The sequence below is a fragment of the Onychostruthus taczanowskii genome, unplaced genomic scaffold (assembly GCF_017590055.1).
Source record: "Onychostruthus taczanowskii isolate IOZ18803 unplaced genomic scaffold, ASM1759005v1 scaffold52, whole genome shotgun sequence".
NCBI lineage: Eukaryota > Metazoa > Chordata > Aves > Passeriformes > Passeridae > Onychostruthus > Onychostruthus taczanowskii.
Window position 1 is genome coordinate 7,584,634 of NW_024502791.1, and position 288,358 is coordinate 7,872,991.

The window sequence follows — 288,358 nt, forward strand, 5'->3', positions numbered from 1 at the left end:
AGCAGTTGCTTGATCAAGAAGGTCAAGAGCTGACAGAGTTAAGAACAGAAGTAAATTTGAAGATTTTCTTCTCTGTTTATTTTCTCATCTATCTCCTCCTCCTGGACAAATGCTACAGCAATAGTAATATTTTTGACCTTAGTTTAACTGCCCAACTTAATTATTGACATTTGTAGGTGGGTAGGAGGTAACAAAAACAAGAGAAGAGACCAAAGTGTTTTAAGTTATGATGTTTTTATCTCCTAAACAGAAGGACTAACAATAGGGTCTGATTGTGTATTCATCTATCACTACAAAGCCTCCAACAAATTTAACAAGGTTGTGTTTCAATTCATGGGATTTTTAAATCCGTATTTCCTGCATTTTTTAAATTTGTCATCTTTTCTGTATATTCAGATTTGGGTCTATTTCCCAGATTCTCTCTGTTAATCAAAAAGAAATGTAAATAAAAAAGAGAGCTGGAATATTTATTTATGTGGTTGATATGAACAGCCAGGGTTTTAAGAGACACATAGATTGTCAAGAGACAGAAGATTAAAATCACAAGAGCTGTAAAATAGAGGTTTGAGAAGAAATAATAATAAAGCCTTAGAGAGCAGCTATGAACAAAGAAGCTTTTGACGGTTTTTTCTAATATATTTGAAAGCAATAGCATTGTGAACATGTAGCAGCATAACTTGCTTTGAATATTGTGGTCTGTTATGCCTGGATTCCATCAGGAGATGCTTTGTCTATCTGGAGAGATTATCAGCCATGCAAATCTGCTGCTGAACATTCTGGATTCTGCTAAGTCTTTATGATTAATTTCTACAATCTGCTTGAGTTCAGAGAAGATATTTTGAAAGCGAAATTTTAAAAGCAGAGACATGACATTTTTCTGATGGGTATTTCTAAAGCAGGTTCAGTAAATGAAGCTATAATAATTGCCACATCTAGATAGGACAAATTGACAACATTTTCCAAAGCCATATGATATAATCAGGTTAAGAAGGCCAATACTGACTTTTCATAGTGAGGAACAGTCTATATTTAGACACAGCTACATCTATAAGCTCTCGGCACATTTTTACTTTGTCCTTTCATCTCTTCAGTTTGATCATCAGAGGTGTCACCATCCCCCCAGCCTTCTTTCTGCCTGCCTCTCAGTTCATGTCCCTCACCTCTCCAGCTTCTGCAAGCCTTTCTCCCGTGCTTTCTTCCCAGCTGACCTGAGGTGTTACTTTTGTACAAGGCATTATTTTTGCATGCTCACATCCTGCACCTTTGATGGCTCCATTTCTTTCCTCAGTTCAGCATTATACCTCTTGTCTCCCACAGAGGAGCTGGTGCCTAAAGAGTGATGCCATCACAGAGCCTGTTGGGAACAAAAGGTCCCTTCATGGGAGCCAGAGGGCACTTCCTTGTGCTTTGATAACCACAGGAAGCAGGAGCTTCCTGCCTGAGAAACACTTTCACCTCTGCTGCTGCCTGGCATCCACTGTCTTTGCCTGGACAGTGGTTCATGTAGGTCAGACCAATGCTGCAGTAGAGCAGAGGGAAGTTCACTCGGTGAACACACATATCTTCTCTTTGTTAGGTATGGGACAAGCCTTATGGAAGCTGAAATGATCCGGCACACACTTCCAGATGTATAATAGGAATGCAGTTCTGCAGAGAATTATAATTTCTGATATACACATCAGAGCTGGATCTCAGGCTGTCACCTGTGGCTCTCTGTAGATGGCAGTGGCACAGTCATCATTATGAAAACCGCAATAGCACCACTGCAAGCATAAAGGAAATAATAAGGTCCACTCAGTTACTCAGGAAATGCTCTGGGGCTTTCAGCCAGTTTTGGACATGGAAAGCTGTATATATGGACACAAATCAGGACATTAATCTCTACAGATTACAATATCCTGAAGTCTGTCCAGCACATTGCAACAGTCAAATATACATCCAGCAATGAAACACAGATGTGCTCATCTTGGACTGGTTCTTTTCCCTGGCAGGTTGGACAAAGAAAAATGTATTTCCATTATAATAATTCTGTACACCATTTACTTTTCCCAATGCTTTCTAATTTCTTCTGCTCTAACAAAAAGATGAAAGTTCCATCAGATGATGACAATCTGATCAGGTCCAAAAAGAAAAACCCACAGGAAATTGAAGGAGCAATTTAATCTTAAAAACTCTTCAAAAATTACAAAGGCCTAATATCAGAGGTGCACATCAGTTCATAAATATGATTACTGAATATCAATTTGCTCTAATGCCACTAGGTGCTCTAAAGAGACAACAGTTTAATCCCGCTACTATATTTTTTCCATCTTTCTAACAACTGCAGGCAACTCAGTCATTATTCCACAAAGCCACAAAGGCAGTTTAAGGTTTGAATCTTGCCTAACTCAGGCCCTCAACTATAAGGTCCTTTCCACCAAGGTCAGATATGACCAACAGGAACCACGAAGTAGCATTACTCACTGAGTAACAATCTGCTTCTAGCCAAGATACCTCCGAAAAGAATGAGTATCTCATTGGAGCTCAGTGAGATGAGATTGAGATTTGTTGTTTGCAAAAGAGATTATATGTGTCTTCTGGCTCAGTGGATTCAACCCAGTTCTGTGTTTTCTTCTTGTTTAAATTAAGAAATGTCAGTAAATAGAAAACAAGCATACAATGCCATGGTCACTTGGACTTGATTTAAAGGAATCACAGCCTGCTGAAGGACACTTGGAATTATTTCCTGACAATGCATTACAGTGATTTTTAGTGATAAATAAATAAATAGGGAGCATTTGCAGCCTTTTCTCCTACATCATTCTTATTTTCTCTCATCCTTAGCTGTCAGTGTTTCAAGTGTAGCTTTCGCTGCTCTTAATTAAAGAACTGTGATGTCTGACATTTCCCTGATTCCTAAATGCATTTCAGTGCCTTCATTTTAGATAGGCTTTTGCCCATGACTTGATTGATGTCACCTAAATTTAATGCCAGGCTTCTCATCCAAGCCATTTGTGCAGACATCCTCAACAATCCCTGATGAGAAGTAGACACTTCTGTAGGATGACATATTTCATGTGAAGACATGGGTCAAAATCTCATAAGATGAATCCCACAGTCACATACCAGTTACATACAGCTCTGCTCAGGAAAAGTTAGGCACCAAGGAGTGACATTCCTTATATCCAACATGCTTGGCAGAAAAGCATAAAAAAAGCATGTAAAGGAAGTGATTTAGAATTGGCATAGCTTTTTGCTTTCAGTGATTAGTAATAAACAGTTGATTAATGCTTGTTGTTCTTGATGATAACATTGCTATTGATCAAAAGCCATTAAAAATAATCCCAAAGTTATTTTTAAAATATTCTGGTGGTATCTTTTGACACAACACTATCCCATCACAGTTACAGTAAAGCAAAACTTGGTCAAGTGGTGTCTGGAGTGCAGGAAGTGCAACAGTTCACAGGTGGCAGGATTGTGACATAAGTCAGGCCTATCCTGTAATTCTGGTAATGAGGGCTTCCTATTACAGCAAAGTCAATCTCCACTCAGAGTTAATTGCTTCTGGTGTCATTCTCATGGAGCTTGGTCCTGTCCTCAGCTGTCTCTCACATGTGTACAACAATGGCTGGGCTGTATTTCTCATCCCTTCTAACTGGATAAAGGAAAAAACTGCATGCCTGTGCCTGTCTTCTGGGCTTTGATTAATTTGATTAATCATTATATATGTTGAAGTTACAAGTGATCATGTACATGTCATGTGTTAATTCTTATTACAGCCTGTGCTGCATCACCTTATCATTTATGTCCTCTGTCTTCAAAACTGGAAGTGGCAGAAGCCTGTCCTGCCCCAGGGGCTGCCACCAGACAAGCCAGCCCTGAATATGGCTGTGGCTCAATGCAGCCATGAACACAGAGGAAATTCAGCTATCCAGCTTGTCAGAAGCAATAAATACTGTGTGTCACAAGAAAGTCATTCTGACTGGTGGAAAGTAAGGGATTTGGAAGGGTAGATATGCCTTGCAGAATGCTTTTGTTCCATGACCAAAATCTTCCACATATCTCATCTTCAAAGACAAGACTGCAGACAGTCCTGGCACCTTTCAGGATCTATATTAGAATTACCTCAGTAGATTTAAACATTGCTCTACAAGCCTTGTTGTCTTCTGTACAACTCCATTTTCATCACCATCCTTGGCTGGCAGGTTGAATAAAATTTACAGCAGTCACTGCCTAGTGCAATAACTAAGATATCCGGGGGCCTTATTCTTCATGTGTGCCTGAAGAAGGACTTGTGCACACAGAACATATACATTTGTTCCAATTATTTAGTTCAGGTGAATAAAAATACAAAATCTCTCCTAACAAATGTTGCCTCATGTGGGTGTGCAAACCATAGATCACCACCATACAATTGCAGTAGCACAGACAGCTTGGGAGAGAACTGCTGAGGCATGAATCCTGTGTCACTTCAGTCTCAACTCAGCTTTAACAATACTTTTTCCCAAAGGCAGGGCATCTCTATCCTGCACAGGTTTATTATTCTTTTAGGGGTTCACAAACAAAGAAATTCCCTTCAGCAAATTAAAATAAGATATTTTTCATTAATATCCATCAGGGGCAGAAAAGAGCACATTTTCTGAGTTATTAAATGAGAAACAGCTTCAGGAGTTCACTGGAGACCAAGGCAGCACAAGAAACAGGAGTTGCCTAGAAGAGATAAGGTTCCTGGTGTGTCTCATGATGGATACTAGCTGAGTTTAATTTTGTGTGCTTGATAGAAACGTGGAAGAGAAGAGTTTTTGAGTTAGGAGATGCCCAAATTGCTTTGGAACAGACTGAAATTACTTGATCTACTCATAATTCCCTGATTAGGTTTACAATCACAAGAAAACCAATAAAAAAGCCACTTGAGGTAACTCACAGGATTGCATACAGTTGTGGATAAAGAAAGCAGCACATGACCCCACCAACTCAAAGAAAATGATAAATTGGTAAGCTGGCATATGCTTATAAAACACCTTAATTTATGATTATGTAAAAATATATGATACAGGCAGCTTTGCTTATGGAATCTGATTAGAGGGCTCTAAGATGGATGAAGGAGCAGACAAACATCCAGGGAAAGGCAGGACATTTACAGGTTTTTTTCCTTTGGGTTGAGAAACTGAGACTTTTGCAGTATTGATTGTATAAGGAAAAGTCACATATACACCCTTAAAAAATCTTTAAATTCTGCTTGAAAAAATGAATGAAGATCTTGATTTCTTGAATATAGTCAGAACAAACATCAGGAGTTACCTGTTTCAGCTGTTTTTATAAACTATCAGTTTTCTTGTGCTACTGAGATCTGTGCTAAAGGAACTCATCCCTCTGTGCCCACCCACATTCAAATATACAATTTATTTTTCTGATGGGCATGACATCCAGTCCACCACCTTAAATCTACAGATGCCTGTCAGCCCCTATAACATAGAGCTGTCATGCCAGCTGCTCTGAGTGCAGCTCAGCTGTCCATATTCACTTAGCTTCTCAATTTCATCTGGCATTGTCCAGGGAAGAGAGCCGAGCCTGCCTACTGACTCTGTGTTTGACCTTGGGTAGTTTGCAGGCAGCATTAGTCACTGGTGTCATCACAGCACCTGAGATGGCACACGAGGACATCCTGGAGCAGCTGCTCCGAACTCCCACTCAATGAAACCAACCACAGAGGAAGAGGAAGAAACCATTTCAGTGACTAGCAAAAAGAGTTCTTCATTGAAGTGCAGTTTTCTACAACAAATTGCTTCTGTATTTTTATGCATGGTAAGTAAAAGCAGAAATGTTTTAACCATGAGCATTTCTGTTAGTGGTGTTCTGAAAAGTGGTTCTCTGATTAATTTCTTTTCCTGTGTTAAGTGACCAATTTAAGATGCAGTCATGTATGATATCTAAACCAGGAACTGCTTATCTTATGGGAATGAAGGATTTGTACCAAGTGCTTACTTGAGAAAGCTGCCTTGGAATGATGATAAGCCAAGGGTAATCAATATGCAGCCATCTACTGCTTAAATGTTTTCCACACCAGTCTACTAAAGATTAAGCAATATTTCTGGAATATTTTTCTTTTGAAATAACCTTTTTAGCATTAAGCATAAAGTTTCCTGAAATGCTTAGAATCAGATCAAATTTATTTTCTTGACTCAAACATTAATAAAAATCATCTTGGTTTAATTTAAATCAGTAGAGTTTTATCGCTGACTTCAATGATGCTGGGATTTCAATCTTCATGCTCTTATTTCAACATTAAATCTGCCTTGCTAGTACTCCTGTGCTTTTTTATGTATGTATGTGAGTCCAGTGCAGGATAAAGGGAGCCCAGATCAGATCCATCTTTCCCTTTTCAGTAAGATGATATGACATTTTAAGTATTAGATGTATGCCAAACTATTTGAATTAAACAGAACAGGTTTTTCTTATAATAAACCATACTGGAAAAATGCAGAGATTTCCTTGAAAAATCTCTACTCTTCCATTATCCTGTGAAAGAATCATAAATAACAATCTTTATTGTTTGTGTAGAAGAGGTTATTTTAGAGGCCTCTTTCTCTGTGACATGAACTCCTGTCATGTCATGCTAAGGACATTTGTTTGGAAAGTCTAGGGCTGTGCAATTTTGGAAAGCTTCCCTGTAACGTTTGAAAAGGTAGATGCAATCTCCTCCTAAGGTCACTCAAGGGATATGTAGTGTAATTCATTACCTGTTAGGGCTTGCACTGAAGATATTTGACTTTCTAACATACTGCATAGTGGAGGAGTAAGGCTGTTTAAGTGTTCAAGTGATAAAACAGCCAGACAATTACATACATGTCAATTTTTTCAAATATTCACCTTAGACCATGGCATAACTACTCAAAAAATGTATATGTAGCACTACTTTTAACCCAAGAAAGGACCTTTTCATAGAGTCATTTTCATCTTATTGGTTTGTGTTCCAGGAACAAGGAAAGGTTTTTTCTTTAAAGATCATCTAACCCCTGCTATGGAAAAGGATGAACCCAAGAAAGGACCTTTCCATAGAGTCATTTTCATCTTATTGGTTTGTGTTCCAGGAACAAGGAAAGGGACCTTTAAAGATCATCTAACCCCTGCCATGGAAAAGGATTTTTTTCACTAGATCAGGTTGCTCAAAGCTTTACCTAACATGACTTCAAACACTTCCAGGGATGGGGCTTCCTGTGGAAGTGGCAACTTCTTGGCAAACAATTCCAGCATCTCACCACTCTCCTCATGAAAATACCTTCCTTACATCCAGTCTAAATTTACCCTCATTCCATTTAACACCATTACTCCTGGCCTCATTACTGCAGGCCTTAGTACAGAGTCTGTCTCCATCTTTTGGATAAGCCATTCTAAGTATTGAAAGGCCACAAGTTTTTCACAGTTTTAATATATTGTTTTTTCATTGCAGGGAAAACTCCAATGTCAGCAAACTGACAGTGGCAGGAAAGCAGAGCATTGATAAGCATGAGTGAATTTATAGAATCCATCTTCATAAGAACCAGAATATTCTTTGGGCAGAGCTTGCATTTCCACTTTACATGTCCACTATACCTACAGCAGCGGTATCCTATGTATGGCTGTCATAGTAATGACAATAAATACAGATATTGTCATTGGGATCATCACTGCCCACAGATTTCTGAAGACATGAAGGTATTTGTTTTCAGGGAAAGAAAAAGTCATTGAGACAATGAGTCTTGTAGACTAAAGTGATGCTTCATGAAAGGGAGCTGCTGTTAAAAAGACTTTCATTGGTGCTCCCTGAACTGATCTGACAGAGCATGTTTGGATTGTTTTGCCCTTTGGCAACTCTCAGTTTATTTTGTTTACTTAAATATTATGTAACCAGAGGGTTACACAATAATAATGATAATAATAATAATAAGGTTAGAGGAGAATTACGTACGTCCCAGGTTTAAGGCAGGCAGCTGTGTCATGATCTGCAGGAGACAGAGCAAACTGCTTCTGATAGAGCTCTAGGCAGAGCTTTAGGGCTGCAGGATCCTCCTCTAAGGAGTTACCCAAAAAAGTCAATGTCACAGAATGGACCCAGATATTTAGGGCAAGGAGAGTCGCTGAGGAGGGGAAGCAGATGGGAACTAGTGGTTTCCCTGTAATTTCATGGCAAATAATCACATATGCAGGACAAGTCCCAGATCTACCCTCTGGCTTTCAAAAGCAGTTTTGAAAATATTTACAATGTCTGGCATTTTTTGTGTGTCTGCTGCACTTCATGCAGGAACCAGCTGGTGAATAAAAAGCCAAATATTTCTCTTTGTAGTTGGTATGCAGGTAATATCTCCCATGGCCAGTCTGAACAGCTGCTCTGTCAGAAGGTCCTAGATATACTTTATTGCTTCTAAATGAACAACCATGGAACAGTTTCTGTGTGGTCTTTGCTCCACTGTGTAGCTAGAGGATGCTGATGCTCTTCAAATAGCTGTAGTATTATGAAGTGTTAGAAATTCTTGTGCTGACTTGGTATTAATGGTCATATTTCCAAAAAATGCCTCTTCTACAGAAATGAACAAATTTTGAACCTCTAAAATAGGCTTGGAACAAAGCCACACTGAGTGCATTTCCTCTCAAGCTCTGGGTTTTTTTTGGTTTTTTTTTTTTTTTTTTTTGGTTTTTTTTTGTTTTTTTTTTTTTTTTTTTTTTTTTTTTTTTTTTTTTTTTTTTTTTTTCTGCAGGTCAGTCTAGAGGAATCCTCAGAGACAGTTTTACAATACACAAATGTGGAGTAAAAGGCAAACTCAGCCCTGTGCTCACTGGGTGCTCAGTGGATGCAGCTGACTCGGAGCAAGGATGGGCAGCAGCACAGGACTAGTCAGGTGCACAAGGAGATGGCTGCAGAAATACTTGTCCATGGACCTTTCTGGAAGAGACACAGCCTTATCCATGCCTTCCTCTTGGACATGCTGTGTAAACATGTTTTCCTCTTGTGGCTTGCCACTTGCTCTCACTCAGTCTTGGTGGTACTCAGCCACCAAGATCTTTGATGGAACACAATCCTTTGGGAGCGTTGGCTGACAGTCCTTTTCCTTACACCTACACAAGAGGTTCAGAATGAAGTTCAGGTGTGGCCAAAAGGCTGGGAAAAGCAGTTATGTCCCAGTCCCAAAGAGGCTGGATATCACTGGTTCTATTTAACTTTAGGAACAGGAAATTTCCTTCAATTTTCACAGCAATGAGCTTCTAGGTTTCTTCTTTCCTCCCTTCAATATACAGGTGTAGCTGTTAAATGAACTCTGAAAACCAGAATTTCTAGCCCAGTGTGGCAGGCAAACCATTAACAGAAGTAAAACTGGATAGCAAAAGTTAGGATTGGAGTACTTCATAAAGACTAAAAAGCGTGCAAATACAGAGTACAGTGAGAATGTTTTTACTTATTCAGTATTTCAGAAATACTTGGACAATAGAAAATATATTAATCTAATTCTTAATGTAAAGAAGCTAAGTGTGGTGGCTAGGGCTCTTATATGTGGCAGTGTTTGGGTCTTATAAACTCTACAGACTCTGGAGGAGACATGAGGTTAACAACTCTTCATGTCCCCACTTATAAATCTGTATCTGTGCAGCAAAACAAAATTGCACACAACTTGCTTCATGTCTGGGCTGTGGGAGAACTCATCTAATTTTAAATATTTATAGTGGGATACCACAACCACTTTCCTAGACCCTCTCTTTAGTGGAAAGAAATATTTCTCAGGCATAATTCATCATGTCCTAATGTAGTCCTTTAAGGAGATCAGATGATTCATGTCTCCTTCTTTCTGGACATAATGCTATAAAAGCCTAAAGCTGACTGAAATCAATCTCAACCTCCTTGCTTCTTTGTTTCTTGCAAGTTATCATTATTTTTTTTTTAATTAGGGAAAAGAAGGTGCTTTCCTGGTTCAGTCTAGCTAGGCAGGAATGTCCATAGTGTCCGTGTTCAACAACGTTCCTTACTAAGTATCCAGTGAATGTGCAGCATTTCTGTGAGTGTGCCCTGGACATGCTGCTTGGTGTGACTGGTCAACAACAAAATCCCTACATTGTGTTAAAAATGAACCCAGGGTACATTCAGGTCATTTCATTCTTTGAATTTGATCATGACAGTGGCTCCCTGAATGGGAAAACAGAACTGTCCAGAACTGCCTCATCTAAAGAATGGCATGCAGCAGGCACAGACTGTAGGGGAAGAGAGGAGTCAAGAGTGAGAGAGAAGGAAGGGAATGGGAATGGGAATGGGAATGGGAATGGGAATGGGAATGGGAATGGGAATGAGAGCTGGAACGGGAAGAAGGCAAAGGGAGAAGGGAAGGGGAAATGGAAGGGGAGGAAGGGAAGGTGTTAAAAATTGGATGTAGAACCATTGCAAGGGCAGAATGTGAAAGTCATTTGCTCCAGGTGTAACTGTTGAGAGACAAGTACTAACCATCTGACTTCATCAGAGTATGCTGCAGGAACCTCCAATGGGCTGGGAGCCTGTACTGCATATCCCAGCTGCTAAGGAGGGAATAGCAGGCTGAGGCAAATGTAACAGCTTTCCTAGTGACATCTACTATATATTTTGTTATTTGGCCAGCTGGAGCATTGCAACTCATGCAACAACTATCTACTAACACAAGGGCTGGAAGGCACTTTGCAAGGCACTTTGCAAGGTTTTGACTGATTTGGTGATGTTTTTAATTAGTAAAAAGGGAACAGTTAAGCATTAAATGTGTACAAACCCCTGAGAACGAAATACCCCACTGAAAATTACTACTTTGAGTCAATTCCCAAGCTTATACATTACCACCAGCACAACTTAGCTTTCTGGAAGTAAGTTAGGATCTTTTTGGTGCCGTTTCTGGAGAGCTGTCAGTTCAGCCAGGGAGATTTTGTGAGGTATCCCACAGGAGAAGTGGTGCTGGGAGGGCAGGGACATGACCTACCACTGGTCAGTAATTCCCCTGGGATCAGCTGCACTGCCTGTGCTGGCTCTCACCCCGGCCAGCATCGGGCTCTGCTGCCACTGACACCAGCTGGCTCAGCACAGGGCAGCTCTGGAGGGAGCACTAAAGCCACATGGAACCAGCACTGCCCCCATGATCCCTGTGGGTCCCTTCTAGCCCAGGATATCCTAAATTCGACAGTACTCTTCTTCAGGGTGGAGCTGACAGATCTACAGCACAGCACGCTGTGCTGCCTGCCCTTGTGGGCTCTAGGCTCAGCAATTAATTAATGTGCCACTTCACAGCACAGAGATCCAAAATACTTCCAGAAAGGTAAAGGGTAGAAAGGGCCCCTTCCTATGACTCTCTAGGCAGCTGATCAAACAGCCATTAGACAAGTATTCAGTCAATAAATAGATGGAATATAATGTTGAGCATACACTATACAGCACAAAGTGTTTGGGATGATTAAGCTTCCCAAAAAACAGGGAAAAATTAAAATAATCAAAGAATAAATATAAATTATTGTACAATTCTCTAAGTTTTGTTCTTCAAATATCAAAGTTCAGAAATAAATTGTTGAAACTGGATATCATCCCATCTCAGACTTCAAATGGTCCATTTCAAAAGGATTGAGTGTCCTTCTGCTTATTACTTTGAAACTTGGTATTGATGACAATCAAAAGACTCAGTATTGATAAAATTACAGTCTTATAGCCAAAACCTGAAACATGGCCTTAATGATGGGAACCCCTCACATTTATCTGCCAGTTTGCAAGCAAGTATTTTAAGTTTCTTTTAAAGAGGGGATCAGTCCTTTCTAGGACTTGTACCTAAAATTCATGTGAAACTTAGCTTTCAAAAATACTTCCCTTCACTGGGGAAATATGATATTATTTTACTGGCCTAATAACAGTGAACACAACCAAATTTTTGGTGCATTATGCTTCAGTCAGTAGCAATATTTTGCCTTCTGACTTTAGACAAAAACATGCTCGAAGATTTTTGACAATTTATGTTCCAGACTTGCTTCATTTTTCCATAGGGGTGCAATTCCCTCAGGTAGCATTTTAGTTGTATTGTTGATGCTTTCAAAGAATTGTCTATGTGTAAACAAAGTTGTTAAACCCATACTTCACCAGTTTTCACAAACTGATTCAGAAATCAGGAATTTCAGACAACTTAAGTAGCAGAATTCAAGATGTAAACACAAAATCAGTTTCCTGAAAAATGGCTCTGCACCATGGGAAAGCAAAAGTAAAAGCTGAGCTTGATTTCAGGTTGAGAACTGTAGATGCAAACAGTATCACAGAAGTTAATGAGCATGCACACAGACAATACAGCTCTAGACACAAGTTCTCAAGTGACCACTTGCAGAAATAGGCTTCTTTGGAACTTTTCATAAATCAAGCTGTTTAAGTTGCCTTTCACTCTGTAGTGCACTGCAAATAATCCAATCAATGCTTTTCACTTCTTGATGCCTTGGTAAATTCTGGGACTACCGAAAAGGGCCTGGAGTAGGAAGCCTTTCAAAAGGCAGGGTGTAGTTTCTGCTTTGTTGCTGTTTTTCTAAAGGAACATGGGTTTCTCACCTCTGTTTCTCATCCTTCAATTTCCCAGTTTGTTGTTGTTGTTGTTTTGTTTTGGTTTGGGGTTTTGTTGTTGGGGTTTTTTTTAAGCTGGGATAATGCTACCAAATGTTTCAATAGTCAAAAAGTGAAGCAAGAGAGCAACTTACTATTCCCTTACAGTTTCAAATGTAATTGCATCAAAGATGCCATTATTCACTGAAATGCTGGAGGACAGTAATTATTAGCAAACTCCTGATGTTATTTGGTCCTCTTTGTGTTCTTTCCACTCATCTCTTTTCATTTCTCCGCCAAAGGCTGCTAGGAACTGTTTGATTGAAAGCAAACTTACTTTGAAAGTATCTGACCTTGGGATGACAAGGTAGGTGAAAGAACTGGGAGCCTGACAATTAGAAGCTCTGATGTTGGTGGATATGCAGCTTACTGGCATTGATCAGTTGCACTGGCTGTCAGGGGTGTGATACAGCACTTTGTGTTTTCTTTCCATTAATGATCATAAGTCATTACGGAATAAGAATAAAAACCAGAAAATAGAGTCACACAGCTGTCTCAAAAAGCTAAGGCTTAAAGGCAAATCACAGCCGAGATATTTCACTAGTCATGTCTGCAAAGAAATCTCAAAGTTTCCTTTGAGTACAAGGTTTGCAGCTGATTTGGGGACCAAGCATCTTACTCAGTGGCCTCAATGAAGAGAAGTTGGAGAGGATGAGCAGCCTATGGAGCCTGTCCTCTGAGAAGAGGCTGAGAGAGAGAGCTGCTTAGCTTGGAGAAGAGGAGGAAAAGAGGGGATCTAAAAGCTGCCTATAGCCACTTACAGTTACAAAGCTATGGAATCTCCTCTGTGCCAGGCCATGTAACAGCAGGCCACAGGCTGCACCTCGGGAAGTTCAGGCTGGATAGCAAGAGAAGTTGTTTCTCCAGGAGGGTGGTGGAACAGTGAAACATGCTCTCCAGGGAGATGGCAGTCTTTAGGGGCTTTTAAGATTTAGGAAGACAGAGCCATGGCTGACCTGCTCTGATGTTGGGAGCAACCCTACTGGAGCAGAAGGCTGGGCTAGACTGGCCTGACAACTGTTGTTCCTGTGATTCTGCATTATTTCCCTGGTAAGTTAGATAGCAATGATCTGTTCTAGATTATAGGTAATGCCTCTATCAGGTACATTGGGAAACCTGAGATTCTGCCTAGGCTTTGTTTAGGAACCTTATGATGTTCAAGCAGTAAATAGTATTTCACTGTAACTTGGTCACAACCAAGTTTGGTTTGTGCTTTTTAGGTATGTTCTGGATAAGCTGTGTCAAAGTTCTCTAGGAAACAAGTTTCCACAGAAGTGCTCAGTAGCAGAAGTTTTTAATCACACCAAATTTAGCAGCAAGTCAGATGCATGGGCCTTTGGTATCTACGGAATTTCACATGTGAGCTTGTACATATATATGCCATTACATTTGGATTTCATCAACTTGTTAAGCAGAAATGTTAGACATTTAACACACTGAAGGGCCACAAAAAGCAGTTATAGTTTGTGTTCTTGTTCAATATTTTTATGCAAAGCCCTATCATAGTTGGATTTTTAGCCCTAGGATTCTTCTTTTAGGCAAACAGAAACTCTGCCCACTCTACATTTGCTACATATGTGTTTAATATGGTAAACTTTGGCAGTGGAGATCAAGTCAAATCCTTGGTCTGTCCAGACCATAAATCAGTGTTGCTCAGCTGTGGAAGAGCCTCTCTGGGAGCTGGGACTCTGAATCTCAGAAAAAAAGTATATCTGTTTGCAGATCACTTCCCACCAGGAGTTTCAAACATTTGAACTTCTACTTCAGTGGTTTCAAGCTGTGATTTCCAAATCCCCGGAATCTGCTCAGTGTTTCTAAAAGTCTGCAAAAGGTGTCAAAGGAAAGGAAACCTTTTGTGAACAGGCTTGAATTCCACTTATCTGGGTCTGCTCCTCCAGAAGGAAAATTTTGGCAGCTGTCAAATTGATGAAAGATTGGCAACCCACTGTTCTTGGCATGGAAGCACAGTGAATAAAGCAGATAAAAGTGTTTCTGGATGTTGGGTTGCTTCTTATCTTTAACCTCAGCTAGCCTCCAGTGTTAACCACTCTGGCAGAGAAACAACTCATTCATGTCCTTAACAAGTTGTTTATAATATATCCAATTAAATCAGAAGTTGGATTTTGTGGTGATACTTTTCTTTTTGCTCCTATTGATTAAATCCTGGCCCCAGGCTTTACTTTCATTAGCGTCAATATTGGCATTAACTTCAATGAGAAATTTTATTTTTCCTTAGAAGATATTTTTCTCATTTTAACACTATTCATTGATGCAGTGGAAGCACGGGGAGAGTGGGATCAGTCAGGTCTTGTTTGATTGTTTTTAACTAATGAGCCTTTAAAGGGCTAAAGAACAGAACTGATGTATTCATATCCCAAAAGCAGATGTCAGAGAACAAAGAATCCTGGTTTTTTTTATGTTATCATCAAGGAAAGCTGGGATTTGGATGCCATTTTAGTGTCACTGTGACACTACAATGCTCCAGTCTTCAAGCTTTCAAGCATAAATTTCTTTAAAAAGAAAATTACAGCTAATATTATATATCATTGTGAAATAAATAAAAAAATTTCTCTTTTTTTTTTTTTTTTTTTTTTTTTTTTTTTACTTTAGGGAAGGAATATTTATCACATATATTCAGTTACAAGCAAAATTGTTGCTTGCAAGGTCATAATTATGAATTAGTGATTATGATATTCAGTGTTCTTTGTACTCCATCTTTTAAAGGTATATATACAGCTGACACTGTAAAATATCTGGAAATCTTTCTCATACCAGAGAAGTGTATGTCCCACTCAGAAAAATCTGTATTTTTTTCTTATTATTTTATGAAGACATAGATACCTATAGCTTTCATTTTGTTTTTCCTTCTCTCTGTGTACACAGACATACTTAAGAGGATGTTTGCATGTATTCTACAGAAAATTCAGCCCAATATATTTAATTGACTTCATAAATATATTTTGTAACTAACTTTATCACCTAAATTAATCTTCTTATGCAGTAGGAGTTGTTTTACATTCAGGTACAGAATCACACTTGTCAGTCTTTTTTTTTTTTTGGACAATATTCTCAGAGTCTGATCATTTTTATGTTGCATGTGTATCTTGTTCTGTGAAAAAAAGACTTCTCTTGTATTTATTGACATTCATTTCATATCTGAATGCGGGAGGTGTTCACTTTGGGAAAGCAGCCCTATGAGCTTGATGAAGATTGCAGAAAGTTTCTCAAGGATACAGACTTTACAGAGCACAGCAGGTTTCAAACATCACCTACCAGATAACAGACAGCTGCTGGTATGAGGTACCCATGTACATCTGCACATACAAACTGGAGAAAACAAAATAACAGGAGCCACTAGGAATCCCTGCTGATAGCTGAACTGATGCTCATCATGAAAATATCCTTTAATAAATGCTGTTGCTTGTAAGAAATACATTCCATATTGTCTAGTTCAGGACAGGATTAATACAGGAAATGAGGCACAAAGGCAGGTTGGCTCCTTTCTTTACAGAACCACGTATTTAAGCATAACACCTTTCAACATCAACAAATACAGGATGAGATTCCTCTCACATAATTTTAACAGTTTAAAAATTGGGTGCTGAGCTAAACTAAGTGTCTAAATTTCTTCCACAAATACAGCACCATTATTGGTACCTCCCCATGGTAATTTGCCCTTTCTCTCTCAGCAGCCACAGAATAAAAGATATTTGCCTTCCTGTACGGAGATTTTAAACACCAAACTTAGAAGAGACATCCAGTTTTATAGACAGCTAAATCTGTGTGAAATAACCATGCCCTTACAACAGAAGGATGTGTTACCCCATCCATGAGTCTTCTAGGGGCTGTGTGTCAAATGCTGATCATGCTGGTTTTGAGATCTGCATCTCCTGTGCCAAAAATTATCCTGATTTATTGTTCCTCTTCACCTAAATTTTGATCAGCTGTCTGTAGACCAGGACTTGTTTCTAACCAGCTACAAAGACCAGTTTTGCACATTATTGATGACACAATGAAATGACTGTGATGTTCTCTTGGGCTTTTTAATATAATTGCCAGAAAAATGAGTAAAGTGACTTATATTAGAGGATATATTAATGCAAAGAAAGAAGATTAAACTATCACAAAGTAAGATAGATATAAAAAGTAAGTTAAATTTTATTTACCTCCTGCAACTTTATTTTAGCATGCAGAAGTTTGTAGTGACATCACCGTCTATGAATTTCTGCATGTTAAAATCAAATAAAGAATGCAAATTACAATTTTTGAATTATTTCAAAATTAAATAACTATACCTATCATCTTTTCTTCATTTAGCTACCATAACAATGCCCTGCTTTTTATCAGCTGTTACCATTCTTTTGAGGCATTGAGAGAAGGCAACTGAGCTTGAAAAATAAGAGTCAAACAGATGACTGTGCATTCTGGCTCCACATCACCTGTCTGCCATACAAGAGCTGAACCTGAAATCTGCCTGACATTACCCACCCTTATTATTCTATGTTTTAGTGTTCTTCTCATTTAATCAGGGGGTTGACCAAGAAGCATATGGAGAAAGCATTTCTGACACTCTGTGAGTGACAGACTTTGGAAGGATACTGTGGAAGAATATAATTTATTTTGTTAGCATTTTTTCAAAAGACTTCTCAGACACTGAGATACATATACCAATTATGTGCACTTCTTCAGTGTCTCCAAACTGTCATTGTTTGCCCTTAAGTGGAAATGTAAACAGGGAAATATATGCTTGGTGGGTTTTCTGATTATCATAACTCATCTGAATGTGTTTTTTCTTCATAATCACTTGAAGCTGACACCTAAAGTCGAACTTAGAACTACTGCAAGGGACAGCAACATAAATAGATATAGTCTCACTTTCAATTACTTAGAAATTGCTACAGGTAAAATATTATATCTGTTTTCTCACCAGTATTATTGACTCTAGTTTTGGCCCTCGGGGTGTATATTTGATTTGGAGTTCATTCTAAGTTGCATATTCAGGATATTTTCAATTTAGCAACATACGAGGCATCTAGTAGAGTGTTATTGCTTCCTGAAATAACAGGTAGAAATAAAGAAAATGTTTTATGCAGAATTCTACAGTCATTGCAACATTAAATGGTAAATTTGCTGATCTCGATAACACTTGAGAAGCAAAAATTTGAAGATAAATGAAAATGCTAATAATATAATTGCTTAGCCAAATATTTTCTACTGACGCACTGAAATTTGGCTTCTGAAGTTAGTGCTTAAATAGGAGCACCCAAATTTCAAATGTGCACAGCACTACAAAAATTAGTGCTAACTTCAGCAAGTCTTGAAATACAGATACAGAGGCATCTAAACTTAGACATTAATAGTTGTAAAATGCTGATCGAATATGTATAAAGAGGTTTTAAAACAAAGTAATTTCTGAAATAAATCCTTTTCTCTCTCCCCATATCTGAGCTAGTTCATCATGTGATGCTGGTAAGAGTCCAAGTGATGTCTGCTTGCCCTTTCCCTGATGGAGCTGGCCCAGCCCTAACAGGGACCTCTTCAGCTCTCATTTGAGCTGAACCTAAGGAATAAAAAATGCAGGGTGCAGACATGTGGGGAACGAGGAGAGAGAGATGCAGGTCTCTGGCCAGACAGAGGCTCCCACTCCTGTGCTTGCCTGCATTGCTTGGTGCCAGCCCTGGGAGCTGGCTCGGGAGCACATCCTAGTCTGTGTGGGGCTGCAGGTGTGTTTGAGGGAAAGCTGCATTTGGGGTCATGCAAATGACCTTGGGCACCTGTGCAGGCCTGGGGGCCATGGAACTGCGTGGGAGACAGGGGCAGGGCTTGGTATGATGCTGCCCATGGACCAACCCAGTCCAAGGAGTGCTGGCTCAGAGAAAGGGTCAGGAAGGAGCGCTGACACTGAGAAAGCAGGAGAGGGAGGGCTCTCCCAGCAAAGAAGGTGTGGCCTAATGCATGCAAGTGATTTTTTTCATATAAACATTGTCTTTTTTTTTATGGTCTTCCAACACCCTGCTATATACTTGTAGTGGCTTTATATGTTGACAGTTCTGAATGGTGTTTTTTGATTCAGAGCACAGCTTTTAAAATTAATTGTATTGAAATCAAAGCTTTGTCATAATGAAAAAGTTACTCTTAACAACAGATCTGAAGAGGGCCAGCATGATTAATTACTTTATTTGATTGTCTCCAGAATTGCCATTCCTTTTTTGTGTTAATGCAAAATAAGTAGGAAGACCACAAATAGGTGATTTATTTATCCTAAAAGTCCAGCTCAAGTACTAAGGTTTGGGGCTGTTATGGCAATGGAATATGTGGTATAGATAAGCAACTTAAAAAACATATTTTCATTCCTTGGCATTAGTGTCTAGCTCGCCATTAATTAGTATCATCTGCTTACCGTTTTGAACAGCTTCATTTAAGGATCTTGTCTCTTAAATAGGAAATGAATGTGCAGCATTATAACAGTGTTTTGTGAAGCTGTAGAGCCCAGATGTACTTTTCAGATATATGTTTGGCTGCTTTCTACAGATTGTGGTCATTTTGGAGGCCCTTCATTTTAAGAGTCCATGCATTTTCTGAGCATTTTTCATGCAGGATCATGTTTGTTATTGGCAATTCAGGACTGAGTATCAGAAAACCTTGTGTTTTTCAGTGATTGGGCATGTACAGATAAAACCACACTGGCATGGTGCAGCTATGGTGGGGGACCTGCAAGACTCAGAATCATAGAAAATCTGGCTGAAAGGGTCCTCTGGAGGTCATCTAGCCACATTTTTCCATCATAGTGGGATTATCTCCACTGCTCCACCATCCATACCTTCATCTACCTGATCTCTGAACACTTCTAAAGGTGGAGATCCCACAGCCTTTCCCAGAGTACAGAACAGGAAACCTGGTCCAGTGTTGTTCTATCCTCCATGTGAACAGACTTTGCTCTTCAGGTGCAACCAGAATTTCCCAAGCCTCAATCTACTGCCCCTTGTATGTAACAGCACAATTGTATTTGTTGTAGGCAGCATTTGTAATAGAGGAGACAATGGCCAACTGTATAGTGAAAAATAACCAAAACCACTTTGATAATTTAGTATTAAGGAAGTTTCCATTTTTAATGTCAACATAAAAGAGATTTTTTTTTTTTTTGAGGGAGCATGGGCTATTTCGCCTCTACAGTACTCATCAAGCAAACAGTTAGAAAAATAACTTATGTTATCATATTCTAATAAACTTCCAGTGCTTGTTAGTCTTCATCCACTATCCATTTTACATTGATACAGATTTCTTGAAGGTGCAAAAATTGCAGTTAGCTCATATCAAATTGAGTTCTTTATCACTAAGGTTCTTCTGACAGTCAAGAGTTTTTTCATCACAGTTTTCAGAAACACTTTTGAGGTCTCCATCTGGAAAGATCTAGACGTTCTTTGGGAGTATATGAGTAGTTTTGTGTGTCTTGGTCTGTATACAACTGTATACTTTCAAGCTTTTGTATCTCATTACACAGGAAACAGAAGCTGGATGCAGCACATGCATGAAAAGCAGCACAAATAGTGTGTAATGTTATGCACATAATTCATAGAAAAGCCATGTATGTTTTCCAGTTACCACATAAACAGCAGTTTTAATTGCTATTGGCCATGAACCAGTAGATTAATGGTCAACCAGAAGACATTGTTTGATGACATCCATGGTGTTTTGCTCCTTTGCTAGACACTATTGTTAAAAGTGAAATGAAAAAGAAAAAAAAAAACAGAATCCCTTAGTGTACCCACACCTTTTAAAATGATGTTTGTGTCTCTTCAGCTGGCTCAAAGCCCAGGTTGCTTCTTCCCTCTTCACCATAGGGGTTCACTGCTTCATGGTTTGACCCTGCTTCACCTCTGCTTTCTCTTGCTCTCCTGTAATGAAAATTCATTTTATATTAGAAGGTCCCTGTTCTGTTCCAAGTCCTTCTGGATCCCCAGAATCCCTGACTGTAAATAATACTGTGTTTAACTGCAAATATTTATATAAAAGAAATCGAGTTATGTTTAAGAAGAACCGTAGCAAATCTGCTATGTTCTTAGTAACCCTGTTAGTGGAGGGACATAGAAAACCAACCAACCTATACTTGTTAATGCAGTAATATTTAAGGAAAACATCATAACTGTACAGCCTACGACCAGATTACAGAAAACTGCAGGTGCTGATGAATGTGGGCAACTCTGCTGTTGGAGAAGGCACCATGCTCCCAGCAGGACATCCCCTCCTCCTTGGCAGAAGCCTGGCCACCCTGCAGCTCCCAGTGGCCAAAGCGTTGGTTAAACTGATGGTGATGGGGAAATTGCATTAAGCTACCAAAGCTGTCCTGTAGTGAGAGACAGGGAGATGAACCTTTAGCTATCACTGTTGATGGGAAAGGGATAACAGGCTTTCATTCCTTAACTTGCTTCAGATAAATTGAGGCCTAATCTGTAAAAAATCCTGATGATTCAATTATCGGGACATCTTCCAGTAGTCATGATCATACTATCCAAAAATATTACTCACTTTTTGCGATCTCTCTGCCCAGTGATGATCAAGGCAATAACTCCAATGACAACCAGACTAATGACCACCCCAAATACAATTAACCAGATGGTTACAGGTGGTTCATAAGGTGCAGCCAGGGTTGGAAGTATTCCCACAAACTCCAGCGTACTATCATCGAGTCTGAAAGCCTCATTTATTCGTCCTCGAGACATCCTGCCATCGAATGCAAATTCAAAGAGTTTCACACATTTATTGAAAGGAAAGGAAGAGTTTTCAGTTTTTTATAAATCTTCAGCATGGTAAGGGTCCCCTGAACATCTCAATTAAAAGGCTGCAGAGGAGGTACTGCTAAACCCATTTTCCTTCTGGCACGTGAGTAACAACCACAGAAACTTAAACCCTTAACCTATTTCAGCTTAACTGACGTGTTCAGACACTCTATGGACTCTTAAACTCAGTCTTAACATTTATTAAATGAACCTTCTGATCTCCTTCTCTCTTTGTATTTTGCCCTTCATTCTCTTTACCATTTCTTGTCTATTGAAAAGTTTCTTAGTTATGCCACATAAAACCACAACTTTGACATCTTACCTGTTTCCCTCCTACAGTCTTACACAATTTTGATTAGTGTGTTTCTCACTGCCCTGAAAACCCTTTCCCTGGTGTCTCATCTGTGCCTTGTTTTTCCTTAAACTTCCACATCTGCTACTGAGTGCTAACCCAAGAAGCAACTGTGAAGAGTTACTTTCACAGCCATATTCTTCTCCCTTAGTTCACCCATTTATCTCACTGCTTCTTCAACCCCATCTCAGGTTGATGCTGCTTTTAGATTTGTGCCCTCTTCATTTCCCACTGCACATTACCCATGATGTTCTGCAGAGTTGCGGTTTTACTTATCATTTTTATAGCAATGACTTACAGTGGTGTCACACCATGCTATAAAAGAGCTGTTCATTGACCTGTAAGTGGGAACTAGCTCCTGCTCTGACCTCTTCTATGTAATCAAATACATCTGGCTGTCTTTCTAGTACACCATTATTCTGGAGTCCTTGTTAACAATAATTCTTGCATTGACTTTTCAAAAACGAGAGGAAGAACACACATGTGCATACACACATCATTACTGTATTCTTTATTTCAGTATATAAAATAGTTCCTGTCAAAGTCTGAGCAATTAGATCAGCTGGCAAGGTCTGATGCAAATGAAATGTGTTTTGGCAACACCCTGGAGCATTTTACTTTGGCTGTTATCCAAGATACCATCTGATAGATGGACTATTTTTTTTTCTGTCATAATAGTTTTCATCCTAGTATCTCTCATCCCACTATTTTCATTTTAACTGCAGAATTTACTTTCTTGTCACTGCTTCTGCCTCAGCTGACTTAAGCACTGCTTTCCCTTCCAACCTTCCATCTGGTTGGTTGGTTGCTTGCTTTTTTTCCCCAGAAAGCAAAATCTCACCTGATGGCATTTTCCACGTCAGCTTTGGGCACAATATCACTGATATTACCTGGCATGCTGACAGTAATGTAGAAGGAGATCCTTTGTGTCTCTTCCCCAACATGAATGTCTGTAATACTGAAGGAGAAACAGAAGAAAAAGGTTATTTTCATTGTTGAGATGACATTAGCTTTAAATTCGAGCCAGTGAACAGTTGTGTTTGACTGACTTTGCCAGAGGTTTATCTATGCACTGGGGGCATAGTGATATTGGCTGGGAAGTGAAATCTATTTTCCTGCCAGAATCCCTTTTTCTATATGCTAATTTGTAACTTGAGCTGGAGAGAGTCTCTCTCATATCTAAGACAAGTCTTGGTGCAATTTTCCATAGCACATAATCACTTGCAGAACAGAGAGTGTTTGGGGTTGATCTCTTGAATGAGGGGATGTATGAAGTAAAAAGTGGAAAAAAATAGCTTTCTTCCTTATTTTTCTAGAGTAGATTCTAGATATTACATGACTGATGTTCTATAAAGTAATACCTAATAGCTTGAGTAGATAGCTTCTGAGCATTATTGAAAATACTTAATGAGAAGGGTTGTTTTTCTTATCAAAATCACTTTCAGGCGAAAGATTTTATGCTTGTAACTGAACCTAGATAAGATTAGTAAGTCTGTACCAAATTGTGGTGCTTTATAGTCAACATGTTTATCTTTCCTTAACCCCAAACCCCTTGGATATTCAGTATGATACACATACATTGCTAGAAATGTTAATTTCTAATCAGTCTACCTTCCCTGATATTTATATATTTATGTTGGGCACAAATTGTCAAGGTGCATCTCCATCACTGATAAGCTGCAGGAAACAAAGCCTTCTTACCTAACTTTAGCACATTATTCCTAAACTTCAGGCTCTTGAGGGGAAAGATCTCACATACCCAAGCTGTCATCTTGCCTTTTACAAACAATGTTCGAGATCGTTTCTGTCACCTTACATTTGTCAGAAGGCACAATTAATCCCACCAGTTCATGCCATCAGCTGAGCAGAAGCAATGCAGGCATAGCTGGCACAATTAGGCAAGCCACTCACTCGAAGGCAGCTTTCTGTTTCTTCACCTCTGCAAAGTATTTTCTCATGGCATAGGCGACAGATGACTTGAACAAGAAGAGCTCACTTTCATCCCATTCATACTGCAGAAACAGCACAAGAGAAATTACTCAGAGATGTCAAGAAATCAGGGACACTAAGAAATCCTTCTAAAAAGAAATAGCAACTGTAATGCTTGGCATGCACTTCAGTATTATTTATTTGTGCCATGATAATACATCAGAAACCAACCCAAACCCTTTAGATTTGTTAATCTTGGCACTGTGCAGTAGAATAACCAAGGAGGCATCCCTGCTGCCAGATATCATGCTGTCCCTCTGCAATCTCTGGCACCTTTATATGGGACTGCTGAAGATGCTGCAGTGCCAGCACACCTTCCTGACTTACAGAGAGAAAAAGCATCAGCAAGACTATTCTGCCAAATATTGTACATTCTCTTTGAATTCTAAAAATTTCATTACTTAGATCTTGTTTTAATCACATAAGTTTATTTGCAGAGCTGTTCTGTTAAGGAGGAGAACTTTTGTGGTAGAGTTGTTGTGTGAAAGTGGCTAATTTATTTGCTTGATGAGCTCGGATTTTTGTTCATGGTCTGTTTTGGTAAAAACTTTGTATCAGTACTTCTGCAGCAAGCCACATTTGGGGTTTTTTCCCTGGAGAATAGATAGGTGATATAAAAAAAAAAAAAATATTGCCTGTGTGCAGGCTTCTCCTGGCCTGCCTTATGAGTCCAAAGTTATTTGCAGTGCAAGACAAAAACAGCTTCTTTGGGGCAGGAACCAAGAGCTGTACAGGGGGCAAAAACCACCACCGGAGGTAATAAAGCAGCCTGGTTTGTTGTGAAATAGCATGTGTGCACGAAGGGAAAATTCCCAGCTGAACTCTGTGGCAGTATCTTTTTATTCCACTCAGGCATAGATTTGATTGTGTTTATGGTACTTGGGCAGGAAGGCCCATAAATGCTGTCAGTGATAGAAAATCAGCTCCTGACTTTCTTGAACATTATTCAGGAAGGTGCGGTAGAAGGCAGCTCTGTTGTAACTGGCTTTATAAAACCTAGCTTTATAAAAACATTTTTCATATGTGTCCACCTCTTGACACTGATGTAAAATGAGAGAGATGTATAAATATCCATGAGGAAGACATATCTATGAGGGATAGACAGGGACAAACTGTTTAGCTGGGTGTGTTGCAATAGCACAAGGAGTAATGGTTTTAGACTAAAAGAGAGTTGATTTAGATTAGTTACTAGGAGAAAATTCTTTACTGTGGTGAGACACTGGAGTAGGTTGCCCAGAGAGGTGATGGATACTCAGTCTCTAGAAACATTCAAGGTCAGGCTGGGTGAGGCTTACAGCAACTTGATCTAGCTGAAGATGTCCTTTCTCATTTGCAGTTGGGTTGGGCTAGCTGATCTTTAAAGGTCCCACAACCTAAAGAGTCCTGATTGCATTAATAAAGGGCAGGAAAGGGCAGAAAGAACCCACTGCTGTCAGTCCATTCAGGACCAGGTCCCAGGAAAGGCACAGGTACCCAAAGCCACAGCAATCAGAGCAGTCCCCAGGGCATTTGAAGGGCAGGGGCTGTGCCAGCCCTGGCTGTTCCCACCAGGAAAGGCTGAGGCTGAGTTCCCTTTGTGAGGCAAATGCCCCCAGCTTTCTCCTGCTGGCACAGCTCTGCACTGAAGCACCTCTTGTTACTGCTGCTGCCTCCAGCAGCTGGCACTGTTCACTATCACAGCTAAGAGGCTGTTGTTGGGGTTTCTCAATTTTCTATTTATGCCCAACATCTTTAGGCTTGCAGTGTTGCTTTTTTATTGTTATTATTTTTACCAGGATCTAATGAGCTTGATTCCTCTACTGATGCTTTCTGTACTTAACGTGTTAACTTTTTAATAATTTTTTCATTTCTCTAACTTGTACTTTGTTTTTTTTTTTTTTTCAGTCTAATGTATTTTAATTGCCACTGTGCCTCTCAATTGCCTTTATAAATACTATTACTGGCTGTGTGGATGGGAGGTACTTGGCTGGCTTCTGATCTGTGTTTGAGTTGTGACTACCCACACAGCTTCCCCTGGCATCTCAGGCACTCACCCTACACTGTGCCTTACAGAAGCTGCTTTGCTTTCAGACAGAAAAGAACTCTGCCAGGCACCTCTGCTCTGATACAGCGTGTTCACTCCAAGGTCCCATATGTGATTTGAAAGACAGTGTAAGTGTGGCCTCTGATTCAAAAAGGATTTTTCATTGCAAAATACATCTAAATGCCTGCAGGCTGACAGCTCTCCATTCTCTAACACTGTCTTGTGTGACAGCCCTTTACAATGTCATCACACACATGGCATTGACCTGGTAGAGAATTTTGAACTAATGTTTGGAGAGGGGTCTGGTTTTCAAGTGGCAGTCAGGGGCTGGCGCTCCTGGAACCGTTTCTGTTAAATATGACAGACCCCAAGGAATTCAGTGGGGATCTTGTAGCAGTTTCCTTTGTGCAGGCACTTTCATAAAGGCCCAGCTGAAGCAAAACTGTGGATGTTTCAGCCTCATGAGCTGCACCCGTGATCCAGCAATGCTGCGGCTGCAGCTCTAATCTCATCAGCCTGAAAACAATTAGCAGGGTAATTGCAGCAGTGCACGCTCTGGTACAGCTGGCGTTGAGCCCATCCGAGAGTCTGGATGCTTAATTTGCCAGAACTTGGGGCTATTAAAACATCCCTGCTGGGGCTGAGTCATGGCCTGTGTGAGCTGCAGCTGCCCTGGCCCCCAGCACAGCTGTACCTGAGCCCAGAGCAGGAATCTTTCCCTGCCTGCTCTCTCCAGAGCCAGCGAGCACAAATGCAAAGCTGTTTGCTGGCATATTCAGAGTCCTTTGTGCTGTTAGGTTACGGTAAAGCAACTCAAAATACACCTTAAACAAACAATTGCCCACAGCTTCTGTGCACTGTGAGCTGTGCAAAGCACCCAAAACACATTGCTGTGTGTAGCTGGGCTGAGATTCTGCCCGAGATTCCCCCTGCCTTTTCTCTATGCTAGTTCACACACGTTCCATCACCTGCTGCTGCCATACCAGCATTCTGCCATGTCCCTGGGGACTCAGCAAAAGGGAAATTTGTGGGGAGGCAGAAAGCAACCGAATAGAAAAGGCTTCTTGCAAATTGGTGATGTGAACTGGTTTTGAGAGGAAAATGTATGGCTTGCTCTTCAGAGCTTAGGAACCTACTGTCCATGCAATAATTCAAATTAAGTAATCTGTATGAGATTGTTTTACAGCTGCTCAATTGCACAACAAAAGACTATGATGGCTAAAGGCAGGCATAAAAATGATATTAAGCTAAACATTAACCATAATGACTAATAAATGTGTTGTAATATGGAGCCTTTTTATGCTGTTGATATCAGTTTTGAATTGTATCTAACTTGACTAGGCAATCTAGGAAGCAATAAAACTCCAGAGGGGCTTGCGTATGAGAGAGTGATAGAAGCAAGAGCATCAATTAATATGAAAAATCACCCCGTGGTTTGTGTCCTTGCTAGTGCAATAGGCTCCAACATGCAGGTCTAAATGGCCTGCCTGATGACATACTCATTCTTGGAAAATTACTAATGTCCTGCAAGGTGAAAATGGCTATTAACAGGAATGAAGTGTCTGCACTTAAACCTTCGACACTGCCTCCGTGAGATTAGCATGAAGAGGAAGAGTTAGAATAAGGAGTGAATTTTCAGCCTGGGTTAAGCAGATGGGCTAAGCCAATGCTCTGTTTAAAATCGTAAAAGCCATCTTCAGCTTTGATGAGATTTTTTTTCATTGCTGTAATACATTTTATTGGACCAGCTGGTATAATTGGGGAAAGCAGACAAGCTCTTGGGAATGAAAGCCCTTCGCCTCATCTGAAACAGAAGCATCTGCACTGCACTGTCCCCCGCAATCTAACAACAAAGCTGTCTCTGTACCAGGGTAGGAGGGCAGGGAGGCAGCTGTGCATATCAGGGCCTGCAAATATTACTGTAAACAGCCAAACAAAAATCTCCTGAGAAATGTGTTAACAGATGTGTTTTAGTTTGAAACCAAGAGCATTGAAGGACAAAGAGTGGGATCCACCAGACTGCTTTTAAATGTGAAGTTAGCTGCTCTAATAACTTCTGAAGGCAGTCACCATAGCCACCATAATGGCAATTAGAAGAAATTAGGTAGAAGCTTTAAGTGGAGACATCAGCAAATCTGGGGAAAATACAGCCATTTTCGTGCACACAGGTTCCTCTATGTTAGCCTTCCAGGCCTGTTCTGTAGGAGGTGGAAAATCATGATTGGTATGTCTAGAGAGTAACTAGCTGAGATGGGTGGGCTCACTCAGAAGTTCCTCCACTAATTTTAGAGGCAGTCTTGACCACAAACTTAGACAAGACATCTTATATGTGACAACCCTTCACCTGAGCTGATGCCACCCTTCAGACACAAAGATCAGCCATACCCTGACTCAGTTTCTGAGCCATTACCACAACACCTCTGTTGCCCAAGCAGTAAGAAGGGTGCCAGAGCACAAACACACTCACCGCCTGGTCCCCCAGAGCTGACTTCAGGCTGATGCGCACTTTGATGGCATTGCTAGAATCTGGTTTAGAAAGAAACAAGGGCCATGTTAGAGCTGCTGCAACAGAAAGTCTGCTCCTGGTAAATGCTGAGGTGGCTAAAGCTTCCTTACAGTTCCCTTGCTCCCCTTGGAGAGCTTGGGGGGACTGATTTTGTTTCCCTTCATCACCTCTACTGCAAACACACTCATCTGAGCTGTCAGTTCCCAAGTCTGGTTTTGTAGCAGATGGAAAATTCCTCTCTCCTATAACTGGGAATGAACAGCTTAGATGCAGATGCTGGTGCCTGGTTAGGTGAATCCCACTATCAGAGACTGGCACAGGGCTGCAAGAGTTAAGAGGCTCTCCAGTATCAGCAATGATTACACAAATATAACCTGTCTGGTTCATCACTCAGTGTCACAATAAGCTGAAAAACACATTTTTCCACAGTCTCCTCCTTTTCCTCCCCTTGAGCTCCCCTCTTTGACTAACACATGTCAGCAAAACCATAGCAGTAATTTTTTTGTACTGGTTTGCCCCCACACCTGGCTCCCTGGACAAGTGGCTCCCAGGTCTGCAATACAGGCACACTGCTCTCAGGAAAGTGCCACACAAGACCAAGCTTATGAATCTTTCTTCCTTCTGTAGAGTCATCCCACACTCTGAGTGCTGCCATCATGAAAAAAAAGACACCTCAACTTCTGAGAACTGGGTGGGGCTCTGACAAATACACATGCTGACTTCTTCAGCTCTGGCCATGAGGAAGCCAGTTGGTTTTCCCGTGAGTAAAACTTACAGCTCAGTGTTTATTTCCCATAACCCTGCTTTTTTAGGGAGAAGAGCCTCCAACAGCTACAAGAGAGAGGCACTTTGCTAACCATGGGCTGTGAAGAATAACTCATGTCCTTAAATCACCCATAAGCCATACATACATGGTGTCCAGTCTGTTTTCCAGCCAATGAATCTGTCAGAATTAGTTTTTTTCAGCCACTCATATAAGGGTTCAAAGTAGTGGAGCAAGGGAGCTGCATTCATGTATTTTTCTCCTGTTACATTTTCCAGTGCTTGAGTCCAGGGCTTGGATCTCCCTAATTCCAGCAAGTGTCTGTATATGTGGAACAAGAAGTAATATGTTATTGTCATGTTCCATCTAGATGAGAAAAACACTCTGTGGCCAGTATAAAGGTGTTCTTTGCTTCTGAATTCATTCCTTTCTCCCATTGTTCCTATTAATAAAAATATTTTATCCCCACAAACAAGTAATTAAACCTTTGATGTATAGAACCTTAGTATACATAAATTTAGTCAACTTGTCAAAATGAACTGAGCAGGTGTAGGCTAAATTTCCAAGCTAGGTTTATTCTTGATACAACCTCATTTACTCCAGAAGCTTTGTTACTCTCTGATTTATTACATGTGAGAAATTTGCTTCGTTACCTGAGTTTCTGCCCAGCTTCAGTGGAGTTGGTAATGTCACATTTGTGAAGAGGGCCAACATGGTTAGCTGCCTTGCAAAGTGCCTCCTGAAACTGGAACTGATAGATGGTGCGGGTGTAATACCTAAAGGAAGGGCAAGGAAAAGGGAGGCACAGGTTTTATTAGCTGTCTGTCAAGGAAACCTGCAAGCCTTTGGCCTTTGGAAAGCTCTGCTGCATCAGCTTGGGAGACTGCACTGCAGGGACAGAGGCCAGCTGATATTTACAAGCTAGGCTAACTCGAATCTAACAAAATGCCAAGATCAAGTGGACTAGAAGAGCCTCAAATCTGTTTGTTACCACATAAATCAGGAGAGGGTAAAGTTTTTAAGGTCCAGCTCTCTTCTCTGAGCCCTCTAAAATGAAGTGGCCGGGACACGCAGACATTCAGGGCTGCATGCTCATGGCCCAAATGACATGAGGCACAGTGACCCCCCAGAAGGCAAACACTCATACAGAAGTGCTCCTGCTGTTTGATGGCAGCATGAAACTTTCCTGTTCAGCAAGAAGGTCAGCAGCCTCCTTGCTGCTCAGAGATTATTATGGAACAACGCCTGATGTGCAGAGAAACACTCCCATTGGAATCAGCAGCCTTTGGTCTGGGCTTTAAACAAAATAAGTTTGGGTCCTGAGACTCTCCAGCAGATGTTTTAGGTAGTTTGGGCTTGTTCTGTAGACAAAACTTAAGTAATGAATTAAACACTGCACTACCTTATGAAGGAGTAATCATTGGCCACGTGAAACAGCACGGCAGGGTCGCAGTAGGTTTCATCATGAGGGACTGGTTCCACAACACCAACTATGGCTCTCCTGGAGATGAAGGAATAACAGTGTTTCTGTTTATAGACAATAAGCAGAGGTAATCTGACTCAGCTTTTTTTCTGTTTTGTCTGATACATATGGACACCTCTCACTTGCAAACAGAAGGATTCCATACAGCTCCCAGTAACCCCAAGTGAGTTCTGCTTCACAGCTGGAGACCACAGAGAGGAAGCTGTTTGGAAACTCAAAATGCAAGGAAGGGATTTGTATGATAGCAGGGTGTGCATGGATCAATTAGTGGTATGAAATAATCTGCAAGACATGAGATTCACATAAACCACCTCATGCCCTGACCCATCCTGAGTTTAGAGACCTGTTTTTTGTTTTGGGCAAGGGCATGCAGAGACTGGGCAACCCAAAAGGCAGATGGCCTCCTGTGCCACTGGGCTGGAGATAAGATTTCTCTTTATTTTTCTCTCCTGAGACTGTGTTTCCTGAGAAACAAACCCATGCCTTGAGTTCTGAAAATGGTAATAAGCTTCCATGGAAATATTTTTCATAAACCTGTATTTCAAGCAGAGAGCTTTGCAGTGCCACTGCAACAGATGTGATAAGCTTCCCTGAACAATTTGTCATTCTCTGTTACTCTGACATCTCTGCTACTTTTGAATACATTGAAGCTGATTGATTTTTACAGTGGGTCAGGAGGCTTGCATATATCAACTTTTATTATAGATTCTGTTTGCTGATGGAGGCTTGCTGTTCATGTTCATGTTAGAGTTCAAGTTCCATTTTCAGCGTGGGGCTTGTTTGGTTTCTTTGCATTTTTCTGCCCTCATATTAAAACCAACCTGGGAAATTACAAACTCCAGTGTGAATCATATTTATTTTTAATCTTGTGCTCCAAGGTGCTGAAAATAGACTGATTGATGGGCACAATCTGAAAAGGCACCTCTGGCTGTTACTTGCTGAGGGAACTGTATTTTCTGTACGGAGAAAGGTGGTATCTTAGTACACAAGGAAGAAATTCAGTCCTTCAGATTCAGTCTAAAATCTTTCAAGCAATTTGCCTCCAAAAGCACTGTACGGTGGGAAGGAAACACAAAGTAAAGAAGTGTGCTCAGATACTTGGTGGATTGAGATCTGCGTGTTTCTCTGGCTGGCAACTACAATGAACTTCATTTTCCACTTGTCCTTAAGGATGTGGGGAGCAAACCAGAGCACGTGACCAGTGAGACTTAGAGAAGGGCTGTACTTTAGCTGTGAAGATGTCTTGGGGAATGTGTCAGGGGGACAGCAATGTTGATCTGGAACAGGCCATGCAAAGGCCATGGGCTGTCTTTATCAGGAAGCTGACATGTGACATTATGAGACATTGTCTGCACCACAGTTGTGTATTTCTATCGAGCACTCTATTGGTATTTACAGAAACATCCAGAGACACACATCCTGTCCTATGGGGCTCAAACACCTCAGTATGTTGACTAACTAGGGTTGAGTTTGCAGGTTCATATTAAAAAAATCCCCTTTGTTTCTCAAACTTACTTCATCTCCCACCACCGTTTGGTCCATTCCTGTTTTGTAATCTCACCCCTAAACACCATCCACCTCCACTTCTCCAGCATGTAAGTAAAAGGCATTGTTCCAACAATGGTTAGTGCTTGTTTGAGCAGAAAGTTGATTTCAGTTTCTGAAGAGAGAAGCAGTTAAGGTAATGGTTATGGTCGCAATTAGTACCTGACTAGATGGCTAAAATCATTTCCTTTAACAGCTAATGCTTACATCTTTTTTGAGTTACAGATTTTCACTAAGGAAAAAGTGAAAGGAAGAATACTACTGAAAAAAAAAGAGATGAGATCATTTAGGATTGTACACGGTTTTGTCTCTTTCCCCCAAACTCTTAAATAACCTAGTCCTTTGACATGTACATTTAGTTACCTATCACTGAGAACCTCTCCAGTTTCTGAGGAATTTTGAGCTCAAGACATCTCAAAATGTATAAAATGTACATTTTCATCCATCTAAGGTAGTGCTCAGAAGCCAGATGAACTGCATTATAATGAGGGCTATGTTGTCACTCAATATTCGTTTAAGTGGGAGATGTAAATCTCAACGTTTCAGTTTCATTTGAACTGATAAATGCACATCTTGATAGAGATATGTATGGATTCATGCAAGAGAATTGAAAAGAGTTTTGGAGACTCATCTAAATGAACTATGAAAATTAAAGGATGAGTTGTTCAGTGTTGAAGGTAGTGAAGTGCTAGCTGCTTTTTAAATTATGTAACAGCATTGCAAAGTAGTGATCTTTGCTTCACAATGCGATTTGGGGAAAAATAGTATTTCTGGTAAATTAGAGGAGTAAGATTTTCAGAAGCCTGTCAGTTGATTGCTGAGTTTGCAGGCACGATCTTCTACTACAAAATAAGACCAAAAAAGTGCTTTCACATAAATGCATAATATCTATGCATTTATTTACCTTCATCATCTTGGAAAGTTGGCTCTAGGAGATCAAGAGATTTCAAGTGCTGAGGCGTGGCTGCAGAAAGTGACATAATTTCACCTACAGCTTCGTGGAAGCCTTCGTTGGCACCGCTCCTCAGCAGGTAGGGCTGCCCCGAGTACGCCATGTCGTACTCAATGTGGCCCATCTCGTGGTGTGCCGTCAGGAAGTCATCCATGGTCACTTTGGTGCACATCTTGATCCTACACACCAGAATAAAGTGTCTGTGGTTAGAGAGAGAGTGGCCCAGAGAAAGGCTGACTGAGCCCTGTTTGCCACAGCAATGGGGCTAAGCCCCTCCAGAGCTTGCAAATGCCCTTTGCAAAACCTGGGCAGCTACATCCTGATATGCAGTGCAGATCCTCCTGCTGCAGCAATACTTCATAGGAAACTCAGCAAAACACCTTCAGCCACCTTGAACTTGTCCAGGGAGTAAGAGAAAACTGCTGTTTTGTGAGAACAGCTGTTCCCTAAAACCCGGTGATAAACTCGCTGTATGTGTGGGAGTGAGTAACCACCACCAATCTTAGCAATGTACAAAATGCTGTGTGTTGGTGACTCCTACTACTTCATCCTCATGTAGGATTTACAATTTACTAAAGGAATGTCTTCCAAAGAGGGTTTCTTTTCATCTTCCCCAGACTGCTGAGGTGGGACACTGATGTGTTTCACTAAGGCTCGGCTGTGCACCAGCTTCTTTCTTTCCCTGGGTAACTGTGCAGACTGCAAGAGGGGTCAGAATTTCTGCAAGTATTCATTTGGTGGGAACTTGCTGTCCCACTTCTTTTCAAAGTATGGAAGAGACTGATGGATTTTCATTAAACTGGAATACTCTGCTAAAGATAGACAGTGGACTTTCAGGAGATTTTCTCTTGCTACCTAGGGACACGCTGCCATTGCTGCAAAAATGTGCAATTGTCCACAAATCTCACTGGTATCCACCTGCATTTCTGTTTATCCCTTAAGCCTAGAACATAGCCATTATTTCTCTAATTCACAAAAATATTAGTCACTTCTCAGCTAAAATTTTGGGAGTGGATCTTGAGTAGATCTACTAGTAAATTTGAGTAGATCTTCACAGGAAAAGTTATACAGAAAGGTTCACAGTCCCACAGGATCCCTGCTCTCTTGTCTTCCTTCCCCCTCTTTTCAGCCAGAAAAAAAATAAAGGAGAATTTATAACTTAAGACAGCATGGTGCAGCTTTCATGAAAATAGGTTTGTTCTAGGAGGCAGTACAAAAAGGGGTCATAGCAATTTCAGTACCTGTAATCATTTTTGCCCAGGTCCCATGCTGTAGGATGGCAGACAACCTTCCTGCCGTCATTTGGCTCTGTGAGCATGGAGTTGTTCCAGAAGCCCTGAGTCATGTTGTAAAGGCCAATGGAAACAAAGAAGGCCTCAGCAGATCTGAATATTTTATTGGCATTCCATTTCTGAAAGAGACAATGCCACCATTAACCTCTGCTTCTGCATGCAGCCTGTTCCCAATGGTCTCCTTGCTGCAGGGCAGCTGACTTCGTATTTCCCAGGAGCTTCACACCTGCACCTGGCCTATCGAGAGTAAGTCAGTAGTGTCTGCCTTTAGCACTTCTGTGAATTCTGCTGGGAACTGGAATTAAGCGTTTTCCCTGCAAACAAAATAGGTTTCTGCACTCAGAGGTTCAACAGATAGCACCTGACCCAGACCAGAGAAGCTCTCAATAAAAGATAAAGTAAGATAAAAAATGTGTTCCTGTATGTCAGATCTGTGATCCAACCCTTCAGTCACTTAAGTCAGCCTGGGGACAACACATTTGAGGAAGTGGAGCTACATTCCCAGCAGATGAGCATGAGAGATTTCAGCCAGAACCATAAAATTTGGTAAATGTATCTATGGGAGTTGCTTAACAGATTAAAACTGCATGGTTATGTTCTGGATAATTTTGCCATTCAGCAGTTTTATTATTCTACCCAGCAGGAGCTCTGCATTCACTGGGATGAGCTCTCACAGAGACCTGGGCGGCAAACAGCTCATTTGGATGAAAATCCCAAATGGGGCACACCCACCAACAAGGATGAGCCCACCCATTGCTCAAAGGCTACGTAAATAATTCTTCCCTTCTTGCAGTGGTACTTCAACAGACACATGTTTATGACTACAAGTGGGTCAGTGGTGTAAACCAGAGGTGCGATTAATGCAGACTTGTGCAAACTGCTAAGGAATCAAATTCAACTATTCCTCCTTTTCCCAGTATAACATTTTCATGGAGTGCTGCCTACGAGAGGAGAGTAGATATCAGGTGAATAATTGCACTTCAAAAATCATATTCCATCTAGTTCCATCAAATTCCCTTTAGTTTAAAACAGGAGTAAAGCTTTGGCAAGACTACAGGGAATTATCTCCCCATGAAGATAAGAACCCATGTTCTTGGTCTGGTAAAGGTGGTGGCACAGCTGTTAGCTCTGCAGATCTCAAACACAGGCCTTATGCTGCTATGCAGTTATCAAAAGATAACAGGCAGCACTGCAGTTTCTGCAATGTTGTAGCTGTAACCAAATAAACAAGACTGACAAAAATAAAACAAACTGTGATATACAAACTATTTGATTATGGTAATGACTGGCAAAGGTCATATTTGATACCAGCCCATTTCAGGAGTCCTGAAATATTTATAAGTACAAAATATATCTCTTAGAGGAAAAGAGTCTCTGAGGAAAATAGACTTCGAGACAGGATTATGGGGGTCAAAGAGGGTGGAGGAAAACAGAGAACAGCTAAAGGTACAGTGAAAAATGCATAAACACTTAAAAGAGAAAAGCAAAAACAGGATGCAAAAAGCAACACTTTTTTGGCAGTGTGTCTGCCTGAGGGCAGCCATGGATTTCTAAAGAGCAGCCGATATGTGGTACATAATTTTTATACCTTCTAGATTTGTTACATAATGCATACTGCATGAAGGCATGTCTTACCTTTTCAACCATTGCAGAAGTTACATCAATGTTTGGTTTGGCTGGATAGGGAACAGTCAAGGCATACAGATTTGTCCAGAATCTACCCCACATATCACCTTCAGAAAAAGAGAGAAACAAATACATACTTTGAATGATTTACTATGTATTACTCAAAGGTGCCAGACAGGACTATAAATCATGCAGTGTCAAAAATAGGGACTCCATCTAACCAGGACTGATCCAGATGTGAAGGGGAGCACTTCTGGAAGGTCATGCATAGGTCAAACTCAGATCAAGGATCCTTTTATTACCCAATATCAGTAATTCTTCGATAATGCAGTTTCAGGACTGATGACATTCCTAAAGGTGTATGAAAACTGAACATCCTTTTTTTAGTCCACGTGATTGTTGTGCCATGTTCAGGTACACAACACTTATGGCAGCTTAATGCTGCATGATTTGAAAGCCAAGTTATGAAATGTGGGTTCTTAGAGTAAAATCTGAAAGAAAAAACAAGTCTCTCTGGAACTCTCATTTCTAAGGAAGACAAGTTCTGCAGAGGGGAGGGAAATGTCCCAGCCAAATGCTAGAGTTTTGTGCTTTGTGAGGTTTGGCAAGGATGAGAATACCTGCCCTCCCTTCCCGCTACTGCTGCTAAGCATTTGTGTCATCTCTGCTAGGAATTTATCCATTTCTCCTCTACCCTTCTTTTTTTTTTTATCTGTAACCTTTTTGCTAATATCTTGATTAAACAGTCAGATTATTCTCCACCCATGTGCCTTGTAGGTGACTGTGCTGTGTATAAAGCCAGGCTTGCACGCCACGGGTGTGTTGACATACCCAGCAAGTGAGCAGGGAGGCCTCCTGTGGAGCTGATGAGCTCAGGGCCGTACACTTGCCCCAGCTTGTGTCGCACATAGGCATGCAGCTGCTCGTACAAAGGTTTTATCTGGAGGCAGAGGAGGAGAAGGAAACCATTTTTATTTTTCACTTCGCTCTATTCTGCTCATTACTCCTAAACAGAGAGCCTTGAAGCTCTCTCTGACAAAAAGCTCCTGGCAGGTAACTGACCCCCAAACCTGCAGCTTAGGTTTGCCCCCTGCCTCAGGGCTCAGGCACTGAGTCCAGATTCCAGCCACAGAAGTCCTGCTCAGGTATGAGGGAGGGAGCATTGCTAACTTTCGAGCTGGAGTATCAGGGATGCCATCTACCCCATGGACCCTACTTGGAGGAGAGACATGGACCTGCAGAGCTCCCTCTTTCCCAGCCTTTGGGGACCAAACTGGTCCTTGAAAAGCTACAGAGGTAGAAAAGTCATGTGTGTCTCCTCACATCTGTTTCTGTTAAACCCATGTAGACTGAGATCAGCCAATTTAAAGCAGGTTTCATCTTCATTCATAACATCAGCACGTGAGCCCACCATTTCAAAACACAACCCTGCAACCCAGCTGAGAGCTCTTCCTGCCTCTACCTGCTCAAATGTCTTCTCCACATCTTGAATCAGCTGGTCACGGCTGTATTTGTAATCTTCTGGAGACTCTGCTTCATAATTTGCTCTCCAGTAATCTCCGTAGTCAGAATAACCTGTAAAGCATGGATGCACAACATTAGGACACCACAAGTGGCACTGCTTAGTGCCACTAAGGCAGCATTTCTCTGCAGGAGAAGTGCAGCTCCCTGCAGATCCCATGCAGACCTGCAGCCTTCCCCCAAAGCAAAGCAGCAAAATTCTAGATGGTTTGGGTTTAGCAGAGAGGAAAAAGCCCCCCTAAGGGTGTCCCTCATGAACATGCAAGTATGGGAGATTTCCAAGGAATTCAGAAATTGATGTCATGGTTATCTGCTAGGTAGGGTCATTCAGTCTGGAAATGGAGATCAAAGGAAATCAGGAGTCCTGACTGGAGCTCCTGGGGCTATGAGGGACAGCAGCCTCTGCTCAGGCTGGACACTAATGGATTCTCTCAGAAGGCATAAACTGGTGGACATTGAATATGGGCCTCCTTTTCCAGAAACTAAACCACCAGGATAGATGCAGACACCAGAAGTGAAATTCAGTTCCCAGTTCCATTACATATTCCAGTCCACTGAGCTCCATCAAGCCTGGAGTAAAAATGGCTCCTAGCTGAAGTCTCTTCCTTAGTGGTATGAAGGAAGGCCATAATGACCTTCTTAATGTTTGGCTTTTTTCCCTGTCTTACTCTTTGGGTCGTATTTTCTTATCCAGCACCAGCCTGACAGTTTTTGCAAAACAAGGAGGATGGGAAAGCAGGTGATGCAGCTGCAGTCTGGCCAAGAGACAGATGATGAAACTACTTCAGAAGCTACTTTAGAAGACCCCAAAAGAAAATTAGAAGGCAGCTGCTACTGTTCCTTGAAAAGACAGTTCCATATGATTTGTATGGAGATCTCAGACTGGAAGCACACTTCCATTAGTACAAAATCCTTTTTGAACATCCAGCTGCAGCTGCTGTCCCAGGCCTACCAAATCTGATCATTCCAGCTAGGGAATAATGCTTATAAATGTACCAATGACTGTGGCTGCAAGAAGGTCAGGGCCCATAGGAAAGCGGAGATCTTGTCAAAACTCAGCAACACTCAGAAGCTGTTTGAATGGAGTGTGCCTGTCCATAAATCACAAAAGGTGCAGTTCTGGGTGCTGGGTAATGAGGGTCACTGATGCATTGTGGCCTTTGGGAAAAGTGCCAACAAGGAACAGTGCCAACTTGCCCAAAAAGGTGCCTCTTGCTCCAGGCTGGGATGAAACCTCTGAACTGGTCAATGGCAGTTGTCTGCATTATCTCTTACTTTGAGACATGCACACCAAGAGCAAATTATGTGCAAATTATGTATGTGTTTTGAATTCCTGGGAAAATTGGGTAAGACTGCAGTATATTTACTAGTTTCTGGAAGCCAGAAGGAAAAAAAAAAACAGAAACAAAAAGAAAACAAAAATTCACTTACCATTAAGCCTTGCAACCTCATTTTCAAGTTCAACATACTCTTCATATAATGGTCTCATCATTCTGCCAACATCAGCTCTCCAGCCTTCCCAGGCCCACAGTCTCTCATTATAATCAGTGCTGCCAGCCATAATAGCATCCAGACCTGTCAGAACAAAAAAGTAGGTGCTAGGCTTTGAAAAAGCAGAATTTTTCTTTCATAACAGGCAAACAAACCAAAGTGAAAGAAATTCATGAACAGAGAAGAAAACACTTTGTACTCGATATACTGAAGGATCCCATTATTTTGTTGCATCCTTTCCTAATTTAAGGTTTCCCTCTTGTCTTTAAGAAGCATGGAGAACATCCATAGTCTCACAGACTCATAGTCTCTTAAATGCTCTCTCCACATTAGCTTCCCTTAAGTTGGTAGAATTCTCAGGACGGGCCTCAATGCAACATTAAGTCCAGCACGACTGAAGGCAGGGAATAAAAAATTGATTTTCTGTGATACAGGCAAACCCCAGGTGACAGGCAGGCTGACAAACAAGCTGAGCAGCCCTCCCCATTTTTTTTTCCTACAAACAGGAGACAGTATGTCTCGTGGGCAGAAGGTCCAATGGAGGTGCCTGAATGCAAGGTGCAATTAAATTATGACTAAGCTTTAGATAGCAGGAAGTATCTGTTGAAATTACAGCCTGTTCTTTTTGCAGTCAGGAGCCACCCTTTGGCTTTCTCTTTCTGCACCCTCAGGGTGAAGAACACAGTAGGGGCAGTGGTTGGTGTCGTACCTGGCTCCAGCACCAAACACTCCGATGGATCATTGATTTTACAGACGGTCCCAGTGCTGTAGATGGTACTCATTGTATTTAGCACAGTGCCCAGCTGCAAGTTAAATGCAAGACAGCCTGTTAGAAACCTACTCTGTGCAAAATAACAGCCAATTATGCTAATTCTTTAAAAGCTAGAATCAACACTTCACCCACCAGCTTAATATTTAAGCATATGTTTGAGCTCAGGAGAGATTAATGAAAGAATTTGCCTAAATGCATTACTGAACCAGATCTAGCTGGAAAAGACAGATAATCTCCCAAATATATGATATAACCTACAGGTTCTTAATATCCAGTCATATAGGGCTCTGGATTCAATGAGCACTGACTGCCACAAGAGAGCTGTCGATACACAGCAGCAATAAAAAAATAAAGATTCTCAATGTGCTTTCAAAAGCATGAACACACATAAACTTTGCAGGGAGGTTGTGGCTTTGAGTGGCAGCAAAAAGAGCCGCTTTGGCAGGTGCTGCCAGGCTGACTGCTGCCTGTGGGTGTTCATATCACACACTGCATGGATCTGCTTGGACTCCATCACAGAGACTCATGTCTTGGGCCAGCTGAAGGCCAAAATGCACCTGAAATCATTCAGCTGTATCTCAGAACCTGTGCTATGGGGCTTTAAATGTTTTTCAATGTTTCCACGTCTTCATGCCTCAAGGATAACATGTACCACTTTTATCTTTCCCTTTAGGACTATGCAAGTTCTCACTTAAAGATTTAAGTCAGAACTCTGAAGAGCTGTCAGTGGGAGGGGTAATTAGTGACTACATCTAACTTTACCTCTGTCAGCATTAAAATCAATCAGTGCCCAGGCAAATTTTTGTGTCAGTGAAGAATACTTGGATATTCCTACGGAACCCCATCAGGCTGTGTAAAAAAGTCACTTTTCAAACATGAATCAACAGCTCCAGCCCCAATGGCCATTATCTAGGAAATTCTAAGTGTCTAAACAGGGAGGGTACTGAACTACATATCTCCTCAACAGGGGCAACATTACCATCAGTGCACTGTTGTGATCCAAAATAAATATTTCTTTGCATTAACTGCCAGCATTCCCACCAAGACAATCTGTTTTTCAGAAATCCATCTTATTTGGATCAGACAAGAGATCCAGCCAATCTGCTGCTTCCTTTGCATGGTGATTAGCACTGCTGACCTTAGTAGAAAACTCTCAGGATTCTTCTGTAATTAGGACTGTAGGATCCTGGACTGTAGGTACCCATGACTCAGTGCTGTTTCAATTTGATCTTCAGCAAAGGGAAGTAATTTAATTCTCAAGTGTTTGGTTATAAATCCCTTTTGAGTCTGCATAGCTGCTCACTCCAATTTCACATATAGTCATTATCCATATATCTGCCTCTCAGGTGAGTTTATCAGTGCAAATGTCAAATCTCATTATGATTCTTGCCAAATCTTTCTGGCCTTCAGCAGCTTTCTGTGGAACCCTCCCCATTTTCAGGCATCCCAGGGTGCCCAGTGCAATGAAACATTCCTCCTTTTTCCCAGTGTCATAATGTACCACATTCAGAGAAGGAAAGACTTCCTCCATCTCCACCTTTCTGACTCATCGAATGGCCTTGTACCCATCTCTTTCTGCTCATTGCCCTAGATCTGGACTTCACCAAGCACTTACCACATGTCCTTTTTTGGTTTTATGGCTAATCCAGCTAAAAGTGCAAGGACTGCTCTGAGGCGTGTTTGAAATTTATTCCATGGCAAAACTGCTGACAGAAATGTCAACCAGCTTCCTAGGCCAGACTACCCACAGTCCTGTATTGCTGGGAACACCTAGAACAGGTACACTTCCATACCATACACTGCATCATCCCAAAACAAGCAGCGGGGTGACAGCACCATGGCTTGAGGGTGTTGTGAGAGGCAGCTGAACTCACCCCCCAAAAATTATGAACTACATTCAACAACTTACTCTGTTATACTTTTCTGGTGACAGAACAGATGATCCTCGTTCCTGGAGAATCTGGATCTGGAGCTTGGTGAGGTCATCTGTGATGCTGTCTGTTGGGAATTTGCTGGCATTCCCGGAGGCCTCCTCGTAAAACGCGGACCACCTGGCACCTGCCTTGCTCTGCAAGGGGGGGTCACACAACCCTGAATTAATCCCTCCAAGGGAGTGGAGTGGCCTGATGCACTCAGTGGACAAAAACATCACTTCTAGGAAGAACTTCATTTGTGAAGAGCGCTCATGGACTGTGGGCTGAGCACTTACACCACCTGGTGAAACGGCTACAGAGCTTTTTGGCTTTGTTTTATTCACACATCCAGATAATCATTTTTCTTTGGGAACAGCAAAAAGCATGACTGTCTACTCACACCTTGGTTGTTATAATTGATCCAGAATCACTTTGCTGTGTCTCCTGCTATTCTAAATCACTTTTTCTTCCCTTAGTGCTTTTCTTCACCCACCTGTGAAGAAATAAGCCAGGGCACAAAGAGATCTGTGACCCAGATGTTAATCCCCATTTCTGCTGCAGTAGCAGGAACACTCAGCTGCCAAGATAGTGATACTGAGTCTGTTTTTAAGGCAAATATCACTTTCTTCTGAAATGCTGACAAATAAAAGATTATACTTGGGCAAAGGAGGCTCTAAACTGGTGCCCAAATTGGGTGTGCAAAATCTCAACATTTTGCATGAGATTGCTTTTAACACTTCTGCAATTACAGACCATGGTATGTGAAACTCCCAAATTTCAGTTCACAAAGTAGTAGCATTAGAACACAATTTGGAGTTGGGACTGTCTTATTCACCATTTTCTAATGTGTTTGTGCACAGTTTAACACATCAGCAGCAATTCCAAATGGCAATAAGAACAGTACTAATTAACCCAGGTCCTTGGGAGATTTTATTTAGTTGTGCTTACACCAGAGCTTCCCAGGCTGTGGATAGGGCACCTGTAACACCCATCTCTGGTGCTGAGGCACCAGGGAACTCCAATGTCATATTGTGCCTGAGGAGCTCTCAGGCACCCTTCACCCCCAGCAGACACACCAGTAAGACCAACACTTTCTGTGGGGCTGTGCCCAAGTTGTTCAGCCCCATGTGTGACAGGGGCACAGCACCCACTGCTCCAGGCTCCAGCACAAAAGAGTGGTGGCAGATGTAAAGCTGTGGTAATCCCATCCCCACAATTCCATCCTAGCTGCAGGAGGGCAGCCATCACTGGGAGGCTTTCCAAACTCTCCCCTTCACGGGAACAGACAGTCCTGATACTCCTCAGCAGCTTGCAGAGCCCAGTGGGAAAGAGCTTGATAAGCACCCAGAGAAAAGCATTGCTGTGCCAGGATGCTCCTGAGCTCCTTGCCCTGATCAGGAACAGAGAGGTGCCTCAGGAGTGGCAGGGCAGAAGAGGGGGCTTGCTGGCTACAAAACCAGGAGAAAGCAGTTATCTTGCTGTCTGATATTTCCACAATTAGAGGAATTGGTTGATAAGTCAGAGGAATAGTTGTAGGGCTTGTGACACAATTTACAAGGAAAATGGATGTGAAGGAGCCAGAAGGGACAGTATTCATTAACTCTCCTCCAGCAGAACAGGAGGAGGGGAATCAGTGGGTTTATTAGCAGCGCTGCTGAAGAGATCAAGAGAGAGAAAAAGTTCTCTCTGAATACCAGACTAATTGGTTTTATTGCTGGTATCTCCTCATGTATTTTATTATCATCTCATTAATGCTGAAAATATTATATAGGGCTTTCATTTTATGTGTTTGGAAACATTACAGTTTAAGTGTCTGGTGCCTTGGAAAAAATTCCAGATTGACAATGATTAGTCATTAGGATTTCTTCCAGCAACCAGTCTCCTTGCTTTAATTAAGAAATATGATAATTAGAACATGTTTTAATTAAGTTATATGACCACAAAGTGAAAGACCAGCCATTAGGTAAAAATAGATGTAGAATGTTCAGCTTTTTGTGCTTGGAATTGTTTTCTCTAAGGCTTGAGTTAACTTTAAAAAATGTGGCACTTCAAAACAAAGCAAAATACAAGATGGTTGTGTTCATTCTGAAAGGCTTTGAGCTTACAAGATACTGAACTGAGGCATAGCAATATCAGTAACCAGCCAGACCATGGCTGCCTGCTCTTGACAAGTTCTTGCCTAGAGACCGCCCCAGGGTTGGGGCAGACAGAGGCTGGTGTTGAGAAGCAAGAACTGTGTTGGAAGACAGCATAAATATAAGTACTATGGTCCTTCCTGCAGACAGAAATGGACTTTCAAACAAACATGCAAGACCACTGCGACTGAATCTCCTCTGCTGGCATTTGCTAGTCTGTGATCTCACTTCATTTTTCCCGGTCTAATACCTCCAGGCAGTCTACCAACAGCCCTGACTCTGAGAAGAGTGATGGGGGCAGGGGGAAATGTCCACCACTGAGTAACTGGTGTGGGCCAATAAATCCATCAGCAAACATTTAACAGAATGCCTGCATCCAGAAAATATTTGCATATTCATTGAGAAGTAAAACAACTGCCTGTGTCAGTAAAAAGCACAGAGTTTGTCCGGTCTTAGGGAAAGTGGGAGACTTGAGCTCATGTGAGTGCAAGGTTCAAATCCTGTTTCCTTGCACCACAGACAGCACCTACCCCAGGCCCTTGGAGAGGATCTTCACCCTCAGGATATGCCCTCTCCAAGAGGAAAGGGAAATGCTTTTTTCTTAGGAAGGGAAACCCCACAGAGAAACACTGCGCCAGGAGGCACCGGTGGTGTTGGACTCAGCAGAAGAAAGCATCTCTCTCCATCCAACAAAGATTTTCAAGATGAACACACAGTGCTCCCCTGCCTTTTCCTTCCACTCATTGGAGAGACCTGAAGTGATGGCTAGGGACAGTCCAGCTTCTGGACATCCCTCTGCAGTGCAGGCAGTCCAAGTACTAACCCAAGGCTGTAGAGGCTGGTAGTGGCCCAGGCACATCCAGTGAGCATTGCTACGTTAAAGCAAGCTCCTCTACCCTTCCCAAAATGAAGCACAGCTACCAGAGAAGTAACACTCCAATTTCAGACAAGCTTGGTGGAACCAAAACAAACCAGAAAGTGTCACATTCCTAAGAGAACAGTAAAGGATGCAGGATGGAGCACTCACCATTTCATTGGCATTCTCCTCAGTGATGTTGGTGTTGTAGTTCCATGAGGCAATGGAGTTCTCATAGCTGATATCTTCTGCCTTCCTGTTAAACTCTTCTAAAAACATTTGGGCTTGTTTTGTGACATCCTGAGGGGTCACAAGAGCGCTCAGGCCACAGAGAAACCAGAAGTGGACCAACATATTCATGTTCAGGATGAGAACCTCTCAACAAAGTAGGTTTCCTCAGGCAAGCTTCTCTGTTGGCCTCTGCCTCATCAGCCTTCAAGCATGGCCACTGTGAAGAAGAAAGGCTGAATCCAATTTGCTGGACCTTTTATAGGTTTTATTCATTATAGGAGAGAAAGGAAAAAGTTTTTTATAAAAAGCCAAATAAACAAAAGTCAATTATTAACTTTGGAAAAACATAATTACTCCTACCATTTTATGGCCTTCTTATAAAAAGCTTTTACTTTTGGTTAATGTTTCCCAAATGTGCTGTCAATGATACAGCTGGTCACTTTATCTATAGCCTACCCGTGTCTCTGGTAGCTCAGAATCTGTCAATCCTTTAACAGGTTGGTGATAAGCTGTAAAAATATTTAGAAACTTCAGTGAAACACCAAGCCAAGAACCTTAACTCTCAGGCAGCAAGAAACCCCAGTGTGTCTGAGATAGGGTACCTGGTTGTGTGCTTAGGGACATGTTTTTAAAAGCTTTGCAAAGCCCAGGTGATTTGGGGAACAGACCTCATTTTCAAAGCAATTGGGACATATAAAACCTGAATTTTAAATGGATTCACTGAGCCATCAAAAAGCACCAAGAGACTTTGTGGGGTCACAGCATCTTGTGTAGAGACCTAATCTGAACCATAAATCAACTGGATTTAAGTACTAAGGTGACTAAGGCTACTGAAATGACTCCATCTTAATATTTAAATACCTTTGCTAATCTAGCTAGGAACCCGGCAGTTACTGCAAATCAATGGGAAAATCAATGCATGAATTAGCTCTGGAAATGCAGCTTGGGTTGAGTGTTATCGATCAGACAATGCCTTAGTATTTTTTAAATTAGCCTATTTCTGCTCAGAATCACTTGGATGGTTTTGGTTTTGGTCTTGTCAGGGTTTGTTTTGAGATGCAGCTCTGAAGCCACATCCACAGGCTTGGTTTCCCGTTCCCAGCAGAGTTTCACTGAAACCACCACGAGTCTGCCTCCATGGGAGCAGCAGGAATTGGCTCTTCATTGCCAAACCCTGGAGAGGAGGTCCAGCCCTCAGGAGCCCTTGGGAATCCAGCACAGCCCCAGCAGGGCCACCAGCAACAAGCATCTGGCAAGCACAGCCCGAAACCAGGGACCTCGAGGAAACAGCTGGCTTCAATATCTTGTGGTAGCCACATTTTTGTGATAGCCAGTTTTCGTGAGTGAAAGTTAACAACATTCACTCAACCCTTCCCCAGAGGTCATGTTCCCTAAATTTCATGTTGCTCTTCTTGATGTCATCCAGACTTGCCAAGTTTTGTGCTTCCTTAGTGCTGGTGTCCACATCTGCAAACAACTGAAACTGTAATCAGTGACCAGGAATCCAATCCCTGGAACACTTTACATGCAGTGCCTCTCTGATACACACCTTCTTTCGAGTGACATCAGCCAACATCGACTCATATTCCAGCTGAGACCTTTCTGGTAGTGCTACTTGCTCAGCCATTCCCTTTTTTGTCTCTGTACATCTGGCTCTAGGGTGGCACCAATTACTGCATTGTCAATTTGTCTGGGCTGAAGCGCATCACACTGATTTCAGTCCATTTTTCAAAATTTTATGATCATTTGGAATTGTAATCCTTTGAAGGACTCCCTTGGCAGTGCTTGGCAATGCCCAAAAACCTGTTAATAGATGGATATTCTCTTCCCACATCCAGATGATATGGGATACAGTAAAGCCCAGGAGAGGTATTAAAATGCCCCTATTCTTGACTGAGAACCACAAAGCCTGTTTTCTAAGTAATTATGTGCCTTTTGTGATTCCTCTCTTGCTCATCACTTCTCAGTTTGCCAGTGAGACTGTCACATGGTGAAATGATAAAAGGTTTTTGTGCTGTTGTTTCAGCTGTCGCCTGTCAGAGCAGAGAATTATGCCTTTTATTACCTTGATTTCTTCTTCTTCAGTAGAGAACAGGAACTGTGTTGACCCTTCACTTCAACTCTCCTATTTTCTCTTCTGTGCTGGCAAGTTAATTGCACAATCACTGAACTGGGTATTTTTAGGGTACTGAAACAGGGCTGGCTGATTCAAAACTCCCTTTTTACGTGCAGGTGTTATTTTTCCTCCTTTACAGTGCTCTGCTTGTCCAGAGGCAGCCCTGGTAGCTGTCACCTCCCTGCTATGGTGGAGTCACCTCTGCTCCTCACTCCCACCTGCTGCAGCCACCTGTCCATGCACAGCCTGGAACCCCAAGGGTTACACGCACAACCCAGGAGCCCCCAGAAAACAGGATACTTCTAGGGGATGCCAGCAGGGCAGAGAAGGGTGTCACCTCATGTTGTGTAGGGTTTGCCTCTGCACCTGCATTTAAATGTGTGTGCAAGCACTGTAGTGAGCTGGAAATGGAGCAGGCAGAGTCACGCTGAATTATGCTGCAAATTCTCAGCCCTATTTCTAAGTTCTTTTCTACTGCATACCTAAATGCATACCTTGGTATCATATATGAGGAATAATAAAATAATTGCCCTCCACCTTTCTTGCCAGTGCCTTTACACAAGAGAAAAAATGAGCTGTGAGATGAATTAGCACACAGCTACATTTTGAAAAACTGTGTGGGAACAGTGAGGAGCCACTGAGCCTCAAGAACATCAAAGCTTCAGGGATGGGTTTGCTCCCATTGAGAAGACATATGAGAGACACTAGATTTGTAGAATCATAAATCCTAGAATATCCTGTGTTGAAAAGGATTCAAAGGATCACCAAAGTTCAGCTTCTGGCCCCGCACAGGACAGCTCCAAGGCTCACATCATGTGCCTGAGAGTGTTATCTGAGTCCTTCTTGAACTCTGACAGGGTTGGTACTGTGATTATTTCCCTGGAGAACCTGTTCCAATGCCCAACCACCTCTGGGGTGATAGAGAATTGACTGTGTCAGCCTTACTATCACAACAGGCTTTCTGCAGTGGCCAGGCTCTTAGCTGTGAGTGATTTATATAGCCAGAGATGGTGATGGCCATCCACACTTGGATGAGGAGCATTTCTTGTGGTGGACATTCATGCTGGTCTGGAAAGCTGATGAGAGCATGAAGACACAGCAAAAAAGGAAAAGTAAACAGCTGAGAAAGGGAAGTACCTCGAGCCTTTTCAGGAAATTCAAACCTCCAAGGGAAGCAAGGCAGCAGCCATGGGTTTGCGTGACAGAAGAGCAGCTGGAGGTTTAAACTGTCTCTGTGAAATCCACTGCTGTGTGCGATGGCAGCCAGCCTGCTTGGCAGGAGCAAAGGGCTGTGTCAGTTTGCCACTGCCACAGCACAAAGGCTGCCTGTAACCTGACATGCTGCCACAGGCTCCTTCTCCTCCCGTGTGCCAGTTCTCCCCCCTGCCCCTCCCGCCTGCAGTGGGAGCTGTGGCTCCCAGCTCCTACCTGATACTCCCAGTCCTGTCCCCAGGGTACGAGCTGTCTGACATCTGCTGAAAGAGCTGCCCACCGATGTTCATCTGTACTCTGACTCTGCTAGAGCAGTTTTCTGCCTCACCACTCATGTTGTTGGCTGAGCTGTGCTATGAAACTAGGACTGCAAAAACAGAGAATTGCAGTTAGGACATGCCTCAATAAAAACCCTCTGTCTTGTGTATTGGGCACCACACACCCTTAAAATAGCTTTAAATACCATTATCAGGACAATTTTTCCACACAGGAGCACTGTTTAAGCTCTCTGCTACACTTTGTCATTCTGCCTAGTGCATAAAAGACGGACAGAAGTGTTACTCCGTGGCCACTTTGTGAAGAAGGGCTCTGAAAGGCTGTGGCTGCACGGTGCTGGGACTGCCTGTCCTGGAGCATCCCCAGGGACACCGAGGTGCACTGGCAGGGCCACCTCACCTCCTGCACAAGGCCGCGGCCACCCCACTCGGCCACTCCTCTGCCCTTTGCCAAAGAGCAGCTGGCTTCAGTGAAATACCTGGCAAATCCCTGCTCTGAGGTCTCCTGTAAAGTGGCTTTGTGGAGGCAGCAAACAGCCCAGGGGTGGCTTCAGCCCCTCCACACGTGTCCCTGCAGCAGCGCCTGGCGAGGAGCCGTGCTGCCTCAGCTGCCCCCGGGCATCGCTGGGGGACAATCCCCCATCCTCTCCTCTTCCTCGTGCATTGAACGGGGGCTGGCAAAATAGTCCTTTTAATCCCCTGAGCAGCCTTCTTCCCACATGACTAACTCTTCTGCATGCGTGCCATCCGCCTTTTCTCAGATGAAAGTGCTGGCACTGGGATGCTGGCTCCCTGGCCCCCCGGCTCCCTGGTTCCCTGCCCCCCCGGCTCCCTGTCTCCCGGGCTCCCCGGCTCCCTGGCTACCCAGCTCCCCAGCTGCGAGCTTCAGCCCATGCCACAGGGGCTCTGCCCGAGCTGGGACACATCCCTGTCTGCAAGAGGCTTTCATGAGATCCTCGTGTCCGCTCTCCTGGGGGGCCCCGAGCTGTGTGACACGGAGGGAGACATTCCTCCTCTGCAGGCACGCACCTCCTGTCCAGCTCCATCCGGGCCACCAAGGGCACGTACCAGCACCAAGCCCCAGCTCGAACATCAGCAGTCTGGGCTTAGCTGGCTCGTCCTCTGCAGGAATGAGAAAGGGCAGATGAGTGGCTGGCCGGATGAATTCCCTGTTGCCCAGCAGCAGTGGAGGTAAAGGCAGCAAGTGCAGAGCACAGAGACTCCCCACCAGCTGCACCACGCTCAGGACCTGTCTGTGAGGGGAGGAAGCGAGGGGAGGCTGATTCCTGCAGAGCACCCACCTCCCGCAGCTGGTTCCACTGCCAGCCACCGCCCAGTGACCTCCCGGAGCACAGAGGGCTTTGTATCCCACTGCTCCGAGCCTGGGACCAATGCCTTGGACAACTAATCCACACCTCTCTGTAACCTCCTGTCCCATTTGCTCCCTGCTTTTATTTTTCAGACCTAACACAGCTGTCACCTCCACACAGCTCCATTGGACTCCCAGGTTGCCACAGGCTGGTCGCTGTTTCCCAAGTCAAAGAGTGCTCAGCATTGCCAAGGGGACAGTGCCCAGTGCACAGGGGCCAGCCTCAGATCTGAGGACATCTGGAGCTGTGCAAAGATGCTGTCAGTTTCCTGAAGCAGCAGGAAACCAAAGTGGTTTTGCAAAGTTTAGGAGAAAGCTTAGAAGCTGAATGTTTTTTTAGGAAGATGAGTGTACAAACTGGCAGGTTAAATCAGGATAGCATAAAGTGTTACTTTGAAGGATAAAAATCAAAACCATATACTATAAAGGCAGAGGAGAGGCAACTACTCAGGTGCACAACATTCTGCAACCCTTACACCTTGCCCTTTACAAAAAAATCCACCTTGCCCCAACAATGAAGGTAAGGTATTGATCTTCTGAAACATGGCTTTGCATCCAGGTCACATGTGTTTCTCACTTCAGTTTTACTAAGCAAGTGGTCCCAGTTCATTTTACAGTGACCATGTGCTCGCACATCAGCACCTGCAAAGTTGTTTAGATACAATATCATCAAGAATGTTAGTCCAAAGTCTAAAATTCCTGTTGGTCCACAACTGATAAAAGCTACATACTGTCATTTGTAGTAATTCTAATTCAAATTATAGGAGAAAAGCAAAGGTGATAGAGAAATAATGCAAGAACACTCTTGCAGTTTTTCCAAAATTAAATGCTTTCCATTTAGTCGTTGCTGTAGCTAGCAAGATGCTTTGACAGCTTCAAATTGCCACCTCTAAGGCAAAGGGAAACATGGTAGGAAGGAAGACGACAGACTAACAAAATCAAATTTTACTTTTTGATCTTAGATCAAATTCAGTTCCTATCAGAGTAAACAAAGCTGTTTACTTTGCTCAGAACAAAGCTGGATCTGGGCTATAAGGGCAAAATTACTCTGGACTGATGCAAACATCAATGCAGACACAAAATATCCAGTTAAAACACAAGGCTTTCATGCAAAGTGCATCCACAGTGCTTAATGTATTCACAAAACTGAACATTCTGATACATTTGTGCTAGCAAGAGAGAACAACTCATCACTGTCAATGTACTTTAGTTTAATATAGTTTGAAAAATAGCAAGTTCAGTCCATCAAATTAGGCATATCTAACTGCAAATTTTTCATTAGCAATTGTCTGTTTGCGTAGGAAGCTGTGGTGTCACTCCATTGCACACCTCTCTTCTTGCATGCCACACTGAAAGGAAACAAAAACTATGAGAGGTCAAAAGGAGCTGCTCATAAAAAGCCAAGCACAGATTGTTCATTGCTAATGGACTGTGGACAGTTGGTCAATGCATTTTCTATAAAAACCTGGCATATTTAAAGCAGCTTATTTCATGAGTCACAGGTTACTGCACTCATGAACTGACCAAATTTCTGAGGCATCTGAGACATGTTTTAAGAGTATCAAAAGAGAATAAAAAACTCCCACTTTTCACTGAGTTGTTTCATGCCTTTGTTGCACTTCTTCCCTGACCTCAAAAGTAATTTCTTTTGTTTTCCCAAATGTGGGAGTTTACACATGAAAAACTCTGTCAAGATGTGATGTCTCCTTGGTTGGTCAAAACTGGCATCCAGTTCTTGAAAGAAATTATCAAACCAAAAGCTCTTGTGCTAATACTGTGATTTGTATTAATTTGGGAATTATATTGTACTCACAGTGATGAAGGAACAGGACTTTACTCCTGCCCTGAAACTTCTTGAGCCCATTTCACCCATCTCTTTTGTGAATAACAGCAGAAACAATGGACTGACTTCCCTCAAGGTGTAGAATAAAGGTGCTACTTTATGAAGGCTCAGCCAGGAAAGAGTTGTCCATGAAGATCGGTATGACAGAAGCAAATGTTGTACCTGGACAAACAGGAGCATATAGTGTGCATGAGGCCCGTGAGCTCATCCCTGCAGGCTCTCCAGCACTGGCTGGGCCCCAGGGGAATACCGGGTCCAGTTGTGAGTACCAGGATGCAAGGTGTGCTGATAGAGATGTTTAGGGCTGAGTACCACAGACAGACACTTTATACCAATGTTCTTCAGCACTCCAAATGTCTGCCTAATGACTGACAGTGTAAACAACTTACTCGTGCATGATTTGTGCTCATTCTAGTGTAGGCATCAATGCTCTCTCTCAAGTAAGCTGAACAGAATTGTGAAAGTCCTTTCTGAAATGTTGACTTGCCGGGGATGTGGAGCTAGTGATAAACACTGCAGATTTTCTTCACACAGAACTTCTCTGGGTTTATTGTTTCATTTAATTGAATTTTCCTTTTTCCTCTCTTTTCTTAAATACAGCTCTTGAAACAATTCAGTCTTGGGCACACCATGTACCTTTTTTCAAGATTCATTGGCACAGTAAAAATGTTACTGAAATCAGAACCAACTCATTGTTTTGGGAAGCAGTTCACCATATAGTCTATAATCCTTGTTACTCACTTTCCTGTTAATTATCACAGGCTGGATGCAGGTGCTTTAGAGAAAAAGAAAAAAGTGGAAGTTACATAAAACATGTGGGCCAGATCCTCAAGGGATATAAATTGTTGTTGTACCATTTACAGGCTCTGGAGGACAGACTGTACCAAATCAACATATCCTTTGTTTTCTAATAAGAACCTACTGCACAGACTAGAAAAGAGATTTATTTCTTCTGTAGCACAGTGACCTTGATTAACCTCATTTGTAGTACCTATTTCAGTGAAAGAGATAATACCTACACTGCCTTCAAAATGTTGCTAAATGTAGTATATAGCTGCTCATGTATCACTTGCTTCCCTCCAACCATTTTCTGTCAGCAGAGAGGCAAGCTACATGTATGCTCTGGGTGATTCCCATATCATCATTAGCAGAAAATTAAGCCAAACTGCTGTAAAAGGTGAGCTGTCAGGAAGACAGTGATTAAATACTTACCACCACAGCCCACATTGCATAATGTCATGTTCAGAGGATTTCAATATGTTTTAGAATTGGTGGCCAGTGCCATGGGCTCAACTGAACCTTCACTCAGGCATTGAGAAGTAGGCTCGGATAAGCTTGGCCCTTTTTCATTTCAAGAGAATTTTATTTCAGTATCATATAGTACAGTACAGGAAAACAGCAATTCTCAATCTGTAGCTTGAGGTTGCTCTTGCACTACTAAGCTGTTCTCACCAAAATCTTTTACAGGTTCTTGCAGAGGTGCTGCAGACACAGCAATCAGTCCATTGTGGTCACACTGAGGTGTAGCTATCTGTCATGCAAAGAATGGAAAAGTGTGAATGTTTAGAAATTATGGGATCTGAATTACTTCAATAAAACTTTGCATGAGAGACCTTGGAGCAACAACTGAGGGAGTAACAGTAACACTGTACTCTATATTTCCCCTCCAACACTGGCAAGCTTCATCTTCAACATTCCTGTGAGAAATACATCCACATGTTGTGGATGGTAATTTTGAAACACTGAGATATTATATATATATATATATATATTATATAACCAATTTTATTAATCCTTTTCAGAATGGAACAGCACACACTGGGACACAGAGATGATGCAGTCCCTGTCCAGAGGGACCCACCAGCAGGACATCAAAGACAACTGTGACAAATGAGACCACATTATGCAAATGATTAGTGGGTTCCATGGTTTTATTTTGTATTTTGCTCTCCTCTCTCCTGCCTCCCCTAATCTTGCTCAGCTTTTCCCTTTCACCCTTGATGCTTTCCCTTCTCCTTCCCATTCCTCCCTTTCTGCTGACACTGGTCCTAAGAGCCAGTACTTGGACAAGTCAAAGGTGCTCAATACAGCCAAAAGCCTGAAGGATTTCTACCCTGGGAAACAAGAAACCTTGGTACCCTTCAGGACACTAGATGGTCCTTTATGAGCACCTTTTACTTTGTTTAAGCCTGTTCCTGTTGGTGAAGAGTCTGATGAAATAATCCTAATAAAGAAAGATGTTTTCTAATATTGCCTCTAGACACAACACTGGAAACAGGATGGTTAATGGTCAAATCCTGCCTCCAGTGATGTGTGCAGATGCTTTAGTGACTGCAGATGTCGTATTTTGCTTCAACACATTTCCATTCTGTTTTTACACTTACCCACACCCAGAATTCCCCTTTTCTGTTGACCAGAGCTTCTGAAGACAGCCAGAATTGTATCACTTACCCAGATCAGGGGCACCAAATTCAGCAGTTGGTGTTTCACACCTTGAATCCTTTCAAAAGTTGTCCACCTATCACATGAACGTTCATCTGACACCAGGCTGGCTATGTTGGAAATCTACTCTAGTTTTATTATTAAAAACTGTAGGCAAGGCATTTCCAGAGACCTGTGAAAGACTATTCACAAGGGCATGTAGTGACATGACAAGGGGGGATGGCGTCAAACTGAAAGAGGGCAGGTTTAGATTAGATATTTGGAAAAAATCCTTTACTGTGAGGTTGTTGAGGCATTAGAGAAGCTGTGGATGCCCCATACCTGAAAGTGCTCACGGCTGGACTGGATGGGGGTCTGAGTAACTTGGTCTAGTGGAAGGTGTCCCTGCCCATGACAGGGGGATTGGAACAAGATGGTCTTAAGATCCCTTCCAACCCAGGCTGGCCTGTGATTCTATGATTTAATGAGAGCTGGGCCACAAAACACTGCACCTAAGGAAAATCTGTTCTTTGTTGCAATGTTTAATTTCAACAAGTTTCAGAGTTTTGCAAATTTAATTTCCAGCTCACAACAAGGTTACAGCTTGTAACCTTGATAGTTAAGTGACAAACACTTCTAGTACCAGATTTTTGCTAGCCTCAGAGCTATACATGATCCAGGTATTTTGTCTTGGTCTTACAGAGGTTGTGAAAGCTTTTTTGTTTCTCAATAAATGAAAACTTTCATGCACTGATGACTGTTCCATCTAAAGGCATACTACATAGCAGCAAACAGAAGAAATTTTACAGAGAAACTTTTGCATATGGCTTGAAAAAAAAACCCATCAAGAATTGACAATGATAGATGATCTCCCCAGTGAAATTCAGGAATAATGCAGTTTGACACTTATGTCAGGGAAAAACAAACAATGGACATATTTAAATAATCATTAAAAATGAGATGGCTGACACAAGGCAGGTTCCAACCCTGTTCCACCACACATCTTCTAGAAATCTTTTCTGGATATTATCTGAGGCCGCCTTATTTACGTTTCTCATGAATAAGAACTGTAATGGAAGTTCACCCAAGCAAAAGGTTCTCTCGAGGGAAATTACGTGAAAGGACATTTTTCTTGTCTTCATGTTTGACATTCAGGAGTAGTGATGAGAAAAGGCAGGCACAGGAGTCTTTCAGAAAACCATCAGAGAGCAGTGGCAGCATTTCATAGCGATGTGAACCGGTCATCATCTGCTGCAAAGACTCCGTTAATGTGGCCTGCTTTTAAATCCAGTGCTTCACAAGGAATCCCATTTTCTAGTGTCACTTCAACTTTCTCTTCTAAATTTTCTCTCTCTGTTGACTCTTTATTCTTTCTAAAAACAAGAAAGAAAAGATCATCTTATTCTGTTGACCTACAGCACTCCACCATGATTCCACAGAAAGAAAACTGCATATTTAGTTAGAAGTTTGTCATAGATTATGCTCCTAAAGGCACAATCTGGTGTACTTCCTTGCTGTTGTAAATATACCAGATGGGTGTATCTAAATGCAATAGCTGGGGGACCCACAGATTGGAAGCCCTAGTTTAACAGTTTGAGCTCAGAATTGGAGACCAGAAAACCTGAAGTAGACATGTTGTAAGTGTGTTTTAAATATTATTTCACCTTATTCTGCACCATGACTAGAAGGTGCAAAATAAAAGCTGGGGCAAAACAAAATTTGAAAAAATCTCTAAATCTGTTTGGGTATTTTTACATGATGAAGGTCTACACTAAGCATGTAATCTGACTGTGCAATGTATGTCACAGATCACATCCCAGGATCTGTACAACAAACCCCATATTTTTTAGAAACAGATCAGTCTTAGACTAACTATAGCCTCCAAATGTGGAGTCATCCATCACATCCATGATTACCTTCTTCAGAACATTCATGATTACTTTCTGAGGTAATCTCGATGCTGCAAATCTGCATTTTTTCTTCAAACTTCATTAGCAGCCACCTTCCTACCCAGAATTTTATACTTTTGTTTTCTAGATCAAACAATTGCATGGTTTTCACTTTTCCAGACTCCAGCTGTTCCAAAACCATATTATAATAGTAGTTGAATAAAATTATTTATATTTTAAAAACCCCTAAAAATATTATTTAAAATACAATCACTAGAAGATGTAATAAGCAAATATCAGTCAACAGATCACGATGTTCCTTTAATTCCAGATTTATTCTGACCTTGAGAACAATTAGTTCATAGTTGAAAAACCGGCTGTACTTTATGGCCTGCAGCATCAGCGGTTTCAGAGGACAAGAAACTCAAAGGTCAGGTGCACTGCTTCTTCCTATCTCACAACGTGCACTATAACAATCTGACTCAGGACAACTGTAAAAATCTGACTCAGAGTAACTGCTAGTGACAGAGATATCAACAATAATAAAAATTTATAGGTCTTTGGGAGATTCTTCACATTATAGACTTGTTAAAATAAACTTGGGGTGTAGTAGCGGAAACCTCTGACCTCAGGCTGCTCTCACACTGATAAAAAGGAGTGTTCTGTAATACAAAACTGTGGGGACAGAACATAAAAGTTACTAAGAAGGGGGTTCAAAAGAAATGAGAGGAGTAGCTGTGTGAAAGTCATTACCAGAGGAATTCAGAAAAACTAAAAATTTCCATGAATCCAAGGGATGACTCAACACCTTAAGGGAAGTTAAAGGAAGAGAAAGTGAAGGGAAGAGAAAACATACAAGAAGACCAAATCCAACTCAGGAAGGCCCACAGCTGCAAATTAATTCCTGGGAGAACTGATACAGAGAAAGACTGTGTGCTTACTCTGTTTTCACTCTTCCCAAGGCAATTTTTTATGGCCCCTGCTGCAGATGGGATTTTGGGGGATAAGGGGAGACTTTGGGCTAGTTCAGGATAGACTTCAGAGGATGATCCTGCCCTGGGCATGTGGCAAATCTATTGCTGTAGAGGGAGGTGTCTTATTGCTGTAAGGATAGGAAAAAAAATACAAGGCTGGGAGACAGTGTGTCTGACCCAGCTCACTGTGGGCACTGAATTCAGCAAATCTCTCAGTTCAATAAATGATGCATGAGTCTAACTCAATACTGAAACTCCTCTGTAAGCCAACTCCCCTTCCCTGACACCCTGAGCATGGACAGCCTGGAGCACGTGCTTTTGGTCTTATCTGAACTGAGGTATTTACATGGTATTTTAAAGGCCTTTAAAGACAAAATGCCAGATTTATGAGAAGCAAACACCATCCTAGGGGTCAGATTTCCAACACAGCTTACTAGGCAACAGAGCTCCCATTACGTAAGCTCTGGACAGACTTCTAAGAAAACTAATTATTGAACATGCTGAAGTCTTTGAAAACCTGGTCACTTCACTGTCTGACAAAGAGATCAGTGCTTTTGAAATCCTTTTCTCTGATTTTTTTTCCAATAAGCCAAATAACCCAGACCATCCGTTTTACCTCTCCAACCCTGCAACAGTAGATAGAAGAAATATATGCTTGGTTTACCCACTCTTACTTCCCGCCCCTGCCTGCAGATGTTATGGATGTGAAAGGAGGGTTACAGTTCAGCCACAGATGAACCTGCTCTGAGGAAAGGTTTTATGTAATGGTAGAGTAGGGAAACAGAGGGAGAGCTGAAAAAAGCATAGCAACTAAAAGGACAAGAGCATGAGACAGAGGGTGCCAAGTGCACAGAGGCAGGCAGCAACAAGCCTATTAATGGCAGTGTGGTAATAAGAGCATGCAGTTTACACCATCTTGAGGAGAACTGCTCAAGCTCAGCTGAGTTATTTTGAAAATAATAGACAGGAGTAAATACTGTCTTTCAGCATGATATGAAGCACTAGTGATTATTTTAGCTGCAAAAATCCCAGCTATTTATCCTAGTTTATTTAATTACACTTACGTGAAATGTTCAAAGACCCCCTTAAAGTTAAGCACTGTAAAGAAACACAGAGCCATGATACCACAGAGAGCAGGTATGGGCTTCAGGTAGCAACATCATTCAGTTTTACAGAAGAGGCTGCCTATGTTTAAGGCATGAAATAAATCAGTCCATACAACATGGCTGTGATAGGGTTTTAACTATCTACAGATTCCAGACACCTTCCCAGACTCTTTCCCCAACAGCATCTTTCATCGATTGTTTGCTGAATTTTGTGGGGTTTTTGAGAAAACAGAAAGGGGTTTTGGAAATTAATGTAACTCCTCTGATTGCAAAATATAACTGAAGGGATTCTGACTACACTAATTAAGGTTCTCTGTGACAAGCACTTAACCTTCCCAAGTGTTGTTCTTCTGAGGTCTTTTAACATTTTTCAAGGTAATAAAAAGGCAGGAAGGAGAAGCCTCTGCAACATACCACTTTTCATATTTTAATTCCTTTTTCTGATATATTTGGGGATACAATCCATTATACAGTCAATAATTTTGATATTATCTGGTTATCAGCAGGAATTTACCCTTTTTCAGTTCATCTGCTGCTCCTGTATGAATCTATGGCTGGAGTTATAATTTTGTAGCCTAAACTACAAAACTAAACCTAAACTCTGTAGTAGCCAAAAGCATGGTAGAAGCTGAACTTCTATGGCGGAATCTCAACTCAGCTGAGAAATTTCTATTCCTTATGCTCAACTCAGAGCCAGCAGAGATGTCAGGATCAAAACTTCACCTGGTCTCTGTGTTGCTCCCACATGCTCACAATAGGGAAGAATGAATACCCTTCTCTTTTTCACCAGTGCCAGCAGGGCAGAAACGTAGAGGAAAAGAGAGTATCTCTCTCCAACCCTACCACCAGAAAAACTCCTAAGCTCATGGGGAGATCTACCCAGGAACCTGTGAAGGGCTGGGCATTTTGAGCTCATCAGGTCATGAATGGTAAGTGAAACCCTGCTGTGTTCCAGTGAGCAGGCCCTCTTCAGCCATACATTAATCATTACTGTGTGCTCTACTGAGTCTTCTCAAGCTGCAGTAGCACAGTTTGTTTAGCTACCAGCTTTTGACTCTACTGCCCTGGAAGGGACACAGTCACTGCCAGCCTTTCCCCTCCTGGTAGCTATGTGAGTGGTCTGTGAGAGGAGACTCACCCGTGGCACAATAAAGCTTCACAAGAATGACATCAATTGTCTTTTTAAAGCTCATCTCTAGTTACGTGGCCTCCAGCATCATATTCTTACACTCCCCATTTCCTCGTTACTCCCCAAAATTACTATTGCATCTGTACCTTACAGTTAAAAAATTTAACTCTTTTCCTCAGAAAAGGAGAGATCGGTTGTCTTTACCTAGCTAGGGAAGGATGCACAGCATTAATCTGTCTGAGGCTGCTCTGAAACACAAAACCAGCTCAGCTGATACCTAACTAATCGGTATTCCATTAAAACAGAAGAAAGGCTGGGCTGCTTACTTCTTGTGCTTCTGGATCCCTGACACAACGAGGAAAACAATCCCAGCCACAATGAGACAAAGAACAACACCAAATACAATAAGCCAGACAGGAGTAGAGGGTTCAACAGGGGGTGATAAGGTTGAGGTTATCTTCAGGAACTGCAGCGTTTTGTCACTCAGTAGGAAGGCATTGTTGATTCTGTTCCGGTTCATCCTTCAGGAAAAAAACAAAAAAAACAAAAAAATCCAGAAAAACATCACAACTCTTTATAAAAGTATTTTACAAGTTAAAAAGATAGTAGAAAATAAAAGGATTTTTCATTAATGTACTGCAAGTTAGGCAGGGCTGAATGTCATCCAACATGATGAAGAAAAAGATGTTGTCTACCTTTAGGGAATCAGCCTCTTCTCTCAGGCAACAAGAGAACAGGGACAAGAGAACATAGCCTCAAACTACACTGGGGAGGTTCAGGTTGGACAACAGAAGAATTTTCTTCACTGCAAGGGTAGTTAAACATTGGAAAACTCTGCCCAAGGAGTGGTGGAGTCACCATTCCTAGAGGTGTTCAGGACACAAATGTTCATGGCACTTAGTGCCATGGTCTGCTTGACACACTGGTGGTTTGGTCAAAGGTTGAACTTGACCTTGAAGGACTTTTCCAACCTAAATGATTCTGTGATTCAATGATGTTGACAGGATTGCACAGACCTTGACTGTAACAGAGACCTCAGTAATCCATAGACACCCCCACATTTAGAACATTTCGAACACCAGACTTTCGTATGCATTTATCTGAAAAAGATGAGACCTGAAGTACAATATTATTACTTATGTCTGTTTTGAACCATGTCCTGAAGACATAGCAGGTTGTAAGCTGTAAGGCTTGCCTTGCTTATGCAGCATTCAAGACTAGCACAGGAGAGGCAGATCTACCCTTCAATGCTTGCAGGATTTACTTACAGTTGTCCCCTAGTCCCTCAAACTGAACCATCTTGCATGTTATGGGCTGGTACATCTGCCCCTGCTGCTGTAGATTTTCTTAGATCCATGAGGCACAGGATACAATTTGGCCTGGAAGAATCCACACCTATTGCCAACATGTCCTTCTTCCCTGAAGGATGCAGCTAAAGGGATTTGTACTTTCCATATTTTTTTCATTTCCATATGAGAAACTGTAAGTCTGAGAAATATGCTTTTTCATAGAAGTAGTACAACTGCTATCCTTTAGTGAATATCTTCACCGATTTTCACTGCCAGTAAGCATTTCACTGCCTGTAAGATATTTCTGAATCTAAATCTAAGCAGGCTTAAGAAGCTTTAGAAGTATCTTTCATTTAGCTTTTTCAAAATATTAAAAATTTTTAAGCAAATGGATTACATACATTGGTCTTGAGAGATTCTTTTTGATAGCAGTTGTATGTATGAATGCAGCTCTCTCTTGTATACAATTCAATTTTTTTTACCACAAAGTAAGTATTTCCTAAGAAAAGATGTATGGGAAATACAGGTAAGATTTAACCAATTTCTCTTCTTGGAAATCATAATGTTTGGCTGTCCCTTAAACAGGAAGTTCTTAGCCTTAATGGAAAGTCAGCATTCCTGGACAGGACTGAAAGCCATGGCATGTTTTAAGGCTCATAATTCCGTAAGCTGTCTGCCATTTATAAAAGATTTCCTTACTGATATGAAAGGATCATTGTGAATAGCTGAAATAAGCATTGTTTACCCTTACCTAGTGGCTTGAGTTTCAGAATTATGTGCTGAAACACATGCAGGTAACTACAAGTGCATTTCATGTTTGCATATGCATAACTATACCTTGTATATATTTATGCAAAATCTTAAGTATCACATAGAGCTCTGACATGGTTTACCTTCCTCTTTATTCTCACTTTGTAGGAATCTCATACAACAAAATTGTAGTCCATGACTAGTGTTATGTGCTACCCTAGCATGAAGAATTATAATAAAGGTTTTGTATGGAAGCCTGCAATCAGAAGCAATTGAACAAAAACATTTTAGTTTTATAGACCATTTTATTTCTTGTTTTTAAATTAGGTAGGAATTAAAACTTTTCATAAACAGCATATTCTTTATCAGGTGACAGACAACAGTTAAAAACCAAACAATAGCAGCATCCAATTTCTGTGCCAAACAGGGCAAATAAAAGACTTAAATAAATCAGCTTATGCTACTGAATGTATCAAAGAATAACAGAAATACAAAACCCCTGCATTCCAGCACTCTTACAGAGAGCTTCAGTGAATAAATAATCTGCTTCCACCACTAATGCTATGAAGCTATTGTTTAGTGTCTCTGTAGGAAATAGTTTAATCTGCTCATAAGCTTAAATTAATCTTTCCAAAAGAACGCATACTCATTCATTGGGAATTAGGCATTACACCTCCATAGTGATAACACAAATTTTCAAGACAGAACAGAATGTCTGAAAACAAAGAGATCCGTTTTCCACTCCATGCTTGAGAAATATATGTATGTTATGCTGCTTGAGGGACTCATCCCTCTAAACCCCTGGTGCAGGTTTTTTTGGACCACTGAAGTCAGATTATCCCATTTTTTCTTTTTTTTTTCTGTCAGCTCCACATTCTTCCTTTTACTTGTTCCAGAATGTGACAGTAGAAGGCAAAGTGATTTGTAGTGCACTGTACTTTGTACAAGCAATGCTCAACTGGGATATTGTCTGGCATTTTAGAACGAGCTGGTATGAAAAGAATGTGAGCATAAGATTGCTTAAGCCAAGCTGGGACACAGCCAGCTCTGCTCATGAGGAGTTCACACGAGCTCTTCTCATGTGAAAGCTGACTTCCTAATTAAGTCAGATGAACTGTTGGGGAGAAGCACTGAAAAGGAGCCTACAGTCATTAGCCCAGGTGTAGATGTGCATGTAGCATGCAGTAAAAGCTAAATGATATTAATCCCACCCAGAAAGTGTGCCCTTCAAACACCTGTCTCACTGGGAAATGTGATGAGAGCTGGATCAGAGCAGTGTGCCACACACTGGACAGCACATCACAGGTAGGGCTCTGGAAGGGACTAGATTTCTTCAGTCTCCAGCACGAACAGAGACTCTTCCCAAAGTTATAATCCCAAGGCTCACATTCTTTGCATTCTGTGGGACTGTTAAACAGCCTCTCATCTCGCATTCATTAAAGAGTACTGTACCCTCAGTGTTTTAGCAACTTGCATTAGTTCATCCTTAAAGAGGCACAGTGCTCATTCATTAAAGATCCAGAGAGAGAAAATATCCTCAGTAAACAAGGAAGAAAATATTGCAAGAGCAGTGACTGTACCTGATGGCTGCCTCTACCTCACTTCCAGGAACAGTTGTCACATTTTTGGAAGAATCTGTGACCACAAACCAAAAGGACACTCGGTCTGTCACATTGCAGAGCAGCACATTGGAAATTCTGCAGACAGTTTAAACAAAAATCATCATTAAAGAAGCATGGATGGAATTATTGAAATATTTTAGATTTTCTTAAAATATTGCTCTCAACTAAGGGGGAAAAATTTCTTACTTTTAAAAATGCTAACAAGTTAAGAAATACCACTCACAGCATTTCCCATTTCCCATATGATTTTAAAGAAATCAAGCTTATGAAGAACAAATGAGTCTTCAAACAAATTTCTAAATCTATTACAGACTTTCACAGTCTTGGACATACATTTACCATAATCAAATGGAAAAATACATATTTGAATAACAACCATCACTGGCTATGACAAAGGCCATGTAATGGAGCAAGTGCATTGGTGAACTAAGAATTCTGGTTTTGACAGCAAATACCACAGGACCCAGTCATTGAGAATTGCCCACGTGATTGTTAAGTGTGTGCAGTTATACAAAATACATTTGTTGGAGGGAAGATCAGTGGAATTGATGTTATAGGTTTTGACATCTTTGTTCACAGAGCCAGGCACAGAATGGACAGAACAAGCTAAATTTAGTCATTCTACTGGCACTGGTCTCTTCCTTTTAGCTTATGCTGTATCAAATATCTATATTATCTATTTTAAAGGAAGATTGTTCAGTTTTATGTGAAGTTAAATGTGGAGGGCAGAGGCAGGCAGCTTCTCATGGCATACTAAGAAAATAGTCCGCAAAATGCCTTTTAAACACGATTTTTTTCCCGATTTCTATTGGTAAATGGTGGAAACATCAGAAAACCCTTCTGGAATGACACAATCGCGAGGATTTAAGCGAAGGAAGCGAAAGCCCATCCCTTCCAGCACCGCGACAGGGCCCGGGCGCGCCCCGCTCGGCAGCGCCACCCTGGAGACACAGGTGAGGGACTGGGGGGACTGGGGGGGACTGGTGGGACTGGTGGGATTGGGGGTGAGAGGGATGGAAGGGAGAGAATGTCCATGCCTGGGCATTCCCCATCCAGCCAGGGATCTGCTTGTAAGGCAGATCACAGTGCCTCATTATGGATATTTTGTAGAAATGTTTTACATCCCAATGAAAACTTTTTTTGAGTGATGTTTTGGGTGCCCCAGGTAGTGCTATAGATCATTTTACAGAGGTCTGTCTGTCTGTCTATCTATCTATCTATCTATCTATCTATCTATCTGTCTATCTCATGAATCATAGAATGGCTTTGGCTGAAAAGGACCTTAGAGATTTATTCCAACTCTCATGCCATGGGCAGTGAACCTTCCACTATACCAAGCTGCTCAGAGCTCCCTCCAGCCTGGCTTTGCATACTGCCATGGATGGGGCATCCACAGCTTCTCTGGGCAGACTGTGCCTGTGAGTCACCACCAGTAAAGAATTTCTTACCAATACGTAATCTTTGACTTTGAAGACATTCCCATTTGTCCTGTCTCATGCCCTTATCAAAAGTCTCCTTCCATCCTTCTTGTAGGCTCCCTTCAGGTACTGGAAGGTGCTATAAGGTCATGCCAGAACTCTCTCTCTTCCAGGCTAAGCAAACCAAATTGTCACATCTTTTCCTGGAAGGAGAGGTGCTCTAGTCCTCTAATCTCAGAATAACAGAATATTCTGAGTTGGAAGGGACCCACCAGGATCATTAAGTCCAACTATTATGGGAGTGATCCACACAGGGTCAAAGTCACAACCTTGGCATTATCAGCACCATGCTCCAACCAACTGAGCTGATTTAATTTTGGCTCTTTGGAGCTCGCACCAGCAGTTTCTTGCCCTTCCTGAGCTGGGGACCCCAGAGCTGGATGCAGCACTCCAGGTGGGGTCTCACCAGAGCACAGCAGAACAGAGGGACAGAATCTCCTCTCTCGCCCTGCTGGCCACACTGCTTTGGATGCAGCCCAGGATGCAGCTGGTTTCTGGGCTATAAGCACCCATTCCAGAGAGATATGCAATAAAATGGAAAGCAGTGGTTTTGCAGAGCCAAAATGACCACTTTCACCTCTCTAGAACAGTATCAGTTTTACAGAGAATTTTTATGGATAAAAGAGGAAAACCATCCTCTGGAATTTGAAAAGATGTTCACATCAGTTTCTGGCAACAGTCAGAAGATGAAAGCAGAGTTATTCTTTCAAAACAAAAAGCACAAAATTTACAGGAGAGGGGAAAAATGCCTACTTTTGGCTGATGGCTGACAAACTCTTGCTGACTTCACAGAACATTTAAAATTGTAACTGCAGAGGATGTTTTCTATCTAGGTGTTTATAACAGTAGGACCCAAAACTTCATGTTGCCAAAGTTCCTGAAGCTGCATTTTCTGTGGTGTAATCAAAAACTGGGCCAGGTGGAAAATTTGAGTTGGTGTTGCCCTACAGATGTTCTTGAAATGGGGTAAGAAAGATTAATCCCAAAAATGAAAGATAAAGGTAGACAAGGACTGGCAGAACACCCAGACTTTCATACCCTCATTCAAAGACTCTTCAAGCTAGGGTCTTCCCCAAAGTGCCAAGGTTTTTAGCATGAGACAAGGCATTCAGTTGCCACAGGGGTAGCATCTCGCTGTAGAACAAACAGCACTGAAACAAGGGCAGAAAGGATTGCACTAGGGTATGTAAATTTGCCTTATTTTCTTTTCCCTGTTGTTTCTAAAATCCTCAGTTACAAGGATCCAGACTCTGGTTTCACCACCACCACTTTTTCATCAGTGGAATGCAAATGCCACAAACTGTTCCAGGCCCCAAAAAGAATAATCCCACTCACGAGAAGTTCCAAGGGGATGAGATAACACCAAAACAGACTGGTTCAACAAGCACCCATGTGGCAATTTCTGTGCAGTGGTGCACTTTTTTTTTCCTCCCATGCCATTTGCTTGCAGGTTTGATTCACAACAGAGAACAATTGCAAATATGCCATCACACTCTATAGATCTGAGAAACCTGGCTTCACCAGGCACCATTGAAGTGTATTTGTAAACATATATGTGGACATATTTTCCTTTCCTTAGCAGTTGATAGACTTTTGACATGGGATTATAGGAGACTATTATCATCAAAATGACAAAATCCTGGTTCAGCCTTCTGGCACCATGGCAAAAGTCCAAAATTGCATTTCCTTTAATGCACCAGTGAGTAGAGTGCAGGAAACCCTGGCAATTCCCTGGCCTGAAACACCATCATTGCCCCTTATAGAGATTTACATGATTGCTTAGGGGTAAGAAAGAGCTGTCAGAGTCAAAGGGAGCTGAGTGCCCACAATGGCTGTTAGGTCATGGAAGAACCACAGTCCCCAAGTCCCAGGTGCCTATCTCCAGCTCTCCAAAAACATCTCACCTCTTCCAACACAGGGCTCTACAGCTGCTTCTGCAAAGGAACATTATTTTCTTCCTAGCAGCCATGGAATCACCTTGATTTAACAGCTTTACTCCAGACTCTTGTTGTTCTAAAGGTCACATAACTTTTAGTATCAAAAAAGCCTGTCTTAGGAAGCTGGATAATGTTGATGAATTTTTTTCTGGTCGCTTTGTAAGGAAAATTTCAGGGTCTTTTATCTATAAACAGGGGAAAGATGCACCAAAAGTAGATTCTGTTATGTGAATGAAAACAAATGTGTTGACATTCTTCCTGCTCTAAAGATTAACTTGTCTCAGGCCCAAAAGAGATGCATATTATTTCAAATGAGTCACAGATTAGAGAAACCAGGGTTACTAACAGAGGCTACAACAATAATTTTTTAACACTGAGAGATCAAAGGTTGGCTTACGTAGTTCATGACCATATGAACTGAGAATCAATTGAAAGGTCATATATAAAACAGGAAATAATGGGGTATTAATTCTCCACTGAAAAGGAAATATTTATTTGTAACTCTATTAATAGTTACTGAGTAATGTGATTGATTGTACCTTTCTTCTGTTTTGTGCAAACTTGAAAATCTGACAATTCTTTCAAACATTAAACACTGCTCCATGATTTATTAAATTTCACTTTGGAAATTAACTTTAGAGAGCTCGAGATGTAACGTGCAATCCTCCCCATTCTGTGCTGGGTCATTCAGCGGTTGCACAAGGGCAGCAACAGCATCAACTGCTGTTTGCAGCAGCACATTGAAATACTTGTCATCACAGCCTGACGTTTATCCACCTTCAGAAACCTAACAAGAGGTGACTTCAAATATCAAAAATTACAGGGCAGACTGCAACAATGGCTATCCTGATCCACCAGACAAATTATTCTGGGGCTTGATAGAGTTTGCTGAAGTTAATGGCATTTGTGTCATATGGAAGTTAGTTGTGGCTGTGAGTTACTTCAAGGCTGTGGGTGTGTTAGAAATAATCAGGGTTTTAAAGCGGAGGTTTGTCACATCCTGGCTATGGCCACATGTATAATTTATACCCTGGCAGAACCAGTATTTAGTTACATAAAATAATAGTGATCTTTTTCATAGGTTTTATTTTGACAAAAAACTTCAATTAACCAGATGCAAAATTTCCCTAAGTTTAGATGCTACCAGAATGCAGTCACAGGCAATTTGTTTGTCCTTATATGACAGAATAATTGGTCATTGGTCTTTTACATCTCCTGAAGAAAATCTGTTGACATTTTCCTGCAGTGCCAGCAGTGCAATGTAATTTATTTGCTACAAGCTCCTGCTTGTGCCTCCCTCTTCACCACAGTGAAGTCTCCTCACCAGCTCTGCCAGGGTGCTGTTCCTGTGCACAGCATGCTGCTGTTCCTTCTGGGATGCTGGCTGCTCCCATGCCTCCATGCCTGCTGCAGAGGGGATGGAGCAGCACTGCACTCCTTCCTTCCAGCTGCCAGCCCCAAGGGTGGGGAAAGGATTGTGTTATTTCCCGGACTTCTAACAGGATGGAGGTTTCACAGCCTTCCTGCTCCCATGTAATAGGCAGATTATCTGAGGTGTATTGGGAGGTACATCTAGCCTCTCCATCACTAAACAAGGGCTCTGAGGTCCCTTGGAATTTGAGAGAGATCTATGCATAGGAGACTCTTCAACCTGTTGCCTAGGAAGTTGTGCCAGATCTCAGAGCTGCACAGCTCTCCTTTAGGTGACATGCTGTCTATAATGACCCCAAAGGTGTCTCTAAGTCCTACATGAGTTATCAGTTATACCTCCAATATACACCCCATGAAGGGTGTACCCAGGTTATACCTCATGAGAAAGTCAGATCCTAAAAAGAGGTAAAGATCCCCACAGCTGGCTGATTCCAAATATTATACTGACTTCTCTGACCAGCTTAGTAGCAGGGAATTATTCATGTATGCAACACCACCTCCAAACTGGAGTAACACTGGCATCATCATATTTGTCTGTAAGAAAAACTCTTTAGATAGGAAACTGAATTAATGAGTATAAATTCTATGATTACCCAGAGTGGGTACAGATAACTGCCATTAAAACTCCTTCCATTCCTGCAGCAACCTTACTTTAATCTGCAGAAAACCACAGTGCTTGAAGAGGAAAAAAGATCACTTGCTTCTGACACATATTTTTGCTGTGTGAAAACAGCATGACTTTGAATGAAGAGAATAATTTTAAAAAAGGACCCAGGACTAAAATAAGTATACAAAAGTGAATCTTTATAGAGCAGATGCTGAATGGAAACTCTGCTGCTTTGAAAAACTGAGAAAAGTCCTACATAATCATCTGTAATTAGCTTGTATCTTGAACTAATTTTTTTGAGTGCCATTTTAATTGGGCTGAGTAGCACACTTGGCTGTTTTTGTTAAGCTTGATATAACAGCTCTTTTACTCAAAGGAGACCACCTCTCAGGAATAAAAATTAAACAGCAGGAATCAAACACTCCTGTCACATGGAGGGAGAAACTCCCTTTTATTTAAGAGAAAGGCAGCAGCCCCAATAATCATCATGTGACTGAAGTTAACTAACATATTTTCAAATGTAGAATATGCTTCACCTGATGCAATGACAGCCCAAAGCAGTTTTATTTTTAAGTAAATTGAAAAGCTTATCCTTGTTAGCCTACCAGAACTGTCAATCTTTCATTTCAGATTGAAACACAATTTAAAAAAATAGGCCTATGGAAATGCACTTACAAGGTTTTCCTTTTAAGAAAGATAAGAACATCGTGAAAATACAGCTTGCTAAGTGCTCTGTCTAATCTGGTATCTAATTTCATAGAGTAGCCAGGATCAGAAGCCAGCAAAGAACATTCAATACCTCAGGGTAGATTGAATCCCAAAACCAATTACAGGCTGATTTCTATCTGCACTACAACATCTGAAACTTCGTGATGGTAGGTAACTCAACTGCTGTGATATCAGGGATAGGAATGCAGAGCACAGCACTGGCATAGCTATCCATCTCCCAGGGCTCTGAGTCAGCTCATCTCCAGCACACTGCTGAAGCTGAGCTCTAAGGAAGGATACACCAGAGCTGCTTACTCAAAGATCTGTGCTGCCTTTCCTGACCTCCCAGGGTGTCCCTTCACCTCCTCCCAGTATGGTCTCCAGAAGGTGCCAAATCTTCCCACTGCCTTCTGCTGAAAGTGAGCTGGCACATCTGACTGAGATCCACAGCTGTGTCATTTCACATCCACAGGGACACCGGTTCAAAGATTGAACATTGTTGAAGATGGAGACAGTGTGATGCTGAATATGTATCTGGGTGTCAGAAGTACAGTGGATCAGCCTGCTTTTAGAATCTCTGTATAATGATTTCTACAGCTCGGTACAGCAGAGGACAGGTCACTACATGCAGCATTGTTAATATGTATAAGGCAAATCCAAGCAGATGCTTACTGAGTTGTGCTCTTGCTGGAATATCTTCTCATTGCAAAAGCCACCATTGCTTTGAAGAGGTACTCTTCATTAGCATCCCAGGCATACTGTAAAGGAAGAGGAAAAATAATTAGTTTCAGCACCAGTGGTGGCAGTACACAGAGGGAAAAGAGTTGCTGAATTTGAAATGCTGTATTGATCAAGAAAATGAATAAATTCTCTGGTTGTCCTAAGAAAATGAATGCCCATTATTTAGTGTGGACAAAGAACTTTTTCTAATGGAAAAAAAAGGGCCATACAAACTGTAATATAAATAATATAAAATGCAAAGAATGTTTCCAAAAATTGAATTAACTGAATATTTCTGAAAGCTGACCAAACTGGAGATGTAAAGTTTATTATACCAAAGACTAGGCATATTACTCAAATTCTCCCCACACAGCTGCACTCATAGCCCTGCCTCTTTTGCTGGAGAAACTCAGTTAAAGTAGAAGGTTTAAATCCACCCTCTAAGACTATTTGTCTCTGGCCAAAAATAATATTAAAAAAACATTGTTTAAGGTGGTCTCTGGGAGTTGGACATAGGACACCAGGAAATAAACTGAGATTGCAGCCTTATTGCTGCACACTGTCCTGAAGTGTACAAGTGTACAAGAAGACTCAAATATATTAAAAATTATTATACTGCAGGTGAGATAAAAGAGAGAAAATAGCATCCTTACTACTTCAATAATAAGAATGTAGGCTCCAAAAACTGTTCTCTGTTGTCTTGATGAAAAATCATGCTTTCATAATTTAAGTTTTCTGAGACAGCTTCACTGGGTTCCCCTGGGCTTTCACTCACCTATGCAATTCTAATGACCTGTAAGAACTGCATCTATTACATTCTTATAACAGGAGCCATGACTGAGGCATACTGATTGAATTTCTTCCCCTTTCAGCAGATTACAAAGATTATTAGTTTCTTGGAATTATATTAAGGGAGGTTAGAAACAGCTTTCTTCAGTCAGTCAGAACATAAATCTAATCTTTAACTTTCATGATTAAAAAAAATCTGCTCTGTAATCATCCAAACCAGAAAACCAGTGGTGTGGACACTTAGCTCTGTTGTCAGTTGGACCTACTTTTTCATTATCCTTTATAACACATTCAAAAACCAACAATGTACATCAAAAAGCAGTAGATAGCATTGAAAATGCCAAATCTTAATTCTGATTTTTAATCAAATCTTAATTTGATTGATTTGATTTGATTTTAATAAGTCTTCTGATTTTAATTCAAATATTTTTAAATTCTGATTTTGGATGCATGGAAATGCAACCTCTCCACAAAAAAAATAAAAGTGAATCCAGCTTTCAGGTATCTGCAGCCCTCATGTTGTACTGGCATCCTGGGAAACTGAACAGGGAAGGATGGAGTAACTTAAAGAGCAGAAAGTGATCTTATTTATCATTCCCAGACAAATGTTGAATGAAATGGGCTCTCTGAGATGAGATAGGACAGGGACAACAAAGCTGAGGCAGCAGACAACTTGAGCAGCACCGAAGTGCAGCTGCACTGCTGAGAACCTGCATTCTGACTCACCACTCTTGCCTCGTGAATGAAGGGGGTTGTAAGCATACTGTGATAATGCTTGCCAACCTGGGAACTTAAACTGAAAAAAACTCAGAGAGAAACTCTTTGGAAAAAAAGTTATAAAAGTCTGTGTTTTGATTCCACTGCACTGATGAAAATGTGAGAGTAATGAGAGCAACTAGTACTGAAAGAAAAAGAAATCATGTAGTAAAGGAATTAATACAGATTGGAGCCCTAGAACTATTTATCATCATTTTAAAGATATCTGTATTTAAACCATGAAGCACAATTTGCATTACTAAAAGGGAAGATCTGTTTTTTCTCTCTGTGGCACTATTGACTGAATCCCTTCATACCATCTGCAGTCTTTGAGAACAGGTCCAAAAGGAGAGAAAAAACATAATTTGTTAGCCAGTGAATTAAACCAGCTGTAGAGATAATTTAATCAGTTGTCTTGAAAATAGATAATGATGAAGCACACTCCATTTCATGCTCACGTGGACACAAATACAATGCAGCACTACCAAGTGCATGTGCTCAGTATGTTTATGTTTAGTGCAATGCATATATACATGCACAATTTGTCACAGCTCTCATAAATAATGCAGTAGTCTAGCACTTCTTTAAGTCAGAGTAACAAAAAGGGTATCTCCAATCAGGGAAGATAATTTTTAGTGAGGAGTTCCAGGCCCAGTTGAAAGAGTAGGCATTTCAAGAGTAGGAAAAGAGATGGAATAAACAGAAAATTACAAGAAAGAGGGGGAGGAGACTGGCAGAGAGAGCTCAGCAAAAATCAAGGGTCTGCCTGAGTCAGGAGAAGATATTGCAGACAACCTTCTGGGCACAGAAGGGCAAGAAGCCCCAAGAAAATGGAGAGTAAACAGGAAGTAGAGGAGATGGACATGGCTATGGGCTTCAGGTAAACAAGAATCTCTGTACATAACTGCATACAGAAATATTCAAGGGGGAGGCAACATAATGAGGAGGAAAAGTAAGACAAGAACAACTTTAAGCTAACTAACTGTATGAACTCAGGACAGGTGGGCATGACTTTCCAGAAAATGGTTTCTAATCATCAGCTTTCTCTGATCAGAGGTGCAAAGAAACCTTGAATGAGGTGGATTGGAAGGGACTCTGAAGATCATCTAGTTCCAACCCCCCTGCCACGGGCAGGGACACCTTCCACTAGACCTGATTCATTGTACTATGGGGCTTTATCAGCTTCATCTTTATCCTCTAAATGCAAAGGCCTGGAGCACAGCTGAGGACTGAGGATGCCCCTGTGCAGTGCAGCTATTGATGCACACTTCCTGCTGCTCTAGAGGAAACATTAAATATCATCTGCAACCATATTTAAGTATCATTTGGAACCACACGCTGTAAACATAACTGTTATGAATGAAACACTACATGATGGTATTAGAACTGTCAAATTTACCATCTTCATTGTGCTACAGAGGAACCAACACAAAGATGTTGGCTCAGTTGCACTTGCCATCCTTTATATGTTAAGGAGGAGCAGAATTGGACACAGCTAACTGTGAAAGGCAGTCCTAAATGCCTCTTACTGAATGAAGATGATAAGATAATGCATGAAAGATGATGAGTGCAGGTTGCTGACAGGGTGAAATGCTGTAATAGTGCTGTAAAAGACAAAATTTAAGATATGGGAATATAATATTAAAAGCTTCCTCTGAGCAACCTGACCGGATTTCAGTGTTGACCTGACTTTGAGCAGGTGAGGACTAGGGACCATCCAAGATCTCTTCCCTCCTGAATGGTTCTGAGCTTAACTATACAGCCATTCAGACTGCAGAGTGGCTACAGACACACAGACACACTTCTGGATCCCATATGGTGGCAAAACACAAGGTGTATGTCAGCCTTCCTCCTCTTCATCCTCTACCCTAGAAGCAGCCTGGATACATAAGCCAGAAGGGAAGGGCACTGTCTACTTCAGCTGGCTGCAGCTCCTGAGGTGCCAAATCTTTGACTCTGATGGTGAAAATGAGTAATGACACCCAGTTACACAGACTTGTCAGTGCCCATCGCTTCTCACTCTGTAGTTTCCTCTGTCCCTTTTGAATTAACACTGTACCTCTCCCATGAACAGAAAGCAGCTAGTGACTAGCTATTCCAGAAGCCACTCATAAAGTCAAAACCATCCTCAGTGAGACTCATAAATCACCCTCCATTTAGGCCCACAGGCACTGTGTTTCCTCCCACAGATCAGCAAACAACAGCTCTGTCAAGTACACCCATTATTTGCAAATAAAATGATAACGGCTGAATACCTACTGCATCAGAGCTGGTCTTTCCAGCTCCATTGTGATAAGAACTAAATAAATACACCAAATGGAACTCCCTGCCTCAGAGTACAGCTTACCTGGTGAACAAATAAAAAAAAATGGTGTCCTGTTTTCATCAGTCTCACACACAGGGGATGGCATGCACTACACCATGAGAAAAGCTGCACCAGCCTATTTCCTATGCCCCTGAATGTACACTGGAGTTATCCTGCCATTCCTAGGGAAAAATTCACACAGTATCTTGGCTTTCCATTATCATGGAACTTGAAGTGACCTGGAAATGAACCAAGCTGATCATGTCCTACTATGACACAATGACAGTATTACACGTTTCTTTGCTAAAATAAACAACACAAAGAAGTCAAGTTAACAAAAATTAATTTCTGTTTCATAGTAGTTTCAGTTTTCAATTTCATTCACAGAAAAGACTGCAATGGCTATGAAAAGGAACTACTGCCATCTGTGTACTTAATAAATTGTTTATTATTCGTGGATGATTTTCTATGGCATCATATCACTTTCAGCAAGCTGTTGTTCTAAAATGCTGTTCTTGACTGTCCCATTCTTTGAGCTTTCACATACTTTGTTCTATGACACAAACAACTACAAAAAACAACAGACTCCTCAGTTATGGCTTTTTTCCCAGCAATACAAGGGTAATGATTTGTCTCATACCCTTTTTAAGTGAAAAACAAAAAAAAATTATAAATGATCAAACAACCTCCCCTTATTTTACTACAGCAGGAAAGGAAAAGGCACTAAAAAGGGCATTACCAGGAATTGCAATTTTCGTTCTTTACTACTATGTTGAACCAGGATTAAATAAAAATATTAGCACTTATCATCAAGAGGAGCTTTAATAATTATTTTAACATATTTTCAGCTGTAGTATTACTCTATTCTTAATAATTAAAAAAACCCTTAGGCTTGCACTACTGTTTAATTAAAGTCTCCTTTAACATATTTTCAGCTGTAGTATTACTCTATTCTTAATAATTAAAAAAAAACCCTAGGCTTGTACTACTGTTTAATTAAAGTCTTCCACCCAAGAGAATTGACTTCACTATGAATTTCGAGACATTTACTTTAGCAGGTCTCTTGAAAATTTCTTTGTACTTTGTCTGGTTTATAAAATTACCAGTGAAATTTCAGTCCCTGCAAATGTCAGTTTAAATTACCTGATCTTTCAGGGTAATTTTAGAACAGCTTCTCCAGTCATAGGGAGTTTCTTGTACCACCAGTCTTTTAAAACATGTGACCTACTGCTTTTTGTTTCCTGGAGCTCATAACATGATCAGACACCAGACTTAGAATGGACATGACTGTCCAGAATGTTTCATACCTAATTTTCTACTTAGCCCTGCAGATTTGCTCAAAGTATTCCAAACTACTAACAAACTACGGGGCTCTGACATATTAAATAGTCTCTAGATCAGGAAGGACCACTCAGTCATCAAATGTCTCAATCTCTTGTCATATCTCTATTCTCACATCAGTATTTCTACATTAAGCCCAAAGATCTGAATTAAGCCAAAGCATTTCATGAGACAAGCCTGTGCACCACAGGCAGAGAAGAAAGGCCACTATCTTAAGCCCTCCATTAGCAGGGAATTGATGAGACATGCTTGAATGATCTCTACAGTCAATGCTTGTCTGAGAGCCTGATATAGTCTCATTTCATAAAGACCTAAAAATCTTCTCCTGCTTCTTTTCCTAAACATGCTTGACTTTACAATTGGCACTCCTGAGCAGAAGTGCTTTTCCCAAAATACACTTACATTTATGCTGCACATTTCTCATGCATAAAGTGTAACATCCCTACCACTTTTCCAGGGGAAAAAAATCATTGACCAGAAAATTATCTTTATGAACAAGCAAGCTTTATATTTCTCCTAAAGGATGACATTTGAAGGAGTGGGATAGTCAAATGTCAAGAAATGGAGGCCTGGATCATGACTTGAACAAACTATTACAATTAACACTGCAGAATAAATTGCTTGTGTTGCATTCACAAATTTTATAGTATACATTACTTCTATTTTGGCAGATATTGAGTTAGGAAGGATATGTGAAGATATTTTACTTACTGCATTATCTCCCAAAGCTGTTTTGATACTAATCCGCACTTTGAAAGCATTCTGTGCATCTGACAAAAGAGAAAAAAGCAAACATATATTGGTAGTCACACAAAATAGGATTTTAAATCATTTACTTCCCTGATTATTCCTTAAATGTCAGTTTCTAAATGTGTCTTAAGAAATCACATGTTTAGGAGAACAGAAGTTACTTGCATGGAAAAGAGCCCAACAGAGTCTCAATGAGGTTTACAATGACCTCTTGAAGTGCGACCAACTTCCATACTTACTTTGCAAATTCATAAAAGAAGTGAATGCTCAGCATTTCAATTTTCAAACTGAAGACAACGAGTTAAAATAAAAATCTTAGAAGCTGGCAGCTTTGTAGTCTAAACTGATAGCTACTTTAACTAAAGAAAGATGGCAATCAGCTCCCAATCTTACCTGGCTTGCAGAGCTCAGCATGAGCAATGGCAGCTACAGAAATTATAAACAGCAAAGCCCGTAACATCCCGTCAGCATGGAAAGGCTGAAGCAAAAAGAAGTGAGTTTCCCCTGTAAAGCACTCTTAAACTTTGTGTGACCCAGGATTAAAGCATCAGGAGCACAAGTGAGCGACCAAGTAAAAGGTTTAATAATTAACCCCCGTTATTTTAGCTAAAAACAGGCACTAGAAACAACTGTCTTCTGTTAGTTATTTACTATCTTTCTCTGTAGTAAAAAAACCAAAAAAACAAAAAAACCAAAAAAAACCCACAAAAACAACAAAATCAAAAAACTGCAACAAGTATTTAATTTTCTTTCTTCCTTTTTAGAAAAATGCAACATTTTACAGAGTGTTCCAGGCCAATCTTTTTTTTCTCACAGGCATAGTGTCAGACACACAAAGTGTCTGTGGGATGTCACACCAGAGCAGCTGGCAACTGCTACCCACAGCAGGTGAATCTGAAGCTTGGCTGCCACTAGATCCCAAAGGAAGCTGCCACCTGTCTTCCATGGGAAACTGTCCGGCCCCACAGCTGCCCTGATTTTTTAAGATTTTCTAAGCCTTCTGATGTTTGCATTCTTGTAGCAAACTTTCTCACACACTTTCTGTAAACAGCTTATTGTTTTGCATTCTTTTATGGATGAGGAGAAATTTGATGAACTGTTAGTTTGTCCAGTGTCATTGGAGAGGTGGCACTTTCATCCCCCAATCCACTATCACCTTTGGAAGTCTATAAATGTTGGAGTCAGAAAACAAACTTCCCTTTTTCCTGCCTTATAAGAGCAGCAGCGTGTCTGTGTCGTGTTGTCTCGTGTCCTATAGTGACACCCCACTGAGGCTCCTTGAGGATACAGGAAGACTGGGCACCCTTTTCACTTCACCCAAAGAAATGTGTGACGAATAGAGAATACCTGGACCCAAAAAACAGGGCTCAGGCATTGCCCCTCACTTGCCCTTGAATTCACAGCCCTTGAGAAGGGCCAGCCTGATGGGCACGGTGCGAGTCTCCCCATCCCCATCCCAGCCCCACTCCTGTGTCCTTGCTCAAGCCCAGCAGAGAAAATGCCTTGTTCTGCACAAACACCCCACATCGGAGGCATTGCTTTGCATGAAAAGAACTGTTATATGTAGGGAGAAATACTTTTTTCCTGTCAGAGGCTTATTGTGGTAGCAACTAGAATAAGCAGAGGTGCAATAAAGGACTTAGTAGGAAGCATGTTGAAAAGGAATGTATTCATATTTTGCAGACATGACCCACTGTGTATACATGTACACACGTGTGTGAAAATATCTTAATGCACCCTGCACTATTAATCAAATGTTTACCAAGACAACTAAATAAACATGGAGAAAAAAATTTAGAAACTGAAATGTATTGCAGGTATTTGAACAGTGTCTGCAATCTAGGCAGCAAGACAGGATTACTTTATTTCATTATGTTGCTGTATTCCCCCTGTAGCCACTCTGATTAATGGATAGGTCCCACCTTGAAGATCATTTCAGAATTACTTTCAGTTGGTCCTTTAGCACCAAGAGTTGTGTCTTGAGACTGCAAACCCAAAGAGCTTCACACGAATGACAAACAGTAAGAAAATCCGACTTAACTGTGAGCTGAATTTATGAAAAACAATAACCAATATTTACTGCATTAGATACTCTGACTTTTGGGTAACACAGAACTTACTGTTTCAGTAATTTAAACTGTTTTTAGAGGCCACTGTTAGAGGACTTGACAGCCCATCTTTAAAAGTCATTCACCAAGCTGATTCCCAGGCACCTCTTTGCTCTCACTAGGCAACCCAGTCTGGGTACAAAACTGTTGGATACATTATCTGCTTAGATGTTCAATCTATACTTATGAAAACAAAAAAGTGATGAATTCATTTCTAATGATAGCTTAAATTAACATGCTGTATATATGCACATCAAAAAGAGCGCACTAAAAAATGTACATATATATGAAGGACTATCAGGTTTCTGTAGCATTTGTAACTTTAAAAAAATCTTAAAAGAATGTGAATGCAGTCAGTTTTATGGTGAATCCACGTGCATTGCTTCAACAATGAACACATGAACTTTTTTTTACCTTTGGGGGAAACACTGAAGGACTTAAGAAGAGAGAAGAAAAGCCAAGCACTCTTTCCCTGCTGCCAGAAGGCAAATGGAACTGGGTGTGATACACAGCATCACCACTTCTCCCAGCTGTAAAACAGCACAAATCAGTTCTTCCCCTCAGAATTTCGTGAGGCCAGCGTCAAAGTACAGTGAAGGGACACGACACCCAGCAGGAACAAACTCAGAGGACATGACTGGATTGCCTGATCAGAGCTGCTGAATTCCAGCCAGGATGGCTGATTTTCCCCAATTTGTCTTGCTGGCAAGAAGCAGGACAAATGATTTTTTCCAGCAGAGAGGCGAGGAGGCCAGGAGAAGAAGTAGTGTGATAAACACCCCAGCTCAGAGCTCACAGGCAGAGCATCATGCAGTGGACATATATGTGCACAGCAACGTGGATGTATGCCAAATGCATCCAGTTAAGGCCCATGTGCATATCCAATTGTACATGCACAGTGTTGCACATAAGGAACCAACTGCTACACATCTACAAATCTTTTCCCAAAGCCAGCACAAGCACATTTTTTAAATAAGCCAGGTGGACATGCAAGACTACACCAGGTGTTAGCAGGAAGATAACTTTGCTTCAAATTAATGGTATTTTTAAATACTGTCTTAAAAAGCACTGCAACTTTTCAGTTTACAAATGGAGTATATCAGTATAATCCAAAAAGACAGACAGACATTCTGACTTCGTATCTTTATAATAAATCTACATGCATGGATAACTTTCTGCCCAGCCTCTCTGCTTCCATTTTGGCCAGACACACAGCACTGGTTAAGCATGTCTGCATTTGTTTGCCACTGATTAATCAGTCAGGCATCAGTTTGATGGAATAAATTACAACCTTCAGGCACATATGCAAGGTATGTTTTTAACTGGCTACTTTTTGAGGTATTAGATTCCTAAGTAGTTCCTCTTTTATAGTATCTTTGTTTTTCCTAACTACTGTGGAGCTACAGGTCATAGCCATGAAGAATTTCATGCACGATCTGCATTCCAGAAATATCACTGAACAAGTGCAAATAATTATTTCTATTATTATACCAAATGAATTTGTCTGCCTGGTTGAAAATAAGAGTATCTCTGTAATTTTTTTTTTCAGTACTTTTTGATCTACAGAGGTTCATGTATAATCTGTATGTACATATTTAAAAATACATCACAATTTGGACTACTGAACAGATCAAGAGAAATTTGTTGAAAAGTCAAGAAAGCATATGACTTGGTGAAACAAACAAACAAATCCCCTCAATCTTCTCCATGTGATTAACAATGTACTTTTTCTGCTCCTTTCAATGTCTTTGAAATGGAAAATCCCAGGGAAGTAAAATATTGATAGCTATTGTATAAGTTAATTAACAACTACGGCTAAACTTAACCTCAGTTTTCAAATTTGACAAATTAACAGTTTTAAACTCTCAGGAAGTTAATCTTTAGTCTCAAACAGTTGTGTCCAATTCTTACGAGGAAAGAGTCAATGTGTGACTGTCAGCATTAGTCACTCATGGAAATGTACCTGGTGAACTGCAGACCCAAACTGCAGTTATGCACAGTGCTGTGCAGCTCCCTGGGTGCAGTGGAAATGACAAACACTGCATGTCTTTTCCAGAAGACATGGGGGAACAGGGTGTTGAATGAGGACTGCCACCACAGTCATCACTGTAACAATGCAGAAGTGACTTGGCTGTCCCCAAGTTTTTATCAGCGCTCACAGAAGCAGAGTGTGTGAGAAATCATTTCGTTCTCAAGACATTAGTGCAGGTGGGGAAAGGATGCACTTGCCAGCATTCCCAAATATCACCTTGGAAAGGGCACTTTGCAGTGGAAAGCACCAAGGACAGCCCACAGCAGGGCTGGCACTGAGACTGAGCAGAGACTTCCAGCATGGAGGGGGTGGGAGGATTGTGCTGCTGCCACCACTTCATCATCACCTTTATTACACAAACGTGCCAAGAAGTGCCAATGAAAACTGACCCGTCCCAAACCCACACTTCCTGCATGTCTCCCACTTAGCACACATCTTCTGGGTCTGACAAATCCAAGCTAGTGATTTGACTGCCATTTGAATGCCCCTCGTATTCTCTTATTTCCATTTGCATCATCCAGGAAAAAACCAAAACAAACAGATGCACAATTCCATGACAAAAGGTGCCACTCTTCTCCTGGAGCATATGGCAAATATTATGGTAAGGACTTTTACATAATCTGTATGCTTATCAAATGTATCTTTCTTTTTTCCACAGAGGGCTGGGGCATAGAACAAAGAGAGTGAACCCTTCTTATCTGCTTATGTCAGTCTACAATGGCAGAAAATACAAGAAATGGAAACCAAAAGAGCCACAGGGAAAGGAAGTTCAAACATGTGCCAAAGAGAGTCACTGCACTTCAACACAGAGCTGCTCTGCTGTGCATGCACAGTTCTGTGCATACATCTTAAAAGACACGCAGAGATTTACAGTGCAAGGTGGGACAAGCATGGCAGTTACTGCATGGTATGCAACTGCAAGTGGTAAGAGAAAAGTTTCTCTGTTCTGGGCTTTCCATACAGTACAACCTGTGCATCCAGTATTGACCTTCTCATGAGAGGGTTCTTGTGGTACTGGACCACGAAGGAGTATTTTTCTTTAGAAAATATGGAAGAGGGAGTTCTAAAACCTGAAGGTTGCCACAAAAATAAACTATGCTTGTGAAGGCCTGTGGTCTATAATTCCAGTGTAAGGAATAACAGCTACTGACTGGAATGCAGTATTACTTTGGATATGTGAATGGCTCTTGCCTGGAACTGCTGTATCTTTTTATTTCTGACACTCTATCAATTAAATTGTATGGAAGTCCGCACCGGGACTTGAAAACCAAGCTGCTATATGTGTATAAACTAATAAACAAAATGGAGAAAAATGCAACTATTGTATTCTTGTTTTGAAGAGAATGACAGCTTTTTCCAGTATCATTCTGGATATCTGTAATAGCTGTTATGTTTTGTGTTTTCTTAAAATGAGATCCTACTTTCAATTGCTGAAATATATAAACTTATGATGGTGCCTTCCCCAAGAACATTGGAAAAATGCCATGATGACATGTAGCATACCAAAAGAAAGGAATTATTGAATTTCTCAATTTAGACTCATAAATAGCTTAAAGGAAGGTTAATATGGCATTTCCTCTGTTGAAGGGAGGATGAAGGTTATAGTTATAATTTCTCAATGAAATAAGATTATGAAACACATTTGGTAGTTTTTTTCAAAACTTTCATGGTGCCAGTGGTTCATCTGCTGTTAAATGCCCAATACTGCCATCTTCTGTACCCAAGAAACAGCAAATTATGTGTTACTTTACATGTATGTTCTGCACAAGGAACAGTGGAAGTACCACTGATGACAACTCCTTCATTTTAAGAGAGTCTAGCTAGGATCTGGCACATGGTTAAGTAAGAGCAGGGAGGTCATGGTCTGAATATTCATTGGTCAAGTGGCAAATGTAACTGCTGACTACAGCAGTCACATGCTTGCTTTGAGTAACTTCACTGAGCTTCAGAGTAAGAAAGAGGATACTCATTATGCTGTTAATGAACAGCACAGTCAATTAGTCAGATTTTGACAGAGCCTGCTGTGGTGTGCTTCACCGTCAGCAGCTCCGGCTGTTTCTGCAGTGTACTACCTGCAGGATGCAAGCAATAAGCTCCTACATTGTGGTTTAGGAGAGTAATTTAGACCTTAATCAACAATGTACATTATTAATAGCTATGCAAAACATGCCCGAATGAAAGCTACAAGCACACTGCCTCTGAAGGCTGCAATCTATCACTCCTGTCACAGAGGAATTGATTACTGACAACTTGCATATTTCCACCCATCACACCCATGAGGGTCTGTGTGGAAGAGTTTCCTGCCAGGAAATGCGTTTATAATCAGGTCAGGTACTATGCCTCAGAGACGCTGATGGGAATACATCAGCAGTGTGAGCTAAATTGATCAATGCACTGGAACTGTGACTTCCCCCAGCTCTGAGAGGCTGTGCGGCAGGGCAGCCATGGGACACGCTGAAAGCACACCTCATGGCAGGCACTGAACACCCTGCTCCCCTGACAATTCCCAACACAGCCAAGCCAGCTCACACAGAGCACGGGCTGTGGGCAGGCAGTCACTGCCCGGAGCATCACTCAGGTACTGCCATGTGCACCCCAGGCAAGCCCAGACAGCCCGGACGGGCACCCAGCCACCCACAGCACTGAGGACATTGCACAGAGGCAGGAAAGGCTCAGGGAATCGGGCCTGTTCAGCCTTGAGGAGACCACTGCGAAGAGACCTCATCAACACATACTAATGTTTAAAAGGAGATGTCAGAGGAAGGGTCCAGAGAGGGACCGTGTTCTCGGTGGTGCCGAGCAGTAGAAAAGAGGCAACGGGCAGAAACCGATGCACAGGAAATTCCACCTGAACACGAGCAAGAACTTCTTTACTGCGTGCGACCAAGCACCGGACCAGACTGCCCAGAGAAGGTGTAGAGTCTCCCTCTCTGGGGATATTCAGGAACAGTCTGGACACAGCCCTGCGCCCTGTGATGGCCCTGTTCGAGCAGGGAGGTTGGAGCAGATGATCCACTGTGGTCCCTTCCAGCCTGACCCGTTCTGTGGTTCCGAGACAGCCTGGTTCTGTGCACTTCCTCGCTTGCGGTCCTTGAGGGAGTTCGGTAAATCGGGCTCCCCATTCCGCCCTTTCCGTGTCCCCATTCCCCCCTTTCCGTGCCCCCAGCGCCGCACGGACCCCGCCACCCTCAGCGCGCGCCCAGCCCCGCGCGCGGCCGCCGGAACCGATTGCGCGCCCTTCCGCCGCGGGGTCACGTGACGTCCCGTCGGTACCGCAAGATGGCGGCGCCCATGTTGGTGCCCGAGCCCCCCCTGGGGAAGCCGAGGTGAGGCCGCGGCCGGGCCGGGGCTGGGACCCCCCGGGGCAAGGGGAGGGGTCCGCGGGTTCCTGCGGAGAGTCGCGGACCCGTCCTGGCCGGGACCGCCCGAGCGCACGACGGCCGCGGCTGAGGCCGCCCCGTGGCCGGGCCCGGCAGTGGCGCAGCTCCGCGCGGCCGTGGCCCGGCGGGACGGGGGATCTGGGCTCGGTGGTTCTCGGGACGGGAACGCGGCCGCTCTGGGGGCGGCGAGCGGGCCCGGAGGCGGCGGAGCCGCGGGCGGGGGGCGCTGCCGGTCCCGTCCCGGTCCGGAACCGGGAGCAGCGGGGCCGCCGTGCCGGCCCGCCCTAGCTGCGGCGGGGCGGGACAGCATTCCGCGCCCGGGAAAGCGGCAGCCCTGGGTGATGTGAGGAACGGCGGAGGCCGCGGCGCGGGGACGCAACGGCATGTGCGTGCCCGGGCTGAGCCCCGGGCGGGGGCTGTGGGCCAGGGCAGCCGTGCTCACGACTGGGTTCCCCGGTGGGGGTCTGCAGGTGCTTGCCCAGGCCTTGCTCCGGTGCCGTGCGGCTGGAGGGAGAGGCGAACCCCAGCCCTGGAGCGGCTTGGGCACCGCTGCTCCTTACGCATCAGCTGTGTGCCCACCTCCTCCTGTGCTGGCCCGGGAGGAAGGGGAGTTCCTCCGTCCCTTCCTTCCTTGGGTTTCAAGAAAAGAAGTTCCCAGGAACTGGGAAGGAGCTTCTCGCTTGTCAGCCCCAGGCGAGTTCCTCCGTCCCTTCCTTCCTTGGGTTTCAAGAAAAGAAGTTCCCAGGAACTAAGAAGGAGCTTGTCAGCCCCGGGTACCTGCTGAGAGATGTGATCCATTTCAGGCAGGGACACGAGGTGAGAAGCGGCCAGGCTGGCCGGGTCAGAGGCAGGGGGCCCCAGTGGAGACACTGCTCTGTGGGACAAGCACCGTGGTGTCACCTTGGCACGCACAGGTGTGCAGGTGGTGAAGATGTGAGCAATCCTGAACAGGATTGGAGATGTGGGTGAAGTTCTGGCTGGCTGAGTTACACTTGTGTAATCTTTTAAAATTACACACTCCAAAAGGGGAAGGTATTAATCTCCCATCAGTATTTGGTGTGGTACAATGACAAGAGCAGAAGATAATCCCTTCTTCCTATTTCTCTATTATCACCTGGCTAGGAAGAGGAAAGATAGAATGAAACTTGACAGAAAAGAGCTTGATGTGAAAAGGTTTTTAGACATTAGAGGCATTTTAACCACAGTGGAAGCATGGTGCTGCTTGTAGACAGCTGTCAGACAAGCAAAGAGGCTGGCTAAGCTTCTGTAGCAGAAGAGCAGAGTTGAGCGTTGTCTGTGGAGTGTGTTTTGTTAGCTGTGCATTGAGACTGCTGCCTGTGGAGCATATCAAAGGAGAAAAGAAAGGACTTGAAATTTCAGCTCCTGTAGAAGAAAGACTAGAATGTGCTGAAAGTTGTACCAGAATTGTAGGGTAGGAGATCCCCAAGTTATTCTCCCTTATCTAGTGACCAAGTTTCAGGAGCTGAAGGAGATTTCATGGAGTTGGTGATGATGTTGAGTACTGCAGAGCTCAAAAAAGATGAGACCCCATGTGTGGTATCTTCTTGCTGCTGCCCGTGTGTAAGTCTGAACAGCACAGCCACAGATTTACAGATTTCATTATCACATCAGATGCTGCTGTGGAGTTACTGTTTATATAAATGCCTGTTACTTTTGCAGTTTGTGGGATTTTGTATTGCTGAAGGAAATTAAGTGCATGTATGACAGTAAAAACTATTTGTTTGGCTGTTTTAACAGAAGTAATGTTCTCTCATCCTCAGCCATCAAAAGTACAGAGCTATTCTGAAGAAGGAGAAGAGGAAAAAAAAGCGGCAGGCTCTTGCCAAACTAAGGGACTCAGGTAACTGAAGTATTTGGTGCTCTCAGTGAAACTAGAAGTGATTGGGGTTTTTTGTTTTTGTTTTTTTTTTTAAAGATATCATTATGTGTATCTGTGTTGGCTGTAGCATGCAGTTATCTAGCTGCGTTGAATTGTGTTTTTTTTCAGAAGCTGCAGAAAAAGATGAATCTGTGTCTGAGGAGGAAGAGGAGGAAGTGGAAGAAGAGGAGGAAGAAGAGGAAGAAAAAAAACTTGAGGCAGAAAGGTGAGAAATCTAGAAAATGGCATATATGCAATAAACACTTTTGTAATCAATTCCATTTTAGTACTTTGAAAAATTTGACTATATTCTGTGAAACACAATCTTTATTGAATATGTCAGGCTACACAGTCCTTTCCTCTAAAGCCTGAATGATTCCTATGCAAATTTCTCTTTAAAATAAGATTGGATAAGTTGCAGTTATTATTGTAATAATAAATACAACATTGATTTGTATTTATGACAGTTGCATCAGTCATGGGTAGTCCTTAAGTTGGTGGTCTAAGTGGTGTCTGGTTTCTTTGGTAGACAAAAACTACATGAGCAGTGGTTGCTGAGAGAAGAAAAGGCCCAAGAAGAGTTCAAGCTAAAGAAAGAAAAAGAAGAGGCTGCAAGAAAGCGTCAAGAGGAAGAAGAGGTATAAAGATGTAAAACCTTACAGTTGTGCCAGGCAACAGGGCAGCCTAGTGTAATAACTTTCATTATTTTGTGATGGGCCCATTTTTCTTGATGCTGGTGTGTTTGAAAGCGTAGACTCTGTTCTTTTGTATAGAAAAGCAGAATTGAAAAGAGAAGAAAGCAACAGCTCTTAAAAGGGTTTTTGTCAGATTTAGTTGCTTCTGACTAGATGAAAACTTAATGGTCAAGGACTTGTAGTGCAACATGGTGCTTTTGACTTTGATTGTAAAGCATTGTCCCTTAATTTATTTTTTCTGTTATAAAGAGGAAAATCAAAGAAGAATGGGAAGAGCAGCAGAGAAAAGAGAGAGAAGTGGCACAGCTGAAGCAACAGGAGAAGAGAGAGAGAGAGGTGATTCCTGGTGGTGGGAGGATATACATGTTCTGTGTCCTGTGACATGATCAGATGCAACAGTTATGCATGCTGAAAAGGGATTTTTGTATAAATAGCAAATGCATTAATTAACCCATTCTGTCTAAGCTCCTAAACCATTGTTCAGTGTTAAAGAGGGGGTCCATATACTGAAGTGTAACTCCTGTTAACCCATCTGGTTGTTCACAGCATGTAATTGTTTGTGTCAGGTAAATATGAAGGTACTGTGCCAGTGCACTTTCTGCATCATGTGTTAAAGATAATCCTTCCTTAATGTCCCAGTTAAACACAGTCAGTGCTGAAGAAAATGCCCAAAGAGGATATGGAATATGGAAGTACATTGCTGCTTAACATAGTTCTTAATCAAAAGATGTGTTACAGCTCTTCTTTACCTGACTCATCCAACAAGATGTATCTTTTTTTCAGAGTTCCTTGGGTGGAATAAAAATGATATTGAAGATACGAGTCCTTGATAACATTTATGTTAATGATACATTCATCTTAAGTTTTACAAGTTCAGTGACATGGATGTAAGATGTCCTACACAGTAATCCAGTGTGAGGATTGGCCTCTTATTGCCACTGCAGCTTTCTAGGATCTGGTCATTTTAGATTCTCCACAGTCACAAAGTTTCCAGTCATTTCACTGGGAGATGTCTTGTGGCTGTGTCTGATAGCCACAGCAGGAGAAGAGCCATGAGCAGACAGTTGTGGCTGTCTGCAGTTAATAGTTGGTTGTGCCATTGATTACATAACACTTGAATGAGGGATGCCAAAGAACAGCAGTTTTTGTATTTCCTGTCTTACTTGCTCTGTTGTTCAGGTGTCCATTTCTTTGCAGTGTAGGGAGAGAAAATTATGCTCGTGTCCTTTATTTAGGGTTGAGATACAGTTTGGAGAGAGCTGAACCATGATAACAGCAGGATTTTATTCCTCCCCTCTATCCTTGTGTCTGGGTGTGCCCAAGCCCTCAGTGGATAACTGGTGTCCCTGAACTAGATGGAAGCAGCTTTCTTTTTTATTTGGTTGTTGGATTCTTTGCTTTGTGTTTTTCTGGGTTATTATTTACAGGGTTAGTGAGTTAAATTGGCTCACAGAGGGCAATGACAGGCACCCAGAGGGAAACTGATTACCCAGCTAAAAGCAGAGCCACCCATTTTAGCAGCACAAGTTGTTTAATTGGTTTTGCCTGTGTCTTGAAACAGCAGTTTATTCCAGTTCTAACAGTGATACAAGAAAAAAACTAATTTCCCTCCCTAAAATGAAGCAATAGATTTTCTGGTTTGATGGGTAATGGTGGTTAGAGGCTTTTTTTGGAGAGGGTGAAGGATTAGTTTTGGCTTTTGTTTTTTTTTTTTTTTTTTTTTGGGGTTTGGGGGGTTTTTTTTTTTTTTTCTTTTTTTTTTTTTTTTTTTTGTTTGCGTGGTTTGGGGAGTTTTATTTGTTTGTTCTATTTCATTTTTCTTTATTAGGGTGGGTACTATCTGATATCCTTGGTGATCAGTACCAGATGCTGTCTGGGTCCTAATTTTTAATTGCATTTTTTAATTTTTATTTGCTCTTTTAAAATTTAATTAATTCTCTTCCAGTCCTAGCATATTTTCTTGTACTGATTATGTTAAAATATCTTTTTTCTAGGAACTTCATAGAGCAATTTATTAGAAGTAGTGTCCAGCCAGTTTTGGAGAGTGGTATTGTTATGCTCAGCCCACTTAGAAAAATGAAGGGAAAGAGTATCCTCATTGCTTTCCTGTGTTTGGAAAGCTAGATATGGTTAACTTACAGTGTTTAAGTTTCTTACCAGCTACATCTCTTGCTGTAACAGAGGCTCACTAAGCATTGCATTTTTCTGTGTTCCATAAAATGTGTAAGTTAAAACATTTCGTGCTACTAAACGATTATGGACTTACCTGTAACCAGGCTGTGTAACAGAGCAGGAGATAGATTTAAGCATCAATAGTTCCATGATAGTTTTAAAAAAGAAAATTAAACTTTTATGTTGTCTGTCATTTAGTTTAGGGATCATCTACATGAGGGTCTGTCTGATGTATCCTTTAACAGCTTTGTAGTACATGAATTGCTACAGAGCCAAAGTAAATCTCCTGTTTTTAGAGCAAACCCCATCACACTTTCATTATGCATAATCACTGAGCATTGTGAATTAGGTTCTTAACTAAAGAAACCAGATGTTTTGTGTATCCTCAGGGTTTTCACTAGTCCTGTGTTTGCACCATTTATAGGCAGCTGTGCAGAGGATGCTGGATCAAGCTGAAAGCCAGGTATGCTCAGAGACTTTCTGAAAAAAGAACTGAAAAGTAATTTAATTTCCATCCGGTGTTTTCCTTCTAGCATGCTGTCCATCTGCTCTTGAGAACCTAATGGCCTGAATAAATTTAATATATAGTGGCTTGCATGAGCTGTAAACAATTATTTACTGGGTGGAACATAATTAAGCATATTTCTGGCTGGTTGGTGGCAGTGCAGTTGTGCATGCTGATGACTGTTCAGGAGGTCTGAGTCAAAATGAACCTGGAAATACTGCTGTGTGCTGTTAAAAACCACTGTGCATGATGGCTTATTTGTGAATTGTAATTCTAAATAAATCTGTCAGTCCTGGCTAGCAAGATAAACTTCTCTTTTTAAGTAGATGTCAGGCTCTAAATAAGAGGATTCAGTGGTAGAGGAGGGCACAGATCCTTAAGGAAGAGAAAAAAAGGTGGGGGAGGGAGAAGCTTGACTGCTTGGATGCCTGGAAGAGCATGGATCTCAAGCTGGCAGTGTATAGAAAAGAAAGTTGCAGTTTTCATTTGACTCTTAGAGATTGCCTTAAAGAATAATTTGGATTTTTATCCCTGTCACATGGTTAAACTTGTGAAGATTCTTGTTCTGTTTAAACCACTACATGAATCTGAAAAATAAGTTTTAACCTATTTATCCATTGTTTATTGATTGCCATAGCTACATTGGAGTTACATTTGCTTCCAAATCATGCTTAAACAGTTCTTTAGGTAGGGAATCTGTTTCATAAGATGGGTAGGAAACTGCTCTGAACTGCTGCCTGCACAGAGCTCAAGATGCATTAGCAGTCATGTCTGCAAAGGAATAGTCAGAAATGTGGTATGTTAGAGGCTGCATTAGAGTATCAGTTCAGGGTTCATTTACTGCTGACATAACAGGGCTGTTCTGGTGACAGAACATTGTGGCTGCAAGTCATGAACAGAATTGGTAGCTGGGTCAAATGCTGCTTGTGAATAAAAAGAATTTTCAGTTGATTTAAAATGAGAACTTGGGCCAGTCAGCTTTACAGATTGTTTGGTTAGAATGACTACAACCAAGACACATATTTTAAAATATGTGTCTTGGTTGTCATTCAAGGCTTGCAACTTGATGAGGCCATTTTGAATTACAGAAATCTTAATGACCCAAAATGATCAATACAGACACGTTTATTTTCAGTGTTAACTGTGAATTTAATCTTTTTTTAAATTCTAGCCTTTGGCAGATTACTTTTATTTTAGCCTTTTCTAGAAGCACATAAAAGTGATAATGATGAACTTGCTGAGCTTTGGGCTGTTGCAGAGAAAAATAATTAAATAGTCCCAGCTTTCTCTCTGCCATGTTGTGGTGGTTTTGGCTGGGGGAGAGTTAATTTTTTTCATGGTGGCTAATATGGGGCTTTGTTTTGGATTTATACTTAAAATAGGCTTGAAAATGTGGAGATGTTTTTGTTATTGCTGAGCAGGGCCTACACAGACCCAAGGCCTTTTCTGCTTCTCATACTGCCACACTGGTGAAGAGACAGAGGGTGCATGGTTGGTTGGGAGGAGACAGCCAGGGCAGGTGACCCCAACTGTCCAAAGGGATATTCCAGACCATCTGACATCATGTCCAGTATATAAGTGGAGGGAAGAAGGAGGAAGGGGGGTACATTTCATGTGATGGTGTTTGTCTTCCCACATCACTGTTATATATGGTGGGGACTTGCTTTCCTGGAGATGGCTGAACACCTGCCTGCCCCTGGGAAGCAGTGAATTAATTCCTGGGTTTGCTTTGGTTTTTTGCCTTGCTTTTGCTTTCCCTCTTAAACTGTCTTTATTTCAATGCATGAGTTTTATATCTGTTACCCTTCCATTCTCTCCCTGATCCTGCTTGGGGCTGTGAGCAAGTGGCTCTCTGGGGCTTGGCTGCTGGCTGGGGGTTAAACCACAACACTGGTGTGTAAAGTGAGACCCAAAGCACAGGGCAGCTTTGCAAAACAATGCTTTAAATAGGTTTACCTTGTCTTGTAGAAACATAGTGCTCATAACTGCATGTGAATTCAGTTGTTAAGTTTTATTTTTGACATTCTGTTTCTTTACAGTTTTTTAACTTTTGTCTATTTTAATGTTTCTTCCACAGCTGGAGAATGGTGTGAGCTGGCATAACCCAGAGCCCCCAGAGAATCTGGGAACAGAGAAGGATAGAGCAAATTGCCCATTTTACATTAAAACAGGTTCCTGCCGATTTGGAGACAGGTAATCCATTGAATATTTACCAGGATAGAAGTGTGTTGGGAAGATAAAACAGAGGCAACTTAATTAGGTCATAAGCAAACTGAGGAAAAATGGCTGCATAAAACACTTCTGTGTATTTGGATGTGGATTGAGAGCGAGCACTGCCTGCTGGAATTGAGCTATTTATTGTTATGCCATATTACTGATGGTGTATTCTGGTTACATTGGTCACACTTGAGTTTTCCTTAGCTTAGACTCATGCACAGATATACTCTGACAGAAGGTATATATTCTGTTATTAGTACAGGTCTGAATGTCAGATGCTAGTTCTTTATATTTCCTAATTTGCACAAATTCAAATCCCAAATGGACTAAAGAAAGTAAGTTAGGTAAATCTGCACACTGAAGTTGTCAGGTAACTTCCAGAGTTCTCACTATTTAAATGTGTGATGCATTCAGTTGTGATTCTGGTACACTGACAGGGTGCCCCTATGTCAGGAGGGAAGTGTAGTAAAAGGGAAGAACAGAGAAGCTCATCAGGATGATGAGAGATGAGCAGCACCTCTGTGGAAGTGGCTGTCAAGTCCAGACTCTGCTTTCAAAGAGGGGGATGGAAGAGGACTGTGGTAGATGAACAGCAAATTCAGGAGTAGAGTGGGAATGATTGTTTGCAATTTAGTCAGGTGTCTCAGAATGTTTACCAGCTTTGACAAAGGAAAGACTTTGTCATATGAAACAAATGGCAAACTTGTTCCCAGAGGATGTAGGGCAAACCAGAAGTATAGATGAGTTTACAGAGTATATGTTCATTGGCAACCAGGAACAATAATGACCCAAATGCAGCTTCTGGTTTGAAAATCTGATTTTTTTTTTTTTTTTTTTTTTTTTTTTTTTTTTTTTTTTTTTTTTTTTTGTGCTAAGGAGAAACAACAGCTTAGCAGGGAAGGACTCTGATATTTATTACATGAATCTTCATCAGAAACTTACGAGGTTATTTTACTAACTTGTATCACTGAAACATGTGCGGTCTAGCTATTGTAGTTTTCTTTATCCTGGGAGAAATTTGTTCCAGTGTGACGTATATTCTGGATAATTATGAGATAATTCAGCTATATGGAAGCTTCAAGTTCACATCTTTTTTTTCTATTCTGAAATATGTGTTGAATTCCATAATAAAAATTTCACCAGCTATATCCCTGCAGACAGCATTTTTTTCAGATATCTGGGTCTTTGTAGTCTTTGCAGTATTTTTGTTTTAGTGATCTTTAATGGAGATAACTTCTATGGATTATTTATTGCATAAAACTCAGTTTTGCTTTGAACTTTGCATTTGAACTGTGAATAACCCTTGGAAAATAAATACTGAGAAACATCATATTCTGCCCTTCCTCTTTCACCCCTGTTGATCTCAGCTACCTCCGTTTCGTCTTCCTTCTTTTTCTTCACATACCTGCTTCCTTCATAATCTGGTCATTTTAACAGCTGGTGCTGTCTTAAGTTGAAGGACTGGTACAGCTAGGGTAAGGATGTGTTGAAAGAAGTTGTAAAAAACTAAGAGCCAGCATTATCAACAAATAACTGTTGAATCTTGTCAAAGCTCACTATGTCCTGAACAAGCTGAAACTGGCTGAGTTTGCTGCTACCAATCTCCCCAGTAATTCAAACCCTAATATTTTGCAGTAATATTGGATTCTTGGGTCATTCATTTTCCTTGGGGTTCCTTTTGTTCTGTCATGTGAATATATCATTTTGTTTACAGACAATATTAGGTGCCTATTATTGAAGTTGAACAGCATTTTTTCTATTATGCTGTTATTGAAATTGAACAGCAAAAGGAGGCAGCTTCTAAAATGTAAAAAAACCAATAATCATCAAATTGTTTCTTGGTTTCGTTTTGGGTTTGGAGATTGGATTTTTTTGTGGTTGTTGGGTGCCTTTTGAAATCTAAGGGGCCAACCAGAAGGTGAGAGTCCATTTCTGATTGACTGGGTACAGAAAAACTTCCTAGCTGAAGTCTGGGTTGTAGTTGCCCATTTTGAGACCTGACCTCCCTGCAGTTCTTCTGTGCTGCCCAGTGACATAAAGAGACTAGACTAGTCTGGATGTTTTCCTGGTCATGTCATGAAAAGGAGAAAAATGTTGGAGAGTTCATGACCCAATTGCTTGGAGATATATTGAATGGGAGTCATAAAGCACAGTGAAATAAACATGGGGAACATCTGTGTTCTTACTGAATCTAAAGGTGTGTAGGGGAGAACTGTATTTCACCATGTTGGTGAGGCAGCCTGAATATGATGGATGGTGATGGAGATCTAATACTTTTATGGCTGCCAAGAAGCTGCAGATTAAGATATGACTGATTTAGAAGAATCTCTTCTTTTGTTTGGGTTTTGGTTTTTGTAGGTTTTTTGGTTTGTGGATTTGGTGGTGTTGTTGTTTTTTCCTTTGTTTTGGTTTGGGATTTTTCTGTTAGAAGTGGAAAAATACCAGACTTATACTCATCCAGGTGCAGGTTTAAATGTGCTGTTCTTCCCACATTCCCATTTTCTACTCCCATATGATGAAAAACAACTTCAGCGAAAGTTGTTCAGTTTGCAAAAAGAAGAGCAGGGACTTGCTTTAAAATGTATTTTTAGAAAGACTCCTGACAATCTTTTAAGCCCTTCAGAAAATGGGAACACATTAACCCTTGTAGCTTAAAAGAAATTACTTCAGCTCTCATTGTGACACTGGTATCTATAGCTTTTGTAAAGTTGCTTTCTTAAGCAAGAATGTGTTAATGGCCTTAAGGAAGCCTTAAGGTTATGTATAAATTCACTCCGAAATATATGGCCTAGTAATCAAAATATCTTAGTCTTCCACTAATGGATTTTCTTTTATAGTAACTGTAACTGAAAATAACAAATGTTTGAAGCTTCAACAAGTGTATCTTCTGCTGAAAGTGCCAATGTTTCCACTTTCCTTTCTTCACTACACCTGTCCAGGTGCTCTCGCAAGCATAACTACCCCACATCGAGCAAGACGCTGCTCGTGCGAGGGATGTTCATCACTTTTGGCATGGAGCAGTGCCGCAGAGACGACTACGACACAGATGCCAGTCTGGAGTACAGTGATGAGGAGACCTACCAGCAGTTCCTGGAGTTCTACGAGGATGTGCTCCCCGAGTTTCAGAATGTGGGGAAGGTGGTTCAATTCAAGGTATGCATCTAAGCGTGGTTTATGAGCCTTACGAGGAATTCTGCCCAGCATGCCCCAGCTAAATCCTGTGGGCACTGGGGAGCTGTGCTGTGTCCTTACAACAAACTGTGCATCTCTCATGGCACCTGTAAACTTGTCACTGCTCTTACAGAGCACCATCTCCCGCTGGGTGAATCTTGTCTCCCATTCCTCTGAAGTGTTACAAAAGCTTCTATATTGCACGTTATTCACACTACTCAATAGTCCACTTATCTCATATTCCCTTCTTTTCTTATCCTGTGCTAAGCCCCAGAGAGTCCATTAAGACTGTTAGACAATATAAATACATCTGAGCTACTGTGTTTGGGCTTAAGGAATGAAATAGTGGGGATATGAAATGCATTTGGAGTGTACACCCAACCAATGTCATTTTAGGACTGTCTGAATAAAATAAAATCAGATTACAATGAACTGAAAAGATAGCATATATTTCACTAGGAAGAATTATAGAAAGGTAAGTTGCATAAATGGTCTTGAGATTTGTCATCCATCCTTAGTTTGTGCATTTGGTTTGCTCAGTGTTTTGTACTGATTTTTTCCCATTTATATTGTTGTTTCTTATGGGGATAAAAAGGGATCTGTAAATGGAGACCTCAGAGATGAATGATGTGTCCTGACAGTCCCATGTTGCCCCAAAAATGTGCAGCTTGGATAGTGCAATGTCCTTGTATCAGAATCTATTGCAGCATTCCTTTCTGCTTGCCATTCCTGAGTGTTTTCCTGCAGTCACCAGGAGGCATAGAGTGCCTTTTCTACTTTTGTGTTCATCTACTGGCAGCTGCCTCAGGACTGAGATGGCATTAGCATTTCAAGCAAGAGAAAAGTAGGAGTGAGTTTTCAGTAGTTGTATAATGAGCTTTATAGGTAAGAAACCTTCACTTGTTTGGAGGAGTAAAGCATCCCCTCCATATTTAGACTCATGGAATAATAGCCAATTGTCCTCTACTAGAAAACAAAATGCAGATTCCCTATGGAGCATGGCTTGAAAAGCCTTATCAGCAAAGTCAGTCCTTGGCTTTGTACCACGGTTCTGTACAGGTGTGCTAAGCTGCACCTGCTTGGGTCCCTGTGACTATTAGTGTGGCATCCCTTGGCTTCTGAGGCAATTGTGCAACAGCAGGATGATTCTCATGCATATTTTTGCTACATTAGAGATGCTTCAGAAAAACATGTTGGCTGCAGAGATCTTAAGTGTGAGTGAGCTGAGACTCTGTGACCATTTAGAATCAGATTATACACACCCCTCTGTCAGCTGACTTACTTTTCCAGTGTAGCCCAAGGTTTTATTCTGGCTGGTTTTTCTGGGAAGCTGCTCCAGAATCTGGAAGATCTTGATAAAACACTACCTTAGATTACTAGGGTTCTTTTCCTACCCAAAAATGTCTATGGCAAAATCATTCTCACTTGTTCTTGTATTGACACTGTTTATCTCAAATAGTTTGACTCCTTATCCTGTAATACTTAATTATACAAGTGCTTGTTATTGTGGCTGAAGGCCTTTGCTGATCCAGCATACAAAGAGGTATTCCCTGAGGGTCAGTCAGGGTTCAGGGATGAAAGGAGCCGCTAACTTTGTTTGCTGCGGATATTGGAGGAGGCCTGCAGGCAACAGAGGCTGGAATCACAGTTTGTCCTGGAGAACTGGGTTCCACCTGCTTGGACCTGCCTATCGGAATCTTTTGTAACTAGCAAGCTTTTTGAGATTTAATTTTTGAGAGCTTTAGATCTACTTTGAATGCTAAATTATTACCAAAAAGGTTTTTCAGAACCGTACAGTGAAAAAACCATTTTAAAGGGATGCTGTGAAGATGCATTGCTCAAGAGTCTCTTACTGTAATGAATCCCTCATTTCCACATGAGGAAACTAATAATTGTTGTCAGAGCAGGATTTGGCTGTTGCACAGTATGGTTGGCCCAGACAAGTACAAGACAATGGAGTACAAACTTGCTTGTGGACTAAGTGAAGCCAAGGTCCCAGAGTTAATCAAAGCATAATTTAAACATAAGCCAGAAAGGCTTTTTTTTTTTTGTGGTTTTTTTTTTTTTTTGGTTAACAGTGTTTTGAAAAACATCATCTCTAAGTTGATATGGATGAACTGTCTTAAATGAGAATTGCACATCTCAGAATGTGTGAGGTGCTGTACAGCATAAACCTTCCACTGCCCTAACTTCATGTTTCCGTCCCCTCAGGTCAGTTGCAACTATGAGCCTCACCTGCGAGGAAATGTGTACGTCCAGTACCAGTCGTAAGTACTCACAGTCTTACCAAGGGCTAGAGCTAAACTCCAGAGTTGAATAATGAATAAGAAGTGTTTGTATCATCCATGCAGTTCATTCTCACACTGTAGTGGGAACCTAAAATTGGTAAGGGGTGTCTGAAATGATTGTGTGATGGTAATGCCATCTGTTGTTTTTACTTTTTAAAGGGAGAAGGACTGTCAGGCAGCTCTGGCTCTGTTCAGTGGACGATGGTATGCAGGCAGACAGCTTCACTGTGAATTCTGTCCTGTGACGAGGTGGAAGACTGCCATATGTGGTGAGTCTTGGAAAAGAGAATATGTGTTACTGAAAGAATACTCACTCGTGGAAGTGAGAAAGAGGGATTAGGCTGTAGCTTTCAGATCTGCCTAATGTTATTCATTTCTGTTTGGAATACAAATGTGCTAACTTGCTTGTGTAGATCCACATAAGTATCTGAATTGTTCTAGGGGATTTACCATGGTCTAGAAAAAAGGTTTGAATTCTAGCTTTGGAAATAATAATCTTAAGGTGAAACTCCAGGAAGTACTAATTTATCTCTTGAGAAGCAACGGCAGTTTCTGGACTATCAACAGTTCTAAGAAGCAAATATAACATGTGACTTATCTAGATTTACCTTCTTACATTAAGGTAAATAAAACTTAATGAAATTAAATGTTAAGTTTGTTCTAAGCTAAAAAAAAATCTTCGTAGCTGTTAAAAAGCTAATTTCAAGAAAAGTACACAATGAAAATTAATTTTGTGTGAGTTAAATTGATAGGTGGTCAGATGCATGTTCTTCTGTTTGGAGAAGCAAAATTCCATTTACTACATTTCTTCCAGTTGGTACATAGTGAAGAAAGAGATTTAACAGGTCTGGTTCATAAAAAGGCAAACCCTAATCTGTTGCAGGCTTGTTTGAAAGGCAGAAGTGTCCAAGAGGGAAACACTGCAACTTTCTTCATGTATTCAAAAATCCAAACAACGAGTTTTGGGAGGCCAACAGAGACATACGTATTTCTCCTGAACGGACTCATCAGTTGTCTAAAAACTCTGAGAGGAGAAACCGATCGAGCCATCGTGACGACTATTACAGCCGGTCCAGGAGAAGGGGCAGCCCGAGCCCAGAGCATTCCTACCGCAGAAATGGGGAATCAGAGAGGAAAAAGAGTCGCCGCAAAAACAAGAGGCGGCGCCGGTCGGGGAGGTCGAGGAGTCGAGAGAGGAGGAGGTCCCACAGCAGGGGCAGGAAGAGGAGAGGCCGCAGCCGCAGTCGCAGCAGGAGTCACAGTCGGACACGCAGCAGGAGCAGAAGCAGGAGCTCCTCTCGATCCAGGAGCAGGGGTAAAAAGAGATCAAGCAGCAGAGGAAAAAATAGTGAAACTCCCAAAACAAAGTGAGAATTACTTTCAGAAATCACTAATTGGTAAAAATAGAGCTGACAAAGAAATCTTCCCAATAGGGCACCATATATATATGAATTTTAAATAAAGTGTTCTTGCACATTAAAATGTTTCTTCCTAATAAAGGAACGTAGTTTACTGTGTGCGAAGCTTGAGGAAATTTAAAGTTTTAAATCCTATAGAAGGTGTGAATGTCAAGACTCTAGCTACTCTGTCCCTCTGAACTGCTGCAACACCTGGATGCACATTGAGTACAAATAGAGAAGTGAAGCCTCTTTGGTATGTGCTTATTTCTGTTACGTGTATGTTAAGTGTTTACTGTTCCTGTAAGGAGTTAGTACAAAACAGCCAGTGTGCAGTAAATTCACAACCCAGCACACTGCAGATCCAGGTCTGTGTAGATGATTGCCATTTGTGTTTTTCATCTGTTTATCAGAAATTGCTTTCTAGACAAAGAAAATATAATCGTTTTATGAGTTGGAGAAAAGGGATCTCAAAGACATCACTGTTTGATTGTACAGTACTTGCCCAGTAGGAGCTTTTTGGTCATGAGTGTTGGATTTTTCTCGGCCCTGACTGAGCTGCTGAGCTGATGGCTTGTAGGGATTGCAGTAGACTAAAACCAAGCAGAAAGTACACAGAGAAACAATCAGTTTATTCAATACCTTAATCCCCAAGTAAGACTGGAGACCATGGAACTGTAATCCTTGAATGAGGTTAGAACTACTTTGCATACCTCTTGGTTGCACACCATTTGTAGGTGAAAACGACCTGCCTAACTTGTGCTGGAGGGGTGGAAAGTGTCCATGGGGAACCAAAGATGTGATTGTGAAGGCTCAGTCAAGATGGCTGCAGAATGGCTGAAGAAACTGAAGGGTTCATACATGAAAGACTATTTCATGGTTTTGGGAGAGGAGGACTTGACTTAGAGCCTTTTTAGGTTTATTTTACAAATAGTTTTAAGACACCCTACTGCCTTGCTTTCCTACCAAGGTGAAGAGTAGGGTACATAAAAATGAAATTATTGGGACAAAACCTCCTTGAAATGACAGCTACATTAGCGAAGTACCTACAGTTAGATAAATCCTTACCAATATTTTTTCACTTTTATTTAAAAGATTTATGTTTTAGATGTACTGTATTTCACATGGTTTATCTTCAGGTTTTAACTTGGGCACCTCATGTCCTCAGACACCTAGAAGGAGCTTGTAGCAGCGAAGGTGCAGTGCCCTACCGGTCTGTAGAGATGCCTCCCTGTCTTTAGCCTCTCCAAAGAACTGGGCTCCTGCCTTCAGAGAACCAGACCCCATGAGTTAGAAGCCTAAAGCAGGCATGAAGTGCTCCCAAATAAGAATTCATTACAACTCCCAGCAATGTAACATAAACTCCCTTAGACAATCTAGGTATCTGAACTTTACCAACAGCATTCCTCACAGCAAGAATGTTTTTCTCCGGGATAGTTAAGATCAAGTGAACATTGCTTCTGGATATGATATATATGTATATTTTTGCTTTTCTAAATGCATAGTGCACCTAGCATGCTGATTATACATTTTTCCTACTTTCTTCATGTGTAACTTGTCCAATATGGAGTAATACAACAAAAGTGATGTTCAGTTCAAACCCAACTTTCTTGACATATTGTCATAACTGTAGGCAGAGCTGTAGCTTAGTTAATTTGATTAAATGTTGTAGTTATTAACAGATGTAGGAATTGTAATTAATTAGCATAATTTTTGAAATAATAACTTTTTTAAAACGCATATTTCAAAGGATAGACAGCACAAAGTTTTTAATTCCATTTGAGAAATTTGTTACTGCCAGTTTCTTACAATGTACCTTTTTCTCACCTCACCTTAGAAACAAATTTTCCCTGAGGTTTCTATTTTTTTTATAGATGCTCAGTTGTCTCGCTGGGTTACTTGCACTACATGTGGCAAACTCTGGTGCAGTTGGCCACTAGCAGGTTGGTTACATCCTCCATTCCCTGGGCTGCCCTGCTTCCCACAGCTCTGGTGGGAGAGCTGGCTTGTGCCCGTGCAGACACTCTGCACCCCGTGTCACGAGGGCAGATGTCAAGGGGCATTATCCCAGCAAAATCAGCTGTCCAGCTCAAAGAAATGTGGAATGGGTGGTGGGAACCTGTGACCAGTCAGGTGAAATAAGCAAACCAGGCCTCCATGGGATTATGGGATTAGAAACTAAGTGCCCACTAACAACCATGTGAGAATTCCACAAGTGATTAGGTTCCTTGTCCCCACAGTTTTGCAACAGGATTTGGGAAGCTGAGTGGCTGTATTAAAAAAAAAAAACAAAAAACAAAAAACCAACCAAACAAACCAAACGTGCTCAGAAATGCATGTAAAAATTTAAATATACTTTATTTCTACTACTACAATGGCTGAAGCTTCAGCTTGTTTTCTTGAGGTCTGGACCCAAACATGCTGGCTGTACCTGTACAGTGTAGGACTGGTAGCTGTGATTGCCCTGCACTTTCACACACTGTTTATTACACAGAATTTGAGTGCTGTAGATCTGACATTTAGCTTGCATTTGTTAGCATGAAACCTAGGATTCCACCAGTTTTCTGACCTTGGAGTTTGTATTTTTCAGTATCGTTTCTCTGCTTCATAATCTTAAGTAGTGTTATATGCATGGTTTTGTGTTTCCTTATTATTATCTGAGTGAGCTATTTTATTCTGGAGAGACAAACAGACTAGAAGAACTAACTTTTTTAATGTTAAGCTTAATTATTTTCTTTCCCAAAGGGAAAAAGCCTCAGAAGAACATGGAAAGGATTTAAATTTGTAAGGAACAGCCTATTCCCACTGTGTGTTATTCTGCATATTCCACAGAAAAGGACCTTATAAAGTGAATTAATATGGGCCAAGTTTTATTTTGTTTTCAACAACAATTTAAAAGTAGCAGTATTTCAAAATACTTTTTTTCAGTTGTGAATTCTGCAGGGATCACGGTGGTGCTTTGGAGTAATTCTGGCATGTACCCAGATGTTCAGGATGGCAGTGCCAGGGCCTGCCAGACGCCCTGCTTCAGTCAGGATGGGGAGCAGGTGCTGCCCCTGCCCTTCAGTGCAGGAGGAACAGCCCAGCCAGGCAGCAGCACTGCCTTGTTCAGCAGCACCAGGGGAACCCCTGCAGGCATGGGCACTGTTGCTGCCCAGCAGAATAAAGGCATCAGGGAACTGGCCTTGGCCCCTTGCAGCAGAGTGTCTTCCCTCCAGCTGTCGCTGGTGGCCACTTCTGTGGGATTTCATGCCGTCTGCCTGTCCAGAGAAGCAAACCCCTGTCAGGGGTTGAGGAGGAGTGGCATTGTGTCTGTGTGTTGAATGCAAGGCATTTCTTGTGACAGGACACCCAACAAGGCCGTCCCTCTCTGGCCCCAGCCCTTGTGTACAGGGCACATTGTCCAAAATGCATCCCAAGTGACTCCTCTCCCACATTTATGCCCTGTGATGGCAGCATGGCCGTTTTGCATCCAGTTTTGCATTAGCACGTTCAGTGTATTGGAAACTGCCCTCCGGTTTACCAGTGACATTCCTGTGCGCTAAATAACTTGGTTTTTTTCTAAAGACATGCAAGAGCCTGCTAAAAGATGCTATTGCTTCCTGTCCTGGATCAGCACTTCTTACAAAACATGAAAGATGGAAGTTTATGATAGTTAATAACCTAAAAGCTTAATTTACTTTCTTATATCATCCAAAGAATGCAGCTCATTTTGCTTTCACTGTAAGCTTGTAATTGCAATGAACCCCAGTTCTTCCACATACACTGCTGCTCAGCACTGATGTAGCGGGTGAATTGAGTATCTGTGGCTGAAAACCAAAACTGATGTGACATGGACAGGTGACACTTTGTCGAGCTGTGGGACAGACTGCAACGCAAGCTGGACAGCCGTAACCCATGGCACGTGGGAACTTGACAGAGGCAGCCACAGGGTGACCATCCCTGTGGCCTTACCCCGAAAGAACAGCAGATGTTTAGGAAGGCCTCTTCGAGTTAAAGACTTAAGTCAGTGAAGTTGAAGACACTCAAGACAACAATCAACTTGCCTGAACAATCCAGAAATTCCTACTTATTCTTTAGCTCTCCCCAACCCTTCCACACAAGACAGGAAATTAAAAAACCGGAATTTCATTTCAAATTATTCTCAGAAATGCTCGAAGATGTTAATTTTTCCCCATGCTTTTGCTGATAATATCAAGCAGTTCAGTTCTTTTAGAAAGGTGGAGAACAGATTCATGTGACATATTTTTGATTGAGACCAGGATTGTAAACCTTGCATTGACTTGCTCAGAATTCTATGAAAAGAACTGAATATTCGGTCTGTATTATCCAGAAATCTCTCTCAACATGTGGTTTAATTTTCAAATGAAGTGGTACCACCCCATCAATTTAACATCCACTTAAATAAATTTTATGTTTAATGTGAGAAGCTTTCCAAAAACTTGCTAATTTATTGCTTTCTCTACAATTTAAATGGGTGTAAATAACTAAACTTGGACGCAGTATCCTCAACATTTTTTTAATGAAGTGCTCAAGAACAGGTTAAGCACTGTAATAAAATTTCCCTTTTTTTAAGCAAGCACTGAGTGGCCTCTTCTTTCCTCTGTGAATACAGGCACTAATTACATATAAACACAGCAATGGTGTAAAAATGGACATTTATTACAACTAAACCAATGTGACAGACAGAGATCAAACAGTTTGTCACAATCACAACGAAGCTTAATCCAGCCAAGCACATACAAATGACAGTGTAAACTTTAAAAACATGTTTAATACATATAAAATTGCTTCTGGTTTGACTTAAATCCATTTTACCACTACAATCTCACACACAGGGTCCTTTTGCTACCCCTCTACCCTCTACCCCTGCCCACTGTGCACTGGGGAAACGCCCTGGGACATGAACAGTCTCTGGTCATCTGGAATCTCTGTGTAAATCCTGGAATGGGCATCCATAGACAAGTTCTAAGGGCTTGAGTTCACAGGCACCACGCTGGTACTGCCCCAGGAGTGGCACACGCAGCCTGGGCCTGGCTGGCTGCTGGGGTCTGGATCAGGAGCCTCGGACGTGGCACCACTGCACTGTTCCTTCGGCCGCTACTGCTGAACCCACTCTCCAGCCGGCCACACAAGTGCTGCTGCCAGCAGCACTGCTGAAGCTAAGCTTTGTGAAAACATGGCACCACTCAGGTGAACACGCCAAAACTCCTAGGGGAAGGTGTCTGAGTGGAGAGGGAGGAGACAACCCCTCCTCCATGGGGACAGGCAACATAACTTGGCTACTCCCAGGTGTAGACTCCGACTGTCTGTCTCCCTCAAAATCACACATGGATCACATATTTCTGCTAGTGAAACAGGCTCAGTCTGTAATTACTGAGAGTCTGCTCAAAGTGTCAAAATATTACTGGATAACAGTTTACATGATTTGTGGTGAATATACTATACGAATCTAATGTAACAGAGCTCTCACTGCAAATTAGTTGGTTGAACTACATCACGCAGGAGTATTGTAAGGGATGTGTCACATGTTTGATGTGGTGTTCAAGTGATCAAGAAAAGCAGTTAAATGACTTTGACACTTAGTGTGTCCTAAAGGTACCTATACACCCAATAAAGCATAACTATAAAACACCAAAAAATACAAATTAATTGGTAGACTTTAAAAGAAAATAATAAAAGGTCCCTTTTGTAAAGCTTCTTCTTTCCCATCTTTGAAAGTATTCCGTTTTCATTATGCATCTCTATTCAGTCAGAAAGCTGCGCACATTTTCTTGTACTCATGGTCAAAGCAAGCTAATATCAGACCTAAAAACAGTCTCCTTATTCAGTCTGGGTTGGTTTTTCCTCTCTCCTACATGCATTCCCTTTGGAGTATAGTAACTTGCACAGTTTTGCTCAAGGTAGCTACACTAAAATACACTTTCAGGTCTAGTGAGTTGATCAGTTTTCTTAAAAAAGCAGTTATCACCTTAACGGTTTTTTACCAGTTTGATATGCAGATCCTGGCAGGATTCTTTGGTATAATGACAAATTCAGTAGTAAACAGACATTTCCAATCTTTATGCAACAACTGAAATAAGCAGAATAATCACAAGTGGTGACTAAAATGTAGATGAACAAATTCTTTGGTTGCATAAACACAATTTCTACACCATAATATTTCATATTTGGAGTTGTCCATGTAGCTTCTTTTCATTTAGGTAGGCTATGCTTATGTCATAATAATACATTTGTTTCCTGAAGTCAAGTTTGCTTATAAAAAACAGCAGACTTATTGAAGTCAAATGCAATTTTCCTATAATTGCAGTGAAGGGAAACACTGAGTCAATTTAAATCTAATTCCCTTTCATTTATAAATTTTGAACTTAGGTTTCTTGTTCCCTTTTCAAAAAAAAAGTATTTTTGTATTTTTCTTGTAGGCCTGAATGAAGCAGCTTAGCAAAACAGTAATACTGACAAACAGCATCTTACACCATTAGCTAAACATTACAATGAAGGCAGTGAACATTTACAGTATGAAACACTGAGATGGCATCAGCTGAAGAGAAGATTTATGTCAATCCAATTTCTTCAAGTACACTACGTGGGGTCTCTGCTTCCTACGGAGGGAAAATTTGAGACAGTAGTAAATGAACACTGTTTCTACTGAGCAGTGCTGTACATGAGTTAGTATGGAAGATGCTGAATTGAAAAAGAAAGCTGAAAAGACATGACAACATGGAAGCACTGCAGTTTGCAAACATGGTATTAGCTGCACTTTTCACAGAGCTGTTAATTAGATTGCCATGGTTCACAAGAATAGCTGGTAGATTTTATTGCCCTTAAGCATAATAAAAATAAAACAATTTAGATCTACCAGCAGGGAACAAATCAAAAGCAAGTTACAGAGATAGGAACTGGGGAGGGATAGGGAAGGATCTTGCAATGGAGTCAGTGAATTTTGTGGTGAATTGTTTCAAGGGTCTCAAAAATCTCTTCGGGAATAACAAGTAAGTGGATGAATGAAACTACAGACGCAACTAAGATACAGTATCCCTTAAGATCTTTATAAAAGAGTTTGGGTTTGTTTGTTTTTTTTATACAGTGAGCCCATGTTGCATTAATAAAAGCAGGTCATGGAACCTTGGTATGTCTGGAGTCAGATTGATCCCTTTTCAAAGAGGGAGGAGTTTTCAGGACAGGAATTTTATTATTCCACACCAGGCATGAAGTTTTAGGTTAATTCTAATCTTAGAAAGCTTTCCTTAGATTCAGAGAAAGCTGTTTAATAGCAAATTCCAAAAAATTATCATCAGTTTTGTATTCATTACTTCCATAGCATCTGAAAAGAAATTGTTTAAACTAGAAACATTAGACTGAGCTTTTTTTTAAAAAAACCTATTAACAATGCCATGATAAATAAAAGGGGATACTGTGTCCATATCAAAACAAAAGCTTTAACATGAAGAGGATGGATAAACTTACTTTAGCATCCTAAAACAAGACATGGCATGCAGCAGAAAAAAAAGGCATATAACAGTTAAGGCAGCCAACAAATTATTTTTCAACTGCTTTGCAAATATTTATTAGAAAAATAATGTCAGTAAAACACAAAATTAAACACCTCAAACCTTGCAAATAACATCAGAATATTGTCTCTATCAGCCTTGACTATGTGGCACAAAATGTTCAAGTTTACTATCATCATTCAGCTCATGTATAAGGTGATTCAGCAGTGAAGGAACAAGCTATGATACTTTAAGTCAACTTCATTCAAAAATCAGTCAGAGCTTGGAACAGGCATATCGAGATGGCTTCTAAAATCCAGCAGGAAATAAAAAATTGCAATAAAAAGGCAAGTTAAATCTGAAAACAAGATACTTGATGTATTAAAGACGTAGTGCTGGCTTGTTTTTTTTTCCCTCACTGATGCAATATTTTAATATTCTTAGAACTGCAATGACCTTGACAAAGCCAGACAGGATGGCAGGATTAAAGATTGACACATGTATTTTAACAAATCCCCAAAAGGAGGCACTGACTGAAGAAATGACCATGTAGCATTTCTAATAAAACTTTTTGTTTTATATTCCCAGATTAATTTGTTATTTTCATTTTAGAAGACACACACCTCCCCTATCCACCAAGGTAAGGCACTTTACTCAAGAAATCCTATACTGTTAACTAACTATGGCACCAGAACTCAAGAGCATTCTACAAGAATACAACTTCTCAAGCAGCTCAGGGTCTTCAAAATATTTGAAATAAATTATTTTTTTAATTTTAAATTGATTAGACAGCAGTGGGCACTTAAGATTACTCAGGTGTGCAACAGGATATTTACAAAGTTACCTGAAAACAAAGTTCTTCATAGCTGTGAAGAAATACAGAGCAGTGCTGCCACTGTTTTTAGAGCACTTTAGTATTGTTGTTTTCACTGCCATTTCGAAGTCTGAGATTATTTTCAGCAGGCATACACTTAAACTACATTTCTTCAAGTAAATAAGGTCTTTGGCTAACCATTAAAAGCAACCTATTTCAAGGACATTGGCTACTTGTCCACAGATACATCACCCATAGAACTCAGACATATTTTAATTTTTTTTTTTTTATTAGTAAAGCAGTAATCTTAAGGCAGATGTGCCTTCCTCATGAACAATAAAATCTCAAGGAACACCTAAGGGCTAATGTCATTTGCTAGAAGAATAACTTCATTAATTATTACTTTTAAGAAACAAATAGAATGAATTGTTTAATTCACATTATTTGTCTTACTAAGTGTCAAACATTTTATCCAATTCTTAGGTAAAACATTCTGCAGTGTTATATACTACCTGCAGCTCAGAATCACCCAAGGCAAACAACAAATTTGAAATATCAGAACACAGATGAGGAAAAAAGTCATTCACATGAGACAGAAGTGCATGCAATACTTTATTTCAAACATGCCAGAAAAGCTAATTCATTACCTAGTCATTTAGAAGCAAGCAGCTGTATACAGATAACAAGAAAAACAGCATCTCATTACAGCTCAATGCACAGCATTTTAAGCCAACAGGCATGAAATAATGCAGGCTAAAGCAGCATTAACCAGACATCCAAACACATTGTTAATGGCTTACAGAAAAAAGGCAAACTTGGAAATGGAAAACCACTCCTATGATCTTGTTTTCTAAGATTTCAGAATGCTGCAAATCCAATCCAAATCTTTTGTCTAATCCTCTAAATCTCCCAATTTTTTTTGTCAGTTTAACATTCAGAAGGTAGTGCATTACCACATATAGTAAAGGGAACTAGCTTGTTTGAGGTTTGTTTCAGTAACTGCCTCCTTGATAATTCATGGAAACAATTTTCAGAATCAGCACTGGTTTCAAGTTACAAACAGGACACATTACATGCCCTCTCTGCCCACTTTTCAACTGAATGCACTTAGATTCACCCTCGTGGCAGTTCCCCCACACACAAGGCAGCCTGCATTTAAAACTGGAAATGCATATTTAAGAAGGCATATTGCAAGTATACTGTTAATGGACTTAGATCTTTCCAACCCTAACCATTAATGGTTGGACTCAATAGGCTAAGAGGTCTTTTCCGACCTTAATGACTCTACGATTCCATTATTCATTTGTCAAGAAATGATACTGTTCTCTCTTTCAGTGGCAGTAACTGTTAAATTACTCACAAGAGCGTTCTGCACATTTAAATATAAATGTTTTAATTTCAGATTTACCCATCATTCTCTTTGACCTAATCAATTCTGCCCCCCTCCTTTTTGTAAGGTAGTCACACTTGTGCCAGTCTTCAGAAAGGGATATGGTTATTTGCACCTTTATTTAAGATGCATGGTCTGCAGAGAATTTCTGTGTGTACACACATTTCACATGATACTTCTTCACTACTTTCTCTGTAAGTCTTAACTTCACCTACAGACTTAATTTAAGAATATTTTTAAATACCACCACAACCTATTTAAAAGATAAATGTGGGTTGAGTAATGTTACAATATAGGTATTGCAGTATATAGATGTTTAGCTTAGAAAATGCTATAGAATTAAGCATAAGACTTCAAGCTTACACACAATAAAAAAGTTAAACCATATGGCAACAAGCACAAGTTTTGTTGAAATGAGACATGTGAAGAGACAACACTGTAAAACAGAGGGGGAAGAGGAAAGTACAACAGCAGAGAATGGTTGTGGCATTCTATTAGATTCAGGATGACTGGATTCAGCAAGCTGATGATAATGTTCTGTCATGAGTAAGTCACAGGTCTATCTCCTCTGAAACTCTGCATGCATGATGAATGAAGCCATTTAGTACACTGGTACATTAAAGTATTCATGACGTGGCTACAAAAGAAATGTACATATTCTTATACATAACAGAAAGGTGGACAGATATGCAAGAAAACAAAAATATTACTTCACTATTGTATCTCTGACATTAAAAGGACATTTGATACAGAAATACAATATTGTATTTTTGACTACTCTAGATGTTCAGGAGGTGAGGGTAGTGGGGAGAATCACTGTTTTACCCACCCCATACTTGCATGCTTTGTCCAACAATAGACAGAAAAACTTCATATCATAAATACTTTATTACATAAGCTCAGAGCTTCTTCTTAGCCAAAAAAAGTCTGAAGCTCCAGAGATGGGCAACCCTATCTATTATTTGTCTCAGCATCAGGCACCAACTGTTGGCTTCTGTCAGAGACAGGCACTGAGCTAAGTGGCATCTGACACCAGCCACCACATCTGCTCTAATAAAACACAGGTTTAGAGGTACCAGGCCTCCAGAAAATGGCTGTGAGCACACCACGCCGGGGTAGTCCAGCGGTGGCATTACTGGTGACAAGAAGTCCTTTCTTTGAAAGAGGGTCTGTTCAGAAAAATGGAGGCCTCTGATACACCTCTCAAAGCAGGCAAAGTTTTCACTGCTTTTGGATTATGCTGCCAAATTCAATAACACTCTTGTATGATTGGCATGAACATCAGTATTCAATTTGCTGAAAGATGAGCTAGAAAGAAAGCAACACTTAATTTTAATAATGGAGTAACAGTAATTTAGGAGCATCAGCCCCATATATGCTGAATTAACTTTTTCTGGGATGAGAACACACAAAACTCAACCTTCTGCATGTCAGCTTCCGTCTTTGATCCTGGACCAATTACCATCTTCAATCTATTTCAGGATCCCAATTCCCAGAATGACAGAAGTTTTAAAACAGAACCGAGAGAATTCCCATGGACTTCTAAAACTGTCTCCTCTGTGCCATCTCAGTTTATTTGCATGTCCAAGCTTGCATGTTTTTAAATTCTATTCTCAAATTACAAAAAAAAAGGCACAACAAAAATATTCCAGAAGCTATAGAGTTTTTATACTGTTTTTCAGTATCAGTAATCTGAAGATCATGTCACAGTAGTTTAAATTATCCTGACCAAGCTAACTACAAATCCTGTAGTTCACAAAATAATAGCACCTATATAACTCTGTGACAGTTACAAATAAGATATATGATTCATGCTATAATTTTTAGATTCAAAAGAATTTGGTATATAATAAAGAATTGCAAACCTGAATTTCAACACTTAACACCTCTCTCATGGCCTAAGTAAAAAGCATCAGTCTACATTAAAAACAAAATGCAGAGGCACATTCCTAACTGGAAAAGGCATTGCATAGTAATAGTGTATGTTATTAGGGAGTAGGAGTTTAGTCTCAAAAGAAGAAAGTACTAGCTCTAGAATTCCCACAGACAAATATTCCCAGAAAAGTCCCTAGGGAAAACTTCTGTTTTACTGTCACAATGGTGACTGTTCATGAAGACAACTGAAGAGCAGGCATACTGTAATATTAATCTAAAATGCCCAATTTTTATCTGGGTTATATATACATACATGATTCCCCTCTTCCTTGAAAAAACCTCATGTGTTCCAGTGTTCACCAAATGAAATGTGGAGCCATCTAAGTTGGTGTCTTCACTGAAATGCCTGTCAAATCTCCTAACAGATTTCTCCTTAATTTTACATTTGTTTTCTGGACAGAAAGAAGAATGAGAGCAGCTCATTCTCTTCCTTACAAAGCTGACTGCAGCCCACTGTTGTATTCAAGGATTATGTGTGTATATGTTCTTAAGCATCCTCTTTGGCCTGAAAACACTGACCATGTCCCATTTTACACAACTGTAAACATCAACAAATAAGGCCATGGAAATGCTCATTTCATGTACTTTCCCTACCTGCAGAGTCCCACACAGTCCTGGAGTATTCCCCAGCCTGTTCGTATTTTCAATGGTTTATACCTTGAGGAATTTGTTGTCTTTGATATTAAAATCATGGTACACAAAATTAGATGACTGACTCACATTACTGTTGTGGGATTAATGCCTCATCTTCACAGAAACTTACGGTTTACTGATAAAGCAAGACGGACTGTCAGACAACAACAGGAACAAAGTGCTTATTTCACTCCTTTTTAGCTTACAGAATGTGTAAACATCACCTGCAACTAGACTAGCGATAAACTGACCTTGTAGTAGTGAACCTAAAGGATTAAATGGAAGACAACAGTAATGGATATAAAAAATTATAACACAGCAATATTGAGAAGGAAAACTGGACCAAGGACACCCAGGACCATCCCACACAGAGGGCCTGGCACTGTGGGCAGCCTGACAAGCAACCAAAAGGAAAATGAAGTTTTGACAAATTATTTGCCATCACAGAACTACCGAACCTCACAAGTTTCAACTATGAGTGACCTTTTTTGTGGCCCCCATTACACTGTCTCCAGAGCAGTTGGTCTGCTGGTCTGAATACCAGAAAAGCGAGTATGGGGAAGGGACAGTTGTCAAATTCCACAATCAACATCTACACGACCTTGCTTTCCTTTGGTGGCAATGTGCAGACCTCAAGGACATGTTTTCACAGGCTCAGATGCTGTTTAAGGTAACAATCTAGATCTAAAGAGTTTATAAATTAGTTGATCCAGAAGCTAGTGAAGAGGCAATGGTATCCTTACAGCACAATACAAAGACAAACTAACATGAAATACCACCTCTGAAAAATCATCACATAAAACTTTGGATGTAAACCATTTATCTGACTTTAACACAGGTCTTAGATCCTAGTACTGCCAGAAAAGTAATAGCTCTACAACATAAGCTGCACATTGTGGAATTGCAGTATTTTAAAAGTTACTAGAATTTATCTTTTTCAGAATGACATCTGTGTTTACAACTCATTTTAAAAAGCTAATAATACTCTCAAATTGTCATTCTGAGTCATTGGAGATTTTTTAAATTAGAAAAATGGTAGAGTTGATCTGAGTAAACAAACCTATTTAGCTAGTCCAACCCAAATGACATTTTCTCAGCCAACTCTGTCATGACCCAAACTAATTAAAAATCATACCAAAATTTAGAAGGGACTTCATTTAACTGAGTTCCCCAAACAGTATACCTATAACTTTCCTGAGAGATATTTCATCTATTAAAGGCATAGAGTGATGCCTTTTTATTGTGCCTCAGGCAATCTACTTAAATGCTACATTATCATCTCCACTGGAAAATTTGCCTAATGTCTACCTTGAATTATTTACTTGCTGCAATTTAAGGTATTTTATGTCTGTAGTGGACAAGAAAACTGTGCTATTTCCTCAGGCGAGAAAGAGAAAAGAAATTCTTTATGTCTATACCAAACTGTCTCAAGTTCAGCATGTTGCAGGACTGCCATTTTACTGATGACATCTCCTGGCAGTGACACAGACTTCATCAATACTTCACACGACTTCTTTTTCAGGGAAAGTTTGCTCAGGTTATTATTTTAACTTCTTTCCCATCAAACCCAGCACAAAGCCTGTGAAGGCAAGCCATGTTAAACTGCACACAAAAATTACAAGCCCACCATTTGATAAAGACTTGGCTTTTTTCTTCACTCAACACCTTACAAAACCCTAGCTCAAACAACATACAGTATGATGGTCCATGGAGTGCATGGGAGTTTGGGAAGAATTCTAGAGAAGCAGTGGAAATGCAGAAATCAAGAGTAGAGGATGAGGGTTTATGTTTAGAAACATGAAGTTTTTGCAGTAGGAAGAAATTCACATTTAACAAGCACTTCCTTAGCAATGCTTCAAAAGCAATTACTTTTACACTCTATTTCTGAATCATTATTAGGCAATATTTCTAATGAACAGCTGCTTTAGGAAATTGCTGCTGCTCACTTGCCTTTTCAAGGATTTCAAAACACGAGAGTACATGTTTCCCAATCTTTGGTTAGCTAACTGTTCAGAAACTTCTATTAGAAAGATGGGTTTCGGTTGGAAGTGGTACTTTAGATCATTTGGTTCCAACCCTTGAGCCATAGGTAGAGATACCTTCCAAGAGGCCAGGTTGCTCAGGGCCCATCTAGTCTGGCCTTGGTATTTCCCTCTAGGGTATTTTTGTTACAAAATTCTATTTTTACTTTCAAAGAAGAGCCAAGTGTTATCTCAGAGAACCTAGAAACACTTACGAACATCTTCAAAGACAAGTATTAACTATAATGCTCTTACAAAAAAAGAACAAAAAACTAAAACAAAAAAAAACACAAGCAAACAAATAAAAAGAAGAATGCTTCATCAGTATCAACTCCTAGTCAAGATCTTGTCTGCAGCTTTCTATACAGAGAAAACAAAAAATCCTCAAGATCGATGCAAACCGGCCAACAGAATTCAACTAGAATATGAAACAGCAAATTGTCCTGCAAATGTTATTCAGCAAAACATCCAAGCATACGCATGGACTTCAGCTCTAAAACATCACCTCAACACAGCAGAGCAGAAGGCAATGACAGCAGTGGCCTGCCGGCCTCTCCCAAAAGCACTACAAAGATCAGCTGGAGCTTTGTGCACTATAACCGGATAATAGTAGGCGCTTCCTGCCTCTTATCTGCTGCTCTGATCTGCCAGCTCAGAGGTGATAATCGCTCTGGGAGGCTCTCCTCCACATGTGCCAATCAGTTGCTATGCAGCGAGCCAGGAACAACCGAGAGCCCAGCCTTCAGCAGTAAGGATGGTTCTAAGAATCTATCAGAGGCTCCACTTTGCCACCACAAAAACAGAAATGCTTTAAGCACATATTACAGCTGAACACTTTGTGTTGTGAAGTTTGAGCCAAAATTATTAAAAATCATTGAGTTTTCCATCAGATAATCCGACAGTGTCTGTATGTTTGGCAAACTGCCAAACCAGGCACGTAAGGATTCATTAATGCTTTCTTTCAGCACTGCAGATACAGGTTTCCATCGTTTATTCTCCTTTGCTTAAGGAAGCATTTCTTAAACTGCAGGGCTGTTATCTTTGAAGAGCTGACCAGAATATACTGCTGCAACAAGCCATGTCACGTCCAATACTATTCAGCTTCCATGGCAATGGCATTTGAGCATCCCCTTCCTTCCTGGTACTGCAGCACTTTGTGTTCTTACAATTGTCTGGACAAATGTTTGCAGGCACAAGTTGTAAACATAGAAAAGAAAAGCTGCTGACCATATGTTTTTAAAAATAAGCAATTTGAATTGGATCAGTTTAAATGGATCTGAAATCCAGTTCTAGAATGGCTGTACAAATAGCTTTTCTGGCACAAATGAAAGAGGGAGAGAAAGGACAGCTGCAAACTCTGAAAGTCAATACTGCTGCTGAAGCTCTCCTTGCTAATAATCCTATGACTAAGGCCAACAGCAGGGGTGCAGCATATGACAAGTAAATTAGACCCTACCTATGCAGGCTGACTTGGGGGTTCACAGAAGACACTGAGTCAGGACAAGATGTGTGGAACATTGGCTTTTTAAAGCATTAGACATTGTGATTTTTTTAAAAATAGGATGTAATTTAAGCTGTACTATCAACTTTAGCAAAAGTCCTGGCTTGCCAAAAGCAGCTGCTTTTTACTTCCCTTTTCAATGCCACTGGTTTTTCCTCCTGGCACTTCCCTTAGGCTCCTTCTGCACGAGCTGAAGTTTTGGCTAAGAAGCTAGGAGCCCCAGAACCACAGGGCAAGCAGATCAACACAAACGTGGCAGTAAGAATGGATCCAGCTTTCTCAACAAGAGTCACTGTCAGCACAAGTTAGGGTGATGAGCAACCTCCATCCTGACTCAAGACCATGACTTTACCACTGGAAAATGCTCTCAGTAGAAAGCAGAATTTCTACACAGAACAATTTGAACATATATCAAGACCTTACGTGGTTTTTCAACATTGTGCAAAGCTCACCATATATTTCACCACGTTCTCCATGAAACTGACTTCTTCTGAATATGTTGCTTATTACAACTGCCACACAGAACATCTAGTACTCAACACCTTAGTTTACAAGAAAATCTAAAACAGCCAACAAAAAAAGCAAGTACTACACTCATTCTAGGCTTGGTTATGCCTCAGCGTAACAAGGATTAAAGTAACTTAAAGTTGTATAACCAATTAGTTAAACATCAGGTTAATCCAAACACCAAAGCTATGACTCAAACTCCTCCCCTTGCCCTAAGGTAACCTCCTTTACCTCAGGAGATCTTTCTTTAACCCAGATGATCTTCATTCATACATACAACCTGCAGCTCCTTACTGCAGGCTAACTATTCCCCATCTCTAATTATGTGCAATCATCTATCTGTCCCTCTCCACTCAGCCCAGCAGATGTAATTTCTATTTCTCCATATTCTGAGGAACCACAACAACCTTGTAAATTAGGGTCTGAACACAGCAACTATTCCTTCACTCCTTCCAGGGAACAGTACAGGCCAAGAAGTAGCATTCCATGGGCATCAGATAATAGAACTGTGTTTAATTTAATGGGGACAAAGCACATTTCTTCAACCAAAACTATGCCCACACATAGAATTCACCCAGGGGCATACTGTAGGCAAGTAAACTGGAGTCACACAACTATCTAAGCCTGAGTTTGTATGTGCCAGAATTTTGTAGACATCTGAGACACAAAAAAAAAGATTAGGACTCCTAAATTCTGTTCATAGCACAGTGCCAAACAACATAGGTAGCTTTTTTAAGTTCTAATCACAAGGAAAGTTTTACAGGCATAGTTTCAAGTCTAACCTTACCATGAGAATCACACTCTTTGTACATGAACATGTTATCATGAAGAGCATAGAAAAAGCAATAAATTTGGGGGGAAAAATGTGGAAAGTGCCAAGCTTGAGCAGTTATGTTTTTCCTACAGTTGTTTTAGAATATGTCCCAGCTCCTAAAGAAATTGTTTTCAACAAATTACTTGTTGGCTGCTCTAATTCTTTGGGTCTAATATGCAAGCAGATTACTCCTCTTCCCAACAAAAATCAGTGGTTGTAACATATACTAGGAAACTCTTAAACGGTAAAAACACCCATACAACAACTGTGAATTTGGTTTTGAATATGTTACAAATACTTTTTGCCTACCACAATTATTTTCTTTTATCTGGAAACTAAATCCTGATATTCATAAAGCTGCATATGAAACTAGATCTACTACCACAGTTTCACATTACAAAAGTCAATCTGTTTACTGAACTACTTGTTTATCATTATATCAAGTAAGCAACAGACTAATTAAGTTTTCTCCAGCAAATCATTTTCATGTATGTTTTAAACTTGCTTTATGCAAATTAAAATCTTACCTTTATTAGTAGGACTGCCACAACGTAATCCACTTATGCTTTGGACAAAAATATGTTGCAATGCACTAGATATGCAAATAAGCTTTGTTCTGTCATGCAGCATCCGGCATTTTGATACAGTCAATTGCAGCAGCACCCAGTCTTTTTAGGGCCCATTTTCTTTGCATAGCAAATGTAAACAGCTCATTTTCCAATAAATACATGTTTATATGGGCTGATTGTAAGTAAACAAAGCCAAACATCTGTTTAGTTATTAGCTTTGGTATCCATTTCTCTAACTTGCATTATCCCACTTAATTATCAACACCAAAGAAAGCCAGTAGAAGTCAGAGATTTCAAGTTGATGCGGTTAGTACATAAAAGGAAAATAAAAGGAAACACTCAAAGCACTCTTCAAAGACCATCATGCAAGTGTTGCAGAAAGTTAAGCCCATCACCCATTTTCTGTTTACCCTTGCAAGGACTTAATTACACGTGCAGCACTCTTTGCATAGCACCCATTTAATCCATGCCACCAAAATGGTAAACTTGGTAGTTACCAATCATTTAGATGGGGTCAAAAGGGCTAATGCCTTAGATTGCTCTTAATCATAAGATATCCTCAGACAAACCTCCCCAGTCTTCATTCTGGCTCTACAAACAAAATCAAGCAGCAGTGAAAATGTAATATCAACTACTAAATGAAAAAAAAGGCAAATAAAAACCCAACATCCACCCAATCATTTACAGCTCATTTACATTTAAAATAAGACTTAAAAAATATTCTAAACAATATACAAAAGTAAATTCAGTTACTTCACTTAAATCTATTTCAGCTACTGTTATTCTTTAGATTAATACAATTTTAATAGGTTTTTCTAAAAGTCCACAGTTAAGAAAGCAAATAGAAATGCACCAGAAGAAAACATATGTTCAAAGACTTGAAGGAGATGCAGTAAAAAAACACTAAAGTTTATTGTTAATTTCTTAACCAGGTACAGGATACTGGTACCTTAAAAGACTATGTTGTAAGGAGTTCTTTAGAAAGCTTCAGTTGTGCATGAAATAATATTAATTCAAAGATTTTACTTTTTGAAAGAGCAGTTGTTCATTATTGGAACAGATTGAGAGCATAATAGAATACAAAATTTACATATATTTCATTCAGTGATTAACTGTCACACAGTATAATTATTAACATTAATAATAAGACTTGTTTCATGAAGTTTCATTCAACCTATCATCCTTGAAGTAATTTAACAATTTAATTCAAAATTCATATTTATTATGTCACCATTGTTACTTGCTGAGTAGTCACTTTCATGTTGTATTGCTTAGTGCAAAAAGTTCAACATTTTCACTTTAATCAATCCATCTGTTAATCAAACATAGTTAGAATTCTCAAAGAATTGTGAACAATAGGTCTTCTCAGATTTTTTTGCCTTTTAATATCAAATTTTCAGTCTTTATAAAATTTAATATACACACTTTTATTGTATCTTGATATCCATCACCAGAACTACTACCGTTGCTAGACAGCTTGGCAACAAGAAATATAGCTGCTCCCTTAAAAATGAATAAAAGCCCTAAAACACATACCAGCAATGTGCCCCAACATCTGTACATGACACAGAGAAGACCACAAAGAAATGAGAATCTAAAACCAAACACAACAGCATGCCTCCTGGGGACATTCGTATTCTTTTCACCTAATACTCTCTGGCACTCTAAGACCATCTCACAGGTAGTGAAAATTCTAGGAAAGGGTAGTAGCACTGCAACATTACATATCATCTCAGACAACAGAGTAAAAATGGAATTTTCTCCTCACAATCTCAAGATCCAAACATTAACATTGATCTTTTCAACATCCTGCCACATCCAGTGAACTTTTTCTATTAAAATGCAGATTAATAGGAGCATTCAGAAAGAGCACCTGATTTTGAAGATAAGATACTCCTTACTCTCAAGCAGCCTTCTGCGATTGTTCACTGAATTCACTATGCTAACTGATGAGCAGCACATGACTAAACTCCTGAAAACAGCTATGGCACGTGCAGCAGTGCTGAAATTTTCATTGCATCACCCTGACACAGAGCTTCTATTGCTGAGGACAGGAGAATGTCTCTGGAAAAGAATCTATCAGTTCAATGTACTGAATAAATACATCCTTGTTAGAATTATGATCTACAAGGAGTTCAGTGTGTTGTTAATATACCTTCAACAGTGCTGTAAGAATTGCTTATATCAATAAAGGATCAAGTTCACAGATTGCAAACTGATCAGTAATGGAATTCACATCAGAGAAGGTACTGGATAGTTATGAGACAGCAAGGACTGCCTATTCTAATTTGTCTTATTTTTAATTGAAACTTCCTGATGTTTCAATTTGCAAAGCTTAATGAATGCATAATTAACACTTTTATGAAAGACTCCTTCAACTTGTTGAGTCTTAAGATCTTCTAATTTTGATTTCTTTGATGTAATAGAATTAGTCACATCTTACATGCATACACACCCAAACAAACACCAACAAAAAAATCAGACTAAGCATGGGAGGAGGTCAAAGCATGATAATGCTAACTTCCTGGATACTCAGTGCCACTTTTTCAAGAAAATATTTAAATCTTAAAATGTTAACCCCCTCTTCCCCATCACTATTTGGAAAAAAGAGATGTAGGTTCTATTATTCATTTTCTGGAATACTTTCTATTGCTTTAGACATGAAAGTGTGATTTGGTCAGTATTTGCAGGAAAGCCTGCTCTGCAGTGCAAGGACAGTTTAAAATTATCTATTAAAAACACAGAAATATCAAGGTTTACAGACCTGTCTGCTACAATTAAATTCAGTCTTTAGAGGTTTGTTCCTAAGAGCTGCATTGAACTCTCCAGGTGGGGTCTCACCAGAGCAGGCTAGAAGGGCAGAACCCCCTCCCTGGACCTGCTGGGACACTGCTACCGATGCAGCCCTGGGGAGAACTGGCTTTCTGGGCTGCAAACACACATTGCCAGGTCATGCTCATCCACCAGCACCCCAAGGCCTTCTCAGCTGCTCTTGACCTTTCACCCTCCAGCCTGTACAGACACCAGGGGTTGCCTTGACCCAGGTGCAGCATCTTGTACTTGATCTTGTGGAACTTCCTAGGGGCCCACTTCTGCAGCTTTGTCCAGGTCCCTCTGGATGGCATCCCATCTTTCACGTGTATAAACTGCATCATTCAGCTTGCTGTCACCTGCAAGTTTATTGAGGGTGCACTCAATCCCTCTATGTCATTAACCAAGACATCAAACAGCATTGGTCCCATTATTGATCCCTGAGGAACACCGCTGAAATTCATCAGGACACCAAGCCACTGACCACCACCCTTTGGATGTAACTGTCCCATCAAATTCACCCCTCCTGCATTCAGAGAGAGCAATTGTACAAGGAACTGTGTCCAGAAAAATGACATCTGTAGCCCTCCCCTGGCCCACTGATGAAGTTGGTCCATTATAGAAGGCAAACCCATAGAAGGGGTTGGCAGGACTTGCCCTTGGTCGAGCCGTGCTGGCTGTCCTAAATCACCTCCCTGTCTTCCACACGCCCTAGCACAGCTCCTAGGAGGATCTTGCCACGATGGACGATCCTTCAACGTATGGACAGCAGTCAGGATGACAGGTTGGTAGTTTCCAGAGTCCTCCTTTCTACCCTTTTTAAAAATGGGTACAAAGCTTCCCTCTTCCCAGTCACCTGGGACTGCATCTGATTGCCATGACTTTTTTGAGTGTCATGGAGAGTGCCAAACACTCTAACAGCACTGTAACCCCTTTCTTCTATAAATACATCTCCAGAGACCGAGTTCTGAAACACATTTTACAAAAGCATCAGCTACCAAAACACTACAACTTGTTCTTCTGCGAGTTGGGAGGGATTCCAAATCCCTAAAAATCATAGCTATTTCCTAATCCCTAAATAATGAACTAACAATCTATCATTTCTCATTCACAGTAACTCTCATAGGTCCCCATATATATGTATGTTTTAAAATGTAATTGTAGATCATTATCTGTGCCTAAAATCAAGCAGCTACATGTCTTAAAACTGCAGAGAGCAAGTGATGAACAAAGCTGACCACCTGAAACTGAGATGGAAGTTGTACGTGAAGAGCAAATGGCAGTCAAGGCAGTTGGATCTCCATGATAATAAAGATTCCATTATTGATTCCTGTTTCACATTCAGGGGAACACAGGTACAGCCAAGACAAATAATGCCACTGCCAACTTAGGAAGGCAGTCTATTTCAACAGTCTATATTTAAGAAAAAACATTAAGTGAAGACTGAATTAATTGCATTCATTGTGGTCAGCTTCTCAGGCAAATGGATTAATAAAAAGGCTCTTACAAAGGCTGTTTCCTAAACCAGTCAAAATCCCTTATACTCACTCCCACCCACTGGAGGCTTAAATACAAGAATTTTGCCAGTGCTAATGACAAAATGAAGGAGTTTTGGCACATCTCAAGAACAACCTAATACCTACTATTATGCATACTTTCAAACCTACGGTTTCCAATTTATCCACATTTATTTTCCAAATGTGCTTATTTCCAATAAGCACATTTCATCTCCAATAAGAAAATTCTCATAGCATATGCAGGAAATTCACCAGAGTTTCATTGCCCAAGATACTCATTCTAAAACCAACCCTGAGCATCTACGGCAAGTCAGCTACCATGAATACTGTCAGCACCCTTCTGGATATAGGATTAGGCAAGGGTTTGAAATAGCAAAGCAAATAAAGTTAATTGATAGCTTATCTTTCATTCTTTATGTGGAAGGACTAGTAAATACTGCCTGAAGCCAAACTGAAAGAGCCTAAGAAAAAAAATGTTCACATAGCTTTTAAGTTTTTGATCATTACTGAAGTAGTGACACAAACAAGCAAGTGTAATTTGTGGACAAACTCACTGGGCTTTTTATTTAGAAACCTCTTTAAAAAAAATGTATTTTTAAGTATTTAGATATTCTGCAATCAAGTACTAAAAAAAAAAAATAACCACGCAAAAATCCTACAAAAGAACAGTGGTGAACAAAATGGGGATAATTTCCAAAATACTTTTCTAAAATTTACCTAGGATAATCAACAAAAACCATTTTCATTCATAGACAATGTTTAGGAAATTGTTCCTACTTCAAATAAAGTCTGTACAGATTTGCTTTAAAATATATACATGATGGCTCGGTTGAAATATTATAATTATTAATTCCTTGATTTCAGCATTTTAGCACAGGAAATGACCACAAACTTCCAAGCACTATACTGAATTACTCAAGCCATCAAAAAAAAAGGAAAAAAAAACCAACCCAAATCCAAAAAACCAGAGCAATTAGGCTTTTGAGAGAAATAAATCAAATCCTTTCTTTTGTATAGAATATCTATCATTGGTAGTTTCACGCCTTAAAAAACTCAAGTGTCACAAAATGATGCATAGGCTTATCTTTTAGCTGTTCCACACATCACATGTATGTATTTAATTCATGCAAGAACACACAGCCTCTACCAAATTCTTTCAGTATAACTGAGTTGTTCACAAAAGCAAAAACCACCTTTTCAGCAGTGCATGCCTTTGTAATCACTAGTTAGGTATTAAAGTCTCTCTAGCAAACAAGATATAAAATCATCAGCATTCTTTTCAACAGAAGCATTTCTACAATAGAGAGACAAGGAAGAATGGAAGCACTGGAGTTAATTACCTTTTACTACCCTTCATCTGGGTACCACTGCCAGTATTGATGACTGACTGCTGATAAGTTATCAGGTGGTAATAAATATGGGGGAGGAGGTAGGGAATGAATACTTGAACTAAGTACATTCCTGAAGAACTAACAAGAATGTGAAGGTTGAGAGGGATTTAACAAGTTGGTGTGTTTCCATCACACAAACTGTAGCAGTTAGTGAAGGGACCTCACAGCACCAAGAACTTTAAGACAAAACTGAAGTAGGTGCTCAGACACAGAAGTACAGCCTGGAAAACTTCAACAGAAAATGCAAGTAGGGAAGGCTATTAAGAACTAATTCACTACTCAGCAATTTGTGCCTTAGTGTATTTCCTCTTAACATTACACAGCCACTTAATGGATCTGTAATGATTTTCTTTTGTATAAGTATTCTGTACAGCTCTTCATCTTTAAGGTACTTCAGACACCAATGCCTGTAGCATTATTAATTACTAATGTTGTGTATTCAATCAATAATATTGTGTATTCAACTACATATATGTATGCCTGTACATATATATATTTCACAGTATGAGTCTTCAAATAAAAGGGCCAAATAAAAATTACTTTGTTGCACATAATTAAAATCTGAATGGTCAAAAACAAACACATGATAACCCTGCTAGAAATATGTTTTGCATTTGGAACCACACCATGTTTCAGTCTAGTAGTTTTGAAGTATTCTGGGAAGCAGATATTAACTTAAAGTACTAAAAATTCTCCACATGTGAGAAACTGTTGTTTTAACAGCTCTCTTCATCAAACTCAGCATTTACATAGCAGCAGTTGATACAAAACCAAGCTTCCATAGAAACGAGTTAAAATGTACTGGAAGCTCAATTTAAAAATGAACCCAGACTTTTACAGAGTTTATAAACTAAAATGCAGGTATAGGGAGTGGTTTTACACTTGATCAACAGTCAATCCAACTAAGAATGAAAAACACAGAAGCCCAATGTAGGACTCCAGTGGTGCTGTGATAAACTGCTACATTTCAAGTTAAACAAAATTATTTCATGAACACTGGCAACTGAAAATCTCCTAAAGATGGGGAAAGGAAGGGTAATCAGAGTAAAGCTACCAGGAGGATTAGGGAAAAGTCTCACATTGAAAAAGTGATATTTCCCTTTGCCTAAGATTTTGAATTTGAAGTTACATTAAGATGAAATTACATTCTCTGTAAAAAGAGAATGTTGCTTGAAAAGAAAAACAGTAATAAATTCCTAGAAATATATTTTTTCTTTAGAACAGCCCCACAAAAGTAGTGAAAATAAAGTTCAAAAACAGTAACAATGAGAAAGAATATAGTTATTCTACTTTACATACAATTAACTGCATTTGCAGGAGACAAACTGGAACATGTAACCAATCTGTTATATCTGCTTTCATATAAAGAGCAGAAGATTTTAAGAGAACAAACAGATTATTTTTCTCCCCTTTCTAAACTGCAACAGGACTTCTGGTTAAGGTAATTCCTACAAAGAGTAAAGAAGGACTTAAATGGAATCAGAACACAAGAAGTAAATAGGTGCATATATTTCCTTTCTAGAAAAACAGGGTAGCAGATCTGTATGTAATGGCTGACCGTGTTCACGACAAGAACTTTAATGTGCAGTGCACCTGCATGTATTCTGAAGGGATTAAAAAAACAGCTACCAGGGTAAAGAACACCTTGAGTTTCCTCATCCTACTAATATTATGTCCAACAAAAGACTACCAAGTGGAACACAGAAGGCTTGCAAGAGAATTAAGCAACTAATTCATAGAAGAAAATAACAAATTGAAGGTTTACATAGAGGGAAATAGAGCAACTTGGATCTATGCATGTTCACAAGACATGCACACAAGACTGATGATTCCCTCAGCACACCAGAATTTTTGATTCCCATTCAGACATTCAAGGGCCTTAACGGTGTACATTTCAGTAAGGAAAAAAAAAAAAACAATAACCAAACAAAATCAGATAAACCCAAAATAACCAGCATAGGATGGAGAAAAAATTTTAAGTTTTTCTATTAAGTTTTCTAAGTTTCCATTGAACCCCTTCACATCAAATGTTTGGGTTTTTTTTAATGGTAGACATGCAATCTGTCATTCTTCAATGATAATAACAAAAAACAAAAGCATTCAAAGTGAAAAAACAATGTTCTTTATTTTGAATGTTTCTATGGCACTACTATTACTGCTTTGTCAGCTTGGGAATGTTCCACAGTAAGCAGCCTATAGCAGAAAAGCAGGTCTAAGAACTAATTAGAAATATACCTGAACAAGTCTCAAAGAGAGTCTAGCTTCTGGATTTCAGCAATGAAAAAGTAAAGAAGTGAACATGCATCAGGAATGAGAAAAAAAATTAATGGTTAATAAATAAAAAGAAGGAATGAAGACACATGAACAACACTACGTTAAATTAGCATGATCTACAATTACCTAGGTATAAACATAGAACAGCCACTGGCATTTACTAGCAGAACATGAAGTCACAGTAGGTTACAACATCAACATGCCAAGTCAAACAAAAAGAGCAGCTAACATCATCCTACTGCACACTTAGGACAACTAGCTAAAACTACATGCTAAGCATGCTAAAAAATACCTTCTAGAAGCCTAGAGGAACAGGAGGTTTCTAAGTCACAGCCTACCATGCTGACACTTGGGCCAGTGAAGTTTGATTTGCTTACCTCCTGTAGAAGATCTGCTTGTTCAATGGCTTTAAGGACATTTTTCTTGGATGTCTCCTGAACTTCCCCTCCTAAAAGGAACTCATCCAAAATGAAATAGGCTTTTTCAAAATTGAAGATGATATCAAGTTCACAGACCTAAAAAGAACATCAAGCATTATTGCAAAGTGGGAGGATACTCTCACTTGAGGTATATCCTCTCACAAAACTTAACTTGTTCACAGCTTCACCAAACTTTACCCAATCAAGATGTCAGCCTAAGGCTGTAACCTTGTAAGGACTGGGAAAATAATGAAAATCACAACTTGGAGGAAAAAAAAACCCATCAGATTTTTTCTTCAGTTAAAAACAGCTACAGCAACCTCTGAAAAAAGCTTTCACTGTTAAAAAGGCTTCAATTCACAGCAGTCTGTAAGACACAGGTCCTCAAGACACAAGAGAACATTCCCTATAAAAGTTCTCTTGTTGCCTGCAATATGCAAAGGCAGCTCATGCAATCTTACAGAAAGATATGAAAATAAATAATCTCAAATTTCTTATTCAGTCTGTGCATTTCATAGTCAGAAGGACTACAAAGGAAGGCAGAATGAGCACCAGTTTTTCTAGGAGTGTTCATGTACATGACTGTAGCTGTTTGTGTTTGCTGTCTGGGTAAGCAGATGTCTCTCCTGTATTTCCTTACCATTCCTGTCACTTCACAACCAACTGCCTCCTTTGGGAGCAGGTGTAAGAGGTGCTCACACTAGAGCAGTGCCAGGGAGAAGAAAAGCTTCCTGCTAAGAGTAAGATTTTATCTGACCCCAAGTGAGACTACTATGAAACAAAAATACAGGCAATTAACAACAGATTAATAAAATTTCTTCTACAAATCAATACATTAATGTTGTATTTTAATAGAAGCAACCATCAGTTTAGTTTGGCCAAGCAAGCCACACAAAATGTATTCAATACACCTTTTCAATTATTAGTTGGTTATGTTCTTGTAAAAATGCTGTGGGCATAAAGCGAAATGACAAAATATAAAGAAATTACACTCACACTGCCAAAATACTTGTCAAGAAGTTCTACATAGCGATGAATTATTTCCAGAGTTATTAGTTCATTGTCCTGATCTTCAATAGCACAGCAGAAATAGAGGCTTGCATATCTGTAATAACAAAATAATCCTGATGTTAGCATACGAGCATAAGCAAAATGAATGCACTTGAGGAGTATCACATTCTCAGCAGTCCCTCACACTCAAGTTCAGCATACTGATACTCCAAATCACAACCAAGCAAGTCCTACCAAAGAATGGCTGAAATACCAGAATACACACACATGTACAAGGGAGTTATGTCTCTGAGTCAAGCATGACTTCACTCTTAGCCACCCTTTAGCTGACAGAACCAAAACAGCCAAAGAGGTAGTTGGAAAACTAAGTATGTTTGATTTTGTGGCATCATGGCAGAGTTCTAAGATGACATATTTTCTCTTCCCTCTGTAACATCTCTACACCAGTAAATTAATCAACTGATCCCATGTTAAACTTTCATCATGTAAGTTATACACAGATAATAAAAACCATAGAAAATGCCTCAATAAAGATAGACTAAATTAGCAATTAGGGTTTGGTCTTTATAGAGAATTTTAAAAATTCAAAAACTCCAAAACCAACACCGATGTCATCCACCCCAACTACTACTAAGCCACAATGCAATCCCTACTAACTGTCCAGGCATCAGACTGATGAGAGGCCATCAAACAGTTTCTAGCAATCCACTTCCATCTTGGAAGACAGGGAAGTCATAACTTCAGATATGATCGAGTTCCACTTTAACAAAAAGACCATCCAATTCTACTGTGCTCTGTTATATTTTTGTTCATGTTTAAAGAAAGCTGATTAAAAAAAAAAAAAAAGCAGGAATGAAAGCTGAAAACCTCATTTAGTCTCTTCTAACATGTCAAAACCATATGCCTTTCAGTCACACACAGCACAAACCAAATTTCAAGCACCACCTGTTGTAACTGCTAATTCACATGAACCAGAAACAGCTTTTGTTTGCCTCTTTAGAGGGGACAACTGGCCACATTCAGCACTCCTGTGTAGCCAGCCCTACTGAAAAATAAGTCATTCAGATGCAAATATCTGTGTTGTTTTCCATACAGAGGAATCTATGCATCTTTTAAACATTAAACATATTTTAATATATTTTATCAGCTGGGACTTGTTGTACTTTTTACAAGTTAGAAGTTCTGGAAAATCTCCACTGTATTTTCAGGTATGTTGAAATTCATCTCCAAGACAACTATCCCAGTACCATTTATGATCTGAAAACATCCCCCCTTCTCCCATTCTGCTCCAAATCAAATTGCTATGGCTTCAACATGAAAGATTAATCAGAATAGCTTTAATACAAGGTTTTATACAAAATCTTTAAACTACTATAAAATATTACTGCTTATCCTACCACAAAACATGATGGGGGAAGAGAGGAAGACACCTCCAGTGAAGGACATCTTCATTCCCTCTCTCTTTCATCTCTTCACCATAGAGATTCATCAGCTCATCAGAAGTCCTATCTAAGCACAGTTCTTTTGATTTCACATTGTTCTGTTTATGCCTCACTAATTTTTCAAGGACATTTACAGTCATTGCAGTAGCTTGCAACATTCAATCTGTATAAGGAACCTAAACTATTTTTAAAAGTATTGGAAATAAATATTATAAAGAAAAAACATGCTTTCAAGCCTACTGAGGAATCTGTAAGTCAAGCTCAATGTTATCATATTTCATTGTTGCAAAAAAGAGCATTGACACATTAAGTGATATTTACAGTAATCACCAGCACTCAGGCCAAATCCACCTAAACAAAGCCTTTCGTCACCTGCAGAAGAGCAGCACTGATTATGATGAAGTGCAGTTCAACTGTTTGCTTACAGTGCTTAAACACAAGATGAACCATGTACCAGCAGACTTCACCAAATGAAATTTGACTCTAATATTTTAAGTTTATCCACAGGGGACAGTCCCTCTCTGCTCCTCTAGTACTTAGAAGTCTCTCTTGACACACAGAACTATTTTATGGAAAAAGAAGGGGGGAGGGGAGACAGGGAGACCAGCACAAAATACTTTCTGAGAACATGGTCTGCCCTCAGTGTCCTCATTTAAGGGAGAACAGAACTTTCAAAAGACTGTATTTGGCTGCTAGCAAGTAGACTGCACATTCAAGCCCTGCCAACTGCAGTTCTGGAGAAATAAGACCAAGAAACAAAAACTACTCAGTGGATATCAACACAAAATGGAGGCCTGGGCATCAATTATTATATGCAGAGAATATTTCAGTATTTATTTTTTAAGTAGCAACCATGACTAATGGATCACTACTCAACGAAAGAAAACAAATGCAGATTTAATGAGCCTAAATGGCAAACGGCAGAAGAGTAAAAACAAGTCATACCAAAGGGCATGAGCATACGACGAAGGAATGCTTCAGATCCAAATTCTCAGAGGCATTACTTTAATTTTTTCCCCTGCAGGAAGGGCCTCAGAAAAAAAAGCGTTCTCTTATAACCCACAGCAGACACTGGAAGTTTTGCCAAGTGCAGAAGTTTACATGGACAGTATCCACACAAAGACAAGTAGATTACTTGGGCTCAAAAAGATTTCTGCTCTGCAGAAACAGCTTCTTCCTAATGAGCCTGACAGAAGCCTTTCATATGCACCCAATGAAAAGGCAAACCCTGATAGGAAAGTACATACCCAGAAGTAAATAAAGCATAGTCTGTAAGAAACATTCTGCCTTTTTTATTCCTATTGCATCTCTGGTCTTTTTTATCTCACTAAATATTATTAAAATAATCATCAGACTCAACTCAGCTGCTTACCCTCATTTAGGAAAATATGATAAATATCCTCCACTTATCAGAAAGAGGACGAAAACCAGAGAGACCAAAAACTGTTTGGACCAAATCACCTGAAAATGTAATACAGGATTAAAGAACAAAAAGGTAACACAGCAGGTATAAATACTTATGCAAATTCCTGCCTTCAGACAGATGGCCTCAGATTTTTTTTTTGATAGGAAACAAATCCATGCATCTTCCCCTCAAGAGCTGCAGCAATTCAGCAGTGGGAAGCCTCAAAACAGGCAGGCAATGTTTCAGCAGAGTTCCCCTCTTCTGCTCTCACAGCCAGGTTCAGTAACTGTGCTGAGAGATCAGGTCACTGTGGGTAGAGCACAACGCACAAATCCTACCAGCTCAGTGGCGTTCTCCTTCTAGATGGGAGAACACCTGCTTGAAGTCATCCCTGGAAGTTCAGCACCAGATAAGCCTGCAAACAAGCCATAAGTCCGTCAGCATTTAAGTCACTTTGCATGTAGATCCCAATTGTGGAAGTTTAAAGCTTACAAAGTTTGGTACAAACAGAACTGAACTCTAAATGACAACAAGGAGGCAAACAAGTGCTCAATGAGTCCAAGAATCTGTGGTTTGCTGATAGGTAACCCAGTGAAAATTAGGAAAACTAATAAGCTGTGCTTGGCCAAGTATTTTCCTTGTCCCACAACTTCACGCATTTCTTTAATAAAACATGAACTTCTGAAGCTCCAGGACAGAGTCTACCAAAGTGAAGCACTGTTCCAGTTTCTTATTTCAGCAAGGCTATAGCCCCCAGCAGCTTCAAAATGAACAAGAATTTGATACTGCTAATTCTCTAAGAAAAAGCTGTTGCTTCTTGTTACTGAGGTCCTCCACACAAACTAGAACCCTGTACAAAGAAGACCTGATCTAATTAAATTTATCAAGCCCAAGTATCTAATTCACCATAATCATTGCACTCAGAGTGTTTTACAAAGCTACGTAACACCACAGTAATATTTTTAAGAGGTACAACTGGTTGCTAAGTTATATATATAAGGAAAAAGAGGGATCATGCCAAGCTGGGCACAGCCCACTGGCCACATGGCTGTACCTTCACTTCACAATACTTTAACAGACACACACTACCTGCACAGTGGGCTCTTTCATTGCTTCTTTCAGTGGAGGGAGGGAAGAAAGTAAGTTTTAAAACTTATTCTGTTGAAAGTCTTTAACATAACCTCTTTGTTATGTTGTGCAAAAGTAAAAGAGAACTGCCACATCAAGAGCAGCAAAAGCTATGGAAGTTTCATAATATCATATTCCAAACACAGTTCCAAACTGACACATAAAAGCAAAGCCACAATCTTTAACCAAATAACTAACCAACAATAACTATGTCCCATGAATGCAGCTAACCAAATACTAACAAAGTAAAATTTATGTAAGTTGTTCTCCAAGTTCTGACTTTGACTGCAATATACTACACAATGAAAATAACTCATATTGCCAGAAGCTAAAATCATGAACAGAAGTCTTTCAAGGAAAAAAAAAATCACATTCTAAGTTCCTTCTTTAGCAAAATTAGAAATTAACATTTAACACATCTTTTCTGCCACAGGGGGAAAGCTGCATGAACTTGTACCCTATATGCTCCAAAACCACTATGTTACTTTTTAAATGACAAAATGTGAAGAGCAAACACATCAGCTGTGTTTGTTAAGTTTCTAATCAGCTGTGTGCAGATGACTCCCCCTCTATTTTCATAAAGTGTAATTGTTGTTGGCTTCCCATATTTAATTTTTTATTTTCCCAGCAAGTCACTTCAAATCTCCATGCTTCTTGAAGTTACAAGCTCACATCCTCTTTTTAATCTTCTGGTGTCTATCAGCCTGAAAAACTATCTTCCAAACCAGCTACAGAATAACATATAAGCCAATTCAGGCACCATGATGAAAGCTGGGCACCTTTCTGTTTGTGTTCTGTAGTGCTGAAGGAAACAAACTTAAAAGGCAATGCCTGAGCCTATGTTCCAACCATTACAAATGGCACATGCATGAAACCAGAGGGAAATAAAAGCTACGTCACGTACATTTAGATGAATTTTAAGATCTATTTCCTTGAAAATTCAGAAAACATCCTACAAAGATGAAATGTTACAGAGCTAAGGAGGCTAATCAAAACAGTCCAGCAGTCTTAATGTTAAGTATCATAAGGAAGCTAAAGCTACTGTCTTGCCAACTTCTGCATTTGAGTTCATTTTGTTCCTGAAAAAAAGGTATGATGAGACCCTTGAATACAATTCTGATACTGCCAATCATTATTTGAGCTGCAATATCTAGGTTCAATTCTCCTACATGTGAACAACAAACACACTCTAAAAACAAAAACAGCACTTAAATGTCAATAATTTAAGATGCAAAATAGCAATGGGCACATACTTTTAGAAGTTATATTGAAAAACATTTGTACCAGCAGGTTCAGATTGTTCCCAGCAATAGATCAGACAAGAATAAATCTTAGCAGAGATCCTCTAGAGATGCTCAAGAGGAATTGGGAGCACCTTTTGCAATTTCACAAGCCACAGAGTTCCTTCTGGTGTGTTTCTCTTTTAGCCACCACCTTCTCAGCTACAAAAAGTCACCCTTTACAAAGAAATCATACTAGCTGGTGCTCATCATCTTTAACTATGATGCTATGATGGGAACAAGTCCCACAAATCTCAGAGATGCTAGTGCTACCAGATATAGACATTTAAACTATCACCTCTTACATCTAGTCCTTCTGGTGATGTTTCAGTCAAAAAGAAAGTTGACATGTTCATTAGCTTGGTACAAGCTCATCTTCAGCAGTTTCATAGGCACTCTGTGCCAGACTGGTCTGCAGAGAGTGAAATAAGCTACTGCAGTCAGCTGTGCACACCAGCAGTCCAGCAGACAGACTGCAGTACTTAGACCATTTTTAGCCAGACATAGACATCTCCCAGCAAATTTCCCCATTCTCCTTGACCACAGGACCCACGACACACCAGTGAGATGCAAGAACTCCACAATGTTCAGTAACTCAAACACTCCTACCCAAATGTCCACCAGCTCCCTAGACACAAAAGGACATGGCAAGTAGTTATTAACAGCAAACAGGGAGGGAAAGCAGCTGTGTGGAATCCTCCCCAGAACAACTACTGCTGTTCAAGACTGGGTAAGGAAGGAAACAGACTGGTCTCCTAATGCCTCATTTTTCTGACTTAGTCCCATGAATGCCCAGCTGAAAAGGTACATGCAGGCATTAATATGGAAGGAAATGGAGCAAGTGTTGGAGCAAGCTTATCTACATACATGTTCAAGGAGTTTTGTGAGGAAATCAAGAGGCAGAAGAAACTGTGTATGCTATCAGCACTGCCTCATGCACTGGTTCTTCTCTTTCCTCCTAATGCTAAAGAACTACATGCATTAGGCAGACCAGCAATACTCACAAGCACATCTTTACACAAACCAATGTATATATGAGAGCAGCACCTACAACATGTAAACGTACTTTATACTACCCAATTGTTATCCTGGAGAAGAGTTACAAACTCATTTCTGGTCCAGTCCCTTCTGTCATATCTACAGGGAATGCAACAATATTTACTGTGGGGCACAAACTATCTACCATCTCCATGGGAAAACAGGAATGCATAAACATCTCAGGTTTACAACTAACTAGGGAAGAGAGAACTCAAGGCTTTGTAGCACCACCTTTAGCTGGAAGAGATGCAGCATACCACATCAGGAGGAGGATTACTGTTATTTCTGAAGAAGAATTATGGTCACACCATTACACTCTGATACATTCTAAAGAGCAGCACAAAGCTAAAAAATGCCTGCCAAATACTCCTACAAAGGTTAGGGAACAACTGAAAAATGAAATTATCATGAAGAAAATTATACAGTACATCTACCAAAAGAAAGCTAGCCATGATTTTTTCAATAATGAAAAATTGTTTTTTGTACATACAGGGAAAAAAAAAAAAAGAAAAAAAAACCAACACCCAACCCAAGTACTATGAAAAACTATTTCCTTATTTCTAGAAGCGTTTAAAAGCAAGTTATATTTTCAGGTGATCTATGAAGCCACTTCTTGAGGCAAATATTTATGAAATTTTTATCACTTATTAAATCTGGAATGTGTACAAATATGAAGCATGTACGTACTGCATGAACCTAAACAGACCACCAAGAAGAACTGCCACTCCTTATAAAAATAGGAGGAAAGCTCATTTCTTCAGTACATTTCTAAATGCACGAGTGATTTTCCACACATGAATGACTCCTGCTTGGTTATCAAATTAGATGCAAGGGAAAAGTCAGTCTTCTCTGTAACCAGCAGAGGGAAGAAAAAAAAAAAAAAAACAAAACAACAAAACAAAAACGACCTTCATTATTTTCTTGCTACTTAATACACGGTTTGTAATGTATGGCAATTACAAGGTTAGTGAGACAGAACCACCTTTTGTAGACAATCTTCAGGTCTCTCCACTCCAGGAAGCTGCACATTTTCGGTTTGCGGGCTAATACTGTTTGAACAAGTTCCCTTGTGATTTTCTTCTTTTCTTTGTCAGATAATGGGACATACCACTTCTGGAGTCTCAGTTTCCCCTGGCGACTGAAAAGCAACATAAACTGCATCTGTTGAATTGGAAGGAGGGGAAAAAAGAAAAGCATTAATCTCAGTTTCCGAGTTTCGAAAAGGTCTGAGAAAAATCAAGCAGGAAGCAAGACGGACATCCAAAACCCTAACTACATTATATAGTTCTATAGCGCTGGCAGATGTTACACAAGATTCGGAAGGAGCAATGATACAAAGGATTCTGCTGAGCAAGGTCAGTCAAGCCAAAGGCAGAAGAAAGCGCACACAAGTTTCAGAAAGGGGTGTTTAAACCATGGGCTGGGGAGTGAATATTCCCCAATTTCAGACTAGCCACGTCCAGCACTCTCATGGTTTCATTTGCGTTTTCTACCCAAAATGACAGAAAAACAGCACAGCAGACTCTTCCAACACCCAACCTCATTTCCAATTCACCGGATCAGAGCCTTAGAGGAGCAATTTGCACTTAAAATCTTTCTGAAAAGCCTCGGAATACTTTAAAAGACATCAAGCCTCCCAGCGGAGAGTCCTACGGCATAGAAAAGCCCAGTCTTTTCCCACGATACACAAAAGGAGAGATTAAGCGCTTTCCCTGCGGTCCTATGTTCCAGCTCTCGCTTCCTCTAAAGGAGTGATGTTGCAATTATATTTTAGGAGCAACTTGCCGGGCTGTGTTTTTCAGCAGCCGTAAGATTAAAAGAAAAGGCTCCAGCTTTTTCTCTTTTGCCTTTTTGCTCGAAGTTGTATCGGGCTGGAGAAGTTTCCCGGGCAATACGACAGACATGAAATACGATGCGAAATCCCAGCCTGGTCCCGGGTGACAAGCGTGACCAGCGCCAGCCGCGACGAGCGGCGGCCGCGCCCGCAGCGGCTCCGCGGTGCCGGGGCGGGGGCAGAGCCCCGCAGCCCCCGCAGCCTCCCAACATCCCGCCTCGCCTCCCCGCCGGCCCCAGCACCGCCCCGGCTCCCCCGTCGCGGAGCGGGCGGCTCGGGAGGAGAGCCCGGCTCCGCGCGGCTGTGCTCACCGTGCCCGGCGGATAGCGGAGCTGAGGCGGAGAAGAAGGAGGCACCTCTGCCCACACCAGCACCACCGATGTTGCCGCCGCGGCCGCCGAGCGGGACTGAGGGAAGGGTCGGGAGGGGACGGGAGGTGCCGCCGCCGCGAGCGCGCGCGCGCCTCAACGGCCGCCCCCCTCGGGCAGGTCAGGGGCGGGGCCGGGACCGCGGAGAGGCGGGGCCGGGATAGAGGGGGCGTGGCCCGAGCGCCTCCGGACAAAACTTTATCAGCGGCCGTGGAGGAGGGACTGGGGAGAGCTCGGCCTCACCCAATCGGAGAGCTCAGCGCGCGGGCTGGAGGGAGGAGCGAAGCCGTTCTGGACCAATGAGAGGCAGGAAAAGGCGGGGAAGGCGGAGCTGGTGTTGGCGGCAGGAGGGGCTGGAGCAAGAGGCGGGGTTTAGGTGCCCTAATCCGCGTGGCCCGAATTGCGATAAGGCAACGGCCGGCGCGGCAACAGCCAACCAGGTGGCGCGGTGCAGATAGCGGTCCGAGAGCAGCCAATGGGCGGGCGCGGCACGGAGCCGGGGAAATGACATCAGTCAATCAGGCGCCCGGAGACTGAGGCTCCTCCCCCGGCTCCGCCAGCCCCGAGCCGGGGGGGTAAAGGAGGGGCGGCCGAGCGGCGCATGCGCCGCGCGGTGTTTGCTTCCAGCACGTGCGCGCCCGGGGGGCGGGGAGGGAGAGGGGCGGAGGCTGAGGGGGCGCGCGCCGGGCGGGAGCGGCGGGGCTGCGTGTGTGGGGATCGTCCTTCTGAGGGGACCGAGTCTGTGTGGGGATCGTCCTTCTGAGGGGACCGAGTCTGTGTGGGGATCGTCCTTCTGAGGGGACCGAGTCTGTGTGGGGATCGTCCTTCTGAGGGGACCGAGTCTGTGTGGGGATCGTCCTGAAGGGACCGACCCCGTGAGGGGATCGTCCTTCTGAGGGGACCGACCCCGTGAGGGGATTGTCTCTGCAAGGGGAGGTTTTTCCCTAAAGTCACCTTGATTGAGAGCTGCAGTTAGATTGGCAGGAGCAGCCGCCGACAGGGATTTAGCGGCGTTGTGTTTCATTAATGCTTGGTTATAAAATTATCATTCGTGTGTGTCTGCAGAGGCTTTGCGCGCTGAAACAGCTCAGTCTGGGGGTTTGGTTGGTTGGCCGGTTTTGGTTTTGTTGTGGATTGGTTTGGCGTTAAAATTCTAATGGAGATGGGCTGAAAACACATTAGTTGAAAGAAACAGAGCGGTGTCTGTGCAAGCCGAAGTTTACCACTTATTGTAAAAACAATGTTCAAACACCTAAAGCGACATCGTCGCTGCTGACCGCCACCCCCCAGCACTAAATGAACAGCAGTGCCCTGGCCGAGCTGATCCGATAATGGTGTGACAGTGACCGAGAGAACCCGGGAAAGGGTCGTGCTCCCAAAGCAGCTCTCCCTCAGGAGCAGCTCACAGCGCCTCGGGATGTGTCACGCTTTTATTACTTTCTATTGTTGACACTTTAAATAAGTACCCATTCTTCTGGCTACGAAACGGCTATGGCAGCAGAAACGGGTTGGAAATGCTTTTGTGTAAAAATGTGCGTGGTCTGAAAGGAAAGCCAATTTTCTGGCGTTTCAAGGAATGCTATAGTCAGTTGTACTTGAGGAAAGCTGCAGATGTATTCCTGATTTTATAGAAGAGGTTATAATTGTAAGAGTGAAGTGGCATGAGGACAAGGAGGCATATGTGAAACCAAGCTGAATGGATCAGGCAATTGCAGTATTAGAGGTCGTGTAGAAAATGAGAGCTGCTGTTGTAGGGTCTTGTTCCTGTCACATTTAATGTTCGTTGAGCAGCTGTCCCGTTCTCATGTTAACCTGCCTTTCATCGAGCACAGGAACAGTTGTGCGTGGATCTGTTACCTCAGAGAGTCTGCCCTTACACCAGGCTGTCACTTTGCCCTCAGCAGCTGCCAGGCTTTGCAGTTCTGCTTCTTTCCTGTGAGGTAATTCCGTGGTCTAAAATACCCTGTTTTTCAGAAAACTTTCATAAACAATCTCTTTCCTAATTAGCACTTCACTCATCTTTGAATTCAGCGTCATGTATTTGGTGATTCTCTGAGTGCATGTACACTTCAGGGGCTTTGAGACTTCTAAATAATAATTTAAGCCAGCAACCAAATTTATTTATTTTCATCTGTGCAATTTCCAGTTTATTAGCATTGTTATGGTAATGGGAGCTCCAAAACGAATTTCTGAAGGAGTTACACCAGACCTGAGTTATGATTTGTCATTTGTTCCTAGCTCAGTGAAATATTTCTGCATATGGATCAAACCACACATTTTGCAAACACATAGTTGATTGAAATCAAACTACCCAGATAGTTCAAGAAATGCCCATGTTTTGGTGGCATAATGTCTGAGTCTTCTCTGTAACCAGCAGAGGGAAGAAAAAAAATTTGTTTTCCCGTCCTGTATTTTTTTTTTTTTTTTTTGCCAGATTTTACTGCTCATTTACAGTGTGTAATTTCATACAGTGATACAGGGGCAATTGTTCCACTACTTTTCTCCCTTCTCTCTTGTATTTGGCTGAATTTCTTGACTGTAACCTGGAGTTTCTTCATTACATCTGGGCAGAATCACTCTGCTATACGCAGTTTCGGGTGCCGTGATGAGGCATGTGAGACCTGTGCTACATGCACTGGTGGAAACTCTATCCAGGTGCAACTTGGCAGAAGCTTTCTGTCTTCCACAGCCTGTCCTGCCTCCTCATCCCAATTTCAGACAGAGGATGCGATGTTCTCAAGCCTGCTGGGATTGTATGATCATTCCTTATTTCTCTCAGAATGACCCTGCTTATTTTAGGCAGTTTAAGGTGTGATTCCATGTCAGTTTCAGATCATCTAAACACCAACTTCTCCCACCCTCTCCTTCCGTTCCCTCCTCTGTGTTCCCATCTCTTTTCCTGTCCTGGCACTTTGCTGCATCTCCTATTGCCAACAAGGCTGTACAGGTTTTGGCTGTACAGGTCACTGAGGGGGTTGGCTGCAGGACTGAGCACCTGTGTTGGGGGACAGGGACAGAGGTAATGCTGGCCCTTCTGTTCCTGCTGTTTCTTTCAGGAACTTCAGAAGACTTGCTGTTCACATTTTTATTTTTCCGTGTTACAATTTGCACTAATTGTCACTCTTAATACAGACTCCATCATTTTTTCCTCTATGACATTATCCTGTCTCTTACCCATTGAACTAGAAATGTACTGAATTAGCTCTAATTATCAAATTGATAAAGATATATATGATGCTTACAACAATAATACATCTTCCACAAACCCCTGACAGTGCAAATGTCAATGCAGTCTAATTTTAACATGACACAGTGAGTCTTCTGTTCATTAGCTTTTGTTCATTGTCTTATATCCAGCTTGATAATAATACCCTGATTTATTTTGGATGGATTTTTTCTTTTTAGCTGCTATAGTTGTAGAATCCTCTGTATAGTTGTAGAATCCTTTGTATTCCATTTTAGATGTAAGGCAAGTCTTTGGGGGATATATTCATTGACCATAAGACATTTGGGGTCCTCAGCCAAGAGTTTGCTTTGTTATTTATTTCCAGCGTGACTTGAGATACAGAAGAGAACTGCCTGGAGCTGGGAATAGAGGCAGGAAGGAAGCTTACATCAAACAAGATTAAATTTGCTTGGGTTTGACTGGTATGGTTTATGTCAATTTTGGTGGGTTTGTTTGTTTGTTTGCTTTTACTTAATTAGAGTATAGTTGTTTTGTCTGGAAAAGTAGGTCTTATACAAAAATTAATGCCATAACCTCCTGGCATTTGGCACTTCATGCATGTTGTTATTGCCAAATCTGAAGCTCATAAAATAACTTTGTTGTGTTTCCACTCTCAGCCAAAGTGATGGGTAACATGAACTTTATAACATGAACTATTCATTAATTCAAATGGAAAATTTGCTTACTAAATTTTAATAGCTTTTTTTTTCTTCACATGGTATTTAGTAAAGAAAGGGTTTGCTCCTGCCTCCTTGTCAGCCATCTCAGCACCTTACAGAGGGGGGCAACATACTTTAAGAGTACACAATGTGTTTTTGCAGTCCTCTGCTGAAGTGGGGTGTGGATGTGTGAGTAAGACTCACTCTACTGTTAATTTATCTTCTTGATGCTCAATATCAGGCTACATTTTCATCGACTGAATAACTGTGGAGTCATTATGAAGGCAATAAGAACTGAGTTACTACCCTTGGAAGTGATTGCTGCTGGATTTTTGCCTCTTAAGCCTCCAAACAGGATGTTACGTTACGGAATGCCGTTCCCTTCCCTGATGTGCTGTCTGAGCATTGGCCAAGCTATCAGTGTCCATTATGATTCATGAAGAACACTAATCCCAGTGGAACCAATGGAAGTAAAAATGAGACCACAAAGGACAGTTTCCATTGCTTTTTTTTTGTTGTTGTTTTTTTTTTTTACAGTGCGCAATCCATCTTGATGAAATACTATTAAGTGCAATCTAGTAGCCTGATTGCTAGGTGCTATTAAATCATCAGATTGTGGCTGGTTGTGGCTGGTGTCCTTACTCCTCTGTCTTTTCTTTGTAGGGGTTACCAGTTTGCCTGTCTTCTTTTAAACACAGTTGGTTTTCAACAGACACATATGGCTCTCAGGAACACAGATGCCAGGTCGCATGTGTCTCAGGCACAGCTCCAAAATTACTATCATGGAGGTTTATCCCTGAAGCTGAATTTTCAGAGCTGAAGGAATAGTTTGAAGCTGAAGCGTGCAGCCTGGTTATGATAATTACAGTCTAAACCATGCCTTTCCTGTGCTTTGGAAAATAAAAACTTGCTTTTGTAAGTGTCTGGATATGAAGAAATGAGGAAAGGGAGTATGGTAGATGCCAGTCAGTGAGAACTTTCTGTTAGCTAACATATTTATTAGCCTCAGCCTGGTGCAAGACACAGGAGCCATTTGAATAGGACACACACAAACCAGCTGACAGCACTGGCTTTGTTAGGTTAGTGAGCAGCAGATTTCTCTCTTACTTAGGTCATGTTCTTACCTTCTACTTGTCCGTGTTTATATTGGAGTAGTGCTCAGAGGCCCCAGAAGTGAAGAAAATCACTGCAGACATTTATGAAGAAGTTATGTTCTAATGCTTCTTCCCGCTCCACTGCTACAAACTCTGCCATAGTGCAGCAGAGAACCGAACAGCTTGTGAAAGAAGTGTGTGAGGAAACCTGAATTTTTAGCCTCACAAGAAAGTGGCTGGGAGGAATGGAGAGAGGAAAGGAGAGGAGGCTGACATTTCTGAGACTGCATCAGTACTTTAAAGAGTTGTTCGATATCGCACCTCACGTATATCTTGCTCGTGCTTTGGCAACCCTAAGAAAGCAGTTGCTGCCACTGCGGTTTCTGAAGTGGCTGATGCTGCAGGTTAATCTGCTCACTGTATCCATCTCCTTATATGAAGGAGTAGCTGGACAGGCTTGTGCAGAACTACTCAATATTTCCCAGGATAAAGATTTTTTTTTTTAATATACTGGGGCATGACTTTGGATAGGAGACCCGAGAAGTCAAACATTGAGAGAAATACACTGCAGCAGGTTCTTTGGTACTCAGTCTGGTCATCCTAAACCCACTGAAGTCGTCATTTAGGCATCTATGTCCACTTCTGTCCTTGCTTTGAGACAGGCCCAACTGGTGATCCTATAAGGCCTCTTGATCTGTGTATGGAGACTGATCTAACATACCTCAGGAGGTACTGCCTTTTGCACCAAAGAGATAATCCAGTTTCCAACCTCTGCCTTTCCCACATTGGCACATTGCTTTGCGTAGCCACGAGATATGGACTTCCACAGCAAGTGTCTTAATTTTCAGCACATAGAAACTTTTAGTGAAAACTTGGAAACTGCTGTGACTCTGAGGTGGCAACCTGAAACCACAATTTTTCATGTTATAATCAAACTCATAAATCTCCCAAACTTCCATACTGATTCTACAGTATTAGACTAAGCTTTCATTTCAAATCATTCTGGAAGACTCAGTATAACTTCCTCTATTGTTTTAAAGAAAATATATTGCATGTTCTGCCACTTCCATAAAGGGATCACACAATCTGTAAGATCTTCATTTACTGCTATTTTCTTCTTTGGTTGAAGTGTTTTAAGATGATGAAACTGGGACAGTCAAGGCCTGTAATCCATTTACTGTCTAGTTTTAAAGGCTCAGGAAGAATTTAAATGATGTGTAGATATTGTGCTGGCTGTGTCCACTTGCGACAATTTTATCCATGTGAATTCTCGTTCAAGCTGCCTAGACCACCTCTATTGCCATGGCTTTGTGAAGCCAATCTTTGCAGTGCATCCCTCAGTCTTCAACAAAGCTGCAGAACAGCAGTGACAGCAGACATCTCTGCCAGGGGGATATGTGCATCATTTACCTGGGAACTCGAGGTTTTGACAGATTTTGAAGAGCTAGAGTGCATATGGAATGAGTGTGATAAGGCTCAGCATAGTGTCTCATGGAATGGGAATGTGATTTTATAAACAAAATCTCTTTAAACTGTTGACTGTTTCTTTTTATGCTTTCACACCCACATACTAGGAAATACCAAAATGTGTGTGTTTGATTGGTCTGGCCAAGATCATGTGTGGGATCATACAGAGAATAAGGATGCTGTCTTATTCCTCATTGTGCCCCTGGGTTTCTTGGTTGGCAAGTGACCTGATTTTGAACTTGCTTTTTATATTCTCTGGGAGGGAGTGGTGTTTGGGATGCTTCACCTCACTATTTTGTTTCACTTTTCACAAATCAATGAATTTCATGAATGTGTGTTGCCTTTGTATTTTTTTTTCTTTTTTTTTTTTTTTGCCCTGGACTTGTTCTATGTCTTGTTTGATACGGTATCTTTAGGTCAGTTTGTTCTTCCTCTCTGTCCACATAAATTTTTAACACATCCAACTGCTTCTTCTGCTACTTTCACACACACACACACAGACACTTCCACCCTCACTCCATTTATGCCAATCTTAATATTTTTTTCAAATCACTGTAAAAGAAACAAGTAGCTTCTCCTACCTCCCTGAACATTTTGTTCAAGTGCAAGCCTTGCTTTTTATTTAATCAGCATTTATTTAATACAGCAGGATATCAAATACACTTAGAAGACTGTCCCAGTAAGAAGGGACCCCATTTACTCTCTGACTTTAGAATTCTGTGCTGTTCCAGAGGGTCATTAGTGGAACAGAGCCAAAAGGACATTCAATTATTTGCTCAAGTCTGAAAGGCCAGTGTTTCACAAGTAGAGAGCATGCTATTAACAAGGATGAATCCTTTGGCAGTGTATCCTTTCTACTGCAAAATGCTTGCCGTGTGGAACCCAAGGCCCTTATTATAAATTCATGAATTATTTTAATGCATTCTGGCAGCTTTCAGAAGCACTGCAATCATGTGGAAGCAAGAAAAAAAAAGATCACTGGTTTGTGAAAAATAATACAGCTATGCTCATATTTGATCAAGTTCTCTAGCGGAAAAGGAATAATTGAACTTCTTAAAAAAATTTTTAAAAAATTGAAAGACATTTCTAGTACATTACATCTGACCAGTCGATTTAGAAGTCTTGTTCACTTAAGAGATAACTCAATGTAGATCATCAATAAAAGAGAAAAGATGTCTAAAACAAGCATGGTCCTTGGTGTATTGGAGGAGTTGTAAAACCATGTTGTAAACCTTAACTACTCCTTGCCAGAAAGTAATACTCTAACAGAAGAATCTAGCTTTCAAGAAGTCCTTTCATTTCTTCATAATATTTTAAACACTCTACCCAAATTCTGAGTTTTGCTTAGAGCACTCTTAGCTTGGAGGCAGTTTTTGTTGCTGAGACAAAGGTTTCAGAAAGGTAAGTGGATCTGAGAGTGAGCAGCATTTGTTTCCTTGGGGCAGTCTGGTGCAAAATCACAGTGACTGTCAACACGTAACATTTTTTGTGGTAGGTGCTTGAAGAAGTATCCAATAGCTGATTTCTAGTACAGTTTTCATATTAATATTTTTCCCATTAAGCATCTGTTATGGAAACAAAATAGATATTATGTGATCACAAGCCAAAGAGGAAGTATTGAATAGTATGCATTGAAATGAAGAGTGTCGTGTATAACACAGTCGACCCTGATGTAAGGCTGAAACTAAAGATTCAGACTTTCAAAATTCTGTCCCTTATTTCTGTAGAGCCAAACATAGCTGAGCTTTGGATGGGGCTCATAAATGCTTTAAAATTTCTTCCTTTTGTAAGGCGATCCCACTTGCTCAGATTTGCAGAAAAATTGATGTAAAGAAAGCTTAAATTAATCTCTCTAACCAGTCTTCCATGAAGAATTCAAAGTTTAACAGTTTGCTTTGACACTGATAAATAATATCAATAATAATAATCATTATCATCATTGTCTTCAGAATTAAGCATCTTCCCTCTCCATTCAGTCATGAGTAATTTGCATAGAGGGGTACCAAAAAACAGTGTAGTGAAATTACCCCCAGGTAGCTAAACAGTCTGAAAAAATTAGACCTGTGCATAAACTACAGGTAAATTTTAAAAGGTTTCTCAGACAAGAGACCCATGCCTGAAACAGAGCAACAAGCCAGGAAATATTTAGGTTGGTTTATATTTATTTACAAATGTTTGTAGCAGATGGTTACCAACATTTCATCAGTGTGGCTGTTTAAGCAACTTAAAAGCTGTAACAAACAGCCCAATTTATGTAGCAGCTCGCCTGCTTCAGCCCACTCTCACTTGTGTTACCCAGAATGGCTCCCATTACAATTCATCACAGCTAAGTAGCTGAAAAAGGAAATAGTGCAAAACCAGGAAAGCAGCCTGGCTGTCCAAAGCTGGAGATCAGTGGTTTCCCATCACAGCTGCCTGCTTTGAGAGATACTTCTGTGCACAGCAGTTTTCAGAAGATTTCTCACTCTCCCATGTACACAGTGTACCTGCGTTGTTACAGTTTGTAGAGACCACAGAGGCAGAGACTACCTCAGGTGCTAGTTAGGTATCATTTACCTCACCACTTTCTTTTTAAGAGAGCACATTTAGCAGATGAACTAAGCTAGTCTGCTCTTTCCCCACATTACCCTCATTTTCATACAACAGCCAAGGTGGCTTGAATGAGGTGTGGCTGACAGGTGAAGGTGGCTACTCAAATGGGTGTCTGTGGTTGGGTATGTGTGTATGGGTTAAAAAATACTGTCTGAAGAAAAGATAGAAATTAGGGTCTCAGTTTAATTTCCCCCAAAGAAGGCCTCACACCTAAGAATATTGCATTTAGAATTGTCATATAGAATATAGAGTTTGTGTACCTCCTATTGAAACAGAGAGCTGGGCTGCTCCCTCTTAGATACCTGATTTGTTCACAAATTCAAGAATAAAGATTATCTCTTCGTAGGCAGCTGGACGAAACTACCTACACTGTAATGCCAGTGTAAGTAGAAGAAAGCATCAATTTTATCACCATAAAAAGGATGGACAGTATGAGTAAACAGTGATTTAAAAATGGAAACAGGAATGCTTGCTTTGTAAACATTTATTGTGAAGCTGACTTTCCTGTTTGTTTTCTAGAAAGTGGTAAGGAAAAGGGTAGTTGCTGGTTAAGGAGAATGTCACTGCAGATGGCTCAGAGTAGAGTGTACCACCATCATTTCACTGTCTGACTTGGCCTCAGGGGCTGCCTGGTGTCAGAAACCCATGCTCAGTAAGAGCTCAAAGTGTGTGCTCACATTGGTGTCTGATTTGCACTCATTTCCTGGGAAATGAGTTCCTTCCTGGGAAAATTCTATCTACAGTGACAATGTACAACATCATGCAAACCAGGTGGAGTCTGAACTGGAAATGGTTGCAATTTATGCTGATTTAATTGATTAGGTTGAAATTACTAAAATGCTGAAAATAAAAGGGGTTTTATTCCTTTTCTATCTTTCATAGCTCAAAACAATTCTTATGAGAAAATTTCCTAAATTAGGAGTGATGTGCTTTAACAAATTCTTTCTATGTGACTTGGCATGTTCCACAAGAAGTTTAATTTAAGACCAAGGTTTGCATGCTTAGATCTGATGCTTGCCCACTGCACACTTTGCTGAGGTCCCCCCTCAGAGCTGAGGAGCTCTGAGCTTACACATTAGCCCAGCGTGGGAACATTTCCATGTCACAGTGTGACAGATGCTCCCATTGACTCGTTATTGCTGTACCCATTTGTGTGTACTGGAGCATTGAGCCAGTAGCTCTCTGTGTGCCAGGACTTGCCATTGTGCCACCCATGGGAGCCCTGGCATGCCTGGGAATGACAGGGCTGTGGGTCAGGGATGCAGGACTACTGACACTGGCTTGCCTGAAGCCTCACTGCAGATCCACCCAGTCCTTTAGAAACAGACAGGAACTAGGTTAGTTAGTTTTGGGTCTTAAAGCAGCTCCAGACTGAAATTGCTAGACTGAGGAGGAGATGATGGATGTGTGCAGGCTGGAAACTGGCTGGGAGCCCTGAATAACTCTCCAGTGTAGACATTGACACTTTGGAGACTTTGGCAGCATCTCTGCTTACCTTCCCCTGAGTGCTGAGTCATCCTGCTCAGCTGGGATCAGCAGCACCTGGCCAGGGGAAGGATGCCAGGGATGCCACTGTGCTGAGGGGCTGTGCCTGACAGGGGCTTGGGGTGCACTTTGAGGTTCAGGGTGAATTTTGGGGGTTTGTGACACTCTTGATTCCTGGATGTTCCACAGACAATCTCCCACACACAGGGCAGATGCCTCTGGAACCAGGCAGAGCCAGGCATGCAGGGTCCATACCAGAAAAAGGCAGATTCAACAGACACCAGGCAGGCAGACTTATATGGTTGCCCTTTTCTTCCTTTGCTGCAGAGTGGAGCCAGTGTCTTGCCATCTCTTAGGAAACAGAAGCTGTGGGCCTTGCTGCTGGTGGATGCAGACAGTGCTGTTAGACTTGTCTTAGAAATTCCTGGTAATGACGTATTTAAAATAGAGCAGATTACATTTTCATTAGTGTTGCCACTTCTGGAGAGAGAGGAATGCCGAGTGGCAATCATTGTTATTGCCTTAACAGATTGTGTCTATGCATAGCTGCCACCTGCCACTCTCAGTACTGTGCTGTAAAATTGTTTGGGTAATGCTATGAAGGTACAAATTTTTTCTGGGGAAAAGACAGTGCTCTGACCTTTGCCTCAATGCCCAACTTCCTTAAGACTTGTCCAGGCAGTAACCAGGGTCAGCATGAAATATGGCATAGATTGTTTAGAAGGTGTGGCTTTGAGTCCTTATGCTGTGTAAATCCCTACATTCAGCAATTTAATAGGCATGTCTGAATTTGCACCAATGGCAAGTTTGGCCATGTCTTTAATTTATAATCCAAAATCTTTGTCACAAATCTGGAGAAAATGACTCCACATTTTGATCTTCAACACTGGAAACCGTTCCCATGTAAATGCAAATTGTGGATTGGCTGTGGTCAGAGGCTTGTGATATGCAGTGCTTCTATTTTAAATGTGTGTGGAAAGAATGGATTTTGTAGTTGAAAGCCTGATAATTCTGTTATCCTTGTTCAGTTTTTTACCACCATCTGTTCTTGCGAATCAGAAATTCCTGACAGATCATATGAGGAAAAGCTTACTTTATTTCTCCGTGCAGTAGGCAAACCATTAGAATTACAAAAATCTGGTTGGGGGAAGAAATATGTTTATAAAATGATTGGTTTAAGTCTTTGTTGTCTGAGAAAATGACTTTTTAATATACTGGCAGCTGTCTCCCTCTGGCATATTTTCAGTTTAACAGTTTATGTTGGAGCCAGATCATTTGTTTCATAACTGTCTGTAGCGTAACAAACAGCAGTTTTAAATCTCCCATCAGCCCACACACCATATAAATGTTATCTGTCCCAATTGGGATACTTTTCCAATCACTGTTTTCTTAATTGTGCCTGAAAAATGCTTAAATAATATGGTCACATGATAATCCTCTTTTAAGGCCCACAGAGTCATCTGAAACATTTGGGTGTTTTTATTAGGTCATTTTAATTTAGTCAAGGAAGATACCCAGCACATTAATGCCAAGTAAATAAATAAATAAATAAACAAATAAATTTGCTAAAGTCATTCTAAAATGCTTATTTAAATCCTGCCTAGGAAAAATATAGTGTTATTTTTTGGTTCCTAGACCTTTCAAAACCTAGTTATGTTAGGTTTATATTAGGTGGCAGCTATGTTAGGCACTGTGCAAATACACTCTAGATGCTTACAGGCTAAATCAGGGTTTCAATGAAAAGTTTTCATACTTTGCTTTCAGATAGGAGAGCAATGGGCTTCATGGTCTCCTTCTTCCTTTTGTATCCAGTAGTGTTCAACAGATCCGTGCTGGTTTTGTGAGTGCAGAAGTCTGCACAGGGCTAGCTGTCCATGCTTCCATCCCTTGGGCAACATACAGGACATCCTCACCACCACTTTGGTGCAACACCTGCACCTCGGATTGAAAACTGCATTCTGAACACTGAAAAGAAGTCATAGGAGTGGCAGCTGGAAGGGAAACAGAGAGAAGCGCTCTTCTTTTCCATCTAAAGTGGTCTTCTGACATCATTTTATCTCCTTAACTGTATCTTGTGGACATGGCAAAGCAGTCTCAGCACTGGATTAATATTTCTGTTATTGGCAGTGTGGTGCTCTCTTTCCCAGTTCCATAGGGAAAAGAGAAGATTATAGGCCAATTGATCTGTAGTACAGTCTGATGCCACCAATTTGCATTTGTTATTTGGTAAGGGTTCCTTACATCCTTTTGAAGAAATGTTACTGATTTTGCTAATTGATTAGATCTACTCATTGTGGAACCAGAGCAATCTTCAAGCACCTTAAGGCTTAAAGATGTTCTTTGATCATAACAATAGCATTGTACCATCTCCTAAATCCCATTCTTCTAATAAATATTGCAGCTGAGTTAGGAAGGATGTACTGTAAATAGAAAATTTTCTAGCTAACCACATAGCAAATGTTGCCAGTCTCTGGTATATTTCTGAGATGCATCTGTGTCCATGATCTGTCCCCAGGCTGTATGCATTTGGAACTGAAACACTTATTCTGTGTCACAATAATGTGCTTATGGACCATGTTAAAACAGAACAAATATTAAAACCTTTGCAAGTCTTGTACTACAAATGAATTGATGCATAAGGAAGGCAAAATACAAGCACTCTTTAGGAAGAAGTGTCTGGATAAAACATCTATAAGGGAAAATGTATCTGGAAGGTGGCTTTTTAGGTGAGAAGCTGAAGCCCCATTAAATAAGTAAATATATGTTGACAGGCTACTGCCATGGTGAGGAAAGGTGGTCTTCTAGTCTGTGCCTTCTGAGGTTTTCACTATAATCTATAACTACTGATACAATACCAATATGAAATGCAGAGGCCAAGGTTGTACTGTGCGTCCCTTCCCTTCCCTTCCTACTGTGCGTCCCTTCCCTTCCCTTCCCTTCCCTTCCCTTCCCTTCCCGAGCTGCCAAATCAGACCTAGCCCTGACTTAAAGTAACAGCATGATGTTTTGACTGTGTTGGCCCTGGGAGTTCTCACTGTACACAGTGTTGGTTGTGTGCTTGTCACTACTCTATAGAAGATTGCAGCATGTAGAGCCACATGAGGAGTTTGGGGATAACGGGAGAGTCAAGAGGGCTCTTTTGGCACAAGTTATGATGAACAGGAAGATCTTTTAACCTCAGAACTCACCATGTCAGGAAGGCTGATGTTCAATGACAAAAGAAGCATAATGGTCAGAAGGGGAACTATGGGACTTGTGTGAATATCTTAGATGATCCAGTTTAAACTTGAAGACATACTAAGTCAGGAAAGCACATGTTGCATTTGTTATTTAATCTATCTCTCTGAATTATTTGGATAATCTTAGCAAAGATCCAATCATTTTGGAATCTGAAAAGCCTGCATGTATTCTATTTTATGTATGTGACATTCTTTTAGAACATGGGCTCATGTTATTGAACCTCTGGAAAAACATTCCATGTAAGCTATTCAAACTGAAGTTGCACCTGTACTTACCTGCAGATACATTTCAGCTCTCATCAGAACGTTCTGTCTGTGGGAACCAGAGTGGAGGAGAGACACCAGTTCATCACTGGTGCTTGCTCTGGTTCAGGCACCAGAACTCCAGTGTGCTCCCAAGTTTGGTAACAGAGGTGGAAGCAGGAGGGGTCTTCAGGGCTAAACAGTTTTGTTTGTGATTTCCCAGATCTCAAGTGTAAATGGAGGAGTTGCTGACAAGACCATGTGCAAAGATCTCAGATCTGACTCATTTTTTGCTTCCTCTCTGACTTGGGAAGCTCAGACTCATGGTACGTAGGCAAAGCAGTCATGTCTACCTGAGCAAGAGTCAGTTCTAGCGGGCTCTGCCCGCATAGTGGCATTCAGTGTGGGCTTTTCTCCAAGTGTGAGGGCTTTGGTGCAGCACAGGATGGAACATAGCTCTCCTGAGGGAAAGCAATGCTGATGAGAAAGCTGAAATTAAGTCACAGTACTAGAAACAAAAATATTAATAATTTTGAGTAAAATGTTCATAATTGATTTTTAAAAACCCCTTTCATTCAATGTTTTAAATTGTGGAAGGTCTTGCAAGATGCTCTCAGCTCTGAAGTGTGTCCTAAAGTATTTTTTCATCTATTCAGATGGCAGTGGAGTGCCAGGAATGTCACATTCTGTGTGTGCAGATGTGTTATAGCATTCATGAGCTTCCGTGCTGACACAGGTTTTGTTGGAGCTCTCTGACTATAACAGATCTCAAATAAGTGATTGTTCTGAGTAAATTGTCTATGCTATTGTTTTCCCACTGCAAACAGAACAGATCCATTTTTAAACAGGCTGGATAAAAACAAGACAGAATTCAATGTTGGGAAAAAAGGACAATTTCAATTATATTTTCTCTGATATTTCCCAAACTCTTGTCATAATTGTTTTTATTTTTTTTTTTATTGTATGGCTCTTTCTATTCAATAATAGGCAAAGCTTTGGAAAGAGTTTCCTCCCATTAATAAACATGGGAATAATACACAATCATTCACTTAATATTTTGTTTCTTACACAGATACAAAAGGGACAGACCTTGGGAGAACTTTGATAAGGCATTTCTCCAGGCCACAGCTGAAGAGAGCTGTGCTTTTGTTTCTCAGATTTCAGATGCTAATTGCAGCAGGATACTTGTCCAATGCATTAGTGAAAGCCTTCAGTAGGACACAGGTGCTCCAGCAGTCAATATTCACGGTTGAGCAGGTGAGCTGAAGCCGAAGTGTCTTCCTGGGGAGCATGGTGCTGTCTGCCTGATCAGCCATTGTGGGGTTCCTGACCTCTCATGGTCAGTAGAGGGCCCATGTAAAATTTTGTGAAGAGGCACTGACAATGCAATACAGATGACAGCAGCCTGACTCTTGAAACTCTCACTTCAGTTCAGCCAGATGCAGTATTGTCTTAGATTATGATTTACAGGACATTTACAAGATATATCACTTCAGAGCAAGCAGAACAGCAGCAGCAAGTAGGGCAGCGTGCCTGAGCAAGGTCTCATGTACGTGCACCCTTAGAGGAACAGCCTTTGGAAGGATCATGATTTACAAGGCACTCTCCTGCTCAAATAGGCTGCTGGTTTTGGGGATATCACAGGCCATTCTGTCCACCTTTCAGCTCATCTGCTTTCTGTCCACTTGGCCCCACTCCTCTGCTCTTGGGGCTGCCTGTAACCTCATCCACCACCAGCACGTAGAGGCATGACCCTGGCCAAGAGGGAGATTTCGGGCAGCTTCTGGCTAAGCAGGCAATGCTTCTCCCCTACCATGCCCCTCATCCCATGGTCCTGTTTAAACCCTAGCTGAAACCAGATGGTGAATGTGCTGCTGCTGCTATAAAGGAGAGGGCAGTCTGGAGGGAACCTTGCTGCCTTTTCTCTCCCTCTGCTCTTGGGGCCACATTCCCCCAGGCACTGGGGTCCCTGGGGTACTGCTTCTGGTGCAGAGCTGTGTAGTGTTACTCAGGGAAAAACAAATGTCTGAAGCCAGAGAGGACCCACACTCATGTCTTTAATTAATACAGTGCCTTGAGACTCCAAAGGTTCTGCTTAATAGGACGCATACGAAATAAAAGACATTTATGTTCTAGAGCCTTCTGTTGTAAACTGCAGTGTCAGCTAAAATGTGTGTATTTTTAAATTTAGCTTTCATACTATATCAATTCCAGAGCCAGTCACGTTTTCCCTGTGGTAATATTACTAAAGTAATTCTCACCTGAGCCCATTGCTTTATTTTGTGTCGCATCATTCTTTGATAACTAGAAACATACCACAGATATTATGCATGTACTGGAAATAAAGAATTATAGGAAAGAGTTGTCTCATCCCTGAGAGTGACAATGTATTTTCCTGTTCAGAGCATTAGCCACAGACTGTCTTTTGGAGTAGTTCATGATCAAAAGGTTCTCAAACCAGTTTCAGTGATCCACCTTCCCTTTAATAGCCCCAAAGTGCCTGCATTATGTTCATGGTGGATTCAGACTTTTTTTTCCTATTTCAATTGCAGCAATTAAAGACATTAGATCACAACCGCAGTTTGGGTGGGGTGAGAGGAAGATCCACTCGTTGCTCCACATTTTACTTCATTCTCATGCTAGCGCTATTCTGGGCAGCACTATCGCCAGATGTCCTGTCTAAAATGGTTTTGTTTTGCTGAAATGCATATCACTGCTTCATTTTGTTTTCAGCAATATTCCTGCCCATTGCTGGGTGTTCCTGTGAGAACAAGATGCCATCTTGTGGCTGGATTTTCATCTCCCAAACCTGAGCTTGCTTTTCCAAGAAACTAGTTCAACTGTCCTGACAGCTTGAGAATGCAAAATAATTAAACCTGTAATTTTGGAGTTCATTATGAACTCAAGTCCTCCACTAAGATCTACAGACTTTTACACTAAAACCTGGACATTTTTGAGGTAAAATTGCCTGCTATTAATCATCATGTAGAATCTGACATTTATTATCTGGAGATAATTTTTAAATTGCTGAAACAAAATGCTCATATGGGCAGATTATTTTTTCCAAAGTCGAGCAAATATATTAAATTTGGAAAGTGTAATGATTTTGTGCAGCTGCTTGGAAAGAGGTGGTGCAAGCATTATTCAAGAGAAAGCTTATGTTTTCCATAATTTAGATTTATGTAAATAGCAGTTAGCCTCATATTTTCCACCTAGCTTCTCAACCTCAGGTACAAAGCTGAGTAATAAGAACACCAAAAAGCAAAATCTGCCTGGAGTATAAAGTTTATAGACTTTGGGAATACTTAAATACAGATTTTTGTCCAGTTGGTTATTCAAACATTGCCCATGAAGTTAAAATCTATGCTATTCCCAGACCTCTCATATATTTTGTGCAATATAAAGATCCACTTTCTTATTCCATTCTCTTCAGTAAATGAAGGAAAAGCCAAGGGTAGGATTGCAGAAATCTTGTAGCAATAGAGGATCACTGCTACTGAGGTTTCTTCACAAGGACTCTGAGCTCTGTAGGCAGAGCAGTAGAGCCCTAATTATGTCACAAACAGCTCCAGTCTCCGGAACAGCTGACAAATGAAAGCAATAACATGGATATGATGCTGCTTTACTTCCCACTCCTTTTGGGCTACAAGCTCAGTCCAGCTTGGTTCTAAAAAACAGTTTACATCTTTTGGACCTGCTGTCAGGGCACAGCTGTGCAGAGTCTGCAGACAGACACTGCCTGTGTTGGGGCTAAATGGACTCAGGTCATGCTGACCATGGACACGTGGCTCTACTCAAAAATGAAGCATGCCCAGAAACTTCCCTGGGAGTCAGGACTGCCTGCTGTGGGACAGCCCACGTTTGTGCCAGCTCACCATCTGGCTGGCAGATGGAGGTGGCTGAAGGCATACTGCCTGCTAGCCAGGGCCACCCTGCTGCCCTCACTGCCAGACCGTGCCTGAGGCAGCTCTGGGGAGCGCTCACTCAGCCACAATGGGGCACCTTAGGGCAGACATTTGTGGTCCTGTGCTCAGGAACCTGCTTGGATTGGCTAGGTGCACAAACATCAAGTAGTAGAGGAGCTATGTGTACAGCCAGGTGAGGAATAGAGCAGTGTGGATTGTTATAGACTGTTTATTTGTTATTTGGTGTAATTCTGTGCATTGCACAGGAAAAAAAAAGACCCCCATACCTGAGAAGCTTGCAGGATAAGGGGAGAAAGGCAAAGGCTCAGGGATAGAAATGCCTGGCCAAAGCTGCCGAGACAGCCTTTAGCAGTGCTGTGACAAAAACCCACCTGTGCAAAGTGGAACCTGCAGCAGCTCCCACTGGTGCCCCTGACCCAATCAGCACCTCGCCTCATGCTCCAACTGAGCAGAGGGATGCAGGAAGGTCCTGCCACTTCCATGCCATATCCACCTCCATGCTAGAAGGCAGGTGATCAAGATGAGTTAGAAAGTGGAGGAGTGGGATGCTCTCCTACACCAGCCCTGTAATAGCACCAGACAACACATGCTGCCACATCTTAACTGGTGTCAATTTGTGGAGGAACATAAGTGAAAGTGTGAGTGTAAGCTGAGGATACAATGAAGAAAGAGCCTCTATACTGCTGCAAATGGTTTGGGTTTTGGGTTGTTTTTTTTTTTTTGGCAGCAAAGAGGCCTTTATTCTCACTGCATTGCAATGAGGGCTTCAAAGCCCATTTAAGTGCCTGTTTGCCTTTCCTTTTACTCTGCATTGCAGCTGGCATGACCAAGGAAAACAGCTTGCTCTGAATGCACATTAAGGCTTGGCCAGTGTATGTGTAAAGCAGAAGTGCTACAGCATCATTTCATAGCCAGCAGGCATCAGGATCAGAGAAGAAAGTGGAGGACACAACGGCAGTTCCATTTCTCCTGGGCGCATCCTCATCCATGTCAGCCAAGGCACAGCCTCTGGCACTCTGGGCTTTACTCAGACATGCCACATGGAGAGAGATGGAACCAAAGGAAATGCAAACTGCCAGAGCTGGGTTATTGAGATCTGACTGACCTCTTTCTTTTGTAGAATTTCTCAACTTCCACATATTTATTTTGAAAATTTTGCCAAACAGGCATGAAATTTTGTACTAGATATTGGGGGTTTTCCCTCTCTGCCCTTTTTTTTTTTTTTTTTTTTTAACTAGCTGCTACACTGATTGGTTTTAGAAAAGAGAAGTGAGGAAAATACATTTTTAGTTTTTTGCAAGTGATCTATTCCCCTCCTCCCTATAACTGTCAAGTTTGACAAGTAGCAAATAGAGCAGCACCACATCCTGCCTCAAGTCAGCTCAGGAGCACGCAATACTGCAAAGTCAGCATGATCAGGAACTGAAGTATCTATAAACATCAGGTGCATTTTTCATAGACTCTAGAGGTGAAAGGAACCCCTGTATTTTTTCACTCTGGTCTTCTGCATAAACAGGGCATAAAGCTGTTCTCTCGAACTGGATTACAGCCTATTTCGAAAGACAATTTCATTTTAGGAGCTTGTGCATTTCCCCTGACAAATCATTCCAGCTGTTAATTTCCTTATTTCAGGGAAATTCTGGCCTATTTCAAGTCTGAGTTTATCTGGCAGAGTTCAGCTTCTAGCTTCTACAGAATGGAAGAGCCAGGCTGGGGAAGCAACTCCATTTTCCCAGGGAGGAAGGGGAAATGTGTGGGTGTAGCTCCTCTAGCATTAAAAAAAGCAAATGGGAAGCCTCAGTGCTGACAGCAGATTGCAACCCTATTAAAGTTTTCCCCCATTAATTAATGCCTGTAAAAGTAACCTCCAAACCAGCACTTTTTCACATGTAGCTATCTATCTAAAAGATTGTAAGATCTCTCACCCTTTCTCAAAACAGCTGAATAGCTCAGTTCTAAGAATACCTTCCTCATTCTGGATCCTTTTTTGTGTCCTTTTTTTTGAATCTTCCCGCCCTCCAACATCATCCTTGGCAACACACTATTCTAGCAGCAGCCTTACAATTGCCACATACAGAACCAATATAACCTTCCAGCCCTAGACTGACATTTCTTTTTATGTTTTTTTCTCTCTGTTACAGCCCTCACCAAACCCTTTCCCAACTCACTGCTTTTTGTGAGAAGCAGTCTGTTCCCTCAGCTGACACAAGTACACGGACATATCTCCAACAGGGTGGGTGCAAAGTCTGTCCAAAGGCAGACCTGCCTTGCAGCAGGGTGGCTGTCCCCAGGCCAGCCCTGGAGCTTGTCTCACACTGTGACATCCTCAGTCCTTCCTTGGCCAGTCACGCAGAGCTGTGAGTGCAGGCCTTGTTCCCTGCTGGGCTCTAACAGGTTAAGCCCCTCAGATGTTTCTGCTCAAGTTTGCATTTCTGCTTCTCTCTGAATCCCAATATCCTGTCACTGATTATTAGTTCACACTTATACATTGATAGTAGGAAGAAATTCTTAACTGTGAAGGTGGTAAGGTGTGAGGTCTCATCCCTGTACGGGCCACCAGTTGTTGGTGTTGGTGTTTGGCACTGATCAAGGGTGGATAGAAACTGTCATTGCCAGTTTAGTATGTTATTGTAAAACTTTCATACCTTCTCTCTGTGAGTTCCCACAGGCAGCTCCTCACAACACTAACACCTTTGCTCTTCCTTCTGCACGGCCAGCTGACTCCTTCCAGTCCCTTGCATAACCACCTAACCCTTACTGTTCCTACAGCACATACTACCCCTTGCACGACTGCCTGACCCTTCCTCCTCTCAGCTCAGCCAACAACCTCCAGCCCTCCCCTCGCTCAGCTAACCCACTCTTTTATAACACCCATCCTCACTGGACACAGCTGTGCCTATTAAGGGCAGGGCTGTTCCTGCTCTTTGGTAATGAGTACATCTGCAGCTCCTCAGGGGTGAGGCTGCCTTCAGCACTATCTCTATTCTCCTACAAGCCATCCTCCCACAGTAAGGCACTAGAACAAGCTGCCCAGAAGAGCTGTGTGTGCTCTATCCCTGGAAGTGTTCAAGGCCAGGTGGATGGAGCTTGGAGCAATCTGATCCAGTGGAAGGTGTCCCTACAAAGGGCAGGAGGGTTGGATTAGATGACCTTTAAAGGTCCCTTCCAGCCCAAACCATTCTGTGATTCTATAATGTATGAAAAGCTGCATGAGCCATATTAAGTGACCTAAGAAGCTTTTAGCAGTCCAAAAATGGGGAGAAATGCTTAATCTGGGTGCCACCAGCACACAGCAGCCTGGAGAGCCCACAGACTCTTGCTCCCAGACATGGACCCATCACATCTCTCAGGAGAGATTCCTGTGGCAAAATAACCTGTGTGAATATAGTCATGGAGCTTGTACTAGACCCAGCCCTGCTTCCCTGCTTACAGTTTAGTTTGTAGAAGCTGGTCAGGATTATTTAAGAACATGGATGATACTAACAAGACACCACTGTAGAGTCCCAGTAACTCTCTCTGAAGTGACACTCCTGGAAAGATCAAAGCAGAGAACAATTGATTGAAAACTCATAAGCTACTACCATCCTCCCACATGTTAGAACAGATTTCTTGTTCCCACTAGTTAGATTTCTTGGGTAAAAAAGCCACCACAAACTAGTATTCCGATTTTTTTGTTAAATAATTTTTTTTAAAGGGTGTTTTAAAGGAATTATTCAATAATGTTTATCTGCAGTGTTAAAACTGCCAAATGTGGAGCACTGCTTACAAACTGGAAAATTTCCTGTTATTCCCACTTATTTTATGTTCTGAAAAGAAGTCTGACCACTTTGAATATCAAATAGGCATCCAGTTCTCTGCTTTCACCTCAGAAGTGTAACAAACACTGCCAGTTCTACTCTGACCCAGCATGAAGGGCTTGTCTCTCACTGTACCTGCTCACAGTCCGAGCTAATCCTTTCACAGCACTTGTCTATTAATATTTAACAGGCTCCAACACTCTGGATTCAGTGACCAAAACTGGCACTTGTAAAGTCATCCTGTAGCTGGATTTTTTTTCGTTTCTAATGCTTAATCATTGCCGTTGTGAAATATTTTTGATTACTTAGAAATTCTGACATGACCTTAATACATTTTTCATAATGAATTACTGCAGAAGTGGCAAGTTAATTTTGCAGTGCAAAATATGAAGACAGTAGTAATATATTATTGGCAGAATTTAGTCACAAATAAGAGATAATTCTTCTACTAATGTAAACATAATTTTATACTTCAGTTATTTATTTATTTATTTTACTTTATTTGAATATTTTATGTTTATTTAATTAATGCTTTCTACCACTCCTGAGTAAACATAAGATATTTTTATCTATAAATAAAATATTATCCGTATTCAGCAATTAATGGCTAGTAACACCATTAGGACTTTAAGTAATTAAACATTAGAATTTATTTCTTTCAATAAGACTTGAACTAAAATGGAGGTAAAGAAAATCTCAGGCTACTTTTCCAATTTTAAATATACTAAAATAGTATATTAGTGTCAGGCTCATAATTTAAATGCATTCTTTGGTTGTCCATTGTAAAAATTAAAATCTCAGTAAATTCACTTGGTAATGCTGCAGAAGCTCCCAAGTAGCTGTATCATAGGAATTGCACAGCATCCAAAATACGGCAGTGAAAAGAGAGTCCCTCTATTCTTCAGTGCATTTTCACAAAAACAAAAGGCATTTCAGTTTATCTGGTTGTCATTTATGTGTCCTATGAAAAAAAAAAAAAAAAAAAAAAAAACCCACAACTCAAACAAACTAATTAGCTATGCCATACATCTGTCTCCAGGCTTTTTATGGAACCTGCAGCTGTGAAATCCAGTCCCTAATATGTCCTTTCTCTGGTCTTGGAAGTGAATGATGTGAATGGGTTACTGCCTAAAAGTAATAGGACAAGCAAAGGTGCTTTTACCCCCCTGCTGTTAGTCGGGGAGGGTGAGGTGAATTTTCACTCCAGCCCTTAAGGTAGAGGACAAAGAGTAGTGATGTATCCTCCTTTTTTCCACCCACACTTTATGGACCCCATGTGATGCCTAGATGGGAGAAGTAGAGCTCCCACTGTAGGATGTTTGGGCAAGAGAAAAAGGCGCCTTGGATGGCTTCATTTGTGGAGCCTTCCTGGCCCACTCCTCGTCACAGCTGCCAGATGCTGCCCTAGGCAGCGCTGTCTCACTTGGAGATCTGGTTGGAGAGCTGACTACTTTTGACCAAGGAAGATGGGCAAGGTGTGAGGAGCCCTCTGAAAGGTGTGTGATAAAATCAAGAAGAAGAAAACAGTAGTGAAAAGTATAAATTGATCAATGTCTACCTTGTTCTGCTGCTGGTGCAGCTGAGGGAGTCTTAGAGGCCACTGGTGGCCCTGGACCCATGCCCAGGAGGCCACTAGTGTGGATCAGATGTGTTGCAGCTGGGCTGAGAGATTCTCAGCCAGCGAGAATGTTCACCCTGCTGGCAGCAGCTGGGGCTGGACAGGGCTATGGCTGCACTGCAGGGTGCACCTGCATTAGTTCAGCTTGGGGAGGAGATGTTACAGCAAATATCCCAGCCCAGACACCCCTCCAGCACAGCACTTCAGATATCACAAAGCACTTTTGGGTCGCAGGGTCTGGATTTCCTTGGAAAAACTGGAGGGTTGGTGCTGCTTCAGGAGTGCACTGAATGTGTCACAGACATAGATGTGCTTTCAGTTTGCAAAGCTGGGCTAAGAGCTGGAAACGTGGCCCATACAGGACAGGGGTAGTATAGGCACCAGATCCTCGGCACAAATGTTTCACTCTAAACATTTCACTCTAAACCTACTCCTACTGATCCACAATATTTACTGATGCAGAAAACTTATGAAAGAGTGCCACCCCTTCAGCCTCCTGCCTGCCCATCCCAGCCCTTGCTGTCTCTGCCAGCCAAGGTCTGAGCTGTGACCGGATCATGACAGAACCTGGGTCAAGGCTGAGAACACGGGCTGTACCCTGTTTTGAGCTGAACTGCTTGTTTGGCAGGACTGAGAGTGCAGCATGTTGCCCTGAACGCAGGAAAGAACAGCTCAATACTGGGGAAGGGCAATCATCACCTTAGTGTTGCTGAGAGTTTGCAGAAAGCTTTTTCCTGTCAGCCTGACAAGAAGATGTAACGTACTTCCAAGACACATTTTCATATCAGCCTCCCTTCTCTTATTTAGTCCAATTAGTAGGAGTTTTTGAGGTCAAGTCAGGCAATTTAGGAAAAATACAAACACCATTGACAACAGACACTTGAAGCTCAATAGCTGTGCAAAGGTTGCTCATAAGAGTAGGCATTATACTCCTCATTATTCTTCTTTGACCTGGCCCCATGATCCATTCATGAGAGCAAAATTATTTTAATACATTAAGTGTAACCTCTGCCAGCTTTTGGCTTGATATAATTTGTGGTTGATGAACTCTTGTTCATCATCACTGAATTCTGTAATAGGTTCTTTCACAGGCTGCTGTTGGGGAAAACTTGCCAAGTTTGAACTATTTTTTTCTGGGGCTTTTCTGTATGCTTCTAAAACACTGGGTGAAGCTTTAAAGGTTAACAGAGAGACCTCAGGAAATAATTACTGTTTCTCAAAGGACACCCTCTGCATGGCATCTTCCTGAGTTGCTCAACTGGCATAAAATCCAGTTATTTTAAAGTATCTCCCAGTAGATGATTCCACATGTTATAATTATGAACTGAGGTAAAAAAAAGGTGTCTGTTACAGTGATGAAGTTGCCTAGTTGACTAAAGCTTTTCTTTTAAATTATTTTTTGATTATTAAGTCTGTTTGATGTGGAAATCAGGATTGAAATATTTCCCCATCAACTTTCTGAAAATCGGGCAAACGTGCATCTTGCCAGCACAGCTGGAACAAAAGTGGGATGATATGAAAAATGACACAAGTAAAGGATTTTCTAGAAAGGTTTTGTACAGATAAAGGCCTATTGATCAAGTGATATTTGTGAAGAAGTCTTACTAGAAAAGGCAGCAATTATAGTTAGAAGTCATCAAAGCTTCTAAGAGCTCCACTCCTTTGCAGCTACATGTGCAGTTGTATGTCTGCCTCTTCCCCTAAGAAACAGAATGAAGATTTGGGTTTGGTGGGGCTTTTTGTTTTGTTTTATAACCCTTAGTACCATGAAGGGTTCCTGAAGCCATAGATTACTGGATGGTCACTAACTGATCTTTGTCAAGAGGAACTTAGCCTCGATAAGAGATAAACATCAGAAGAAAAAGGAAACTTATGCTATAAAAGTATTATGACATTTGATTACAGAAATTGGTATTAAAATGCATGAAAATGAAAAAGAAATCTATGAAGTGCAGTTCTCCATGATGTTTAACAATCTGAGTTGCTCCCACAGCTTAGGTAATCTGAGGGCCTGGCACTCGACTCCCCCCACATCGAGGAGTGTCCCTTTGTGACTGTATTGTCTCTCTTTGTTCAACATGCAGACTTCTCTCGACCTGTCTTGTCAGCCTGCAGGATGCCCTTCCCACCTCTTCTTCCATTCTTCAGCACAGTTTTAACATCACCAAGCTCTTCTTTCCCACCTGCCTATGATAATTTATAGATTTTCCCTCCTGAGCTGAGGGACTCATCCTCCTCTCCCTTCCCCTGGAATTGGGTTTGGATTTTCAAGCTACAAAGGCTTTAAAAGGGGTATGTCCCAATCCTGGCAGCTCCTCTGCACATACATTGATGCTGCAGCCATTACCCAGCAGATCTTTCCTGCTTAAAGAACCTCTTTGCTTCTCACCTATTTTGAGGATTGCTACAGCACTTTATAAAGCCTGTGCTATGAGAAAAGTGCTATTTCACAGTGCTGATACCTGATTCTATCCACAGCCTCTGGCTCAGCGCTAAGACGTTGCCAAGGGTACAGGTGACAAATTAATGACTGGGGCGACAGAACTAAAATGAAACTATCCAGCTTTTCCAGCATGTCCCTTTTCTCCCTTCACCTTTTACTGGTTTTAAAAGTTCTGTTTATGTTTTATAACTGGACAATCCCAGCTCAGCTTCAGTGGCTGCACAGAGCAGGACTCAGGCTCTGGAGCACTGGAGATCTTTTTAAGCTCTGATATTGCTGGCAAAACTGCTTCTGAGCAGCCACTTGAACGTGCAGAGTTGTGATAAAGGGGAGTGTGGTGATCCCAGGCAGGAGCTTCACAAGAGCAGGGAGTCAGGAATGCCAAATCCTGCAGATGGCAAATCCTGCTGGTTCTAGGGGCAAGATGCATGCACCTTCTCCAGCCAAATCCTGCCATTAATTGTGGCCCTGGCTGGGGATGTTTTTCACCTTGTAGAGCTCTGTAAAAGGCACTTGAGGAACCAAACCCCAACAGAAGGGTGGTACCAGGGATTCTTGTGTTGGTGACATCCTGTTGTGAGAAGCAGAGCCTTTTTGACCAGTTTTGCTCCATGGCACTTCCAAGAAGTCAAGCTAACCAGCAGCATTCTGGGGGCTTCTTGAATACTAGAGGTGTCATTATGGCAAACATGAGTGGGGCTATGGATCTCATTCATTAGGGTTATAGCTTAAATCCACCACATGCTGGGTGCTTTGAGTCTTTCTCAGCCTGTGTCACATATTAATTGTGTGCAGTGCTAACTGATGCTCTGGGAGAGGCTGGCATGTGCCTCATGTTTGAATTTGTTTGGTTCACAAAGATTAATGGGCAGGAAATGATGCTGTGTCTAGCACCAGTCTGTGAAAAGCTGATGGCAAGCTGTGCAAATCTGGTGTCTCCTAGAAAATGTAGATCAACCAAGCAGCTGGAAAATACAGCTGGCCTCATTGCTGTCAGAACTGCCCTGGCAAAATTTAGGAACACAGGGAACACAGTGGCTGTAGAGCATGAATGCAACCTCATACACCATAGAGTGCCATAGCTGAAGATTATGCATCCTTATAATGGAAGTTAGAAATCCATTCTCAGGGGAGAAAAAAGTTCACTCTGCCCTCAGTGAATAATTCAACTAAGGAGTTTTGCTTTGGGCAGCTTGTGAAAGTAGCAGAGCTCCATGTATAAAATGGTATTTCTGAAAGCTTTACCCATTAATTTAACATGACTTAGCTCAATTCTAGCCTTCCTTATCCAGCACAGTCCACTTTCTGCTTTGCCAGTCAGAACTGATGTATTCCTCTGCAGCACAAAGTGCAGTCCCAGCAGTCCCAGCTGCTTGCAGACCTCAATAACTTGCTTCCATTGCAAAGCAGAAGAGGAACTTTAGAACTACAAAGAAAGTCATACAGATTTTTCCACTGCACTCAGCAATTTCTTGTTCATTCAGTGCTGTGCAGTATTCATTGATGGATAAAGATGTTACAAGAACCATTAAAATATATGATTGTAGTAAATACACATAATGCTTTTTCCCAGATTTTTTGAAAGTTTGTAGAAATATCTTTTAAATACTAGCAATGGTATTTCAGAAATTAATTTCTCTGTACAGTTTTAGAGATACTGATACTTGTGAAAAGCCAGGAGCAAAGGGAACTGCCTAACTGTAAGTGACAGCAGAACACCTGTACAGATAGATCATGCAAGCTGGGGCTCATATTTAAAGAAATACAAGATGGGTTGTTGTTTGTTTGGTTTTTTTTTGTTTTTAATACATAAATGCATCACCTTAACTTCACTCACTGATATTGAGATGTTCAGTACTAAAATAAAAGGAGACATACAGAAGACTGGTGGAAGAGTAGTTCTAGGAAAAGGGAAATGGATGGTGCAAAGAGCAGGGTCTAATGCAGCTTTAGCACTGGCACGGATATTATGGTGCTACCCTGCTGCTCTTTACATGTTACTTCAGTGTAAATACTGAATGTTTGCAGGCTGTTCAGGTGTTCCAGCTTGGCATTTTGGGGGGTGGCAGCTGGAGACTCCAGGAAAAAGAGAGTTTCAAGAAAAGTGGTCTGGCCGTTTTCAGTACTGAATTTAGAAAAGAATGGATTGTTCTACTGTGCTGAAATGGTTTTACAAGCAATTGCTTTCAGCACTGTCAGCAGGCATCTTCCTGCTTTGGAGCAGGAACTTGGACTTTTCCAAGAGCAGAGAACTCGCCCTGGATGTGGAGGCATACCTTTTTCTTTCATTGAAAATTCACCTATAATTGTGGAATTGCAACATTTAAACTGGTATAAATTTGCAAATGCTGAAGACTTTTCAGATGTACCGTCTGAAATGTATCCAGCACAAGTGTGTTCCTGCTTCTCAGAGCTGAAATTGGCCTGCTTTCACAGGGGCAGTCATCCTCAATTCACTCAGTAGCAAAAGAAGTTAGGAGCAAGAATATGGAGCAAAAGAGGATCTGGAGAAAATGTGGTATAATGAGAAGCTTAACTCTTTCAACCTATTCATCTTATCTAAAAACAAGTTCATGGGTGATGCAATTTCTCTGATTATTTTAACAAGAGGAAAATGTTAGGTACTAAAGCAGTCTTTGTTTCTTGAGAGAAGGATTCAGTGGTGAACTATGACATATGATAAAGCTGGATTCAAATAAGAGATTAGGCAGAGATGTTGAGAAAGGAAGTGAAAACACTGGAACAAATTCCTAAAAGACGCAATAAATTTACTTAAAACTACTGGTTTTGGTATCTCATCCAGGCTTGCTGTCTCCAAAGAGTGTGCTTTGACCTCTGCAGTATCTTGGGCTTCCTGAATTTTTTCAGGTATTCCAGTCTAGAGCTAGTTTTATTCATTAAGTAAGAACTGGTGTCTTTTATTCTTGAAGCTTTTGAATGTACCAAGTGGAGAAGTGATAGGGACAGATGAAGATATGAACTGAGAAAGAGGAAAGGATGAGGAGAAAAAAGAATGTATGAAGGAAATAAATTATGAAGGACAGGAACCATACAGGAAAAAGGTATCTGCATCTCAGCTGTCCAGCTGGATTATTAGATCATAAACCAGAGAGGACCCAGGTAGACTCCATGCCCTAAGATTTCCCAAAAACCATCACTTTTTAAGCCAGTTCTTCTTGCTTCTTGTTTTAGAAACAGAAGTACCCCATAAAGGAACCTTTTTTTTTTTTTTTTTTTTTTTTTTTTTTTTTTTTTTTTTAAAATATTGCCAGCGATTGAGTAGCACCACATCTGTTGACAGATACTACTGTGGCTTATTATTAGAAGGATGTAGTTTCTCTCCCAAATGGCTTAATCACTGGTTATACGATGCAAACAAGAACAGAAATATTATCTGCACAAATGATAAATCAAATGTTACATTTTCAGTTCATTTGCTATGTTTTTCTCTTTTCTTATCTAAAACATTCTTTTTATGATGTAGTAAAGCAGTGAATACTTAAAAATAGCAAACCTTGACTTCAGTTTTACTGCTTCAAGCTTTCTATTAAAAGAAAATCAGCAGGAGTTTCTTCAAATTATGATTCCCTTTCCCAGGAGTCTATTTCTGTAAAGATGTTTTCATAGGCTCAGAATAGTTTAGTTTGGAAAATATTGTTAAGACCATCAAGTTCTATCATTAACACAGCAGTGCCCATTCCACCACTAAACCATGTCCCTAAGTGCCACATCTACATGCCTTTTAAATACCTTCAGAGATGATGACTGCACCACCCTTCTGGACACCCTGTTACGATGCTTGGCAATGATTTCAGTGAAAAATTTTCCCTAACAGCCAATTTAAACCTTCTCTGGTGCAACTTGAGGCCATTTCCTCTGATCCCATCACTTGATATCTGGGAGAAGAGGCCGACTCCCACCTTGCTACAAACTCCTTTCAGGGAGCTGTAGAGAACAATAAGGTCGCCCCTTGCCTTCTCGTCATATTCTTTCTGATGTTTGAAGACAATTTTAAAGAAAAAGCCTGAGAGATTCAGGTTTTCAGGACTTTATTTGTGAAAATCCTCATTTGTTTACAGTTAGCACGTTGCATTTCATTCTACCAGTAGTGATCTTCAAATCTGCCTTTCCTCTAGAATACTGTTTGCACTGACAGTAAATTGCAAATAACTAAGGAGACAAATGGTAGAGAAGTCAAGCTTGAAACACCAAATTTAGGGATGATACCAGCAGAGGGCAATACATAGACACTGTCCCTGGTACCCAGCTCTCCTGCAGTCTGGAGGCTGGGGACTCAAGACGTTGCATCCACTGTTTCTGGAGAACAACCTTAGATACTTTCAATAAATTAAAAAAGAAAAGTCAAAAGAGACTTTCCTTTACAAACTCTGTTTAGTTGTTGCACAGTCTTTTTATAAAAAGTGTTTGGTAAGTTTTCATAATCAGCCACAATAAAGAACAGTAAATAATAGTAAATAGTAATAGGTGGCACAAAAATCCATGAACCATGGCATGCTTGAGTGAAGAAATTCACACAGTGGATATGTGCATATGCAGTAAAGTAAGTACTTCATCTACAGCTCAAGAAAAGCTTTGTATTAATTTGATTTACAGCATGTCCTTTGCCTTTGAATGATAGGAAATTTAGTACTGGAAACTACTTCACAAACAAAAATGGTTGCTGAAAAAACTTTTTAATTGCCATCCATGGAGATACAGAGCTCTTCGTGGCCTTCAGTATGTTTTCTTTAAAATATAACTTCTAAGCTGAAATGTCTCTTTTGTGTACACAGCATATGCTGGTTTCACTCTTTTACTTCAGTAGGATTGTGTCAAGGGACCATTAACCAGTCTTTAACTTCCAGCTTGCACATTTTATTGGTTGTTGAGGAGGCATTTGCTGAAACAGGGCAAAAATTGCATTTCTATCCTAAAGAAGCAGAAAACACTGTTGGAGGTCCCTTGGAATCTTGTTTAGATAATTAAGTGCCTTAGAACTACTCAGCATCACCAAACTTTTCAGCATTTAAAATTATTTAAGGGTAGTTAAGACCAAATGTTTTATCCGCCATCAAAGGGGATGCTCTATTTTGTTTGTCTTAAGGATATTTTAAGATTCATTAATGTAGGAAGCCTTGGAAACATTCTGATCCATGCAACCCCTGTGGCTAATTTCAACCTTCATAATGCAAATCTGACCCTAGACTGGTATTTAAGGATGTGAAGCGACAGCAAAATAATTCTGCTGTAAGTGTATCTCATGAAAATCATAGAATTCCAGGTTGGAAGTGACCTCAAGGATTATCTGGTCCAACCCTTCTTGGCAAAAATACAGTCCAGATGGCCCAGTACCTTGTCCAGGTGAATCCTAAAAGTTTCCAATGTGGGGGAATCCATGGCTTTCCTGGGGAGATTATTTCAGTGACTGTTTGTGTTGTGAAAAATTTTCATCTTGTGTGCAATTGGAATCTTCCCAGGAGCCACTTGTACCTGTTATACCTCATCTTTTCTGTACTGTCATCCTAAAACTGATGTTTTCATAATGCATTTTATTTCAAAAACCTGTATTCTGACAGTACCAATAGATTCAGCAGCTGTGTCTGAACAGCTTTATTGAATCTTCTTTTGGTAGTGATGTGAAATTCCACAGGGAGTCAGACTCTGGGAAATTAAAGGTCTATGTATGTTAGTTAGAAAAAATAATCTGCAGTTCTCTTTGTTAGTACTAGTAATGGGATTCATGTTTTGCCAAAGTTATTTCTAAGGACTGTAGCAGAGGGGTTGTATCCAGTTCAACCCTTAGTCTGTCTAATCCAGTGTTTTGGAGCTAGAAATAGCCAGCTAATTCTCTGTGTCTAAAAATACAGAGTATGATAGATTTACCTGTAACAAATGCAGTTGCTTAGGGTGAAGTAGGAAAGTTATTTTCCCCGTAGCAACCAAGTTTGTGTACATCCCAATGGGCTACAAAGTCAGGGAAAGGATGTCTTAGCAACTTATTAGTATTCATCTCTCTCTTTCTGAAGATGAAGGAAGTATTAGCCTTCCCTCTCCAAAGGATCATGCACAGTACTGTCTACCTATACACCTGCAGGGAATGAGGTCTCACTAAGGTAGAACCATTTCAGCTGTTGCTTTAAACATAAAAAGAAGACGTATCATTTACAAAATAACCCAAAAACCCACCAAAAAAAAAAAAAAAAAACACACACACAAAAAATAATAATTAAAAAAAAGGACATTTGATAATTGGCTCACATTATTTTCAAGTTCTAGTCAAATTGACAGAATCATTCAGAGTACTGGAAAAATGAAAAGTGAACATTTTTGAACCCTTAAACAAAATACTGATTTTTTATTTAAAAGAGGAGTTTTGTTTTAGACTTCACCTAAATATAATTTTGAAATGGCTAAAATTATTACCATGACAGTTAAATGATTTTTTTTTTCATTCTTAGACCTCAGATTCCTTACCTATAGGTAGATAATGCATATTTTGGCAACTTCTTTCTTTGTCCTCACAGTTCTTATGTTTTGGCATTTGACAGCTCTCTTCATTCTTTGTCCCAGAGAGAAACAGCTTTGTTTTACTGAATAGGGGATGGGAGAAGTAGAAAAGCAAGAGAGTCTGTGAAGCAACTACAGGTCTTTCCCTGAGTAGAGAATTCAGGATTTTCAAAACTCAGAACGTGTAGGAATTGCCTCTTCCCCCAGCAGCAAGAGTCAGCAGTAGGATAGCTCTGCCTGTGTGAAACTGATTCAGTCTGGAGCAAACCAACACATAAGGAGAAGCATTGGGAAGGTCTCATCATCTCGGGAGTTTCATGGCCCTCTCCTGAAGGTAAATATGAAGAAGTGTAAAGGAACCTGTAACACCTGTACTAATTTAGAAAGAATTCCACTAGCACATTTCCACAATTCCACTAGCACAAAAGATACTAGCACATTTTGCAAGAAAAGCACTGTGATAAATATTCAAGTTTATAATTTGTTTCTCACTGTAGCAGTGGCTATTAGAATTTAGTACTATTAAATGTTTACAGCAGAATATTGCTCTAAATTGAAAATATAAGCATGTTCCTCTGCCAGACTCTAGCCAGCCTGATACTGTTTTTCCAAGGCTGCAGGGTGCTGTGGAGTCATTTTGACATGCTGTTAGTTGATGTGGCTCTTCTCAGGGGTGCCCTGTTAGAGCCAGGAGCTGTAGCAGCGTTGCAGCCAAGGAGATGTGATGGCACAGCCTGGGGCAGCCCTGCAGCTGAGCAGTGGTGGCTGCTGCCAAGGCAGTCTGGGATTGCCTTTCACAGGAGCACATACATGTGTTTTTAAACCTGGATTAAGGGCTTGGCTCTTGATCAAGATCAAGTCCGGTCTGTTTATACTGTCAGTCTTTTCATAACATGAGCCTACTCTGTGGGAAGTAATCACCTTGCTGAGAATAAGAGTGATACATTCAGCTCATTAGTGCTCCCAAAGCTCTTTCTGTCCTAGGCTTACAGGGCGATTGCAATGCTAGCAAAGGTTCACATCAGCTATCCATTTATGCTGTGTATTCATAGTGCAAAAATGTCAGTGACAAATTAGGGAGAGCTTGGCATCACACACATCTGAAATGCTCAAGAAAGGCTGCTTCTTGCTCCTAGGTATCAACCAGCCTCTAACGATCTCATGGCAGGGTGTTACTGTATGCCTTTTTAGCTCTTCTTTTTTCCAGGCATGTCATTTATCTTTTTATTTCAATATGAATGTTTTTAACTTCCCCTTCCAATCCTTGCAGCTCATTATATCCTACAGGTCTGAGAACTCTAAAAGTTCTGTTCTCATGTAGGTTCTTAGAAATTTTGTTCACAACCTTAACCCTCTGTTGTAGAAGAGATATGAACTGACACCTCTTTTTCATCAGGAAAGCACATTTTCCATTTCTCTGATTTTCTTTTTCTCTGATTTTCTTCTTCTCTGATTTTCCTTTTTTTTTCCTTTCTAATAACTGCTTTATTTTTCCAGCCCCCTATGGGAGCCAGGGACAGCAAGACTGGGTTTGGAGTTGTACACACACCCCTGCTCAGTCCAGAGAAGGGGGAATGGTTTCATCTTGTAGTTGGTGGGCCATGTTGGTGTTTTTGACTCTAGGGTTGCATTGAATAAGTGTACCTGGTTGAAAAAGGCACACAGGGAATAGTCACAGCTTCTCAGTTCCCAATGCTGTGACAACTCCTGTGTTTTTACACACACATGACATGTAGTGTTATAAAAACAGAAAGCTCTGAATTTCATCACTTCACCAACCAATTTTGATTATACCGCAACAGTGACCTACACTTTCCATTATTTAGCACTGCACAATCTTTTCTGTCACCTGCAAACTCCAGCAACAATTTATCATTGATAAGTGTTTTGATTTCTTTTTTCTGCTCTGTGACTCATCAGCCTTTCTGGAAGATATGGTTACAGAGTACAGTATTTCAAATATTTTCATCTTAAATATTTGAAATCAAGTCAGGAAGAATTTGCCATGCTTCCAGAAAAGAGAGAAAGCTTACAAGCTCTGAATGGCTCTGGCTCATTGAGATGGTGGATGGACAGGAGGAAGAGAAAGGGAAGAAAGGAAGGGAAAGAATTCTAACAGTGGCAAAAATCTCTTTTATCTAAACAGATTTGGGGTCCACTTCTGCTATTACCTACACCATTTTCCACACTAAAGCAGTGTGACCTTCTCTAGAATAGCTGTTTTGTGGAAAATAAGAGGACAACCAGGCTTTCACAAGGAAGGAGGAAAGTCACCTGGCTATATTCTGGTGCTGAGACACAGTCACCCTTAGAAAGCATCTGAATGTGAAGGAGGCCAAGTGAATTACTATAAAGGATGCTAACATGGAATAGCTGTCAAAATACCTGAGGGACCGAAGTTACGTGAATTGGATCCTACTTGCGATGTTCGACGTACACAACATTGTGTTTTTAGATTGATTTGTGACAAGCTGTGCTTCACCTTGAGGTTGATAAGGGAGCTTTGGCTGTATTTAGCATGCCACTAGACAAAATGCTTTTACACTAAACACGAGGGCATCCTGCTTGGATTGAACTCCTTGCTCTATTTCGCATGTGTGCTGTGAGCTGGTGCCACGCCGGGCCGGGCTGGGTGCGGGGCTGCCGCCGGGTGTGTGACAAGAGCACGGGCCAGGTGTGGCCAGGAGAGGGCCACCCAGCCCTGGCAGTGCCACCGCGCCCTGCTCTCCTGCCAAACGAGCTCTGACAAAGCTTAATTGCAAAGGTATCGGAGCTTGTAGGCGGCTGACCGCAGGGAAACAACTGCACGTTGTCATGGAACAGAGGGATAGAAGAGAAACGTTCCTTAACATCTGCTGCAGATGTTAATTTTAGGAAACAGAATTTTAAAAAAATAATTAAAAGGACATGGAAAAATGTTATAAAAAGTGCGGGGAATCCTTGCCTTTCATCCTGACAGCCTCTCTTTGATAAAATGTCCCACAAGCCAGAGGTTCCTTCATCTCAATTCCTCATGTTAACTCGCTCAAATGTCCCCCAGACCAAGTGGAACCAGTCCATACCTCGTGCTCCTTGAGGAGCAGATAGCCCAGCCATAGGTAGTCCCTTTGCTAACCTGTTTTTTGCTACCTGTTTTTCTCCATTAGGACTAAAACAGGTTAGGAAAGGAACTACCTATTCCAGTCTATCCCAAATGCTGAACATGTCCTAAGTGAGAGAAAATCCTTTAAAAGGACTGAGTAGGAGGTAAATCACTACCTGTGTCAAGACTGATTATGTAGGGCACTTAGGGGAGGCTCATGCCTCACACAAGCACTGCCAAGGTGTTTCCACACATGGTAGAAAGTTCCCATCCCTACCTGTGCCTGGCACAGGCAGCCTGCAGTGCTGCAGCCCCTCCTAAGGAGTGTGGGCAGCCCACATGGGCGCATGCTCCTCTAACCTAATTTTAAGCACCTGAAGGATGAGTATGGATCTAGTGTTTCCTTCTGAGCTGGCTGGGGTTGGTAGGGCATGTGTAGCACTCCACTCTAACAAGGGAGTGTCTCAGGCTTTCATGCTTCTCTTCATGCAAGTACACATAATGCCCTCTTCAGTGCCTTCTCACATTACTGAGTTTAGGAGCTGCTAGTATTTTTATCCAACAATCACATTAATGAACATATTTGGTCTCTTTTCCATGCAGCTCCCACGCCAGTCATGCCAGGTCAGTGCTGAGGCAGAGCAGAACTGAGGGGTCCATAAACATGTGCCTCACACAGGGTTTTCCTCGGGCAAGCCCCTCCTAAAGAGGTCCCTGGTGAAAAATCCCTGCTGCCAAGCCTTGCCTGTGGCACAGTCAGTCATGGTGGGCTTGTGCAAGACAAACTGGGGTCTCATATGCAGAAAAAGCTCCTCAGAGGCCTGCCCATCCCCAGGCCAAACTCTACACCTTGAACCCTGGCACCTCAGTGTCCATAGGAGGCTACTCAAAAGGTTGAGCGGATGCTGTCAGTTCTGTCACTGGAACCACTGTTTCCATTTTAGCGTGTTACTGTACAAAGTCATTCTCATTCTGAGGAGAGACTGCCACTGAAATATAGGCACCTCCCTCAGTCCAAGAAGCACTGAGATAAATCTGAGAAGCAGGGAGCAATATTTTGAGGGATTGCTGTTTTCTCCCACAAGAAGACAGCTCTACTTGCTGCTTCTTTCTCAACATGGTGAGCACTGCATTTAACTTGTGACTCAGATGTAAACAATACTCCATCTAATATTTTACCCCTGCATTTTCTTTATCTTCTTTGAGGTTCCCATATACTAATCCTGATGTTTAGTGAAGTTTCTGACTTCTGATGTTTAAAGCTTGTGTGAGATTTGCTTCTTTAGCAGTCAAATGAAGTCTGAAATAACCATATTTACTGCTAAAATCCAAAATAATGCTATCAAACCAGAGGATTTTTCTCCATACTTCTACCCAGTGGGGTAGAAACAGGAAATGATTACCATGATGACATCATCTTGAGAAATCTTTCCAAAAACTGATTCTTTGACATATTCTTTATCCTCAGCCTGCTTAATTGACATGTTTATCAGCTAAATATGATATATACCACCAATGAACTTAGGGTCCTGTCTTGTTTTGGTTTAATTTCATTTGCATTTATCTCATGACAGCATATTACACACATATGTCAAATATTTTTAAATGAAAGTTTTCTCATTATATGTCTTACCCATTTTAAGAATTAAGCAACTTTTCTTTTCTGTTTATTCAAAAAAACCACATGCCAACTCTAAAAAAATTTAACATCACAAGGCTTAGTGCTCTATCTCCTAATTAGAAAAAAACCTAAACACTATCCATATCATGTCTCTTCCCATTGCATACCCCAACAAGACTTTAATTCATTAGGCCTTTCAAGTGCCAAAATTCCTTTCATACTAATAAGACAAGGTGGTCCATAGCACAGATACTACATATACAGGCAAGAAGTTCAACCATAGGTGTCCTATTGCACTATAAAGGAGAATGCAGCAGTTTTGCCTTCCCAGTGCCATTCTGGGACTTCTCTTACTCCTTTGTTCTTGGACTCAATTTTTCTCATCCATGCTCACAGTCATTTCAAAATCCTAATTCCAGTTTCCAGGACTATTGGTCACTTCTCTGGGTGTAGTTTCATTACTGGTCTCATTGTCATTCATGAGTTGTTCATGACTTTACCAGGGCAGTTCCCACAACGCAGCACAAGGAGTGTGAGCTATGGGCACTGTCCTTGAGCTACAAGCTAAACTGTCAGAGGATATTCCAGCCACTGGGTTAACCTTCTTTTCAGAATATCTTGCAAAACCATTCTGTTTACTAAGAGATGTGTGTTACTGTAGGTTAATACAGTGGAAAGGAAAAGGGAGAACCACAATGTGCCAAATAATGTCTGCTTCTTCAACAGATCCTGATGTCCACCAGGAAACACTATAGACCTAATTTTCCCATGGAATATTTTGATACCATTCCAATAAGGGCTGTACAGACATACAGACACAACCTACCACACTGTAATCAGACTGGAACCATGGTCAGTGGTTGTATCAAAGGTGGGCCACATCAGCTGTCACCAACAAGAGCCCAGGCAGCTCATGAAAGACAAAGAAGAGGAATTAAAATGCTCCCTTCCCCTTCTGGCACAGTCTTCTCCACATCCATAGCCTCAGCTTTCACAGACCTGGGACCTAGGGATTTGTACATATTGTATGTAGCAGTATCTTACCACTCAGATACTGTTCAGATAGTCCAGAAAGGAGCTAAGAACTCTCAAAGTTTCATCTTTTGACTAATTAAAAGAAATTAGTAATCTAAAGATGCTATTTTACTTTAAAATTACATATTCACTTATGTACTTCCAATAAGCACCATGTGCAGTCAGGAAAGCCACTGGAATACGAATGTCATTATTGAAACCAGGGGAAAAAAACTAATGGAAGGTATTTTCAGAGCTGTTCAATCTTTTCTTTTACGTGTTAAGAAACAAAGTTTTATGAGACCAAAGAAAATGCGCAGAGAGATTATCTAGCCTGACAATATGATTTTGGAGATTGGAATATAATAACAGTGAGTCAGAAAGTTATTCTTTTGAGGATGAAGAAGTGGAGGTAGGAAATGTGTATTTGTAGAAACACTTTCTGTGTTTTACAGCAGTGGCCAGATAAAATGCAGCTGGGCTTCAGCCCTTCTAATTTTCTCCCTGCACAGCCTCACAACATCCTTGTAGCCCTCATGAGTTGTCTCCCCCTTTTTCCAGAGGTGATAAACTCTCTTTTTCTCCTGTCAAGGCTCTCTGTTCAGCCAGGCCAGTGTTCTTCCTCACCAGCTCATCATTTGGCACATGGGCATGGCCTGCTCCTACACCTTTAAGATTTCCTTCTTAAAGCAGGTCCATCCTTCCTGCATTCCTTTGCCCTTCAGGACTCCTTCACGAGGGATTCTGTCAACCAGCCTCCTAAGCAGGCCAAAGTCTGCCCTCTGGAATTACAAGGGGCCAGGTATGCTGACCCCCCTCCTTACTTCTCTGAGAATTGAAAGCTCTATTGTTTTGGGGTTGCTGCCAGTCCTCTGTTCACAAAGAACAGCTCTGGGGGGCACCTCCCCTGGTTGGTTCCCTCACCAGCTGTGTCAGAAGATCATCTTTCACACAGTCCAGGAACCTCCTGGATTTTGTCTCTCTTTTGTCTCTGCTGTGTTGTACTTACAGCAGACACCTGATAAGTTGAAGTCCCCAAAGATGTCATTTCTCCAAGAGGTTCAGGAATGACACACATTGCCATGAGTCCATGTTCCATGCCCTTTGGTAGCACCAAGTTAAATATAGTGCAAGGCAAACTGATACAGGTATCAATCTGTCCTACTAATTCAACAACAGGACTTTTTTTTAATTTTGAGAGAGTGAAGAGAGAGACCTACCTCTTTCCAGTCACAATCAATTATGTGTGGGTGTCAGGCTTTATCCTGACTGCTGCAAAGGCTGAAATGATCATTTGAATGATCATTTAAATTCATGCTTGCCACTATCTTAGCTCATCCCTGCATGGACAAGTGCCCTGGCTCAGAGAGCTCCTGAACAACTGGCACATATGGTTTTGTTTCAAGACTATGAATGTAGTGAGTGTTTTCTGAGTCCTACTGTAGCTTTTTTTAAGACACTACTAATGCTTTCATATGTTTTGATTTATTTTAATTTTAAATACCTGTTTACACCTCTGGGGTTGACTACACTCCAGGACAGGGGATATCCTCCCTCACAGATGGTTCAGGCTGCCTCCTTGGCTGTGGGGCACGTGGCACACGTCTAAACTTTTCAGCACTCTTGGACCATGCTGACAAAACCACCAGAGTAAAGATTCCACAGTCCACATGTAAAATGGAGAGAAAATACATTCTGTCCATAGCTTTGTGACATAATTATTTGCAATAGAGAAACACCTGACTTCTCCTATGGAGACTAAATTTTGCTGCCTTTGTTAGGAGGTGTAAGCACAGCATGAACTGTGTTCTCTGAAGTGACAGCAGACGAAAGCACCAACAAAAGTGTTGGTTTCTTTCCCTTCAGTGAGTGGGCTGGCAGAGGGCAGCCTGAGATGTCTTCACAGAAGCTATTTTAAAATTATCAGGGCATCATCCTGAGATCCTGGGACAGAGCTGTGGATTGAATTCAGATTTCTCAAGACACAGTCAGTAACTTTCATCCAATGCAATTTCCTTCTGTGTTGCTGACAGGCAAATTGGAAAAGTAACAGACGACAGACAAGCTGGCAGGGTGACAGGAAGGTTTTGGATGCAGTCTGCAACAAGGACAAGAAGATCCATTTTTCTCCCACACCAGAAGCTCACTCCTACCTTTCCATCAGCTTCTGTTTATAGCCTGCTTTGCCAGAAAGGGCGGTTTCATTCCTTTCATGGAAGTCCTTCCAGAGTCAGTCATCTAGGGCAATTGAGCATAGACATTAAGATAATTACAGTGAAAAGTTATTAAATCCTGGCCAGCTCTTGTGTTGTGCCTGATCAGTTTTTCTGAATACAAATTTCTTGCAAAATTAATCCCCAGACCACACTATAAATACTCCCCTGTGGTGAGACAACCCAGAACTTTGATGTGGATCTGCATTAATTTTTTTCCTAAAGTAAAGAATTCTGGGGGGAGGGGAGGAAATCAAATAGGAAAGTTAATTTATGAAAACAAAACCCTTAAACAAACAAAAATGCAGAACTTAGAAAACCAGAAATTAAAAGGACTTGTCAACAATTTTTGCCTTTCTGGTCCATTCTTGAAAAGAGGGACTGATCACATATCCATGGTTTTAGTCCAGCACCTTTCAGTAACAAAAGTCAGACAGTGTCATTTGAATCCTTACCAAGAGTCTTCTTAGTGTTCCATGTGAGACCTGTCTGTCTGCTTTCTCTGCCCCTCAGCAGTTTCTGCTCTTGTCCAACTAGCACTACTGCAATAGGAGCCAAGTGTGGACCACAGCTGAAAACCAGGCATGGGCCTGAACAAACCACAGACAGGAACAGTGTGGAGGAGGAAAGCGTGTGATGGAGGGAAGTGCCTGATTGTAGCCTGGTGTCTCAACAAGGAGAAGAAAAAGAGAAACACCAGAAAAGTGGGGAAAGAGATCAAAAAAACCACTGTGCTCACTGTGAAACAGCATGGGCAGCACTGTGCAGTAAAGGTGCACCAAGAGTTGTCTGTGCTGAGCCTTGGCTGAAAGCAGTTCACAGCTGTCAGCAAATAAATAGCCACCTTCTCTTAGTGGCAAGGGCTGCCCTTGTGTGCAGGAGAACAGTGTACACACTGCTTCTGGGGCATGTGACTCTACCATCCATGGCTTTGCTGACAAGAAATAGCCTAGAAGTCCCCAAAACCTCTATTAACCAACCAGGTCAAAAAGGAATAGTAATATGAATAATGTAACCATTAGATTTTGGCAGTATTTAATATATTCACTTCAGAAAAGGCTTATATAACAATTCTGATTAATGCAAATAATTAAAATTTTACAGAGGTTGACAGCTGTCCTCACCCTAAAAAGCATAATGATTAATGTTACCAAAATTAGAACAAGAAGGCACTAATAGCTTACATTTAGCTTTTTAAATTGTAAGGAACTTTACAAACAATCACTAATCAATTTAAATCCTCTCGATGTTCTGTGGTGTGGATGTTGGAAGTGCAAGACAGTTATATTAGCCAGAGACATAGTGAAATTCATGGTGCTCCCCACTGAAATAACTGTCCACTTTCATCTTAGAAAGGAAAAGTATTAGACTCTTAACACTGGCACTAGAGAGCAGATCTTTTGGCTGCCATGGACCCAGAGGAAACCACACAATTTATTCCAAAGCCGATACACTCCTAGTAATGTTTCCTACTGTTTGCCACAGAGATGACTTCCATTAACTTGTGCACCTTTACAACATACTCTGGTGTGGCGAACTGTCTCTCATCAAATACAATAATACTATTATTAACAATGGTGGCTGGCACACTGCCAGTGCCCTCAATCAGTTGTGAAGCCACCTCTAAAAGGAAATATTAGTCCCTGTATGCAGGGATATGTGATCTAAACTCATTATTCACTTTCTAAAAGTAGACATTTTCTGCAAAACAAGCCAAAGCTTCCTCACAGTGAGGGAGAAGAGGTAGCTGCTTGGTTTAAAGGAAAGCTCCATTTTAAGATCTGAAAATAATCTGAAAGTGTGGATGCATCTCCTTTTCCTCTTCAGCTCTGTAAATTAACATTACAGTTTGCTTTTCGTAGAGAGGTATTAGCACTGTTGGACTGCTTGGCAGCTCTTGCTCCATTTCTGTTTATCTTTTGTGAAGGTCATGTTCCTGCTTGCAGTATAATTGGCAGCAGAAGTTGTTAGCAAAAAGGCTTTTTTTGTACAGAATTGTGAAGGACTTTAGGAAGGAACATAAACCTAAAATAACCACTGCAAACATTTCACAGGGTTTAGATACTTAAGATTACTGTTGTCCAAGAAACAATGACTTTGGATTCTATTCTAAATGTTTTTTTATACCATGCTTAACATCACAGTAACAGAAAACAAAGTAGCTGCAAATACTTCTCCAGATGAAGCAAACTTGAAAAGTGGAGTGCTGGCAACACAGTGCAGAAGCACTTGTACAGCTTCTGCAGGGAACCAGCTGTGCCAGAAGCAGTACAGCTGTGCTGCAGTGCTGGGCTGAGCCAGAGGAACCTGCCTAGCAATTTCCAGATATGTTGCTTCAGTGTCCAAGCAGCAAAAGGAGCAATGCAACACCTGGGGAACTTGCCTGCATGTGGTGAGATTGGAGGTCTGGGCACAGTGCTTGTTATGTGATGAGATTTTGTGCTGCATGAAACCAGTGGTGCCATGAAGTCACTGGTTTTGAGCACCTGTCCTCTAAGACATGGTGCTGCATGGGTTATTATTTGGCATTTATTACATTAGACAAGCTTCATGTCCTCATGACTGCAAGTCCTAGAGTGTAGAGCATCACTTCAGTTTTGTCCTTTGTGTAGAGCAGCTGATTGTCTTTTGTGGGCTCAGTCCCTTCAGAGGCAGTGCTGCTGAAAGGAAAGGAAAGGGAGAGCTGTGTGTTGCTTCTGTGTGTGCTGATATGAAACCTGTACTGCACATTTAGTCTACTGCTGGAGTCAATGTTTTATGACCATTTCAATTCACAGTTCATGTACAGATAGTGACAAAACAGCAGAAAGCCAACATGTCCCTGTGATGTTCCAAGGGAGCAAGCAGACCAGGGATGGTGGTGCAGTTTACTTTTGTATCTCGTTTTGGCATTTTATCCAGAAAATACAGGCTTAGTGAATACCTTACTGTGAAATGCTGACAGTAGCAAAAAAAAAAAAAAAAAAAAACATGGATAGACAGATGCCAACTCACTGAAAGGCAGATTTAACCAAGGCAGGCATGCTCCCTCTGGGACCCCAGCTTAGCAACCATCATCCCCAGACAGGCTAAGCTTAGTGATCATCATCCCCAGGCCTACCCTTGGACCACACACACTCCCAAGTGGTGTAAATTTGCCATTATGTGGGTTTGTGTGCCTATTTCCTGCAACAGAAATGAACATAAGCTACACGTCACTGACATTCCTCTTTGGCACTCAGGAAGCCTTAACAGCACCTCAGTTTAGATCTGCTCTGCAGGCACACTGTAACTCATGGGCTCTCAGGGCTCTCAGGAATCTGTGAATCCATCTCTCCTGGGGGAGGAGGGAAGAAGTATTCTCCCTAGCAGCTCCATGATGGTGTCATGGGCAAATTTCTGCCTCTCAGGAAGGCTTTGGGGCTAATCTGGGAATTATAAATCATTCCCCTGCTTGGGTAGTTCTTCAGTCACTAGCATCCTGCCTTTTCCTGTTCTAATACTAACAACTTTCTTCAGCAACTTGAAACATTTTCTGTCACTGCACTTCATTTTACCTGGCAATCTGCATTCTGCTACCCAAATCTACAACTTCTCCTACACTTGAATTAACCCAATAAAGTTTATTTCAAGTGTTTTCTCCCTGATCTCATGCAACATATAAAGAGCATAACACCTAAACCTAACACTGTTATTTAGTTTACTTCAACTCTCTGAATAAGAAAATGTATAGATGGGATTAATAAAAGAAGAAATAATTAGCCCCAAAACTGTGGAGGCTCAGATGGCTGAACAGGAAAACTTCACTTTTCAGCAGCTGAGATTCTGTGGCAATTTTCAGAACAAAAAATCATATGAGCCTCCAGTTCATCTTTCTGCTTTGGAAAGCCCCAGTCTAAATAAGCAAACCCAAGGACACCCAGTCAAAGTAGGCAAAACCAAGGTTTGCACTTGAGGGAAGAGAAAAATGAGAAGCAAGCAAATTAAGGAGGGCACTAGGATGCCAGAAAGACAGAAACAGGACTCAAGTTGAAATGCAAATCAAATGTCTTAATCACAAGACTGTCTTTTCTTTCCATACTGAGAACTTAAACAAAAAAAAAAAAAAAAAAAAAAAAAAAAAACAAACAAAAAAAAAAAAAACAAAAAAAAAAAAAAAAAAAAAAAAAAACCTGAGTGTGGAAGAAAAGCTACAGAAGATTATGTAGGACTATCATCACTGTCCTTTTCACTTACTGACCACGTTTGTTAATGTTGCTCCTTCAGATGCCCCACTATGTCACACAGCATTGGGTCAAATGTGCCTGCTAAATCTGACACTGTCTCATAAGGTACTTAATATTTTTTTTTAGCTAAAGAAATTTTAATTATTCTAATCTCAGGGAAATAGTCCTGCAGGAAAATAAATTCTTATTTATCTATGTATTGGTTTCAAGAGATGAGAGTCAGAGGGACATAAAATGAAAATTTTAGACCTTAGTAAACTGAATTTGAGATCCAGATATTAAAAAAATATTTTGAAAAATGGTCAGCATTTGAAAGAAGTGAGGAGAAGGCGTGTGTGTAACCTGCTGCAGAAGCAAACTTATTCCAAGTTTTCAACCAGGCTGACCAGCCACCTTCCCTTCCAAAAGGCCCTGAGACCAAGCTGCTTGTGGACTGCACTGGATGCTCAGCTTTCTTAAGCACAGGTAAAGTTTAAACAAAGCGCAAGAGAGCTCAACAGAAGTTTGCATAAAAAACACTTTACTGAAAACTGGCCTCAGAGTGCTGGTGATGTACAAAGAATTTTTAAAAAATATGCTTTATAAAAATGTGTAGATATCATATGTCTCCTCAACCAAGGCTTTCTGAGGGTATTTTTGGGCCTCTGAGTCAACAAGCAATTGTCTTCCTTGTTAAAATGTCTGGCTTCTCTTTTCCAGCCAGCCTCCTCCTTCATGCCCCTGTATGGGTGTTATTCCAGTGACTTCCACTCTAAGTCTTCATGAATTTTAATTACATTGAGGTGGAGTCTAGAATGTTAATGATACCTTAATACATTAAATCTCTGATTAAGTAAGGTGGGCTCTTTTTTGCCTCACTCCTTTAGTGAGAAAGATTTGGATTCAGCACACTAAGTTTTAATGCCTCACAGCTGAAGCTTAATATCTTTTCATCATTTCAGAGATTAATTTAGAGTAACTGAAAAAAACCCAGAATCATAATATAAAGAACTGAAGATCCTATGGAGTAAATATATCCACAGAGGAAAATTATGTGTATTTATGCATAAATTTACCTATAATTTTATTTTAAATTCTCTGATATTTTTCTGTTGCTCTTATCAAACTTGTGCTCAGTCCATCCTTGGTGTGTATCTTTGAAACCATAGTCACCTTTCTGCTGGTTTAGGGAATTTGGAATGAAGGTGCTTCACTAGCAGAGTGGTAACATTGCTCAATGTGCATTTCCCATTTCCCTTGCCATCATTTCTAATGCTCTGCCCAGCTTTATTTAAAGTGAGAGGAAGTTTTACACTGATTACAATAGAATTGACTGGAAACTTTTTTCTTAAGTCTTTATCCACTCAGCATATCCAATTTTTTCTTGACAGATTAGAAACCCATGATAAAAATCACTACCAAATATGTTTTCTCCTGAGTTTGAGCAGTGTTTCCATGAGTTACTGACCCTTAGCATTACAAAATTTTGACTCACTCTTACATCTGATGCCTTTAGAAACATTTCTGCCTTTACAGTATGTCACTCATGAGCAACAAAAGCATGATGATTTGGAGAACAAAATTCAAATTATCTCAAAAAAAGTAATTGTCAAAATTTTTTTACCACTGACTCATACACTTTAAATATGCTTTCTGGTGCTTCTGTGTGTACTATGCATTATTGATGAACAAAAGCACTACAACTCTGGAAATAAAATGTGAGTATCTAAAACACTAAGCTTGAAAAATAAAGATGAAATCTCTCAGAGGTACTAATTACTGAGACTGAAAAACGTAGTGTGGTAGGGGCTGCAAGGACAACTCAGAACTGTTTTTACTTTTCCATGGTATAAGTCAAGGAAAATATTATCAACTGGAAGAACTATAAAGGAATGGAAAAAAGGCTTCTTTCAAACAGATTGTTTTATTTGACTGTGAGAACATTTTGAGAAAGCAAAATGCATACCCCAGGACCTCTTGAGTACCTTAGTTACATCAAAACAACCGTGTAAACTTTTCATAAAGTGTCTGTTAGAAGATATGTATGCACTTGAAGCCCAGCACTGCGTCAGGATGTTTTTGTGACAGGAGCAGCACTGCCCAGCACCACACTCAGAGTTCAGGGTAGTCAGGGTTTGCCCACATGAGCTTGCCTTGACTGCAGGCTGCCTTAGGCAGGGAGGGGCTCATGCTCTTTGGAGTGATGTTCAGAAGGAGATGGGACTGATGCCTCTTTAGGTATCAACAACACAAATAGCTCTTGGCACTGCTTTCAACAGTATGGCTTAGCTGAGAAACACAGATGGGCTACAAGTGCTCGTGGTCTTAAGGACAGAGTTTGAAAGGGGGGCTGCTCAGTAGGGAGAAGTTAAACAGTGAAATGGTGCTGTCCACTGCAGCCTTGACACTGCAGCACTTACCTAAAATTATTTCAATACACATACAGCAAGGGGATGTCTGCTTTTGCTGGGCCCTGTTAGTTTTGCAGATACAAAGAGCTTTTGGCATGAACTAGGCAAGAATAACTGCCTTGGAGAGGTGTACTGAGCAAGAAGAGATAATACTTGTTATATTTTTTGAAAGGAATATTTGTTTCCTTTCTTCACCTCTGGGTGCCCATCTGAGAGTCCTTGTGCACATGGAAGTTGTCACCTAATCTTCCACTGAATTATTTGTCTTACATCAGTGTTTGCAGGTTGAGGGCTTAATGGACAAGGTCTATGTCTGTTATCAATTTGTCTCAAAAACTGAAAGTGAATAATGATGATTTTGCCCTGAGTCTGCAAAGACTGATGCATTTTCACTGTTCATTTCAAAACAACTTGTATCAAAAATTCTTCTGCAACACATAACAGTCATAATACATTTTCATGTTGTCAACAATAAATCAAAACAAGTCTAACAACCACATATTGCTATGGACAGCAGTCAGATTACTAGCTATGTTTGCCAAGTCCTAGAGCTCCCTGCCAACTCCATTTCTGCAGGAATGGCAAGCCTGCTACATTCAATAATAATTTGGAATCAGATAAGGAGATAATTGCATAAAGGACAGGAAGGAGAGAGAAGGGTGCAAACCAGACATGTTGGGTCTCACCAGCCTCATGGTTGATGAGAAGGCAGGTGGGTGATCACTGCCTGACCACAGTGCAATCAGCAGCATCAGAAAGGTGCCAGCAGCTGCTGATCTCACTTGAGGAGCTCTTTCCTGGAACATCTTCTTCCAAGAGAGAATAAATTATGGTGTTTGCCCAGGAAAGGTAATGCAATAGGAACAGATCAAGTGAAATGTTTAGGCTGCCTTTGGATGAAGTCTTGGCAAACAGCAGTTTGCCTTTGAGGCTCTTTTGTCTGAATTCAGTTTTATGTACTTTCAGGCAATTGTGTATTTTTCAGATTTCTTATTAAAGTTTTGCAAGAATAAAGTAAGAAATACATTAAGATACCTTTAAATCAGATTTTAAATACCCACAGACCTATTAAAAACATGTATTGGGTTTTTTTTTTCATATAAAATCAACAAATTTGGTTCCAGAATAATGTTTTTCACGCATTTCTCAGCATTTCAATACTGTTAATAATTTCAAATGTAGTTTTAAAAAGACATTGGGTTTAATAACAAAGGTAGCCTTTCTTCCTTATTTGTAGCCATGGACTAGGCAGCATCAGAAAGGGCTTCAGCTAAAGATTAACTTTTAACTACCTCCACTAATAGATTTGAATATTGTTTGCCCATATTTTCTCATGCAGACATGTAATTAGAGCTCACAAGATGAGAACAATGATCCCATATTGGCATTTATTTGTTGCAAATTTTCATTGTAATTTTCCTGTCACTCTGTTTAAGTGGAATTCTATTGTGGTGTTTATAAGCACTGGTATCAGCCACCCTGGTATTACAAATTCACATACAAAATTAAAATCACAAACTGTATAGGGATTCGCCTGGTAATGAGTGTTACTAATTGAGATGATGTTTCAAAAATTCTGGCTTTTAACTGTGAGATGCAAACATGAGTTCATGATATTTAAGATGTACTATTAAAAAAAATCAAAAAAAACCCTCTAATATTTGCTGCCCATAATCAATTAAAAATTACAAAGCATTCTGGATCAGAGACACAAAGTACCTCGTAACTGCTCTTATTTGGGAATTAGTGCACCTAGGGAATTCCAGCTAACAGAGTTTTAAACAGATCAAGAGAGATTTAAACAAGTACACGTGCAAGCAATTAAACAATTCTGCTTATTGGATGATCTCACACCTGAGAGAGAACAGAGGTGACATAAAAAAAAAATTGTTTGGGTTTAAGTGTATTTACTGAATATTACTTATACCAACCTTCACAGCAGTATACCTTTCAAGTATCTTGACAACTTGACCTGCTTTGCAAGCCTAGTTGTTGTGCAGTGATTTCTCTTTGTAGCTTCTGAGTAAGATATTTGGGTTCTTTCAGAGCTCTAGAAAGAAATCTTCTCCCTTAAAACAAATTATTTTGCCTAGAAAAGGCTGACAGAGAAAACTAAATTAAACCAGTGCAGTCGCTGGTGGGTTTGTTTGACTGTTCAGAACCTGGTCCACGGCCTTTTGGAAAGATTTACCTCAGCTCTAGGAATGGCTACAAACTCCACCTGTGCAAGGAAAAGGAAAAGGAAAAGGAAAAGGAAAAGGAAAAGGAAAAGGTGACCTCCTCGTCCAAGACTGGTCCCATTACTAGGAGTGAGAAATTTTTGGTAGATACAGGTACCCATAGAGATTTGCAACAGGAGAAAGAGATTAACAAGTGACACCCTTCCATACTAGGACATACAGGGAGTGTTTAAGCCACTGCAGGGGGACAGAAACAATGAGCATGAAAATCTACTTGTGATATTTTTTGGCTGGTTTATTACACATCTGCTGGCACAGTGCCTAATTTACACTTCAAACACTGTAATTTTCCTTGTTGGTGCTTCTTTCACAGTGCATTATCATTCATTTCACATTGTTAAGATAATTGAACTTACTTCTAAGGGAGATTACTGCTGTTGGACCTGAAACTTTCACAAGATCTTTTCAGTCAGTCACCAGAGGCATTCCCATTGCCCCTTGCACCATGGTACCCTTGCAGGGACAGGAAAAACAGGAAATATCTGCCTAACAATCTTTGAGGTACCCTCTACATTTGTGCAATAATGTCTTTCTGTCCATTGCCCTTCCTGGACACAAGTCAGCAGTGAATCTGCTTGAAATATTTTCTTCACAGACAGTTTTTGGAGCAGTACCTCACTCTTACAGTCAGACTTCAGCTAATTTCATAAATGAGGCAGCTATCCCTTTTTTTCTGTCCTTCTGCACAATGCCCATTTTTAGACAAGTGTGAATCTGGAGCATTCCCTTGTTACTTTGGAAACTTTCCTTTGCCTGCCCTGCTGGTATCTTTGGTTCCACACTGTGGAGATTACACAGAAGTAGACGTTTATCAGGAAAGATCTCAGCTGTTTGAGCAACAGCTGTATTGCTTTAGGCATTGCAGTGTTTGAATCAGGCTTTTACACTGTCCTGTGCCACTGAGCTCCACTCTCCAGCTGTTTGCTCCTGGTTCACCACAACCCTTTCCTGTGGGAGGTGGCAGCCAGGAAGAGAGCAGAGAGCTGTACCAAACCACAAGCAATACCTCAGTCTTCTGCTGTTGTTATTATTGTACCACACCCACTTCTATCCCTTGATATGAACTAGCACAGGGGGTTCCACAGTCTTATCAGTGTCCCCCTCGAGTGAGTGATGGCATTGCCACTGACCTCAGATGGAAAACACAGCTGAGTGTTTCATCCAGCCTGCCCTGTCCCCCCTGGGTGTCATTCACCTCCACTCGCAGCCTGGGAGCCCCTTGGAGCCCTCTAGTCCCTGTATGAAGGCTTGTCTTTGCCCATCCTGAAGACTCTGGAGATCTTTCTGATGATCTTAGAGCTGCACCAGGGATTCCCTTTCTGTGCCCACTCTGGATAGAACAACAATAATTTGACCTTCCGCCCCGACGGACTTGTTCCTTGGAATGATTTGTTGTATGTCCTTTTGTTTATCTCTGTTGTCCAAAAAAAACCCCAAACCTCTGCAAGTGCAAGAGAAAGCAGATCTTCCAAAACTGCTAGCAAGAAAACAGAGCAGGAATGAACTGCTCAGAATAACTGGTAAAATAACTGGTCTGTGACCTAGAGTTGTTCTGTTGGACAGTGGTGCACTTTTTGCAGACCAGTAATGATGAGCCACCCTGTTGAGTTAAAGCAGTGGTCTTCTAACCTTATTTGTGTAATGGTCTGCAACAGACAAAAGGGCGACGTTTTAAGAATAGAACAACATATCTTTGATATAATCTCTCAGCTTCAAAGCAGTTCATGATCCTCCTGAAGCACAGGTTCCAGCTGCACCTGCATGTTGAGAGACTGATGACAGATTTTTTTTTCTTCATCTCAATATTCTTTTAATTCACTGAAGGTTTTTGCCTGCAAAGTTACCTCTAGCATTAAGTTTTCCAGTTTAATGTTCTGCGATTTGGAGTAAGTGTTTCTGTTTGTTTGATTGCTTTAGAATTCTTGCTAGTTCTTAAATTATGTCATTTTTCTGTTCACCTCCTGTACACCATTGTGATTTTATGGAGTTCATAATGTCACAGCTGAACTCTCTGTTTTCTGGGTTTTTATTTACAGTGTGCTTTATACGGGCTTATTTGCAAAGGCTTCCTTGAGACGCTAAAACTGAAGAGTTTTACCTCCTGTCCTTATATCAGGAAGGATTTTTACCTTGAGATGATGGTACTATTCCAAAATAAATATTCTAAAGTATCTTGTAATGACAGAATTAAACTATTACAAGAGTCTGTCACCAAACTCCAATGTGCATATGACAATGCAGAAGAATGAGCACCTCAGCTTTTTTATTATTTGCCTTTATACTGGAGCAGTATAAAGGCAACACTTCAAATCTATCTATCTATCTATCTATCTATCTATCTATCTATCTATCTATCATCTATCTATCTATCTATCTATCTATCTATCTCAGAAAGGATTGTCTAGATTAATTATCAGTTTATGTACAGTTAAATATTATAAAATTGCACAAAGTTCATTCTTGTATTGCATTTTAATTACAAGATTTTCAGTATTTTTTCTGTAGGTTATACATGTAAGCGCTCAAGAACCCTTTGAAAACATGATCAACTAGATGTGTAAAACCAGAAATTATAACTTGTTATTATTTACACAGACCTGAATCAATTTTTAAAATTGTTTAAAACCTAACAAAAGCCTTTTGTTGCCTTAGAAAAACCCATACACACATCAGTAAACTGGTGAGGCTGCTGTTTTCCCCTGAGTGCATTGCTATGTGTTGTTAATTTTCAGAGAAAGCTGTTTATGGACTCAGCATCTGTGAGTATATCATTATGTATGATGTACTCACAAGCCTTTGTAATTAAATTCCAATGTTTGATAGAAATAGGATCAGATTTACCAGATGAGGCAGCAGAACCCTGTAGTCAGAATTCAAGGATTTCAGACAACACTCTTTTCTGCAAATGTGTCTTGAAAAATAATTTGTCTGTTTTCTCTGCAGAAATTCCTGTAATGTGGATCATTTAGATCTGGTTGAATAATAAATAAATGAAGAAATAAATATTTCTAACCAAACATAATATAATTTGCAATTGACATTATTGATCCTCTTCCAAAACCAGTTTTGGGCTTGCTGCAAATTCCTGTAGCTATTTAGAAAAAAAAAGTGGATGTGTAGAAGTATTACTTGATTGTGTTGTCTATGGCAGAAATACAAAATATGAAATATAAAAAAGAAACATCTGAATTCTAACACCAGGATTTCTATGAAGCTTCTGCCTGCTTTCATAAAAGGTTTATGAATTTTGCATGTCCCAATTGCCATATGACCAATCTGAAATTATTTTTGACCCAGTTAAATACTCACTGAAAACTTGAATGGCTTCAGCAAACCCCTATCCAGACCTTTGTTTAGATATCAAAACATGGATTAAATCTTAATTTAAGGCAGGCACACATGAAAGATCAGCCTTTCTGCCTGCATTTCAGTGCTGCTTCCTATAAAATGATGAGAATGAATTTAACTATTCCCATAGGATTTTGGGAGGATTCATCAGGATGTCCTTGTAAAACTGGAAAGCACTGGTCTGACAAACATCTTCATCAGAAATGTTTATCTTTGCTTCTACTTAGCTCCAAAGAAATGAAATATTGATTGTCTTCCTAGATTGCTTTAACCCTTTCTACTCTCACTGCAGTAAGTGGCGTTCACAGAGCAGAAATCACTTAATTAATCTCTCACTGGGCACGGTCACATTACTGCCAAGTGGGTTTTTTAACTAATTCTTAATGGTTGATGACTTTTAGCAAACTTTTAGTGTTTAGTTTGGATTTTTTCATTTAAAATGAAAAGCTCTGAAAATAGTCCTATTCATTTCAGTGGGGAACCTTTCTCTTGCATACAAATTACATGCCATGATCCCAGAGAGAAAACTGCAAGGGAAACTTCAATTGATTATAAGTGTGTAGGAAGACTACACTGTTTAGGTCTTCTATAAATTTAGGTTTGGAATGAACTAGATCAGTTTGCTTATTCTGCTTCTAGCTTGAGATTTCTTCTCTGTGATTTATTCATGAAAGGCTTAATTAATGGGATGTTCAAGATCAACACATCTGCAGGCTGGGGGGCACCTTTGATGCACTGCTGAGCAAACCAGTGTCCCTTGACTGTGGTGGTGTTTAGAAGCACCTTTAAAGCTTCAAAACCATCAATTTCCTGCAGTTTAATGTCACCAAGAAAGACCTATTCATATCTGTAGAATGACAGTCTTGCTTCTGTGCTTTCCTTTCTCCATCTGTAATTTTTATGATCTGAACTTTATATGATATTTATCTATTATTTTAAGAGTAACTTCCATAAATAACTTACAATTAAACAAAATAATTAGGTCCTGAAAGAAAAATTTAATGCTTTGCATCTGACGAGGACTATCAATCTCTCCCAGAAAGGGCTGCAGACACATTGGACATCAGCAGCTAAGAAGTGCCAAGGCTGTAAAAACTAAGATAAATGACTGTTTTGCTTAAGCCTGTCTGCTCTTTATGGGCCTAAGAGGGGCTTAGCTTCTGAGTGATAACATAGACTGTATCCACCCACAACACTTTCACTTGGACTCATTTTCACACATTTTGAAGTAGCTCTGTTAGCCCTCTTTTCCATGAATATTGCTTTAAAAAATGGTTTGCAAATGCATCACATCACTCATGTTCATAATGGCATTTGTGCCCTTTGTGGTGCATAAAGGCAACTTAATCATTCCAAATGCCATGTCACATCCTGGCTTCCTGCTGAGAAATCTGGCAGTGTTTGGAGGCTTGGCAATATGACATTACAGACACTTAAACTGCATCTGCAGCTCTTTCACTGACTGGCTGAAGGAGGAGGGGGGAAGAGAAAAGGCATTTTTAATGTATGGTTCAGTGTTTAGACCTAAACTGGGACTAGAAATAGGGAGATCCAGTAAGAAATGACAGAGAGTAACATGCTGCAAAGATTCCCAATGCAACACTCACCCTGCTCCTGCCTTGTGTGAAAGGAGCTGTATATTTTTCCCAATTACTTTGGTTGGTCAGTCTTGGAGGCTCCAGCAATACCTTAAAAGGAGGGGCCTACACAGGCTTCCATTTGAGTCTTGGCATCCATCTGAGCCACTAACCTTATGCTGCTATGGTTGTTTGGCCAGGAGGAGCAAACCTGATGTGCCTCCTTTCCCTTGGGAAGCAGCCCTTTTCATCTCCTCTGCGAACTGTTAGTGGCAGCTGTGGCCCCTGGGGCTCTGTGCAGCAGGGCAAAGCTGGACACTGTGGTTTGCCCATCTTCTGCCACCAAAATGCAATTGTAATTACAAGGGAAACAACCCAAATGCAGGTTTTCTTCATATCCTCAAACCCAATTGTTATAATCACCAGGTGATTGTTTCTGATGCTTCCTCTTCTCTGGTGCATCCCGCCGGTCTTCACCCCTCAGCTACTGCATTTTTTCTGAGAACAGCATTACTGGATTCTGCCACTCTGAGAGCTGGATGGAGTGTGCTGTTCCCTGGGGTAAAACATGGTTATTGTGGAGAATCTGATTTAGGCTCCCATTTGGTAATTTTGTTCTCTCTAGCTACAAGAAAAGTTGTAATTGGTGACTGAAGAGCTTCCTTAGAGCAAAACCGTGTTTAGGAGAATAGATAGAATTTAGAGAATACATACCTCACTTATTGATATAAAACAGCCTGTGCTCCTACCTGCTCACAAGGTAATTTGTTGTTTTCCACATGGAGGCTTTGTAAGGAGAGATTTCTCTTCTATCTGATTGTCTCAGCGAGAGTTTTCTGTTGTGCCTCACAGATTCAGGGCTCCTCTCAAGGCCCTTCCTACCCACCAGGATCCAGATGACCAGGCAAACTCCAAACCTGGATAAGCAAAACATCACACTGGGCACAAACTCTTCCAAGCTACCAGCTTGCTCTGCTGGGTTTGTGGTACCTTTGGTTGCTGCATCCCTGCCCTGGCTGCTGCCCTGCCTCTCCCCAGCCACAGCAAAGCAGGAGCTCAGCAGTTTGGGGGCTGCCAGCGTGGGGGGCTGCAGCTCCCCTCCCTCACAGCCATCTGCAAATGGATGCTGCATGGCTGGCTTTTCCTTGTGCTCTGTTCCTGCTCCACATGGATGCATTTTATTTGTGACTGATGTTCTGTTATGAGGGGGAAAAAAATCAATTTATTTAGATATTTTGCTATGTTGTTTTATGCTTCACTACTTACTAGTTTCCATTTCTGTTAAAATGACAATATGAAATAATACCATTCTAACTCAAAAGATGTATTTAAATTACTACAAAGGCACAATGACTCTTGTTGTTTTTTGCCTTTTTTTTTTAAGACACAAAGTTATGTAAGAACCACTTCAGAGCATTTTAATAAAGTTTGGAAAGATAAATTAAAAATGTATTGCTGGGAAGAAACAAGGAGACAATGCAGAAGAAAAAGTAGAGACAAGACCTAAATTTTAACAGTATGCCAAGTAAGGGGAATGGTAATCAGTTCTTGTATTCCAGCTGGAGTGTGATTCAGAGTATATTACAGCTCTCCAGCATCTAGTATATTTATAGACAGCCATAGGAAAAATTCAAATACTCTTCTATTTTCACTCTAGTAAGCCACATAGTGTTGGACATACAACATATAAGTTGCTAAGCCATTGTTATCTTGATACTGGCACAATGCTATTATTTGCTGTTTGAAATACATAAGATAAAGAGTAATTATGTAATAATTAAAGAAGAAAGGAAAGTATGTGGTCCTGGAAATTAATTATATCCATCCTTTGATAGTCTCTCTTATCTATGCAGCACAGGATACTGGGATTACCATTCTGCTGAAATTTAGTCAGACTACATGCACAGTATGAGATGCTCTAAGCCGAAACCCATTATAGCAGATAGTAAATGTGTAATGAAACTCTTTGGGTGTCATGTATTCACCAGATTAAATACAACTTTCATCTATGAAGAAACTTTTCAAAAGCCTTAAGTGCCCAACAATACAAGAGGAAACTTCTAAATGCTGGGGGATTCCAGCTTCCTGGAGAATCTGGCTGCTCACGGCTTAGATGGATGCACTGCTCAAGGGGTCAAAAACTGGCTAATGGCCATGTCCAGGGAGTGGTGGTGACTGAGCAGAGTGGGTGCTGGCAGCTGGTGGCCAGGCAGAGGAGGTGCTTCCAGGGCTCTGTGTTGGGCCAGTCTCTTTCATACCTTCATGGAGATCTGGGCAAGGGGGCTCAGTGCACCCAGTGAGTTTGCAGCTGACACCAAGTGGGGAGAAGGAAGTGTTGATCTGCTGGACAGCAGGAAGGATGCACAGAGGGATCTGGGCAGGCTGGATGGATGGCTGAGGCCAACTGCATGAGATTCAACAAGGCCAAGTGCTGGGTCCTGCACTGCAGGCAACGCTCCAGGCTTGGGGAAGAGTGTCTGGACAGCTGCCCTGTGGCAAGGGACCTGGGGGTGCTGGCTGACAGGGGCTGAACACGAGCCAGCTGTGCCCAGGTGGCCGAGAAGGCCAATGGCATCCTGGCCTGTATCAGCAATAGTGTGGCAGCAGGACCAGGGCAGTGATCATCCTCCTGTGCCTAGCACTGGTGAGGCCACACCTCAAACCTTGTGTCCAGTTCTGGACCCCTCACTACAAGAAATCGTGCCTGTCCTCCCTCCATTCTCTTTTTCTCCTTCTCCTTCTCCAGAAGTCATTCCGATTTAGGGATATATTTTATTATTAGACTTTACACACAATAAGGGGAATGAGATGAATGAGAAAATTTCAACAGAACATGATACTGGCATGCATTAAAATAAATTTTCATTGGCAGTGATTGTCAGTATAATCCCAAAGATGTTTTCCAACTTTAGAAATTCTGTTTTAACAATTAATTTTGAACAGTTTAATTTGAACAATTCCTTGCAGAAATACAGTTCTGAAAAGTTTGCTTTAAATGGGGGAATGGACTTCAGATATAATGTATATATAAATGCAGTTTTGTTACCCAAAAAGTGAATAATGACCTTTTTTTTCCCCATTTTTATGAGAAAGGAAAACAAAGAAATTTTGAGCTAAATTGGTTGCATTGTTTGCTGCAATTCTTTTTGATCAATTAGAATAAAAGGTTAAATTGTAATAATAAGTGTAGAAGTGTTTATAATGCGATAATAAATGCTGATGTAAGTTTGACATAACAGAGTGATTTGTGTTGCCAATGATAAATTGATACCCTAATGTTTTAGTAAAATTAAGAAATGCTTTCGAACCAATATGTAATACAGATAAAAAAGGGCTTAAAAGGTTGTTCCTTGGCGCTGTCCCTAAGGTTATGTTTCTGGAGACAGCAGAAACATTCTGCTCTGCCAGACAGTGCTAAAGATAAACAAGGTGAAAAAGAAAGCAGGCTGAAGCTTTGGTGGAAGAAAACACAATTTAGTTTTGGTAATGAAATACTCGCTCCTTTTTTGACTTCTGTTTTTCCAAGGCTGTAGGTGTTTGTGAGGACGTCAGTGAGATTTGTCAGAGGTGATCCTACCACAGGTCACAGGTACTGCCCAGTCTGCCTGATCTCAGGAGGAGCAAGACTGGAGCCTAGAACTTACCTTCCCCACCAGCAGCTTCTGTCCCTTTCCAACATTTTCAATCCTCTTTGGCCCCCACAGCCCTGAGCCATCACATTCAAGCTTTGTTTTCCAGCTGCTTAATTCTGCAATAACAGAAAGGCCAAGCTAGAACAGAACCAGTCCCTTCTGGACATTTCCATATGTGTACAGCTGAAAAAAAACAATATACTGAACAAACCCAGGTGGAGATACCAGAATGTTACACCTGCTTAAATGCATCACACTATAAATGCCTTGGGCTTTACTTACTGATCTCTTTAACAAAGCTCCTTTCAACGTGCTGTCAGCTGAGAGATATTTGGCAAGAGCTACTGAAAATTACTACTCTCAGGAATACTTCTAAGGCATGAGTGGTCCTGTGAGTTTGGAGTCAGACAGTAAGAGGCAAATCTCAGTTTGTTTTAATCAGGAAAAATATCATGTTTGCTGTTATGCATCCTCAGATGCCTTTATTTTTATCTCTAATTGGTATTTCTCACTTAGAAGAGAACAGAGCACAATCATGCAAGTGCAATAATTTTCCTACAACAGAGTAATATTTTCGTAGCAAGTAACAACAAATGAGAATCTCTTTTGGACATAAACAGATACAGCCGAAATACCACACTGAGTTAATTAAAAGAGTGGATTCCCAATTGGATGATGGTTGTAGTTAATTACATAGGTGCTTGCCAATGGCCTATAGATAGCAGAACTTCTTGGCCTTGGACAATAGAACAGATGATTTCACAGCTACAGAGAGCATATGTTTTTCACTCCCCATCATTTGATTATATTGGACAAGATTTCATATGAGAAGCTTTTTGTTTGCATGTTCTTCTATAACTCTGTGTTTCATCCAGTCTCTTACAGGAGAGCCTGGCCATTCAGCCAGCTTCGTTTGAAGACCATCCCTTTTCAGAAAAAAATTACCTTCAAAGTCCAAAATCCCCTATCACTCTCATTAGAGAAAATGTCTTCTCTTACCTCTGTATTTTCACTTTAATTTCCTCTTTCAACCAATACTACCCATTATTCCACTCACACTGGATATACCAAAGGTTTCTACCTCTGCTTTTCCTGTCTTGTCTTCATTTTTCTGCCTTTTTCTTTCTCTCCTCTGTGATATTTCTTCCTTCCTATCTGTACAGGTGATGTGCATATTCCATATACCTCTGAGCCCAGCAGCTAAATTATTGAGTCCAGCAGGATCCTACAACTGACTTTACATGTCCAGTACTTGTCAGCAGTCCCTGGGGAGCATTGAGATCCTGTAAGGATCTCATGTTCATGACAAAGAATACCATAGAATGTGCTAAGCATGCCTTACCCAAGCAGAGGCAAATGCTCCAGGTCTTGCTCATAGACACCTTCCTGAAGTGAGGTGCCTACCTAGGAGGGTCTGCCTCATTTTGTGCAGTTGCCTCTAGGTTAGAGTTTGCAAACAAAAAGCATGAAAGTCACTTAATTTCCTCTTCAGACAGAGAGGATTCAAAGATAAGTGATAACTGGTATTCACGTTGCTAAAAAAATTATAATCAATTTTAAATCAGTAAAACCAGTTACAGAGAAGGGGCTAATAGAAAAAATACGTTGCGCCTTGCAGGGACAGGAGAAGAAAAAGAGCCTGGAGGCTGGTGGAAATAGAGGAAAAGGAGAATAAAGGTGACAGCTGAGATAAAGAGTCAAGTAGTGTCTGGACAAAGTGAAGAGTTTAGCTGAATTAAATTTACTAGCTTTGGCTTGTAATTTTAAGCTATGATGTTGCTTTTCTGGTTTTCTGTTTGGGTGTTTCTGGAGGATTTTGGTTGGTTGGAATTTTTTCCCCTACTTGACTGCCTATTGCAATGAAAAACTCAAGGAAATCAGATTGGCAATTGAGACCCAGGCATTTCATTTCCAAGGAAAGTGCTGTATAGATACCCAGTAATGTGTCCTGTGTCCCAGTCTTAGAAGATGCAGCAATCCGTGGATCTCACTCTCTTCTACAGGCAGGGTGGTCCTGGCCAGAGCTGCCTGTGCATGGATTTGCTCAGGGCAGTGTAAATCACATCAGTGTTTCTCAGCTGCAGCTGCAGGAATTGCTGCCTGCCTTGGTGCCACGAGAACGCTCTCTGCAGCCATGTCCTTTCCACTCTGCTCTTTGCATCACTGCTGCTTCACTGGTTTTTTATAGTGCTTTTCATTCTGTCTTCCCTTACGAATTTCATAACTGTGAGATATTATTTTAACTATAGCTTAGTGTCCTTTACACCTAGAGCTATTCAATGCATTAGCCTGTTAAGATCTGCTGTTAAATAAGACTCTACACTGCATTTATAGACTACAGTTAGGCTAAATTCAATTTCCTCCCCTTCCCAAGAGTGCAATGAACATTTTTGTTGCAGAGGCTGAAGTTAACAGTGGAATTCTCCCTCAAGAAACTAGTAGTTTCTCTCATCTGCATAAATGAATAAAAATCAGGACTTTCCCATAGAGCTTCTCTGAGGACTTCTAGCTAGTGACTCATAGATTTCTATACCATTTCCTGCCTTTCAAATCTCTTTTTCAGTCCATCCATCCATCCCAAAAAAGTAATTTCCTAAATCTTTACTTCCTGTTAATAATCCAAGGCTCTTCCCAGGCCACATTTAGTGAATACTGCTTGGGCTACCACATGGTCCTGAAGCTGCCTATTAAATTTGAACTCTTCCCATAAAATACACCATTTTTCTGTAGATGAAGATGAATTTTAGAGAAGAGTAAATTGAGGGGGACAATTGGTGGTAGAACCATTAAGCACAAAAGCAGTGATAATTTGGGCCAGTCAGTTTAGAGATGGCTGTAAATGACCAAAAGTTCACCTCAGTTTTGCCAGCTTTGATGAGGGTCAAGCAGAATTCCAGCAGATCCCTGCCCTATCTGCCAGACCCAGCACCTTTTCTATGTCCAAGCAGGCCAGATCTGGACCTGGGCTCCTGGAGCAAAGGTTCTCAGCCTTTTGGCAATATCATGTATTCCAAAGCGGGGACCATTTCTTCAGTCTTAGCTTCTTTCACTGACTTCAAGGTCCACCAAGATTCTGTTTGGAAGAAATTTTGGATTTTTTCTTCCAATTCAAATAGAATATGAGCAACAACTAAGTGAAAATTAAATTCCCGGTGATTAAGAAATGTTCAGCTCTGGATGAATGAGCAGAAATTATCTGTGGTAAAAAAAGCAAATGAGATGTAGCCATTGTGGGCTGGCACGTGTTCATCTCAATTGAGCTGTTGATGGTTATTTGAGGACAGGAATAAATCAAAGTTTTTCTAACTTTGCAGGCATAGTGGTGTTGAAAACCTAAGCAGGGAAAGTAAAGCTGTGGTGTGTTTCTGGTGGGGCTGTGTCACCAGGGCCTGAAGAGCTCTGTTGTGTTGGTACCATCCTCTCCGAGCTCTGCCTGCAGAAACACCTCCTTCCCATCCAAGAGAGAAGCTTCAGCTCTCAGTGAGAAAGATGGGCCCACACTAAAGCAGGTGACCTAAGAAATACACCAGCTGATTAATTCTTAGTTGCTTGAGCTCTTCTGAAGGACAGAGAAAATAAAACAGGCCAAGTTACCAAAAAGGAGCAGAACTTTCCAATAGTGTTCTGAATATTGTAGTACTGTGATAGGAAGATACCCTTGTAGAACTATTTCCAGCTAAACCTGTTGGAAAAAAAGAAGAAATTTCCCCAAGAGAGGGAGAGCTTAATGTTAAAAAAAAGTCCTTAAGCAATTTCTGTGTATTTTCTGCAGAATTTAGGTTGTCACATTACCTTGCCAGTGACAAGTCCAGTGGAATAGGGTAGGAAAACAGAATTCATTTTCTGCTGCAAATAAAGTTGTTATTCAACTTCTCTTGCCAGAAACTGTCATCCAAGAAGATAACAGGCCTGTTTGTTACAGAATGTATTTACAGCTTAACTACAGCAATAAAATTCCCATAGCAGGACTTCAGTGGAAGTGCAGTTCTGCTTCAAATCCTGTGTGACCTCAGACTCATGGGCAGAGTGGGCAGATCTGAGGCACTGTTCACTTTGTACATACCTCCCTGATTGTGTGCCAGGGCACACTAATTGGTGTACAGAAACAAACCTACATGCTCTCCACTCTCTTGCTATTTTCTTCTTTGGGAGACAAAACACTTAATGAAAAATAACTTGGTTTTATGACAACACATACCTAAAAGAATAAAAAGGGATTTATATTCTATTTAATTTTTTTTTTGTTGTTGTTGACTGCCCCTAATTTATCTACTGTGCATTCGTCTACTCCCTCCTTCTAAAAGCAGACTTAATTATGCTACTGTTAGTGGCTATGAAGCTAAATTCTAAGTGACTTTCATCACAGTCTGTGTCTTATCATCTCAGGGAGGGAAGAAGTGACTCATCTTTTTTCATTAGGATGAATAAACTCATCTCCAGAAGATAAAAGTTGGTCCAGACTACATCCCATCCCTTGAACCAAATATAATGCATTTTCAAGTAGAGAAAATTTGCAAAACATTGAAACTTTTCTCCCTGAGTAACCTGATTGATTTCAGCAGGACTGAGTCAGACAGAGTCAGGGAGCTGTGACTTGATACAAAAATGTGTTTTTGCTAAGAGAAAGGACACAAGGACAATTTTAGTTATGTGTGTTGGGCAATCCCATTCAGCAGGCACAAAAGGCATGCGTCCCCCAGAGTATCAGCTGTCTGCATATAGATCTTACTATTCCCTTTCCTTTCTAATTCCACACAGGCTGAGATGAATAATTGCACTTTTATCACAGTGCATCAAATCCCTGTCCTTTCCTTGCCTTATATTTTGCCTTACTGTACCTTGCCTTTGCATTTTCCCATCACAATTCAATATTATGGTTAGTGTAAAATTGTTGTTCAAAAAGTTTTAAGAGTGACTGTAGTCTAAGGATAATACCTGGAGGTTCTGTTGGCTCTGTTCCAAGAGCTCCTCTAAAATCTTAAATTAACAGCAGAAGTCTTGTGTTTTGCTAGCAGTCAGACATCAAAGTACTTTTTCTGTTTCCAAAAATTGTGGTGTATTTTCCCTGGTTTGTCCATTTCCATTAGTGTTTAATAAAGTCTCCTGGCCTGTGTGCAGCTGCTGTTTGCATTATGTGTTTCCAGTACCTTAAATTAGTTTATTTCTCCCTAAAGCAATCCCAAAATTCAAAGTGAGGGAGGCTTGGTGGGTGATGCTGATCCTGAAATAAGACGTTCCTTCGTACACTGTCCTGTACTGTCATGAAGTGACCTGCCAAGTCTTGGCCTGCAGACCAATGTGCAGGTACTCCTGTCTTTGTTTTCTCGTGACAGTTTCTATTTTGTGACTGAAAAGGATTTCAGCCCTTGCTTTGTGCTGCTGGTCTTCCTGCTGGCTTTGCTCTCATTCCTGCTCCCCGCAGCCGTGGCCCTGTGGATCTCAGATCCAAGAGAAATGCTGTATTTCTCCCAAACCTGCAACTTCCCACGTGAAGCTCAAGGAGAAAAGGGAGTTAAGAGGAGGAGGTGATAACAGGACAGGTTTTCGCTGGGTGACAGTGAAAAGTGGTGTTGCCTGAGCCCTTTACATCCTGGGTAAAGCACTGGCAGCTATTCTGAGAAGAGTGATGGGGGAACATGGAGAAATCTCCCTGAGGTTTTTGGTGCTTCTGGGTGGTTGTTCAGCTTGTTCAGATGAAGATAATCGTGATTTATGCACTAATTTATGTTTATTTGAAAAGCTAGTGGGTTCAATTTTCAATAGAAACTCTCAGTATCTATATACAATAATACAACTCTGAGTCTTGTTTAGAAAAGTAACACTGAGTTTAATCATGTCACTCCAGGATATTTTCTCTCTTTCTTCTATTTATAATTTAGAAATCCTGAGCATGTCACATTTCTCTGCAAGTCAACAGACCCTGTTATTTGCAGTTACTGAAAATATTATTTTGGCTACAATAAAGATGGCAGCAATCTGCTTCTGCTTGTTAATGAAATGAAGTGATTCACATCTAGAAAATGAGAATTCATAGCTCTGAAGAAAGAATTGTCATCCCACAGCAGTAAACAAAATGAAATTTAGTTTCAACTGTTTATAAGTGGAAGCTTAGGAGCTTAATTGGAATATTTTTGTGGGGTTTGGGTTGGATTTTTTTGGGGTGCTTTTTTTCCTATTAGCACTTCTCTTTTATTTGTCCTGTTGTACATCATCTCCCTGATTAATATCTTTTTATGGGCTGTATTCTGTCTTCCTTCACATAATAATCACTTATCAAATGATATTTACATTAATCACATCTGAATTTATTATTTTCCTCCTTTCTCATTGTCTCAGGTGCTTAGAGGTAAGGATAAAAATAAATGGTTTGACATAATTTCTAACAAGACAGAGACAGGCCACGGCTGTCAAGGGAAGTGACAGCCACAGAGAAGATACACATTGCTTTGTTCTCCCCTTCAAAGCCTTTAGTTCATCCTCAGCAATCACTCTTGATTGCATACCAGATAACTCTCTCACCTGGGGTTTTTTTGACAAGCAGGACTCTCAACAGATTGAGATTTTTCTTTTTTGTATGACAATCATGTCATGTGTGTACAAAAGCACTGGACCAGCACCGTTTGCTCCTGTTTGGGCTTCCTGTGTGCTTTTGCTGTTATCACTCAGAAGATAAATAATCTCTCTTTGATTTAGCTGTCACACCTGGCTTCCCTTCAGACCATATGGAGAGAGGAGGGAAGCCCCAGATGTGTCTGTCCTGGGGGAATTACCCACCAAATACCTGTGGGTGGCTCACATTGTTGCAAAGATTGTCCACTTAATTATCCTTTGTTAGGCCAGATATCCTTTATTAGGTCAGGAAAACACATAAAAGATATCTGTAAAAATTTGTAGACAACGATTACTCTGAAATTAATTCTGAATGAGATTTTCTCATCTTATTTTACTTAACTGTTTTAAGGAGAGGTTTATTTTGAAATAAAATACCAGCAAAATGAGCAAAAGTAACACATTTTGTAACATTTAGAGTACCACAGTTTTGCACCTTCAAACCATGTATTGACACAGGTACAGATGTAACTGGCAGCTCTGCAGTGAAAAGTGCTGGTAAAATGTTAGTGTTTAGCTGCCAAATAATAGCTTTCATTATGAAGTTAATTTGATTAAATGTCCTTTTGTTTGGCTGATTGGTGATTTTTGGTTGGTGATTTAGTGGGTCAGATAATTACTTTTATATAGCTAACACCAAAAATGTTTTTAGATGCTTTCATCCAAAAAGTAAAGCAGCAAGTCCTTTCCTTAGTTAATTAAACTATAAATATAAGTGTGTTCTTCCCTGAGCTAGAGGTGACGATGCAAGAGGGAAGGAAAACTGTTGCAACAATAGGACAGACTGATTTTTTTATGAAGGTTCAGCTCCTAATGGATTCAGAGCTCTGTGCAGGGGAGTTGGGAAGCTTGTCCCCATAAGGTGAAGCAGTAGCTCCAGAAGGAAATGGCCTCCAAGAGACAGCTCAGGTATTCCTAGGATGTCCCTACTCTAACAGTGACAACAAAATAAACAATTGCTCTCTCACTGTCTTTTCAGATGTTTGAAAATCTCCTGAATCCTCTCTGCTGTGGCTATCACTTGCCTCGTTTATAAATCAAGATGGGGACTGCAGCAGAGCTCTGGATCAAATGCACTTGGTGCATGGGTTGGGAGCAGAAAGTCTGCTCGTGGTGTCTGCATAACTCAGACCCAGGCTGCTCTGCTGTGACCACACTGAGGATCCTGACTCCAGCGCTGCTCAGCCAGCTACTTCTTGTTACAAATGTCATATGAAGTATTGCTGCAGTCACTTCTCATAGACAATGGAGGTTATACTCGTTTAAGATTTTAAACACTGGCTATGCTTTCAGGGCAGATGAGGCAAAATGTGCCTGACAGTAGATTTTCTTCTTAATCGAGTGGAAAAGACTGTGCTGAAAGCCCAAAGCTGAAATAAGTCAGAATTTTTTAAGACAGAGTAGGTGCTCAAGCACTGGAACGGTTTTCTTGGAATCATGATGTATTTCTAGCACTTGACCACGAGGATGGGACCTGTCTGATCCAATCCTGACAGTGCCAATGGTAAACAGAGCCAGTCCCCTTCTTTTCTCTGGACAGGCAGTGTGGAGAGGGAGACACGCTGGGGACCCAGTCTGTGTCAGTCTAAGTGGACAGTGGAAGTAGTGGCATGAATTGTAAGAGAAAAATGCCCATTTTCCCCCACTAACTGTAAAGAAATGAAATTAATGTAAAAAATTAATTGCAGCCTAAATTTTTTCTTACCATGCTGCCATAACTCAAGCTTTATACATGGGGTTAGTGTGCTAAGGACAGTGCAAAGCTCTGATGCTGGTGTCAGGCAGCAGCTCAGACTGGATGATGGTTCTCCATGGGAAAATCATCTGCAAGAAAAAAGTCTGCACCAGGAAAACCCTGAGAGGCATAGGAGCAGGGAAATGTTAACAGTACAGACAGAAAAGTGGACAAGTTACCACCACTATGGTCAGAAACAAACTTCAAATAGCAATCACAGTGGAAATTATGAGTTTAACTCAATTCTCCTCCTTAATGAGATTGTTCTAGAGAACTGGATTGTCAAGGTCCATGGAACAGAGGAAGATGTTAATAATTAGGGGAAAGATAACAAAAAGTGTGTTGATTTAGTGCACTGACTGGAAATTGAAATTATGACCGAAACCAAAACTGATAGAAAAGCAAATTACTTAGGAAGCACTTCAACCAAAAAACAAACAAACAAAAAAAAGAGCCAAAATCGTATCAAGATGTTCTATTTGGCAAAGAGAAATGGAAGTAATAAATATCTAGGTTCAAAGGTAGGTTTTATCATAAAACCCTAGCATAGATTCATGCACAAAAATCTTGCTCTGTGTACCACATGAATATGTAATATTGTTATCTATGTTAGAGGAGCTGTAGCTGGGCTTGCCTCTGCCCCTCATAGAATATTGTGAGTTTGAAGAGCCCACAAAGATCATCAAGTCCAAGTCCTGGTGCTGCACATAACAAGTCCAAGAATCACACCAGCCTCTCTTGAATGCTACTGGGTACTTCTTTAAAAATCTTTACATAAGAATTAAGAGTAGCAAATTTGATTAGGAAGCTTCTGAAGAGCACAACCATTTCTGTAATTATTCATTTTTCTTGTTAAAATCTTCTAGTCTGAATCCAGTAATACAAGTAGGAACTTGCTGTATCTTAAGTTAGATATTTCCAAGTCTTTGTTTTAAATTCTATTTGAGTGTCTTGACTGTTACAGGTTATTTCTCCACACCGCACAGAAAGAACCTCCCAGGGATTTTTATCGTAATTTGGCAACTGAGCTCTGCAACATAACTAGATCTCTCAAATGACTGAATCATTTTTTCCTTGCTAATGATTCTTAATTTTCTTTTCAGAGGAAATAAAATTCATAGTGAAAATCATTCTTTATTAAATGACACTTGTAATAAGATGGAACACAGAAAATGAGATTGAACAAAAACTTTTTTCTTCTTGTTGCAAAGTGCTTGCTAACATTTGGCCTTCTGCAAATACTGAGGATATGTATATGGTCTCTGCTATTCCTCATTTATTACAATTCTGCCCAGGGTTGAGGCAAAGGAATAACTATTAATCATTTCTCCCTTCTATTCTTTTTTTTTTTTTTTTTTTTTTTTTTTTTTTTGCTGAGGGGATTATAGAGTGTTCTCCAAGGGGAAAGAGAATTTCTGGACTGTTAAAGCCAAAAATAATTAAAACGACAGAGTGAGAGGGAAAACTATGCTCTCAAAGAAAACCTTGAGAAGTATCATAATCACTGAAGTCTTGAAGTTGTTTTGTGGGAAACACCACCCAGGAATTTATGTGGAATTGTGGAGTGTTTCTGAGTGTAGCTGTTGCAGTCGGGGCAGAAGAAGAGGAAAGGTGTCAGGGTCAGACCAGGGTTCCTCTAGCTCTGCCTTCTGCTCCACTGCACAAGAGCCTGGGAGAGCACAAGCCCATCCGTGCAGGGCATTCCCTTCTAGTCCCAGCACCTACCCTTGGATTAGGGATGCTGGAAGCTACATCCTTGCCTACTGCCTTTGCTGCCTGTTTATGGACATGTCCAAATTTGCCCTTTTGGAGCCTGACTCCTCCCCAGGACAGCACATTCCAGAAACCCAATTTCCATTACTTACAAATCCTCCTCTAGGACCGTAGGTTTTGGTGAACAGTTCTAGCAGCCCCCCATTCATCACCTCAATGTTTTTGTGAACCCACACCACGTCCTCGCTCAGCCTTTTTGTTGGCTGCCACCATGAACACGCCAGCTGTCCACGGATGCTGTCTGCACCCTGTTGAGCCCTGTCTGAAGGGACAGTATTGCTGGAGCTGTGCCTGATCACTGCTAGCTTTGTGAAGGTGTCAGCTGTGGGGCTCAGGTGCCCCTGTTCTGCTCTCATCCATACAGATCTACGGCTTCTGCACTGCCATCTTTCCTGGGGCAGCTCTATTCTCTCTTAAGCAGCACGTTGGGCTAAGATCCTAAATTTCAACAGGATTGACTAAACCAGCACTGAGGTGGCACTCACATGCCTGCAGCAGGCCAGTGAGCTGTTGCAGCAGTGTTCAGTGGCAGCCAGATAGAGCAAAAGCTCCATCAGGAAAAAAACCACATTGCTTTGGATGAGCAGCAGAGCCCTCCTGCTTTTGCTCCTGTTCCAATAGTGGTACCCCCATGGTACGCCCTCACCAGCCCCTATTCCCCACAGGATGCCACACCAAGGATGAGGAAACAGTGCATGGATTGGAGGGACCATGTCAAGCCAGTGAGTCAGTAGGTGGATGCTGACATCCCAGCCACCTCCTGTGATGGGATCAGGCTGTGTGCTGTCAAGGGGGATACAAACCTGATTTTCCTTTTATCTGGCTGTGGGTTTTCCAGAAGCACATGTGTCCTTGAGACCCTCACTCTTCTAATGTTCACTCCTGTTGAGAAGTTCAGTGGGTACTGGAGAGGGAACAGGAGAGAGGAGGATGGCTGGGCCAACAAAGTATGCAGTTGCAAAATTTAATTACCTTTGGAAATCAAAGTTTTTACAGGAAAGAGTGATCAATCCAGTCTAGTGAAGTGTTACTCACTGATCACAGAAGACTGCAGTGACAACCATCTCCCATCTGTCACTCCCTAGAACATGTCTGTGTGCTTCCTGCAGGTCAGAGCGTCTCCTTACAGCAATTATCACACGCTTTCTCAGACGTGTCAAACAAGAATAGCACAGCACATAGCACGTGCTTTTCAGGGATTGCTCCCCCTAATGAAATCTAATGATTGCTCCCTCCTGGAAAACCTTGTAAATACTGCCCAGAAAATCGCAGCCTACTGCGTCAAAAATTATGTTAATGTCCAATGCATGCCCTTCCCTCGGGGGCTGCCATTCTGCATTGGGCACAGGGCATTGCCTCATGGACCAACACCAGCTTTCATCTTTGGCCATGTCAAGCAGAGAGGCTTCAGATGTGAATACAGAGTCCGAATGTTCTTGGGCAGAGCAGCTTTACTGCAGCAGTGAAACACCAAGAGCTGAATGCTCACATCAGTGGACATTTGCCAGGAGCGATCTGTGGGATCTAACAGATTTTTCAGGACAGGAGGAATGCAAACCTTGAGCATATTGGGAACTTGTGGAAGCAGCCAGTGATTTCCTTACTAAAAAGACATTATTAATGCTTCTTCTCTAAAGTACCTCTGAACATACAGATAGGGAAAAACAAAACCTTCTGAGCAGTCAATTAAAAAAACCTGTTCCACATATATAGTGTTTTATAAAGAGCTCTCTGAAGATTTGGGAGGAGGACAGTTGACTACAGAACAAGGCTAGGGCTCTGTATTGATGACTTGTTTAACTTTGAGTTACGAGATGAAGTATACATTACATCTTTACTGGCATGTGAAAGGGCCAATTTAGGAATCTACTTTTGAATGTAGGAAAGAGTCAAGGAATTAGAGCTGCTGAAGAGCTTGGTCTCATTGAAGAGATCAAGAGAACAAAATGGAGCAGGTCCCTATTAACCAAAAATCTAGGCTAGAAGTAGAGAGATTTTCCGATATATAGACTGCTGCAGCCTCCATTACATGGTGCCTCTCAGAAGCCGCTTGATCCTCTAAGCTATGCTGCTGGGGTGACAAGGAAAATTCTTTCTCCTTGCAGATTCAAATTCCTTCAGCCTCCCACTTCATCACACCTCGCTGAAACTGCTCACACTCAGCATCACTTAAGACCCATAGAGATCCCTAATTTATTTTGAATTGCTGGGTTGCTTTGTGGGATACAGTGTTGTACTGTATCATTGCATTTTTCAGCTGTGTTTGCCTGGATCAAAGACCAGGAGCACCTCAGTGGCAAAAGCTAGGATTTACAGCGTCAGATGTTGGTTATATACAGACAGTGCTAGTAAAAACCCCTGACTCTAACAAACATAAAATCTGAGAATAGCTGTGCTGATCAGAGGTTGAGCTATCTCCAAATCCTGTCTCTGGCAGTGACTACTGTGCCTGTTTACAAAAGACTGTCAGGACAGATCAAGCACATAGCAATACTTCCTTATATGTTATCCAGCCTCTAGGTGGTTCAGACACTCCTAAACTTTCATCAGTATCTTTGTATTTAGCAGCCCTTAGTGGGTTTTTGTTTCCAACACATTTAAACCTTCAGCATCCACAGCATCATAAGTCACTGAGTGTTGCAGTATAATTATGCAATGTGGGAAGAAAAAATTCATTTTGTTTATTTTAAATCTGCATCCTGCTAACTTCATTTGATGCCTTTCTTTTTATACTAGGGAAGAGTGTGCAGTCATTGCCCATTTTAAGTCCCAAACTCAGCATTACTCACGGCTTCATAAAAAAAACTGCTGCATCCACTTCAGGCACCTCCTTTGGAAATTGAGATAATTTATTTGATTGCTTTTCCTTTTAAAGCTGGTCTGTAACTTCAGTCATCTTTATTGTCCTTCTCTAGTCTTTGCCAAATGCTCTATCTGAATTGAGCAGTTCAGCTTCACATGAGTTGTATGGATTGATTTTTGAAGATATGCTAATTCATATCATTTAGCTGCTCAACTGAAAATGCTCTTTTTGACATAGCACCACTATAAAAAGTCAGGTAATATATTTACTCTTTCAAGAATACAGAATGAAACTTCTAGTAGTCTAATTATATGCAACATCAGTTAATTTAACAGTTCTTCATTTCATAATGTAGGAAAAAATCTATGAGTTACTATTTCACATAAATTTCTGACAGAAATGTAGTATTTAATTCACAGAACAGAACTGTTTTATTAGGACATTAATTTAGCAGTAAATATTCAGCTTAAAAATTTTAAATAATTAATGCCTTTGCTGCTACACTAACACCTGAGATAGTACAGATGGTATTTGGCTCATGAGAAAATTTTCTTGTAATGATATTTTGAAGTTATCAGAACACAAAAAGTGTAACTCCAATATTGAAGAGTTATACTGTGTTTTATCAGAAAACAGGCAATCAAAGCAAAACTTTTAAAAGCTCCTCCATGATGGGTCCTTCAGGGCTCTAATTACTACAGGTACTCAACCCTCAAGTCCACTTGAAGTGAGATTGTTTCTTTCAGGTAAGCTGGAGGCAATGCTGCTATCACAGGAGTGTGAGCAGTACTTTACCACAGCTTGTGCTGGTGAGGAAATTACAGCACTTCTTAAAAACAGCCCTGAGGTTCATACTATTATTTTAGCACATTGAGCAGATGTGTCTTCAGTCAATTTAATCAGCAAATTGTATGTCTTTTGACTTGATCATGACCCAAACTCTTTTAATTAATTAGCTCAATTCTGTTCTTCAAACCATTAGAAATGTGGCACATCCTGACTGAAATAATTGTTATTACCTGATGGGTCCTATTAGAAAAACTCCTGATTCCATGTAGGACAAGCATGCCAAGGATCTCTTATTTTTTTCACACACTTGGAAGCTGAGTGCCGTGCTGCAGGTGTGCCCCATCAGGGAATAGTCATTCTGTCACCCCCTTAGACTGGGTTATATGTATGGTACTTACTGATTGTGGTCACTGCCTTTCATTTCTCACCCTACCAAAACAGCAATGGAAGGGGAACAGAAACTTTAGACCTGCTCAATTTTATGCAAATAGAGCAGCTCAGCATTCCTCTACACTGGTTAAAAAAGGGTTGAAAACACAACCACAAATTATAACAAAGTAGAAAATGAGAGGAATGATTCATTTAACATCCAGCAATGAAAGCAGTGACTCAGCTGAGAGGGAACAATGAGAGTTTATCCGCACTTCTCCAGCACTGGAACGAACTGCTATTTGCTCTCTGAACTACGGCAGTACTGCCATTTTCCAGCCTTATATTCAATTGATGGTTTTGGCTTAATTCTCAGCTGGGGAGCTCTTTTTTTTTTCCTTTCCCCTTCTTTCAATAGCTTCCAGGTAGCTCATAAAGGAGAGCCACCTACGCCAGGCTGTTTATCGCCACCTGCTCCCAGTGCCGGTGGGATGGCAGCACGCAGGGGACAGGTGATTCAGTGTTAATTAGACCTTTCTGGCCCAGCAGCTTTCCTGAGGGCTGCAGTTACAAGTGACACTCTCAAATAAAAGCCCAGACAGGGGCTGCAGATATCAAATAGGCAATCCTATAACCCTGCTTTTCTGCTTTACTTTTCCAAGAGCAACCCCGTGCTGGGATGGTCTCTCAGGGTAGCAGAGCTGCTCTAATAGAACTCCCCCATATCCAAGGAGTCCTGTTCTAGGCTGTCAATGTACTCTCTTCCTTACCTGACCCCTCCACAATGTTTCCTGATTTCTATCTTTTCTTTCTTTCACCCTTGCAGTCATGTATTGAAGAAAGACAAATGATACACTGTTCCTCCATCTGTTTTCATGTGCTGGAATATATGGTCTGAGGTTAGCATTTTTGGATGGGACACTGTGACATTGCATAAACAATCTCTTCCCACTCATTGAGCATTAGGAAAAATAAGATTGAAGCTTTTTCCAAGTAGCCCAAGATACACCCAGAGAAGTTTCTGGCAGCCAAATTCTGGTATGCACAGGGAAATGAGTTTCCCTTGTTGGCCAGTTTGACCAGATGAGTGAGATTTCTTTTCTTGCTGAATTAATACATTCATTCATCCTGGGGTCAAATGTTCAGAAAATCCAGAACAGAATTTGCTGCTATTGGCAGCTTGTGACCAAACTGGATTGTATCAAGAAGGTTGGGACTGGTGCTGGCTATTTTTTTGGCTCTGTGCAATGGTCCTTGTTTTACCCACACTCTGTCAAGAAAAAGCCCCCTCCAAAATCCTTTGGTGGCATTTCCCATACTTCAATTGCTGTTTTTATTCACCTTCTCCTCTGTATCAGAAGATCCCCAAGGGATTTTTCTTACCATGAAAAGAGCAGTGCACAGTGATTTGGACAGTTCAATGGTTAGTACAGGTAAAATCCTTAATCTGACCGTCAAGGATGTAGTAAAACTTTTTATTCATGCTAAATAAATGCTTTGTTAATGTCCACAGACTCTATTCTCACCATCACACATATTGATCATGAAATTAAAGGTAAAATGTATGCCCTGATCCATTGCCATATAGCACCTAACTGGAACTCAAGTAATAGACAAAAGCCCATGGCTCAAAGGGCCAGAACTGATATTTTCCAGAACTTTGTCTCTGAAAATTCTTTGTGCTGATCTCTGTCTTCTCAAGGGACAAAAGAAGGATATTTTGGATATGGTGTATAGACCTGGCAGTCACTAGATACTTGCCAAGACAGCACATCCTAGACCTTCAGATCTCCTAAAACAAGAGATAAAGACTATTTTTTTTTCTTACCATATACACTGACTTATTTTGCATAGTAGCTTTAACAGCTCTGCTAGAACACATAGGACATAGAAGTGTGAACAGTCTATTTTCTCCATATTTCCCTAATTCCTTGCTGAAGAAAAGCTGAATATAGATGATATGTGTTAAGAAGAGCCTGACTTTTAAACTGGGCCTGAGAACAGGGCCTGCTCTCCTAAAATGAATAAAGCCATGTGGCAATGATGAAGAGCAGCATTCTCCAAGCTTTTCACAGTCCTCTCATCAGGCCAGATTCATGTCAAAAAGGTCTCCAAATCCATGGTGCACAGCTCCATGGGCTGTGGGCTCAGAACTGTTGAGGGTGTCACCTGCTGCTCAGCGCCCTGTCCTCTGGAAGGGACGGTGGGCTCTGGTTTCTGGAGCCATCCAGGATACCTGGTGTGAGAGAGTGTGGGGGTCCCAGTTGTGGGTTTCTCTGGGTCTGGACTGAAGGCACTTGAGATATTAGTGCATGTTCTGACTCAAGTATTTATTATTTCTTATCAGTAAAGTAGTCTCACTACTGTGTGCTCGGCAGCTTTTCATTAGAAGCCACAAAATGACCAACAATCTCTTGTTACAAGGTCTTTTAAGACGAACTATCCAATTAAGAACTGACACCTAGGTTATTTTCCCTTTTAACCAACAACTGATCCCAAAGAGCCCACAATGCAGACTTTTCTGCCCAATAACAAAATGCCACCCAGATCCATGAAGAAGAAGGAAGAAGAAGCATGAAGCAGAAACCCAGGACGACACCCTGTGCCCTCCATCTTGCTCCCATCCACAACATACTAAAAATCCCAAAACCTGAATTTCTCACCAAGTGATACACACCTACACTACTCTCTATAATCTATTTCACACTTTTGTGGATTCTAGTCTATCTTGAAGTCTAGGAAACTTTCTCCATGAATGAGGGTCAAGGTCAGTGCTCCCCTGGGGGTCAGGGCATCCCAGAGCAGACAGAGAAATATTCCCAGTGCTCTGGGTTTCCACAAGAGAGCTTCCAGACCTGCCCTTGCTGATGGATGAGATTGCTGCTCACATTGCCACAATGTCTGTGAGACAGAACCAGAAATGCAAATGTCCCCTCACACTGTCCTGTTTTGCAGGCACTGCACCAAATCTGTCTTCCATTTAGCAAATACCCCTCCTGAGCTTTAAAATGAACCCAGCCAATTCTTGATTGTCTAAAACTACATAATTTCTTTTGCAAGTCATTTCTTTCAGGTCATCACAGAAAGATTACTTTAAATTATATTGTTTCCATGGGTTTGAATATATATATTTTTAAGTAGCACAAGAAAGAATGCTATTACAGTTCCCAGACTGCATCATGACTTCACTTTGTTACTATTTAACTTTCAAATAAGACTTCATGGAACAGAGAATATCCTTGGTGTTGCAGAAAGAGATCCCAGCTGAATGCACATAATCACAAATGCTTTTTCATGTAAGCAGAATCTATATCACCTCAATAGATCTCCAGCTTCAACTTGAAAAGAAAAATAGAGTCTGATCCCAAGCTGTGTTCAAAGAAGGATGTGTGAGCAGGCTGTGGCAAAGACATTAAAGAGACACGCTGTCATTCTGAGATTTGTCAGCCCATCTTTCACTTATGCAGGGTGTCATTTATCACCCAGGCTTCATAAGAAGCTGGTATGTATTAATCTGTCCTAAAGCAATATCTCATATTATCTGTCACTTAGTAAACCCTGCAAATAAACCCTGATTTTAAAAAAAAATGCATAAAATCTGTGAAGGGAGGAGGGAAAGCAATAATTAGATAAATGCAATCTGGAAATTATGCACAGCACACTAATCCCCAGGCTTTCTGTTAATAAGTACAAAATATAAGGAGGAATTAAAAAAAAAAAAAAAGTATTTCTAAGGATATTGTAAGGTTACACAGGGAAAGTCAGAAAAACCAAGGCCCAATTAGAACATAATCTGGTTATTGCTGTAAAGGACAATAAAAATATTGCTACAAGTGCATTAACAAGCAAAGGAGGACTAAGGAAAATCTCCATCCTTTACTGAATGCAGGAGCAAACTTAGTGACGAAGGATAAGGAAAAGGCAGAAGTAATTCAAGCCTTCTTTGCCTCAGTGTTTAATTGTAAAACCAGTTGTTCCCTGGGTACCCAGACTCCTGAGCTGGAAGGCAGGGAAGAGGAGCAGAAGTCCTGATATCCAAGAGGAAATGGCTGGTGACCTGTTACATCACCTAGATACAAACAGGTCCATGGGGCTGGAGGGATCCTCCTGGCACGACTGAGGGAGCTGGTGCAAGTGCTCCCTGAGGCACTTTCCATCATTTACCAGCAGTCCTGGCCACCTGGGGAGGTACCAGGGGACTGGAGGTGAGTGACTGAGATGCCCATTTACATTAAGGGCTGGAAGGAGGACCTAGAGAGCCACAGGCCTGTCAGTCTGACCTTGGTGCTGGGGAAGGCCATGGAGCAGCACTCATCGTGGTGTGCCATCAGCAGGACAGGACAACCAGGGGCCAGGCCCAGCCAGCACAGGTTTTGGAAAGACAGGTCCTGCTTGACCAACCTGTTCTCCTTCAGTAACCCAGTGACCTGCTTAGTGGATAAGGGAAACGTTGTGGATGTGTCTGTCCTGTACTTCAGTAAAGCCTTTGACTTCATTTCTCACAGCATTCTCCAGGAGAAACTGGCTTTGGAGGAGTGAGTGCTGTTTGCTGGGTAAAAAACTGGCTGATGGCCCCAGGAGCGGTGAATGGAGTTTCATCCAGCTGTCAGTACGGGTTGCCAATAGTGTCAGTTTGCAGACAATACCAAGTCGATCTGCTTGAGGGCAGAAAGGCGCTGTAGAGAGATCTGAAGGGGCTGGATCAATAAGTCATTTCTATAAGGCTCAGCAACACAAAGTGCTGGGTCCTGGGTCACAAACCCAGGAAACAGTCAAGACTTGGGGAAGAATGTCTGGAAAGCTGCCTTGGGGAAAAAGGCGTGGGGTGCTGGTGGGCAGTGGCTGAACATGAGCCAGGGTGTGCCCAGGTGGCCGAGAAGGCCAGTGGCATCCTGGCCTGTGTCAGCAATCGTGTGGCCAGCAGGACCAGGGCAGGGATTGTCACCCTGGTGAGCCTACACAAGTCCTTTGTTCAGTTTTGTTCCCCTCATGCCAAGAAGGACATTGAGGCACTAGAGCATGTCCAGAGAAGGTCAACAGAGCTCGTGAAGGGTCTGGAGGATATGCCTTATGAGGAACTGAGGGAGAAAGGGAGGGAACAGAGCTGTTGAAGGGACTGGAGCTCAAGTCTGATGAGGAGCAGCTGGAGAGGAGGCTCAGGGCAGACCACATCACTCTACACTGCCTGAAAGAAGGCTGTAGCCAGGTGGGGGTCAGTCTCTCCTCCCAAGTAACAAGTGAGAGGACAAGAGGGACAGACTGAAGTTGTACCAGGTGTGGCATTCACATTCTCTGAACAGAGAGAGACACAATTCTCTCTCAGGGTTTTTTCCTGGAGAAGCACAGAGAGAAGAAGAGAAAACAATTCTGATCTCCACTTGCTGCTCCTGTTGTTTTTGCACATGTGGAATGTGTTAGGAAGATTGTTTACCTGAAGTGATTTGCCAGTTGGATTCTGCTGAGGATTGTTTTGTTTCCTTGACCAATTAGGTTAAAGCTGTCTCAAGACAGTCATGGGTTTTTCTTTTTATTCTTTGTAGTATAGTATTCTTTAATATAGTACAGTATTAATGTAATATACTATAGTTTAATAAAGCAATTGTTCAGCATTCGGAATCAATGGAGTCAGATGCCAATCATTCCCAGATGTCAGGGGTGCCCTGATTTTGCTATATGCCAGGAGAGGTTTAGATTAGATATTAGAAAATATTTCATCACTGAAAGCATCATCAAGTATTGGAATAGCTGGAGATGGTGCAGTCACCATACTTGGAGGTGTTCAAAAGACATGTGGATGTGGCACTTGGGGGCATGGCTTAGTGGTGGGCTTGGCAGTGCTGGGTTAATGATTTGGACTCAATGACCTTAGAGGTATTTTCCAACTTAAATAATTTTATTTTTCTAATAATCGGGGTTGCTCCATAGAATGGGGTTGAGATTTCTGTGGCCATGCTAAACTCCTGCACAAGCAAAGAATGTCTTGGAAGTATGGATGAGACCCCTCAGAAGAAGTCAATGAAAAAATCTGCCTCCTAAGCAGGAGCAGAGCCATGCAGGCAGAAGAACTGCATAGCAAACAATCACTTCTGAAAACTGTCGACACTTTCTATTCTTCTGTTTCACTCATGTAATCCTGACTTTGCTGTCCTGTTCCTGGTTCATTCTGTCTCTTCTTGTTTGTTTTTACCCTTGGTGTGCTTCATGCCTTCTCTGTGACCTTTCAGCCTTTGGAAAATAGCTCTTCCTGTTTTGTTATTTGCACATATCACTGACATGTTCCCAGATTTCTTCTTGGTTTTCTTCTTTTTTTCTCTCTCTGTACGTGGTCTCACACAAAAATAAGAGGGTTCACAAAGAACGCTAAATATCAAAGGCATCAAGTCATGGGCTAACTTATTATTTTAGCTCAGTATTTTTAATCCCAGGGGAGCCAAGAATAAAGCCAGAGGATGATCCAAAAAGCCGTATGACAGGGATGGGTAACTAGCTATCACAAGCAGTGATGAGCACCTGGACACACATGTCGATCCATCAGTTATTAAGGGCATTTTGTGTTGATATAATCTGGAATCATCTTTCCAGCTGCAGCTGGAAAAGTGAGTATGTTTATTTAACCCATCTAGGATAACAGTTTTTTGTATTTTGTCCTATTGATCTGACTCTGAGTAGTTCAGAGCTGAATTGAGGGTATCATTATGATATAGCATAAAACACTCCTGGGATTTATTTCTTGATAATGGACTTCCTCAGCCAGGAAAGAGCATCATTTCAGGGACCCTCACATAAATCTGACACAACTTTCCATTAGATTTGAGGGACTGCTCTTGCAGCACCTTTCCAATGCAGCAGAGCTGACTCCAGAGCAGGATAACATGATTTGCTGCCCACGGAAATCTTGCCATCATTAAGTCACTGAGAGCTGGATTAATCTCTCTTATCGCAGCTGATCAAGCAGCAATTAAAGATTTCTTACAAGTCCTAAGCTGTCTGACTGATTTAGCTACCAGGGAAGAAGAGCAGTGTCCTAGAAGGAAAGCACCCATCATCTTGTTGGTGCCCTTGTACCATCCCCTTTCCAGCCCCTTTCACACCCTCCACTCAGCCACTGTCACAAATCACAACATACAACCCTCACTTGAGGATTGTAATCTGACCACTGATCACTTTGCTCCTTTTGTGAGTGTAAAATCAATGGTCTCCATTGAGATGAATATTTACACTTTTAAATGGAAATTTTCCAATGCCTAATGCTTATGTACTGCATGTACAGTTGTGAATTTGTTGCCTGTTTTGATCAATTGGCCACTAATGAAGGTTGCCAGCATGGAAGAGGCCTCCCTTCCCCTGACTGATAGCCCTACTTCAATTTGTTCAAGGGCTTTGTTCAAAAGTAGAAAGAATAAGGGATAAGAAGCAGAACTGCAAATAGACTGAGATTTATAAAACATGACATTTTATTATAAGTAATAAAATCAACCTACAAAGCAAAGGCAAATATTAAATGATACAGTCATGCATTTTGTTATCTACGCAAATATTTTTTAACCGCGTCAGTTTTGATTTGGTATGTGTAAGTTTGGGATGATCACATCCTTGGGAGACAGAACATATTTCTTCTGCTCATAAGCTCCACTTTTCATGTGAGTTATCACACAATCATATCTTCACCCATTTCCTTTAATGTATTTAGTTACATCTCTCCTAATACATGAGGGTGATTTTGGTTATTGGTGCATTTCATTGCTGTTACATTGCACACATTGGTTGCCATGATTTTTTTTTTTCAATTCTTCACTTTAATCAGCATGTAACATCAGTCCTTCAGTTCATATGAAAACTAAATCCCAAGATATGCTTGCTTTTACAGTCTGTCAATCTTAGACACAAAATTTACATTTTAACTTTGGCAATATTCAAGTGATGCACAGCTCTAGGGGGGTGTGACTATATGTACATATAAAAATATCTACAAAGCATTTCTGATGTCATAATCTGTCACAACAGTACAGATGTGTCCTCTAGCCTAATTCCCTATGTCAAAACACATGTAATTCTAGCTTATACCAGTAGTAAGGCTAAAGTTTAAATGTTTCTCTTTGCATCAACCTTGCTTCACTCCTACTTTTTATAAATTATGAATACAGAAAAGGAGAAAATATTAAATAGTCAATGTAGGCCAACATTGGAAGTTAATATTATTGTATTTGATAAAGTCAGGAGCATGCATTTAAATGTGATACTGCTGCAATCTCTGCAATATTTGGTAGAACAGACAGTTCTATTATTTTACTTTAATTTCACATAGTTCTCAAAGTAGCCACAGGGGAAAGGACGTGTTAGATTCATCCAGTACTGTAATGTGTCTGTCCTGAAGAACAGCAGAGCTCAGTTAGCATGCATGGATGCCCAGAAGAGTTGAAAGAGCTGGTTTGTTTGAGCAGTGCTGGTGGCAGATCTGTAATGGGTGCACAGGAGAATTTGGAAAACTAGCTGTTTATTTTTCCTTTAGTTTGTGCTCAGAAACGTGTTTATTTTCTCACTTTGGCATTTTTCAACCCTTCTTTCTACCATCTCCTTCCCAGTACAATGACTCTCAGTTTGGTTTTTGAATTCCTTTTTTCCTCTCCTGTGATTCAATTGTCTCTTAAACAGAGTAGCATACTTTATTATCAGGCCACAAATCCCATATAATACATTATCTTCTGGTGTCCTCCTTTCATAGTTTCTGGGGTAAAGGTCAGATTTTGTGCCTGCAGTAGCACAGGGTCCTGCCTGAGGATTTCTGCGTTTTCCAGGTGGGTTTGGGAGGCTGCCGAGGCTGCAGGGCTGGGGCTGTGCAATCGATTCCCTGCACACACTCCAGTCACAGTCTGTATCAATAGCTCTTGGAAAGCCCAAAATTAATATTCTGGTCATTTAGTCACTCGACTGATGCACTCAGACCCACTCCACCAGGCTCCTTCCCATCCTTGTAAAATCTTTTTTCATCATTTGCATTAGAAATCACAAGTTTGTCTCATTTTAGGGGGGTTTTGCAGGGTCTTTGCATTTACTTATAAAATACATTTTGGATGTATTTGTTTTCTATTTGCTTTCTAGCTGAAGAGTTGTTGCTAATGCCATCATTTCCTTGATTCCTGTGCTTTTAAAATTACGGCACTTCCTATCCTTTGATGTCCATATTTCTAACCATTGATCTTATCCCAAGGATCTTTTTACTTGCTAAAAGCACATACAGAGTTTTCCCAGCCTCCTCTGACACTTGCCCTGCTCTCATCTTTCATGGTCTATAGCCCAGATAAGGTACTCAGGGCTCAGAATCCTGCTCCTGTAAATGTCTCAGGTTAAAAAACATACCACACCCTAATGCAATAGCCACAACAGTGCCCCATTAAGCCTCTGTCTTCTGCGCTGGCTGGAAGAGTTTCACAGAATACCAGAGCACCTCTAGTTCCAGGCATTACAACTCTAAAAATACATTGTTAATTTAAGGGCACAGATTGCCCCATTCACTTAAAGAGAACATTGTTTCAGCTGTAATAGTCCTTCACCACTCTTATATATGCATAGGACATCTGCAACTCTGTTTATTGTCATTTAGAACCTATGAATTGACACTGTGAAAGTTGTTCATTCAAATTAATGTTTCCATTGGGCTCCTGCTGTCTTAAATGGTGCAGAAAATATGTTTTTCAAAATAGAAATTGGTTTATTTACCAGAAATAGGTTTTACTTACTATTGATAATTTAGAATATGTTTTTCTGGGCTTATATAATTCACACCACTAAAATTAATACCCTCTTAAATGATCTTTTAAGCATTATATGATTTTTAATGTATCCTTTTTAATCATGAACAGACAAGTGCAATTACTATTCACTTCCTGATTTTCTCCTCATAACTACTACTTAGTCTGCATTAAGCCACTCCAAATGGGAGTCCTTCATCAAGCTAAGGAACAGTGTCTTTTGTGACTGAAAATCATAATGATGAAATTCTGAATAGCACACATGCTTTGCTGTATGATTGCTTATAAAATGTCACACATTATTTTTAGATACAGTACAGGTGGGGCCAAACGTCCCTCCCAACCCAAAATAGTTTATGACCAGGCAAAGTGTCTTTTCTCCCACTCCTTGCACAGGGGCCATTCCCAATTACTCCCCGTGCTTCCTGAGCCTGGTTCAGCTTAAAAACGATGCATCTGCCCACATTTGTGGGGACTCTCTCATCTTTCTAGCTCTGCCATGGGGACTAACTGTAAGGAATACACTCACTCCTGTGTAATGTAGTCTAGCACCTATGTTTCCTGTTTACCTATCAGAGGGAGAAGCACATCTTCCATGGTGAGTTTCATCTCACTAAATCTAGATGTATGCAGCTTCCTTGACTTTCCTTTAGGTGGGTTCCTCCCCTGCCTTTGCAATCAGTGGAGAAGCAGGAATTTCTAGGACATGAGTCACTGCATCTCAACACAGACACCTGAAGTAAGTCAGACTAATTTAATTTTTGGTTTTTTTTCTCTACTGCCTAGAGGCAGTCAGACTTTTCATCAATTCAGCTGGAGAACCTCATCCATCCCATTCTTTCTGGAAAAAATTTGAACCAAGAAATTTTGAGTAAACAGCTGCCCAGTCTTGGATGGAAAAAGACAGTCACTGCCTCTATTTAATGTGAGAAACAGATTTTGTTAACAGTTTGGTATTGGGTACATTTTGACATCCCAGAAACAACATGTCTTATCTATGATGCACAGTGTTTGCAAATGATCCTGTCCCACAGATGGGTAAGACTGTTCAGACCTCACAGCCCTGGAGCCTTGGACATGTCTCAAAAGCCCTTCAGTGTCACAGTGGCTCTAGAGCCACCAGACATCACTGCCAAAATGTGCCATATTTTCCATGTTGTGCTGAAAAACCCAGCTAGTAATTTGTCCATTTCCTGTTCTGAAACTTCTTTATAGAGGATAAGTTTCTGTTTGTTTGTTTTTTTTTTTTTTTTTTTCCTGAGGACCATTCCCCTTTCCAGACAAAACCAGTACAGTCAAATGCCTGAAAAACAAAATCCTTTTACTCTAGATTTTTAATGCAAATGTCTAATTTGGAGTTGAACTGCAAGAGAATGCTTAAATGGACTTCTCTCCCCCAACACCCCTTTCCCTTAAACTTTTCCAAACCAAGTATTCAGGTACTTGTCTTGGTATTTTGATGGAGAAAAAGTTGATGTGAAAATTTATGTCTGTCTGGTCACACTTTTTAAAGTTCAGGCAAAGATGTATTTCACAGGAGAAGGACCAGAACACAAAGAAGCTCAGTGAGCATCAATGCCACTGTGAGCTAATTGAGTCTATAAATGTGCAGTGCTGTTTTTATTGGAATATTCACTTTAGTGAATATTTCAACAGGTAGGTCAGGAACAGGGGTCATTCAAGACTGGGTCATTAAAATCACAGTGGTGGAAATTCCAGGTAAGGATAAACTGTGGAGACTGAGCCTCTTATTTTTGAAGAGGCAATGGAGGAGCATTTGTTTGACTGCTTTAACAGGATCAATCCCAGTGTAGACATAAACACCATCGGTAATTACATGAAATTGCTTTTTCCTAGGCACTTTATCTTTTCAGTACATATTTAGTAGCTCTTTATTGTCATGTTTTTCTCATTTTTGTCTCCATGTTTTACCTCCTGCAGGCTATTGAAACCACACACTGGAGACAGAACTCTTTGCTTCTTCCCATGATGCCTATGTTATGTGAGATCTGCTAATGACTCTTAGTTTTTAAACACCCAGCAAATTAGTGGGGATCCACTTTGCAAAGGGGGATCTGAGACACAGCTCAGAGTTAAAAACCTGCATTAATTTTGAGTACCCAATTAGAGATACTTTCAACCTTAATTTTTCAAAGCCTTTTAAAGAAAATTCTAATTCAAGCAACAAATCTGAGTGTTCAGTGCTTTGATAGATCTGATCCCAGAGTTTCATATCACATATCACAGAAAATGAGGAACATTTTGACCACATGTGAAAAGCTCACCATATGCCTTGAATGCCCTTGCATAGGAACATGGTGGCAGAGGAATAATTGTAGCTGATCCTCCACAGCATCACCTAGCCATTTTTTTTTCCTCCAAGAGGTTCCTGCAATTCCCCCAACCATCTTTAATAAGAGCTGAGATCTTACAAGGAGCCATCTTCTCTACTACATATCTGATATTTATCCCTTCAGAAGTTTAATTCTGTGTTTTGACTGAGTAGGTGACATTTAGCCAAAATGATAAATAATGATATAATTGAAGACTTCAAAATAGAGTGCTCAAGAGAGATGTAAATCCACTGCACTGACAAGCTGTACTTCCTTTGTTCTGAAGCACTTTCCATTCCATTTGTTCACAGGGTATTGTTCCCATCACGGCTGGGTGCTGGGGTTGGATCAACTGCAGCACATCAGCTGCAGCTCCTGGACTGGCTCCTGCCCTGCATGTGTCACCACAGCCTGGCTGGGACACCCTGGCCATCATCCCACACCTGCTGGTTTGAAGCACAAGATGGGTGCAGTGAGGTCTTCAGCCCTGTCTGATGCTGTGGGGCTCTGACTCCTCCCAACGCCCAGTCTCCTCACAGCCACCAGCTCTTCCTGACCTGGCTTTCTTTTCCCTACTCCCTCTTTCAGCCTCAGCGTACCCACACCAATGTTTCCCATCCTCAACTCAGCCCAGGCTGACCTGGGACCTGTAAGGGGATGAATGCCTTTGTTGCTACACAGGAAAGGAGACAAAGGGACTGGGACAACTGGCTGCACAGAGCAGTGAATATTCAAAGGAGAAGAGATCATAAGACACAGTTCCCAAGACCCTGAGCCTTAGGGCCTGGATTATAGCTGAATAATCAAAATTGCATCATAGTGCTTTTTTAATACTGAAAAACAGCTTCTCTTTTTGTCTTTTTTTTTTTTTTTTTTGGTTTTGTTTTTTTTTGTTTGTTTTTTTTTTTTGGTTTTGTTTTTTTTTGTTTGTTTTTTTTTTTTGGTTTTGTTTTGTTTTGTTTGGTTTTTTTTTGTTTTTTTCCTAGTTGTTTTCTTCCTTCTCAGAAGTGGCTAATCTACTTTGCCTGAAACCTCTAAAAAATATTCAGCTTAGGGTGGGCACGTAGAACTGACATTTACAGCCTGAAGCATTCATGTCTGGCAAAGTTAAAAGCAACTGAAAACAGGGTATTGTAATAGGAAACAAAATAGGAATACCAAACTTAATAATCAGAAGCTACATCACCTCTACCTATTGTAATGAATGATCCAGAGAAGGTAATTCAAAGGACTCTTGTTTGCCCTTTCTCAGAAGATGAACAAGGCAACATTAAATGAAATGGAAAGGCTAAAGGGAAATACTTTTCACAGAACATGCAGCACCTGAAATTCACTGTCAGATGATAATGCTGAGAACAAGAGAGCAGCGATTCACAGCAGTCAGTTCCACATAACAAGAACACCTGCAATTGGTTGATAAGATACATTTATAGAGGACATTTTTCTTTATGCTTGAGGACGTATGGCAAGTGCTAACTGCCTGAAGAAGAACTTTTCCTAACAGATTATGTGGACACTGGGATTATCAGATCTGCTTCTCCAAAATATTCAGCACTGCAGTTGAACATGTTTCAACTGTGGAGTATTCAAACCTACCAGTTCATTCATGCAGACCTAAGCAGCCCACTCAGCCAGTGATAGTTGGGTGGTGGGGTCTGTTTTGGGTTTTTCTCAACTTAGGAGCAATTTAAAGGGAGATGAGTTGCTCTGTTCAAATTATGAGACATGGATCGTCTCATGAATTAAATAATTGCAGTTTTGACATCATCATTCAGTGTTCCAAGAGTAGATTCAAAACACAACTATTTATTTAAAATATAACCTCTTTCCTTGATCAGTATCTCACCAATGCTTTTACATTGTAACGTATGTCCTTTTCATCAGACATTGCATGATATATTTCAAAGGAAGAAAAATCAAAACCACCTTTCACAGCAAATATCTAAAGGCAGCACACTTTAATTGCCAACTTGTCACCAAATATTTGCCGTCACTTATCTAACATACTACTGAATACATACTACTACAGCATACTTGTCATCAGTGCTACAGATGACTAGCAATAAAACAAACAGTATGATTTCCCTTAGAAGCTGCTCTGCCTAGTCTGATATGATGGAAATCTACAGGCATTTTGTTTAGAACTTATTCTTCAGATTCATCTCATTGTATTTGTGCAATAATGAGACTTGTACAAGCAACTTCATTTCCTCTAAAGCACAACAGCTACCACACACTAGATGTGAAATTCACAATAAAATCACTCATGATTATCAAATTGTAACAGATATACTTTTGCATCTAAGTTTTTTTAAATCTGGTAAATCATTAACTGCAACGAAAAGTGTCTACAGATAGTCTCATTCCTAAAAAGTTATTCTGTGGGTTAGTTTAAATTAGTCTTGTCTCAGCAGTTCCAGCTGGGATGGAAATAATCTGAATAATGAGTTTGTCTCATTAGAATATCTCAGTGTTCTGGTGGACTTCAAAAATAATGCTTGTATATAACTCAAGTTATATATAAATCATATAAATATTACCAAATTATCACTTTATTATTGTAATGAGATGTTAAAAATGTTTAAAAACACAAACAAAAGATAAAGAAGAGATATTTATATATCTAGGATTATTTGTCTAGTTTTAGATTTACCAAACTTTTATTTGTGATATTGGTCAAATACTGATACTGACAGAATCATAAAAAATCCTGAGCCAGATGGGGCTCACACGAATTACCAAATTCCAGCTCCTGGCCCTGCACAGGGCAACCCCAGGAATCACTCCACATGCACTTTGTGAACTCTGGCAGGCTGTGCACTTCAACTCCAGCACCAGTTCCAGTGCCCAGCCCCTCTCTGGGTGAAGAACCTTTTCCTAATGTCCAGCCTGGATCTCTGCTGACACAGGTTCCTGCTTTTTCCCTGGGCCCAGATTGGAACAGTTCAGGTGTCTGTCACAGCATGTGTTCCTCCATGTGCTGGGGCAGAGGGCTCCTCAGTGTAGTGGAAAACTCTCCTTCTCTGAGCCAGAAATTGCCTGCTGCTCCTGATTTTGACAAGATGTGCAAACAGGATGTAGCAAGCAGAACCAGTGAGTGCCATGTCTGTGTGCCTGCTGCAATCTGCAAATGAAATCAGCACTGAAACTGTAAATGAAAAAGTTGAAACTCCCACAATTAATAACTTAAAGGCACTCAGGGGACAAAACAAACTTGTTCCATTTATAGGGTCTTTACAGGACACTTTTTTTCATGTCAGAATCTACTGTTCCAAAAAAGCAAATAGTTTACCTGATCCATTCTTCCACTGGGGTTTTCTTGGGGGTTTTACTTGGTTTTGGGTTTGTTTTGGTTTTTTTTTTTTTTTTTTGGTTTTTTTTTTGGCTTTTTGGTTTTTGTTTTTTTTCTGGACTGAATAATCAGTGTAGTAATTCAAGTCACTGAAGCAAAGCTTTAAAAGTAAGTGCAGCAAGGAGGCTGAGACTACAAAAATCTTCTGTTGGGCTACATAAGCACAAACAATATGGGTACCACTTCACTGCTGAGAGAAAAGTCTGTGAAAAGCAGCTGTAAAGGCAGATAAAGTGGGAGGGGACTGAGGCATCCTGGTATTTTACTATTTCATGTTACTTGGTGTCACCCTCAAGTCTAAATTATTTAGTATTTTTTTAATTTGCAGTAAAGTTAATTGAATTTTTTAAATTTTAATTATATTGACATTTAATTACTCATTCTAAGGCGATGATACAAAATATCTGGAGGAAAAAGGATCCAGAATTAACTGACAATGCTAATATTGCCAATAGAAAAAAAAAGTATTTTTCTGATATTTGAAAGGAGAAAGAAGTCATCAATATTTTACAGACAACAGGACTGAGCAGGATATTTTATATATATATATGCACTTATACAGCTAGACCTCTGTATCTGTGAATATGTGTGCATATATATGAGTGTACCTATATCTGCATGAGTATGTACATGTCCATACACACAAAATCTATTAAATCACTGGAAAAGCCAGATACTTAATAAGCTGGAGATATTCTGCCTGTGGAAATCCAATTTTTTCCATATCTATCATGACCAGAAGTCCATAATAATTACCTGACATTAAAGTGACACCAGTGAGAAAATAGAAGGGAAAATTTTCCTCTTCAGTTGCAAAAAATATGCAGAATGATGGATATCTTTCCTTTTATCCTGAGGACCTGGCTGAAGAGGTTCTCATCTCTGAACATTTATCTCTATTACTATGGACTAATTGCTGCCATTTCAGGTAGTCCACATGTTTGTGGACATCATCATGGTGAAAAATAACACACCAAGTGCAATTTTTTCATGGATATTACTAACCCAAGTCATTCCAGCATCTTGGGTCATACAGGAACAAGGAGAGCTGAAGGGAGCAATAAGGTTCATTTTGGCAGCAGGATTGCACAGGTACAGAGGGAGCCACTGAGGACCACACATGTAGGACAGAGAGTTAAGACAGATAGATTTATATATATATATATATACACATATAACTGAACCAAATGGATTGCAATGACTTTGCAAGCTCTGAGAGCAGCTGGGAAGCTGAGGGAGGGAGGTGGCAAAGCGGGCAGCGGGTGACAGAAACCTTGTCCCTGCCGAGGACTGGTAACTCCTAAGCCCTTTCTCACCCCCAGCCACCTGCCTTTCAGCTACTCAGGGTTGCTCTGGTACTTCCAGAGTGATTCTAAGATACATTCAATGAAAACAATTATTGTGCTTGGTTTTGCCCACCATATTCTGGCTGCTAAGCAGACATCAGGTTATGTCAGTTTACAGCACTAGAGCATCACTAACCAGTTGTGTTGCTTGTGATTTAGAGCAATCCAATTGAAAAAGTCTTGGAATCCAGTTAAAAACCTCTGATATCTTCACAGAAAGGGACCTTACAAAGCAGAAGCAGAAATACTGCCCAGGGCAGATATCACTTGCTAATACAGATGATTTATTTCACTGTAAAAAATGAAAAAAAAAATCTGATATGGAAGCATCAAGAAAGACTTTAGATAAAACCACACCACTGTCATTTCTGAGGAATCCATACATTACCAGATGTCTTGTTGCTACTTCTGATTTTGTGTAACTTGCAGCCAACCCATACCTGTTCAGTCAGTCAGTGAGTGATACTTTTGGTTCAGTATCAGTATCACATCAGTTGGGATCAACCAGCACAAAATCACTCACCTCAGTGAAATTACATCAATCTGCACTCACCATATGGCCTAAGGCAGTTACCATGTCTCTTATGTCAATAGTTACAATTTTACTTCTGTTGGCTTTACATATCTGTGACATACCAGCTTCTAGACACCACAGCTTGTTTTATTTCTGATTCTTACTGCATATGGTGAAGTGCCTGGGTATTTTGGTACAGTCTGACATGCTTTGGAAGTGCCAAATGGCCCAGTCTCACACAGTTAGCACTACTCCAGCAGCCTGTCTAAAAGTATCATCTTAGGTCATACTCAGCTAAGGTTTGCTTTGGTTTTGTTAACTGTATGCTACGAGAAACCTGGATTTGAACTGTTCTCCGTAAATGTAAGTTTGTACACAACTGCATGGCCATATGGAATCTGTAGTCTTCTGCAAGGGAAAACACCTTCAGCAGAGAGCTTCCCCCCCACCACCACCATGCTCCTCAGCCTATTTCCCAGATCAGGCCATCACACAAGATTGTCTTGCTACCCAACTAATACTGACATGCAAAATTGCAATTTTTATGGCAGATGAGAAACCTGAGAAGTGTTTTATCACCGTGTTTTATAATAACAATGAAAATATGCTTAAAAGTTATCTGTGTCATTTAACTGTGGACAGCATTCTTCTGACTTCCCAGGAAATGTCTGTGACTCAGGACCACCTTCATCTGGAGTATCCTTGTACATGTCTACACCAAGGAAAGAGAAGACCAACGAAAAATCTCTGCAACTGAGGCCAGCTGGCCCAGAGATCTGAGATATTAAAAGTACCTGAAGTGATACTGGAGGCATGTGGGAGCTTGTCAGACTCTATTTATTACCCCAAACTGAATGTGTGTGCTGCACTCTCTGGGGGTGGGGTGAAAATACAGATGAATGGCTGATAGTTTAGCTAAGGAAAAGCTATTACAGTGCAGGATATCCCTAGGTGGATACTATTCCATCCCCTCATCCAAGTTAACCCATCCTTGGGACATAAGAAAGTCTTTGTTATTTCAGTTCTTTGCTGTAATTTCCACCATGAGCTGACATCTTTGAATTTGTATGTATATTAGCTACTTTCTGCCTATTTTATTGCTTCATTGCAATTTAAGGAATGGAATAAAACAGATAAATCAATCCCCTCTACAAAAGGCCACAAATCAGCTGTGTACAACTGTCCTAGTGCCAGCAAATCCACAATGTAAATAATAACAAAAATGTCTGAATAATGAGAGAAATAAGGGAAATTGCTTCATTAAGGTAATTTCCCTGGACACAGTTATTGCTTGAAGCACTATAACAAAAGATATTTTGTTTACACCACAATTTAAAGAAATTATTTAACGATTCCCATGAGCATTCTCTGACTTAAAAATAAACACATTATGTCTCAGTCTGTGCCCAGAGAGTTAATGGTAAAGCAAAATTGTTCAGCTTGGCTCTGACATTAAAAGCATTTCGTACTGCTCTGCCAGTTTCAAGTAGCCAGACTTCTGCCAGGCTTAAGAACTAGGAGCTGTACTTTTGCACATTTGGAAGAAGTCCAAAATGTATCCCAATACTGAGTACATTTTAAGCTGCTTAAGGCGACTTTACATGATGAGAACAGTGAAAAGGCTCAGGAAAGCAAATGACAGCAAGGAATAAGAGCTCCACAGATGCACATTCTGGCCCCAAAGTTGTAGCAGCATTGTGACATTCTAGCTATTTAGCTATTTTCCAAGATCAGAGGTCGCCTTGGGCACCAATACCAGTGGGACAGACTCAGGTATGGTGTATGTGACTGCTCCAGAGAATGAAGGATAATATTTTTGTTACAGAGTGTATTAGCTGCAATAAAAACTACTCTGTATTTGGAACACAATTGGCTTCCAGATTTGTGGGGCAGTACCAGGTTGCTTTCAAGAAACTCAGTCCTGTTCATCCCATTTGGCAAATTGTTAGAAAATCCCAATGAAAACCATGTGCTAATAACATGCTACAAACTATTCTATTAATGCTTTAATGAATATATAATGAATACTATGAAATCAAAACACCAGAACAGGTTTAGTAAATAAGAAGACTTTAAAACAACATAGAATATTAGAATGATCTTTTTTTCTTTCAGCCCCTTTGAGACAGAACAGAACCATATGCTCAGAAATGTTTCTCTTGAGCTGCGTTCAAGTGCCAGTGATTTACATTTGAAGTGTCCATGTCTTACACTTCCAAATATACACATGAATTTAAAACTGAATTTACGTGGTCATTTACTCTGATTGAGTAATTTTTTTTCATTATAGCAGCCTTCTCTGCTCAGATGCAAAACAAGTTAGTTGTGGAGTGGCTAACTTTTGCATATGTAGATTGAAATGCAAAAATGCCTGCATGCTCATAAATGTCAGGCTCCTGTTTGCTAGCATGTCCACATCCTCAAGCTAAATTCCTGTATGTCTCACTGCACAATATGAAGACCTGCTTCTCTGCAAAGGGAAGCAGGTTTTAATTCTGTAATAATCTGCCTAGACTCCACATCCTTGCATCTGCCCCCCAAAAAAAGGCAAAAAACCACACAAAAAAACCCCTCAACCTGACACTACACCAAAGGGAATAGAGAATTCCCTGATTAGTGCAAAAGCATGCAAAGCTTTTAAAGCTGCTTCACTGTAAGACTTACAAAGCTTAATCCAATTTTATTGTATTCTAGACACCAATAGAAAAGCTTTTATTAAAAGGGTACTCTTTGTAAGAGTAAAAAAAAAAAAAAAGCCTTTGTTAGATTGTCTATGCTATTTTGAGCAATTTCTTCTAGATTTTAATCCTGCTTTAATTCCTGTGAGAATTTACAGCAGTAATGGGAGCAGGTTGTCCTGTGGAGTGCAGACAGACCCTTACTCTTTGTTACCTCTCCAGCTATGTCAATCTGTTGCTCAGACTAACAGATACTAGTGAGAGAGAAAAATTATTGTCAGCACATCATGGACCTTTTGTCTGCTCTTGGAGGTGACTTGGTACACCCAGGAGAGCTTAACTGGTGATATATATCTATCTCAAATATATATAAGCACTGACTCATTTACAGAAGTCTGAAGAGACAACCTAGAAGAAGGCTGACTATTTATCTATATATTCTCAATAAAATGACTTTTAACATTTCTCTCAAGATATACAAACACCAAATTTGGGGGTGAAGGGAATTTCCAGATTCAGCTGTGTGGATTGACTTCTGTATCCTCTGATTCTGTAGATTCAGAGGATTTCACTGGCTCCATGTTGAGTCTTAAGGAATTTCAAAATCAGTTACCTGTCATCGTTGTTGATAATTCTTTAACGTTTCATGCTAAGGCAGTAACAAATAATAGTTATCTGTAAGGGGCATCCTTCACTAATATTCATGAACCACCTTAAGGATGGTCTCTTCATAAATGAGCCTCAGAGGAGGATTATTCAAAAGACAGCAAAAAAATGAAGCCTGACACATTCTGAGTAGTGAGGTGTTCTGAGTAAAAAGCAAAAATGTTATTAATGGCAAAGTCCATTAACACCTACCTAAGAGTCACAAAAGTGACTATCAAATAGTAAGATTTATCCTTCCCTTGAACGTGATTGCTCTTAGAGAAGCACAGCTACAGCAGGCACAAACACTGCAAAAAGAGATCACACTGCCTTATAATTAAAATATTAACACCCTCGCTGAAGAAAAAAAGTGTATCATAAAAAAGCCTGAAGTAATGTTTTGCTAAAATGGTGAAATCTAGCACAAAAAACAAAGAAAAAACAGAGCCAGCTGATCTCTGTTGTGAGATTGAGCTGTTTAAAGCCTTACTCTGTCTAATCACACTATTCTTACTCAACAGTATGACTGCAGTAAGTGGATGGCACTTCAAAACCTGTTTAATCATCAAGAGTCAAGACAAAGGGTGTTTCTGGGCAGACAGTACAGTTTGGTGGCAATTTTCCATAGGAAAAGAAAGGGCAGAAAAGTAGCATGGATAACTTTGATGAGGAATAGTGCAGACAAAATTTCTGTCTACTGAAGTGCTTTGAAGTTCATTCTTCCATATGCCCTTACAGGTCACAGCCATCAGCCACCTGTGTATTTTACTGACAGAAGTTGGTGCAATATGAGTTTCCAGATAAATACAGTCAGGCCCACTCTGCACTGAAAAGATTGCCCAGAGGACAGTGATGGCTTTTGAAATATTCAACACTTCTTCACACTGCACAATGTCCACCAGCAACCTTCACTCGCACCTTTTCCAGCTCAAGTTTCACATACAAAAATATTTGGAACATCAAATAAAAAACTGCACCAGCTTCTGAATTGTACTGAAATTTGATTTCCATATTTACTGTCCTCCATCTGGGACTACAAAAGAAAGGAAGAAAATAAATTGAATACATAGCATTGGTTAGACTTAGTGGTGTTGAGTAGTTTGGGATGATAGAATTATTATATGGGATTGTGAGGTATCACTGTGCTATGAGGCGTGTGTGCTTCTAGACCTTGATCTGCTATTTCAGATTCTTTTCAAAAACCTTTGTAAGTAAGCTCCCCATTCTCAACAACTGATGCAATCACTAAGCTATATATCCAAGAGATCTTGGTCTCCAACTATCTTCCCCCACTTTAAATACAAAAGAGTCAAGTCATTCTATCAAGACTGTCTTTGCATCATAGCAGAATCATATTTCCAAATAACAGTAATTTTTTATCATCGAGGGATTACTTTTATTTATTTGCTGACTGAATCATTACAAATCAAACTGGTAGCAAATTTACTCCTGTTGAGAAGCCTTTACAGAATCATTCAACTTTCTACAAACATGTTTAATTTCTGTAACCAATAGTGAATTATTTCTCTGATTATATTTCAAGAGTATTTTCTTTCATTTTTCTGCCTCCCAGAGCTGTTGATTGAAATCTGGAGGCAGGTGAATAATGACTAGCTCGCTCCAAGTGTTTGAAATGCAATATGGGCTCCATGGTGATTCATTAAATTAGGTAAGAATACATGGAGGTTTTCCCAAATTGCAAGAAGCTGTCCTAGTTACTATGAATGATAAATATTGTAAAGAAAATAAATGAAAACTAAATCATTGCTTTTATTCCTCAGGATGTTCACAAATCACTCACAATAATGAGTCAAGATTAAATACCTCTACAGTCTGGCAGATTTAGAGCGTCTAAACTTTAGACATTAAATACCTGTGCTTCTTGTCTGCTGCCAGAGACTTTGTCTAGGATAGGATTTCAGACCTCATTAAATGGCCCTTGTCCACCAAAAGTTTGGACAAAAGTAGTGTTATTGCCATTTGAGAAAAATTGGTGCAATTTACTTCGTCCGAAAAATTGTGCTTCTTAGAGATATGGACTTAGAATCCCTGCTGACACTAGTCATCATTGCTGGTGGCCAAAACTTGAGAAATAGGCATGATTTATAGGGCAGGCATGGGAAAGAAAGTTGGCAGCTCTGCTTGTCCTGGTCTCAATAGGGATGCTGGCTCTGTGGCACCTCACAGATTTCCCACGTGGCACCCATTCAGAGCAAGCCCCACAGCAAACACTTTAATTACTTCATTTTCTAACTTCTACCTGCTCCATAGGCATGAGATGCACCTTCCTTAAAATCATCCAGCTGAAAGCTCGCTCATGCCCAGCTTGTTGTGATGACTCCTGACCTGTCCCCTGCCTGGCTGGAGGGTACCATAGTAAAATAGCTGAGTGTCCTTTGTTTTGTTGGGTTTTTTCCCTGCATAATAGAAAGCTGTAAAATTAACAGCACTCCTTTTAGCAAGGCAGATTACATCTCTGGTGTCCTGCAGCACTGCTGACTTCAGTCACTGCATCATTAAACCCTGTGTGGCAAAGGGAGGTGATGGTTCACTGTAAACAGAAGAGGACTTTTTGCCTCTTCTGCATCTGAAACCCCTGGACAACAGGAACAGTCTGTAATAACTTCTGTGTGGGGCCACAATGAATCAGGAGGACTTGGGAACAGTGTCAAAGCAGTGCCCAGGGCTGGCAGAGAGCAAAGGAAAGGAAAGTTTTCCCCTCTAAGGACTGAAAAAGAAAGCTAGAAGGAGTTGCCATAGAAAGGGAGGCAAACAAGGATAATTTGCCTACAGTGTGTTCCAATAAATAAAGGATACACTAAAACTTTTCTAATAAGGAATGAAAGAACTGTCAGGGGTTCAAACATTCAAATAAACACTTTTTACAATTTCTGTCACAAGGAATTTTCTGTGACTTGAGAGAGTAAACAGTGGCTCTTACAGAGGATTATTTCAAGTTTGTGAGGTGAGGCTCAAGAGACATTTAAAATACAGAGTTTTTTCCTTTTTTTACTCTTCTTCTAAGACTGAGGGGAAACACATGATGTCAAAACTTTAGGTGCAAAGGTGAAAAGCATGTGCACAAAACTTCCAGAAAGCATGGACAGGGTGACTCATACGGAAGTGGACAGTGGCTTTAAATGTCTCCATGTTTACTGTAACTAGACAAGGAATTTCAATTTTGAAGAAGAGCAATTGAAGATTTTAAGAAAACTTCCAGCAAAGATCCTCAACTACAAGTGCTAGAGGCTTGAGGCAAAATCCAGCCCTTCACCTCTGTTGCAACCTGCCCCAGAAGGTGAGAGTAACTCAGGTTCTTGTTAATAGATCCCTGAGGATTGATTAGAGTGAAATGACACTGAGTGATCAGTGTATGTAAAAAAAAATATAACGACTTTATTTTTCAACAATTTGGTTGCAATGGAAGTTTTCCAGCTGAGCCACTCACAGCCTTCATTTCTTATGGGACTAGACTGTGTTTGGAAACTGGCCTCAAGTGGGAAGACAGCTCCAAAAAAAATTGTCCCAGGTTAAGGAAAGGAAAGAACATATAAATGGCACAATCCATAAGAAAACAATAATCTCTTGATCCTAATTGTTACAAACATACCATCAGTCTGCCTTACCCATTACCTGAAAATTATCTAGTATCTTTCAGGAGTGTTTTGTGGACAGTTTGCTACAGCAGGGTGTTGTTGAAGTAAAAAATCAGCTCTTTCCAAGAACAAGGTCATAGGTATTTGATGGTTTAGTTAAGGACAAAGAATTGACTAGTAGAAAATGAATAAGTATTGCCTCAGTAACAGATAATGCAGCTATTAGGGAGATGGTGATGTGAAAGCAAAAAATGGGGCTTCCTGGAATTGTTCAGATAGTTTGGAAGCCAGCTGAGCTTCCAGCATCCAGTTATACCTAACTGAACAAAACCTCATTCAGCAGATCCCTGATTTTGCAGAGATGCCAATATTTTTGTGAAAAGCTATGATGATGATTTACAAATTGAATACATCCTTCAGTGAAAAATTAAAAAAAAAAAAGGATAAAATAAAAGGGATTAGATGAAGCAGCAAAAATTCACTCTGTGATAAAGTCTGCAGAATCAGTGTGGTCAATTCATCTATGACAGGAAGCATTTAAATATTATATAGCAGAAGCTTCCTACTAAGATTATAAAGAGCATTCCCCTGAAAACAGCAGTACAGCCTGTATCAGTTAAAGATGCACAGAAGATGCTGGCCAAGAGAAAAATTGGCACACTTAATTGTTTGAGCTTCAGAAGTACTTAAAGGTTTACAGCATTGCAACAAAACCATAGCCGCAGATGAATTAATTGACTTTTGTTCAAAAACACTGACACAAAGACAAGAGAAGATGCCACTTGTAGGGATAAAATCAACTGTGAACTTCCACCTGCTGACTGGAAGAGTGCTTTGTCAGGGTGACTGACTCCATGTGTCTCTTATTAAAGAAGCACCATGGAAAAACAATTAAGAAAATAAATGATACAGAGAAGCAAACTGTCATCATGGATTTTTCTATCTAAAACAGAGGAATAAAGATTTATCTGACTTTAGCTGCAACAAAACTCATCTTCTAACAGGAGAGTGGGGTGGAGTTTCTGAACTTTACCGCACCTTAGACTTTGAGCAACTCAGCATCTTTGGATGTCCAAAGCCAGACATCCCTTAGCTTAGCTCTTCAGTTTATAAAAATGGCACACAAAATGGACCTTTATTTTCAGTAATTAATTAGGTCATTAACTAGATAAAAGAAATTCATCACCGAGAATAATAGGCATTTCTGTCTGTGGGAAGTTGTCAGGAGGATGGGCCCAGACTCTTCAGTGCTGCCCAACAACAGCACAAGAGGTAACAGTCACAAATTGAAGTTCCATCTAAATATGAGGAAAAACTTCTTTACTGTGAGGATGACAGAGCACTGGACTCAGATGACTGGAGCACTCTGCACTCAGGCTGTGCAGAGAGGTTGTGAAATCTCCTTCTCTGGAGGGACTAAAAATTTACCTGGATGTGATTCTGTGCAACTGCTCCAGGTGAACCTGCTTCAGCAGGGGATCTGGGCCAGATGATCTCCAGAAGTCTCTTCCAATCCCAATTATTCTGGGATTTCTGTTATTCTCTGTACACTTTGGGGACAATTTGAGCTGTAGTCTGCTTTTTAGGCTCCCATGCCTTTTTCTAAAGGCCATATTCTGGAAACTGCTGCTTTCTTTGTTCAGGTCATTATTGGATCAAATAATATTTGTTCAGGTTCTCTTGGATCAAAACATGATTGTTATAGGTAACTCTGATGCAACGTACAAAGCTAGCACATAATGTAACATCGGTGTTGCAGTGAAGCAGAAGTGCTCTAGTACTCAACTGTTTGTTAAGGGCATCAGTGGGATGACCAACATAGAAAGCCAGAGAAGCTTTGGCAAAATGATGAATTAACTGACATAGAAGAAGCTGCTTAAGATGTTTGGCCATGACATGGCAAAAGAAGACACTTTTTGAATGTCCTGTACTGAAGCATGAAACATGCTCTGAAAAAAAAAAAAGAAAATTGAAGAGAAAGTATTGGAAGTGTCACCTAATAATAGAAGAAGGGAATGCACAAAGAGTGATGGAGATTAAATGCATCAGTGGAAAGGACACAGATTAGAAGGAGGGCTAGGAATATAGCAGGTCAAACATAGATGTTTTTTTAAAAAGGAGAGTTGGGATGAAGCATTTGCAGCACATTCTCATTAAATGCATAACACAGGAGAAAAGATGACACACATTAAAAGTCCCCCTTTGGAAGAGGGAAAAGAAATAGCAATTTTAGGCAAACATCAAAGGGTGTAATTGCTCTGTTTATACTGAATGAAAAATGTTCTGCAAAGAAGTCAATTTACATAATGGGGAGGCATTTAGTATGATTTATAGCCCTGCCTTAAAGGCAGTGGAGTGCAAAAAATGTTAAAACCCTTACATTTTCTTAGAGGAATAATTGGTGTTGAAGAAGAAACTTGTAAGAACATCACGAGTTTAGAGACTGGGAAGAAGCTGCAGGTGGACATGTGTAATTGCACAGTTAGATGGGGAGCTGCAAGGACACCTTTTCCCCAGTACCATTATGGGAAACAGGAGGAAAGAGCCTTGCACGCAGGCAGAGTGAGATCCCACAAGACCCTGAAGAGGACAGACTTTCCCCCAGAACTCTAATGTGTGGTGATACACCCTCCATCTTAAACAGTAAACTAGCAGCCACCTTCCCTGCTGAATCTCCCTAAGCTGCCTGCCTGCCTGTGCTCTACCTCATGTGCTGTATTTTGCTCAGTAACTTTCACACCAAAACCAATCTGGATGTAAAAAGTGTTTCTTCACTTCTTTCTGCTCCTCTTGTCAGCCAGACCTGCTTCTTGATACTGCCCAGTTCTCAGGTATCAGTACTCATAGGAACACAAAGATGGATGTGGAGAATACACAGTCCAGCAAAGGGACAGGGCAGGATCTCTCTTGTGACAGCTGCCCCTCAGTTTTTGCAGCTTAAGGCAGTTGCAGAACAACAGCCTCATTCCCTGCAGAGATCCCAGCCAGGAAGAGAGCTAAATCAGTGAGAAGCACAGGGCCTGAGATTGTATCAGGCTTCAACAGTAAAACAACTTTCTTATGCCATTTAAATTACACTCATGGGAAGAGGAGAGAAGAGCAGGTAACTCACAAGAGCTTCCTTTACACCAGTGTGACAGGGCTGCCCAAAGCTCATGGTAGGAGAAGCCTGACACAGAGGGTCTGGCAGAGCTTTGAGAGAGAGTTCTGTGCAGGTAAGTTCCCAGCTCTGGGGGCTGTGCTGATCACTGCCTGGGAGCTCAGAGGGTGCACATGGCATGAGCACTTGCTGCTGGGTGCCTTTAGGCTGAGCCTAAAGTTACAGTTCAGCTTCGCTGCTGGAATCCAGGGCAGCTTTATTCCCAGGCTACCTCTGGCCTCATTTTGATATTGAAAAGGGACTGTTTTTCCCACAAAGATGATGCCACAGCACTCTGTGCTTGCTCTTTATGCTGATCCCTCTGCCCTTCTCCTGTTTTACAGGTTCTAAGGCCAGGCAGCTTTAGCTCCTTGTGACAGGCACAGGGATATTCCTGTGAGTTCTGCATAGCCTGTGAAATGCTCTCCTTTCTGAGAAAAACTGCTCTGCTACTCACCTTCCAGCTGAGAAGGAATTTGTGGCATGCTTATTTTGTTTTGAATCAAAAGAGGTGATCACAATTTGATTTGCCCATGGATAATATTTAGTGCAGGCTTTTGAAAGGAAATCTTTTTGCTTTGTTCTGCAAGATATTGAGCACTCCCAAATTTTTAACAGCCTGGTGTAGTAGGACTTGTCCCTGTCCATGGCAGGGGGGTTGACACTTGATGATACTTTAAGGTCCTTTCCAACCAAAACCGTTCTATGATACTATGATCCACTGATCTAAATGACAAATCATAATTCCCCATATGATGATGGAATAGACTTGATCATGTTCTGATGATAGTCACTGAGAAATTAGTAAAAGCTAGAGCTAAGCATTCTTTTTTTTCAAACTCAGTGTTCTATTTACTTCCTTGAAAATGAGGAGATTGAGTTTTCTCAACTGAGCACAAAGTAATTTCTACCAAACAAGTACTTATGGAACAAACTTGTTCATGTATTTTTCAAAGGTATAAAAAAATAAAAAAAAATAAAAAAAAATTGCCACAGATAATGTTTCGCTGGTTTTTTTTTTGAAAAAAACATAACAGAACAACATTAAGCTAAAGACTCTACCTCTGCTACCCAGAGGTTAGCAGGTTGATAGTGCATGTAAAATCAATACCAGATAACTTAATTGTCGACTAATCTCAATTCCCACATTCCTAAGGATAGGTGTACTATAGAGTCTGCTGGGATTTTTATTCTGTTTCATTAATGAAAAAGGAAAGATTCTTTCCAAGATTACCCAGGCTGTTCATTTTATAGATTGTCCTTTAAAAAAGCACTGTTCCGTAAAAGTGAAGAAACAAGAATCTGATACAAATCTAATACAGAAGGCAGTCAGGTAGTTCATAATTTGAGCTCCATTCATAAATGTATTAGCTTTATAAAGGTAGAAGAATATTTACCCTCTCACACACAATCTAACTCATTATCCCTGTCTGGTACTGTAGTCAGGACATTTGTCTTTCGAGCATTATTTAAACAATTTAAACTCATTAGGGACCATAACACCATTACTTACAGGGAGCAACATCTTACATAAAGAGCAGTCTCACCTGTCTCACCTATGGAATAAAACATTGGCCAAAATCAGTACAGATTTTACAGCAGGGTCCTGAGTGTGTGATAGCCATAGCAGAAAAAACAGGAAAATGTCGTGGTATTATTATGTCAGCATGAAAGGTCTTATTGTCAAGTTGAAATCTCTTTATTCCTGAACATGTTCCTGTTACACACTTGCTGTGGGATTTTCAGGCTATTTTAGAGTATTTATGACTCAGTTATGAATCTTCATAAACACAGATCATTGTCAGCATGGGCTCAAGTGAATTCAGCATTTCCAAGGAGAAATAAATAGGCAATAAGAAGCATATTTCTCATTCACATGTCTATTCAAATACTGTTTCACACCAGTCAGACCCATACACTTTAAAGCCTGCCTCGAGAGACTATGGCTGCACTTGTAAATAGGAGCAGAAGCACTCAACAAGCTGAAAAGGAGTCACTGAAACAGAGGGGATGCCCTCTCAGGACAGACATGATGCTCATGATGGAGCATGCCAACATGAAAGCCTTGACTGAATGCAGATCATGTTAAAAAAAATTCATTTGTGTGGGGTTTTTTGGGGTTTTTTTTGGGGTTTTTTTGGTTTTTTTAAGGAGAATAATCTTTGCTTGCAGGGTGGTTAGGAGTCTTGTTTATTACTTCATTCTATCCACTGTGTAACAGCACTGCACTGCTATTTCTTTCTTTGAATCACAGCATCAATTATGTTGGGAAAGACCTCTGAAATCACTGAGTCCAACCCACAACCCAACACCTGCCAACTAGACCAGGGCACTGAATGCCATATCCAGTCTTTCCTTAAACACCACTGGGACAGTGACTCCACCACCTCCCTGGGCAGCCCATTCCAAAAATCTGATCACCCTTTCTGTGAAAAAACTCTTCCTAAGATCCAACGTAAATCTTCCCAGGCAGAGTTTAAGATTATTATGCCCTCTTGTCTTGTCACGGGTTGCCTGGGAGAAGAGGCTGATCCCTGTCTGACTACAACCTTTTTTCAGGCAGTCATAGAGTGATAAGGTCAGTCCCTTAGACAACACACTTTGCTGCTCTGAGAGAGCATTTCTGCTGAAGGATTTCCTGCAAAACACCAAAGCAATTGTTTTGCAGGAAATGGGTTAGATTTCAGCTGTGTCTCAGTTCATCCTCTCTGTCTGTTTCTCTCTTCAATGAAAGAAAAGTGACATGCTACATACTTCATAGGGCTTTGCTCCAACAGCCATGAATTTTCTGGATGATTACATTGATAAGGAGATGCTTATCTGAGACTGGTGTTCCTATAAATTGTTAGTAAATAACAGCAATCCCATGATTAAACATTTCTCTTGCTTTGTCTGATAACAACTGCATTTGTAAGAGAAGGTACTTAATTTTCAGGACATGAACCATTAGAAGTCAGATGTTTATATCTTTACATTTGCCTCAGGCTGTAATGCCTAAACATAAGAGGAAGACAAAAACAAAGACCAAAACCAATGTAAAGGAATATATATAGCATATCCTGCATCTATCCCTATGCTGCACAGATGGGACCCATAGCATTAATCTAAAAATCTGAAACACTTTCTACTATTTCTAAAAAATGATGAACGTGGGGAGGATGAGGAGTAGGTTTTTTTAAATCGTGGTATCTATTACAGAAAAGATGGTCTTACTTCATCCCTGACAGGCATCTGCAGGGAGTTTGCCAGCTTGCCAATTCTTCTTGATTAGGGCCATTTGGGTCAGCTCCAGTGAAAATGTTAATTATTCTATTGAACCAAGCACAGGAAGGAAAAGATGGATGGGTTGGTTGGAGTAATGACCGCTGCATTCGGGGAAGGTGCAGAGCCAAAGGCATTAAAAGGAGTGCAAGGCTCAAGAGTGGGATGGAGTGAGAAGCCAGGGTGAGAAAGGTAAGGGAGGGCCAGCCGTGGCAGGGGCTCTGTGTGTGCTTTGTGCCCTCATTCCGGGAGTGAAGCCGGAGTTCCGCCCCACTAGAATATGCTTACCTTCCCCATCTTCCCACTTCTTCACTCCTTCAGAGTGCAGTGGATGACCAGCACAAAAGACAGACGCATCTGAGCTGGCAGTGTGCCCTGGTGGCCAAGAAGGCAAATGGAATCCCGGTGTGCATAAGGAAGAACATTGCCAGCAGGTTCAGGGAGGTGATCCTGCCCCACTATGTAGGCCTGGTGAGGCCACATCTGGACTGCTGTGTCCAGTTCTGGGCTCCTCAGTACAAGAGAGACTTGGAGATCCTGGAGTGGGTTCAGTGGAGGGCAAAAAAGAAAAAAGATGAATAAGGGATCTGAGCATTTCTCTTATGAGGAAAGGCTGGGGAAACTGCACCTGCTTAGCCTCAAGGAGAGATGACTAAAAGGGGACCTCATCAATGTTTATCAGTATCTGAAGGGAGGATGCCAGAGGATGGAGCCAGGCTCTTCTCAGTGGTGCTGAGCAATTAGACAAGAAAACAACAAAAAGTAAGAATCTCTGAACTCCACTAACAAGTTGGTAGGTAATTTCTCAGAATGGAAAACTTTTGCTCATAGCTTTTTATTGTAGCTTAGTTTATCCTCATGAAACACTGAATGAGCACTCTTAATAACCATTCTGAGTGAAAGATCAGCTTGGACAGTGAGGTGAAGTGCCTCCACCTGCTGTGTTAGCCCAGACAAAAAGAGCACTTAGAATTGCCTTTATACACACAGAGCTTACTGTCAAAAAAGGTATTTTCATTTATCAGCTCCCTGACAGAGTTTTCATAATAACATTTTCTAGCTTTTCTGGTTCTTTGGTCTCCAATTAGAGCTATTCAGATGGGAAATGTAGGGTGCCTTCCTGTGTACAAATATCTTGATACTTTTGGTCTTCAGTTTAGTTAAAGTTTTTATGTCAGGAAAATGGCTGTGGTTAGGCATTGGCCGAGAGTGTTTCCAGTGCAGCCTACTGGCATTAAGGCAAAACCCTATTTGACTACTGCGGTTTGGAAAAGAATTACAAAATCTGTACTGAGTTTTCAGATGTGGCTGAAAGTTATACAGCTGTGTTGGGTTGAGTCTGCCTCCAAATTGTTTTAGATACTGACAAGGACATGGTTTCATTTTACCTTCATCATACTTAACACACTTGAAAAGGTCCATTTGCATTGTACATTACAGAGAACAGCCTGAACTGTTACTGCTGTTAAATGTCTCATCAGTACTGCTGGGTTTTTTTCATCTAAGGGATAGAATGGTTTTTAGTTTTGATGGCAAAGCATTTAATTATTTCTACTCTTTCTTCCCCAGCGTTTTAAATGTTAATATGATATCTGTGTTTTGGCACACCTGAAAGAGCAGACTGGATTAGGCACAAAAGTTTAATCTCACAGAAGGAGGGTGAAGGATAGTCCTGTTTTCAGTCACTGCTCAAGTTCCTGGAAAGGATTTTCAGTATGACAGCATAATTGGTGTTTTACAGATAATTGTTGATAATTCAGAGTCCTCTGACGACTTTCATCTGTGTCCAATACCCCACCAGCATAGCTGGTTTTCTGAGGCTAGCAAATCTTCATTTTACTGACAGCATCTTTGCTCAATAAATGCCTGCTGAAAATCTTTTCTTTCCAGTCAGATTTGTAAGGTGGAAGCTGAGGACCTCAACATTCTTCATTTAGTCCACAATGTGTTCCTATTGCCTAAGGTTTAAACTTCTTTGCTGAATAGAAGTGAATAATTTCCTTTCAGCTGCAAAGTTACTGACAGCTGGAACAGTCCTTTTGCCTTTTCTAGTGCTGCATATTGCATCCAAATTAACAGTACAAACACACTAGAAGAATGCTAATACAAAGACTGCAGGGTGGATGAAAAGCAACCCAAAGTTAAAAAAAAAAAAAAAAGGTACATGTCCAATGTACATGTGTCCCAAGAAAAGAGATCAAAGCAAAGTGTCACAACTACTGCTCCAGATGAGTGACTGCAGAGACTTTCCTTCGTAGAGGATCCTCAAAGTATCTGTCAGATGCTTTGTCTTTTCCATATTCACATTTTCACTGAACTTCCAGGATGATACATTCACTTTGTACTTGAATTCTCTTCTAATAGTGCAGTCTGACAGATAATAGGATTAGTTCCATGAAATGCAGAAAAAGCAACAGTTACAATTGTTGTATTGTTTTAGAAGCCCCTTATTTGGGATTTGTGGGAATAGGATGTTTGCTGAAGCACAGTGATATGCTGAGAAAATTATTCAAAAAGTCGTTTATTTTTCACACACTTGTCTGTCTGCCCAGAAAACCAATAATTTGTTTATTCAGTTAAATAAGATAGGACACTGACTTGCCAAGAAACAGAAATGAGTGCTGAGAGCTGTCAATACATTCATGAATACAGATAGTATTTTACACTGACTTTGATTTAATTTTAGCTGAGGGCTTATGCATCTTTCTGAAATATTTTTTTCCCTATGGTATTCATGGTGAGAACCATCAGGGCTGTAAACTCCAGGGATTTTCCAGCTCTCTCTTTTCGTATGAATAACATCCATTGAGGGAAGAAGAGCTGTATTTTATTGGAATGACATAACTGAATTGAGGTCCTATTAAATCATATCCATTGGCACATTCTCTACAAACCTTAGGCAGTCTGATTTTTGAGTGAAGTTTAGGAACATGTTTATGAATGTACTCTCCATAGATGAAGTGGGAATTGCACACTGGGCCTTTCCTCTTTACAAAGCATGGAGAGCTTTCTCCTGGTTCAGGGCTGACTTTTCCAGTGTGCTCATAGTTCTGCATCTCAATTTTGTCTCTCTCTGCAGCTGCTATAAATGCAGAATTGAATTTGCTGAATGCTGTTATGTGTATTTTCCTGGTAGATCAAGACAATAAATCAGTGAGTTCAGGGAAGTTATGCCATTAGAAAAGCAGTGTGATATCAGAATTGGCTGTCTGTCTCATTGCAAGCTAAGCTATGCTCCAAATCAGACTAAGCTTTACCTATTTCACACTTTCAGGTTTCCTTCTGATACACAATTTTTCTGGGGATAAAAGCCCAGTTATTTCAGCAGCGAAAGACCTTTTATCCCTCTGTCTTCACTGTTGCTAATGTAATGGCTTGTTGCAAATGATTGATCTTTTCCCCCCTTTTTCCTTTATTGGTTTATAATTTGTTAGATGATCAGAGAATACCACAAGACCATTCTGAACACCCACCTACCACACAGGTAAATATAATATTTTCAGAAGTTGTTTATACAAAGCACTCTCCTATTTTGTAACCTTTATTAAACCCTAAGTTTATGAAAGCTTTCATGGAGTCTGAGCACAAATGTATCGTCTAACTATCCCTATTTACAGCCTCACTGACTCCTAACTTAAGGAACATTAGCTTTGAGGGCAATGGCATCCTTCTACGAATGTTGTGTTGATTTTCCCCCTACTCTTTGTATGTCTTCTGATTTTACTTTTGAATATGCTGTCTTCTTCAGACACCAGAAGCAAGGTGTCTGCCCCGCAGCACCCTAGCTCTCTCTCACACTTTTTGGACATCAGTGTAACATTTGCATAATCTTTCTTTCTACTACCATTTGTCACAGCAAAGTCATTACTTGGCACAAAACCCAGCACTGGCAAATTCACAGGAGGTGTTTTAAGAAATGGAACTACACTGGTAAATGGCTTTGCTTTCCAGAAAACCCAATTATTTCCGTGCTTCCCAGACATCAGCTGGAGTTAAGCAGTAAGGATGGAGTCAGATGCTCAGTTGATATGGCGAAGCCACTAAAGCAAATCCCATGGATGGGTGTGGGGACAGTGCATGAAACTAAAATCAGAGCTAAATTAAACTGAGACGAGAACAGAAGGCCTGCCCAACTTCTGCCTCTTCCTCTCCCTGCTGTAGGAAGACCCTCCCAATCTGTCACTACCTGTCACTTGCTGGCTTCTCGCGCCTGCTGAGGCCTCAGTGCAGCAGAGGGGCGTTCTCGCCTGGCTCCCGGTGCCTGCGGTCCTACAGCCGCGATGCCCGCTGGGGCTGCAGCGGCCCCTCCTCGGTCCCTCACGCCCCTCCTCGGCCTTTCCCGGCCCCTCCCGGCCCTTCCCGGCCCTTCCACGGCCCCTCCCGGCCCTTCCACGGCCCCTTCTCGGCCCCTCACGGCCCCGGCCCGGCCCCGCTGCCGGCTCAGCACCGCCCTCCGGCGGCCGCGCCCCGCAGCGCCGGGGGAGCAGCGGGCTCGGGAGGCTCAGCCCCGGGAAGGGGCGGCGGGCTCGGGCGGCTCAGCCCCGGGCGGCTCAGCCCCGGGAAGGGGCGGCGGGGGGGGTGTGCGCGTCCCACCGGGCCCGATGAAGCACAGAAGACTTGCTCAAGCAAAACCGCCCTCAGAGCTTCTGTAAGGGTCCAGGGAGTCCCCCTGCCCGCGGGAAGCCCCTGGAGCGTTCTGCGGGGATGCACCGAGGGGCTCGGGGCCTCTTGCTTGTCACAAGTACAGCCGTTTCCCCTTGTAGCTTAGAAGGCACATCACTGCCCCTAAGTATTTGAGATTTGCTCTCTTTCTCATGTGAGAGAAAATAATACAAAGCGAATCAGATACCAGATACAAACAAAATTGTTTAGAATTATCATTACTGCATGACTCTATATTGCATGATTTTCTTCTTGAAACATCCCTCAAGAACAATACAAAGACAGTAAATGGTAATATTACCTTGCTGTGTTGCTCCAGCACATTTCTTCGTGAGTTATGCCAGGAAGCTTTGGAACCATTTGTTTAGAAAAAAGCTTTAACAGCCTTGTTGATGATGGGTTTCAACATAGTTTTCTTCTCTAAAATACATATTTGACACTGAGTTGTTTCATTTGTTCCAATCTCCCAGAATACAATTCTTATTATTAATAATAACAATATTTCCATTTTTGTGTTTTTCTGTTAGGTGGGGAATTAGCATTTCCCATGACAATCAAGATGGGGAAAAAAAAAAAAAAGTGATCTTACCTTATAAAAGGAAAATAACAGCATGCATTCAGCAATAATTTATTCGATCAGCTGCTTGTCAGTGACAACATTGAAAGAAAAAATGTTCCTACCCCAGGAGCCCAAGGAGGATACTGGGATGATGCATGGAAGGAAAGGAGTGAAACTGGGTGTGCATCCATCAGCACTGCTCAGCCCAAGAAAGGGCTGGCACATCCTGAATGATACTTTTGACAAGCCAGGGATCAGGAACGAAGATTTTCTCTTGTTAAATCGGCACCTATATTTCCTGTGAAGTGACACAGCTGAGATGCTGATGGACACAGAGCTGGTGCTCACAATTCTAAGTGTTAACACAGACCTTTTGGCCTTTAGTATTCCTGCCCGACCTTGCCAGAGTTAGTGTTTGAACAAACTCTCAGGCTGACTCTGCTCAGGTTTCACAAACCAAATAAAGTCTGAGGTACCCCCTAATGGTCCCAATGGAGTTCAGTGCTGTCTGGCAGTAGGTCCTGGAAAAAAAAGTGTTAGTAGGAAGGATTGGTAACATTGAGGGTGGTGTTTCCTTACCTGTTTTGCAGTGTGTATACTACTCCATGCTCTGCCCTGCTCAGCTGTCTTGCCAGGGAAATGCTTCCACATCCCTGCTAAGGGCCAGCAACTGCAGGGAAGTGCTGGCTGATGGCCAAGAGCAGGAGAGCTTTCCAGGAGTGTTTGACCAAAGTGCCCTGCTATAAAGTGCCCAGTTTAAGGTGCCCTTCTGGAAGAATTAGCAGGAACTCAGGACAAGCATGAGTTACGTGCACTTTCGTGCCCTTCTAATGCTGCTGTCCCCAACCTTCTTGTACCCAGAGCCTTTTGTTCCCCCTTTAGCTTGGAAAATGGATGAATGGAAAACGAGCATCTTCTTTTACAGATCCAGCCCAAACTTTTAATCTGGTCTCATCCCTTGCACAGCACTGAAGTTTCATGCACAAAAGTCTATAATTCTTTAAGATTCTTCTATCCCAAACTGTGCTACACCTGACCTTGGACATGTTACTTAGGATGATGTATTTGATTATACATTGAACCCAAAATCTTGGCTTCCCCTGCTTTTCTCATCTGCCTTCTCTTTTATTCTGCATGCTTTTTCCCTTCTGCAGGATCTTTGATGGTTTCTTTTTGCCCCCCTTCAACTGTTTGTGCGATGGTCTTTCCTTTGTACCCTTACTTGCCCCTCTGAGCTGTCCTTATCCACAAACTTATGTCTTCTTTCCATGCACACAACTTTCATTCAATGACTTTGCCTCTGTCTGTCAGGATGGGAATCTCATCCTGCAACATTTCCTTGGGAGTTATTTGCTGCCATGAGCTCCATGTGGTTAAAAGAGATGTTAATGTTTTCTCTGCACCAAGGTGGCAGCACTTTTCTTGACTGCTTTTCACTCAGTCCTGCTTCCTACTTGTTGCTCTCACTGCATCCCCAGGTCTTTCTTTCTTGTAGGGCGTGGGTGTGGAGAGGTGTGTATTTGTATAAAGTATGCGAAATAAAACTTTTCCTGCCTCTTTTTTAGCTAAGATTTATTGCCCATATCTTGCCTGTTACAGCATTCTTTGCTCTCAAAAAATGCATTGTTTCTTCTTGCAAGATTGCCAATATCCTTTTCCTTGCATTAGACTCACATGCACTCTGTGCCTCTTTTTCAAATGTGCCCTCCTTGGATGTGGCTCACACATTCTCTCTACATTCTCAAGTCCCTTTTCATCCCTCATTTACCAGGTGTAGGCTGGTTCCTTGCTCCTGCTGGCCCACCATGCAACCTTTACTTTCTCACTTACAGCATTTTCAGATCCTGTTGTGGCTGTGCTACTCCTCAAGCCTGGCAGAAGATTCCTGTAAACATATATCTGCATGTGTCTCCTTCAAACACTTCCTTCTCCATGAGCACACATCCAGTGTGTTAGGCAGTTCAGACATCCCTTCCTGCTGTGCCAGTTTTTGATGGCTGTGTGTCAGGATGAAATGCTGGGAATAAGTAAGGAATTTGTGAAGCTGAAAACACACTGAGGGAGTTGCCTAATTTAGAGTGAACAAGCTATTTTCAAAGGCACAGTAGGAGCACTTCACGTTGTATGGCCTGCATCTTCATTTGCACTCTAGGCTGTGCGTCAGCAAGGCTGCAGGATAGAGGAAACTCGACAGTGCTTCATTTTCATTTTTACATATGCAAGAAACCAGCACATCGTGTCTACTCAGGGGACTTTTACACTGTGGATTATATTCCTTCCCCAGCCCCTCTGACCTCCAGTCATGCAAGTATGAGTAAAGATCTTTGCTCAAGAAAATAAAAAGGTTATGTAATTTACTCTCTGTAAAACCCTGATATAAATCTGATCCCTGGAATGAAATGGGTTAGAAAATCACCATTTTGTGAACTGTTTCTATTAACTTTGCTGACTGAAATGGAGTGGTGAACACAGAGCACTGTTTGGACACGTAGGGGTGACAGCAATAAAAATGAAGTATTTCCTTGAAGAGATTATAGGCAGGATGCCTTACACTGCTTCGTTCCCTCTAGGAGATGAAGAGTTTGCAGGAGAATACTTAGTAAATCAGCGGATGTTGTGCTCCACAAGCTCAGCAGTGAGTAATCCCTGGTTCACTGGTTCCTAGCCCCAGTAATCCAGTTATCAGGAAACAGCAAAACCCTGGGCACAGAGACTCCTCTCCTGACTCTTGACTGTGGATGCAAGTTTACCCATCTCCTCTGAGTTGGGAAGAGGCTGATATGAAGGAAAGTCACACAAGCAACCATGACACATCCCCGGCAAAGAGCTATGCTCCAAGGAGATGATTTCCCATTGCCCCCACGTTCCCTGCACGTTGGAGGTGCCTGGTGTGGGGGGTGCTGCATGGGCTGCCCCCCCATGCAGCAGGTTGCTCCTGCTCTCTGAGGTGATGGCTGGGCCAGCCTCAGGGTCTGCTGGTGGCCGCACCAGCATTCTCTGGCTCCCATCACCAGATCATCTCCCATGGAACCTCACCCTGTTGCATTAAATTTTCCAAAGTGGTCCATTTAGATATGTAGAACACATGATCTTACAAAAGACTTCTGTACACTGGCTGTTAGGGCTCTGAAAATCTGCCTGGAGCTATGATTGTGGCAGCTGCAGCTCTCCAAGCACCTTTGAAAAGTGGGTCCTTGTGCACTTTTCTCAGCACAGACTGCAGTTGTTTAAAACTCTGGCTCCACTTCCAGGTGGTATGCTCATAAGCAATGTAGGAGCCTAAATTTCATTACCTTTCATGTAGGTTTAAGTGCTTTTGAAAATTTTGTTCATCAGACTTTTACAAATCTCCCCCATTGTGCACAGTTAAGAAAGTTTTCTCTTTGCAGCTGTCATTTGGAGGTTGGACAAAGGTTGAGATATTAAAAAAAAGCATCTACTGAAAGGATGTGTGGAATCTCCCATTGTCCAACCAAAAACCATTATAATGCAGGACCAGGCTCACAAGCCCTGCATCATCCTATTCATAACTCTGCGAACAACTTGTTAAGTAACTTTGTGCCAGTCCCCCTTTTTTTTTTTTTTTTTTTTTTTTTTTTTTTTTTTTTTTTTAATGCAGGCTGGTTACTCCAGTGGTGAAGCAGGGGTATTGATGCTTACTGTCCTTTGGAGAGAGGCTTGGGATCTTGAAAGGAGCACAGAGGTGGTATGCTCATACAAATGCCCAGATATTTTTCCCTGCTCAGGGAAGATAAACAGTAGAGTGAAATGATTAAAAAGGTACACCATTTATTATAAACAAAAACCTCGCAAATGCAATTTATGACAAGACAAAAACATGTCTGGGAAACATCCTCGGCATTTTTAAGTTACTTCTGGGGAACATCTGCAGGCCAGGCAATGGTGAATAAAACCTGTGTCCTTCATCTTCCTTGAAACAGTGTATTTACATTTGGCATAAATAAAAAATATTTTTTTTAATAATCTGAACTGCTTCAAGCATTATAGGATCTGGTTTTCTTTGGTTTAGACTTTGGTGCTTTGGTGTTTTTGTTTTTACTTTTGGTTTTTTTTTTTTTTTTTTTTTTTTTTTTTTTTTTTGTCTTTTCAGTTTCTCATTCTCTGTGGTCAGAAGACTTTGTCCTAAACCTGAAACTTAGATTTGTCAAAAGCAAAAATGAGCAAGCTGTAAGTTTAGACTTGAAGTGCTTCCTGGAATAATTATCAGCCTTGCAAAGATAAAGGTGAAGTGCATCCTCCCAGAACTCATGAGAGCCCTTTCCTTCACTGATGGAGACATGTGGGATATGGTGATATGCCCCATCTCAAAACATCACTGTCTGCCACCAGATCAGTAGGATTTCCAGCATTGCTTCTCATTTCTTCCTTTGCTCACCTCACATAGTTTGCCATGTAAAGGGAAGAGAGGTTTCAGTGTAGAAGAGTTCAAATGCTGAAGAGGGATGATTTAGTGGTTCTATTAGAGGATTTTTGTCAAACTGACCACTTTGTTTTCCATCTGAAAAATAAAGGCTCATGATGAGAGCTAGAGATGTTATAACTCTAAATGGTGTGTTTACAAGTCCCAGTGTCAACAAGTCATTTGAATGGGAAGGGAGACAAGAAGTCCTCACCTCCCACTCAGGGTAGGTCACTGCCAGCTACTGACCAGGCTGCTGGGCACAGGGGTCCATCAGGATTACACCAAGTGGCTGCTCCCACTTCCAGAAGTGTTCTCTCCCCTTTAATCCCAATCCTTAGAAGGCAAAGTGTGGGGGGAGGAAGGGGGCAGGTGTGCATCCCTTTGTCCTGCAGCCCCTATCACCAGGCTCCCAGGTATGCTGGGGATATCCTGGGAGAGGTATCCATCGTGGTGTGTGGCAGGGCTGCTTCAGTAGCTCCGCTGTTCCTCTCTGTGCCTTTGGCTCTGCTGTGCCAAATGTGGCATTGCCTCCAAATGGCACCCACCCAACGTGGCAGCCCTGCCCGGAGCTGGCCCTGACCCGCAGGAGTGCCCGTGTGCCCCGATCAGAATGTGCACAGTTGCTCCGCGTCCTCTGCTTTTAACTGTGGTAACCTCCAGCCTTTTCTTAAAAGCAGGCTTCTGTCTGAAAGGAACACTAGAAAATTTGGCTTCTCTGCACTCTCAAGCTCTCAGCACAGCACTGTCATGTGTGTTTGGCTTGAAAAACATATGTAAGTAGCCCTACTTAAAGTTAAGGGTACACATAAGTCCTTTGTTGACTTAGAGTGGACAGCAGAAAAACAGCTGAAAACACTGACCCAGGTCACGAGAATGAGGCAGAAAAACAGCTATTGAAGCCTCCTGCTTCAAATCCCACCCTGGGACACCACTTTCAAACCCCTGGAGATTTTCCAGATTGTGTCCTGAAATGCTGCTTTTATGCAGAAACCAGTGATCACACTTTAATGCCTGCTTTGAATCACTCCCCTCTTACTTCCAAGTAACTCTAGCATTTGGTGAAACATTCTTTTTTGCCTACAAAAATGAGGAGTTGCGAAAGAAAATGTAAAGTACAGCTTCATTTAATTCTGCAGGCTGGTTTCCAAATTAACTATGTATCTCCACAGTCCAGAAAGTCCTTGTATTTTTCATAAATAGTCTGTTATAAAGCAGTAAGGCATCAGTAATAATTATATCTTAATTCAGTTCTAAGGAGTTTTTTCAGACTGTTATCAGCCAAGCAAATTTCTTTCTGTTGCATCTCAACATGCATTATCTATGGATGCCAGTATGATGGGTACCTCATAAATAGAAATTATTGCATAGAATGGTGAACTTTGTCTCTTGGCATTGTTACCTGCAAATTTAAAAATTAACATAAAAGTGTGCAGAGTTAAGGTTTCCCTGTAAAACTTCAGGCTCACAGTGCTAATATTCATTTGCCTACCTTAACGACAATGTTGGGTTTTATCCTAATTGGCTTTATTAATTTCACTTGCCTAGGGAGGAGAGGGGAAGATGAATTTGGCTCTGTATCATCATTCTCTTTCACTGGAATAATTGAATACTGGAGTGCAAGAAAAATAGGTGCACTTTAAGTTACGAAGGTGGGATTGCTTTTCTGAACACATTGTTTGCAGTACGAAATTGCCTGGGTTGGGTTTTGTTTAGGGTATGGCTGTTTGGTTTTGGTGGGTTCGAGGCTTGTTGTGGTTTGTTTGGCGGAGACTAATGGTTGGGAGATTTGGGGATGGGTTTTTGTGGGGGAGGGGGAAGAGATTTGGTTTTGGGGGTTTTTGGGGGGGGAGGGGAGGGAGTGGGTGGCGAGCCGATGACGCACGTCGGGAGCCCTAAGAGAGCAGATGTGTATTTTGTCACCTAAAGAGTTAAGGGCGGCGCTGCCCGGAGCCTCCAGCAGGCGGCCGCGCTCCCGGCGCTCCCGGCGCGCTGCCGGCAGCCCGCGCACCCCGTGGGAAGCAGCGCAAGGACTGACGTCCAGAACATCCTGCCTATAGGATCCGAGCCGCCAGCCGAGCCCCGCTTTCCCCCCTCGCTTTAAATCCGGCTGGCGATGGCAGGCGCCGAAAGCGGGAGGGATTGGCAATGCAGCGCGGCAGCAACTCCCGAAAGTTCTTGCTTTCTGTAACTCGCTGCTTTCGGACTCGGAGCTGCCGGGCAGACCCCGAGCTGGGAGTTTGACCAGCCCCGTTTGCGAAAATGCCTGCCACTTGCTGGTCTTTGCATTTGATATTTGGCCTTCCAGAGCTGGGGAATACTTAACAGCAAGAGAAGTCAAGGAGGAAAAGGCAAGTTTCACAATTCAAACAATGCTAAAACAGGTTCTACTTTCACCTTATGGAAACAGGACTGTGGAGCAAGCTGCAGGTGCTTTTTGGTTGGGTTGTTGACAAGATGTGTCACAAAGTGATATGACTTTTAAACTCCTCTGACTGTTTAAAGCCAGCAAGGAGCAGCAAAATTAAAACAAGAAATTAATTCAAGGAATTAGAGGACTTTCAAAGAAGAAAGCTGTTTTCCGAGAAGAGCCAAGTAGGACGATGGCATCTGGAGAGTGCCTTCTGCTAGACCTAGAAACAGACAACTTCATTTTCTATAACATCTCTGTCAACCAGAGTGCAAACTTTTCCCTCCTGGGGGAAGACTGGTTTTACCCAGCGTTCCTCTACGCCATCCCCACTATCTATGGGATCATCATTCTGATAGGCCTTATTGGCAATATCACTTTGATTAAGATCTTCTGTACTGTGAAATCCATGAGAAATGTCCCTAATTTGTTCATTTCCAGTTTGGCTCTGGGAGACCTGCTGCTTTTAGTGACTTGTGTGCCTGTGGATGCCAGCAGGTACCTTGCTGACGAGTGGCTGTTTGGCAGAACTGGATGCAAACTTATCCCCTTCATACAGCTCACCTCTGTAGGGGTGTCAGTCTTTACTCTCACTGCTCTCTCAGCTGACAGGTAAGCTTTGCTGCTGTGCCTTGAAAAGAAGCCTGCATAATTATGACTCCATAAAATGCACAATTATAAATTTGTATTTTCAGGTAAAATGTTTCTTTTTAGTGTGATGAGGGAAGAAGAATCACCTCAGGTGATTTCTGGTGAATATTAGCATACAACTTGAGGATGCAGACTGAACACAGAATACTTTTTATAAAATAAATGTTTGTGCAATTTAGTTAGTAGTCTACATTAATTCCAAGAGAGACAAGAACAGATCAAGCTAAAGACCAGAGAGAGAAAATGCCATTAATTAATCTCTGCTAAAAGACAGCATGTTCATATTTGCCAAAAAGATAATTGATCCATACTTCATGAAGTGCGAAGGCACTGGAGCAGCAATTTAAAGTGCAATGAGAATCAATTCTTTCTTCATAGTAGCTTGCTTCCTTAAAGTTAATAATATGTGAGACAGTATTTCATACAATATTTTTCAAATATTCGAATGAGCTTGCCTGAAGCCAGGAATCGCAGTTGCTATAGTCGGTGTATTTCCCTTGGTTAAACAATTTGCCCCTTATCCAATCAAAACTAATCTATGTTGTTGATTAGGAAGCTTCATTTTCCAATAATGTTTAGTAAAAAAACAATGTGTAGTAAATATGCTGGTTTATTTTCTGAATGCTTCCAAAAGAGATTAAGGAACACATTGTCACCATGCTGAACTGACACTGAAGTACTGAGTGAAAAATTATTTCAGGTTTTTTTGTGATCAAAAAAGATATGGGGATTGTATCCTTGCTCACAAATAAGTGAAACTAGGTTTGTTTTGGGTGGTCTCTTGCATGCCACTGTCTCTTGCTAAGCTGCTTTAAAACATCAGACTACTTTTGTTCAGATTTCAATGTAGTTCACACATATATTTCAATATACTTTTTGCAGTCTCAACGAAAGCAGTAACTCCTTGGTGTTTCAGAGACAGAATGGTCAATATGTTTGTCCTCTCCTCTGTGTTGGGATATATAAAAATAGCACTGTCTGTCCCAGTAGCAGATGACAAACAGGCCTATGTGTAGATAAAAGTCTTAAAGCAATATGCTGTAAAGTGCTGTGAAGATAGGAAAACTGCACTAGTGAAAGACCACATGCGCTTTTGCTCCTGAGTTTGATGTGGTGCTTGCTGTGGTGTCTGGATCCGCTCTGACCACTCTGAAGAAAATGCTGGGAAAACAATAAGTATCTCTTCAGGAAAATACATCTTTCTAAAGCTGTAATGTAAGCTGTAATGTAAGTTTCAAGGGGTGTAAGGAAAACAAAAATGTATTGTAAAGAAGATTATGTTAGAGATATTTATTGCTATTTGATCACATGCTACATAAAGTAAACATTGCAAATGCTTTTACTGAGCAGCACATCAATAGCACTTTTTTCCTGAAGTGTTAGAACAGAAAACAGCAGCTGTGCCAAGCTTGGGGTTTTGTGACTTCAAGTTCTGAACTTCAGCCTTATCAGGAACCTGTTAACCATCATGCTGCACTGATGATCAAATGTTTCCATTTCCAAGGGATCATTTTACCCTCTTCTAATGCATCTGTGGTCCACTGCCAAAGGAGATAATAACGAAACTTGTAACTTTGTTAGGTCTACGAATCTAATATGCTGTGCATTGAAACACAAGTGTTCTTTACCTGTTAAGTTTGCAGAAGTTTCTATTTTGATAAATTATCATCAGTTCTGGGTTAATTTTGTTACAAAATAATACACTCTCTATTTTGTCAGCTCACAGCCCATTAGTCTAGCTCCTTGAAGCTGTCACCCTGAACTCCAGACCCCAGTATTAATCATGTCAGAATCATTAGGGAAATAACCTTAAAATGTAAAGGGAAAGCTTCCAGAATGTGAGCTGAATGTGAACCAGCGTGGCTAGGGGCTGTGGGGGGTCTAGAAGCCCAACACCTGCAGGTGAGATGCTGAGCCTGACATGTGGGGTGGTTTCATAGACACTCATTTCTGATGATAGACATGGCACTGCAAGAAGGGAAACAGAAAAGGGGGGCGTGGTGGTGAGATGATTGATATTCAGTGAGGTGAATCCTACCTGAGATGCTCACGAGTATGTGAATGTCCCTGTTCTCACTAATCAAAGCCACAGGCCATGTACCTCCTAAACCTGCTCTGAATAGCATTACTGGGCACTGTCTCCAAGGAAAGGGAGATTTGTCAGTGTACTACAGACCTTTTGTCTATAATTCATCATCTGCAAAAAAATTATCACAAAACCCTCTTGGTTTCAGCATCCTTCCATTGACAAAAGCAAATGGAAACAACTGCTGGCATTACTGAACATATCATGGTGATGCCTAGAGAGAATCGCAGGGAACAGAAGTCTGATGTGTAAAGAAAGACATTGGAGTGTGATACAAGAGGGTCATTTCCAGAGACATGACCATTGAAACACAAGGTGAAAGGCAGTGGGTAGGTGTGATGGGCAGATAGAGTATGTGAGAGTGTGAGACACTTATGCTACATTACAACAATGGTACAAATTGTCCTGGCTGCATCGGATCACCTTCTGAAAACAAGGGGCCCAGACTTACTAGGTTTTTGCACTCACATCATCAGTGCATAAGTATATGCCTTCCTGAGGTATACTTTCATTATTTCCATTTCCACTTTGCCCTGTGTTAGGAATATCTCATCTGCAAGTGACTGCAAACACTTGGCTGAGTGCCAGCCTGCTGCACAGAGCACCTAAAGCTGCTCAGTGGTTTGGCCCAGCAGGATGACGGATTGTCCAGAGGATTGACTGTTCATTTGCACATTTCTCAAGGAGAAACAGATTGACAAACTGCTGACCTCAGCTTTTCCTGCAGTGGGAGCCTCCCAGCCTGCAAGTGCTCTGTGCATGTACGGACACAGCTGAGCATGCTTGCATAGGTTTGAGCAGTAAGGGACAGCCGGAGTGTCCCTGGGTGCTTAGGATGTGTCTATGTATAATCATGAGATTTCCTTCAGATTTCACTGTTATTTCAGAAAATATATAAGAAAGGGCAAAAGAAAGTTAACAATAGTATAAATGTATTTCCTCGGGGACCACTCCACTGTCTGCGCAGTGCTTGCATCTGTCTGGCTGCACTTGCAGGAGCAGTGGGAGCTGTCGGGAGACACCTGTTTTCCTGCAAGTGTGTCAAATTTTCAGAGCAGCCAGGAGAGGGTTAAGGCGTGTGCTGTGCTTCCAGGCACCTTCCATGAGTGATAAGGCGCCAGTGCTGAGTATACAGGAGCGAGGAAACCAGCAGCCCATGTGTGTGCATGATGTTTGTGTGTTTTAGAAACACTGTAAATGAGGTTGGTAAGGGAGGGACAACTGTCTGCCCTGCTGCTCTGTACTGTCGAGCCAGTGATTTCTTCAGCTACTGCTCAGTTTACCCCAGGAAAAACGGGAGTTTGGTTTCTGCCTTCCTCCTCCTCCTTCACCTCCTCCTCAGTGCAAGGATAAGCGGTGCAGAGGCACCCGTGAGAGCAGTGACACCTGAGCATTCTAGCCCAGGCAGAAAAGCCAAGGCTGTCTCAGCAGGGGACAGGAAATTAAGGAAAATCTTTGCACAGCAAGAGGAAAAGCAACTATTTAATTGTCCATGTCATGGGAGATGTCTTTATTTAATTGGCTTTCTCCCGTGACTGACAGGGTATGTACATTTGCATTTGAATTAGCCAGGCTGTCGAGCATTGATCATAGTTCCTCCCTGTTAGGCTGACATGGTAAAAGATCGAAATGCCCTGCTGCTCATGCAGCGAAACCTTCCTGAAGCAATGCTGTTTTTACAGGCACACAGCAGAGTAATGTAAAATGTAATTGGAGTTTACAAGCAGCATCTTTACTTTAAGCACCTTGGATTAGGTGGATTCTGGTAAAGCTGCAGCATGCCTGAAAGCCGGGGCTGCCTGCAGTCCTGTGGTGGGAGTGACAGCGTGGTGGGATATGGGCAGTGACATTACACGGGAGATTAGGTGGCTTACGGTCGTAAAACCAGCTGCAGACAGCAGGGTTGCTGTCATGTGGGACGCCTGAAATGAGGATGTTGGCTTTGGAAATGTTGACCTTAGTGCCTTGGGTGCAGGAATGCTGCAGGTATGCTGCAGGGCTCCCAGCTCTGCTGGGTCCCTTGAAATTCACCACGAACACAAATTTTGATGTTCCTCTGAACTCATATGATGGTTTGTTTATCTAAGAAATAAAACTCTGAAACAGCACTTCTAAAAAAAAGCAGCAGTGCAAGGAAAGAAACAAATCCAGAACTTCTACAAACACTTTTAAACATGCAAAAGTCTTTGTTTAGTGGACTCATCTCTTCTGTGATTTAGATGTCTCCAGACCCTACTATTAATATTACCTACAATACTACAGGAGGTGTAATATCTATGTGCCACTTCATTTATTTTACTTTACAATCACTAGTTTATATCTCCACTACCGGACTAAGGGAAGCCACAGTAATAAAAAGCTATGAAAAGTCAACCCAGATTTCCCTGAGTTCATTTACATAATGACACTTTTTAAAAAAAATTACCATCAGTTGTAAAGTGCCAAGTCCGTAGTAGTTTAGAATGTATTCTGGGCATTGTAGACACAGGGAAGAAACCTGGAAGGACTTTGGGGCCCAGCCCAAAGCCTTCCCTGACACTGAAGCATCAGGCAGCCCCATTTCCACCCTTGCCACTGACACAGTGTCTATGCTGCTGCCCTTCATGTGCTGATGGATGCACCTATCTTCTTCAGCTGATGTACAAGAGTCTTAGATCCTGCTTGCTGGACTCTCTTTACACCCTTAGTTTTAACTCTCATTTCCTCAGCCCCTGAATTCATCTGCACCAAGAGTAACTGATCAAAAAGCACAAACTTTCTTAATATCTTGATTAACCAGAGCAGATGGCCAAAACACAATAGATGCACTTCTATAACCAGGAAGATTAGAGTTCCCATTTATAGCAGTGGGGCTGGTACGGAAATCTTTAGAGTCAGTGCTAATGTGCTGGAGACTGTCAATATTTAAGCAATAAAAAGGAAGAAAAGTCAGATTACCTATTGTTTACATTTCAGTAAAACCTAAAACCCCCAATCAGTTGTCATGGTCTCATAGTACGAGGTGCTGTACACACTGTTATTAAGGTGCAACCGGCTGCAGAGAATTTGCTGGCTGTGTGTCCCAGCAGTGGGCTGGGATTTCACCATCACTCAAGCAAGGAGATGAGCTAACGGTGGACCCATCAGTTTATGTCTCACTATTTGATGTTCAGATGTGGACAAGAGCCTGGCTGAGTGTCGGGGTCCGTCTCTGCACATCCACAGTGATGTGCTGAGATCCCACAGCTGAGAAGAGTAGGAGGTAGCTGAGCTGAAAAAGTAGAAGCAGGCACAACCACGCTGTGGAGCATGCGGTAACTGCTTTGCTCGGAAACAACCCTTGCAATAACCTGTTTTCCTTGATTTTGGAAAGAGAATTCACCATGGTCACTATGGAATCCCCTCACCTTGTTTTTCAGCAGTTTGACACCCAGGTGCCCACCTCACCCTGTACAATCTAGGACACCATGGGCCGTGATCTCCTGTCCATAGCAGGCTCTGCAACCTCCCCACACAGTGTCTGCTGCGTAGGATCTCAGGCAGAGCAAGGGCTTTCAAAGTCCCTGTGCCATGGGGCAGAAAACAGGGACAGTCCATGGGCCTCTCACAGTACTGAGGCACCTACAGGCATCCCAGCAGCAAGCCAAGTGCTCTGCTGTAGAGAAGAGCAGAAAGCTGGAGATGCCTTGCAGAAACTTCCTTACTATGCCAGGCCAGTGATCAGTTTAACTGGACTGCAGAAAACTGTGGAGCATCAAAGGGAGAAGCATTGTCAGAGCTCTGCCCATCCTGTCTTCACTTGCCCTCTGTTCACAGTCAGTCTCTGCATCTCTCTGGGAAGGCAGGACAGAAAACAGTACCATGACGCCCTGAGGGAAAAAATGTTTCTTCACACCTTCAGGCTACCCTGAAGCATGAGATTGAGACATGAATGTTCAAATGACCTGGGAGAACCAGAGATGTGGGTGCAGGACTAGGAGATACCACATTAGCCATCAGCTCAGCAGTAGTTCTTGCCCACACCTGTGCACAGAGGCTACTGAATATCTCACAGCATTTGGATTAAAACAAATCTTTCCAGTGACATGAGGCTGCTTTCTGAGTATTCAGACTAAAGGCGCATATATCACTCTGCCACCTCTGGTGTGTCTGGCACTCTGTTACCCTCTCTCCTTAGAACTCAGGTCATGTTTCAAATTGAAATTTGTCTGACCTCTAACCACTGCATAATAACCTAACTCACAGCAAACCTGAAAGGCTGAGAGAGTTGGCGTTGCTCAGTCTGGAGAAGAGAAGGTTCTGGGAATATCTTATTGTAGCCTTTCAATACTTAAAGGGGTTTATAAGAAAGACAGAGAGGGACTTTTTACCAAGGCCTGTAATGGACACGGGGCAATGGTTTTAAACTGAAAGAAAATGGGTTTAAGTTAGACATAAGGAAGAAATATATAATATTTATAATTTTATAATGAGGGTTGTAAGGCACTGAAGGGAGCTTGCCCAGAGAAGTGGTGGATACCCCATCTCTCGAACGGTTCAAGGCCAGCTTGGATGGGTCCTTGAGCATCCTGACTTAATTGAAGATATCCTTGCTTATTGCAGAGGGGGCGGGCTTGTTAATCCTTTAAAGGACCCCTCCTAACCAAGCTGTTCTATGGCTCTGATTAGAGCAGTCAAGGATAACAATTGATTGTTCAGCCCCTACATGCTGCTGAAGGTTCATATAGTGGTGATGATCTCTCATGACACCTGTTTACTGAAACCACAGAAAGGACTTAATGATCATATAACTGGCTTAGCTTTGTATGGAATTACACTAAAGCCATGACACCATGAGAATCCCATAGGATATCTCATTTTGTCACATGCAGAAGAGTTGCTCTAAGAGTTGCTTCTTTTATCTTCTTCTTTTCTTAACAGAGCACTAATTTTTTATTTTTTAATTTTTTTTTTATCTCCAGCTCACTTGGCTCTTGTATTTACTATTTTACACATAACTGAGTTAAAATGGTTTATTTTAGACTATGGCCATTTACCCCAATGACTCTACAACATTCTCAGTCTGGTTAGCCACTGTGTCATCTGCAAACTTTTCCAGCAAAGGTTTTATAGCCTGCTCAAGTCAGGTGATACACACAATAAATAGCACTGCAGCTAGAGAAAGTTCCCAGGACCCAGGCTACCAATGGTTCCACACCCTGCTTTTTACCACCACACTTGATGCGCTGCTAGGGAAGCATAGGGCTCAGGGTCCCCACCTGGAATCCCCCCTTCCCAGATCAGGAGTCCTAATTTTAACTCTGTCTTATGGGAGTGGGCCAGGGATTGCATGGATAGGAGAGGGAGGACCACATGTACCCTGGTTCACACATGTGCATATCTTTATGCACCTGTGCCAACATGCCCACGAAAGCTGCAGCTCCTCTGTACACCAGCGTGGCCCACACCCTATTTACATCCCCTGTTATGTTGTGACCAGATAAAACAACACCGACACCTGTGTTAAACAAGACAGACATATTAATTATCACCTGTTAGCAGGATTAACCTGTCTCTTACTCCCTCTGCAACTGGCCATGGGCAGCACAAATATTTGCACTTTTCTTGGTCACATCATCCAGCTTTTCTGAACATCACATCTTTGAAGCCAGTTCTCCACTTCTGAGGAAATTCATCACTTTTTCAACATTTGTAAAAAAAAATTAGCACCACTTGTTTCTAATCTGGTTGCTTTAGTACTCCTAGGTGTAAATTATTCAGGCCTGCTGGTTTGAAATTAGTTGGTGTTAGCAGATGTTGGCTCACAGCTTCCTTAATACAGCTCACAAGTTTTCTGCTACATGTGTAGTCCTGCATAGTATAGAACCACACAGATCTCTTTTAGTTGGTGTTAGCAGATGTTGGCTCACAGCTTCCTTAATACAGCTCACAAGTTTTCTGCTACATGTGTAGTCCTGCACACATAGTATAGAACCACACAGATCTCTGCCTCATTTGGTCCTGAAGACAACTATCGAGTTACTGCTTTTCACTTCCATCTCATCATTGTTCATATCTTCACTATTTATGTATATGCCTGACTTACTGATTCTTTTTATTCCTGATGTATTTAAAAATGCACACTTGTCTGTTGCAGAGTGACCTTTGATAATTTGTTGGCTCCTTCAGCTTCCCTTATCAGTCATCAACATTTTAAAACTCCAATACTTGCTGTCATTTACTTTTGCTTTTTTTTTCCCCATCTGTTGCGTATTGATTTTTGTAATTACTTCTTTGAGGTTTTAGCATGACTCTTCCTTTTCTGTTATCCAGGGCAGCTTTTTGCCATGTGTTTTTCATGGCAAGGAGGGAGACACCAGGGAGCAGGCTGGAAGTCAGCAGCTAATGTATAGTTAGTGATACCCTTTTAGATTTGTGTTCTCAGTCAGTTGATTTGAAAGCTGCTTTTAACTTTAGGAAATCTGCTTCTCTAAAGTTAACAGAATCATAGAATGGTTTGGGTTGGAAGAGACCTTAGTGGTCATCTACTTCCGACCCCCCAGAAGTGGGCAGGAACACCTTCCAGTAGACCAGGTTGCCCAAAGCCTCATCCAACCTAATGGTTCTAAATATATATACCTTTTTATTCTATTTCCATAAAATTAATATAAGCACACCACAACTACTATAGCTTATGGAAGTGCTAATATTTAGGTCAATTATGAGCTCTTCTTTCTCTGTCAAGACACAGTACAGTATTGATTTATTGTACAGGCAGGACTTTTTCTGGTGAGACAATAAAACTGCCATTTTTAGAAACTCTAAAGAATTTCTATAACTGGCGCTGTGGGATATCCAGCAGTTATGCCACCTGCTTAGATTACTCAGTGATTCTGTCTTTATGCACCAAAGGTGGTGCTTTCAGCAGAGGTAAGGCAGATTCTCTAGTGAAATGAGGAGTCCATATCTGAGGCCGCAGCTTTAGTTGCCCTGGTCACAGTTCAATCCTCAGGCATGCAGATCTCCCACTCCAAGGCTGCTGACATCCCTGGAGACTTGGGCTGAGGCAGTAAAGCCTTGTATGGAAGCATTCCTGGGGCTTGCTCCTTCTCATGCCTGGTGGCCCCGTGCCAGCACCAGTTCTCCCAGCTGCCTCCAGACGCTCACCAATATCGCAACCCCGACACCAGCACGTGCTCTGGTGCCTCATGGCTCGAGCAGGCACATCCCTCTGGCTGCACACAGGCACTGAGCACACAGAAATGTGAGCAGCGCTTAGCTGGGGAGCTGAGTGGGAGCTCACCAGTTGTGAAATTAAAGGATGTTTCCAAACCGTGTCCAGGGGGGCAACAGGCCCTGCATCACCATCCAAGTGAGGGGACTGTCCCTTGGAAAGGGAGGGGATTGTCCCTCTGTGCCCTGCACTGGGGCGGCCTCACCTCGAGTGCTGGGGGCAGTTCTGGGCACCACAATATAAGAAAGATATTAAACTATTACAGAGCATCCAGAGGAGGGCACAAAGGTGGTGAAGGGTCTCAAGGAGAAGCTGTATGAGGAGCAGCTGAGGTCACTTGGTCTGTCCAGCCTGGAGGAGACTGAGGGCAGGCCTCACTGCAGTTACAACTTCCTTGTGAGGGGAAAAGGAGGGGCAGACACTGATTTCTTCTCTGTAGTGACCAGCAGCAGGACCCAAGGGAATGGCCTGAAGTTGTATCAAGGGAGGTTTAGGTTGGATATCAGGAAAAGGTTCTTCACCCAGAGGGTGGTTGGGCACTGGAATAGTCTCCCCAGGGAAGTGGTCACAGCACTAGCCTGACAAGAGTTCAAGAATTTGGATATTGCTCTCAGGCACAAGGTCTGACTCTTAGGGTATCCTGTGCAGGGCCAGGAGTGGGATTCAGTGATCCTTGTGAGTCCCTTCCAGCTTAGCATATTCTGTGGTTCTGTACATGGATAGGTCCCAGCCCTGCAGGGGCCCCCAGACAGCAGGTCTCACATCTGTTCGCAAGGATCCATGAAGCTGGCCCCACTGAAATCTTTAACCTGGCACGAAGCTGAAGATCACCTTCTGAGAATAACTACCCTGGGTGTCATGGGGATTCTTCTGATGTCCATAGAACTCACACTATTTCCTGCAGTAACCTTTTAATCCATTGTTTTTCATATGTACAGTTAATTTCTGAAATATTTTAGGTTGTTGATGGTTATGATTAGGAATAACACACTCACTATCAATACTATGATTAGTATTTAAGGTCTCCTTCACCAGTATGTAGTACAGTTCAGTGGTCTCTAAAACACTCCATCTCAATTCTGAATTTAGGCATTCCTAGACTGATATTCTTATTTGTCCATATTCCAGGATAACGTAGTAGTATGCAGGTATACAGATTGAATTTTCAACATATGCTTTAAAAGTAAGTGCTGTGCCACTTCCATCAATGCCTCCTTTTTCTTTCCATTTAAATGTTAAATTAATAAAAAGAGAAAGTAGGCAGTACCTGCCAGTGTATTTAAGATTTGCCCATTAGAGATGTCTTTGTGCCCATATGCAATTTACTAAAGATTTTAATAACAGATGTTCACTCAAGAATCATGCATAATAATGATAATCTTAACTAAGTATGCAGAAAGCAGATAGACCCAGAATAGGTTGTCGGAGTGTGTTGATGGGTTAGACAGTCTAGCAATTTTGTGGATTTACTGAATTGTCTTCAGAGCTATAAATATTCATAACATCCATGGTGGAAACAATAAAGAAAGTTTGTGGCATTGCATTTGTCATAAATTTCTTGGTATATTTAATAATACTCTTTTCTTGCTTTCCAGGTGGAGCTTCACTCCACAGGGCTCCATCTTCTTCATTTATGTAGTTTTTCCATGGCATCAATTTTTCTCTGTTGCCTGAGGCTTTTTTGCATGGTAATTGAGCCAGTCCTTCATATTATGTGGTCAAAACATTAATATGATGCTCATAGAACTTAATTGCAAAATCTTAATGGAAAGGATTTTTGTTTGGTTTGTTTTCAGACCAGGACCAGACCAATGTGCCATTAACCTTACAAATGGGATCAGAGGGACTGCAAATTGCACTTTTCTCACTGTATCAGTTACAAGTGGGAACAGAAGAAGTATGGGGGACATGCTGACTGAGAGGCAGTTCTTCCATTCTTACCACAGGAAGTCATGGCAATTCCAGGAGCTCATTTTCTAGAACTGGGAGGAACTCAGTGTTTTCACTTCTCAGCAATTTACGTGACTGTTTCTGTAAGATATCAGTCTGTTCCAGCCAATCCCTGCTTTTTTATTTAAGTCTGAGTTTCAAATTAGCTCAGCTTCTCAAAATAGAGCACAGTTCAAACAGATTCAAAACTTTGTAAGTGAATTTCTCACTTCAGAGAGGAAGAAAGTGGCAATATGTACATCTTTCCATCAGCCTGATGCAGTCTAAACAGTGGGACCAGTAATGAAGCAAGGGTGGGCAAAGCTTCTGCAATCTTGTTTGAACAGGTTTTAATACACTTGGGTTTTAAACCATGATACAAATTAGAGAGTGGGGCACAGGATCTTTTTATATAAAAGGTGTAGGGCATAGTAACAGATGATACTACTTGAAGGAAATTTTCCTTGACATTTAAGTACTCCTGCAAATTCATTTTGGAGGGGCACTGTCCCTTTTCTCTGGAGGAATGATGGGCAGACCTTTTTTCTCTTATATTTCTTGCAAATGTGATGTTAAGCTGTAGAAAGATGGATGTGCTTGGAAGGACTGAGATAGAAAAGGGCAGTACTCTGTGGCAGAGCCTTTTTCAGCCATTTTCTCTCCCTCCACTCCTGGGTCATCTACATTAGCTTTCCTTGCTGTCATAAGGGAAGGGAGAAAGGCATTAATACCAAGAAGTCATGGGAAGAGGAGAGCAAGCTGAGGCTGCCTATAGCACCCCAGCTTCTCCACACAGCATAAAGTTACTTCCCTAAAAATACCAACAAAAAAAAAAAAAAACCAGATACTTAGCCATATGTAGCTAAATTAATTTAAAATCCCAGGGAAACATCTGATTTTCCTCCCCATGCTTTAGTTATTTTCATTTAATTTTTGTGGCTGTTGTAGCAGGCATAAGTAAGTGGATGGAGGTGACAGGAAAAAGCCATGAAGGAAGCACAGAGGCTGCAGTCTTTGTGGATAAGGTTCTTTCTTCCCCAGAGAGCAAAACTGCAGCCCTTCTATGCTTAGAAATGTATAGGCAGTATGGCTTTGAAGGCAAAGCCTGTTTATGCTTCAGGTGACGTGTATTTTCTTGGCTCAGCTGAGGAGCACAAAGATGGATAAAATATTTTTGTACCAACAGAGAAACTACACCTAGGAAACAGTGATATCCATTTGGGGCCATATTTTGGTTGGTATCTTTGGACAGTGTATCTGTAAGTGTCTTTTTCATGCTGCAGCTACTTCTGTGTTTATATTTGAAGCTGCAGCTTTGGGGCTAAGTGCATGGTATTAACCAATGTTTGCATACTCCAAGCTTTAGAGTACATTAGGTGATGCTATCATTAGTTACATTATTATTAACACAGGGACAATGACACAGTTTTCCTGTTTCCCTGGCATAGTAACCTCGGTGGGAAAAGTATTTACCACAGAAGGACCTTGGGTGTGCCACATTTTAGTGGTTTATGGTCATTTTCAGTAGTTTCACTTGTGAGAAACAATTACTCAATCAGCACGATAGAGATCCTAAGGAATGTGTAAAAGATATTTTCAAGGCTTCTGTGGACCCCTACCAATCCACCATGAATTTTTGGGATTAGGTTAAAAAGTGATCAGGTGTTCTGGGTTGAAGAAACAATCACCAGCTTTCTTTTGGAGGTTTGAATACTGCCCTGGAGAACAGGGACAGCACCAGAGTCACTGTGCCTGGTGTGGGGAGGATTTCCTTAGCAGGGGAATCCTCACAGTGCCTCATGAATTGCAATTAAATTAAGCACACTTAGGATAGCCCCATGAGTAATTTCTTTGAGTGAGACTGGGAGACAGGGAGCTGACTGGCATCCATCCTGGCTGGGAGGTCGTTGGCAGCTGCAGTGTACCTGGCTGCTTCACCAGTGGGAACAGAGAAATTCAAAGACTGAGCGGTAGTAAAGGGCAGCATCTCTTTCATATTTCCAATCAGATCAGCAACTCAGTCATTTTCATCTGGGCTGTTTGGTCTGAGTTCTTGACTGTGTGTTTTTTTACACAACTGAATCTTCGCAAGGCATGTTTTGAAGTTTTGGGCTTTGTTGCAGTGCATGAATTGTACCTCTGGTTTTTAAACTTTTTCAAAAATTTATTCAAAAACCAATAGGGAAGGGAGTTTAGCTGAAAAGAATATATATATATCTCAAGCAATAATTCAATAATTAGAGACTGAATGTGCAAGCAGCAGAGGTGATCAGTCCAGGGCCATGTCTAGCTCTACTCCATACAGTTGAGCATGCAATGTGACACACATTCTCAGAGGCCATGTTACAACCTGGGCTAAAAATCATGCATGAAAACCCAGTTCCATGAGATCCATGGCTCCTCTAAGGTGTATAGGTATATTAATCAATGTCTCCTTCAAAGTGGATTGAAATATTCACATGCTGGATGTTAAATATGGGAAAGTTGCATGCCTCAGGCTAACTCATTGAAAAACAAATTGCAGAGGACAAAGCTGTGGAAACGTGAAATACAACCTGGGCTAAAAATCATGCATGAAAACCCAGTTCCATGAGATCCATGGCTCCTCTAAGGTGTATAGGTATATTAATCAATGTCTCCTTCAAAGTGGATTGAAATATTCACATGCTGGATGTTAAATATGGGAAAGTTGCATGCCTCAGGCTAACTCATTGAAAAACAAATTGCAGAGGACAAAGCTGTGGAAACTTGAAATATTATTTGACATACACACTGGAAATACACATGCTGAAAAACAGAATGAGCTGCTACTCAAATCCAGACTACCTGGATGAAGTTCTGAAGAAATGTCAAATAAATTATAAACCCCAGGCTTGACCCTGCCAGGAATGTGGTATGGAAAAGTAAAGGAGTGAAGGCATTGCTGAGCCCCACTCAGAAGCCAGCCAGGAGGTGCAGCTTTTTCACACCCCGAACACCAGCAACAGGAAAATCTAGTGGTGTCCCAGCCCAAGCACCAGCCTGGGGGGCCAATTTCTCATGTGTAGCATCCCCTGTGCCCTCACCAGCAGCAGCCCCTGCAGCTGCTGTCCAGAGCCTGAGCTGGCATGCAGAGTGCTGGAACACAAACTGGAGAGACACACTGGCACATCAGCAAGGCAACAGGAAATGGGGATTCCTGCCAGATCAGTACTGATCAGTCACACATCAGTACTTGGAGACTAACAGAGATTACTAGAGATCTCTGCTTAAATTTACCCACCATCAAGGAAGTCATGCAGATAGTCAGCAAAATAATTTTATTTGATTGTCAGGCTATTAAGAAAATACCTACCTGTGGTTCTGCACCTGAGAACTTATATTTTCAAAATCTGTTTTCTAGCTTTGTTTCCTCTGTTTTATCTTCGTGTTCTTTCACTCCCATCCTATGGGAGTGAACCCCTTGCAAGCCCAAGGTCTCTCATATCTTCTATTACATCTGCTGTAGGAGTGTTTAAAAATACACTAAATACCTAGTAGTCAGTGCCAGTGGTCCTAGACATTTTTAATTATGTTCTGTCTAAATTAAATTGTTTGTATATGCCATCTCTGATTAAAATATACCAATAACTTGAAATGGAGTAATTTCTGGCTCCCCCAACTCTGTTAATATTAATAAAAATTAAACAGTTTCTCTATATTCTTTAACTTATCCATGTTCCTGGAACATAATACTAGAAAGTATTCTCTCAGCTGTCTATATTTTTTAAGACAATCCCTGAAATAATCATGCTAACGTCATGTTGATAAGCATACAGCAAACCTGTGCAGAAAGACCTTTGAATCAACTAAATTTGCTAATACCTTGATACGGTATTAAGTTCCTTTTGCATTTCTCTTCTTTAAGATTTACTGAAGACTTTCAGTGAGCTCATGTTTCTGTCAATAATCTATATCTGGTCAATGACACTATAAATGGAGCTATTTTAACACCACTCCTTTAGTAATCTGCCTAGCACTTCTGTTTTATGACTGCAATATCCAGAGCATCATATTTGTTTAAGAGCTGTGACGTTCTTCGCCTGAGTTTATGATCTGGCGCTGGAAGATTGTGCTTTGCGGTATGACACCGCTTAATCCACAGTTTGCAGAGTGAAAGTTAAAGAGGTGCTAAGCAAGCCTTAAAAATACTGTGCCTGGCCACTGCAGCTGGAAAAAAGGGGAGCTGCAGAGCTTGGAGAATAAGTGTTTAAACAGCAAACTACTGAGCAAGGTGTTGGTAGTACATGAAAGTAAAAGTCCTTTATGCAAGACACCTGTATGAAGAAGTACCAACAAATGACAAAATGTCTAGATGCAGTCTTCATAAAAATAAGTTACTATGCATGTAGTTATGTATACATGAATGTACATGCATATAAATATGTGTATGTATTTAAAATCATACACAAAGATATGTAGACACATATATACCTACATGGAGGGAAAGCTGGGTGTGCTGAGCAGGATATTGCACATAATCAGAAGTTGAATGCATGCTTATCCTGCAAATAAAGCAGTTACGCAGTGAAAACACTTCAGGACTGATGGACTCCTCTTCCAAATGTTGAGCTTTAGGATGGTGCAGGCTATAGCAGGTGGGGGCTTATGGAGTGTCCCTGGAGCCTGGTTTGTGCTGTCCCATGGGGCGGCCCTGCTGTGCCGCCCGCACTCTCACTGCCTCTGCTCCCACCCCAGTGCCCACTTCAGCTGTCTGAAGGAGCCAGGATGCTGGAAGGAGTTTAGAAAAGGACTCGAGGAGCTGATGTGATGTACCCTGCCATGCCAAAGAGGGCTGGGACAGCCCAGGACCCAGGCACACACCGGTCCCCAGGGAGAAGTGACCAAGGGGGAGCCAAGTGCACCATGGGCAGGGTGAGGCAGATCCTGGAAGAAATATCCAAGAGTTTGTAACTGTTATAATAACGACCCTCCATGCTAATTTGTGAAACCTGTAGATACTCCTTCCTAATTACCCTTTTTTTTTTCTTCTGCTATGTTCCTTAAATGCATATGTGAGTTGTGGCTTGCTTGGAATGTCAAATCCTGCCGAAGCAGGGCTCCAGGATATATTAAGCTCTGATGTTTTCCATTCTTCTCATTACACACACCAATTTCAAACAAGTTTAATTCTTTGATATTCTTGGATTCTAAGGTACAATTTTCTGAAAGGCTGAAGTCATGAAAGACAATATTTCAAGTCAAAAAATGTATCTATGTATTTAGAATAGTGAGCAATAATGGTGATTTTCTGCAAGAGACTCAGCACTTCTGGCTACTTTACCTCAATGCATTGAGTTAGAGAAAACTCTTGCCCGCTACACCACCAAACACCAATGAAGCATGCTTTTTGTAGCTTGAGAAAAAATAAGATTTGCAGGAGACTGCTATGCTCACAGCTTGAAAAGTATGTCAAAATCTCAGCCCAGTTTCCTTCAACACTGTTCTGGGGTGTAGGCTGCTGTACACTTTGGAAGAGAAGTCTATGATTGCACTTCCTGTCTTAATGCTGTTTGGACACATATTAATGTCATTAATATTAATTAACATGTTAATATCAAGGAGCCCTGTGCTTTGTCGGGTCAATTACAAATTAAATTAACTCATAATCAATACATGAAACTGAATGAACTGATGACAGGTGGCTCTGGTTTAAATTGAGAAATCTATTGAAAATATTGAAATTAAAAACACCAGAAAAAAATCCAGTGTTGAGTAAAGAATGATTTTGTTTGTGTTTTTATTTCTGAATGGAAGGGAAAAACAGCAATACTATGCTTGAATGTTGAGGTCAATAAACTATATCCTTTTTCTGTTTGTTTTTTAGGTATAAAGCTATAGTAAGGCCAATGGAGATCCAAGCATCGCATGCACTGATGAAGATTTGTGTGAGAGCTGCTATAATCTGGATTGTATCCATGTTGCTTGCCATCCCTGAAGCAGTATTTTCAGATCTGCACCCTTTCCATGACAAAGGGACTAATAAAACCTTTATCAGCTGCGCTCCTTACCCTCATTCAGATGGGCTGCATCCCAAAATCCACTCAATGGCATCATTTCTCATATTTTATATTATTCCCCTATCTGTAATTTCAGTATATTATTATTTTATTGCTAAGAATTTGATCCGGAGTGCTTACAACATCCCCGTGGAAGGAAATGTGCATGTGAGGAAACAGGTAGAGATTTGACTTTCTTCAAAAATCCACATTCTCTATGAATCTGGGAGGAAAGAAGGAATACAGGGAAATTTATACTGTAACAGACCGTGTCTGTCATACTGATTTTAATAGGTTAGGTGGAGTAAAAGAATTTAAATGAATGAAAGAAGCCATAATACAGGGCTAAACAGTGAAAGCATCTCCTCCTGTTTGCAAGTTCAGAGACTTTGGCAGAGTGGTTACCATGGCAAGCATAGCAGGAGACCCTTGCCAAAGGCTGGGAAGGTATTGACCAGGATGCAGGGAAAGGGGCAGGGCAGATACAGTGTTTGCAGATTGAAGCAAAGGGGTGATATGGGATAAAGTCAAGACTTCACAAAGTTGCTTTGTCAGAGAGAAAACCTTGGATGAAGCCTTGCCTGTTTCTAAACAGCCTATTTACCTTGATGTATTTATCTTATTTGCCTTACCTCTTCTTTTTAACTGAGGCGTGCTTCAACCTCAGCTAAACTGACACAAGCCATTCATAGCTGAGCAATTGTCCACTCAATTGCATCCAGCTGACACCTCCACCTTAGACTGACCCAACAAAATCATCTTACACAGCCTTCAGGTGCTACGCTGAAGCAGTAAGGCTGGAAAGACTTGGGTTTTGCCCATCAAATGATGTGCAATCCCTGAAATCCTTATCCTTTTTCCCTTCTGAATGTGCCTAAATCTTTTCCCCTGCAGGCCATTTCTCTGCTGATTCGATGGCTGTTTTGATTAGTGGCAATAAAGTGAGCAGTACAAGCAGCCCCTTCCCCTTTGGTTTTGGGGACAGAGCTCTAAAGAAAGCAAAAGGCCAGGCTGGTCTAGCACCCTCCGTCCATCATTCCCGTCCTGCAGTGCATTCAAGCGCTATACGTCTCCATCTGAGAGAACTGGTATCGATTTCTTTATTGCATTGCTTCCTTTCTTTATAGTGCAGATGTGGCCTCAATAGCCCTATATCAAATTAAGAATACATTTTAAAAGAATATATGGTTTAGCCAAGGAGAGCCCTTTCTCAAAGGATTTAATTTTCAGCCTGCTCGCTGGAGACGTTATCATCTGGTGCATGTCAGTCCTTCCTGAGCTCAGTGGCTGATTTTTAGCCAGTGCCATTAAAGGGGCATGAAATAAAGTCCAAATGGGCTTGTCATGTCTCTTCTGCCTGCTTCCTGCTTGCAGCTGTCCTGAGAATAGATCAGCCTGTGTAAAATGCTCAGTTTCTGATTTACCTGTGGGGCTTGGAAGCAGAGTGAGGATGGGGCAGTGTCCTGGGAGCCTGGCCAGGTGCTGTGACTGCACTGGGGCAGGAGCAAGGGCAGCAGGGCTGAGACTGGGAGCAATTGCAGGCCATTCACATCCTACTTAAAAGTACAAGAAGTGGGATGCAGCTAATTCCCTAGGAATGTCTGGGGACCGTTAGTGGGATTACCACAGAGGAGAACATTACTGAGCCCTAAAAGATCAGCAGTGACTGCAAACTCTGGCTGCATTACCTCTCTCAGGGACCAATGCATTTTAGCAGGTTTTTCTGGGCAGCTCTGTCCTTCTTCTCATTTTGGGCAACCTCCTTCATGGCTTTTGTGTTCATAAGGAAGAGAGATGTGTTTTTCAGCGGCTTTGCTATGTTAATGTACAGCACTTTTAGGCAAAAGACAAGGTATGGTTTACCTCAGCTTCCCTCAGCTGAGCAATACCTTTGGGTTGACTACAAGCCTGTAGAAGTAAGTAAAACAAAAGTGTGCCTGGTCTGCATGAAGATTATACTGTGTGCCAGCTGGCTTTGTGAAAGCACCTTTCCCTGACAAAACTCAGATTATGCCAAGAGGTGGACATCTATTCACCACCTGTAGCTCTCTCCTGGTGGCTCCAGTGCTTTCAGCTGAAGGGTCCACCTTGCTGCTGCCTTGGTGTTCCTCCAAGTACAGAATATCCTCCTATCTGCTTCAGACTCTGAGTGCCGCACTTGGTCTTAAAGGGCTGTGAGCTGTTGACAGCACTTTTGTGTACATACACCACATGGCCCCATGGCAGAATGTCCTGCCTGTGAGCTCTGTGAAATATCCCAGACTCCTACATGATAATTAATTATAATAATAGGAATAATAATAATAAGGTAATTTATTAAAATTACATATTATTGTGTATATTATGTGTGGATAACTAATGCAGATTGTCCACACTTTTCTTGCCAGAGCTGGGATTTTGCAAAGTGACAAGCCACTGGTAATTTTATTTCTAAACAGAAAGGAAAAGAAAGACTACTTCTTACGTAAGAAATTCTCAGAATTATTTGTTCATAAGGGAAAGGGGTTGAGGAGAGAGAAGGAGAGCTCTTGACTGTGTTCACCTGCAGTCCAGATTTCCCTGCTCTGGATGTGCCACCTGCCATATGTTAGTTGGAAAGCTGCAGCACTGGCACAAATAGTCAGCCCCTGGTCTGAGCTAGGAACAGCAGCTAATCTGTGTTTCTCTTTCTTTGTCCAGATTGAGTCCCGCAAGCGCCTGGCCAGGACCGTGCTGGTGTTCGTGTGCCTCTTCGCCTTCTGCTGGCTGCCCACTCACATCATCTACTTATACCGCTCCTACCACTACTCCGAGGTGGACACCTCCGTGCTCCATTTCATTGCCAGCATCTGTGCTCGGATCCTGGCGTTCACTAACTCTTGTGTCAACCCCTTTGCTCTCTACTTGCTCAGCAAGAGCTTTCGGAAGCAGTTCAACAACCAGCTGCTGTGCTGCAGAGCTCGGCTGCTCATCCGCTCCCACAGCATGGCCAGGAGCACCACACGAATGACCTCCCTCAAGAGCACCAACCACTCCCTGGCCACCTTCAGCCTGATCAATGGCAACCACATCTGCCACGAAGGCTGTGTCTAAAAGGCACAGTCAGGGACATAATAGCTGAGCGTGGCTGCTGGACTTTGCTCCATGGGCATGGTGAGCAGCGCACACACGCGTGCACACGCACGTGCAAGGAGGTGTGGTGTGCTCAGAGACCTCAGAGGAGCTTGAAGCAATCAACATTTCATCTTGGGCTGAGGTTGAAGCATCCAGCATTTCACCCTGGACTGAGGCATCTCCAGAGCATCAGATCATTGAGCGCCAGCCCACGGGATCTCCCTGGGACTGCTGCTGTGCTTTCAGTGAGAGCAAAATGAGCATCTTAAGATCAAATCTTTTTTGGCTCTGCAGAATCTTCATCACTTCCTGCTCAATCCCAAACTTATGCAGACTTGCAGCAGTGATAAAGACCATATCAGGTGCACACAGTTTGTCAGAATAGTTGCATCCGTCACTTCATGGTGTAATGTATTTTGACATAGAAATAAATCCATTTAAATAAGGTAAATACTTTTACAAAGGAGTCCAGTGTAGGTCATTTACAGACTTTTCAAGTATTTATTAATGTCCTGATTACAGTATTAATTCATGGTCTAAAGATATCAAGAGTTTACTGGGGCATGTCTGTGGCCCCATCTGAAATGAGCAGTATCTTGCACCACGTCAATGTGAAAGCAGTTAACGTGAATAAATGTGAGTTGGAATATGTTTACAGCTTTCAACTGTGTCAGCTTTTGCCGTGTTGTGGAAGAGACAGCAGGGCAATTTCCAAGCCTTACTGCATTTCCAAGCATTTTGTTCTTCCTGTCTTCAAAGGTGTGAGATAGTGAAAGTTCCATCACCTAAGTGGTACCACAAAATTTGAGTCAGGTTTAACTAAGGGCAGGCAATAGCAGAAACTGATGTACAGCTATTTTTCATGTGGTTGTGCTTTGTAAAACACTAGTTTTTCAGCAAAAGCTATCAGCAATGCAAGGTGCGATCTCCAGCCTACATTTTTTCCTACTGTCTTCACAGAAATCTGTGGAGACGGAGTGCCAAAACCGGCTGACAGATTGGAGAAACAGGTCTACTGTAAAGTTTGCCCCAGAACAATTCCTGTTCCAGATACCATCTATTCTGGAACAGGAGCACAGTGTCCTGCAGATAATAAACTCCTGAAGTGCTTGGGCTGTAAGACATTTGATGAAGCTGCACACCTGATAAATAAAACTGCTGCCAAATGAGGCCATAAACCAATCACTGTAGCAGAATATTGGGTTTTTAATGGTCCTTATCTTCTTTGATGATGATCTTTTTCATTACCACACCAAAAGATAAATTAAAGCTGGTAAAATTTTACCTGGGTTTGTTCTGTGTTTGTAGAAAAAGTCATGTGTGCAGTGTCAAAGCTCTCAGCCCTGTGTCTGCAGCTGCTTTGGGGTGCTGGTGGGATCTGCTGTCTCCAAGGTCTCAAACAGGCTCTGATGCCAAAGGCAGAGCTCTGAAAACTTTGCCTCATTTTCCCTTTTGTGCTCCGGATGAGGTTGGACATGCAGGTACGTGAGCTCAGGATGGGGCCACACCACTGTGCTCCTGAGGGTAACACTGCCCTGCTCCGCCCCAGCCCTGGGCACTGCCACCGGTGTGTCACCCCCTCCTGCAGTCATAAGTGCCCCCACATCCCAGTCAGGCTGAAAACTAATGGGATAGGGTTATTTTACAGATGAGTCAGTTCCCTTGCTTGGCTGACTGTGTCACTAGGATGTTAATTTCAATTTACTGAGCTATCTGAGGTCCTCCCTTACTAAAATTTTCAGTGCTTTCCCTGATCTTTACTATGAAGCCACATACAGTACCAGAAGCTCAGTCTGCAGCCATTTCAGAGAGTTTGGTTGAATTCCGAGCTGCTTATGACGTTTCAAAATGAGAAAAATTTATCTGGCCAAAGGTATTTTTGTTAAATATTTTCTTTAGCCCTGTAAGAATTTAATCAAAGGGAAGCAGGAATTACATACTTCAACAGCAAACACACTAGGTGTGCTACACAATGTGTCCCTCCTGTTTGGTAGCAAACAAGAGATTACTGTTGTTCTACAAGAGACTTCAAAAGTTTCTGAATTTTTGTTTCTGAGGGAAGGGACTAAAATAATAAATCATGAATCATGAAAATGAGAAAATCATAAATATGGGGAAAAGAGCACTTTTATAACTCCCTTAGGGCTATGCTGAATCAAGTACCCTGCCTTCCTGAGAAAGGCATTGTTTTATACACACGAGAGCTATGAAGATTTAGCACTGCAGATTTAAATAAGTGCTACTGATTATATACTTTCCTTCAAAGCAGAGCTAGTGACTCTTTCAAGAACAGGAAATGGTTATGGCTGCGGTCTGAAAAGTGCTTTCCAGAAATGCAGCTGCAGGTTGTCCACATGTGTCACAGCCTCACTCCTACTGAAGTTGCTCAGTCCTGTTTACTGATGGACTTCGCACTGCTGGTTGAATTCAATGACCTTAGAGGTTTTTCGAACCTTAATGATTCTGGGATTCTATGATTCCTTTTAGCTTTGTTTTTGCATTTGATAGGCTTAAATTTAGGGGAAGGTTCATGCAAAATGCAATCTTTTCATCAGAATCTAAGATACATACAAGTTATTTTGATATTTAGAAAGTTAGATCAAGTCTTTTCAAATGAGATGGCAATTTTCATTAACATTCTTAATTTTATTCAGATCCCTGGCTCCCTGTTCAATATCTTTAAGTCAATTCGATGGGTCTGTGAAAAAAAATACATTGAAAAGAGTTCCTTGCAAAAAGTATTTTAAAACATATTTCACAAACTTGCACTCATTTTTTAATACCATTGAAAGAGCAAACCTGATGTTGGAATTGTTTCTATTTCATCCTCATATTAAAATAATGAAAAGTATCAGTGCAGCAGGTGAGATCAGGGAAGGAAGGAAGATTCAAGAAAGTTTTCTGAAATATCCCAGCATGTAACTGAAATATTTGTAGCTGCAATTTTTTATGTGTGTTTCTCACTCCTTGTCTCATTACCTTGGTTTCAAAAACACGATGTACTTTACACTGTTGCAGCAGCCTGATCCCTTATCTAGGGCTCTCCCAGTGTTTGCTGGCACAGCTGCAGTGCTGATTCTTTGAACCTGGAGTGTTGTCTGCAGCGTTTTGTTTGTTTGGTAAATTTTCAAAGTGCCAAAGATAAAACCTGTGCCCAAGATAAAATCCTGGCAGGCAATTCCAGCACTGTGCACTCAGGTACTGCCCAGTCCTGGGAGGCTTTGCAGTCCCTGGCTGTGACCCTGGGGGGCCTCTCCACCCTGCCTTCAGCTCTCTCCATCAGCACTGGAAGCATTGCAGTAGTGACTCAGGCCATGTTTTTTAAGGAATGCTATGTTTCAATGTCCCTGAAATGCCTGGCTCTTGGGAGATTGAGGAATTTTCCACACTGGGTCCACGTCTAAAAGTGGAAAGGTGAAATTCCCTTTGAACCAGGCAGCCCTTTGGGTTCAGTCTGCCCTGTGCTGTGTGACACATGGCAGTTGTGTCATTTCAGCATCTGCAGGGTGGGACTGTGGCTCAGGATGTGTGTGGGGCAAAGCAGGGCACCATTGCTGTTCCCACAGTGCAGCTCTGCCTCCCTCCTGGGTCACAAGTGCTACCAGGCAGAGAGGCACTAAAAAAGTACATGACTGCCATTTGCTGAACCAGTGTGAAATGCAAAACTAATGTTAAACAGGGGTAGATCCAGTATCTGAAGGGGGTCTGAAGCTAGAGAGGCACTCTTCATCAGGAACAGTAAGATAGGACAGGGAGCAATGGGTTCAGACTGAAAGAGGGGAAATTTAGGTTTAGACATACAGAAGAAATTATTTGGTGGTGGGGCACTGGAAGAGGATGTCCAGAGAAGTGAATTCCCCATTCCTGGAAGTATTCAAGGCCAGGCTGAGTGGGGCTCTGAGCAACCTGGTCTAGTGGAAGGTGTCTGGGCCAATGAGAGGGGGGTTGGAACTAGATGCTCTCTATGGTTCCTTCCAAACCAAACCATTTTTTGATTCTATATTGAGTTATGTTCATGCTTATAGTGAATTGTGTCCATGCTTGCTCAGAAGAAATTAAATAGTTAGATAAAACATTGTTCTTCATTAGGAATTTATTTTTTTTTAAAAATTCCTGAATTCCCTTTCTGAACCTGGTGGGAGATGAAGATGCCAAGTAAATCACAGCTTTCAGCTGTTCTTGCTTTAGTTTTGGATTTTTCCGCGCAATTTGGCGCCAAAACTATTTATTCTAGGTTTGAAAAATCACCACAAAGGACCAAGAAGTATAGAAACTTGCTAATACTTACACCAGGTAAACAATTCAGATTCCTCACCTCTGTCTACAAGAGGCATTTTTCTTGTAATATTTCCAAATATTGCCTTTTAGAATATGTTTAAATATGAAAAATCACAGGTGTGCAATTCTGCTTCATGGCAACAATAGGTGCAAGCAAGAAAAAAATATCAGATGGTAAAAGGGAAGAATTTTAGTTTTAAACACAAATTTTTATTTATGAAAATATTTGTTGAACTCAAATAGTTTTGGTTTTGTCCTTTTTTTTAATCCAAAAGAATACATAAGGTAATGAGTTTTTCTTTGTTTTAAATAACAACCAAAAATTCAAAGCATCTCTATTTACCTAACAAGAAAGCAGGAAGCCTGTTACTGATATGTGTAATCCTGATTCTCCCAATTAGTTTGATTTATATGGAATGAATGTTGTAGTTAAACCCCAGAAAAATTATACTTTTATGCGTGGTTTGGCAGAAATAATATACCTTCTTCCTCATTTTTCTGACAAAATACATTTTTTTTACAGCAGAAAACCATCTGTTTGTATTCAGTTGGGGAAAAAATCCCTGTCTTTAAAGGCAAGAAGCTCAGTGCTGCTTATCTGAGCAGTGAGCAATCCCCTGAATGTTAACTGTTCATTGTTAGTGCTGGGCCATGATAACCAGGTAGCTTATCCTCTCCATCCTAGGAAACCACAGCAGGTGATGGGCCTCTGTCAGTCACCATAAATCAGTAGAGATTACTGATATTGCCCTTTTCAAGACAAAGATAGCAGCAGTTCAAAGATGCAAGGAAATATTTAGATGGCATTGTGCAAACCCGAGTTTTCTAGTTTTCTGCACCTTACTGAAATACTTGTGCTACCCTCACTTCATTGTAGTGGGTTTTTTGTTTTGTTTTGTTTTGGTTTTTTTGGTTTTTTTTGTTTTTTTGTTTTTTTGTTTTTTTTTTTTTTAATGACACCATTTTTTTATGTGATACTGTCTTTTAAGCCTGAAAATCATGGATGAAAGACAGCTGATTTTAGTTGACTTGGGTCTTCTGTAAACTGGTATTTATTTAGGAACAGAAAAGTTGTTGTTAGGCTGTAACGTGTATTTTAGCTTGGGTAGCTACAGACACCCCTCTCAGAGTTCAGCCAGCCTGCAGGGCGTTCAGCAGATGGGCTGGACAAGCTGCTGTTGCTGCAGCCTGCCCTGGCACAGGGTGTTTCTTGCAGGGGCTGTACATCTCACATGCACCTCTGCAGCCAGACCCTCCCCAGAGCCAGCAGCCCTGGGCCAGCCTGGTGCTCACACACTCCTGCTCAGACCGCCTTGTCCTGACCCCTCTCTCCTCCCAGAAGGGCTGGCAGGGTTCCACCCCTGCCATCCTGCCTGCAGCTGGGGCTGTGGGCAGCTGGACAGCCTCCTCCTGTACCCCTGGAAGAAGAGGCACTACACATCTCCAGATCATGCTTCAGGCACCCCAGGTGCTGCTGCTTGGGCCCAGGATGCAGATCTCCTGTAACTAATTTCTCTATGGTAATAGCTTCCCTAGGAAGCCTGAAGTTTAATTGTTAATTGTACAGGCCACCTTGAAAGGCTCAGCACCTTGAAATTGGTGGAGATCCATGAGGATTCACTCCTAACCCATGAGTCCTCACAGGCAGGGCAGCTGTGCAGGTCATGCCACAAAAGGAATGAAAGAGTTCCCTTTGGAAAGAGTCCCCCCTTGGAAAAGTCCCTCACTGCTGGCCAGCTGGATTAATATTATGTCTTTATTATTTCATAATAATTGAGCACAGCAATTGTAAAATCTTTAAAGAATAGAGACTGAATAACATTCTGCTTAATGCTAAGATTATCAATGAAGACTATGTCTCATTTTATATTAAAATCACATCTAAAAGTCATTTTATAAGTGCCTAATTGCTTGTTTATGGAAATAGCTACTTCAAATGATTTCTCTGATTAGCTTGACTGTTTCACTGTAAGTGGATATGAATTAAAGAGAATCAATCCTAGAATTCTTTTGAAATAAAAGATTGAATCTATCTTAATGTAAATTAATTACACTTACTGGCAAAATGCCTACCTTATGCTGAACATCTCTTTGTAAGTGCTACTCTGTGTTTTCCAGGCAAGTCAGGTCCACCCAGTGTGTTGCTTTGAAGTGAATGGATCTGGGCTTTGTGTCAGCACTTCCAGCTGCAGAGTCAGACAGTGTATTATCCACACCAACATCCCTCTGCAGCTGGGTTTGAGTGGGGATGGGTTTCACACCAGGCTCTGCACTGAGGCAGAGAAGGAAGACTATAACACCTGGCCATTGAGCAAGTCTTCTTGTCCAAAACGTTTCAAAGGGTTAAAGGAATTAAAAAAAAAAAAAAAAAGAAAAGAAAAACAAAAGAGAAAAAGGTGATGTTTCTATCTGTGTTTTATGATTGCCTAAACCCAAATCAAAGTGGCCCACTGGCCCTGGAGGTCAGCAACAAAGTTGAGCATAGTTCCAAATGTGTGCGGTGCCAGTCGCCTGATAAAAGGCAGGCACCCAGCCTTGTTGAGCATCCACCTTGTCCTCACCAATCCATGGAGATGGACAGGCACACCCAGTGCACACCACACCCCCTGTTTTGGACACCTCCCTTTGCATGGGACCCAGGCCCCATCTCCCATCTCCCAGACCAGCTCTAGCTGACCACCTGGGCTGAATGCTTAACTTTTAAATGGCTGATGTTTGTCCAGCTAAGTCCCAGCACACTGATCCAGCTCTCTGTCCATGGTCCCTCTCTGTCCAGCCCTGTCTCCCTGCTGGCCAGCAGAAGGATGCACTTGATGCCCTGTTATTCTATTCTTACCAGCTGCTGCCCTGTCACCACCATCTCATGTCACCTTAGACTGGCTCTTAGGTTTAACAAGGAGAAGGGGTCTTTTACTCCCCATATGTCGCCTTAATGAGGCATATAGGAGATCTCTTCAGATAGTGATTCAGGTCTTTGCTCATTTGTCCCTCTGGAGTTGTCAAACTCCCCACTGGCATGCTAAAGGGAATTGTCTGTGAAAACACTCCCAATAGCCACAGGGACCCTGTGGGAGCACTTTAGACAACTTGCTCAAGCTCTGTTAAACCAGAAGTCCAACTTATTGCCTGTCTCCCCTGTTGCATGTGGTTACTCATGTAGTAGACTGAATAGGGAGGAATAGTCAGAATAAAAATGTCTTATTGCCATAGATTCATTCAGAAGAAGGTAATAGCAAATCCAGTAACTTCTCAAGGCAATCTCTTGCCTACAGTACTTACACTTTTGCTATCTATGCCAGAGGCTGAAGGTAAAGAGCAAGAGAAATGGTCCTTGATCTGATACACACTCATATATGACTTCAAAGGGACAATCTGTAGGAAAACAACATAATTTATTGATGACCAAAAGGAAACTGGGGAAAAGTGGGTGAGTTTCTCCCTATAAGTGTAGCGTTGCATTTCAGGGAAGAGGCAAGCTGCACAGTATCATCTGAGGGACAGAGTTGAAGTTGAAATACTAATTTTATAAAACTAATTTAAAAAGCCCTAAACTAATAAATAAAACTAATTTTATGCCCTCACTCAGCAGTTAGCTGTCTTCAGGCAGAACTCACCTCTTTCCAAGAAGTGGAGCCCTTTGAGGGAGTGGTGAGCACAAAACTCCAGGAGCGCATTTCAAGTTCAGTTGTTTGTTCCTGGAGGAAAAATCATTGAGCACTTCTAATCATTCTGAATGTGCATTCAGGACCAGTTGCTGACAATCTAGAACAAGCCAGGAATTGATTCAGGAAGGGTGGCAATCCATTACTATGATATGCACTTAAAAATATCTTAATGAGACCACACAGTATTTGCTTTTTATAAAAATTAGAATAGCAGGATGAGAAGCCACAGTTTTATTAGCAGTGCACTCTGAGGACAGCAGAAGACACAGCCCCCTCCATTTCAGTTTCCAACTGCATGTGTGCAAAAGCTTAGTTACAAACTACAAGATTGTACATATTTCATAAAATGTGTATAAATTTTATATCTCCTATGAATACTATTTATTGCTTTGTAAAGTAATGTATGTATGCATTCAGCCATCTGTATAGAATGTAAATATCTTGTATTGTTGTGCGTAAAGACAGTATGGTTTATTTCATCTGAAACATGCTTTGCTTTCCTTTTCCAGAGGCTGTATAATCTGCTATGAAAAACAGTGAAAAATAATTTCCCTATTAAAACAAAATTTGCATTAATGTCAATGTCTCAGCTCTCTTGAAATAGCATTTAGAAGGAAATTTAGAAGAAAAAAGGTCAGAAAGTGAAAACATGTTGCAATTTGGATTTTTTCTGTGACTTTGATGTATTTTCTAATTTTATGCACTGTGCTTTTAAAATTGCTCATGAATGGCCTCTACATAAATATGGACATTTGAAGACTGTCAAATGTGAATATTGAATTGCACAAAACTTACAGCTAATAAAGCATGACAGACAAATAGATGACATCTGTTGCCTCCTTAGTTAGAAGAAAACCCACAAGTTTCATAAGCATTTGTATCCACTTGTTTTTGTGTCAATTTTCAAGCATTAGAAAGGGTTATCTTCCAGTGACCACATAGATAACACCAGAGGCTATGCCATCAAAAATCCCACTGAGAACCTCATCAGGTCCAGTTTGCTCCCATGGGCAACACTGGACTGGCAACAGGTATGCAAACCCCAAGGGCTTGGCAGAGGTTTTTGAAATTCACATTTCTGCCACCACTGACCTGCAGCAGCAGTGGAGATGTGAATGCAGCACCAGGGGCTGTGGAGAGAGCAGGGGAGAAAGGAGGCCACAGACTGAGCGATGAAAAGCTGCAGTCAGCATTGCCTGTAAAAACAAAGGGCTCAGAGCAATTGTATTAGAATAATTGCATACATCTAACAGTTATTGGCTGTGAAACTCAGCTGCATAAGGTTGATTAATTAATGGAAAAATACAGAGGCATGTTGTGAGAGCTCTCCTGTGATGTTGGCATCGGTGGACTTTGTGTCTGGCTCACTGGAAAGACACTGTGAGTGACCTTTGCTTCAACATCCATACCACTTTGAGCATCTGTTACACAACAGTTTTGGCCCTCTAAGAATCAATTGCAGCTCACAATTGAAGGAGATGTTGCTTTTGTGGAGAGTTATTGCATGTGAGGTCATCAATCCAATCCACCAAGTCTGTGGCTCTTTTCCATCCTCATTACAAACATTGTGAGCTGGATGCAGATTTAGGAACGTAGGAATGCTGCAGGAGGCAGAACATCACACTGACTTCAATTTCTTCTGCTTGGCATTGTTTGACTCAGATTCATAATGCAGATCACACTTTGTTCCATGTTTGACTTATTATTAATAATATTATTTAAAGCATAAACAGTATAGACAACTGACAAAAGACTGTTTATTGGAAAGGTTTTCTTTATATGTTTATACCATCCCTCATTTAAAACTTCAATTTCTTTTTCTATCCTGTTGGCTACAGTTCTGTTATATATTATTATACTAAACTGCTTCTTATATTGCATTATCTTGCAAGTGATCTGTGTATTATAATATTAAACACTATGAAATAATCTGACTACTGCATTTGAGTAGGTATTTTTTAAAGATTGCTTGCATCAAAACAGACCTTTCACTGCACATTTAGCATGAAAAGGTATGTAGTGCAGTAATATCCCATTAGTTTTGGGGGTTTTTTAAAGTAGCACTTTGCACAAATTGTAACGTCCCTGAAACTCACTGGAAAATCTATAGAGAAAAGTGTTGCAAGACATCTTATAGCACTGCACACAATGAAGTGCCCAGAGACTGCAAATTCTACAAGTCTGCACTCTGGTTTCTTTCTGCTCCGGCAGACAAGGCCAGTACGAGCTGTACTGGCACAGCAGCAATCTCGTGACTTGAACACACGAAGGAGTAAAGAAATTCTCTGTGTAACCTGTTCCAGCATCTCACAGTAACAAAGAATTTCTTCCTGACATCTCATTTAAACCTGTGCTTTTTCAGGGTGAAGCCTTCCCCAGAAGTGCAGGCCATTGTAAAAAGTCCAGCTCTCATTTCAGTGCTCTGGGTGCTGCAAGGCTGGTAGCAGGTCTCCCCAGAGCCTTCTCCTCTCCATGCTAAACAACCCCAGCTCTCTCAGGCTGTCCTCATAGGAGAGGTGCTCCAGCCCTTTGTCCCTGTCATGCTGAGTCCCCAGAGCTGGCTGCAGAACTCCAGGTGAGGCCTCATGAGAGTGGAGTTGGGGGAATGAATCCCTTCCCTCGACACCACTTCCGATACAGCTGAGGGCACCGCTGGCTTCCAGAGCTGCGAGCACACATTGCTGGGTCCCGTCCAGCTCCTTGTCTACCAACACCCACAATTCTTAGAACAGCTTTGTCATATAATACAAAGAAAGGTAAAAAGAATCACCTTATGCTGCCTGACATTACCTTCAGAAATGCTCTGGAGCAGAACTGTGCTTCTCTTTGTTTCTGCTGCATCTTGTCCAATGTTGACATTAATTACCAGTTTACATTGTGTTTCTATTTGCTTGGGAGATCTTGGGAATGCTCTACTGGAAAAATACATTTCTTTGCTGTTTCATACCATTAGACTCAGGGATTTATTAAGATACTCATTAAGAAAATATGTCAAGTCTCTTACCTAATAGGTTTTATTAAGTTTGGGGTTATTAATTTTACTGGGTTTTATTAAGTTTTCTGCCACTGGCTTAAAGGACACCCTTACCAGGAAATTAAGTTAATGAAGCTTCTATTTCCATATTATACTTATATTAGGAATATTATGTGCACCCTCATTCAGAGCTGGTCAAATGTAAATAAGGATACCTTTACTGGGAGTTACTCTAGGGTCCCTCAGGCCACTTAATTCAGTTTCATCAATATGATTGAGAACTGATCCTTAAGCTTTCTTGTGTAACCTCAACTTCTTGCTAATCCTCCTGAAACAGAGATTATTGGCCTTTGATTAAGGTAGATTATGATTTTCTTTATTATAATTTTTAATTTTTTGTAGTAAGCATACTTGAATTTGTTAAACTTCAGGAGACACTCCAGTAATTTGTGAGCTCAGTTTCCATGTAAGAAGGGAACAGATCTGATAAGTCATTATACATTCACACAAACACAACAGAGCTTCGAACAGGCTCTAAAATTCAAACAAAAGCAGAGGATCTAAAACCACATTCTCTTACACTGAAAAATAAAATAAAGCATATAGTATTGGGGGAAACAAATTTTTGCTGAGAGAAAAATGTACTCTCCCTGCTGCTTCACCAGTCCAGGATAATTTTCTGCAATGACACTCTCCGAAGTCTACTCAGTAGATATTTTCCAGGAACAAGAGGTGCAGGAAGAACACAATGAAACATCACTACAGCTGAGTTGTGGTGTTTCATCCATTGAGAAACTTGAACAGAAACATTTCTGATGCTGGAAATATTAGAGAAAGTGTTACCTGCAGCACTGGCTTCTTTCCAGACTTTTTCTAGATGCCATGTGAAAATAAGGCTTCAAAGAAAACAGCAAAGATGGATGGGGTGAGTCTTCTCAAGCAATGCAAGATGTTTTTGATTAAAAACTTACTGTGCCTGGTGAAAACAGCAGAGAGACAACTGAAAAAAAAAAAAAGTGATGGAGATATCTAAGAGAAAGGCTTAAGTTTGAAAAAGTGACTGGCCATGCAGGCTAGCATTACTTTCAGTGAAGAAAACAGGGTTATCCTCCTCTTTTTGAAGATCAAAACATCAGGACACTTCTCCCAACATTGCAGGCTCTGCTGTTACCTCTAGCATGGGCACTGCAGAGAGCTAGATTCTCACCTAGATTAGGCTGAACCCTGTTCATTGAAAGGAGGCAATCACACTGATTTCACTCCTGCTAAACATTCAACCCCTTTCTGTTACATTATTTTAAAGAGCATAATTGTTATGCTCAATTTTTCTAAGAGCACAGGATCAGTTTTCCGTCTGAACACAGGTGTTCACGGCCTATGGAAGATATCAAGGTGAGTGTAATCATAATTTCCAAAAAAAGTAAAGGTACATGTGTGCAGACAAAATAATGACTCTTTGCTTTTAGATTTTGCTTGTCACTGCAGTGAATTTTATCATTAAACTAAATGCAGTATAGACAAAGTGCAAACACCAGAAAAGAAATTATCTGTGCTTTCATAGGTAGCATTGCTATAGGAGCTACATCTCCACAGGTATCAGGGAAACAAAAATGTCATGCTTCTAAATTATGAGTTGTAGGAAATCTTGACAGCTCCTTTATAAAGTAGTCCTTCTGATTAAGCATTTATCAGTGTTGTCACTCAGTTTAAAGTGTAATGTCAAAGACAAGTTCATCTTCTCCCTGTGTGCTACAATGATTATGAGATGGACACACAACAGAACACAGAACACTCCTACCTTGCATTGAGGCTGGGTGGTCCACTGGCTTCAAAGAGGCTGTGAGAATCTGTTAGACTCTTCTTACTGAAAGATACAGGAGTTAGGTGTTGGTTTGGGTTCACTATAGCCTTCTGCACCTTTCAAAGTGGAGAAACCAGCCTGTCTTGAACGCTGGAGAGGCATGTGAGTGTGTGCCTGCCCCTGGCTGTATATGAATGGTCCTTGCCTGCTGATGGTTCTTGTGTTTGTCTGGCATGGATGTGTGGGTTTAAAGATGCTTTAGGAAAAAAAGTTATCAAAATGCAACTTTTAATTGCCATTTTATCCATGTATGGGATGAGTCATTCCTATGATCTTTGTTAATAGTAAATTCTCCTCTTAAAGGGGAGAATTTATCTTAGCCACAGATACTTGTTTCAAACCATCCTTAGTCATCCTAAAGCAACTCCCATTTGAAATGGCAGATTCCCACTGAAGTCCTTTCTAATCTTTGGAAAAGATGGCACCAAGGCTGAAGAGTCAGATTACAGGTTCACACTTCTTTTCAACAATGCTTTGGTGAACACATGTCCCTGATAGCATTTAAAGGGCAGGGGAGCAGCACTCAGGCTTGATGGGTACAAGTCTATCAGCTGCACAGCTCTGCTGGAACTCTGTATCTCTAGGCTTTTCTAGTGTCTCAACCCCAGTACTGTATTCTGCACAAAGCTGGGATCTTTGGAACACTTCCATGTAAATATGGAAATTATTTTGACTCCCAGTGCATCCAGTCTGCCTACAGTGGCGTAGCTGCCTTTAGGCAGCCTCAGGTAAGTGCAGATCCTAGCTGGTACCAACCCATTCCAGAATTTTCCTGAGGAAGCTCCAAGACTTGATTCTGTCAGTACATAGAGGAACGTCTTTCCATAGGAAGCTGCAAATGCAGCAGCAGTCAGGTATGGATATCATGACACCAGCCCTGGTACAAGCTCTTTTCCCAAGTGACCTGGCTCTGCTGCACCAGAGCACTGCAAACTTACACTCCAGGTTGCCTTCCAGTAACTTGCTTGAATGTCAGTTTTTGTAAGCCCAACAGGAAACACTCATTGAGCTGAGAGATTCAAGGGCATCTTTCAGTGGAGACATGGTTGTATTTGAGATTTATAGTGCCCTGCATAAAATCATGACTTACTGCTTATGCCATGGAAATTTCAATTCCCATGATAATCCAATCTTCCTCAAACCTAGTTAAGAGATGCCTTATTATAGTCTTGAAGTAGATCACAGAGCCTGAAATTCCCATTAGATTAATTAACATTTTGAAGGCACGCTCCTAAGACACTTTTTTGAGAGCCCAGGACAAGAAATAAATTTCATCATGACACCCACTCTGGTCCTGCCTTCCAAAATGCCCAAACCTTTCAGGGTAGCTCATCACTCATGTGCCAAGAATGAAATGTTTATTAGATGCTCTGCATCTGTCCCCCCGTCTTTGCAGAATGTTTTCTTGAATCTCTCTAGACACAAATTCTATTACTATTTTTAAATTGTCTTTCAGAACTTGTTAATCTTCTCTATTCTTCAGTAGTTCTTTGAGTTTCTCTGCACTCCTAAATGATTATTTTAGTACCATAGATATCAGAATTTATTTTTAAATATAAGGTTTAATCTGTACTTTAATATAGTTCTTATTATCAGCAGGAAATTAGGATAGCATCCAGGCAATTTGCAGAAAACTAGGAAATGAGAAACAGAAGTGAGCAACAAGCCTTCAATAAGTGTAGAACTGCAAGATAAATATTTGGGTTATTTATTGCTTATCTTGATTATTTGCCATATTGGTATCTCTGGAGCTGCTGGAAAGAAGTGAGAGCAAAACCTGTTTTGCTACGGTTTTGGCTGGGATAGAGTTAATTTACTTCAGCTGGCAGGGGGCTAGGTTTTGGATTTGTGTGCTGAAAACACACAGATGTTTAGAATCATAGGGAGGAATCTTCAATCACCACACAGATGTTTAGAATCATAGGGAGGGAGGGAGGAATCTCCAATCAGAGCTCCAGCTTTGATCCACCTGATGGGGTGTCCTAGGATTTGTGCACCCAGGCTTAACAGGGATACCTGTTTATAAGCAAGTTTTCTTTACCCTGGAGCTGTTTCTTGCTTTCCATGCAAATTAGTTATCACACACAGTTTGTTCTTCTAGACCTTGCTGGAAATGGGTCAGAGGGCTTCAGGGATGGTCTTTCTTGCAGATGGCAGAAGACCCAACTGCCCACAGGAATTGGCAGCATGGGGCTGAGCTGCCAGCTGGTGGTAAACCAGGAGACAAATCATGCTGTCATTCAGAGTGATCTGCAACAATTGGAAGGGTTCAGCCCAACTTCTCACTCTTGTGATATGCTGCCAAGCCACAAATATGTATGACTTTTTCCCCCCTAGTTGATGTTTTTATTTGTGAAATTAGAGAGGACAAAGCAGAGATTCATTTCTTCTGACTGTGCCAGCTGAAGTAGTACAGATGATTTAAAAGATTCTCCAGTGTTCTCTTTAGTTCAGAGGTGCAATTCTCACCCTGACCACCCCCACCCCCCACCCCCGCCCAACTAATCCTCCCCCAAAAGCTAGAAGAAGGAATAAAAATTATTCTTTGCTTTTTATATTTGGGACTACATCCCTTTGGACAGCCCATCAAACATCCAACTTTACCCCTCTCTCTCTAGGAAGTTTCCCAGATAAAAGCTATCCAGTTTGCAAAGTATGACACCAACTTCTGGAGCTTGCACAACCTCTTCACAATCCTCTCCAGCTCTCTCTGGGGTCAGCTGTCCTCATGGTCCCCTTCAAAGAGAATTGGTTGTGACAGTTGTACCTGAAGGCTTTTGCAGCTAATAAAAAAATAACCCTGGCTTTTGCTGACATGGAGTTCATGCCCTGATTCCATGAAAGTTCTAGTAATAAGTTTTTTCTGCCTCACACAATGATGACCAGTGACTGATGTTTGAGAGCTAAGTCAGCCTTTCACAAAAATTTCATTACTCTGTTTCACCAGGTCAAAAGGCTTAGGAAACGAGACACTTAAAGAGCTGTGGCAGAGGGAGCAGTGAATGAGCAGGAAATGAAAAGGGTTTGTTGCCTGCAGCACTTCCCACTGCACTGACTCAGGAGGAGCTGTCTGAGAAGGGACTCTCATTGTCTGGCATCTCCATTGCCAGGGAGAGGAATGAATTCTTTGCTGCAGCACCTCACCCAGGAAACACAGCCAGAGCCCATGGGCTGAGTTGTCAATGGGAGCAGAGTATGTCACACTGCTATTTCAGCAGGTACCCACTGCTCCTCCTTGCTGTCCTGGGAATTCATTCCTTCTCTCCTCTGCATTCTTACTTACAAGAAAGTACTGTGATCTGCATGTATTAAGTATTTAATGATCTATATTCAAGTGGTACCACTGTCGTACATATTTTACTGGAAATACAAATTATACTCTGTTCTCTTGTGTACTTTTAATACTTTTAAAAGATATATAATTGCTCCATGTAACATTTTGGTTGTCTGATTATTACAGCTGTTTATATTATCTCTGAGCCAATAAATTACAGCAGATATAAAGGTAATATATTCTAGAGAATGAAGACAGTCTCTTTGTTGACTGCAGGGGTGAGAAGGGAAGAGAGCAAATCTGACAACACAGGACCATGTAGTCTAATGTAAAGAACTGTAAATTGTAGAGAGCTAGAGATGAGCTATGCTGAGTACTCAGGAGACTGGAACGGGGAAGTGTCAAGGAGTAAAGTCCTACTAAAGCAGTCTGCTGCTGCAAACAATGATTTGGCTTAGTGGATTTGAGAGTGGTAATTGAACCTTCCTCACTTATGTTTTGCCTATGTACCACCTACTCCATTCTCTCAAACAGGCAAAACCAACAAATATACTATTTTAGCTGCTTGTGAATTTTGCTACTACAAGATAGGACCCACAAGCTTCAATTAACACAGTGTTGCTGGGGCAGTGGGGGAAGAATTATCATGTTACAAGACACATTAACTATCATGACCAAATATTTTTAACTGCAGTGACTCTCTGTTGCAGTGACTGGCTCAACTAAGAAGTTTAGAAAACAGGACAAACTTCAGAAAGATGCATGAAGGGGTCTGAGTAGCTTCTCCCAGGTGTGAGCCAATGCTATCTCATGTGGCTAATTACAGAAATGTTGCCAAACCTCTTTCTGAATCGTTGTTTTCTATAGCCAGCCATCAGTCTCCCCTGGTGATCTAGTCCTTGCATAGCTTCACTCAGTAAAAGATTTCAGTTTGATCCACACTTCATCCTTCTCCACTTTGCAATGCCATCTCAGTAATCATCTGGAAAAGAGGGAGATGTCTGTGTGCTGAGGGCTTTCCTCACCACACCAAACATGAGGAACACCAGCCCTCAAACCAAGTCCCTGTGGGAGCTTCATTCTGACTCTGGTTTTTCAGAGAGGGATTTTTCCACTATGAATGCCTTCAGCAGATATCCCGAACAAACACCACAATTAACTTAGCTGTGTTCCTCTGACTTTTCCACCAAAGCCATCACTCAACCTAATGTCCTATCTTCAGGACATGAGCCCAAGTATATCTGCTCTGCGGAAAGGAATGCATACTCCATCTTTCCTTAGTGTTGCAAGTTCAGAATAAAAGATTTTGGTCAGCAAATAGATAAAGCAAATTCCCAAAGTTTCCTAGAAGGATTTAGGCAAAACAGAGTCTTGATCTTGTGCAATGTCCGTGGCAGAACATCATCAGTAGCAAGTGGACCTTGGAGACCATGCAGTGATCCTCACTGTCTCCAGTGGCCTCCATTCCCTTTGTCTGCAAGTGGAAGTAGCCCACTGTGGCATCCTGGTTGCCCCTCTGTGTGTCCAGGCACCGGTAAGAGGTGGAAACCCAAGATGGGGAAAAGGTGCACAATTGTGCTTCTTCTTGTACCCTGATCCCTGGCTTCAATGTGACCTTTTTTCCTGCACAATCTAATGGAGTGAGGGAAGTCATGCAGGCAAGTATCTTTATAAATGTACAGTCATTCCTGATCTGTAAATACCACAAACCGAGAAGAAGGGAGAGAAGTAACAAAACCATGAATATCATCCTCCCTCAGATGCCCCAAGGAAAGTGAGAAATTAATGCTCTTGTGGCTGGGTACTCCCACTGAGAGCATCTTCTTCTCTGTGCAGGGAGGATTTCAGAAGCCTAATGATGCGTGCCACTTCTTGATGCTGCAACTGAGACTGTGTCCTGCCATGGCACCATGCCTGGAAAAAATGTACTTGTTGAAGCCTGGCCTCAGATGCTGAAGGATGGAAGGAACTGCAAGTGTGTATGTCTTAGAATAGATATTGAAACAGGAATATGGTTGACAGTACACCAGACCCCTGGGTTGAATACCAAGCTACTGTATACAATGCAAAAGGCTTGGGAAAGGGGAAAAGCTGATGACTACCAATTAGCTGTTTAGGAAGTCATTAACATGGTCTCTGGAAAGTTGTTTATTATGCACTCTTTTACTTTATTTGGGAAAAAGAATGGTGGTAGGGATGGAGACATTATCATCTGTGCTATGGAGTAGGGGAGCAAACTAAAGGCATGATGTGAAAGCACAAGTGATTTTGCAAAATTTGTTTGAAAATATTCCTGCCTTGTGGGAAGGCATGACTGTAGCAAGATGCTCTGCCCCGGAATTTGATCAAGCAGCTTGGAATATGTCCTGTTTGCAAGGCTATTAATAGTGGATTGAGAGGGGCTACCATGTGCTGGTTTTGCTGTTTTGAATTATGCTAAAAGCAGTCTGGCTAACTAACCCCAAGTTATCATCCTGATAGTGAGGCAAATATTTGGCAGATAAACTGCTAAACTCGCCTGGAGACATATGATGGGCAGTCAATCACTTTATAGTATAAAAGGCCAGTCCACTTTCATAGACTTAGGTTCTTCCAACATATTCCTGCTTGGAATGTGTGAAGTTTACTCCCTTGGATATGGGAGAGGCCCATCCACAGATACTTGTTGAAGTTAAGAGAGAGGGATCTGTCCATGAGCACTGGTATGGTGAGTTACATCAATCTCTACTTAACAATTGTTTCTTTTTGCTAGCTTTAACATAATTGCTTTGATATAGTGCACTATACTATACTACACACTGCTAGTAGTTTTAGCTTTTTATACTGTGTGGTAAGTAACTCTGATTAAGATCTTTTGTCTAATCATTTGTCATAATAAATAATTCATATTATATGAATATATATGATTTGCCATCATTAAAGCGTGCAGGACAAAGTTACTTAAGCCACTGACAGTCTGTGGCTAAGATCAGATCCATCGGCCCCCAGGCTCCTCTCTGTGAAAGGGTTTAGTACACAAGGGGGTCCTCTCTGCACCTCACAGCTCAGTGGCAGGGCTTCTCTAATACACTTCTCCTGAGGCTCCCACAACAGTAACTTAAAGGCTTCTCATGCTGTGGTATTACTCATGTAGAGTATAGGATGAAAATGAAAAACATCTCTGTATCAGATGATGAAAACCTAAGTACAATAGGGCCATGAAGGACCAGCAGCTCCCGTAGGGTGGTGAGATCTTGCCCTGATACAGAGCAGGGCAGACTATTGCGCAAAAGTAGAACCAATACAGTAGTCAAAAGGGTAAAAGGCAGAATCTTTAGAAATATTCAGTGATATCCTCTGTAGGTATTCTTCCATCTGAGCCCCCCTGGCATTACTAAAGGCAAAAAAATACCACAGGGAAAGATGGAGACACATTTACTGCTCCTCTATTAAGAAATCTCTTCTGTTATTTTATGTCCTTAAATCATTAAGTTAATGGACAGACTTTGCACTTTGTAGCTCTTTGAAAGGATGTATGCTGGAACCCATGTTATCCCTCATGTTCATATGTCATCTGGAAAAATGAAGTAATGAAATTTTCTGATGATACTCTATTATTTAAGCCAATAAAATGGAATTCAACTGTGAAGAGTTGCAGATGGCTCACAATACCAAGTGATTGTGAGAAAAATGGCAGATGAGATGCTGATAAATATGAAGTATTGCACATGGAAATAAACATTCTTAACCATGCATAGCTGTGATGAGCTCTAAATTAGCTATCAGCAAGCAGGAAAAAAAAGATTTTTTGAGTTGTCATTGACAATTACAATAAAATCTCAATGCCATACTCAGGAGCCATCAAAAAAGTAAATAGAACATTAAGAATTCTTGAGAAGGGAACAGAGAACAAACAGAATAACAACCTCTGTC

At 41.2% G+C, this 288,358-nt stretch overlaps 5 protein-coding genes across 9 annotated transcripts; 2 read left to right on the forward strand and 3 right to left on the reverse strand.

The window, feature by feature from the left end:
- Positions 1-20,360: 20,360 nt before the first annotated feature.
- Positions 20,361-44,945, reverse strand: ACE2 (angiotensin converting enzyme 2). Its single transcript, XM_041416524.1, has 18 exons — positions 44,754-44,945; positions 41,588-41,746; positions 39,616-39,709; positions 38,847-38,990; positions 37,357-37,469; positions 36,726-36,834; positions 35,904-36,001; positions 34,218-34,387; positions 32,929-33,155; positions 31,995-32,139; positions 30,399-30,497; positions 29,650-29,772; positions 29,145-29,317; positions 28,195-28,253; positions 23,627-23,727; positions 22,557-22,673; positions 21,113-21,307; positions 20,361-20,481 (listed from the first exon to the last, which is right to left on the reverse strand). The coding sequence occupies exons 1-18, from the start codon at positions 44,940-44,942 to the stop codon at positions 20,361-20,363; spliced, it is 2,436 nt and encodes an 811-aa protein (XP_041272458.1). The 5' UTR covers positions 44,943-44,945.
- A 10,326-nt stretch (positions 44,946-55,271) lies between these two features.
- Positions 55,272-76,090, reverse strand: CLTRN (collectrin, amino acid transport regulator). The gene is made up of 6 exons (XM_041416549.1): positions 76,024-76,090; positions 75,592-75,650; positions 69,642-69,727; positions 62,767-62,883; positions 59,474-59,668; positions 55,272-55,422 (listed from the first exon to the last, which is right to left on the reverse strand). Exons 1-6 carry the CDS (start codon positions 76,088-76,090, stop codon positions 55,272-55,274), a joined length of 675 nt encoding a protein of 224 aa, XP_041272483.1.
- A 6,937-nt stretch (positions 76,091-83,027) lies between these two features.
- On the forward strand, positions 83,028-97,559 carry ZRSR2 (zinc finger CCCH-type, RNA binding motif and serine/arginine rich 2). The gene is made up of 11 exons (XM_041416499.1): positions 83,028-83,096; positions 84,932-85,011; positions 85,159-85,255; positions 85,559-85,667; positions 85,974-86,060; positions 88,321-88,359; positions 90,479-90,594; positions 93,558-93,771; positions 96,001-96,056; positions 96,237-96,346; positions 96,961-97,559. The coding sequence occupies exons 1-11, from the start codon at positions 83,050-83,052 to the stop codon at positions 97,446-97,448; spliced, it is 1,443 nt and encodes a 480-aa protein (XP_041272433.1). The 5' UTR covers positions 83,028-83,049; the 3' UTR covers positions 97,449-97,559.
- A 4,554-nt stretch (positions 97,560-102,113) lies between these two features.
- Positions 102,114-133,203, reverse strand: AP1S2 (adaptor related protein complex 1 subunit sigma 2). Of its 4 annotated transcripts, none has more exons than XM_041416501.1 (6): positions 133,010-133,201; positions 131,847-132,025; positions 124,557-124,665; positions 123,519-123,656; positions 115,646-115,739; positions 103,944-104,076 (listed from the first exon to the last, which is right to left on the reverse strand). In XM_041416501.1, exons 2-5 carry the CDS (start codon positions 132,023-132,025, stop codon positions 115,695-115,697), a joined length of 471 nt encoding a protein of 156 aa, XP_041272435.1. In that variant the 5' UTR covers positions 133,010-133,201; the 3' UTR covers positions 103,944-104,076; positions 115,646-115,694. The 4 variants fall into 4 exon arrangements, with proteins under 4 accessions (XP_041272434.1, XP_041272435.1, XP_041272437.1 ...); XM_041416502.1 differs by lacking the exon at positions 103,944-104,076 and adding an exon at positions 107,678-107,805; XM_041416500.1 differs by lacking the exon at positions 115,646-115,739 and having other exon boundaries at positions 102,114-104,076; positions 133,010-133,202.
- A 113,831-nt stretch (positions 133,204-247,034) lies between these two features.
- GRPR (gastrin releasing peptide receptor) lies at positions 247,035-269,058 on the forward strand. 2 transcript variants are annotated; one of them, XM_041416483.1, is made up of 3 exons: positions 247,035-248,038; positions 265,130-265,481; positions 267,981-269,058. In XM_041416483.1, exons 1-3 carry the CDS (start codon positions 247,620-247,622, stop codon positions 268,371-268,373), a joined length of 1,164 nt encoding a protein of 387 aa, XP_041272417.1. In that variant the 5' UTR covers positions 247,035-247,619; the 3' UTR covers positions 268,374-269,058. The 2 variants fall into 2 exon arrangements, with proteins under 2 accessions (XP_041272417.1, XP_041272418.1); XM_041416484.1 differs by having other exon boundaries at positions 265,130-265,469.
- The last annotated feature ends 19,300 nt before the right edge of the window (positions 269,059-288,358 follow it).

Coding starts and splice junctions, on each gene's coding strand:
- ACE2 (XM_041416524.1), bottom strand. CDS start 44,942: ATGAATATGTTGGTCCACTTCTGGTTTCTCTGTGGCCTGAGCGCTCTT. Junction 41,747..44,753: donor AGGAGAATGCCAATGAAATG/GTGAGTGCTCCA, acceptor CCCCCCTTGCAG/AGCAAGGCAGGTGCCAGGTG. Junction 38,991..39,615: donor GTGTTTGGTGCTGGAGCCAG/GTACGACACCAA, acceptor TTGTTCTGACAG/GTCTGGATGCTATTATGGCT.
- CLTRN (XM_041416549.1), bottom strand. CDS start 76,090: ATGTTACGGGCTTTGCTGTTTATAATTTCTGTAGCTGCCATTGCTCAT. Junction 69,728..75,591: donor CAGCTTTGGGAGATAATGCA/GTAAGTAAAATA, acceptor CTTCCTTTACAG/TATGCCTGGGATGCTAATGA. Junction 55,423..59,473: donor GGGATCCAGAAGCACAAGAA/GTAAGCAGCCCA, acceptor TCTTGTTTTTAG/AAAGAATAAAGAGTCAACAG.
- ZRSR2 (XM_041416499.1), top strand. CDS start 83,050: ATGGCGGCGCCCATGTTGGTGCCCGAGCCCCCCCTGGGGAAGCCGAG. Junction 85,668..85,973: donor AGCGTCAAGAGGAAGAAGAG/GTATAAAGATGT, acceptor TCTGTTATAAAG/AGGAAAATCAAAGAAGAATG. Junction 96,347..96,960: donor GTGGAAGACTGCCATATGTG/GTGAGTCTTGGA, acceptor AATCTGTTGCAG/GCTTGTTTGAAAGGCAGAAG.
- AP1S2 (XM_041416500.1), bottom strand. CDS start 132,025: ATGCAGTTTATGTTGCTTTTCAGTCGCCAGGGGAAACTGAGACTCCAG. Junction 124,666..131,846: donor CTGAAGATTGTCTACAAAAG/GTGGTTCTGTCT, acceptor TTGTTATTACAG/ATATGCAAGCCTCTATTTCT. Junction 104,077..123,518: donor AAGCAGATCTTCTACAGGAG/GTAAGCAAATCA, acceptor TTCCCTCCGTAG/GAAGCAGAGACCCCACGTAG.
- GRPR (XM_041416483.1), top strand. CDS start 247,620: ATGGCATCTGGAGAGTGCCTTCTGCTAGACCTAGAAACAGACAACTTC. Junction 248,039..265,129: donor ACTGCTCTCTCAGCTGACAG/GTAAGCTTTGCT, acceptor TTTGTTTTTTAG/GTATAAAGCTATAGTAAGGC. Junction 265,482..267,980: donor ATGTGCATGTGAGGAAACAG/GTAGAGATTTGA, acceptor TTCTTTGTCCAG/ATTGAGTCCCGCAAGCGCCT.